At 41.6% G+C, this 259703-nt stretch overlaps 3 protein-coding genes across 3 annotated transcripts; 2 read left to right on the top strand and 1 right to left on the bottom strand.

The window, feature by feature from the left end:
- Positions 1-122101: 122101 nt before the first annotated feature.
- Positions 122102-173641, bottom strand: psmd12 (proteasome 26S subunit, non-ATPase 12). Its single transcript, XM_060918928.1, has 11 exons — positions 173420-173641; positions 159993-160052; positions 159743-159871; positions 155422-155529; positions 155157-155261; positions 142432-142581; positions 132052-132186; positions 131599-131711; positions 127443-127617; positions 125746-125823; positions 122102-122721 (listed from the first exon to the last, which is right to left on the bottom strand). The coding sequence occupies exons 1-11, from the start codon at positions 173525-173527 to the stop codon at positions 122512-122514; spliced, it is 1371 nt and encodes a 456-aa protein (XP_060774911.1). The 5' UTR covers positions 173528-173641; the 3' UTR covers positions 122102-122511.
- Positions 146462-147687, top strand: LOC132885020 (E3 SUMO-protein ligase ZBED1-like). The gene is made up of 2 exons (XM_060919239.1): positions 146462-147099; positions 147280-147687. The coding sequence occupies exons 1-2, from the start codon at positions 146476-146478 to the stop codon at positions 147685-147687; spliced, it is 1032 nt and encodes a 343-aa protein (XP_060775222.1). The 5' UTR covers positions 146462-146475.
- A 46-nt stretch (positions 173642-173687) lies between the features above and the next one.
- ppp1r12c (protein phosphatase 1, regulatory subunit 12C) lies at positions 173688-249709 on the top strand. The gene is made up of 20 exons (XM_060918927.1): positions 173688-174221; positions 186742-186916; positions 192602-192732; positions 195360-195478; positions 202313-202472; positions 206756-206900; positions 214488-214562; positions 225666-225742; positions 225850-225962; positions 227585-227652; positions 227801-227931; positions 230143-230230; positions 231156-231270; positions 233296-233411; positions 239675-239724; positions 239818-239869; positions 239980-240084; positions 241939-241989; positions 245718-245768; positions 245883-249709. The coding sequence occupies exons 1-20, from the start codon at positions 174043-174045 to the stop codon at positions 245967-245969; spliced, it is 2088 nt and encodes a 695-aa protein (XP_060774910.1). The 5' UTR covers positions 173688-174042; the 3' UTR covers positions 245970-249709.
- Positions 249710-259703: the final 9994 nt, after the last annotated feature.

Genomic DNA, 259703 nt, shown 5'->3' with positions numbered 1-259703 from the left:
ATGCAGTCAAGCGCATGCACAGGTTTACCACCTTCTTCTTTTGGGTTTTACGTCATCAAGCATCCATAGTGTTGCATGACTGCCATCTACAGGTTTACCTTTGACCGTGCACTGACAGTTACATCATTCTATCAATAAACGAACAGTTGATCACACAGAGGTGCTCGCTGACCGCCGATATTTATTAGTTTGGTCCTGCATTTCCTTTCCTTCACAACATAACATCTTTGCTTCTCGCTTTCCATTACTGTAGTCAGTCTTTCAAGTTTCATTCGCACACTCACATCCTCCATTTTTCTCTCCCGTTTCATATTTGTATTCCACAATGCCTTGCGTGAACGGGGAAAACCCACCACATGATGCATGATGTAGTATCTTGAATTGGGTCATGGTGAAGCAGGAAAAAATAGCGGAGAATTCAGGGCCACATGGTCCTAAATTAATTAATTGTTCTTTTTTTTTTAAACAAATAATAAAATTGGAAGTCTGTAATTCAAATTCAGTAGCTTTCAATCCACTAAACAAAAATAATTGGGTGTCGGGGAAAATTCTTTTTATGACCTACACTTGAAAAATCTGAAAGGCAGTCTACCTTTCGAAGTGTGTTTTAGTGTTGTATTGCTGTACGTATACAGACCATGTGTACCTTTGGGCTGCCAAGAACTCATAGAAGTATTTTACCTGCGTATATTTTTAAAAAGTGTGTGACAATGATGTGAATCTAAATGATGAACATAACATTTGCTGAATTGTTGTCTTCTATAAAGTGATTCTGTATTCAATTTCTATTTATTCCTGCTTGATATACCAAGCTGTGGATTTGTGGACATGTCCTCTATACTAGCCTTGTTTTGAGACACACTAGATCTGTGTCTCTGCTTTCAGCTCTGAACAGAATGTTAATATGCAGTTCACCATGGCCTCTGAATGTCTGGCCAGAAATTTTGGAGTGATTTCAGTTCTGGCAGGTGTGAACACAAATGCTGTCTTTTGCTCTTTGGGAGTTTCAAGTGTTTAAAAAAAAAAAAGCTAGTTCAATCATTGCAGTGCCAATCGAGCTTCACCTGCCCTGCAGTCTTACACACACATCAACTTCCACTACTTTTAAATGCTTACAGTTCATATGTTCACTATTTTCAGTCTTTTTATCACCTGCGACACTTTGAAGCTTTCTTAATTCCACTAGACCTGAAACTTGTGCCTTTAAAGAAATGTAAAGACACTTCAAATTAACTCCATATGTCATATATAGTCTATTTCATGGTGTAATAATATCATCTGTGCATGCGTTTTCCTAGCACCTATTGATTAGTCAGCTTTAACACATTGCATTATAGATAGGAATGATTCTTCCAGATCTTTTGAGTTTTTCATTATTTACTTTCATTACTTTATACACACTTGATTAAAAAAATGGAAAAACTTTGTTAGTTGATACTTTATTCTACGATCCATGTTAGCTTTGTGTTGTGGAAGTGAAACATGAATATTTCTCTTACACTCCTGTATGTATTGCACAGTTTGATGATTTTCCTGATGAAATATATCTGACTCATTAAACTCATTACTTCACCAGATTTGGTGCATTTAATTATCCGACAGTGTACATGAAACTGGTAGACGGAAGAAATATCATGGTATTATTAAGCAAGACCCATTTCCCACCATTAATAACTGCGTGATTGCTGTTGCTTCTCTTGATTAAAATCTCCTTCTCTTGGTCAACTGTAGAAGCAAATGGAAAATACATTGGACCTTAAGTTTGAGGTTCTGAGAGCTGTGCGATTCCCTTTGCAGATTTTCTCAATAGTTTAATTCAACTTATGTTTGAAGAATTATGCAGTTGTAAGTGTTATTATGAATTCCATTTATTATGTAGTTGTTTAAGACTTTTTTCAAAATGAAAATGCTTACACTGAGAGTTTTCAAATATACTGTAGATCTAGGTACTGTATTTAAACCTTCAATATCTACCATACTGGCAGTGTTGTAGTCGAGTCACTAAACCTCAAGTTCGAGTCCAGTCTCGAGTCCAAGTCATTAAAGAAAATTTTGAGTTGAGTCCAAGAACAAGACTCCAACCACACCATTTGACGGTTGCTGCCTTTATGCGAAACCGTCTCTGCTACTGTGTTGGACTAACGTTCCTGCTTGACGGCCCCATTTTAGTCAATAGGCTACATATAAAAAGTTTGTTCATTGCTCAGCAAGCCCCGCCCACTATCACCAGGGCAAATAACATGAGAGACGGTTAACACTAGCTAGTTCATTGGTCAGCAAATCCCACTATCAACAGAGCAATGAACATAGTGTGTCACTTCCTTCTCTGGGTGGAGTCTTGCCAAATGACGATTGAAGTTTGAGGTCGTCCCCGTCGTTTCCTCGATAGTTCTTTTACATATGGAACACATATTGTAGCAGTGCATTTTTTCCCACTGCACAAGAAGTCTGTATAAGCAAAGTGGACAATCCTAGGAGCGTTCTCTCCAGGCATTTTAGCGCCATTAACGTTAGTTTGTTCCTGAACATGACATATGAACAGGTGAATGTGCATTCTCTTGCACAAAATTAGTATAAAAATGAATGTAGATACAAATATCTTGTGCCAAATTATTATGGCATGTTACAAAAAATAAAGAAAAAATCCGAGTCCTCGTCTCCAGTTTACAAGTCCGAATGCAGTTAATGCACGAGTCCGAGTCATCAGTGCTCAAGTCCAAGTCAAGTCACGAGTCCTTAAAATTAGGGCATGAGTCCTAGACTCAAGTACTACATGCCTGATTCTTATTAAGTTCAGATGTGTGTATCCTATGTCATGTCATTTTATTGGAAATAATTAATGAGATTTGGACCATTTTTATTCAATGAGGCTTGACCATGGGGCTCTTTCTTATACCTCATATGATCTTCGCCAGTTGTAACTAGTATTCCATTGGTTACTCTTTGCCTGCATAATCCATTTCATTATCTGGTTATGCTGGTAAACAGTTTTTGGATAGTCCGTCCTTTCCTAGCTCATGCCCTTCTGTAGATTTTGACATATATTCTCTCTTTGTCAGTAAACATTTAAAAGTGTTTGGACAATATCCCTTATCAAAAAGAAGTATACTTCAAGTTCATTGTATTAAGTATACTTAAGTAAAGTTAAAGTATATTTCCTTAAGTATACTTTTGTGTACCAAGTATACTGATATCAATGTACTTACAGTATAATTGTAAGTAAACTAATCTAATACTTCTTGGGACTAAATTGGCCCACTTTTAGTTTATAAAAAGTATACTTTCAGTCTAAGAGAAGTAAACTATGAGTATACAACTAGTATTTTTTATTTTGTATTGCAGGTATACTACAAGTAAACTTATATACTAATAGTTTACTAGTTCTGTACTTGTAGTCCACTCTTTAGTTTACAAAAACATACTTCATAGTATACTGGAAATATACTATTGGTTTACTCGTTACACACTTCTAGTCCACTTTTTAGTTTATAAAAGTATACTTTATAACATATTGGAAATATACTATTAGTATTCCACCCCAGAGCTGACTACAAACTACAAACTTTTGGTACATGTAGGTTTAAAAGATGGGATTTAAAACATGCTGCCATATATCACAAAGAAGCCAGTATGTAAAAAAAAAGAAGGATTTTATAGGATAAGCACAACTACAGGGCAAGTACACTTAAACATCACATCACATTCACATCACATTATCTCTAGCCGCTTTATCCTTCTGCAGGGTCGCAGGCAAGCTGGAGCCTATCCCAGCTGACTACGGGCGAAAGGCGGGGTACACCCTGGACAAGTCGCCAGGTCATCACAGGGCTGACACATAGACACAGACAACCATTCACACTCACACCTACGGTCAATTTAGAGTCACCAGTTAACCTAACCTGCATGTCTTTGGACTGTGGGGGAAACCGGAGCACCCGGAGGAAACCCACGCGGACAACATGCAAACTCCACACAGAAAGGCCCTCGCCGGCCCCGGGGCTCGAACCCAGGACCTTCTTGCTGTGAGGCGACAGCGCTAACCACTACACCACCGTGCCGCCCACACTTAAACATAAGGCACAAATATTTTAATACCTTATTCCACTTTTGTTAAGTATATCTTGATCAAAAGTTTAAGTATAAGCTTAATATACTAAGCCTTTTCTATATACTTTCCAGTATAAGCCAAGTATACTTATGTATAACTTTATTAAGTATATCTCTGATAAGTAAATAAAAAGTAAACTGAAAGCATACTCTCTTAGTTTAAAAGAAGTATATTAGAAGCAGGATGGCATGGTGGTGTAGTGGTTAGCGCTGTCGCCTCACAGCAAGAAGGTCCGGGTTCAAGCCCCATGGCCGACGAGGGCCTTTCTGTGCGGAGTTTACATGTTGTCTGTGTGGGTTTGCTCTGGTTTCCCCCAAAGACATGCAGGTTAGGTTAATTGGTGACTCTAAATTGACCGTAGGTATGAATCAGGGTTTTACATTAACTTTTTTGCTCACCGGCCACTGTGGCTAGTGGTTTTCCCGAATCACTAGCCATTCAGCCTTTTCACTAGCCACAATTTTGTTGCCAGGAAATCGCAGTTTTTTTCTTCACCATGATACGTTAAAGTTCGGAAGATCTAGATTTAATTATGAATGGCAGCGTATAATGTATCTCTACAGTAGCACTCAAGTATTCAGTGCTGTTAAGGTAGCTCCCTATATGAAAACATGCAACCAATTCAGACAAAAATACAAACAGAGTATTCTGTTTATTGAACTCAAATTCAAGCCCCTTACAATATGAAATATCGTATACTGTAATATGAAAAATAACATTCAGTACAACTGAACTGATTCTAATATTAAAAGTTCAATTCAAAACATTTATCATTGAAAAACATTTGATGTTTTGATATGCAAGTATTATGCGTATTATCAAGTATTATTATGCATATTATGTATTATCTATTAATAGTGTGTGTGTGTGAACATGTGTAGAGAGAGACATTAAATGTCCTCATTACATTCATCATCAGGTGAGTCTGAATAGTCCATGAAAAATGGTCTTCGTGACCTGAGGCTTCCAGCAGACTGTAAGTTGATAGCTGGGGTGGATCAACTTCTTTACAATCACGTGAATGTTTCTAACCAGCAGCTCCATCCTCTCCAGCTCAGCCGACTTCATGACAGCCAGGGACTTGAAAGCAATGCTGTCCTGTAGTGAACCAGCCGTTTTCGCCTGTTTTGATGTTATAGTACCGATGTGTGCATTTGACTTTTCGTGGTCCTTTATAGTTTCGAGTTTAAAATTACTGGTGCCTGTCTTTGCCAGACTTTCTGATCCATTTCAAGAGTCGCAGTTCACACCTCTACTATTATCATGATTGACAAGCATGTGAAAGAAGTTGAGTGTATGCAAGTAATTCGAACTCTCCTTGGAAAAGTTGAATTGATTGATGTTTTAATTGAAACTGGCATGTGCAGCTCGAATAAATGAGACATCCAATGGTCTGTAAAGCAGATTACAAACTGGAGCCAAGCATGGATGACCTAATTCTGTCATAATTGTCAATGATTATCATTTATTGTTGAGGTGATAAATCTTAATGAACATTGTTGAGAGTGGGAGACATCATTTATATGCCGTTGTGCTTGGAATATCAGATGTAAAGTTCAAAAAAGGCATCTGCTGTAATCGTCTATTTTTTTTTTTTAATCAGGTAAAGTTTAGGATTCCACACACATCGGAAAAAAGGAAACAAAGATGTCAAACAGAAGACACGGAAAATGTTAACGGGCGAGTTCCATGAAGTTGAAATTATGACTTTTTGAGAAAACCAGTCATCTACAAACATTTAGAGGGGATCCCCTTCTAACTTCAACACTAATTATGTTGTTAAAAAGGCACTTCGTACATTACAATCTACAGAAAAAAGCAGCGATCAACCTTCTGCTGTCACGCGGTCCTTCTTCAGGCTTCGCTTTTGCCAATCATGCCCATTCACAGTGGGCCTGGTGACATGCAGAGAACGCAATCACGACAATAATGAGGGCCAATGAATCAAACATCAGAGCAATCGGCAGTGCCAGGCCCGACTGTGTGGAATTACAATGAGTGAGAATCAGGCGATTCATACTCCCCAAGGGAGAGACCGGCAAGTTTCAAAGCATGTGTGTCTCAGGAAGGAAATGCTATTATCTGCATGAACCTCTGGCCTCCAACTGCTTTGTTGCATGTAAAATGCACCCAGTAAACTTCATGCAATATCTTGAAGGGTGTTTTAATCTTCTGTTGGATACACGTGTAAATGAAAAGCATGCACATTTTTTTTTTAAATTTTGCAGATGAGCAACTGTGTAAATATCGAAAGAGAACTTTGATTGATTCATTGATCATTTAAAATCACAGCAATGCACGGGTGGAAAAAGCACTGAGCAATTATATATCAGTGAAAGTATAGATAATGCGTTAAAAATACAGTATTTCTCAATTATAAATATAGACTCAAGTGAGAAAATTAAAATAATATCATGTTTTCATCAAAATAAGTTACTTTTACTTTAGATTGTTAGAAGATGATTTTCATTCCAAAGCAGAATATGCGTTTTGGTTGAATGCGTCATTCGATCTCGAAGTTTGTTGGTCATATGCATAACTATCATTGCATAGTTTTCTACTGAAGTAATCAGAAGTAAAATATCATGTTAGTAAATAATATTTGCCATTAGCTAGAAGTTGAGTTTTAATTGGCATTAACTCACTACAGTTGTTGAACTCTGCTCTGAATAGGACCCCTAGTTAGTGAACAAGTCAAGGATGATTTATAAAGAAGAACTGTGTAAATTTCATTGCATGCAAATTAAATGGAGGAAACAATATTTCAAAATGGTTTTAAATATTTAAATATTTTTTTCTTAAAAGTTTATCTAAAAATTGTAAAAAAGGGCTTCCACAAATTTAATACCTGCCCTATTGCTAATTTAATTGCATCCATCCATCGTCTGTAGCCGCTTATCCTGTACAGGGTCACAGGTAAGCTGGAGCCTATCCCAGCTGACTATGGGTGAGAGGCGGGGTACACCTCGGACAAGTCACCAAATCATTGCAGGGCTGACACACATAGAGACAAACAACCATTCACACTCATATTCACAACTACGGTCAATTTAGAGCCACCAATTACCCTAACCTGCATGTCTTTGGACTGTGGGGGAAACCGGAGCACCCAGAGGAAACCCACGCAGACACAGGGAGAACATTCAAACTCCACACAGAAAGATGTCTGTGAAGATTCTCAATCATCCAGGTCATAGTAAACTGTGGGTGGTAGAAATGGGCAACTGGACTTGCTTGAAGATTCTTGAAAACGTTTCACCTCTCGTCCGAAAGGCTTCCTCAGTTCTGTCTGACTAATAGGGAGTATTAGATATGAACTGAGGAAGCCTTTCGGACGAGAGGTGAAACGTTTTCAAGAATCTTCAAGCAAGTCCAGTTGCCCATTTCTACCACCCACAGTCCACACAGAAAGGCCCCTGTCAGCCACTGGGCTCAAACCCAGAACCTTCTTGCTGTGAGGTGACAGTGCCAACCACTACACCACCGTGCTGCCCAAACTCCAGTTAATGGTAAATATTGTTTATTTACAGGGCAGCATGGTGGCGTAATGGTTAGCACTTTCGCCTCACAGCAAGAAGGTTCCAGGTTCAGACCTCACAGTTGATGGGGCCTTTCTGTGTGGAGTTTGTATGTTCTCCCCGTGTCTCTGTGGGTTTCCTCCGGGTCTCCGGTTTCCCCCACAGTTCAAAGACATGCAGGTTAGGTAAAATATCCAGCCACTGGGGGGGTTGCACAAGACAGTGCATACTTGGTGCCGTTCCCAAGCGTGGATAGACTGGGGAGGGTTTAGTCAGGAAGGGCATCTGATGTAAAACCTATGCCAAATTGAATATGTGGAACAGATCCGCTGTGATGATGCTGAATGTATGGGAGCAGCTAAAAGAAGACTGTTAACTAGAGTTTGACTTGCTGCCTAGCCAATTTGTTAGCTACTGAAATTGATGCTTGTCTTAGCAAAGAAAACATAGTTAAATAAATATACAGTAGTTCGATAGTGGTGGTACCATAGTGTAGTGGTTCGCACTGTTGTCTCACAGCACGAAGGTCCTGGGTTTGAGCCTAGTGGCCGATGGGGACCTTTCTGTTTGGAGTTTGCATGTCCTCCCTGTGTCTGCATGGGGTGCTCTGGTTTCTCCCACAGCCCAAAGACATGCAGGTTAGGCTAACTGATGGCTCTAAGTTGACCGTAGATGTGAATGTGAGTGTGAATGGTTGTTTGTCTCTGTGTCAGCCCTGTGATGACCTAGCGACTTGTCCAGGGTGTACCTCGCCTCTTGCCCATAGTCAGCTGGGATAGGCTCCAGCTTGCCTGTGACCCTGCACAGGATAAGTGGTTATGGACGATGGATGGATGGATGGATAGTTAGATAGAGTGAGCAAATTATTGAAACTTACCTCACCATGGTTTTTCCAATTAGATGGAGTTCATATTTTCTAGAGAGGCAAAGGAAATCACCTCATTGTATAGTCTTTGCTTACTTAATTTCATGCAGAAATATTTTACCAAGGAAGGGCGAGTGGCACTCATCTTCAAGTTGAACACTGCAGTTTGGTGGCATCCATCTTCAGGTGCACATATAGCTAAAGCAGAAACTAAAATGTGTACCGTGAGAAGGTTATGACAGAAAATGAACTGGCATGATCCACGATAATTCTTTTTCCTAAATTGATACACTTGATTGGATACGGAACTGAAATGCTAATCTGAGCCCATTCGATTGATGTATAGCATACAGTCACTGGCTAGACCTTGAAGATTTATAAGAAGCACTTTGAAGGTCAAGACTGCAAGTACTGAATTTTAGTAATACAGTACTATCATAAAGTATTAATATGACAAAATGATACTTAAATGCATAGTAGGTGATTTTGCAGAAAACAACAGAGTAAGCTAGTGTAACACTCTGGTAGTTCTTGGGAAAATGAGGAACAGGGAGCCAGGCTTGCGACAACTTGAGGTGAGTTGATTATTATGATATGAGCTTTTCAGTTATCTTGAATGCTTCACACACTCAGAACTGTGCTGGTTCTCTCTCTCTCTCTCTCTCTCTCTCTCTCTACTCATCAGCTTCTCTGCAAGCACACAGAAACTCACATTAGTCGATTGCCAGTGAACCACAGATCACATGTTTCCTGCCAGTTTTACGTGACTCCTCGCCACCCACAGCTGACGCTCGATCACGCCCCCGCTGCCACAGCTAGATTTTGAATGTATCCAACAGAATAATCCCACCCCCTCCCTTCAGTGTTCCCTCTAAAGTTACTCCTCCAAAACGCATGAACGCAGACTGGCTGATTACTGCTGAAGGATGAGTCAATGAGAGAGAGAGTGTGTGTTAGGGCAGAGGAGCAAAATGCATCACTGTCATATTCTACTAACAAAACTCCCCCCAAAAAACAAAACAAACCAGATAGCTCCCTCAGTTGTCACCATTGGTGAAAAGCCATACTGATGCACACCCTGATCTGACCTCTTGCATTTGCTGCCTTCTTGTTACATTACATTACATTACATTGATGACTTTAAACTGCAACCGGTGGTGAGTCTCAGGTCTGGCAGGACTTGAGTATTGGGGAAAGTGGAGTTACCCCTTAATCACCATTGCTCCCAGGTCTGCTCTGACCCGGAGTGGTAGCACCTGCCTGGGTTCCAGCTATGGGTTAAATAGTACATCACCAATAAGGCACTGGTAGCAGGGCATTTTCTGGTGCAATGTGGCAGATGAACCCAACTGGGTCAATGGCACACCACCAGATGGCATGCAGAAGAGCCACTCAAATGGCCAATGGATGGCATCACTCGGCAAGTCAGTTGTCACTGCGGGGCAACTTCCGTACCTGTCAGGTCTGTGGCACTTTTGTGCACCACTTGGCATCAGGTCTGGAGATCCAGAGAGATAACATGATGGGGACATGACATAGTTTGTCTTATCTTACTGTGCAAGGTGCTTTGTTAGGAGAGGAGAATAGTATGCAAGAGCTCACAAGACCAGACATTCCGTGGTGGCTTGGCTGGGCTGTTCTTGCCGCTGCTGCGGGCGACTCTGTCATTCTGGTATGGGCCTTGCAGCCCATCTGCATTTCTGCGCATCCTAATGAAGCAGTCATCATCGCTAGTGATGGACAGCTGATGACAATGATTACATTACATTACAGGCATTTAGCAGATGCTCTTATCCAGAGTGACATACAATAGTACCCTGACATACCCACAGTGGGCAGCCCAGGGAGCAGTTGAGAGTTAGGTGCCTTGCTCAAGGGCACTTCAGCCTTTCCTGCTGGTCCAGGGAATCAAACCAGTGACCTTTTGATCCCAAAACGGCTTCCCCAAATGCTATTTGGAAGGTCCTGCATTCTCAGAAAATAAAGTACATTACTGTACCTTTAGGGGTACAATGGCTTGTCACTGGGGCAGTACCCTATAAGGTACTTATTTGTACTCTTTATATACTACTTGGGAACATATATGGTATATTTTTGGTCCTAAAAAGGTACACTTAGTGCCTTTTATAAGCCCTGGGGGGTACATTAGTGTAGAATGTACCATGGGGGACAGAAATGGACTCCTACTGTACCCCATTTCTGACAGTGTACTTCCCACTTGTGAAGTTGGAATTATGAGGATGTCATGTTTGAGTGCTTTGTTGTCAGAGCGAAATGGAAAATAGCAGACACAAGATTCCTTCTCACTTGTTCCTTGGGGAAATTCTATTTTGATTCCATAACGTACATGCTAGGGCGACATGGTGGTGTAGTGGTTAGCACTGTTGCCTTATAGCAAGAAGGTCCTGGGTTCGAACCCAGTCCCCGGTGAGGGCCTTTCTGTGTGGAGTTTGCATGTCTGCGTGGGTTTCCCCCACAGTCCAAAGACATGCAGGTTAGGTTAATTGGTGGCTCCAAATTGACCGTGAGTGTGAATGGGTGGTTGTCTCTGTGTGTCAGCCCTGCGATAACCTGGTGACTTGTCCAGGGTGTACCCTGCCTCTCGCCCATAGTCAGCTGGGATAGGCTCCAGCTTGCCTGCAACCCTGTAGAACAGGATAAGCAGCTACAGATAATGGATGGATGGAACATACGGTACATGCTAAATAGCATTATATAGCAAGTAAAGTGTGCACAGCTTATGTACACAAGCACATTGCTAAAAATAAACAATTACTGACCAACCACTGAAACTGTCCTCTTCTCTGATAGGTTGAAGGTTATCCCAACTCAGGAAATCAGGTATCAAAATTATTTCCAAAGTTCCTACTTGAAATTATAAATTGAGACAGTGTTCATGAGCAACTTCCAAGTCGGCAACTTGTATTTACTATAATTCCAATAGCACATGAAGACAGAACTTTTTTGTCATAGCCTTTTCTACGTAAGTCTTTCTTTTCTTGCTTTGTTTAGCAGTGCACGCTGTTGTAGGTATAATGTTAGGTGTAACTGGAAATATTAGCTGCACTTTCTCTGCCATTCTTGGATGATTAGCTTGCTAGCTTTAGCAATATGTCAGCAATAGATCAGCCTGCTGAGCTTTGTGGAAGACCTCGGGCACGTACAATATGTGCACTGGCAGTATTCGCTTAGGTACGGCGGTAGATAGGTAGGCTATCCAATCATTCCATTTAGATGGAAAGAAATGATTGGACGTGCTTTTTATAGCCCCGTGACTGCCCAAAGATGATGGATTTTTTTCTTTTTATTGTCAGAGCATTTGATTTATTCCATGCTGTCAGGATATAATGAGAATTTCAAGAAATATAACAAAAATGTTTCTGAAGTAAACCATCCCTTAGCAAAAAGTAGTATACTTAAAGTTCATTTTATTAAGTATGCTTCAGTATAAGTATAGCAAGTATACTACAGACCATGTACTTTTAGTGTACTAGAAAGTATACAAATTTAATACTTTTTCGGACTAAATTGGAACATTTCAAGTTTATAAAAGTATACTTTAAAGTTCATTTTAAGTTTGCAAAAGTACACTTTAAAGTATACAACAAGTACACTCATCTATATACTATCAATGTACTTGGTACAGTATATCCCTCTCATATGCTTAAAGTATACCACAAGTACACTTACCGATATACTGCCATTGTACTAGTTATATACTTCGAGTCCCTATTTTTATTGTATACTTTAAGTATACTGTTATAAGCGTTGGTTATTTCACTAGTTTACTTGTTATACTTTAAGTTTGCTTGGCATATTACTTGTAGCTTCCTATTTATATACTGGAAATATACTCCTTAAAGTATTCTTAAAGTTTACTCATACTGTATGTACACAAGAGTGTGATGCATTTATAAAATCACAAGACAGAAAGTTGAAAACAAGTTTGATATATTTTCAAGCATTTCAAAAACAAAGACCTATGAAATCAAGTCCTTCCTTACTGGAGAAATTGATCAATAAAGTCAAGTCAAAAGTTTTTCTGTTTTTGTGTATGATTTTAAGGTACATAAAGATAATGCAGTTGAGCACACATACTATATACTGTGAAGTTTTAAACTTCAGCATTATATTATATTAATATATAAATTAAATGTTAAGCATGAGTCAATGACTTGACCTTATTATGCACTTGGAGCAAGATATACTAAGTATTAGTGCTTTGTGGCAGAAAAACGTAAAAAGTATACTAAAGTATAAGTTTTAGTATTAAAGTATAAGTGTAAGTCTTAGTATTAACGTACTTAGTCTTAGACTTTTGTTTATACTTTTCAGTATAAGCCAAGTATACTTCACTATACTATTCTTAAGTATATAAAATATAGTTTATAAAAAGTCAACTTCAAGTATACTTCCTCAGTTTTAGTAAAAAATAAGTCTAGTCATAGTACATTGAATAAACTTCTTTTTGCTAAGTGTTGCCAGATACTGCTGACGTTTTCCAGCCCAAAATATGTTCAAAACCCACCAAAATGCACTTTAAAACCGCCCAAAATGTAAAATGTACTTGATGCCTATCTTGTAAAGTAAAAATATGCAGCTCAAGACCAGTATACTATTTGTAAATCGAACAACAATGCAAACAACTTCTAAATGGCAACATGAGCCCGTCAGTGCTGGAGGTGAAAAATCTGCTGTCTGGTACTCGGCTCCGTATGGCTGAATCAGATTATAACTCCGTAATCATCTGCTGTGTTCTGAATCCTACATGCACCAGTAGGTGACGCACACACAGAATATTCTGTAGGCTATGTTAGGCTACGATGCATATCTAACATCTGCATTGCTGAGGTTTTTTATTTATTTATCTTTTTATTTATCCTGTTTGTTTTATTAATTTTATAGGCCTAGTTATTCTGCTTAATTTATTTTTGTCTACATCCATGTATTTTCTTCATCTGTTATCCTGATTTTTGTGGATTTGTTAGATTGTCCCTTATCAAAAAGAAGTATACTTCAAGTTAATTTTATAAAGTATACTTAAGTAAAGTTAAAGTATATTTCCTTAAGTATACTTTTGTGTACCAAGTATACTGATATCAATGTACTTACAGTATACTGGTAAGTAAACTAATCTAATACTTCTTGGGATTAAATTGGCCCACTTTTAGTTTATAAAAAGTATACTTTAAGTCCAAGAGAAGTAAACTCTGAGTATACAACTAGTATGTTTTATTTTGTACTGCAAGAATACCACAAGTAAACTTGTATACTAATAGTTCACTAGTTCTATACTTGTAGTCCACTCTTTAGTTTACAAAAGCATAGTGTACTGGAAATATACTATGAGTTTACTTGTTTTATACTTCTAGTCCCCTTTTTAGTTTATAAAAGTACACTTGATAGCATATTGGAAATATACTATTAGTTACTGGTTATATACATCTAGTCCACTTTTTAGTTTTGAAGTTTACGGCAATTACCCTTCTAGGTATACTATTAGTTTTTGAGCCCTAACCCTTACCTCATGCACACTACCAGTAGACGACTTAAATGTTTCGTACCTTAAGTTACAATGAAGTTATAAAGGTAAGAATTCACAAAATAACAACAGATACTCAGGATTAAGAACATATTCATTTTCTTTAAAAATCAAAATTTACTACAGGACAGGTACACTTAAACATAAGGCACAAATATTTTAATACTTTTGTTAACTATATCTTGATTAAAAGTTTAAGTGTAAGTTTAATATACTTAGACTTTTCTATATAATTTTCAGTATAAGCCAAGTATACTTATGTAGAACTTTTATTAAGTATATCTCTAAGTAAATAAAAAGTAAATTGAAAGCATACTCTCTTATTTTTAGTTTAAAAGAAGTACACTAGAAGCACACTTGAATAAACTTCTTTTTTGTAAAGGGATGGCTCATCATTGATCTGAGTCTCTATACAAACAACCTCTGATTTTAAATTAAACACTGGCCTACTTGAAGCCATTGTATTTAATTTGGGCCTGTAGTGTAGTGGTGTTCTTGGGGCATTGGTTGTTCAGTTAAAATTGAAAAGTAGTAATCTGTCATGGCTCCTCCCTTTCCTATACATACAGCAGACTGCAAAGTGTGTCCAAAAAGTCAAGCATTCCAGTGTTTCATTGTGTTCGTATTCATGTTAAAACTAGATGGCCTTTCGATTTCATAAAGCCGATGAAATTTAGTTTCCTCTGAAATTTGGTCATTGTGATATATGTTTATTTCTGTAATATCTAAAAAACAAAACAAAACAGGCCATTCTGTGGCTGGGAAGTCATTTAATTTGAGGGGATTCCTTAGCAAATAATATGCATGAACTCACTTGCTTCACACAGTCGAAGCAAACAGAGGAAGTCCATGTGCGCATGCGCATGCTTACCTTCTTTTTCTTCATCTTTTGGGTTTTACGGCAGCTGGCATCCAGTGTTGCATTACTACCATCTGTATTGCATTACTGTGGTTTACCTTTGACCGTGCACTGACAGTTCCATCATTTTCTGTTGCTAAACAAACAGCTGATCGCACTGAGATGCTCACTGACCACCGATATTTATTAGTTTGGTCCTGTGTTTCCTTTCCTTCGCAATATAACGTCTTTTCTTTTCACTTTCCGTTACTGTAGTCGGTCTTTCCAGTTTCCTCCATTGCATCCTCCATTGTTCTCTCCTGTTTCAAATTTGTATCCCATGATGCCTTGTATAAACAGGGAAAGCCCACCACGTGATGCATGACGTAGTATCTTGTATTGCATCATGGTGAAGCAAGAAAAAATAGTGGAGAATTTAGGGCCATGTGGCCCTAAATTCATTAATTGTTCTATTTAAAAAAAACTAATGAAATTGGAAGTCTGTGATTCAAATTCAGTAACTTTCGGTCCACTAAACAAAAATAACTGGGTATCGGGGGAAATTCTTTTTAAGACCTACACTTGAAAAATCTGAAAAGCAGTCTATCTTTAAATGTTTTTCCAGGTTGACTGCACTACTTGCAATTTGAGACACAGCTTAGAACTGCACTAGCCACCAGCTGCTGTTTTCATCTGAAAGTCAGTCATATCACTTCCTGGTGAGTCTGTTAAGCAGTTGGTACCAGAAACATGTCTGAATGCTGAACAAACACCTATGCAGAATTAGAGTTGGATTAGCTGCCTTATAGGAACCCCTACTGTGAATTCAAACAGTGTGATGCATTGCTAATCCTAACTGGCTTCTCATTGTGGCAGTATTATCTGACAGTTAGATCCAATCTTACTATCACATTGTGCTCGAACACAACGATATTCTGTCTTAATTATAATAATCACCATATTTTTTATCTTCATGTTCCATTTGTTGTAATGAGGGAAAAGCTGAAAATTAAAGGTGCTGACTGCAAAGTTGAATTCTGGGCAAAACGTTCTGTTTCTATAGCTGTTGGAGTTTCAAGATGTTTCTCTGCTGCACACACATACCGTGTATCCTGCATGTAAATGTTTTGCCAAGATAAAAAGCAGCCTGCATTTTACGATTCTGGAGATTGCGAAGCAATATTACGTGACCACCGTGGGGCGTGTTTGACCTACTTTTATCCAAAACAAGTCAGCATGGGCAAACATGGCGGACTCGACTCTCCCTCCAGCTAAAAGCCAGCAGAAGAGTAAAGGAAAGCCTACCTAGTGAGTGCAACTGCAAGGCAAAGCAAGGTTAGATGATGTGTCATTTTTCTGGACAGATAACTCAATCATTCTAGCTAGCGCTTAGCTATCTTAGCCTTAGAATGCATGAGCTCAACTTCACAGTAGCGAGTATGGAGTTATACAATGAATGTTTTGATCTTACAAAGAAACGATAACGCAAAAGCAGTAACGGAGAAAAGACGTATTCGTCTTTTGTTTCACATATCTATTTGCGAATGTCAACCACAAATTACATCCATGCGACTCAAAACTCTCTGAGGTCGATGCAGAGTCACGATGTTTTCCGCATGTCGCCATCTTGGTGTGACGCAGTTCCATAATTATGCTTATTAGTTAAAGCTCCTTGTGTTCGGCTATTTCCACAGGGCCATACTGTTTACCTCAAGAAGTAGGATATTCAGTCCCAAAATGGAAAAAAGCGACCCTCAGAATGATCACATCGCATCCGCATGATACTGTTTTAGCAAGACATAGGAAAATACTCATCTCATCTCATTATCTCTAGCCGCTTTATCCTTCTACAGGGTCGCAGGCAAGCTGGAGCCTATCCCAGCTGACTACGAGCGAAAGGCGGGGTACACCCTGGACAAGTCGCCAGGTCATCACAGGGCTGACACATAGACACAGACAACCATTCACACTCACATTCACTCCTACGGTCAATTTAGAGTCACCAGTTAACCTAACCTGCATGTCTTTGGACTGTGGGGGAAACCGGAGCACCCGGAGGAAACCCACGCAGACACGGGGAGAACATGCAAACTCCACACAGAAAGGCCCTCGCCAGCCCCGGGGCTCGAACCCAGGACCTTCTTGCTGTGAGGCGACAGCGCTAACCACTACACCACCGTGCCGCCCAGGAAAATACTGTGCACAATAAATTTTTTTTTTGAAAATTTCAGATGACTTTGCAGTCAGCACCTTTTAAGTTTAACTTCATGGGAAAGTATACACCTTTTAACAGATGTGGATAGCGATCTATATTCATTACATGGAATCTGTGAGTGTTTAATTGCTGAGGATTGAATATTAGAGCCAAAAGATATTAACAAGAGGCACCCAGGAAACTTTTCAATGTAGCAAATGGTGCATGACTGTTTATTAATTTATGATCAGCTACATAAAGCATGGAAATAACTCTATTTTTGCTTTTCTGCCATACGTTATTTTTGTTTGTTCACTAGCGTTGACAGAAGAGTTCTTTAAAAAATTCTGCTTGTGTATGTGAGCAGTTTGAGACAGTACGATGGACTGATTGATGTTTTTGGGCTGCAGTCTCCTGATCGAGCTGCTCGCCAGGGTGCAGAAGCATGCTGTTTGATCTTTCAGAGGCAAACGGTCTGTGACAATCGCTCACCAACACAAGGAAAAATAGCATTTAAAAGCCGACTTTACACATGAAAGTAACAAAGAATATGAAAATGCAAAGCAATGAAAGCGATCCTGAGCAGGATCTGACTTTTACAGGAACAATTAATTTTATTCAATATTTTTCAGGGTGCCAGGTCGGAAAGGTTGAACCCCCACTGCATATAATTATAACTTTAAATAAAATTTTAAAAAATAAATAATTTCTGATTAGTTATGTCTGACAAACTCCAGAACCTTCTTCTTTTCCTGAAACTCATGCTGTTTGAATAAACATCCAATTATTTGACATGTACAGACTCTATTCTCAAAACAAATAACGTCCCGGACTTAAGATTTCAGGTTCCTTAAAAAAGGAGACTGAAAAGCATGCTGGGCCCAACAAGTTCATGATTAGAAATAATTACTGTTCATTATGTTTTTAAGGTTAAATGCTTTCGTTATTTAAGTTTAATGGAAGTTTAATAAAAAGCTTCAAATTACTTCAGGATAACTGAACATGAGGGTTAAGAGGCAAAAAAAATGATATTAATGAATACAAAATGAATAAAACCTGTAAATTGTAATCTATGGGGTCCAAGCACCCATTATAAATATCACCCCTGGTAGTCACTAGATCTTGTTACATAGAACACTAAAGAGACAGACATCCCAAGTGACCCACATCTGGCAGGTCAGACCCGCGAAATGATATCCAAACCAGATGACCCGCCAAGACATGAAAAAACCTGCATCAGAAAAATCTAAAAAGAGTCATGTCAATGATCTGTCAGGATTTATTGAAGCTTAAAGGTAGACAGCCTTTTGATTTCATAAAATTGGTGAAATTTAGTTCCCTCTGAAATTTGGTCATTGTGATATATGTTTATTTTTGTAATATTAAAAAAAACAAACAAACAAAAAAACAAGCCATTCTGTGGCTGGGAAGTTATTTAATTTGAGGGGATTCCCTAGCAAATAATGTGCATGAAATCACTCACTTCACACAGTCAAGCAGACAGAGGAAATCCGTGTGTGTGCACATACGCAGGTTTACCTTTGACTGTGTACTGACAGTTCCGTCATTCTGTCGCTAAACGAACAGCTGATCAACTGAGGTGCTCACTAACCGCCGATATTTATTAGTTTGGTCCTGCATTTCCTTTCCTTCGCAACATAACGTCTTTTCTTCTCGCTTTCTGTTACTGTAGTCAATCTTTCACGTTTCATTTGGGTCCTCCATTTTTCTCTCCTGTTTCAAATTTGTATCCCACAATGCCTTGCGCGAACAGGGAAAGCCCACCACGTGATGCATGACATAGTATCTTGTATTGCCTCATGGTGAAACAAGAAAAAAATAGCAGAGAATTTAGGGCCACGTGGCCCTAAATTAATTAATAGTTCTATTTTTTTTAACTAATAAAATTGGAAGTCTGTGATTCAAATTCAGTAGCTTTTGATCCACTAAACAAAAGTAATTGGGTGTCAGGGAAAATTCTTTTTATGGCCTACACTTGAAAAATCTGAAAGGCAGTCTACCTTTATACTCGCCGATAAGTGTTTCTGGACCAATTAATAGCGTATTAAACAAGTACATATGTATATACAGGGTGTCCCAAAAAATGTACTCACATTGAATCCACTGGTCAGCGATATTGGCTGTGTTTGGAACACGGTGGTCATCAGTTTGAACATTTGTAAACATGCATTTATGCATTTAACCATTAATCTTGTTTCTAAGTCAATAAACAATGTATTTATTTTAATTTAAAGAGTGAGCACATTTTTTTGGGACACCCTGTATATACACACACATGTATAGGTCCTATGTGGGGTGAGTTGATTGGGCACCTCGCTGGTCATGTTGATGAGTGATGAATATCTGGTCGTTTCATTCAAATCAATCTGACTTCTCGACCACTTCTGAAATTGCTTTTTGGCATTTCACATGCCGTGATTTTCTGACTGCTTTGGAATGGCCTGTGAATTTACAAACCTACAGATATATGAAAGCTGCATGTACATAGTTAATCTTTATAATTATTTATTTATACCGTACGTAATTTAGATTAGATTAGATTAGATTAGATTAGATTAGATTAGATAGAACTTTATTGATCCCTTTGAGAGGGTTCCCTATCTCACACGCACGATTGGTCATTTGTGTAATCATGTCAGATTATGATGGACCAAGTACAAGTGCACCAAAGAAAAGAAAGCATGTGTATTCTAAAACAAAGGTCAGTAAAGAGTGGTCTTTTGCATTTCCATGTATACAGCCTGTGAAAGATCAGCCAGGGAAAGCTTTCTGCACAGTGAAGCTATATTATTTTTAATCACCTATTTACAAGTTCTAGGCCTCATGCTTAAATTTCCCTTGATATTACTGATTTGTAAAGAGATCCATATGTTAGAAATATCCCAGTGTTTTAATGTATCTAAAATCTAGATCTGCATCTGATAGACTCTAGTGTAGGCCTATAGCCAAACATCTGAAATGATCTAAGACTAATGTATGATTTATCAAATCTCAAGGTCGTTGCCCCATCAAAATGAACACTGCTTGTGCTGTCAGACACTAAATATGTGCTGCTATAGACCCCGTTTACATGTAGCCGGGTATCTATAAAAACAGATATTTATTTATGCGGTTGCACCCATCATTTACACGTAAACGGAGGTTTCAGTCACTGAAAATGGCTGCTTTCGAAAACTCCGGGCAAAGTGGAGATTTGTGAAAACTGCGTTTTCATGCCTGTGTGTAAATAGTGGAAAACAGAGTTTTAGCATTGTGATCTTACGGTCCCTCCTCCTTGGCTTTCAGATCTCTGGTTGGCTTTCTATTTGTTTGACATGTTTTTGACAGCCTTCCCTGGCTGTTTTTGAGCATTGTGTAAACGGAATTATTTTCTAGTACGGGGAGGAGAAGATACCCGTTTTCATAAATACCCGGTTACGTGTAAACAAAGTAATAAACTGTCAGCAGATACACCATCCACTGGCAAGTTTTGATACCAATATAAATGTCAAAATAAAAATAAGCTGAAATGCTTGGAAATTGCCTATTTCAATGGCATTTTTAAGAAACATTTTTGGGGGGAGACCCCCAGACCCCCCATCAGGAGGGAGATACCCTCTCCCACACCCTACTCCTTTGGTGGCTTTGCGGCCTCAGCCTCCAGGATCACTTCAGAAATGGACCAGTTCGAAATGGAAGTTTGAAACTTGGGACCTATGAAGAGATGAGAGGTATACTTACCGTTTAACTGTCATTATTGCATCTCAATGCTAACCCTGTGAAATGCCTGCTGAAAGCTGATTGGCTGTTGGAGATCATGATTTTTAAACGATCCAGTTATTAGAAATGCACATACAGATCAGTACAACTTACAGATCCTTGTGGCTTTTGCCCCTCGACGTCATGGGCCTTCTGATTGAAGGACCCCTTTAATCCAAGACTAAGTATGTTTGTTGAGTTCTTGTCTCTGTTTCTGTAGCGCTTTGTGTTTTACGGAGAAGGGTTGCTAGTCCTTCGTCCAATCCTCCTCCTTTCTCATCCGGGCTTGGGACCGGCCATGGCGGAAGAGGCAGACCAGAACAGCTGGCGTAGGGACCTTCACACAGACATGAGCAAGCTTGGACACACATGGGCCCAGCTGGAAAGGATAGCTGAAGACAGAGTTGCTTGGAGAGCAATTGTCAACGGCCTATACCCCAGGAGGGGTGACAGGGCATAGAGAGAGAGAGAGAGAGAGAGAGACAACTTACCAGTACAGATTTTGAGAAACAGTTAATTGAACACAACCAGGGGTTAAATTGGGCCGGGGCTGTCCGGGGCTGAGCCCCGGCACATAAGCTCGGAGCGGATGGCATATGATCACGCACACATCAAAAGCAACAAACCCTTTTCACGATTTTCAGTTCTGAATAATTAAATATCGTTTTATTAATCAATAAACCCATAACTTTTATGAGATAGATCATAGTTTTCCTGATAACAAGACGATCTGTCAAAGCTATTTAGAACAGAACTTGCGATCAGAGATTCTGGTTTCTGGAACACTGCGTGCGTTGCCAATTCCGCTTTTTATAAGCGACTTTGGGGTTTCTTTTTTTGTGAGCTCGCTTTAAAAAAAATCAGAAGTCGTGGTTTGTGGGTTTTTGGGCTTGTGTTTCAGCGTTGTGACTTGTTTATAATTTTCTCCGTACACCGTCTCCCCTTTTACCTGCATACGATCCTAATCCATCAGAGGTGCTTGAACGAACTGTCTGTGCATTTGGCGAGTTCAATTTCCATCACACGCGGACTGGCCATTGGGAGTAGCGGGAGTTTTCCCGGTGGGCTGGTGGTTCAGTGTGGGCCGGCGGAGAAAAAAAAAAAAACAGTTGCGCGCTGGCCTTTAATATGATAAGCAATGTTAACAGTTTCTTTAAGAAACTGTTAACATTGCTTATCATATTAAAGGCCAGCGCGCAACTGTAATAAGCAATGTTAACAGTTTCTTAAAGAAACTGTTAACATTGCTTATCATATTAAAGGCCAGCGCGCAACTGTTTTTTTTTTTTTCTCCGCCGGCCCACACTGAACCACCGGCCCACTGGGAAAACTCCCGCTACTCCCAATGGCCAGTCCGTGTGTGATTTCCATAGTCCCCAGTTATCGACAGAAATTAGCCAGGGGGAAGGGGGAGATGTCAGTTTAAGTTAGCTACTGAGATTGACCAAAAGTTGAGCCTAAACATACATAAGATGAGCATATTATAGCAGCAAAATAGAAGCACAATCATTTGAATGCAGCAAAACTTTTGCTGCATTCAAATGATTGTGCTTCTATTTTGCTGCTATAATATGCTCATCTTATGTATGTTCTAGACAATACAAAAAGCACCACATGCCAAATAAATAATTGAATACATAATAATAACAATAATAATAAATGCTTCCAATGTTATAGTGTTGTTTGTGTTTGGTTGCATTCACTGCATGAATATATTTGATTGACAATTTGACTGACAGTGTTTTGGCATATTTAACATTTATCCTCCAAAATAAATCAACTGTTTTGGTTTAAGATTGTGCAAGCCTTCAAATTTTCTCACTGAACATTTCTCCTTCACATTTTTCACCTGTAGGCATGTGACAAGATTTAACATGATATTGCTCAACCTACCTCTGTAAAGTCAGCTAACAACTTATTAAAATGCACCAGAATTCAGCAAATAACATGTATGATAATAAAAAACTTCTGGGGGAGGACCCCCAGACCCCCCACTAATCATTTCCTTCAAACCAATGTACAACAACCTGTACAATCTGTTACATTGGCCAATCAATCTACATTCAAACTGCCATAATGTGTAGGGGGGCACTACAAGACACACATAGGCCTATGACACACAGATAAGGTGTATATCTCTGTGCAATATGATATGGTTATCAAATTAGAGGGTTATTTTCCAAAAAGTATATTGGGGCAGGGCGGCGGGGGCAGGGGCGGGTACGAGGCAGAGCCCCCCCACATAACCAATCCCAATTTAACCCCTGAACACAACATTAGATCTTATAAATGATCCTAGGATTAGTTTGCAAACGTTTTACAAATTATACAAATGAGCTCAAAACCTAAGTGCTAAATTGTTCATAAGGCTTTTTGATTGGTTGAAACAAAGGAATCGGGGGGGAAAAGAAGACATTAATGGTATTACACCTCCAAAACCTAAAACGCAGCTATGAACAAGAAGTTATATAGATACAAAACAGCAAAGTAGACATCACACAATCCAGTTCTTGCTGTTAGTCCAAAATGAAGGAAAAGCAGTGGACATTGTGAAATGAAAGGTCAAGTAGGCTGTGTGGAAGCAATTAATGTATCAGAGAGCATTTCAAAAGTTTTACAGTTATTGATGTTGCATCAAAGTTGCTCAGGTAAAATGTCAGTAAAAGAGAACCAGAGTCCAACACCAGTTCATTACCAAGCTTAAGGTAATCACAAAACTGTTCTGGACTCTGACCATCCAGGACTGAAATGAATTGAATAACTAGCAGGGGTCTTGATGGTAGTGTCCATGTTTTGTGGCGTTCAATACTGAGCTCTGGTTGTCATCTATGCAAACTTTTTTATGTCTGTATCCTCATGGTCTCATTCTCTCACAGGGGAAGCCATGGCCTGGCACAGTGGTGTAGTGGTTAGCACTGTCGCCTCACAGCAAGAAGGTCCTGGGTTCGAGCCCAGCGGCCGATGAGGGCCTTTCTGTGTGGAGTTTGCATGTTCTCCTCGTGTCTGCATGGGTTTCCTCCGGGTGCTCCAGTTTCCCCCACAGTCCAAAGACATGCATGTTAGGCTAATTGGTTTGTCTCTATGTGTGTCAGCCCTGCAATGACCTGGTGACTTGTCCAGGGTGTACCCTACCCCTCACCCATAGTCAGCTGGGTTAGGTTCCAGCTTGCCTGCGACCCTACACAGGATAAGTGGCTACAGATAATGGATGGATGGGAAGCCATGGCCTAATGTTTAAAGAAGCAGTTTTGGGACCAAAGGGTCAGCAGTTTGATTCCCTGGACCAGCTGAAATGCACTTGAGGAAGGCACCTAACCCCCACCTGCTCCCCAGGCTGCTCTGAGTATGTTGTACGTTGCTCTGGATAAGAGTGCCTGCTAAATGCTTGTTAATGTAATGCCAGTAGGTAAACTAAATATCTCCTAGGTGTAAGAGTAAGTTTGTAAATGTTCAAGTAACATTTGTAGAGGTCCATCTAGATAAAACCTAACATGACTGAATGGCAACAAAAGTTACTATTCCATCAGCCCATATAGGGTAAATGAAATACTATAGTATATGAAATCTCTTCCCTTTCTTGATGAGCTACCTTTGCGAAATAATTTACGTAACAGTGTTCGAAACACTCATCTGCAGTCTGCATTTTGCAGAATGATTTTCAAGATTGCAGAAGAAAAATTAAACAACCTGCAATTTTGCAGAATGAAAAAATCAGGCTCGGGATTCAATGGTTCTCAATTTAGCAAACTAGCGGCGCTGTAAATAAACTGAAACCTGCGCCGCGCGAACCTGACAGCGTTTTCCAGGTCAAAGTTGAGCAATATTTACGTAATACCGACGAAAGGCGACGACAGCCAAATAAGGGCAGTTGCCATTTTCCGATGTAAGATTTCGTCACTTTTAATACCTGCCGGGAGGACCCGACAACTACCTCAGCAGTATTCGGCAGTTTCCGCCATGCATCTCCCAGAATTCAATGCAGCACAACAAACATGGCTCCCAAGAAGAGGATTGTTTTTTTGGTGCAAGAGTCCGACAAAAACGGCAAGAAAACAAGGACGATTTTGTCATATCTCGGCAAAACCGGCAGCCAGCTGGACTCCAACAACAACAGTGACAGATCGCGCGTCCGCGAGGGGGACAAAAATGAAGACGGTCGCTGCTGACTAGTTCTTATCTTGCATACATATATATTGGTAAATTTTATAGGTTTGTATATATATTGTATTGTTGAATCATGCAAAATTATACTGATATCCCTTTTGGAGACAGCAACAGTATTTTACCTTTATTCATAGATACTTTTGAATATTTTTTCTCATACCAAGCTACACTAATACATGTTTTGTGTACATGTTCTATTTTTTTTTTACTAGTGCTGTCTTGCCTGTGGTGCAGACTAGCACAAAGTAAAGCAATTGCCCTGTAAGACAAAGCTCATGGGTTCAGTTCTGTAGCTCTCAGTTCTGCCATGATTAGTTTGTACCCAGTTCTCTGTTGTTAGTTTAGAGCAGTGAAACCCCTGCAGTAGTTCTCAGTTCAGTTCATGACCTTGCACTTTAGAAGCCAGGTAAACACAATGAACCCAAACGTCTTTCCATTTGCCAGTTGGGTTTTATTCCATAATGGCATCAATTCTTTGCATCATCGTAAGATATAACAGAGTGTAGAATTGAAACCTTGCTTTCAATTTAAAACTACAGGTTGCAGATGGGGCGGCACGGTGGTGTAGTGGTTAGCGCTGTCACCTCACAGCAAGAAGGTCCGGGTTCGAGTCCTGTGGCCGGCAAGGGCCTTTCTGTGTGGAGTTTGCATGTTCTCCCCGTGTCCGTGTGGGTTTCCTCCGGGTGCTCCGGTTTCCCCCACAGTCCAAAGACATGCAGGTTAGGTTAACTGGTGACTCTAAATTGACCATAAATGTGAGTGTGAATGGTTGTGTGTCTATGTGTCAGCCCTGTGATGACCTGGCGACTTGTCCAGGGTGTACCCTGCCTTTTGCCCATAGTCAGCTGGGATAGGCTCCAGCTTGCCTGCGACCCTGTAGAAGGATAAAGCGGCTAGAGATGATGAGATGAGATGAGGTTGCAGATGCAAACACTGTGAATGAAGTACATTTTGGGTAACAATCTATTGTTCAAGCTAGAAACTTAATCTTGACAAAATGTAACATGACATGTAACATGAAAATGAATGTTTTGGTTCTTGAAGAACAGTTGTGTTCTATTTTTTTTATTATGGTGATACCTTTATTAGTATGTTGTGTGGAAGGATAATATGTGGGTGTGATAACTAGTACATTTATGAATTAGTTCGTATACTTCAAGTTGTAGTAGCCCGTAGTGTCAGGGCGAGGGGGATGAAAGACCTGTGGAGGTATCATGGAATGATAACTTTGCTGCAGAGAAGGATCTGTGAAGACTGAAATTAAAATTAGAGTGAGAGAATAAAGAATTACAGTAATGCTATGAGTTGTAAAGCTAGATATGATGTAAATATAGGAATTATTAGGTTGAGAAGGGTGTAGTATGGAGGCTTGTGTATTTGCAGAAAATATTTCTAAATTGCAGAACAAAATTTTGACATTCTGCAATATTGCAGAACACTGGAAAAAAGTATTTCGACCACTGCGTAAAATCATGCAACTGGCTGCAACAAGCCACAGCAAATTTGCTACAGGAGCCAAGCTGGTTCGTGTTTAAGAAACTTGAGTGGCAGAAGTACTGCCAGTGTTTTATATGTTGATTGTTTCTGCCCCAGTATTTTTCACATTCTTCGCATACATCCATCCATTATCCATAGCCACTTATCCTGTACAGGGTCGCAGGCAAGCTGGAGCCTATCCCAGCTGACTATGGGCGAGAGGTGGGGTACACCCTGGACAAGTCGCCAAATCATTGCAGGGCTGACACATAGAGCCAAACAACCATTTACACTCACATTCACACCTATGGTCAATTTAGAGCCACCAATTAGCCTAACCTGCATGCCTTTGGACTGTGGAGGAAACCAGAGCACCCAGAGGAAACCCACACAGACACGGAGAACATGCAAACTCCACACAGAAAGGCCCTCATTGGCCACTGGGCTCGAATCCAGGACCTTCTTGCTGTGAGACGATAGCGCTAACCACTACACCACCGTGCTACCCCATTCTTAGTGTGATCTGCTGAAATATTTCCATTAGTTGATGACCCCAGATCGATGGTATGGACTTGCCTTGCCTTGGGCCCAGTATTTCCTGGATAGACTCCTGATCCACCATGATGAAGCACATACTGAAGATAAGTGAAGGAATGATGCTCTGATGCTCTAACATGTACATTATCGCCCCATAAGTGATAGAGCAAGCGAGTAAATAAAAGGTGAATTCTCCAAAATAGCCTGAAAGGATTGAAATTTCCTCTAAATGAGTCAATCCAAGTGTGTTCATGCAAACTCGTGCTTATGAGTGCAAATCCACTGCAGCGTTAGTACAGAAAAATGTCTATAATATGGCCATGCTAGATCGATATGCCTTTTTGTAAAAATTTTAAGACTCTGTAATTTACACAGAGTTGTATTTAATCTTAGCTTGCAGCCAGGAAACATAATGTCATGTGGTGCATGTTCTCATATCTCTTTCCTGAGAGCAGTTTGTGAAACAGGTGGTTGCCTGGATGTGTGGGATCAGTAAAGATCTCATCAGCTCTCGTCCTTAATGCGTAAGGATGCCAGTGCACTATAACAGGAGTGTGAAGAGAACGTACAGTGTGAGCAGAAGTGTTAGCAGTGAAGTTCTGCAATGACCCAGAGACTTGGAGAGCCCCTCTTATGCAACACAAATATGCAAATATATCACAATCCCAATATGAATAAACAGGAAGAAACAAGACTTCTAAATTCTAAAGACTTCTAAAGTCTAAATTCACTGACTTCAATTCTTCGTTCATTTATCTTCAGTATCCTGGATATTCATTTTATCCTCGTCAGGGTCGCAAGTAGATCAGGAGCCTGACTTCATTTGTATAAAATCTAATGAAACTAAACATTTTTTTGAGCAGATGTTGTATAATTGTGTTCCTCAGACTGAATAGTCTGATTTAGTCTTGCCAAATGGTGTTAAGTAAATCTCATCTCATCTCATCTCATTATCTCTAGCTGCTTTATCCTGTTCTACAGGGTCGCAGGCAAGCTGGAGCCTATCCCAGCTGACTACAGGCGAAAGGCGGGGTACACCCTGGACAAGTCGCCAGGTCATCACAGGGCTGACACATAGACACAGACAACCATTCACACTCACATTCACACCTACGATCAATTTAGAGTCACCAGTTAACCTAACCTGCATGTCTTTGGACTGTGGGGGAAACCGGAGCACCCAGAGGAAACCCACGCGGACACGGGGAGAACATGCAAACTCTGCACAGAAAGGCCCTCGTCGGCCACGGGGCTTGAACCCGGACCTTCTTGCTGTGAGGCGACAGTGCTAACCACTACACCACCATGCCACCCGGTGTTGAGTAAATATAAAATTAAATTTAAATAATTATATCTCTTTAGCTCAGTGGGTCTTCCAAAGAAACCTGAAATAAAGTGAATTGTGATGTTTAAGTGTGATTTTGTGGGATGTTCTTAAAAAATTTTATATATATATATATATATATATATATATATATATATATATATATATATATATATATATATATAAACTTGGCAGCATGGTGGTGTAGTGGTTAGCGCTGTCGCCTCACAGCAAGAAGGTCCGGGTTCGAGCCCCGTGGCTGGCGAGGGCCTTTCTGTGCAGAGTTTGCATGTTCTCCCCGTGTCCACGTGGGTTTCCTCTGGGTGCTCCGGTTTCCCCCACAGTCCAAAGACATGCAGGTTAGGTTAACTGGTGACTCTAAATTGACCGTAGGTGTGAATGTGAGTGTCCAGGGTGTACCCCGCCTTTCGTCTGTAGTCAGCTGGGATAGGTTCCAGCTTGCCTGTGACCCTGTAGAAGGATAAAGCAGCTAAAGATAATGAGATGAGATATATAAACTTCAAACTAAGAGTTTACAATTAAACTACGAAAGAAAAGGAGAGAAAGTGAAAGCATACACACTCACCGGCCACTTTATTAGGAATACCCATACACCTGCTGTTTTATGCAGTTCTCTAATCAACCAATCCCTTGACAGCAGCACAATGCATCAAATCATGCAGATACAAATCAAGAGCTTCAGTTAATCTTCACTTCAAACATCAGAATGGGGAAAACTGTGATCTCAAAATTGTGAATTCACTGTGGCATGGGCGTTGGTTTGAGCCAGATGGACTGGTTTGAGTATTTCAGGAACTGCTGATCTCCTGAGGTTTTCACACACAACACTCTCTAGAGTTTACACAGAATGGTGCGAAAAACAAAAAACACTGAGTGAGGGACAGTTCTGTGGGTGGAAACGTCTTGTTGATAAGAGAGGTCAGAGGAAAATGGCTACCTTGGTTCGAGGTATATCCAGGAAGGATATAGTAACTCATAGCAACACTTTACAACTGTGGTGAGCAGAAAAGCATCTCAGCATGCAACAGCAGAAGCCCACATTGGGTTCCACTCCTGCAGCCAAGAACAGAAATCAAGAACAAGTTATTTTTAAAGTGGCCAGTGAGTGTACATGTGTTATTATGGTTGTAACACAATGCGTCTATTTGTGTCTATAACTGTATCTGTTTAGTACTCCAAATATCCATATCTGTATACGGATTTGGATTTAAACCCAAAATAGGTGTGTTTTAAAACAAAAAGAGATGTTTTTTTAATACACCTTACCATGGAAATGCTGGAAATCACTGGGGAAGAAAAACCTAGAGGTATATTGTCAACATGGTCGATGAATGCTGGCTCTCACAGTTTGTCAACCTCAGCTACATCACTCAAGCTTGTAATTGGTCTGAATTGCAGATGTCTGTGGGACTGTTTTCATTAAACCAGCTAGCACCGTTTATATTTTGTGTCCACATACAATATTTCTAATGAATTTAGTTGGGTCTGTTTCCCAAATCATGAACAAGTAGCCTAATTTAAACCACTGGCACCCTGACAAGGCAGTTACTAAGGATGAATATCTCATCTCATTATCTCTAGCCGCTTTATCCTGTTCTACAGGGTCGCAGGCAAGCTGGAGCCTATCCCAGCTGACTACGGGCGAAAGGCGGGGTACACCCTGGACAAGTCGCCAGGTCATCACAGGGCTGACACATAGACACAGACAACCATTCATACTCACATTCACACCTACAGTCAATTTAGAGTCACCAGTTAACCTAACCTGCATGTCTTTGGACTGTGGGGGAAACCGGAGCACCCGGAGGAAACCCACGTGGACACGGGGAGAACATGCAAACTCTGCACAGAAAGGCCCTCGAACCCGGACCTTCTTGTTGTGAGGCGACAGCACTAACCACTACACCACTGTGCTGCCCAAGGATGAATATATGAACGTAATATGTTGATGCTAATGAATGTGTCCTCTACAGCACAGTTGTGCTATAGAACAGAAGGCTCAGAGACACAAAGTAAGGATCCATGTGCAGAAGATCCATGTTTACCAGAATGATCAGTTGTACCAATAAACACATCCAAAGACAAAATCCAAAATCAAAAAGGTGATAAAAAAGACCAAGGTCAAAAAAAAAAAGCAAAATGTCAGAGATCAACAACTAAGCAATCAAGGGCTAGATAGAGGCAAAAACTAGACAAAACAGAAAGGTCAAACAAGCATAGGCAATCAATCCAGCAACTATAAGGCTCAGAATCAAATCAAATCAAGTTTATTTGTACAGCGCTTTTAACAATAAACATTGTCGCAAAGCAGCTTTACAGAATTTGAACGACTTAAAACATGAGTTAATTTTATCCCTAATCTATCCCCAATGAGCAAGCCTGTGGCGACGGTGGCAAGGAAAAACTCCCTCAGACGACATGAGGAAGAAACCTCGAGAGGAACCAGACTCAAAAGGGAACCCATCCTCATTTGGGCAACAACAGACAGCCTGACTATAATATTAACAGTTTTAACAGGTATAACCCTCAACTGTCCTCATGGGGCCGTCCTTCACAGGAGTGGGGCGATAAAACTCCGACCAGACACAGGGCACCAGGATGGATCAAGCAGGTCCGAGGGGCAGAAGAGGCCAGCATCTCAATCCCAGGATCAACATGTAACTCAGAGGGACAGATTGGGGGGGGGGAGAAAGAAAACACGTTGTTAGGTATGCCCTAAAAATGACAAGTATTAAATCTGTGTGGTAGGCTCGCAGAGACGAGAGTCTTTACATCAGGCATAACACACAATGGCATGTTAATATGGTAAAATATATCATGACCTGCTCTGGCTGGATGCTTGATTGGGTGATGGGAGCACACTCCTCAGCAATGATGAGATGCAGATGGGACCCTTTGGGCTGGCCAAGACAATTTAGTTACATTTCACCGGGTCTGGGACATGCGACAGAATGTCTGACGGCCGATTCCCTGCAGGCTACGATAGCCAGTCGAGGTCCCCACCGTCTCCACCAAAAGATTTCCTGTTGACTCCATGTAACTCAGAGGGACAGATTTGGGGTGGGGGGGGGGGGAGGGAAAGAAAACACAGGTGGTTAGGTATGCCCAATGTCACCTGAATAAGTAGGAACAGTATACATATTGCACCGAGTACAAGCAGGGACTCCGGCAACTAACTATGACAGCATAACTAAAAGGAGAGAGCCAGAAGGTAACACAGGCATGAGGGAGCCCCGGGACATAAAGCAGCCAGCCACTACACCATCAACAAACTCGAGTGAGCAAGCGAGTGGGGACTGACAGCATCCATACATCCCAGTTTACCAAAACACTCTATGTCTGAGGACCCTCCAGATCTACTCCTTTACCTCATAAACACCATTAACAAAAGGCTTGACTAAACAGATATGTTTTCAGCCTAGACTTAAATGCTGAGACTGTGTCTGATTCCCGAACATTACTTGGAAGGCTGTTCCATAACAGTGGGGCTTTGTAAGAAAAGGCTCTGCCCCCTGATGTAGCCTTCACTATACGAGGTACCAGCAGATAGCCTGCACCTTTTGATCTAAGTAGGCGTGGCGGGTCATAGAGGAGCAGAAGTTCACTCAGGTACTGTGGTGCGAGACCATTTAGTGCTTTAAAGGTCAATAGTAGTATTTTATAATCAATACGAAATTTGATTGGGAGCCAATGCAGTGTGGATAAGACAGGCGTGATGTGGTCATATTTTCTAGTTCTAGTAAGGACTCTTGCTGCTGCATTTTGAACTAACTGGAGCTTGTTTATGCACTTATTGGAACATCCAGACAGTAAGGCATTACAATAATCCAACCTGGAGGTAACGAAAGCATGGACTAGTTTTTCTGCATCATGCAATGACATTAAATTTCTTATCTTTGCAATATTTCTGAGATGAAAGAAAGCTATCCGGGTGATGTTATTAATGTGAGTTTCGAATGAAAGACTGGGGTCAATAATCACTCTGAGGTCTTTTACTGCTGCACGTGAAGAAACAGAAAGGCCATCCAGAGTCACTGTGTAATCAGAAAACTTACTTCTAGCTGTCTGTGGTCCTAGCACAAGTACTTCAGTCTTGTCAGAGTTAAGCAGAAGGAAATTAATAAGCATCCAGTGTCTAATGTCCTTAACACATTCCTCAATTCTATTAAGCTGGTGTCTCTCATCAGGTTTTGCAGAGACAGAACTTACATAGATGATGGGCAAACTGTTTAACTTTGTATTGTCTTTAAGTTCATGTGCTTTTTAAAATGTTCAAACAGAAAATAAAAGGAGTACAACACCAAATCAGAAAAAGTTGGGATGGAATGGAAAACACAAATAAGAAAAGAAAGCAGTGATTTCTAAATTTACTTTGAGCTGTATTTCATTGCAGGCAGAATGAACCCAAGATATTTCATGTTTTTTCTGATCAACTTAATTTAGTTTATTAATATACGAGGTGGGCGGCATGGTGGTGTAGTGGTTAGCACTGTCGCTTCACAGCAAGAAGGTCCTGGGTTTGAGCCCAGCAGCCGGTGAGGGTCTTTCTGTGTTTTGCAGTTTGCATGTTCTCCTCATGTCTGCGTGGGTTTCCTCCAGGTGCTCCGGTTTCCCCCACAGTCCAAAGACATGCAGGTTAGGTTAATTGGTGGCTCTAAATTGACTGTAGGTGTGAATGTGAGTGTGAATGATTGTTTGTCTCTGTGTCAGCCCTGCGATAACCTGGCAACTTGTCCAAGGTGTACCCCGCCTCTTGCCCATAGTCAGCTGGGATAGGCTCCAGCTTGCCTGCGACCCTGTAGAACAGGATAAGCAGCTACAGATAATGGATGGATGGAATATACGAGGTGCATTCCAGAAGTTTTGAGACTTATTCAGGAGAGACATTTATTTATGGGCGGCACGGTGGTGTAGTGGTTAGCACTGTCGCCTCACAGCAAGAAGGTCCGGGTTCGAGCCCCATGGCCGGCGAGGGCCTTTCTGTGCAGAGTTTGCATATTCTCCCCGTGTCCGCGTGGGTTCCCTCCGGGTGCTCCGGTTTCCACCACAGTCCAAAGACATGCAGGTTAGGTTAACTGGTGACTCTAAAATTGACTGTAGGTGTGAATATGAGTGTGAATGGTTGTCTGTGTCTATGTGTCAGCCCTGTGATGGCCTGGTGACTTGTCCAGGGTGTACCCCGCCTTTCGCCCGTAGTCAGCTGGGATAGGCTCCAGCTTGCCTGCGACCCTGTAGAACAGGATAAAGCGGCTACAGATAATGAGATGAGACATTTATTTATTTCAAAAAAGTATAAAACTCTAATCTCCTTCAAAGTAGGATCCTCTGACTTCAATGCACTTGTTGTAGTGCTCCAGCCACTTCTTGAAGGCCCCCTGGAAGTCCTCCAAAGTGAAGGTGTCCAGGACCTTGTCACAACCTCCTTCATTTTCTCAATGTCTTCAAAATGACTGCCCCTGAGGTTCTCCTTCAGCTTGGGGAACAACCAAAATTGACAGGTCTGGACTGTAGGGAGGGTGAGGGACAGTTTTGATGCCCATCTCTGTCAAGTAGTTGGTTACCAGGATGGAATTGTGAGCTGGTGCATTGTCCTGGTGCAGGTGCCACTGACCCGATTGGAAGAGCTCTGGCCTTTTGCAATGAAATCTCTTCCTGAACTCCCTCAAAACCTCCACATAGTACTCTTTGTTGACTGTCTGGCCAGAGGGAACCCAGTGGATGTAGATGATGCCCTTGCTGTCAAAAAAGGGGATCATCATGAGCTTCCTGGTGGACTTGCTCTGCCTGGCCTTCTTTGGTCTGGGGGGAGCTAGGATGCTTTCATTGGGCACTCTGTCTCTTGGTCTCTGGATCATAACAGTAGATCCAGCTTTTGTCATAGGTCACCAGAGACTCAAGTACTCTTGGATTGGAGGTAATGAGCTCAACCATCTCTCTGCTGTCACCAACATGTCTTTCCTTCTGTTTGTCACTGAGCACCCTGGGAACAAATTTTGCACAAATTTTGAGCATGTTCAGATCTTCATGAATAATTCTCTGTACAGTTGTCACACCAACTCCAAACTGTATACTTATTGTCTCTATAGACACACAGCAGTCCTCATCCAGAAAACTGCGAATTTTCTCAACCAACTCTGGCATTCTGATGTCCCTCTCCCTTCCACACCTCTCATCATCTCTCACCTCCTCCCTGCCATCCTTGAACCTCTTGTGCCAGTGAAAAACAGATGCTCAGCTCATACAAGTTAATCCATAAGCAAAACTTTATTGCATAGCGAGCTTCCAAATTGTCTTCATGTCCCGACTGCATTCTGCAAACTAGTCAGCTGTGACAAGCAGTGTTTAGTAGGGTGTGTTCAATGTGCTGTTACAGCCATCTCCTTCAACCTGGAATAACAAAAGTTGGCACGTCAGTTCATTAGATCTATAGTAATCTCATCTCATCTCATTATCTGTAGCTGCTTTATCCTGTTCTACAGGGTCACAGGCGAGCTGGAGCCTATCCCAGCTGACTACGGGCGAAAGGTGGGGTACACCCTGGACAAGTCGCCAGGTCATCACAGGGCTGACACATAGACACAGACAACCATTCACACTCACATTCACACCTACGGTCAATTTAGAGTCACCAGTTAACCTAACCTGCATGTCTTTGGACTGTGGGGGAAACCGGAGCACCTGGAAGAAACCCACGTGGACACGGGGAGAACATGCAAACTCCGCACAGAAAGGCCCTCGCCAGCCATGGGGCTCGAACCCGGACCTTCTTGCTGTGAGGCGACAGCTCTAACCACTACACCACCATGCCACCCATCTATAGTAATGATATACTAAAATTACTATAATCTAGGACAATTATAACTGCCTCTCCCAAAAAATTCTCAAAACTTCTGGAATGCCTCTTGTACATGCATTCTTGTGTTTAAGACCTGTAACACATTCTAAAAAAAGTTTAGACAGAGGCAATTTAGGGATAATAATGAGGTAAAACAATTAAATAATGATGTGATTTGAAACAGGTGATGTCAGCAGGTGATTGTAATCATGATTTGGTACAAAATCAGTATCCAGGAAAGGCCTAGTCTTCAAGGAGCAAAGTTGGGTCGAGGCTCTCCAGTTTGTCAACAAATGCATGAGAAAATTATTGAAATGGTTAAAAACGATGTTCCTCAAAGAAAGATATGAAGGGATTTGGATATTTCACCCTCTACGGTGCATGATATCATTAAATGATTCAAAGAGTCTGGAGGAAATTCAGTGCATAAAGGGCAAGGGCACAAGCCTAAGCTGGACACCTGTGCTCTCCAATCCCTCAAACGGCACTGCATCAAGAACCGTCATTCATCTATAGCTGATATAATCACATGGGCTCAGGATTACTTTGGCAAACCTTCGTCAAGGTCTACAATCCAGAGTTACAATCACAAATGCCAGTTAACTTTACTGTGCAAAAAGGAAGCCTTATGTTAACTGTGTCCAGAAGCACCATCAACTTCTCTGGGCTTGTGTATTGTGGTCAGACAAATCCGTTTGCAGGAAAAATGGGACAAAATAACACCTGAAATGCTTCATCATTTGGTGTCTTCAATCCCTAAACATCTTTTAAGTGTTGTGAGAAGGAATGGTAACATTATAAAGTGGTAAATGCTTTACCGTCCCAACTTTTTTAAAAATGTGTTGCAAGAATCAAAACTGAAATGTGTTTATTTGGAAAAAATATATAAAATTCATGAGGTAAAACATCAAATAAGGTGCTGCTGTAGTGTTTTGAGTGCAATACAAGTCAAATATTATTTACAAATCATTGTTTTCAGTTTTAATTTCAACTTCAACATACCGTCCCAACTTTTTCTGATTTGGGGTGGTAGAAGAAGGGGTTCTAAACTCCAGAGAGGGCGCCCTCTGGCGGTCTGGTGGAGTCCAGGCTAGATGTTACACACTGATGTGTGAAAGTAAACACTTCCAAATAACATAATTTTTTCGTTGCATCACACAGGATCCCAATCCCAAATAGTATGCCTTCTCTTTGTATTTCCACCTGTATCTGTTTAGAACATGTTATCTTTTCAGACCTAGTCATGTATTCCTATTATATGTCTATTTTTTTTTAAATTGTGTATTATAGAGGACTGTGTTTCCCTTTTGTGTTCTCAGCATTTGAGTGCAAATCAGCACACAAGGTTGCCTAAGTGTATTTTGTCCAGGCTTATTTGGCAACAGTAATATAACCATGTACATTTTGTAGGTAATAATACATTCCCTAAGTAATGATGCTTCTTTTGTGCAATTTGGAAGGCAGCATGTAATTTTTGGTAAGTGCATTTGCGACAGGCAAACATGCAATAGTGATATGAAGTTGTCAGGAACAGACAGGGAGAGAATGGCCGTTCTCAGTGAAAGAATAATGAGGGCATATCTCTGTGGCCGCAAGAAATGGGGACGGCTATAAATTGGCCTTCCCACAGAGAGGAAGGTGACTGGCATCAAAACATACGCACACAAAGTCCAGAGCACACCTTAGTGTATTTTGATATTGGGTCCTGTGGAGACGGATCAAAAGCAGCGGCTAAAAAATCAGATATACTTGACCGCTAATGACTTTTTGCATAGAACCACCTGAAGTTTATTCTAAAGTAAAGTTCAATGTTTATTAGCATCACTGTACAGCCTTTTGTTTAAGGAAAGACAATAAGGAATCACACTCAGACTTTGTCTTTTTTTTTAACTTGAAACATTTTTAAAAAAATTGATATGTACTTAAGCCACTGAGGCTTGGTCTAATTAAATTTGCATATGTAATAAAACCACCTTGTCATTTTGATGTAGCTGCAATTAAAATAAAAAAAAATCACTGTGAACAATTTTCACTTTCCATAGAAAGTGTTCCATGTTCAGAGAATTGTTTCTTGGAATTGCCATGAAATGTTCTGAAGAACAATTTTAAGCCAATGCAACATAGCGTACTATATATCCAGAAATAATCAACATTTTGGGGAAATTGTTCTGTAATGGATTTTTAATCAGGGATCATGTGAAATTTCATGAATGCATGTCATCTGGAAACAGATTTTTAGTTATGAATCTTCTTTTCCCTCGTCCAGCACTATTGCCAGGTCAGGGTCCACATGGACCATCTACATGTCATACTAATTGGAGCATAGTTTTACACCAGATACCCTTCCTGCTGCAACCCTCCCATTTCTGGGCTTGGGAAACAATCATTCACACATACGGGCAATTTAGAGAACCCAGTTAGCCTAACTGCATGTCTTTGGATTGTGGGAAGAAACTGGAACCCCTGGAGGAAACCCATGCAGACATGGGGCAAACATGCAAACTCCACACAGAAAGGCCCCCACTGGCCACTAGGCTCGAACCCAGAACCTTCTTGCTGTGAGGCGACAGTGCTAACTACTACACCACCATGCCACCTGATCATCTCTAAACTCCCATTCATTTCAAAAATTATGGAAAAGGTTGTGTTAACACAGTTGCTTCCCTTCCTTAATTCAGCAGAAATCCTAGAACCATTTCAATCTGGCTTTAAGAAGAAGAAACCTTTATTCGTCACATGCACACTTCAAGCACAGTGAAATTCATCCTCTACATTTAACCCATCTGAAGCAGTGAACACACACCGACCGTGAGGTGACTGTGCTAACCACTACACCACTGTGCCGCCCTAGCACTGAGACAGGCCTGTCATAGCACTGAGACAGCCCTGTTAAAGGTAACAAATGACCTTTAACACCCTCAACTCTGGCGACAATGCCATTCTTATCCTGTTAGACCTTAGTGCTGCATTTGACACTGTAGACCACACAACACTGCTGGCCCGGCTTGAACAGTGGGTTGGGATTAAGGGTTCTGCTCTAAAATGGTTCCACTCATACCTCCAGCAAAGAACCTTTTCAGTGTCCATAGGCCAATACTCCTCACCCCCTGCCCCTGTGTCTTGCGGTGTCCCCCAGGGGTCCATCCTGGGTCCTGTTCTTTTTTGCCTTTATATGCTCCCACTGGGTAACATCATTAGAAAATTTAATATTACAACCCCAATTCCAAAAAAGTTGGGACAAAGTACAAATTGTAAATAAAAATGGAATGCAATGATGTGGAAGTTTCAAAATTCCATATTTTATTCAGAATAGAACATAGATGACATATCAAATGTTTAAACTGAGAAAATGTATCATTTAAAGAGAAAAATTAGATGATTTTAAATTTCATGACAACAACACATCTCAAAAAAGTTGGGACAAGGCCATGTTTACCACTGTGAGACATCCCCTTTTCTCTTTACAACAGACTGCAGGCTGGCCAGTTAAGTACCTGGACCCTTCTTCTATGCAGCCATGATGCTGTAATTGATGCAGTATGTGGTTTGGCATTGTCATGTTGGAAAATGCAAGGTCTTCCCTGAAAGAGACATCGTCTAGATGGGAGCATATGTTGCTCTAGAACTTGGATATACCTTTCAGCATTGATGGTGTCTTTCCAGATGTGTAAGCTGCCCATGCTACACACACTAATGCAACCCCATACCATCAGAGATGCAGGCTTCTGAACTGAGCGCTGATAACAACTTGGGTCGTCCTTCTCTTTAGTCTGAATGACACGGCGTCCCTGATTTCCATAAAGAACTTCAAATTTTGATTTGTCTGACCACAGAACAGTTTTCCACTTTGCCACAGTCCATTTTAAATGAGACTTGGCCCAGAGAAGACGTCTGCGCTTCTGGATCGTGTTTAGATACGGCTTCTTCTTTGAACTATAGAGTTTTAGCTGGCAACGGCGGATGGCACAGTGAATTGTGTTCACAGATAATGTTCTCTGGAAATATTCCTGAGCCCATTTTGTGATTTCCAATACAGAAGCATGCCTGTATGTGATGCAGTGCCGTCTAAGGGCCCGAAGATCACAGGCACCCAGTATGGTTTTCCGGCCTTGACCCTTATGCACAGAGATTCTTCCAGATTCTCTGAATCTTTTGATGATATTATGCACTGTAGATGATGATATGTTCAAACTCTTTGCAATTTTACACTGTCGAACTCCTTTCTGATATTGCTCCACTATTTGTCGGCGCAGAATTAGGGGGATTGGTGATCCTCTTCCCATCTTTACTTCTGAGAGCCGCTGCCACTCCAAGATGCTCTTTTTATACCCAGTCATGTTAATGACCTATTGCCAATTGACCTAATGAGTTGCAATTTGGTCCTCCAGCTGTTCCTTTTTTTGTACCTTTAACTTTTCCAGCCTCTTATTACCCCTGTCCCAACTTTTTTGAGATCTGTTGCTGTCATGAAATTTCAAATGAGCCAGTATTTTGCATGAAATTTCAAAATGTCTCACTTTTGACATTTGATATGTTGTCTATGTTTTATTGTGAATACAATATCAGTTTATGAGATTTGTAAATTATGGCATTCCGTTTTTATTTACAATTTGTACTTTGTCCCAACTTTTTTTGGAATTGGGGTTGTACATTCCACTTTTATGCTGACAATTCCCAATTGTACCTCCCTCTAAAATCTGGAAATTCCTTGCAGCCTCTTCTGGACTGCCTTAAAGAAATTAAAAACTGGATGGCCAATAACTTCCTCCAGTTAAATGAAGACAAAACTGAGGTCATAATTTTCGGTCCCCCAAAATCCAGAAATTCCATCTCTGGCAACCTTGGCTCTCTTACTCCATTTGTCAAAACCCATGCAAGAAACCTGGGTATTATTCTAGACTCCCAACTCGGCCTTGACAAACAAATCTCTTCTGTTGTTAAGACTAGTTTCTACCAATTAAGGATCATTGCAAAACTTAAATCTGTTCTGTCATACAATGACCTGGAAAAAGTCATCCATGCCTTATATACCTTCATGCTTAGATTACTGTCACTCCCTTTATTTTGGTCTCCCTCAAACACTGGTGTCACGGCTTCAAATTGTCCAAAATGTGGCTGCTAGGTTGCTTACTAACACAAAAAAACATGAGCACATCACACCTGTCCTAGCCTCATTGCACTGGCTTCCTGTCCAGTCTAGGATTCAATTTAAGATCCTGTTAATGGCTTTTAAAGCTCTTCATGGCTTGGCTCCCAACTACTTAGCTGATGCTATTCATCCCCCTGAGGCTGCCATGTCTCTTACAGTAGATCTTCCAGCAGAGGTCTCCTTCATGTTCCCCAAACTCAACTTAAGCTAAAAGGTGACAGAGCTTTTGCGGTCGCTGGTCCTCGGCTGTGGAACCTTCTGCCTCCTGACATTAGAAATGCCCCCTCTATTACTGTTTTTAAATCCAAGCTCAAGACACATCTTTTCACATTAGCATTCCCTACATTTTAACTGTTTTTGTTTTGTCATGTCAGAAATTAAGTGTTTGTCTTTTGTTCCTGATGTTTAAATCAGTTGTTTTTGTTTCTTTATATATTTTATATCTATTTATTTTTACACTCTGTACAGCACTTTGGTCAATGTAAACTGTGTTTAAATGTGCTTTAGAAATAAATTTTACTTACTTACTTACTTTAGTCATGAATATGGGGGAAAATGATTTCGAGGAGGGTTATTTTTTCTGATAACATCAGTGTGGTTTAATGTGTTTCCATTCTAATTAGCATGTTTCTTAAGGTTCATAAAGAAAATGGCATTATGGCAGGTATATTATAATGACACATACATTGACATGTCTATAACTTGACTGTGCAAAATCTTAGGCACATATAAAGAAATGCTCTTGACCAAAAATGGCTTTAAAAAATAATGAAGTGAAATGTTTCAACATTAAAAAAAAATACTATAAACAGCAGTAAGCCATAATAAATGAAGACGACCCTTTGTTAAAAAAAAAAGTCGTCTCAGGTACAGAGAGTGCAGTTTTATAAGGAAACGAGCTATAGGTTTTACTGAGCATCTTGCAGAACCAGCCACAGTTCTTTTGGACACTTTGACTGTCACACACGCTTCTTCATTTTCCACCAAAATCCAGTGGCCTTCATTATGTTTTCTTTTTTAATCTGAAAAGTGGTCTCTTATGTAATATGCTAGTCAGATACAAACTTTTTTTTCTCATCTCATCTCATTATCTCTAGCCGCTTTATCCCGTTCTACAGGGTCGCAGGCAAGCTGGAGCCTATCCCAGCTGACTATGGGCGAAAGGCGGGGTACAACCTGGACAAGTCGCCAGGTCATCACAGGGCTGACACATAGACACAGACAACCATTCACACTCACATTCACACCTACGGTCAATTTAGAGTCACCAGTTAACCTAACTTGCATGTCTTTGGACTGTGGGGGAAACCGGAGCACCCGGAGGAAACCCACGTAGACACAGGGAGAACATGTAAACTCCGCACAGAAAGGCCCTCGTCGGCCATGGGGCTCGAACCCGGACCTTCTTGCTGTGAGGTGACAGCGCTAACCACTACACCACCGTGCCGCCCACTCGATAATGTACAAGTCATAAAATAGATATCTATAGCAAAGTTTATATGAAATTATAGGGTGCCTAAGACTTTTGCATAGTACTGTGTGTGTGTCAAGTGGGGTGAGTTATAACCTTCTTCCATGTTAAATTTCAGATAATGCAGTGAGCAAAATATTTTTCTGTTGAGTTTTGCTATTTCTATTGCTGAAGTTGCTCAACACAATTCCTTTCTTGGTAAGAGAGGACATCTTATAGTAGGCATATCAGATGCTCGCTGGCCGTGCTGTGAAAATTGTGCATGACGCTCGTCTAAGTTTCCAAATCTGTCATTGCTTAAATGTTGAATTTTATAGTCTCTGCTTTCCAAAGAAATTTATCTCATTAAGATGTGTTCAGTACTTTGGGAGTAATGGCAGGTTGAAGTTACAACAGAGTACACACTCTGCTCACGTGACGCTGCTCTCTCTCTTCTGATCGGTTTCCAACCGGATTACTCATGAATATTAGTCAGATAACTTTTATAGAGATATTCTCTCGCTCTCACTGTTTCTGATGAAGTATTCAGCAAAAATTTTCCATCTGCTAGTTTTGATGATATGATTCATGGGAGACTGAAGTGAGTTTTCATAGCTTTACCTACTTGTTGTTGTTGTTTTTTCAAATTAAACTGATTCATGTAAATAAATAACTATTTTAGAATATAACTGTAGTTGTTTTGATGATAAATATCTAGATCTTAGTGGTTAGAATGATATTTTTAAAAACCGGAAGTCAGAAACGCGAGTGTCAATTTCAATTCAGTTAATTGGAATTGTTTATTGGATGTGGATCACATAGTTTTTTCCAGGTTAGCCTTGAAAGCTGTGAATATTGTCATTTATATTCTTTAATATAAACACTAGTAGGCCCTACTTTTGAGAAATACAAAGGTCTACAGAGCACAAAGAGGGTATTAGAAATAATATTTTATTACTTATTTACTGAGTTTACCAATTAATTGGTTTTACCTAATTAGTATAATTAATATTAATGAAATACTAATTTGCATAAATAATTTTTACTGAATTTTCAAACATTGTATTTCGTATACAACCATCTATGTGCCTGCCAATTTCCATGTAAATATCTTGAAAAATAGAAAAGTTATTAAGAAAAACATTTGATCTCATTCATTAATGAGGCCCATTTTGGGCCATGTGATCCAAACACAGAATATTACAGCAGTTTTCTAAAAAATTAAGCAGTTTCTTCAATCTTTAATTTGTAATATCTGAAGAATGGATTAACATATTTGAATTCTGTAAAAAGTAAGTTGTTCAGCATTCAATTCTGAATTCAATGAAATCAGTTTCAAGCAATTTGTACTGAATTTGAATTTTCACCTGATATGCCTACTTTTAGACATAATTTATTTTTTAAAAATCTGAAAAATGATATTTAAAAATGAATTTATTTTTTAAAAATCTGAAAAATGATAGAAGTGGCCAAAACTGTCATTTCTGCCTTTCATTTCTCGCCTTATTGGAAGCTCTGCATAAGCAAACCTGAACAGAGGGTTCAGGTTATGAGTTCAAATTTCAGAATATTTCACAGAGCCTTCCCAGACTGTTTGCCTTCATGAGGGACACTTCCAGGTGCCTTAGCTCATCTCATCTGCATTTGATTAACTTGCAGGAAAAACAAACCCAAAAACTAAGAATAACTACCAGATCCAAAGGAAAACCATCTTGGAATAATTTTGATATTTATAGACAGGAAAGCATGTATATTCATGAGCCTGCCTTTGCTTCAAAGCATCAAAGCAAATACATTTTCTTTGTGAAACTCAATGAAAAGTACTTCCTCATGCTCGAAAAACATTTTACTGTCAATTATTTTCAAACCGAATCCTGTGCAACTGCATGTTTGTGTGAGGGGCACTCAATGACCTTTACTTATGAGAATATTTTTCAGATCCAGCACTGTTTCTCATTCAACTGTCCATTCGTGTGTGTGTGTGTGTGTGTGTGTGTGTTGGAAGAGATAGTACTCCACCTCATTAAATCCAGCCTGATCTGTGTGCATGCAGGGGGTTGGCAATGATACTGATTTAGTTAACCTTTTCCTCGAGAGGAGGAGGCATTTCCACTCCAACAAAGAAGAGAGGAAAACAACCTCTCACTTAATGAGAGGAATTGCACTTTCTTTCTTCATCACGTCCCACACATGCACGTGCCGCAGATTTAAAGATACTTGTAAGAGTCATGGAAACCATCCTCAGTAATATCCTCAGTTATCCTGATTGTAATCTTGTATCAGGATAAATTACAACATAAATTTGAAACAACAACAAAACATTATTAGGAATGTATTAGGATATGTTTTAAACAGATACAAATGCAGATATGAATAGAAGCAGGCTTGTAGTACTCAAGTCCAACTCGTGCCTTAATTTTAAGGACTCGTGACTCAACTTGGGCTTGAGCACTGATGACTCAGACTTGGACTCGGACTCGTGCATTAACTGCATTCGGACTCGTAAATTGGAGACAAGGACTCTGATTTTTTCTTTTTTTTTGTCACATGCCAGAATAATTTGCCATAAGATATTTATGTCTACATTAATTTTTGTACTAATTTCAGGCAAGAGTGTTACATCTGTGCGCCTTGGTGCATGCATCAGATAGACTCTCAGGCGCGCTCTGGACAGCGCGCGTGCCAAGCGGACTCTCGTGCGCACACCATAAACGACTCACACCTGAACAGGATTAAGGCACAATTGGCGCACCGAGATAAAAACTGTGAAAACGCACTTACTTTGTGAAGTATTGAGTTGCATTGCTGACACATTACCAAGCTTTATTTGCTTGTTTGTTTTCATGATCCCTGATTTCCTGTTTCTTGTCTTTGATTCTGCCGTATCTATGATAGCCTGCTTGTGCCTCGCTTGACCTATTGCCTGTTTCACCGTTTTACAATTTTGCCTGCTGTTCTTGATTGTTTACCTGTCTTCACTTGTATTAATAAACACCCCTTCTGCACTTACATCTGTCTCCCAACCATCTCTGACAGAATACTTCACACTCCCTGACAAAGAGAATGCACATTCACCTGTTCATACATCATGTTCAGGAACAAACTAATGTTAATGGCGGTAAAACAGCCACCGTCAAATGATGCGGTTGGAGTCTTGTTCTCGGACTCGACTCGGATCAATAGTGGACTCGACTCAGATCAGTAGCGGACTTGACTCGAAATAATTTTTTTTTTAATGACTTGGACTTGACTCAGATTTGAACACTGGAGACTCGAGACTGGACTTGGACTCGAGGTTTAGTGACTCGACTACAACACTGAATAGAAGTTTGCTTGATTCTTGTTTTGTTTTTTTAAGAATCCTTGATAGAAATCTCTAGAGATGAGAGAAAAGCATCACCAATCCCACAGGACATAACTAAAAAGTCACACAAATGGGAGATTTTACCTTCACGCAAAGCTGTAACATGTTTGTGGTATATCGGGGCCTTTCACATGACATCATCGTAACTGCAGATTTGTTTACGTGGCCATGTTGTCTGGCGAGCTTTGTGTTTGACAATGACCGGCACAAGTGTACGCAAGTGATTCTAAGCCCAATTCAGCGAACATCTACAGATAAACTTGTAGAAGTTACGCCTAAAAGAACAATGCCAGACACCTGTAGTGCTTTTGGATGTAATAACAGATGTGGAGATAAGCCTGGTTTAACTTTTCACCACATCCCAGCAAACCCAGAAAGAAAAGAAAAATGGCGAGCTGTAGCTAAACAGGAAGATTGGATTCTAAAGTGTTCACGTGTGTGTGGAGAACATTTTATATCAGGTTAGTGTGAAAGCTCTGTGCACCTGTTATTTGTCCTAAAACTTTTTCTCGTTCAAGACCATTCAGTTATAAAAAATCCCATCGATCTAGATCTAGCCTTGGCGTACTCAAGTTAACATTCAGCAAGTCTGTAAGTTGATGTAACATGGACAGAACTTTGGTCTAGTAAAGCTTTTAATGGGCTGCATGGTCTGGCACTACTCAGTACAGTCTACTGGTACACACACAAGCGTGTCATACCAGTAGCTCTACTGCTCTACAAAAAAACTGCCAAATGTATGAACATTAAAATGTAGATCTGGGTGTGGGCTTTGGACATTATATAATTTATTTGACATAATGCTTGGCAATACTAGCAGTATGTTTGTTATGTACTGATAATGTAGATGCGGCTAAACACCATAAAAATATGCTAGATCTAGGCCCTGGCTTGTTTATTACTATTAGAAGTCCACGTTTGAGCTTACCTTTGTCATAATAAGGTATTTTTATTTATCTGGACTTTCCTGTAACATTCTGGCATGCACGAAATCTGCCTGAAAATATTGGTAGGCCTTTGTACTTTCGTATGCCTTTAGCATCTCTGGTGTATTTAGAAATCCCAAATAGTAAATAGTTCAGGATGTTGCAATATCCCGAATCTAGCTGGTAGATGGTTTGCCAAACACTTTTCAAGTAAAATGAATACATTTAGGTAAATTATATGGATCTGTGATGCCTGCATGTTTCAGCTTTTGGATTTAACATGATCAGCTGGAATAATCTAAATTTTAATCAGTTCAGGGAGACTGTACTGACTGCAGTTGTCTTGATTTTCATTACTAACTGTTGCGGCCATGTTTCTTTGTTTACCCGGCAATATGGCGGATGCTGCATGATAAGCAAAAACCTGTGATGTCAATGAAAAACCCCTACAGACCAAAGAACCTGAGGTGCTGTATGATGCATTCACAACATTCATTCCTTTATCCTTAGTAACTGCCTGGTTTCCAGTTATTTAATCTTTAAAAAAAAAGTTCTGACACAGAACACACCCACATCGGGTTTAAATCCTAATACATAGCAGATAACAGCATTGTGTTACACTCCTAGACTGAATACAATGTTTATCATTATCATATTTCCACGTATTACAAAACATCCAGACATACTCACTTAAATTCTGTCCAGTTAAAGGTAGATGGCCTTTCAGATTTTTCAAGTGTAGGTCATAAGTTGAATTTTCTCGACACCCAGTTATTTTTGTTTAGTGGACCAAAAGCTACTGAATTCGAATCACAGACTTCCAATTTTATTAGTTTTTTTTAATAGAACAGTTAATGAATTTAGGGCCGCGTGGCCCTAAATTCTCTGCTATTTTTCCTGCTTCACCGTGACCCAATTCAAGATACTATGTCACACATCATGTGGTGGGCTTTCCCTGTTCGCGCAAGGCATTGTGGGATACAAATTTGAAACAGGAGAGAAAATGGAGGTCGGGAGTGTGCGAATGAAACGTGAAAGACTGACTACAGTAACGGAAAGCAAAATGAAAAGACGTTGTTATATACGAAGGAAAGGAAATACAGGACCAAACTAATAAATATTAGCAGTCAGCAAACACCTCAGGGTGATCAGCTGTTAGTTTAGCGACAGAATGATGGAACTGTCAGTGCACGGTCAAAGGTAAACCTGTAGATGGCAGTAATACAACACTGTCGATGCCAGCTGCCGTAAAACCCAAAAGAAGAAGAAGAAGGTAAACTTGTGCATGCGCACATGGATTTCCTCTGTTTGCTTGACTGTCAGGGCTGTGAAATAGAAATGACAAAATCAGAGGAAACAATTTTAACAGGGGGTCTGGGGGGAGCAGCCCCCCAGGAGCCGGGGGCCTGGGGCCCGCAGGGCCCCAGAAGCTGAACAGATTTTGTGTATATTGATAGATTTGAAGCATCTCCTGAAAGCAAATATTTTCTCAACCGTGCCATTTAATTTGAACTGTTTATTATCATTATTATTATTATTATTATTATAAATTGAATATATAAATGTGAACAAGATGGTCTACCTGGTAATCTATAGTTCAACAGCTTCAATTTCACAAATTCCGCATGTTTTTTTCCTTTAACATGGTCAACCAAATGCGTTCTTCCACCAGAACCATACTATATCCTGATGCAGTGGCAGCTGGTAGTCTTTCAAACAGGGGAGGCTGGTCGGTTACGATATTTCCAGATTTTAAAAGAAAAAAAACATCAATTTTGCCCATACTCTTGCCTCTGATCTGGCTGATTGTTGGCAGTGTCACAAACTGTGAAATAACAGGTTCTTTTGGCCCATTAGCCTACTGTCCAATATACATGATGGTGGTGTGTGGGGGGGGTATATTTTAACATTTTATATTTTAAAATTGTGGCATGTTGTTTAAAAATTGACCTCGGCTGTGTTTTTGTTTAAAAATGTTTTCCAAATTGTAGCAGTGTTTAATTCATATCCAGAAAAACATATATTCAATATAATATACTCAGCATAAACATTTTAAATAGATTCTATATTTTTGGTCCATCCATGACATATTACTAAAGTAGCCTATTTACTGTTGTTGATGTGGGTCACTTGCTGTTAGCCAATTCACTTTCTCGTACCAGGAGAGCTGAAAGGAACAAGTATTATTCCCTACCTTTTTCACCAAGTTAGTTTGAGGCGTTGGTCTACCCTGCTCTTTAATTTTAATTTTTTCCTCGAAAGGAAGACTGGCAAATGGCTTCGCCAAAATTAAATCAGCAATGCTTGGCATCCGTGTGCAGCTTTCTTGCTAGCTGACTAGCCCCCTCAAGTTCAAGTTCAGTCACTCAAATAAACAAAATTTCTGGAACTAAGATCGCAAACTTGACAACACTATATTTACACTTTATTTACAATGAAAATATATACAAACTAAAAAAGCTGGTAGAAACCGTATGTAATGAATGAAATCGAAATGTAAGCCGATCTCTTACAATACACCACAGCACTTGCGAATCTGCATGGGACTGAACTGATGTTGCCAGATACTGCTGACGTTATCCAGCCCAAAATATGTTCAAAACCTGCCAAAATGCACTTAAAACCGCCCAATTGGGCGGGAACTCGCCCAATCTGGCAACACTGTCCGCTGCCTGTCTATATTTGAAACGAGCTGTCAATCAAAGAAAATATCCGGCCGCTTTCACCAATCACCAGTCTCCTCGCGGAAACTGCCATGTCCCTCCCATGTGAGGCTCGGAGTCCGTGGGCGGGCATTTTCGCAGTATTTGTCCAATAACCGTCTTGCATTTTGAGATTGAAAAGCACAGAGCTCCCAAATGCCGTTGAAGTCCATTGAGGCTGGGAGTCCGTGAGACTCCGTGGGCGGGCATTTTCGCAGTATTTGTCCAATAATCGTCTTGCATTTTGAGATTGACAAGCACATAGCTCCCAATCCACTGAGGCTGGGCTGCATCGCGCTGTCACGAGGGGGAAAAACTCACGCACACATTAGGCGAACTGGGGAAAGTTATAACGGAATGATTTCGCACTGTAGTGGGTTGAGCACATATATTTCTTTGATTCTGGATCTGAAATAGCAATGTTATAAGGTCGGCTATAATATAAGCCTAGCGCAATTCATCCTACAAGATGTTCGTCATTTTTAGAGAAGGCTGAGCCTCCCTCGTTGTCTTAGAGCAATCGCCCGTGTCCTGATGGCACAAGATGCAGTAAGCTTTCCCCGGTTCTTTTATCTTCCATATGTGCTCATTCATTACCGACTTTAAACTCCAGCCATCGCCAATTCCATGGATTTTTGATGCTGTTTTCCTTGTCAAATGTTTTTGACATCGTCGGTCTCACCGTCCTCCGTCTGAACGATGTCCCTCCGTGACACGGACATACCGTGAAATTCTCCTTTTCAAAACCGTTGATATTGAAAGCGTGTTTAAAGAGCACAAGATTCGTGCCGTGGTTTGTAAGCATGGCGCAAATGCCGTAAACCGGTCTGTCATTGTCGCAAAAGAAACCTACCCCCCCCCCCTTTTTATTGCAAAATTAGATGATTTACTAAAATGATATTTTTGGCGGCCAAATTCGCGGAATACCGCGGATTTTTCACAGCCCTGGACTGTGAAGCGAGCAATTTCATGCACATTATTTGCTCGGGAATCCCCTCAAATTAAATAACCTCCCAGCCACAAAATGGCCTAATTTTTTTTTTTGAGATATTACAGAAATAAACATATCACAATGACCAAATTTCAGAGGGAACTAAATTTCACCGATTTTATGAAATCAAAAAACCATCTAGCTTTAAGGTGGTCGTACAGGACATAATGTATAAAATCCTATCATTCTGAAAATGTACAGCATCCCATATTTTGCCCTTTTATACATAAATTATTCATCGAAACACACATCAAGATTCTTTTGATGTTTTTATTACAGAAAATTACAAAGCCCTTAAAGGGACATCTGAATAAATAAACAAACAAACAAACAAACAAACAAACAAACAAACATTAGAAAGCTTCTGGTGTGCATGAGAAACTATCTGAGAGATCAATAAATATGTTATTTATGTAATTATAGTAATAATAATAATAATTATTATTATTATTCATACAACTGCATTATTTCTCCACACACAGCATATTACATGCTACATTTGCCAGATAATTCTAGCTGAGGGTATTGCTTGCTCATATATTCTCAGCTACTTACCAAGGAAAACACACACACACACACACACACACAAATAAATTGTGAGGTCAGTGTTAAAGTCCCTGAACCCAGGCTGAGAGATGGGGAGCTCAAATGCGACATTACTATGACTCAAGTGACATTTAGAGTCTTCATTTACAGCCTTGTTTGTGTGTTTTTGTGTGCATACAAGAGAGATAATTGATTTTCAGTGACATGGAAAAAGCTATTTATAAGTCCCCTTGCACCATTGTTTCATTACAATCACCCTTCAACGTGGCTGCATTCGAGAACACCTTGAGGACATCCTGCAATCCAAGTATCTTGGACTAATTAAATGGGTATTTGTGCGTGTCTCTGGCATTGATGCTCCTAAAATAATCGTCCTTACTTCCCAGCAACCTCCTCTTATGTCCTGGTGCAGAAGAAACACAGGCTACGCCAAAGAAATCTGTTTAATGTAATCATAATGGCTCCTGTTCCCTGTCATTAGTGAGTCAGACTTTAAGACTTTACTATAAAAAGCATCCCATGGTAGGGGATGAGGCGAGGGGGTGGAAGGAGTTTACACAGCAAGGCCTAGATGGAGTAAACTAACAGAGTTTCAGATCACAAATTTTTAAGAATACATAAAAGCCAACTTTTATGAAAGGTTATGAATGGTTAAGGATGGGTTTTAGTAGCTGATGAAGCTTTTGGACAGTTATGAATTCTACTTACGTTAAGGTCACACAAAGCCAGTTGATTCTTGAGAACCATGGCTGGGGTCTACCCTGGCCATTCCAGCAGATTTTGGAGGTGATCTGTCGCATAAATTTGGGCGAAATATACAGTGGTGCTTGAAAGTTTGTGAACTCTTTAGAATTTTTGATATTTCTGCCTAAATATGACCTAAAACATCATCAGATTTTCACACAAGTCCTAAAAGTAGATAAAGAGAACCCAGTTAAACAAATAAGACAAAAATATTATACTTGGTCATTTATTCATTGAGGAAAATGATCCAATATTACATATCTGTGAGTGGCAAAAGTATGTGAACCTTTGCTTTCAGTATCTGGTGTGACCCCCTTGTGCAGCAATAACTGCAACTAAACATTTCCGGTAACTGTTGATCAGTCCTGCACACCGGCTTGGAGGAATTTTAGCCCATTCCTCTGTGCAGAACAGCTTCAACTCTGGGATGTTGGTGGGTTTCCTCACATGAACTGCTCGCTTCAGGTCCTTTCACAACATTTCCTTTGGATTAAAGTCAGGACTTTGACTTGGCCATTCCAAAACATTGACTTTATTCTTCTTTAACCATTCTTTGGTAGAACGACTTGTGTGCTTAGGGTTGTTGTCTTGCTGCATGGCCCGCCTTCTCTTGAGATTCAGTTCATGGACAGATGTCCTGACATTTTCCTTTAGAATTCACTGGTATAATTCATAATTCATTGTTTCATCAATGACGACAAGCTGTCCTGGCCCAGATGCAGCAAAACAGGCCCAAACCATGATACTATCACCACCATGTCTCACAGATGGGATAAGGTTCTTATGCTGGAATGCAGTGTTTTCCTTTCTCCAAACATAACGCTTTTCATTTAAACCAAAAAGTTCTATTTTGGCGGCACGGTGGTGTGGTGGTTAGCGCTGTCGCCTCACAGCAAGAAGGTCCTGGGTTCGAGCCCCGGGGCCGGCGAGGGCCTTTCTGTGCGGAGTTTGCATGTTCTCCCCATGTCCGCGTGGGTTTCCTCCGGGTGCTCCGGTTTCCCCCACAGTCCAAAGACATGCAGGTTAGGTTAACTGGTGACTCTAAATTGACCGTAGGTGTGAATGGTTGTCTGTGTCTATGTGTCAGCCCTGTGATGACCTGGCGACTTGTCCAGGGTGTACCCCGCCTTTCGCCCGTAGTCAGCTGGGATAGGCTCCAGCTTGCCTGCGACCCTGTAGAAGGATAAAGTGGCTAGAGATAATGAGATGATGAGTTCTATTTTGGTCTCATCCGTCCACAAAACATTTTTCCAATAGCCTTCTGGCTTGTCCACGTGATCTTTAGCAAACTGCAGATGAGCAGCAATGCTCTTTTTGGAGAGCAGTGGCTTTCTCCTTGCAACCCTACCATGCACACCATTGTTGTTCAGTGTTCTCCTGATGGTGGACTCATGAACATGAACATTAGCCAATGTGAGAGAGGCCTTCAGTTGTTTAGAAGTTACCCTGGGGTCCTTTGTGACCTCGCCAACTATTACATGCCTTGCTCTTGGAGTGTTCTTTGCTGGTCGACCACTCTTAGGGAGGGTAACAATGGTCTTGAATTTCCTCCATTTGTACACAATCTGTCTGGCTGTGGATTGAGGTTTTTCACCCACGTGACCAAGTCATGTGAGGCTGCCATTTTGGACGTCACGGCTCGAATCAGTTTGAATGCGAGGAAGGCGACAAACGAAAAACATAAAAGAAAAAGGAGCGAGATGCAGAAAACACCTTCACTATCCAGCGACGTAGGGCATTTACAGGGCGAGCAGAGGGAGAGGTATTTGCAAAAATTGAGGTTAGCAGGCTTAGAGAACGACGTTTACCTGCTTCCACCAGGATTGTTCACTGACAGCTAAGGTTTGTTCACATTTTCATTTACTTTCGGTCCTCAGGATAAACAAAATGTTATTAAATGTCATTGAAATAACTTCTTAGTCTGTTGAGACATGGCCCGTTATAAGTTTTTCCTTTACTGTATTTACTAGTTTACTGAACTAGCGCGCTCCGGGGCAGGCTGGCACTAGCTAGCTAGCGCCAGCCTGCCCCGGAGCGTGCTAGCTCAGTAAACTAGTAAATACAGTAAAGGAAAAACTTGAGACTGAAAGGTTTTAACAGTCATCCAAATGACTGAACGTAAACATTGCTACAGTAACATACTAGGTACTATGTTGACATTAGCTAGCTTGACATTCAAAATGGCGGACACCGGGGCGTCACATGACCCTGTGACATCAGGTGAAAAACCTCAATAGGTGGAGTCCAAACTCTTTAGAGATGGTTTTGTAACCTTTTCCAGCCTGATGAGCATCAACAATGCTTTTTCTGAGGTCCTCAGAAATCTCCTTTGTTCGTGCCATGATACACTTCCACAAACATGTGTTGTGAAGATCAGACCTTGATAGATCCCTGTTCTTTAAATAAAACAGGGTGCCCACTCACACCTGATTGTCATCCCATTGATTGAAAACACCTGACTCTAATTTCACCTTCAAATGAACAGCTAATCCTAGAGGTTCACATACTTTTGCCACTCACAGATATGTAATATTGGCTCATTTATCTCAATAAATAAACAACCAAGTATAATATTTTTGTCTCATTTGTTTAACTGGGTTCTCTTTATCTACTTTTAGGACTTGTGTGAAAATCTGATGATGTTTTAGGTCATATTTGTGCAGAAATGTAGAAAATTCTAAAGGGTTCACAAACTTTCAAGCACCACTGTATGTAAATGAAGCCACGGTAGCTGCGACTGAAGATGCTAGTAAAACCAATGGCGGCAGTGATGTATGGCCTTATGCCATAGCAATGATGGCAATGTGTACGGTTTTCACGACTGCAGTACGGCATAGCCATGGCAAGACAAAGTAAGACAAAGTCTTGGCAAACTTTTCACTTTCTGCAGAATGCTGTTCTGTGAACATTTTGAGCTCATTGGGTTGCGATAGAATGCTACGGTAGCCCACATAAACCTCACGTATGCCTCAAGGATGCTCACAGATGCCTTCACAGTTGCAATGGATGAATTCATCTGGCGCTTGACCCACAGTAATTTTCAACATGTCAAAACTTTCCAGGGAGAGAAGCCACACCCTCTCAGTTGTCAAGGCTCTCAGAAGGTCCCAGAACATGTCCTGATTGATCCCCGGAAGGCTCAAAAATGTCTACCAGTGTCTACCATGAAGTCATTCCGGCTATATGAGACCTTAGCAGTATTGAAACGGAAACATTTCACCATTTCAGCACAGCAACGTAGAAACCAGATGGGAGGAAGTGGACCGAACCTTCCCTGAAACTTTTCACAGCATCTGAAAACTCTTGAGGAGAGATTCTTTGAAATGCTATATTGGATAGTCAAATGAACAAATTAATAGGGTTTAAGGCCCTGAGCTTGGGATTGGTATTATATTTGGGAGTCCAAATCCCACCACTGACAAATCTCTAGCTTAGAATATCTTTGTCAGTGTGTCATGTTAATTGCTTAATTTGAGTGCTTTTAAAAGAACTTACACTTTTAATATCATTGTAGGTAGCCATCATAAGTCTATTATAGTAGAATGGCATGGGTTTCCAAAACCAAGCTTAATTATCAAAGATACAAAGTCTTACACCTGAATATTTTTGTTCCAGGTTATGGGGCTTCAGTGTATGCAAATGTTACTTCCTCATCCTGGATCATATTATTCGGACTTGGCAGCCTGAGTTCAAAGTTATGTCAACTTTTCGTGTGTAAATACTATGTTTATTATAAAAGTTATGTTTATGAGGTGGCGGCACGGTGGTGTAGTGGTTAGCGCTGTCACCTCACAGCAAGAGGGTCCGGGTTCGAGCCCCGTGGCCGGCGAGGGCCTTTCTGTGCAGAGTTTGCATGTTCTCCCCGTGTCCGTGTGGGTTTCCTGCGGGTGCTCCGGTTTTCCCCACAGTCCAAAGACATGCAGGTTAGGCTAACTGGTGACTCTAAATTGACCGTAGGTGTGAATGTGAGTGTGAATGGTTGTCTTTGTCTATGTGTCAGCCCTGTGATGACCTGGCGACTTGTCCAGGGTGTACCCCGCCTTTCACCCGTAGTCAGCTGGGATAGGCTCCAGCTTGTTTGCGACCCTGTAGAACAGGATAAAGCGGCTAGAGATAATGAGATGAGATGTTTATGAGGTTATGATTTTGTCTGCTCTCAGTTCAAATTACCTGCGTGTTGTTCACACCTTCAATGTTGCCAGATATTTCTTAAAACTAGACTGCCTTTCAGATTTTTAAGTATAGGTCATAAAAAGAATTTTCCCTGACATCCAATTATTTTTGTTTAGTGGACCAAAAGCTACTGAATTCAAATCACAGACTTCTAATTTTATTAGTTTTTTTTTTAAATAGAACAATTAATGAATTTAGGGCCATGTGGCCCTAAATTCTCTGCTTATTTTTCCTGCTTCACCATGTCCCAATTCAAGATACTACATCATGCATCATATGGTGTGCTTTCCCCGTTCGACATTGGTCTGACACTGAAGACTCCTTCTTCAATGCTAATCAAACGTCTCACTACGGAAAACTTCACCATATCAAAAATGGCACGATTTGCCATTTTTGCCATATTGTTGCAAAAAACAACAACAAAGCATCTTAATTCAAAAGCTAATAGGAAAATATTCATCAATTTCCTTTTTTAATGACAAAATGAAAACTAGAATTAAATAAAACATTTAAATAATGAGACAAAACCTGGAACATTTCCATCCAGATGGAAGTGGTCTCTTTCAGGATGACTCCTCCTCCATTCACAGGGCACAAGGGATTGCTCATCGATTTCCTATGGCCTTCACAGTCACCAGAACTCACCCTAGTTGAACACCGATAGGAGATTTTGGAGTGATCTGTTATACTCTATCATAAAAATGCCAAGTAAAGGCATATCTTTAGGAATAATGGTGTTTTTCACTCCAGTACAGGTCCAGAGACTGTAATATCAATTCTAAGGCACACTGAAGATGCTCTGGAGGCTTGTGATGGCTTACCATCTTACTAAAACTTTAAATTCGAAAACACTAAGTTATTTTTTTTCCTTTAATATATCACCTGCACACTGGCATTCCTTTAAAGGTAGACTGCCTTTCAGATTTTTAAGTATAGGTCATAAAAAGAATTTCCCCCGACATCCAATTATTTTTGTTCAGTGGACCGAAAACTACTGAATTCAAATCACAGACTTCCAATTTTATTAGTTTTTTTTTTTTAAAAGAGAACAATTAATGAATTTAGGGTCATGTGGCCCTAAATTCTCCACTATTTCTTCCTGCTTCACCGTGACCCAATTCAAGATACTACATCATGCATCACGTGGAGGGCTTTCCCCGTTTGCGCAAGGCATTGTGGGATACAAATTTGAAACAGGACAGAAAAATGGAGGACGTGAGCATGCGAATGAAATATGAAAGACCAACTACAGTAAAGGAAAGCGAGAAGAAAAGACGTTATGTTATATACAAAGGAAAGGAAATGCAGGACCAAACTAATAAATATCGGCGGTCAGCGAGCACCTCGGTGTGATCAGCTGTTCGTTTAGCGACAGAATGATGGAACTGTCAGTGCACGGTCAAAGGTAAACCTGTAGATGGCAGTAATGCAACATTGTGGATACCAGCTGCTGTAAAACCCATAAGAAGAAGAAAAAGAAGCCGAAGGTAAACCTGCGCATGCGCACACGGACTTCCTCTGTCTGTTTGACTCCAAGAAGCGAGCGATTTCATGCACATTATTTGCTAGGGAATCCCCTCAAATTAAATAACTTCCCAGCCACAAAATGGCCTGATTTTTTTTTAGATATTACAGAAATAAACATATCACAATGACCAAATTTCAAAGGGAACTCAATTTTATGAAATTGAAAGGCCGTCTAGCTTTAAGTAGAAGATAAGGGTTTTTCAGTCACGTCTACTGTATACTTTTTCACAAATGCACTTGCATTTAAGCCCCAAAAAAATCAGGGATAGAAAATGTGGACTGAAGGTTTTTTGTTTGTTTCTGTCAACTGTAAATACTGTGTAACAGAAACTCAAGTGGGGGGCGGCACGGTGGTGTAGTGGTTAGCGCTGTCGCCTCACAGGAAGAAGGTCCGGGTTCGAGCCCCGTGGCCGGCGAGGGCCTTTCTGTGTGGAGTTTGCATGTTCTCCCTGTGTCCACGTGGGTTTCCTCCGGGTGCTCCGGTTTCCCCCACAGTCCAAAGACATGCAGGTTAGGTTAACTGGTGACTCTAAATTGACCGTAGGTGTGAATGTGAATGGTTGTCTGTGTCTATGTGTCAGCCCTGTGATGACCTGGCGACTTGTCCAGGGTGTACCCCGCCTTTCGCCCGTAGTCAGCTGGGATAGGCTCCAGCTTGCCTGCGACCCTGTAGAAGGATAAAACGGCTAGAGATAATGAGATGAGATGAGAAAATGTGGACTGAAGGTTTGTTTGTTTGTTTCTGTCAACTGTAAATACTGTGTAACAGAAACTCAAGGGGGGGCAGCACGGTGGTGTAGTGGTTAGCGCTGTCGCCTCACAGGAAGAAGGTCCGGGTTCGAGCCCCGTGGCCGGTGAGGGCCTTTCTGTGCGGAGTTTGCATGTTCTCCCCGTGTCCACGTGGGTTTCCTCCGGGTGCTCCGGTTTCCCCCACAGTCCAAAGACATGCAGGTTAGGTTAACTGGTGACTCTAAATTGACCGTAGGTGTGAATGGTTGTCTGTGTTTATGTGTCAGCCCTGTGATGACCTGGTGACTTGTCCAGGCTGTACCCCGCCTTTCGCCCGGAGTCAGCTGGGATAGGCTCCAGCTTGCCTGCGACCCTGTAGAACAGGATAAAGCGGCTAGAGATGATGAGATGAGATGAGAAACTCAAGGGATGATTTGAAAATGAAAACATACCAAAGATTAATTACAATCAAGAGAAAAGGGAAAACACTGAAGCATCTATTAGGAGTCTATACGGTATATTGCTATATGAATTGCCCTTGTCGGAATTATCACAATAATCACTGCAAATTTAATAATGTGGCTTTTACCCTCATCATTCTGGAGCTTATAAAATAGCACTTGATCCATCACATTGAATTCTTTTGAATTTTATTATTTCTTTTAGCTTGCCTTGACACATAATAACACACACAACCTAATGTAGCATTGTGATACTTAATCAAGTTAATACATTTTGTAATATTTATTATAAACAAAAGCCAAGGTTAGACTCTCATGTAACTATGACACACCTTTGTTTTCAGCAAACTCTTTCCCAAGAAGTCCATTGTTAAATATGAGGTCTGACAATTCATGCTCTGCTGTTGTGTGGAATTTCTTTACTTTTCCCCGATCACACATCTGATTAAGGTAAGTTCCAAAGGTGTTGACGCAAAATGTGTTTTATGAGAGAAAATCAAAGTTAAGACTTAAGGTTAGTGTAGGGATGAGGTTATTTGTGCTCTTAGAAAGTTCTTATAACATTCATATACACTCACTGGCCACTTTATTAGGAACACTCATCCACCTGCTGTTTGATGCAGTTCTTTAATGAGCCAATCCCTTGACAGCGGCACGATGCATAAAGTCATGCCGATCCAAATCAAGAGCTTCAGTTAATCTTCATTTCAAACATCAGAACAGGAAAAACTGTGATCTCAAACTGTGACTTTCTTTCACTGTCGCATGGGTGTTGGTTTGAGCCAGATGGGCTGGTTTGAGTATTTCAGAAACTGCTGATCTCCTGGGGTTTACACACACAACACACTCTAGAGTTTACACAGAATGGTGCGAAAAACAAAAAACACTGAATGAGCGAGCGACAGTTCTGTGGGTGGAGACAAACACCTTGTTGATGATTGACTTCAGAGGAAAATGGTCAGATTGGTTCGAGCTGCCAGGAAGGATATAGTAACTCATAGCAACTCTTTACAACCACGGTGAGCAGAAAAGCATCTCAGCATGCAACAGCAGAAGACCACATTGGGTTCCAGTCCTGCAGCCAAGAACAGGAATCTTAGAATCAAGAACAAGTTCCTATTAAAGTGGCCAGTGAGTGGGTGTGAAATCAAATGAAATTACTTTTGCATGTTACAGTTCCGGGGCGGCACGGTGGTGTAGTGGTTAGCGCTGTCGCCTCACAGCAAGAAGGTCCTGGGTTCGAGCCCCGGGTCCGGCGAGGGCCTTTCTGTGTGGAGTTTGCATGTTCTCCCCGTGTCCGCGTGGGTTTCCTCCGGGTGCTCCGGTTTCCCCCACAGTCCAAAGACATGCAGGTTAGGTTAACTGGTGACTCTAAATTGACCGTAGGTGTGAATGTGAGTGTGAATGGTTGTCTGTCTATGTGTCAGCCCTGTGATGACCTGGCGACTTGTCCAGGGTGTACCCCGCCTTTCGCCCGTAGTCAGCTGGGATAGGCTCCAGCTTGCCTGCGACCCTGTAGAACAGGATAAAGCGGCTAGAGATGATGAGATGTTACAGTTCCTCTGAATATTTAACAGTTATTCCACGAAATCGAGTCATACATGAACTGATAGCCGAAGAGGCATGGAGCACCGAGTTGGCTATAAACCATGTACGATGAGATTGAGTAGAGTAACTGTTTTATTCGATCCACATTTACTGGATTTTGAGAAACAGAGCATTTTTATTTTTTGCAAATTCAATAAATAAAAACTTTTATACAAAATGTCCGACAAAATAATTTCCGCTTAGAATGTAAACAAGCTGGCGAAACGACAGGAGCAATTTGTGAAAAATGCGATCATAATAATTCTTGAAAAATAAAAAAAGATACGTTCTTACTATCAAAGACTTTTATTCCATATTTTATTGCTTTTTTGTATTTTGGGGGGTTTTATTTTCGAGTAGAGTTTTTATTTCATCCTTGGTTGGTTCAGCAGCACGCTCCGCCATTTTGTTTTTTTCTACTCACAGTATATGAGCTGATATCCTAGTAATAGAGTAGCCAATCAGAGTGTGCAATTGCTCATATCCAGTGAATGTGGATAGAATAATCAGTGATATCCTGTTGGCAGTCCAGAACTTTTAGGATAAGGTCCTCTTAATCGAAAAAGTTTTGTGTCTACTGTCCAAATATGCATATACATGAAAACTGTGGATCAAATTATGCAGTGAAAGAGGCACAGATTCCAGTTTGTTCTAAGGGATTCACACATGTGATCTCTCTTTTGCCCTGAACTCCCATAAGTAGCCTGGTTGGAGTCTATTTGCGATGGTTGCACCAAACTGCGAGCTCCATAGTCTAATCCAAAGGCTGTAAAAAGGCTGAGGCAAGTCGTGGTCGCTATGGCTACCACCAAGTTGCAGCTGGGATCAGTGTGTGTGTGTGTGTGTGTGTGTGTGTGTGTGTGTGTCTCTTATGAAATCTCAGTGACTCTCAACTCTAGCTGAGCTGCACATATTATACTAAATAAGTCATAGAAATAACTAAATATTCAGCGATATTCCTCGTCATTTCCTCAACTTCCTCAATTTCCTTTGCTACTTTCTCTCTTTTCTCTCTTCATGCTCCTTTGTATCTGTAAATCCCAGTGAAAGGGCGTGGCCTTTGTGGTTCCCTCTCCTGATTAAAAACAAGCAGTATTTTTTTTAGATCATTGAAGGATAGTGGTATTTTTCACATAATCCACAGAAAAGTGAATGCAGTACATACAAACTGATTTTAAAAAAATCACAGTTTCAACAAAATGGAGTTTGAAAGTCCCAGTACTCAGGGACAGGGACATCTAAAGTCTCTGCATGACATTCTACAAGACACTTTCTACACTGGTAATAAGAGATCAGTAATCGCTGTATCCGTTGCTAATTACTATATGCTGTAAAGCAGTGTTTCTCAACAACTGGGCCCATTTGTGGGCCGTGAAGTGCCATCTAGTGGGCCGCGAATTTTTTTTCCAAGTTGTAGGTAACACAGTCCATCTATGAACTACAACAGTCTCTTTAAGAAACTACAGGTCCCATGGGCCAGCTTCCGCGTTGACCTGCGTCACAGCTGGGCGGGATCACCTACGTTACATCCTCCAGGAAGCCATAAGTAACCCGGAAACTCCCAGCTTGCTCTCTCTTTCTCGTCCTGGACTTCAAGCCGTCCAGACACAAAGAGATACCCTGCACCAGAAAACCCAAGAAAAGACGTCTTTCCTACAAGATCCACAATTTAGCACGATTTCTTTCATTTACCTTTGGCCACGGTAAAAATCCAGAATCGCGCGATTTTAAACTCAGATAGAGTTACAACCGGTTTTTGTTTGTCTATCAGTAACGTTACCAAACTGCCGCCCAAAGCGGTTTAATTAAAGTTAGAAGCGACCGGATTTCCTTCTAACTAAAAGTGCTGTGCACATTGTTGATCAGAGACTTCTTCCCCATGAACTATCAAGTGTTCGGACCAAGAAATCCTCTTCTTTCACAGAAAGCCCCACGTGCTCCAGTGGACTCAGAAGTTTTGGAACGTCTCTGTAATCTTGCGTCAAGGCAAGATGCTGAAGTAAGATTAGCATTTTGGGCATAAAACTAGTCTTAGGAATTTAGCTTTATGAAGCAGTGTGAATTTAAACTCAGGAACGGTTTAATTGTGTACACTGTAAACACTTAGGGTGTTGAATTGATGATTGTTCTATTTTGTTTTGATCTCTCAATTGTTTAATAGATAGGCTGTTGCATGCTTTCCTCTTTTCCTTTCTAACACTTTGATTTCATCATTACACATATTTTGACCTCATCAAGAGTTCAGTGGATTTAGGAATGTTATAAGCTAGTGAATTAGCAAATCTGAGCTAATCCTTTGTTCTCAAACCCCACATGGTGACACCCCCCCCCCCTTTGTTCTCCTCAAATCCCACGTGGTGACCCCCACACCTTAGCTAGCATTCCTTTGTCTTAGCTAGCATCTCAAGCTAGTCTTTGTTTAGGCCACAAGCCTCACAACACACACAAGCACATCTTAGCTAGCAACCAAAGCTAACTCTTTTGTTCTACTTAGAAACACGTGGTCACCTCTCCCACGTGGTGACCCCCACACCTCAGATAACACACACACATACATACCTCAGATAAGATTCCAATCACTCTCACACATCACTCTCTCTCACACACACACACACACACACACACACACACACACACACACACGCGCGCGCATATAACACACACCCGCTCATCAAGTATATGAACATACCATATCATATTTGTATATAATGATTCCAACTGCTATTATTCATTTTTATCTTTGTTATAATAAATTCAATTATTATTGAAACTGTGTGTTTATTTGTTGTTCCTAATATACTTGAAGTCGCCCAATCTCAAAAGAATTCCAAGGTGCATATGAGTTGTGTAATACGGTAAGTGATCATGATAATTTGGAATATACCATAATTTAGCTGTTTGGTAATTTATTATTAAGCACCAAAATTAATGGTATTAATTAATGAGACTGATTCAATGAGACTGATTTAATGATTTAATGAGATTGATCACTTAATTACCAACTGCACCTACAAAGTTGAAGCTCATTTTTACTCGTAATAGGGTATAATTGCTGAGTTGCATCCGATGTCACATCCATTAAGCTACGGTCATACTACAGCTCGCGATGCTTTGTAATGGGTTATCGATGAAAATGAGGCATTCTGGTAGCGATGCATGGCGATATACACATCACACAGCAGATGAACACTTGACTGTCACGCCTTCGCGCACTTGAGCCATGCTCGCTCACACTTTGTGCGTGCTCTTGAGACCCAGTCATTATGGGAAACACCTGATACTGTTTTAAGTGTAATCAACACATGCAGATATGGATGCTGTTTTCACAGAGGCTTTGCAAAGTATTATCACTGTCACTGTCATGTTTGTTTCTAGCCATGTTTATAACGCTGTTTAAATACTCTGTTTTATGATTCTGCTTTGCTTTCATTTTTATAAATATCACGCCCGCTAATAAACATTCTTCCTGCACTTAGATCCGTCTACCGCTGTTTATCTTCACTACAAGATAGACAGTGGTAGACGGATCTAAGTGCAGGAAGAGTGTTTATTAGCAGACAGCGGTAGATGGATCTAAGTGCAGGAAGAGTGTTTATTAGCAGGCTTGATCCCCAGATCTTTAACCCAACCACATATAAAAAGTTGTATGCCTCCATGCTCTTCCAGATTTTCATCTGTGTGTCCATGTAGAACGATGTCTGCAGCACCAAGTAGTTTGAGATGTCAGGGAACTCAACAGATGGATAATTTTCCAACTCATAGAAAAAAATCCTTCTTTGTTAGCATGTAAGGCTCTATCCCACTGAGTGGTTTCTTTATCCACTTCTTTTGAGTGTACTTTTTGGTTTTAATAACTTGCTTGTTTGCTAGACACAGACCACAGACATGGCAATAAGTTCTTGTGTTAATTGACCAGACTCCACTTTTGGATCATTAATCTCTTTTGGCTGAGAATGACTTGAGTGCATGGTTTTATGTTGGCTTCTGGCACATCCATACAGTTTTAAATACAATACCTACAATTAAAAACAGTTTGTTTTATTGTATTTATTTAATTCCTGGACTCCTATCTGTAACAGGGAGTGATGTTGCATCCCTTTAATACACTTTACAGTAGACTATTAGATTCTAATAGAATAGATGAGCCAGAATAATTGGGAATTTTTTTTTAATGGGCCCCGACTCGTTACAAGTATGAATAGGTGGGCCTTAAAGTAGAAAAAGCTGAGAACCCCTGCTGTAAAGGAAACGCAGAAAACAATGTGTTTTAGATATGGCCCTTATGGATTTCACCTTAATTCAAGATATTTTGCAATTTGCCCATGGGCGTCGCCACCATTGATGTCCCCTTCACATTTCATAATTCTTCGTTTGGACACCCCCCCCCCCCCCCCCCCCCCCCGCACACACACACACATTTAACATAAAATATTAGTTCACCCAGTGCCATTTCTATTGCTTCGTGAAAGAATCCATTCCACTTGATCGATAAGAGAATACACATACCACTGAAAATCCACTCCGGGTTTTCCAGGCGTTACCTACAACAACTCACTGCACGCAAGTGAAGTGAATCTCAGTGCAAGCAGAGAAATTTTGGTGCAAGGTGCTTGAAAGTGGAGGAAATGATGTCAGCCCCATTGCCACCTCACAATGTCTAGCTTTTGCTAAAACCTTATTCTTTTGTTATATGCCCTCAAAATTAACCCTAGGCCATGTTAAATTAATGTTCAACTAAACAATGAAATAAGCTTAGCCTAATGGGGTATTCTTGGTTGATGATGAATTGTTTGCAATATTTCCTCCTCCCCAGACACAATGGACATAAGGACATTCTTTACAAAGAAGTGGAAAGTACGTCAAAATTATTGATTCCCTGTTGTGATTTGAAGAACTTGTTTTGTCTGGTTTTTGCCAGTTTTCTGGAAAGTAACATGGGAAATCAGTGTATGGGGAAGGAATAGTAGAGAGGAAAGCGATGGAGAGAGATGGATGTTATTCCAGGTGGATTGTGAAGGAAAGGGGGATAAAAGTTATGAAGTGGTAGAAACTGTGGTGGCACCAATGTAAGAAGGTCTTACATCTATAAATCTATTTGTTATACTAATCTGTAAATGTTACTGTAGTACCACCATTGCATGTAGGTTGACAAAACTGCACTTGTTCGTTGTGTGAAGTTCTCTTTTATGTCTCATTGCTTGACACAGTGTAATTTTGTGTTATGAAGACTGCATGATGCCATGTCATTTTTGTTATGAGTATCACTAAATCAGAAAAAAGTCAAACGCACCCACTAAAGTCACTGTTGGTGGTGAGCAAAATTGCACCTGTTCATTGTGTGAAGTTATTTTTTATGTGTCACCGTTGCTTGACACAGTGTGATTTTGTGTTATGAAGTTTGCATGATGCCATGTCATGCCTGGTCATTGTGTGAAATTATGAATATTCTTATTTTTAAACATACAGTTGAGTGTCACTATTGCTTGGCACAGTGGCATGTTGTGTTACATCTAAAACTAAATAAAAAAGGAAACACAAAATAAAAAGTAGAATGCACCCATAAAGTCATTGTTGGTGATAAATTGTCTCACATTCATCTCATTATCTTAGGCAGAGCAGTGGGTTTAAAAACAGGCTGATGAGTATATGGACTAGTTGAATGAGGACGTATTGTTGAGTCTCTAAAATAGTCATTGAATTAAGTGACTTTTGTAGGTAAAATTAGGTGTTTAACAACCTGTTAAAAATACACCAGAATGCAGGAAATGGTATCTAATTAATTAAAAATGTTCTCATTCTATCACATTCAAAGAGCTCTAAAGCATATTTCAGTTGCTTTAAAAGTATTTTACATGCATTGGATCACTGGTCACATATTGCTTACTTACTATTAAATTACTATTATTACTTACTATTATCACTACTTGTATATTGAGCACTGCATTACTTTCGAAGATACACCTGCACTGTAAATGTGCCACACACAAAAAAGAAAAGAAAATGTACAAAAGCAAGTAGGGTTCAATTAGCCAACGTAATTTGCATCAGTTGCTTTCATTCAGTCGTGTACAACAATAACAATATGTCACTCACTGATGATAAGCGCTAATAGTATAATTCCAACCCTTCATTAAAATGTAGAAAAATAAATAAAGCACGACCAAAAAAAGATAATCTGTCATTAAAGGATAAATCATTTAAAATAAATGCATGAGAAGGTATTAAAAAGAGGAAGGAAGAAAAATGGGAGTGTATGAGAGGGAGATGATACCATGCAGTGCCTTCAGTAGAGAGAATGTGTATATTGGGGTTGAAGAGATAAGAGGTGTGTGTGTGTGTGTGTGTGTGTGTGTGTGTGTGTGTGTGTGTGTGTGTGTGTGTGTGTGTGTATTAGAAAAGCTCTGGCAGGGATTTTCACCCCCACTGGGCCACTTCCTCTGTAGAGCTGGCACCCTGACTGAGCATTCCCCATCTCTCTCTCTCACACACACACACACACACACACACACACACACACACACACACACACTTTTTAGTGTGATGTCAAATCAATTTGTCAGGTTTTCATCACACGCTTGTACGAGATTAGCAACTAATGAGCTTCAGAGTAATAATAATAATAATAATAATAATAATAATAATAATACAACCCCAAATCAGAAACAGTTAGGATGGTATGGAAAATACAAATAAAAAAAAAATATAATAAAGTTATTTCTTTGAGTTGTATTTCATCGCAGGCAGTATGAACCCAAGATATTTCATGCTTTGTCTGATCAATTTCATTTCATTTCATTTATTAATATGCATCCAGTTCTGAGTTTCAGGCCTGTAACGCATTAAAAAAAAGTTAGGTTGGGGCAATTTAGGGCTAGTAATGAGATAAAATAATTCAATTATGATATGATTTGAAATAGAGGATGCCAACAAGTGACTAATCATGATCTGGAACAAAATCAGTATCCAGGAAAGGCCTAGTCTTTGAAGAGCAAAGATGGGCTGAGGCGCTCCAGTTTGTCAACAAATGCTTGAGAAAATTATTGAAATGATGAGATTTTGGATATTTCATTCTCTACGGTGCATATTATCATTAAAAGATCCAAGGAATCTGGAGGAATTTTGGTACATAAAGGGCAAGGGCTCAAGCCTAAGCTGAAGACCCGTGCTCTCCGATCCTTCAGACGGCACTGCATCAAGAACCGACATTCATCTATAGCTGATGTCTGTGAAGATTCTCAATCATCCAGGTCATAGTAAACTGTGGGTGGTAGAAAAGGGCAACTGGACTTGCTTGAAGATTCTTGAAAACGTTTCACCTCTCGTCCAAAAGGCTTCCTCAGTTCTGTCTGACTAATAGGGAGTATCAGATATTTATCCTCTCCTGGCTCAGAATCAGAATTCTGATGACCAGCTCATCTAAGGTGTCATTGAAGCATCATGTTGGTGTGGGTCGCTGGAGGCTGGGTGTGAATGGCGAGTCATTAGGGTGATCAAAGGATTGCCCGTTAGGGTGATCAATGGCAATCTGACTCTCTCTGTCCTCCTGTGAGTCCCCGAAAACAGCTGGGTCCTGGCGTACACCCAGCCGTCTGGGAAGAATGTCCAAGACCACCTTGTAGATGGTTGACAAATGATGTCTTAGACCCCCACCTCTGTTCAGTGATGGCCGTTCCAGGTTGACAAAAATGGCTTCTTTGACTCCTCGCTCATACCAACGATCCTCTCTGGCTAAAATGTGTATGTCACAATCCCGAAATGAGTGTCCTTCATTGTTAAGATGAATGTAGACAGCTGAGTCCTGGCCTGAGGAGCTGGCTCTCCTGTGTTGGGCCAAGCGCCTGTATAGCGGTTGTTTCGTCTCCCCAATATACGAATTTGTGCAATTCTCACTGCACTGAATTGCATACACTACGTTGTCCTGTTTGTGTCTGGGTGTTCTGTCCTTAGGGTGGACCAGTTTCTGCTTCAGGGTGTTATTGGGTCTGAAATGTACCGGAATGTTGTGTTTGTAGAAGATCCTCCTGAGTTTCTCAGATAGACCAGAAATGTAGGGAATGACAATGTTCTTGCGTTTGTTCCTGTTATCATCCTTGTCAGTTATGTTCCTTTTTATGCTCTTTAGGAAAGCCCAGTTGGGATAACCGCAATTCTGAAGTGCTTTCTTGATATGATTCTGCTCCGGGCGGCACGGTGGTGTAGTGGTTAGCGCTGTCGCCTCACAGCAAGAAGGTCTGGGTTCGAGCCCCGTGGCCGGCGAGGGCCTTTCTGTGCGGAGTTTGCATGTTCTCCCCGTGTCCACGTGGGTTTCCTCCGGGTGCTCCGGTTTCCCCCACAGTCCAAAGACATGCAGGTTAGGTTAACTGGTGACTCTAAATTGAGCGTAGGTGTGAATGTGAGTGTGAATGGTTGTCTGTGTCTATGTGTCAGCCCTGTGATGACCTGGCGACTTGTCCAGGGTGTACCCCGCCTTTCGCCCGTAGTCAGCTGGGATAGGCTCCAGCTTGCCTGCGACCCTGTAGAAGGATAAAGCGGCTAGAGATAATGAGATGAGAATGAGATGAGATTCTGCTCCTTCTCTTTTCCCTCTAATGTTGTAGGAATGTTCTGAGCCCTGTGTTGCAAGGTCCTAATGACCCCCAATTTATGTTCCAGTGGGTGATGAGAGTCGAAAAGTAGGTACTGGTCTGTGTGTGGGGGTTTCCGGTAGACCTCGATACTAAGGCTTCTGTCTTGTCTAATGTGTACATCACAATCCAAGAAGGCTAGATTATTCCCACTGACAATCTATAGCTGATATAACCACATGGGCTCGGGATTACTTTGGCAAACCTTTGTCAAGCACTATCATATGGAGTTACATCTACAAATGCCAGATAAAACTTTACTGTGCAAAAAAAGGAAGCCTTATGTTAACTGTGTCCAGAAGCACCGTCGACTTCTCTGGGCTCTGAGGCATTTGGGATGGATCATTACATGGTGGGAACATGTATTGTGTTCAGATGAATCAGGTCTTTTTTTTTTTTTGGGAGAAATGGACACCATGTGCTTTGAACCAAACACAAAAAGACCGTTAAGACTGTTAGCAGCAACAAGTCCAAAAGGCAGGTCTGTCATGGTATGGGGTTGTGTCAGTACCTTTAGGAAAAGTAACTTACACTTCTGTAATGGAGCATTAATACAGAAAAGTACACTGAGATTTTGGAGCAACATATGCTGCCTTCAAGACGACATCTTTTCCAGGGAGATTTCAACAAGACAATGCAAAACCGCATTCTGCACATGTTACAAAGGCATGGCTGTGGAAGAAAAGGGTGTCTGTCCCCTCTGTCCCCAATAGAGAATGTGTGGTGAAAATATATAAAATGAAAAATATGACAGCGATGACCCCATAGTGTTGCACACCTTAAGATCTGTTTGCAGGAAGAATGGGGTTAAATAACACCTGAAACACTTGTCTTCAGTCCCTAAACATCTTTTAAGTGCTGTGAGAAGGAATGGCAACATTATAATGTGTTTAACATTTGTTTATTAGATAAGCCTTGCTAGTTAATTAGCTTTCCTGGGAGATAGAATGAAAAAGAATTCAAAATCCTAAACTAAACAGTACAACCCCGATTCCAAAAAAGTTGGGACAAAGTACAAATTGTAAATAAAAACAGAATGCAATGATGTGGAAGCTTCAAAATTCCATATTTTATTCAGAATAGAACATAGATTACATATCAAATGTTTAAACTGAGAAAATGTATTATTTAAAGAGAAAAATTAGGTGATTTTAAATTTCATGACAACAACACATCTCAAAAAAGTTGGGACAAGGCCATGTTTACCACTGTGAGACATCCCCTTTTCTCTTTACAACAGTCTGTAAACGTCTGGGGACTGAGGAGACAAGTTGCTCAAGTTTAGGGATAGGAATGTTCAACCATTCTTGTCTAATGTAGGATTCTAGTTGCTCAACTGTCTTAGGTCTTTTTTGTCGTATCTTCCGTTTTATGATGCGCCAAATGTTTTCTATGGGTGAAAGATCTGGACTGCAGGCTGGCCAGTTCAGTACCTGGACCCTTCTTCTACGCAGCCATGATGCTGTAATTGATGCAGTATGTGGTTTGGCATTGTCATGTTGGAAAAGGCAAGGTCTTCCCTGAAAGAGACGTCATCTGGATGGGAGCATATGTTGCTCTAGAACCTGGATATACCTTTCAGCATTGATGGTGTCTTTCCAGATGTGTAAGCTGCCCATGCCACATGCACTAATGCAACCCCATACCATCAGAGATCCAGGCTTCTGAACTGAGCGCTGATAACAACTTGGGTCGTCCTTCTCCTCTTTAGTCCGAATGACACGGTGTCCCTGATTTCAATAAAGAACTTCAAATTTTGATTCGTCTGACCACAGAACAGTTTTCCACTTTGCCACAGTCCAGGCTGTACCCCACCTTTCGCCCGTAGTCAGCTGGGATAGGCTCCAGCTTGCCTGCGACCCCTGTAGAACAGGATAAAGCAGCTAGAGATAATGAGATGAGATGAGATTATATTGGCTGTCTTTCTTTTCTGCTAATATGTAAGTGACTTTACTCAGTATTTTTTTTTAACCATGTCTGTGTTCAGACAAAATAACCTAAAATGACTGAGTTGTTCTTTAGGCTTTATTTGCTGGGAAATAAATGAGTCACATTCGGAAAGTAAGCTGTAACTAAATTTCCCTTGGGAAAGTCAGAAATGGTTGGGTTACTCTTAATGAGCAGATCAATCAATAACACAGAAAGCAATAAACAAGCGGCTAGAGAGCACTGTTTGCTTTTTAATGTCACTAATATTACTTTCAGCCACTCTCACTCAAAAAAAAAAAATCCTAACTCATTACTGGGGTAGATGTTATTTTAATCTGGCAACCCTGTTTCCAAAGCTTCACCAATTGTTCTGGTTTAGTGGGGGACAGTGTAGCAGATTTTAATAACTATAGTTAGCTTAATCATGCTGCACTTCTATGCTAATGTCCAATAACCATATCTTTATTTTAAAAAAAAAAAATAAAAAATAAATAAATGAATAAAAATAAAAGATTCCTCGGACTAGATTCATCAATGCTTGCTGAAATTTTGCGGACTGTTCTCTAAGCCAGGATTCATTCATCATTAGTTCGAGTCATGGAGGGCCAGATAGCAGCACATCTAATTTAAACACTAGTTAATTACCAGGGAATAACCATGTCAGAGCAGGAAATTACCAACGTGCTGGACTCCAGATCTCCAGGCCTAGAACTGATGGCCAAGTGTAATATCATCTGGAGCATCTGTTCTTAGACTTTTATTATTCCCAGTCTTTCAACTGGTGAGCAAAATGACAAAATATGTTCGATATGTGACGTATATATGAGTTAACAACCAGACTATTCTCAATGGCCTGTACTTCGAGATACAGAAACATTTGTGTTGCATGTGATTTTCCTGGTTAGTTTCATTTCATTATAAGGTCATCCATCCATCCGTCGTTATCTGTAGCCACTTATCCTGTTCTACAGGGTCGCAGGCCAGCTGGAGCCTATCCCAGCTGACTATGGGTGAGAGGAGGGGTACACCCTGGACAAGTCACAAGTTCATCGCAGGGCTGACACATAGAGACAAACAACCATTCACACTCACACCTATGGTCAATTTGGAGCCATCAATTAGCCTCACCTGCATGCCTTTGGACTGTGGGGGAAACCGGAGCACCCAGAGGAAACCCACGCAGACACGGGAAGAGCACGCAAACTCTGCACAGAAAGGCCCTCATCGGCCGCTGGGCTCGAGCCCAGGACCTTCTTGCTGCGAGGCGACAGTGCTAACCACTATACCACCATGCCGCCCCATTATAAGGTCATCTATCAGTCAATCACAGTATGCAGGACTAGCTATAATCAATGACTTAATTCCAGCAATGTTGACTAGTGCTAGCTCTTTGATATAAAGCCCTAATAATCAAGATAATAGCTGAATCAAGTAATTAGCTAGTCAAATATTACAGCGAGCTAACCTGGACTAATGTTGCTTTGCGATTCTTCTTGCAACTTGTCAAAGATGTTTACAGTCAAGCTATCCATTTGATAAAGTAGCTACACTACAAGCTACTCAGAAACATTAGCTAATTGCAGTGAAGTTTTGTCAAACTGAGGAAAAGCAGCTGAGGTCATTCAAAAGTCTTCATAAATATGTACAGCAATCAAAGCACACTGTGAACAACAGTGATGAGGATTTCAGATATGTCTGCCAGAATTGTTGCTAGAGCAGACATCACATCTCTAACATTTTACAAATATTTTCAAAATAGAAGTTTGCCAGTTTGGGGTGTTGTGGCCTGACTTTCCCCTGGTAAGAAACATTACATTTAATTAGTGTTGTAGTATTCGAGACCAGTCTCAAGACCACTTTTTGAAGGTCTTGGTCTCATATCTGAATCAACCACATTTTTACTAGGTCTTGTCTCGGTCTCAGACATAGAGGACTGTGGGATTTTATTTTATGACCAGTCAAGACCGCAACTGCAGGAATTTCACTAAATTGCCTGTGTATTGTCAGATTTATTTGTTAACATTGTTGCTGTGATTGGATGTAAAACTTCATGCTTCAAATATGACCAAAAATGTGACTCATTGCTAATTTGAAATTTTCGTAACTGTTAACAGCCATCAGACCTGAGCTGGCCTAGTGGTTAGCATGTCCGCCTCTCGACCGGGAGATCGTGAGTTTTACTTGCGGTCGGGTCATACCAAAGACCATCATAAAAATGGTACCTACTGCTATCTGTCAAGGCATGCTGCCATACAGATGCGAGTAGGGAAGTCAAACTCTCATGGTTACCAGAGGACTAGCCCCCCACTGTAACCCTAGCTGTATAGGCGAGAGGCCAAGGGCTATGGAAATGGAGATTGGCACTGCACCCATGGACCTCAAAGAGCTGGTTAGTCCTGGAACAGGAGACTGTCTGGGAAGACCAGATCCTGGCATGGAAGGGACTTTGACTTTAATGGCCATCAACCCTCCCTTCCCCCTTCTCACACTTTCCACCAAATCAGTTCCAGGGCTGGTTCGGGGCCAGTGCTGGTGCTGGTTCACAACTTGTTCAACTTGCGAGCCAGCTGAGAACCAGCTTGCTTTTCCATCGCTCGCGGTGCTAAGAGAAGACACGTCATTACGTCGCTGTATACGTCAGTTACGTCATTGTATACGTCATTACGTTGCTGTATACGTCAGTTACGTCGCTACGTTTGCATAAACCTTGGCGCGAATATCGAAGCAAAAACGCGGAAGAAGCAGCAGCAACAACAACAATAATAATAATAATGGATGACTTCGCGTTTGTACAGCTGCTGCTTCTCGTCGCTTAAAAATGGCGATCTTTCGCGGTCTTGTTATTGTTGTCGGTCTTAACAACTCCGCCCCCCGCTGATGTAAGCGGTTCTTTCCTCTGGCCCAGCAGAGAGTTGGTGCTAGCCTGGAACCGTTTTTTCTGGCCCCAGAGCCAGTTCTTTGTCAGTGGAAACAGAAAACCCGGTTCCAAACTAAGCACTGGCCCCGAACCAGCCCTGGAACTGCTTTGGTGGAAAAGGGGCAACACTGGGCTGGTCCTGGTCTTGACTTGGTTTACCCTATCTTGGTCTTGACTTGATTTCAACCCCTCAAAGTCTTGGTCTTGTCTCTGACTCGATACACTTTGGTCTTGGTCATGACTTGGTCTCGGTTTAGGCGGCCTTGACTACAACACTCTAGTTAATCCTCCAGATATACAATAGTTCTTTTGACTAAACCAAACATTAAATATTTACCTATTCATTAGAAGACTATGATTTGAATGCTGTTAATTTTTTTTTCCAGATTTCTTCAGTCTTTAGATGAATATTACACTAATTTTTACTTGAATTAGCCTTTGAACATTGAAAAGGTTGAAAATACATAGCCATGTTGACAATAGAACAGTTTGGGTGACTTCCATTAGATCCAATTAATTATTCTTTATAGTCTATACATAGTTAAGCATTAAGTATAACTACTATAAATCTCTCCCTTTCATCAATACCAATAGCTGATCCCATGATCCCCACTGATTGAGAAATGTTTGGTTGAGTTTAATTGAAAAATTATTTGAGGCTATACTATAAAATTATATCAGACATCCTGGATGTGTTTAATTCATTATAATAATTCATTATAATTTCATAATCAACACTTCTCCCAGCTGCTGGTTTGAAGCTGCTAAAATGCTCTGCTCGATAGTTGACTTACAAAGCTCAAACGCTGCACTGAACTTTGGGAAGGATGAAAGGGCATGAGCAATGTGCACACAAGCTGGAAGCCGAGGTGTTAAAAGAAAGAAAGAAAGAAAAAACTAGGAGGAAAAAAAGAAACCACAGTGTAAGATCTGCATCACTAAAAGATAAAAATGTTTAAAGAAAAGTCAAAGAGATTGAAGCTGATAAAACTGGATGCTTCTTCCATATTTGGGAAAAAGTTATCTGGGGGAAATACATGTATAGAGCACTAATTAGTGGTATATAAATACCGTAGCTTTATATAGTATTATAGTGTTGTGGTTGGTGAAAGCCTTATAGAAAATTATATTCCACCCTGTGATAGTTTGACAAACTGTATTAATTCATTTGTAGGCTTCAAGGGGAAAGCCATCACTTGATTCAGTCGCTCTGTGCATTGATCAATAATTAATTTTTCACCATGTTCCTAATTCTGTTTATCCGTGACATCTAAAATTCTGTATTTCCTCAGTTTCCTTCCATTTGCTCTTATGAATTTTTTATATCTATCTATCTATCTATCTATCTATCTATCTATCTATCTATCTATCTATCTATCTATGCATATATCTGAGGCACATGGAAAGAAATACTGTATTGCAAATATGTCTTCAAAAATAATGAAATTAAATGTTTCTGCATTAAAAAAATATACTACAATGGGCAGGAAACAGTAATAAATTGTTTGCATGTTCTCCCCGTGTCTGCGTCGGTTTCCTCCGGGTGCTCCAGTTTCCCCCACAGTCCAAAGACAGTTAGGTTAATGTGGGGCGGCCTTGGGCTGAAGTGCCCTTGAGCAAGGTACTGAACCCCTGACTGCTCCCCGGGCGCTCTAGTGTGGCTGCCCACTGCTCTGGGTGTGTGTGCGTGTGTTCACTGTGTCAGATGGGTTAAATGCAGAGGATGAATTTCACTGTGCTTGAAGTGTGCATGTGACAAATAAAGGTTTCTTCTTCTTCTCCTTCTTCTTCTTAAATGATTTGGTGAGATGACCCTTTGCTTTAAAAAATTTGTAATATCAGGTACATATTGTGTAGTTTTATAAGGAAATGGTCTTGAAGTCTTGAAGTCTTGAAGACGTTTCGCCTCTCGTCCGAAAGGCATCCTCAGAAGAGAGGCGAAACGTCTTCAAGACTTTTCAAGCAAGTCCAGTTGCTCTCTTCTACCAACCACAGATTACTATGTACCTGGATGACTGAATATCTTCACAGATATGTTTCTACGCACTTTGGGATGAGTTCCCTTCGACTGGTGCGGGAGTATGAGAGGACTTCCAGAAAACTGGCAGACATCTTAGCCAGAGAGGATCGTTCATTTTTGTCAACCTGGAACGACCATCACTGAACAGAGGTGGGTGTCTATGACATCTATCAGCCACCTACAATGCAGCCATCAGCATTCTGATTCGGATTCTATGATGATCCATGAGAGGATAAATACCTGATACTCCCTATTAGACAGACAGAACTGAGGATGCCTTTCGGACGAGAGGCGAAACGTCTTCAAGACTTTTCAAGCAAGTCCAGTTGCTCTCTTCTACCAACCACAGGTTGTCTTGAAAACCGGTAATCCAGCATCATTATAACTTTAATAGGGGCGAGCATATGCATAGGCGGCAAGCTTAAAACCAGGGTTATAGCATTGATAGATAATGCTAGTGACACCCTAAAATAAACCTCCAAATATTTTTAGACATTCTAGACATACTGTCTACAGTATCTAAGATATTTGGTATACTCTATAAGGTGCCATAATGTTTCATGAAAAGTGATCGAAATTTTGTCATAAAAGTCATAAAATAGCAGCTTTTTCCATAACTTTGAGCTCCTGGTGCCACCATTAAACTTTTGAATTTTGTCAAAATATTTCACCCAGTGTGTTTTCTTACCAAAAGGAACATAAAAACAAAAATGCATCATGATCGGAGGAACTTTTCATTTTTGGGGGCAACTGATGCACCCTATTGACCAAGCCCTTGCTGCCGCATGCACCTTGTTGTTCCATCCAGCAGAGACAATTCTCCACTGTGCCACCAGAGAGCTCCCTCCTGTGAATTATAGGACTTTTTTTTTTTGTCACATTCATTTCCTGTCTATGGACTACATAAAGCTCACAGACACAATACCATATTGGGAAGTCTTGCCAATTATCCTTATTTGTGTAAGTTCTGGGGTGGGTTTCCCAAAAGCATCGTAGCACAAAGATCATTGTTACATGGTAAAGCAAGCAGCACAATGAACACTCTCTCTCCTGATTAAGATGCTCTTAGCGTTAAAAGGCTTTTGGGAAACCCACCCCTGAGCAGTTGTTCTGTTTTTATGGACCCTGGCTGATTTTTTTTTATTTTATTTGGCTACTCATTGGAATTGCTCTTGGTTATTAAATATCAAATAAAATATTGAATCTTCCTAGTCTTGTATGTTATACAGACAGAAACAGCCTGAATGAAAGAGGTGTGCATCAGGGATCTATACTAGGATCATTTGATAATCTCATCTCATCTCATTATCCAATTGTATCTGTTGCATACCTGTTGCCAGTCATTTGTGTAATGGTTGGTAAATGCTTTGAGGAAACATAAATGAGGCTTGGAATCACAGAAGCAATTTACTACCAACGAAAAGCAAAACCATCACATACAAAAAAATTTTTAAAAAAAGCAGCAACACGAGACTGTGAGTCGCTCAGTGAGCCTTTTAAACAATATGGTTCACTTTTTTTACAAGGCCCTCCCCCGAAGCCTTGTTTAAATCTCATTTTCATCAACAGAGTGTGAAAAGATGAAAGAGGACTGAGCAATGTAAAGTGCATTAGAGAAACAGATGGCGTTCCTAAGCAACAAACAAACCTCTCTGTTGACACATTAAAACCATGTATTAACACATTCTAACAAATTGTTTTGTTTTTGCTGTCTTTTTATGTGGCTGAAATGAGCTGTTCCCTGATGGGGCATCCTGCTCTCCTGCTACAAGAGGCATGGGGCAAAGTTTCAGCTTGATCAAAGGATGGCTAGGTTCACAACTGTTTGCAAATAAACAGAAGGAAAAATATGGTATCAATTTCACACTGCTTGCTTTTAAGGTGTATTGCATTTAACACAATCTGAGTTGAGGAAAATATGGTTTTGAGAACTACCTTGTGATTGGACAGCTGATTCAGTTTTTCAAGATGCATGTAATGCATGTAACGATATCAGTTCATCTTCCATGCTCTGATCACCTACAACATTACTAGTAGAGATGTAATGCTTAGAAAAAAGGCAGGAACTTTAAACTTTATTGGACACTCAGCCTCATGACTGGCAAATGATAGATGATGATGAAAAATACATCTCATGGATGTGCTGGGACGCATCATCAGTGATGTAACCTGGAGTCATCGGGTTTTTCTGGTCTTTCAACATCATACACCCTCCCCCAGGCGACCCAGCTAGGGTTGCTCAGACCCCAGCTTGCGTCCCAACAGTATTCATCCACAGATCCGCCTTCTTAATCCAAAGCCACCTTGTGGCTTTCTCTGCAGCTTCTGCTGCATTCTTCATGGCTTTCTTCCAAGTTCCTTCTTCAGCACTAAAGACCTGGATTTTGTTGGCTTAAAGCTCATTCTTGCCCAGGAGATGAGCTTCTCTAGGCCTTGAAGGATCCACCTGCTGCCTGTGACTGATGTTGTGGTCATGGTCAGATCATCCATGAAGGCTCTTATAGGTGGTTGTTGGACTCCAGACTTAGTCAAGGGACCTCTGCATTCTGGCTCTACTGACTTGACTACCATGTTCATGGCAAGGGCAAAAAGAATAACTGAGATTGTACAGCCTGTTATAATGCCCTTCTCAAGCCAATGCCAGTCTGATGCGCCAGACCCAGCAGTGACTCTTAACCTGAAGTTGCTGTAATAATCCAGAATAAAGTCCTTAATTTTGCTCAAAATTCAAATGCAGAATAAACAGATACATAAACCAATCAGCCATAACATTATAACCACAGGTGAAGTGAATAATGTTGATTATCTCATTACAGTGGCACCTGTCAATGGGTGGGATATATTAGGCAGCAAGAGAACAGAACAGTCAGTTCTTGAAGTTGATGTGTTGGAAGCAGGAAAAATGGGCAAGTGTAAGGATCTGAGCAACTTTGACAAGCACCAAACTGTGATGGCTAGATGATTGGGTCTGAGCATCTTCAAAAGGTACATCTTGTGGGGTGTTCCCAGTATGCAGTAGTTAGTACCTACCAAAAGTGGTCCAAGGAAGGACAACCAATGAACTGGCGACAGGGTCATGGGTGTCGAAGGCTCATTGATTCTCATGGGGCATGAAGGCTAGCCCATATGGTCCAATCCCACAGAAGAGCTACTATAGCACATACTGTTGAAAAAGTTAATGCTGACACCCTTCTGTTTCCAAAGTCACTCAGATCCTTACACTTGCCCATTTTTCCTGCTTCCAACACATCAACTTCAAGATCTGACCCAGCCACGTTTCATCTTGCTGCCTAATACATGCCTAGTATATCCCACCCATTGACAGGTGCCACTGTAATTAGATAATCAATCCCTGTGTCCGAAATCGCTCCCTACTCACTATATAGGGCACTATATAGTGAGGACGCCATTTTGTAGTGCTGTCCGAAACCTTAGTGAAGATCATTTACACCATATATAGTGCACTCAAAGTATCCCACAATGCATCACGAAAAGTAGTGGACAACCGATGGTCACTAACCAAAGCAATACAGTGGGGCAAAAAAGTATTTAGTCAGCCACCAATTGTGCAAGTTCTCCCACTTAAAATGATGAGAGAGGCCTGTAATTTTCATCATAGGTACACTTCAACTATGAGAGACAGAATGGGGGGAAAGAATCCAGGAAATCACATTGTAGAATTTTTAATGAATTAATTGGTAAATTCCTCGGTAAAATAAGTATTTGGTCACCTACAAACAAGCAAGATTTCTGGCTCTCACAGACCTGTAACTTCTTCTTTAAGAGGCTCCTCTGTCCTCCACTCGTTACCTGTATTAATGGCACCTGTTTGAACTCATTATCAGTATAAAAGACACCTGTCCACAACCTCAAACAGTCACACTCCAAACTCCACTATGGCCAAGACCAAAGAGCTGTCAAAGGACACCAGAAACAAAATTGTAGACCTGCACCAGGCTGGGAAGACTGAATCTGCAATAGGTAAGCAGCTTGGTGTGAAGAAATCAACTGTGGGAGCAATTATTAGAAAATGGAAGACATACAAGACCACTGATAATCTCCCTCGATCTGGGGCTCCACGCAAGATCTCACCCCGTGGGGTCAAAATGATCACAAGAACAGTGAGCAAAAATCCCAGAACCACACGGGGGGACCTAGTGAATGACCTGAAGAGAGCTGGGACCAAAGTAACAAAGGCTACCATCAGTAACACACTATGTCGCCAGGGACTCAAACCCTGCAGTGCCAGACATGTCCCCCTGCTTAAGCCAGTACATGTCCAGGCCCGTCTGAAGTTTGCGAGAGAGTATCTGGATGATCTAGAAGAGGATTGGGAGAATGTCATATGGTCAGATGAAACCAAAATAGAACTTTTTGGTAAAAACTCAACTTGTCGTGTTTGGAGGAGAAAGAATGCCGAGTTGCATCCAAAGAACACCATACCTACTGTGAAGCATGGGGGTGGAAACATCATGCTTTGGGGCTGTTTTTCTGCAAAGGGACCAGGACGACTGATCCGTGTAAAGGAAAGAATGAATGGGGCCATATATCGTGAGATTTTGAGTGAAAACCTCCTTTCATCAGCAAGAGTATTGAAGATGAAACGTGGCTGGGTCTTTCAGCATGACAATGATCCCAAACACACCGCCCGGGCAACGAAGGAGTGGCTTCGTAAGAAGCATTTCAAGGTCCTGGAGTGGCCTAGCCAGTCTCCAGATCTCAATCCCATAGAAAATCTTTGGAGGGAGTTGAAAGTCTGTGTTGCCCAGCAACAGCCCCAAAACATCACTGCTCTAGAGGAGATCTGCATGGAGGAATGGGCCAAAATACCAGCGACAGTGTGTGAAAACCTTGTGAAGACTTACAGAAAACGTTTGACCTCTGTCATTGCCAACGAAAGGTATATAACAAAGTATTGAGATGAACTTTTGTTATTGACCAAATACTTATTTTCCACCATAATTTGCAAATAAATTCTTTAAAAATCAGACAATGTGATTTTCTGGATTTTTTTTTCTCATTTTGTCTCTCATAGTTGAGGTATACCTATGATGAAAATTACAGGCCTCTCTCATCTTTTTAAGTGGGAGAACTTGCACAATTGGTGACTGACTAAATACTTTTTTGCCCCACTGTATATCCCATCATGCATTGCAGTCGCGCTGAAAGAAATCAAATTAAATTTGATTTAATAAAAGGCAGCGGCAAAGAAGAAAGTATTCAGCCTTGATTTAAAAAAATCTGAAAGATGCAGGTACTTTGTATTGATTAATGTGGGAAATGTGCTCAGTATAATATGTATTTATCACAAAAATACATGCATGTATTTATTATTTTGAAAACCCACAAGCCGACATTTTAACTGTGCGACAGTAATGACGTAAATACCAAAGCGACGGACTAATGTCCTAAAGCATTTTTTCATTTTATCAACTAGCTCACTATATAGTCCTCTATACAGTAATTCACTCTATAGGGAGTAGGGAGTAGTGAACGAGTGAGCGATTTTGGACACAGGGAATGTTATTCACTTCACCTGTCAGAGGTTTTAATATTATGGCTGATCGGTGTATAACTGTATCAGTAACACCATCACCTCTTCGGGTCCTCTTAGGAAGTAAGTAAAACAGAGTTAAAACCAAAGTGCTGAAGATAGTATGTCTCTCATCTCATTATCTCTCGCCGCTTTATCCTGTTCTGCAGACAAGCTGGAGCCTATCCCAGCTGACTACGGGCAAAAGGCATGGTACACCCTGGACAAGTTGCCAGGTCATCACAGGGCCAATACATAGACACAGACAACCATTCACACTCAATTTAGAGTCACCAGTTAACCTAACCTGCAGGTCTTTGGACTGTGGGGGAAACCAGAGCACCCAGAGGAAACCTACGCGGACATGGGGAGAACATGCAAACTCCGCACAGAAAGGTCCTCGCCGGCCACGGGGCTTGAACCCAGACCTTCTTGCTGTGAGGCGACAGCGCTAACCACTACACCACCGTGCCGCCCTAAGATAGTATGTTTTTTTTATTATTAAAAAAATTACCTTATGTAAAAGACTCCTTTCTTCATTGTCCTTTGAACATTTTCACACAAAAAGACAGTCTGAAATGACTAACATGAGTAAGTCAAGATGACCAGAATTGTTTTATCATCTTGAAAACTTTTGGCATCTGTCAGTTTAAGCACTCTGCTAGGAAGTTTAAATGCTCGTGTATTTCTCCACCATTTGGTTAAACTGATGAAGCCCCATGGCTCAGTGGCGAAATGTCTCCCTGGGGATAACGAAACATTCTAGTCAATCTGGCATCTGCATGCTTTCTTGGCAGCATGGGGCATCTCGAAATTGGAAGAAAGCCTGTATGTGTCATTAGCTGTTGTGAACAGAATGAACATACCATGTTGAAGTAGAATCTACTCCTACTCCATGATGATCAGCTTCCATACAGAGTTTAGAGTTTAGGTTGCTATCATGATGCTTATTGAATAGAAAGCATGTGAATTTTCTATAACAGCAGCTTGAGCAGTAATTCAAATCACAGGTTTATATTAGTGCAAAGGCACATGTGAAGTATGGCGAAGTCTCCACAGACATGAATTTATAAAAAGTGTGTAATTGTTGATATGGTGAAGATTTTTGATTTTGTTTTTGGTTGGGTTTTTTTTGTAAGCAGATGTTTATTTAACATTTTTGGAAGACGTATAGTGTCAGTGTCTTGTTTGAGAAAAGTCTTCAGGATGGCCGGCTTTCCAGAACAAGCTACAAGAAAGAAACAAAGACTGGAGACTGGTGTAAGAACAACTGTTTTTATTCTATCCACATTCACTGGATATGAGCAATCACATGTTCTGATTGGCTACGCTACTACTAGGCTATCAGCTCATATACCACGAGTAGAGAAAAACAAAATGGCAGAGCGTGTTGCTGAACCAACCGAGGACGAAATAAAAACTCTTCTTGAAAAACAAAACCCCAAAAAATACAAAAAAGCAACAAAATATGGAATGAAAGTATTTGATGGTAAGAACAAAATTTTTTTATGATTATTTTTCAAGAATTATTATTATCGCATTTTTCACAAATATCATTTTGCTGGTTTGTTTACATTCTAAGCAGAAATAATTTTGTCAGACATTTTGTATAAAGTTTTTATTTCATCAGATTTGCAAAAAATAAAAACAAAAATGCTCTGTTTCTCAGAATCCAGTGAATGTGGCTGTAATAAAATTATTTCACTCAATCTTGTCGTACCTGGCTTATAGCCAACTCAGCGCTACGTTCCTTGTTAAGCCTCGGTCACAACCGGCCGTACGTGCTCCTATGGCCGGTCTACGTGCAAAAAACACAAAGAAACCCACAGAGGGCGCGCGTGTGACGTGCTGATTTTCGAGCCGTAGACTGGCCGCAGACCGGCCGCAGAGGTTCTTTGTCATGTCAAACAAACTCTACGGGCGCTTACGTTTTTTTCAGGTTGCAAGACAAACTTACGGCCTCGTGTGTCTTCCGTACGGCCGACGTGCGTCTTTCGTACGATTTGCTGGTGTCAGGTTTGGGCAAAATGTCAATATTTTTCGTACGTTACACTTGCGGACTCTGTATGTGTGTCGTGCACCCCACATACGTAATTAGTGCGGCCAACGCATGTTCAGATATTTCGTATGTTATCCATGCGTGTCAAGTAAGTCGGTCGTGCATTGGCCGTACGGCGAGAGGGCATCAATCGCACGAAAACTCGGGTATATATGTCAGCCTCTAGCTGTGTGGGGATCTTATTTTTATTTTTGCTGTGATTTATTTGGGTTGCTGTGATTTTGGTGTGTTCACATAATTGGTTGATTGCTGTGATTTCGCTGTGTGCTGCTAATTGACTGCTACCTACACTGATCTTGTATTTGCGGCTCTCTAATTGCTTAGCTGGATCAGCTGTTTGGACAATTATTACCTGACCTATTGAAGCACTTGAAAGACGAAGGGGTGGGGTATAAAAAGGGGACCTTTTCAGTATTAAGGAGGAGTTCAACAGGGCGTGAAATCGTTAAGAGGTGCCTGTGGATGGTGTGAGGCCGGTAACGGCCCCTGCCCCGCCGGGGACGCGGACTTCTCGGAGTCGGGTTGTTTGGGAATGCAGCCCAAAGAGGGGATCGCCGCAGCAGATGCGTAGTTACCAGTGGAAGATCAGCGGGCAGATTGAAGGAAGGAACGAACGGACAAAGGAAGGAAGGAAGGAATGAATGAACAAACGAACGAACATACAGTTTTTCTCTGCCTGCGCTGTGCTGTTTCCCTGATTTGCTGCCTTCTTTTGAGGTGCGTCGGCTGCGGACTTAGGAAATCGTGACCTAGCCAACGGGAATCTGGAGTCAACTGTACTTAATTCAACGCTCGCTAACGACAGGGTAAAGGGACGTAAGACTTCTCCTTCCCTGCTGTTTTTGCCTTGTTGTGTACGTCGGCATTGTTTGATGCTTTCTCTTTTATTGCCCGAGGTGTGCGCTGACTCCGGGCGAGCCATAGATGTTTTTGGGAATCCCCCGCTGCTACCTGGACACTGGAGTTGTGACGTCACGCGCAGGGCTTCCCCGCGCATTAGGCTTCCCCACGATTTCAGCGCTTCTGGGACTGGGATTCCTCTTTGCGCGGACTGCGTACTGCTGAGACGGGACAATTTTATTTTTCTTTTATTTTTTTCTTTCTTTGTAGCTTGGTGCTATTTTTAAAGGATAATTTAGTTATCTATTTACTAAATAAAGCATGCATATTTTTTTAAGCTTCTGTTTTTGTGATCCTTCTGTGTCCTGGGCATTTGCTGTTAATTAAAGGGTTAAAAAGTGCCTTACGGCCTACATATAAAGCTGCAGGGGTGCCTACGGACATTTGTACACGTAGGCTTTGATTGAGAGAAAACCTAATTTCGTTGCATTGCATCGCTTCAATTCAATATGAAAAAGGGAAGAGGAGGATAGAAAAGGTGACGGAGGAGAGAGAGACGGCGGCAGAGAGGGAGGAGAGAGAGAGGACAAGGAGCAGTGAGGAGGAGGATGAAGACCACGACAGTGGCCAGCAGGCCAGGAGTTTGAGACGAAGTCTTTGCGGAGGGATTGCTATTTTCACAGTGAGAAACCAAAGTATGCCGAAATATATATAACCCTCTCCAATCGCCGCAGTGCGACAAACGAACGCCGTTGGTATGCACAACGTACAGATCGTGCGCAGTTCCTGCAACCTTCATCCGAAGCCTGCATGGAACGCACGGTCAGTACGATTAGTGCACGTTTGAAGGTGCGTTGGCTGTACGAATGAAGCGACAGCCGTACGTCCGAGCAGCCTCAGATTTCGTGCGTACCACGCACGTTCGACTTCTGGGTTGTATGTTGGGTGTGCGGTGATCTTACTCCTTCATGGTCACCACAACTACGTTCTCCACGAAAAAAAAAAAGCGCAGCGATTTGGGAAACGCCAAAAATCGCACGGCCAAAAAATCGTACGTCCGGTTGTGACCGAGGCTTTAGCTATCAGCTCATGTACGACTCGATTTCATGGAGTAACTGTTCAACAGTTGCTGAAAGTAAGTGACAGTAACAGAAACTTACTTGTTTCACAGATATTAAACATAACTGATAACAGATAAAAAAATATGATGTGTCATTCCTTAATAAATTATCAAAGTTAGAGCTGACAAATTGATGAGGTATAAGATGAATAAATTTCTTCGGGATGTGCGGATATAGGACCGTAATCAACTTTGGGGTGGTAAAGCATCACGCAACACTGCTGTTGATAATTTTCTTTTAACATTAGAGTGTTGTGTTTTGTTTCTTATATAATAATTGGCAAGAACTATTTTCATAGTTTAACTTAGGTTTTTGAGTATATGTACAGTATTATACCTGATTACTGTGTCTACAGTACCAGTCAAAAGTCAAGCCTTCTAATTCACTGATTTTTCTTTATTTTTATTAATTAAAAGTCACTTCATGTCTTAAAGTAATGATGGATGTCATTTCTCTTTATTTAGTTGATCGGTTCTTGACATAATATGGATTGCTACAGCTGTGGAATCGGGATATTTACTGTATTTTTATTATTACTGTTTACTGTTTGATCTCAAACGCATTAAGAAGGCAAGAAATATCACTAATTAACTTTTGACGAGGGGCGGCACGGTGGTGTAGTGGTTAGCGCTGTCGCCTCACAGCAAGAAGGTCCTGGGTTCGAGCCCCGGGGCCGGCGAGGGCCTTTCTGTGCGGAGTTTGCATGTTCTCCCCGTGTCCGCGTGGGTTTCCTCCGGGTGCTCCGGTTTCCCCCACAGTCCAAAGACATGCAGGTTAGGTTAACTGGTGACTCTAAATTGACCGTAGGTGTGAATGGTTGTCTGTGTCTATGTGTCAGCCCTGTGATGACCTGGCGACTTGTCCAGGGTGTACCCTGCCTTTCGCCCATAGTCAGCTGGGATAGGCTCCAGCTTGCCTGCGACCCTGTAGAACAGGATAAAGCGGCTAGAGATAATGAGATGAGAACTTTTGACGAGGCAAAGCTGTTAATTGAAAAGCGTTCCAGGTGAAGCTGGTTAAGATAATGCCAATAATGTGCAAAGCGTCATCAAGGTAAACGCTGGATACTTTGAAAAATCTAAAACATGAAATATATTTTGTTTTTTAACACTTTTTTGTTTACCACATAATTCCATATATGTTCCATATGTTATTTCATAGTTTTGATGTCTTCAGTATTGTTCTGCAATGTAGGAAATTGTCAAAATACAGAAAAACCTTTGAATGAGTAGGTGTTCAAACTATTGACTGGTACTGTATCTCCTGGTACTTACTCATTACTATGAATATCTATATTCACCTAGGCCTTGCAATTTGCAGCCCCCAAGACCAACCGCAACAATGTCCCACACCTGGGATGGGACAAACTTTCAGGATTAAAATGTGATTATAGTTGCAGTATCATAACCAACATTGATAACTCGAGAAAAGATGCAATGTGACTTTGGTTAATTCAGAAAAGATTGTTCCTGTCAGCTCTTGAAAAAAATGGAGTCTGTTTATGGGGGGGGGGGGGGGGGGGACCGGTACTGTAAAGACTTTGAGTTTATGTCAACTTTAAATTCTGTGAGATTTTAACCACGAGAAATTTAGTGCACCATTTGTGTGTGTGTGTGTTTCTCTCACTGAGGTACCCATTGTGTGTGTGCTCATCATATATATACCTATAGCTGCCCACTGCTCTGGGTATGTGTGTGTGCTAATCATGGGTGTAACCACCATAGGCACTGGGGGGGGACATGTCCCCCCCAATATTGGGAAAGTACCAATCTGTCCCCCTCAATATTTGGCGTATTAAATCAATAAGAGACAAATAATATGTCATCCTGAACCATGGCTATATAATGAATCCTTCACTTGTTATGTCCGATTTACTTTCAATTTAGGAAGCACAGAGAAACAAACAAACAAAAAAACTTTGCGACCACCCCCTATGATTGTGCACTTGGGTCAGCCCATGTGGTTCGTTGGTTTGAAAATCCACTCAGGTGGGGTTTACATTAGACCGTATCAGCGGATCATCAGATTAACGTTTTTAAAAACGATTAGCGTGCACACAGCAACGCCAATACACGATTCGCGTGCATACAGCAACGCCAATACACGGATACGCTAATCACATGACTAATTAGACGGCACGTCAGTTGAAATGTGCAAATGTGTAATGTGTAAATTTCTCCTCAGCGGCTCAGCTCCGCAGGCATCCTGCGCTCCAAATCACTCTGCCCTGAACAGCGAGTACCCTCTGGAGGGTGCGCACTCCGGCCCTGCGCAGCTCATAGAGCGCGCGAGTGAAGCGCACGAGCAGTGATTCGGGACTGAGCCGCTGTGTGTGTGATCCCAGTGCATATCGGGCATGCGCAAGTCACTTACCACTTGCAAGTGGAAGGATGGCAAGCCTAAAAGACAATCATAACTACACAATGGGCAGTATTTGCATCAGTATTTGCAGTATTTTCATACTTTTGTACTCTTTAATGAAAGGTGATACAAGGCGGAAGTCTGCGCCGTTTTTCAGCAGTCGCGTCACATGACCAACGCCAGCAAATCAGGAAGGTGGATGTCACAGTGACGTTGTCCAATGACGACGTCAGCTAGAGCTCAGCACAGCGTATCCGCATATCCTCAATGTTTACACAGCACCGGACCAGACACGAACTGGGTTGAATACGTGGGCCCTGGCGGATTCCCGTTTCCCGGCGTTTTAATGTGAACGGACAGTGCATCCGCGAAGAAAACGAGACAGATACGGTCTAATGTAAACTTGGCCTCAGTCGGACTGTCAGGTAAGCTGCTGGTGGACACATTCAAATGGCGGTAGCCGCAAAGAAAAGGAAGGACCAACGGGCTGACATTCACCTTTTTTTCCAGACGAGTCACAGACATGATGAGTCTGTCACAGAGAGTCACATGCATGATGGAGGAAGGGAACAGACAGAGACCTGCTCTGAAGATGAACTGGTAAAGAGCATTGTATTACGAGTCCTTAAAACAACTTTATTTTTAACCTCATCATAGGCTGCATGTCATCGGTAGGCTAGTAATAAGAGCATACTATCCTTTAATTAAATGTAAATAAATTAAATAAAATTATCATTTTGGTCAGTCATTATAGAGGGATTTCACTGACGTCACCCGAAACCAGAAGTAAACAGACCCTGCGCCATATTGGAAGACCAACAAACTCGTGATTAGGGGGAAATAACGGCAGCGGTATGTGAACCCACGAGAATAAAGTGGAGTGGCAAACGACTTAAACAAACAAATCTGAGCTGTTTTATTTATGATTTATTGGCCCAACAGTAGACTTGAAAGAAACCTGTGTGAGACTTGGCAAAAAACTGTGGATATAATGGATAAGTCTGTGCACGATCTGCGGACACTTTGAGGTAAGCAAACGCAAGAAATTCAGATTTAAAACATGCTAAACTGGCCCCAAGTTGATAACTGTATGAGGAGCAAGCCTCCCAGACCTCTACAATTTTTAATAATAATAATAATAATTATTATTATTATTATTATTATTATTATTTAGGATGGTTTGGGGCTTTCTCTCCCTCCTATTATATAAATAAAGCATAGTTGTTGTGTAGGCATATATCATAAATACATATGTATAATTTGGATAAATTAACCTAAATTATGGATACCTTAATAGTAGCAAAAAGTATTAATTTTTCAACTGAAAAGATATATTATTAAAAGATAAATATCAACAAGATTACCTTGGCCATAACTATATGTAGGTTATTCTTAACAACAGCTGTAATATCACGAACCAAGCCACTAACAACATAATTGTAAGCCTGTAGCCCTTTGTAGGCCTTCAAGTCATCAGCAGTGTAGGCACTGGGTGTAAACAACAAATAGTTTACAATGTCTGGGTAGCAAACAGATGGCAGAATTGGTGTCCGGTCCTCCTTATGTTTCCATTCTCCCTTGCCCCGAGTCTTATCATATGGGTCAAACCCATCAATCACAGCCAGTTTCTCCACATACCGTGCCCTTTCTGCAGCTGGTAATGTACTCACATAACCAGACTTATCAGCCATCGTGTCACTTCACTCTCGCTCATAGTTTGTTTTGTATGTATATACTTGAGGTCTTCCAATATGGCGCCCTAACAAAATCTCGCGGTACGGTGACGTCATGCGGTAGCCCTCTATTCTTGAACGCCTCCATATTTTTGGGCCATTTATTTAGATAAAGTCAATATATTTTCTACAAAGTTCTATGTTGTTTTGACCTATTAACCAGGGTAATGCTCCTTTCAATTGCTTTGGTAGCCATTTTTTGTAGCAATTTGGCATTTCTGCATTTGTTTGAAATGTGTGTGTGCGTTTGTGTGTGTGTGTGACTAGCTCTGGTGTGACAGATTTTCATGCAATGTTTTACATGTTTTTTGTATGTTGTATTGCGTTACATGTTTTGCAGTTGCACATTCTGTTTTGTGTTTTGCCTGATACACAATAAAAAAAAAACAAGATATAAATGTTAACATGTTCATTGGTAATTGTATTCATCAAAACAATGTTCTAGATAAGCACATCTTTATCAATAGGCCCATATGAAAATTGCATGAAATGCACTTAAAAATATTTTGGGAAGGGCTCAAATTTGGACCCCCCCAATATTTATACCATGGTTACGCCCTTGGTGCTAATTGTTCACTTGTGTGTTTGCATGTGTGTGTTCACTGCTTCAGATGGGTTAAATGCAAAGGACGAATTGTACTGTGCTTGAGTGTGCATGTGACAAATAAAGTCTTCTTCATTAGAGGGATGATTGAGTAGATGGATGCAGGATTTCTTTCTTATGAAAGGTGACATATTATACCACTTTTCCTCAAGTTGACACAGTTGAGTGTAATAAATAAATAATTATTTAATAAATAAATGACCAAGTGTAATATTTTTTTCTCATTTGTTTAACTGGGTTCTCTTTATCTACTTTTAGGACTTGTGTGAAAATCTGATGATGTTTTAGGTCATATTTATGCAGAATTATAGAAAATTCCAAAGGGTTCACAAACTTTCAAATACCACTGTATATTATATATATAAAGGAGAAAAAATCTAAATAATCACAAGACAGGGGTGCACAGGAAATCAGTGGAACAACCAAAGAAGATATTCACACTGTGAGGCAGGTTGTCCTCTGGTGGTCTCGAGGGGAATTGTTCATGGTGGACATAATAATAATAAAAACTTTATTTGCCAGGTATGTGAACACACACGAGGAATTTGACTCCGGTTTCACTTAGCTCTTTTAGTACAAACAGATAAAAAGTGTAGACAAAAACAAAAAGCTATGTACATGTAGAAGGGTTAATATATGTATAGACAGCATAGTGCAAGGATGAATTAGTAAATATAAATATAAACATACAGTGTGCACAGAATGACGGTATGAGTGTGCAGATATTTCACAGTTGATGTTACTGATATTTGAGTCCGGTTTTAGCTGTTCATCACAGAGACAGCCTGAGGGAAAAAACTGTTCTTGTGTCTGGTTGTTTTTGCGTACAGTGTTCTGTAGCGTCTCCCAGAGGGGAGGAGTTTAAACAGTTTGTGACCAGGGTATGATGGGTCTACAGAGATGTTACCTGCCCGTTTCCTGACTCTGGACAGGTACAGGTCTTGGATGGAGGGCAGGCTGACACCAATAATTATCTCTACAGACCTTATTGTCCGTCGCAATCTGTTGTTGTCCTGTTTGGTGACCAATCCAAACCAAACAGTGACGGAAGAGCAGAGAACAGACTGACTGATGGCAGAGCAGAATTGTGTCAGCAGCTCCTTAGACAGGTTGAGCTTCCTGAGCTGGCGCAGAAAGTACAACCTCTGCTGGGCCTTTTTGATGATGGTGACTGTGTTGGTCTCCCACTTCAGGTCCCAGAAGATTGTGGAACCCAGAAACCTGAAGGTTTCAACAGCAGTCACAATGTTGTTGGTGATGGTGATGGGAGGCAGGGTGGGGGGAATCCTCTGAAAGTCCACTGTCATCTCCACAGTTTTGAGTGTGTTTAGCTCCAGATTGTTCTGACCGCACCAACAGACCAGCTGTTCAACCTCCTATCTGTATGCAGACTCGTCACCGTCTCGGATGAGGCCAATGACCGTTGTGTCATCTGCAAATTTCAGGAGTTTAACAGACGGGTCTCTTGAGGTGCAGTCGTTGGTGTAAAGGGAGAAGAGCAGTGGGGAGAGCACACACCCCTGGGGGGCGCCAGTGCTGATAGTCCGGGTGCTGGATGTGATGCTCCCCAGCCTCACCTGCTGCTTCCTGTCAGTCAGGAAGTTTATAATCCACTGACAGGTGGAGGAGGGCACAGTGAGCTGGGTGAGCTTGGTGTGGAGGATGTCTGGAACGATGGTGTTGAACGCCGAACTGAAGTCCACGAACAGGATCCTGGCGTACGTCTCTGCAGAGTCAAGGTGTTGCAGGATGTAGTGCAGTCCCATTGATTGCATCATCCGCTGACCTGTTTGCCCAGTAGGCAAACTGCAGGGGGTCCAGCAGGGAGTCTTACCCCTTTTCCACCAAATCAGTTCCAGGGCTGGTTCAGGGCCAGTGCTGGTGCTGGTTCACAACTCGTTCAACTTGCAAGCCAGCTGAGAACCAGTTTGCTTTTCCATAGCTCGCGGTGCTAAGCGGAGCCACGTCATTATGTCGCTGTATATGTCAGTTACGTCGCTGTATACGTCAGTTACGGCACTACGTTTGCATAAACCTTGGCGCGAATATCAAAGCACAAACAACACGGAAGAAGCAGCAGCAGCAACAACAACAACAACAATAATAATGGATGACTTCGCGTTTATACAGCTGCTGCTTCTCGTCGCTTAAAAATGGCGATCTTTCACGGTCTTGTTATTGTTGTTGGTCTTAACAACACCCCCCCGCTGACATAAGTGGTTCTTTCCTCTGGCCCAGCAGAGAGTTGGTGCTAGCCTGGAACCGGTTTTTCTGGCCCCAGAGCCAATTCTTTGTCAGTGGAAACAGAAAACCCGGTTCCAAACTAAGCACTGGCCCCGAACCAGCCCTGGAACTGCTTTGGTGGAAAAGGGGCATCTGTGATGTCCTTCAGGTGTGACAACACCAGTCTCTCAAAGGACTTCATGACTACAGATGTGAGGGCTACAGGCCTGTAGTCATTCAGTCCTGTGATGGTGGTTTTCTTGGGAACCGGGATTATTGTGGAGCGTTTGAAGCATGAGGGGACTTCACACAGCTCCAGGGATCTATTGAAGATCTGGGTGAAGATGGGGGCCAGGAGGGTGACACACCATCTGGGCCAGGTGCCTTCCTGATCTTTTGTCTGCGAAAAAGCTGACAAACATCCTCTTCACAGATCTTGAGTGCTGGTGTGGGGTCAGAGGCGAGAGGAGGCAGAATAGCAGGGGGTGTAAATGGGTCTTTAATGTCTGAGGGGGGGAGAGGTGTGAATGTGTCAAATCTGCAGTAAAACACATTCAACTCGTCAGCCAGTTGATGGTTCATTGCAGTGTTGGGGGATGGTCTCCTGTAGTTGGTGATGTTCTTCAGGCCTCTCCACACTGACGCTGGATCGTTGGCTGAAAGGCTGTTTTTGATCCTTTCAGCGTAGCTCCTCTTTTCTGCTTTCACCTCTTTTGTCAGTGTGTTTCTGGCCTGTTTGTACAGGACTCTGTCCCCACTTCTGTAGGCTTCCTCCTTGGCCTGGCGAAGCTGCCTGAGTTTTGCAATGAACCAGGGTTTGTTGTTGTTGTATGTGCGGAAGGTCTTGGTGGGCACACACATATCCTCACAAAAACTGATGTAAGATGTCACGGTATCAGTCATTTCATGCAGGTCTGAAGCTGCAGCCTCAAAAACACTCCAATCAGTGCAGTCAAAGCAGGCATGACAATTTGAAGATTGATGAAACTGAAACAACTGACCTAATGGGTGAACCAACTGAAGGAATCAAATTATTTGACTCATTTGAATCATTTAATGATTCATTTCATCTTAGAAGCATGACACATCAATCTAAAGTCAGAGAAGCAAGGCTGACTGGCGATTGTCACACATCCCATCACCTCATGTCTTCTGTGAATATTTGTACTCAACCACATGACAAAGAGGACAGTGGCAGACTGTCAAAATGTATGCACATTCTTCACCTGCTTAAAAGGAAATAGCTTTCTATACCAGGATGTTGTAGTTATTCATAACAAAAAAAAGATGTCCGAACAATGTAATATGTGATATGACAAGCTGCATTTTTTTTCTTATTAACTTCAAGAGAAAGAAAAAAGAGAATGGACATGCAATTTACTGTATTAAAAGTCTTAACATCATGTATGCTGATATTTGTGTATCAATTCCATCCATCCATTATCTGTAGCCGCTTATCCTGTTCTACAGGGTCGCAGGCAAGCTGGAGCCTATCCCAGCTAACTATGGGCAAGAGGCGGGGTACACCCTGGACAAGTCGCCAGGTCATCACAGGGCTGACATAGAGACAAACAACCATTCACACTCACATTCACACCTACGGTCAATTTAGAGTCACCAGTTAACCTAACCTGCATGTCTTTGGACTGTGGGGGAAACCGGAGCACCCAGAGGGGACCCACGCAGACACAAGGAGAACATGCAAACTCCACACAGAAAGGCCCTCGCCGGCCACTGGGCTCAAACCCAGAACCTTCTTGCTGTGAGGCGACAGTGCTAACCACTACACCACCATGCCGCCTGTATCAACTACAGTTCCTGTAAAATAAACTGTTTTAATTTTAACACTTCTGTAAGTCGTCAGCTACTTGTTTTTGCTTTTACAAATAAATTATTTATGTATTTTTTATTCAATATTTAACATGCATGTATTGGGAAAAAGTATTTCTTGTGCAATTAATATTGCATCCATATGCCATGCTACATTTTTTTCACCATACTCGAAAAGGCAACAGTTTTGCATACTCCATATTTTGAAAGCGTTTTCTTTTCTTTTTTTTTTTACAGTCATGTGTCATACACCAGTTCAGCACCAGCATAATTTATTTGTAATCATGTGAATATGTTGCAGCAGCACTCAGTAAATATACATGCTTGAAATTAAAGGTAGACTGCCTTTCAGATTTTTCAAGTTTAGGTCATAAAAAGAATTTTCCCTGACACTCAATTATTTTTGTTTAGTGGACCAAAAGCTACTGAATTCGAATCACAGACTTCCAATTTTATTAGGTTTATTTCTAACAGAACAATTAATGAATTTAAGGCCACGTGGCCTTAAATTCTCTGCTATTTTTGCCTGCTTCACCATGACCCAATTCAAGATACTACGTCATGCATCACGTGGAGGGCTTTCCCTGTTCGTGTAAGGCATTGTGGGATACAAACTTGAAACAGGAGAGAAAAATGGAGGACGTGAGTGTGTGAATGAAACGTCAAAGACCGACTACAGTAACGGAAAGTGACTGGAAAGAAAAGACGTTATGTTATATATGAAGGAAAGGAAACGTAGGACCAAACTAATAAATATCAGCGGTCAGCGAGCACCTCGGTGTGATCAGCTGTTCGTTTGGTGACCGAATGATGGAACTGTCAGTGCACAGTCAAAGGTAAACCTATAGATGGCAGTAATGCAACACTGTGGAAGCCAGTTGCTGTAAAACACAAAAGAAGAAGAAGAAAGTAAACCTGAGCATGCACCCACAGACTTTCTCTGTCTGTTTGACTGCCCGAAGCAAACGATTTCATGCACATTATTTTCTCAGGAATCCCCTCAAATTAAATAACTCCCCAGCCACAGAATGGCCTGATATTTTGTGAGGTATTGCAGAAATAAACGTATTTCACAATGACCAAATTTCAGAGGAAACTAAATTTCACCGATTTTATGAAATCAAAAGGCTGCCTCACTTTAAGTTCATCGGTATCGTGTCCTGAAATTAGTTAGTTAATTGTTCTTATCTTCCAAGTAGGGAACATTTTGTTGTAAAGTTTTACAAAGAACCTTTAAGGAGTTTTTTAGTGGGACAAATGAAGCTTACAGTATACAGTAAATCTGAAGCAGTCAGAAATGTATAATATCCAGATGAGATTATCCACTGAAGCAAGAAACTTACATGACAAAATTCCAACAGCTTAGCTTTTAATGCTTAATCATTGATTAGTGATTAATTTATAGCTGTAAATCAATGATAAATAAATATCAGACCATTTGATGTGGCAATATTTTGGTTCATTGTGCCACTTCATGTGAACACTTTGGACTCGCACCGTGGTTTCTGAACTGATAAGGCACATTCTTTTTTAATTTCATGCAGGAAGAATAAACTTACACATCTTTGTCTGTTCTTCTGTAAACATTATTTTTCGTTGTCTTTGTATAAGGCTAGGCTGACACTTGCACGATTCCGTGGCACGCATTGGCACGACTCGAGTCGTGCCAGTGCGCAAACTAGCCGTAAACTGGCGTGAAGTGTGCGTAAACCCGTCGTGACTGCGTGCCATGTCAGGACGAGAATTTTGAAATGTTCAAAATTTTGGTCACGACAAAATTTCGCGACCGGGTCGTGAACTATGCGCAAACTGTTCGTGATCTCGTCGTGAACTCGTCGGGACGATGCGGGAGGATGCGTGCCAGTGCGTGGAAGTGCGCGCCATGCCACGACTGTCACGAACTGCCACAAATAGTTCACGAACAGCTCACGTCGAGTTCACGAGTAGTTCACGACATGTTCACGAATTGGTGCGCGTCGCAGCGTGGCCGTGCCTTCCCACTGACACGGTCACGCATTGATGGCACAAGCAGTTCACGACTAGTTTACGCACTTCACGAAAAGTTTGCGCATGGCACGAGCAGTTCACGATGAGTTCACGAGCAGTTCACGAGCAGTTCACTACTACTGCGCGACAGTGGCGTTCGCGTCGGTGCGGGGGTATATATAGGGCTTCCCGGACACTTCTCGCCATTCGCAATTTTTTTTCTTGCTTTTTTCTTTAATGTCTTTTATTTTCTATTCCTTCATGACTTTTTTTGGGGGGGAGTTTCGTTTCTTTTATTTCAAAAATGGAACAACTGTGGATGCAGCTCATGAAGCTACTACCATTCTTTCTTGCCAAGGGACAGCACCAGCAGGGGACATGTAGTAATGTGACAGGTAGTCTCGCTGATCCTTTGCATCCTTCTGGGTATGATGGCCGGTTAGAGGCAGCAGCCCCTGCAGGTGTCGGTCAGTCCTCCATCCACCAGGGATCAGATCATGTGTGTCCGGATCTTCGCGGTCCACTTCTGAAATTGCGTGTGGGTATCTGATGAGGATGAGGTTGTGCATGACACAGGCGTGCCCAAGTCGGCACGACACCGTCCGAATTGCGCAAACTCGTCGTGCCAATGCGGGAAGTGCGTAAACTATGCGCAAACTATGCGTGAACTCGTCGTGCCAGTTCATGAATGTGGACGGGCACGCATTCGTGAACTCGTCGTGAACTATGCGTGAACTAGTCGTGAACAGTGCGGGAGCCTCCCAGTTCGTGCCCCAAAATGGCACGACTTGCCACGACAAAATCGTGGCCAAAAGTCGTGCAAGTGTCAGCCTAGGGTAAGGTATGTCATTAGTTCAGACCTGTGAAATGTCTATGAAATGTCCAATCAGGCCCAATAATCTGCTTTCCACTAAATAATTTACATCAGTGCATGGGATTGGACAAACCACAACATGAGGATCTGTTACAGAAGCTTCTCTGGGACAATATTTATTCAAGTACTAAGTTCAGGCTATTGAAATACTTAAAAGCTGGCTCTGTATCCAGATTATGGTCTGCCAGTGATGACCCCTACTCCTATAGAAGATTGAATTTGATTATAAGATTAGTTATAAGACAGACACCAACCTGAAACTGAGCATGAGGGCAGATTGGGAAATTCATTTTTATGGCGTCTCTAGTTCTTTTAAAGCCAAATAACTTTGGATCGACTTCAATTGCTAATCCTACTACTTCTTTCTTGTTAGTTCCTTTCAAGTCTCAAAATTTGGAAACATATAATAATTTCTTTTTTTTATTGTTGGCTACAAAAGATTATATTTTGGTTGATTTTATTGTTTGAGGCTATCTACTGCATTTAATATGGTACTTGGGTAGCCAACAAAACTAAGACGACCTAATAACATAAAAAAGGATACGTCCAGCTGAAATGTCAGAAGTGACGTTGGTTAAATGGATCCTAAGAAAGTTGAGATCAAGCTGTAAACGTGAAGATCAGAAGGCACTGTGATCTGATGGCATTTCAAACAAGAAAGCCTCCAAACCAAATAACAAATAGTAGCCAATGTGGTGATACACAAGCCTACAAATGAATTCCAACAAGGTAGTGATGAAATGTACATCCAGCTACTTGTCTCACAAAAGTTACTTTCGTCCCATATTAACCAAACCAGTCAGTCATTTGAATTATGATAAATGCTACCCTGTCCCGTCCTGTGTTCAGTTAGCAAGCTGTCATGCTTCAATATGATTATTTATGTTTGATTCCTTTCCCTGATTTGATTTGCTTTTTGAGCTATTACTGCGTAATCCAATATATGAAGTGACTCAAAACATCAGCCATTAATTATGGGAGGAATATTAGATTGGACTGTCTGTTTAGAATTAGCAGAACAATGATAGTTTTTCTCAGAGTGCACAGCTTTCTTTCACAATTAAAATGATTTCTACTGTGGATCATATCACAAGGTCTTCTGTAACTTTATTTACAAAAGAAAAAAGAAAAGTGAATGTAATGTACCAGACCCATGTAATACAGCATATATTCTTCATATTTTAGGGGGACCAAAAGTCTTTTTTTTTTTTTTCTGACATATACACATACCGTCCACTTTAATAGGAACTTGTTCTTGAATCTGAAATTCCTGTTCTTGGCTGGCAGGAGTGGAACCCAATATGGTCTTCTGCTGTTGCATGCCAAGATGCTTTTCTGCTCACCACGGTTGTAAAGAGTGATTATATGAGTTACTATATCCTTCCTGGCAGCTCAAACCAATCTGTCCATTTTCCTCTGACCTCTCTTATCAACAAGGCATTTGTTTCCACCCACTGAACTGTCGCTCACTCAATGTTTTTTTGTTTTTCGCACCATTCCATGTAAACTCTACAGACTATGTGTGAAAATCCCAGGAGATCAGCAGTTTCTGAAATACTCAAACCAGTCCATCTGACTCAAACCAACACCCATGCCACAGTGAAAGTCACATTTTGAGATCACAATTTTTCCCATTCTGAAGTTTGAAATGAACGTTAACTGAAGTTCTTGATTTGTAACTGCATGATTTTATGCATTGTGCTGCTGTCAAGGGATCGGCTGATTAAAGAACTGCATCAAACAGCAGGTGGATGGGTGTTCCTAATAAAGTGGCCAGTGAATGGAAATCCCACTACGGGCCCAAATCTCATCTCATCTCATTATCTCTAGCCGCTTTATCCTTCTACAGGGTCGCAGGCAAGCTGGAGCCTATCCCAGCTGACTATGGGCGAAAGGCGGGGTACACCCTGGACAAGTCGCCAGGTCATCACAGGGCTGACACATAGACACAGACAACCATTCACACTCACATTCACACCTACGGTCAATTTAGAGTCACCAGTTAACCTAACCTGCATGTCTTTGGACTGTGGGGGAAACCGGAGCACCCGGAGGAAACCCACGCGGACACGGGGAGAACATGCAAACTCCACACAGAAAGGCCCTCGCCGGCCCCGGGGCTCGAACCCAGGACCTTCTTGCTGTGAGGCGACAGCGCTAACCACTACACCACCGTGCCGCCCTGGGCCCAAATCATATAACATTTTTACAAATTGTTTATCTGGTGAAATATGGGGTTGGGGAATGCCCAAAAACAATTGTACATGAATAGATTTTTAAAATCTGAAAAATTAAGACCATATTTGAGCCTAAGAAAAAAAGCCTTTGTCACATGCACACTCAAGCACAGTGAAATTGGTTCTCTGCATTTAACCCATCTGAAGCAGTGAACACACGCATGCGCACACACACAAGTGAGCAATGAGAACACACACATACCCAGAACAGTGGGCAGCCATGCTACAGCGCCCGGGGATAAGTTAGGGGTTAGGTGCCTTGCTCAAGGGCACTTCAGCTCAAGGCCGTCCCATGGTAACCTAACCGCATGTTTTTGAACTGTGGGTGAAATCGGAGCACCCGGAGGAAACCCACGCAGACACGCGGAGAACATGCAAACTCCACACAGAAAGGCCCCCATCAGCCACTGCGCTCAAACCCAGAACCTTCTTGCTGTGAGGCGACAGCGTAAATAATACAGGTTTCTGTACATACAGAAACCGACTGTTCTGTATGTACAGGTCATTGCAATCAAACATGCTGGCAATTAAGAAGCTCATATTTCCTTTAAAATACATGAGTAACTGCAAAAGAACTGCATCTATGTGATTACCACTGACAAGAAATGAACCCATTTCCAATAAGCATCTAAAACATATCAAAATATAAGCTTTCTTTCAGGGTGGCATGGTGGTGTAGTGGTTAGCACTGTCGCCTCACAGCAAGAAGGTTCTGGGTTTGAGCCCAGTGGCTGACAGGGGCCTTTCTGTGTAGAGTTTGGATGTTCTCCCTCTGTCTGCATGGGTGTTTTCCAGTTTCCTCCACAGTCCAAAGACATGCAGGTTAGGCTAATTGTTGATTCCAAGTTGATTGTTGGTGTGAATGGTTGTTTGTGTCTCAACCCTGCAATGACCTGCTGACTTGTCCAGGGTGTACCCCACCTCTTGCCCATAGTCAGCTGGGATAGGCTCCAGCTTGCCTGCGACCCTGCACAGGATAAGCGGTTATGGATGTAGCTTTCTTTTGGGAAACTGCCCAATTTTGTGAGACCAGATAAAACCAAGGTTCTGTAACAACTCCTGAGAGGATTTTTTTCAAAGACAGTGACTTAAGTTCAAATGTTATGCCAATATTTATGCAGGTTAGGAAAGTTATGAGTATTCAGATCTGGGTTACGCCCCTGCTTAAATTGATTTTCCGGATGCGCCATTCAGATTATGCAAATCACCTGCATGTAGTTCACACTTCCAAAATTGCCTTTAAGTCAATCATTGGTAGAAACTCAGGACTAGAGGTCATGAGTGGTGTAGGGAATGGAGAACTGCATATAATAATTACACCAGTGGCGGCTCCTGAATTTTTTTTCAGGGGGGGCAATTTTCCCCCGTTATGTCTACACGGACCATAAATGTCCACAGGACTGAAGTAAATTGACCTAGGTAGCAAGTCAATAGTCAACCAAACCCAGAAAAACACCACGGTGACTGGAGCCCTCAGTTTCGTCTTTGCCTCGTAGAGCTAACTCAAACACTCCACAAAATTTCACGCAGTGGATGAGCCGGTTTAATATGTGCCTGTTCTTGCTCACCTCATCATTGTGGCAGTGAACTGCTAGCCTGTAGCCCTCATCCGGTTGTGTAGCGATGTTCACTCTCCCAAAATCCGAAAATTTCGGGCAGCTGCCCATGTGAATCTTTGATGACTCATGTTTTTTTATTTTCTCCAACAAATGATGCATGTCCGAAACTCCAGTGACCGTCCAAGCAGTGTTGTCCGTGGAGCCACCTCCAGGGTGGAAAAGTAAGCAGGGGGAGCAGAAAACCGCTGAGGCGTCCTTGCAGCCAGCTCGCCAGGATTTGCGCTGGGACCATGTTGAAGTAAAACCTCGAGTATATGATTCCCCCCATAGACATATAAACATAGACGCCGCATTGAGCTGGTGGCCCGTTGCTGGGATACGTCAGAGTGTCCGCCATATTTGATGTGGCAAATCTTCCCCGTAAACCAATGCAAGTAAATGGACTGAACTTCATAAAGCCCCTTTCTACAATAATATTTAACTCGATGCCTTTTATTCACCCATTAAGACACACACGTATATATTTGGGAAACAAACAGGCATCAAAACAACACATATAACTTTTAATGTGATGGTTATAAATAGTGTGCGAAATACCCTGTACACTGCAAACTAGCGATAGATAGCTCAGGTAAGCTAATCAGTCAGCATACCGTAGCAAGCTACCTAAACCTGAGGCCAAAATAACCAACCTACAAGACTGAATATGATAAATGATAGAAATAGTGGAAAAACTGGAAATAGTGAATGAAAATAAAAATTTACTGTTTTATTTATTGAGTCACCACACAGACCTACTCTCGTTGAATAAAGTGAGCTGAATGACCGCCAAACTGAGTTCGGCCAGGTTCTAACGTCATACCAAAACAAAATACATTACTGATTCCTTCACATTCAGAAAGGTTAAAAATATTCATCATACGTTCAAAAACGTTCATCATAGTGTGGCACTGTATTATCTAATGCTCACTGCTTATAACTCTACACCTACCCGGTGGAGATGAGCTGGGAAACTGAAGACTGAAGGAACAGCTCCCTCTCTGATCCTGACTGTCTGACCTGTTCTGTCAAAATCCTTCATATTAGCCACAAAGTCAGAAAAATCTGTTTGTAAAATTACGTTATAATGACCAAATACAATGAAAAGTATTTTTCCAGTCTCACCTGTGAAAGGTAATCCCATGTGATCTTGTTTGGACGGTAAACCTGTTGGTACAGTTAAACGCAGCACATGAATGAGGCATCTTTATTCTCGGCTACTGTCTAGACGCTACACCAGAGACGGTTGAAGAATCTCCACTTTGCCACATCCAATATGGCGGCGAGGATGACGTATGATTCTACGCAGAAGGCGGCGTCTATGTTTATATGTCTATGATTTCCCCCCCGTCGAAATTTGTTTTATGTTTAGATTTGGTCGAGGGGGGTCCAGCTTATTTTGTTGCCAATTTAGCTCGATTTGATCGCTGACTAAACGGAACTTCTTTTAAGGACCGCACTGAATTGCTTTCCGCATCCATCTCACCTCAGAAACTGAGCGGATCGAACGCAACTTTGCCGCGCTTCGCAGTGACGTAAGCACGTTAGGGCAAGCCCCCCCGGAACCCATAGAGATTGCATTGAAGTGTCAGTCAGGAGAAAAAAAATATATTAACATGGGACTCTATCAGTGAACTCTTGGGCGATTTTCAGCGTGACTGAAATCGCCCCAAAAGGGGCGGTACTCTAGAAGCAAGACCACCCTGATTGGACAATGATACCCAGAGACAGATTAAAATGGCCTCGAGCAGCGCTGGTGAAAGTTTGTTTTAAAAAAAGAAAAAAAAAACATTTTTTTTTTTTTTTTTTTTGGCAGTGCGTCGCCCAATCGCCCTTATGCACCAGCCGCCCTTGAATTACACCTATACAATATGAGGGTGATTCATCCATTATCCATGACCACTTATCCTGTGCTGGGTTGCGGGCAAGCTGGAGCCTATCCCAGCTGACTATGGGCGAGAGGCGGGGTACACCCTGGACAAGTCGCCAGGTCATCGCAGGCCTGACATAGAAACAAAAAACCATTCACACCTACGGTCAATCTGGAGCCACCAATTAACCTAACCTGTATGTCTTTGGACTGTGGGGGAAAGCAGAGCACCCAGAGGAAACCCCCACAGGCTCCCCCCCCCCCCCCCCCCCCCATCTGTCCCTCTGAGTTACATGTTGATCCTGGGATTGAGATGCTGGCCTCTTCTGCCCCTCGGACCTGCTTGATCCATCCTGGTGCCCTGTGTCTGGTCGGAGTTTTATCGCCCCACTCCTGTGAAGGACGGCCCCATGAGGACAGTTGAGGGTTATACCTGTTAAAACTGTTAATATTATAGTCAGGCTGTCTGTTGTTGCCCAAATGAGGATGGGTTCCCTTTTGAGTCTGGTTCCTCTCGAGGTTTCTTCCTCATGTCGTCTGAGGGAGTTTTTCCTTGCCACCGTCGCCACAGGCGTGCTCATTGGGGATAGATTAGGGATAAAATTAGCTCATGTTTTAAGTCACTCAAATTCTGTAAAGCTGCTTTGCGACAATGTTTATTGTTAAAAGCGCTGTACAAATAAACTTGATTTGATGGGGAGAACATGCAAACTCCACACAAAAAGGCCCCCATCGGCCACTGGGCTCAAACCCAGAACCTTCTTGCTGTGAGGCGACAGTGCTAACCACTACACCACTGTGCTGCCAGGGTTTTTCAATAAAATTTAATTGAATTTTGTTTTTCTAAAGCAATAATTTGTACTAATTTGAAGGTAGAGGTAGGTAGAAACCTTTATTTAAACTTAAATAAAAAACAACAGGGTAGTCCAACCAGTGGCTATATGCCTCTGCTGTCAAAAGGAGCCCTGTTACACATATACAATATACAATAAATAGAAACTAAAAAAGGAGCTAGTTATGATTAATATTCATTTACAATATGTATTGTTCAATATATTCCAGTTAGTTATAAATACAGAAAAAAATGATATAAATAAAATGCATTACTTAATGGACATTACTTTTGTGACAACTATTTGCAATGAACAAAGCAAAATCAAGGATTTCATTTCACTGTGTTGCTGCTTTGTGACAATATCCATTGTTAAAACCACTTTTGGGAGTGAGTTGCTGCCCTGAGTGAAGGAGTTCAAGTATCTCGGGGTCCTGTTCACGAGTGATGGCAAAATGGAGTGTGAGATGGACAGGCGGATTGGGGCAGCGTCGGCAGTAATGCCGGCGTTGTACTGGTCTGTCGTGGTGAAGAGGGAGCTGAGCCGGAAGGCAAAGCTTTCAATTTACCAGTCAATCTACGTTCCAACCCTCACCTATGGTCATGAGCTTTGGATAGTGACCGAAAGGATGAGATTGCAGATACAGGCGACTGAAATGAGCTTTATCCATAGGGTGGCTGGGCTCTCCCTCAGAAACAGGGTGAGGAGCTCAGACATCCAGAGGGATCTCAGAGTAGAGCCACTGCTCCTTCATGTTGAAGAGTCAGCTGAGGTGGTTCAGGCATCTGATTAGGATGCCTCCTGGGCACCTTCTTTTGGAGGTTTTCCGGGCATGGACAACTGGGAGGAGACCTTGGGGTAGACCCAGAAAACACTGGAGAGATTCTATATCTCATCTGGTCTGGGAGTGCCTTGGGATCCCCCAGGAGGAACTGGAAAGCATTGCTGGGGAGAGGGACACCTGGAATACCCTGCTTAGCCTGCTGCCACCACGACCCGACTTCAGGTAAGCGGAAAAAATGGATGGATGCATGGATGAATGGAAAACCACTTTATAAGCTAAATTTAATTGAATTGAGAGTATGATGCTATAAATGACAGTATAATGTGCTCATACCAAATGACTTTTGTCTCATCTCATCTCATTATCTCTATCCTGTTCTACAGGGTCGCAGGCAAGCTGGAGGCTATCCCAGCTGACTACAGGCGAAAGGCGGGGTACACCCTGGACAAGTCGCCAGGTCATCACAGGGCTGCCACATAGACACAGACAACCATTCACACTCACATTCACACCTACGGTCAATTTAGAGTCACCAGTTAACCTAACCTGCATGTCTTTGGACTGTGGGAGAAACCGGAGCACCCGGAGGAAACCCACGCGGACACGGGGAGAACGTGCAAACTCCGCACAGAAAGGCCCTCGCCGGCCACGGGGCTCGAACCTGGACCTTCTTGCTGTGAGGCGACAGCGCTAACCACTACACCACCGTGCCGCCCTCAAATGACTTTCTGTTTTAGTCAATTGAATGATGTTGTTATGTCACACCCCATTACATTGGGTTTCACTGAAATATTGTCCTTTCTTGGGAGTGTTACAGCATTTAAAATATAATTTTTCTTGGGGTGGGGTTGTCTTTAGGAAGGCAAGACAAGGCAGCTTGGTGTTGGAGGTAGTAAGGTTGCTGCCTGCCTGGTTCTAATCCCCAGCTCTATGTGGGTTCTCTGGTTTCCTTCCACCTCTGAAAACTTATTTAGCAAATGCTGTTACCCAGAGTGATGTACAACATACCCAAAGCAAAGCAACCTGGGGAGCAGTTGGGGATTAGGTGCTTTGCTCAAGGGCACTTCAGCCATTTTTGCTGCTGCAGAGAAGCAAACCAGCAACCTTTTGATTCCAAAGCTGCTTCTCAAGCCATTAGGCCATGGCTTCACCAAATTGGTTATGATAACTGGCTATGATAATTGCCCTTATGTGTTACTGAGTGTGTGAATGTTATGTGTTCATAGTGTCCTGTGATTTCTTTTCACCCAAACAAACGCACTGAACATTTATTGTGTGTTGACAATCTCCCTCATTCCTTCTTTTAGTCTTTAAAAGAAGACTCTGTACTCCTGAATAACTTCAATATTGTTTAACTCCACTTCATCCTTTGTCTCGAAAGTTTTTGGTTTTGGCCCCTTTTTCTCCCGGCAGTGTGTTATGATCAGTTTGTAATTCACCCCATAGGGAGCAATGACTTCATAAAGCATCAGTAAAATACACCATTCATTTTTGATCTGTCAGCACTGAGTCTCTTTTGGGCCAACAGTCTGCACTGAATAACTGTTTGTGTGAGATTCAAATCTCAGCAGAGGGGAGAACAATACAAATCAGGCTGCATACAATTCTGATGAAAGCCGCAATAGTTAGAAGAGTGTTGCCCAAATGCCTGATTTTATGATTTATCATGTAATAACAAACAATATCTGCAAAGTCCTTAAAACAATATCCAAGGCCACAGGTGGCTGCAGTGCTCTGCTGCAGCCTTCAAAACTGCTGCTTCATCATGATGTCAGATTCCAGAACGGATACAAATTTCAAGGTTGGGTCCTCAATTTCTTCAAAATGATTAAGACGGCCAACCAGAAAGAGCAGGATTAACCTTTGGTGCTTGGCTATAAAGATTAGGGCCTTATTGTGGCCTTCCAAGGTGACAACCATCCAGATGAGGTCATGAGTGATAAATCACATTCAAAATTGGTTTGAAAGCAGGAAGAAAGAATAGGCAATATGCTTTCAAAAGCATGCCCCTGAATACTATTGCTTTCATACTGCTGCTACATTGAAAATGCTTTCACATGAATGTTGATATTATTAAATGAACGCCAACATGCTGTTATGTCAGTAATCTCACATGAGCAATAGTGTCTGTCTGTCTGTTGCCATCCTCTTAGTGGAGGGTTGATGATCCAGGAAGCTATCAACTAGCTTCCTTGAATTCTCTTGGGTTCAACAGCACACCAGAGGGACCCAAACCCTCATCTGGTGGTGGGTACACATACACACATCTATGGGCAAAAACTGTGGGAGGAAACCAGAACACCCAGAGAGAACATGCAAACTCCACACAAAAAGGCCCCCGTCGGCCACTGGGCTCGAACCCAGAACCTTTGAGCAAGAATGCGGTTATACTGAATATCAGCACAGCTGTGTTTTGGTGTAGGCACGGGCCCACAAGGCAAGTGCCATAGGTAAGCACAGTTAGTTAGTTAGTTACGGCCGGGTTCTTGCCCGAGCTGATAATCACATCATTAGTTTTTCTCTGGCTAATCAGACACAAGGTACACCACCACTCTTGCCAGAGCAGTTGCAGGTTAGGCGCCTTGCTCAAGGGCACTTGAGCCAGTCCTGCTAGTTCAGGGAATCAAACCAGCAACTTTTTGGTCCCAAAGCTGTTTCTCTAACCATTTAGCCATGGCTTCCCCTAAGGTAAGCACAGCCATACTGATATTCACTATATTGCATGACTGCAACTAAGCAGCATGGTGGTGTAGTGGTTAGCACTGTCGCCTCACAGCGAGAAGGTTCTGGGTTTGAGTCCAGTGGCCAATGGGGGGGGGGCTTTTTTGTGTGGAGTTTGCATGTTCTCCCTGTGTCTGTGTAGGTTTTTTCTGGGTGCTCTGGTTTCCCCCACAGTCCAAAGACATGCAGTAGGTTAACTGGCTACTCTAAATTATCCATAGGTGTGAATGGTTAAAAGAGATAAAATACCCAGCCACTGTGGTTGTACAAGACAGTGCATACTTAGTGCCAGTCCCAAGCCTGGATAGACTGGGGAGGGTTGCATCAGGAAAGGCATCCTGTGTAAAACCTATGTGGAACAGATCTGCTGTGGTGACCCCAAATGTACGGGAGTCTTCAAAAGAAAAAGAAGTATGAGTGTGATATTGCTTTCATACAACTGACATTTTGCAGACAATATTGCCATATGTTCTCTTTACTTTTGTTCCGCTACTGGAAATAGATCCCATAAAATACTATTGTCCAATGAGCTTATCCTAAGACTGGCTCAGTGCAAAACATTATCTCAGGACAGTGATGATTTGTTATACAATGTGAACACTGTTGGTATAAATGACATCCTGTACTGCTTCCTTCTTTCTGAGTGATTTTTCTACTCAAGGAGCCCCGGTGTTTAACCAGAAGGTCATGAAGGGGATGCTGTTTATTGTCTAAGAAGGCTATGTCCTCTTTTTCATCACCACCTCAAAACTGTCCAGAGAGCAGCCTAAGCCCATACCAGTCTTCTTTATCAGTTTGTTGAGTTTTTTTTTCTTTTGCATCTCCAGCTCTGATGCCACCTCCCCAGCATCCTGCTACAAAGAAGATTTCACTGGCTACCACAGACTGGTAAAAGATGTCTAACATCTTACTGCAAACATTAAAGGACCTGAGCTTCCTTAGAAAGTACAGTCTGCTCATCCCTTTCCTGTATACAACCTCTGAGTTGACCTTCCAGTCCAGCTTGTTGAGATAGACACCAAAGTATTTGTACTGCTCAGCAGTGTAACCCATGATGGTAATGGAGCTGGTTATGGTCCTCTTCCTCCTGTCATCCTCCACCATCTCCTTGGTGTTGGCCACATTGAGGAGAACCTCATTGGTTCTTCCTGTACCACTCCATGAAGTTGTTGACCAGATCCCTGGACCCCCCTTCCTGTCCACCCCTGATGCACCAGACCACCACAGAGTCATCACAATTTTTCTGAAGGTGGCAGAGATCTGAGCTGTACTGAAAGTCCATGGTGTACAGGGTGAAGAGTCAGTGACCCAGGACATCATGGATGTGTTCACCTGCATTCTTCTCATCATCTCTCCCAGCAGGAGAGGCTGGATGGTGGTAAATGCATTCAAGAAATCAAAGAAAGTGATTCTCACTGTGGTGATATTGTAGTCCAGATGGGAGTGGACCTTTTGCAGGAGATATAGTATGACTGCACCGTCCATGCCTACCTGTGGCTGGTAAGCAAACTGCAGGGGATCAAAAAAAAAAAGTTGACCTGATGTCTGAGATGGAACAGCATTTGTCTCTCCAGGACCTTCATCACGTGTGATGAGAGGGCTACTGGTCTATAATCATTCATGGAGGATGGACCTGTCTTCTTTGGGAACAGGAACGAGGCAGGATGTTTTCCAAAGCTTTGGTGCTTTCACCTGTTCAAAGCTAAGGTTGAAGAGGTGCTGGAGTATCCCATCCCACACAGCTGGTTGGCACAAACCTTCAGTACCCTGGGACTGATTCTGTCAAAGACATTTTTCAGTGAAGTCTTTTTGTCAATAATTTATTATTAAAAATGAATTGTGACAAAAATAAAGCACAACTGTTTGCTGGTCAGGGTGGCACAGTGGTGTAGTGGTTAGCACTGTCGCCTCACAGCAAGAAGATTCTGGGTTTGAGCCCAGTGGCCAACGGGGGCCTTTCTGTGTGGAGTTTGTATGTTCTCTCCATGTCTGCATGGGTTTCCCCTACAGTGCAAAGACATGCAGGTTAGGCTAATTGGTAGCTCTAAAGTGAGTGAGAATGGTTGTTTGTCTCCATGTGTCAGACCTGCGATGATCTGGTGACTTGTCCAGGGTGTACCCCACTTCTCGCCCATAGTCAGCTGGGATAGGCTCCAGCTTGCCTGTGACCCTGCACAGGATAAATAGTTACAGATAATGGATGGATGGATTTTTGCTAGTCAGATTTCTTTTATATGTAGGATAGAGAAGGATCTGTTCCAGCAATGTAATGCTGCAAGGCCAAATGCAGTGTATCATGTATTATTTTCAATAACACAATTGGTATGATAAGGACATAAGGTCCTGAAGTGCTCGGCATACAATATGTCAAATGCATTAATATGCAGCATAGAAACTGCACAAACGAGAATTTTTCTATGCAGATAGAAAACCTAACCTCCTTGTAAACCATCAGTAGTGTTTTGTTGTAAGGAATGAACCATATAATCCAGATTTTATTTTTAAAAAAAGAATGTCTTCACTTCCTTGTACACTATGTAAGACAGAAAAAATATGAAAGAAAATGATTCAAAGCAGGGGCGGCACGGTGGTGTAGTGGTTATCGCTGTCGCCTCACAGCAAGAAGGTCCTGGGTTCGAGCCCTGGGGCCGGCGAGGGCCTTTCTGTGTGGAGTTTGCATGTTCTCCCCGTGTCCGCGTGGGTTTCCTCCGGGTGCTCCGGTTTCCCCCACAGTCCAAAGACATGCAGGTTAGGTTAACTGGTGACTCTAAATTGACCGTAGGTGTGAATGTGAGTGTGAATGGTTGTTTATGTGTCAGCCCTGTGATGACCTGGCGACTTGTCCAGGGTGTACCCCGCCTTTCGCCCATAGTCAGCTGGGATAGGCTCCAGCTTGCCTGCGACCCTGTAGAAGGATAAAGCGGCTAGAGATAATGAGATGAGATGAATGATTCAAAGCAAACAAAGGAAAGAATCATATAATTACTGCTGGATTAATGCTGCATTTCAATCCCCTAGCTCTCTCAGTGATTTGAAGAAGAGAGGTCATGTGATACATCGAACTATAGAGACAGATAAAGAGTGGCATGTTTGTGAAGCAGCAGGTGTTTCAGCTCTCCTATAGATCACAAACAAATTTCAATTTTCAAACACATTTCCATTGCAGGCGTTTCCCCCGAGGTCAGCTCCATGCTATGCATTATTAAGCAGTGATAAGCTTATCCTCACTTCAGCTTCTCTTTCTGCCTTTATCTCAGCCTGGCACTCACACAAAGCAAGAGAGAAAGGAAAAGGGAATTGATAAGAAATAATAATGTAATAATTACATATTATTATACATACAGGACACTTTTTCGATGGAATACAAACATGTATTCTATTCCCTTCTAGCAGGTTTCGTTCATTTGGTTTAATAGCATGCAATATTGTTAGCATATCGCAAAACCTACATGTATTACGTGTATGTCACTCTACCCAATGGAGAATGAGTGTTGAATATGGCTTACGATATTGCATGGTTGTCAAGACAGCGTGACGTCATACGTTGGAGACATAAAACTTCCGTGCTAGCGAGCGACTGTGATAATTTGTAAACAAACATGGCCACCAGATTTGCTTCGTTATTTAACGGAAGATTTTGAGAGAATTTTGAAAGAGAAAGATGCATTGAACACACGAAAGGAATGTGTATCTATAATAATAATAATAATAATAATGGCTGAATGGGTGGCACGGTGGTGTAGTGGTTAGCGCTGTCGCCTCACAGCAAGAAGGTCTGGGTTCGAGCCCCGTGGCCAGCGAGGGCCTTTCTGTGTAGAGTTTGCATGTTCTCCCCGTGTCTGCGTGGGTTTCCTCCGGATGCTCCGGTTTCCCCCACAGTCCAAAGACATGCAGTCCAAAGAAGGTCCGGGTTCGAGCCCCATGGCCAGCGAGGGCCTTTCTGTGTGGAGTTTGCATGTTCTCCCCGTGTCCGTGTGGGTTTCCTCCGGGTGCTCCGGTTTTCCCCACAGTCCAAAGACATGCAGGTTCAACTCATTCAATATCATGCTAGCTGAATGGAATATATCTGATATACCACTCAAAGCCAGCCAATATTATGTAATTATACCACTGATGAATACTCGATTCTGATTGGTCAGAAGGTGTTGATTAATATTCTATGACCGCATCTCTGACAATAGTTAAGTGCTGACTCTAAATTGACCGTAGGTGTGAATGTGAGTGTGAATGGTTGTCTGTGTCTATGTGGCAGCCCTGTGATGACCTGGCGACTTGTCCAGGGTGTACCCCGCCTTTCGCCTGTAGTCAGCTGGGATAGGCTCCAGCTTGCCTGCGACCCTGTAGAACAGGATAAAGCGGCTAGAGATAATGAGATGAGATGAGATAATGGCTGACTTTTTTGTGGTATATCAGATATATTCCATTCAGCTACTTCAACTCGTTCAATATCATGCTAGCTGAATGGAATATATCTGATATACCACTCAAAGCCAGCCAATATTATGTAATTATACCACTGATGAATACTCGATTCTGATTGGTCAGAAGGTGTTGATTAATATTCTATGACCACATCTCTGACAACAGTTCCAACTGCAAGGTTTATGTACTTGTTCTAATATATTATAGTTTCTATTGTAACAGCTTACATGGGGACCTGTATAGCAGATACTGCACATTAAACATTATTAAAATAATGTTGTTGTTTTTTTAAGTGTAATTGTTGATATAAATATTTCTGGAGATGGAGATGCTTATGTCGTGCTCTTGTAACTTTTCTGATATGGGAAAGTCTTTATGATGGATGACATTGTGTTTTGAGGTTTCTCAATAGCGTGATAAGTTGCATTTTGCTTTGTCTTAACTTCAAGAAAGAGAAATAAATAAAGGCTGGTAAGGAAACAATATACAGTACTTTGCAAAAGTCTTAACTACATGTAAAGAAATGCTGTAGACCAAAAATGGCTTAAAAAAAATAATGAAATGAAATGTTTCAACGTAAAAAAAAAATACTATAAACAGTAAGCAGTAAGCTATAATAAATGAAACAAAGTCAACATTTGGTGTGAGACGACCCTTTGGTTTAAAAAATAGTAGTCTCAGGTAAGGAAATGAGCTGTAGGTATTACTGAGCATTTTGCAGAACCAGCCACAGTTCTTCTGGACACTTTGACTGTCACACTCGCTTCTTAATTTTGCACAAAAACCCAGTAGCCTTCATTATGTTTTCTTTTTTAATCTGAAACATGCTCTCATGTAATATGCTGCTCAGATACAAGATTTTTTTTTCTTTTCTGTAACATTTAATTTTGTGCTGGAAAACAAACATTTGGAACTCTAAAATGTTTTTGTACTGACTCAATAATATAGAAGTCATAAAATATTAATATATAACAAAGTTTGTATGAAAAAATAGGGTGTTTAGGACTTTTGCACAGTACTGTATATTTTGTAAAACTTTTTTGTTTACCACATAATTCCATATACACCGATCAGCCATAAAATTGACCACTGAGCCCATGTTTACATTAGACCGTATCAGCGGATCATCAGATTAACGTTTTTAAAACGATTAGTGTGCACACAGCAACACCAATACACGATTCGCGTGCACACAACAATACCAATACGCGGATACGCTCGGCTCCGCAGGCATCCTGCGCTCCAAATCACTCCGCCCTGAACAGCGAGTGCCCTCTGGAGGGTGCGCACTCCGGCCCTGCGCAGCTCACAGAACGCGCGAGTGAAGCACACTAGCAGTGTTTTCGGGACTGAGCCGCTGTGTGTGTGATCCCAGCGCACATCACTTACCACTTGCAAGTGGAAGGATGGCAAGCCTAAAGACAATCATAACTACACAATGGGCAGTATTTGCATCAGTATTTGCAGTATTTTCATACTTTTATACTCTTTAATGAAAGGTGATACAAGGCGGAAGTCCGCGCCGTTTTTCAGCAGTCGCGTCACATGACTAACGCCAGCGAATCAGGAAGGTGGATGTCACAGTGACGTTGTCCAATGAGGACGCCAGCTAGAGCTCAGCACAGCGTATTCGCATATCTCAATGTTTACACAGCACCGGACCAGATACGATCTGGATTGAATACGTGGACGCTGGCGGATTCCCGTTTCCTGGCGTTTCCAGGTGGTTTAATGTAAACGGACAGTGCATCCGCGAAGAAAACGAGACAGATACGGTCTAATGTAAACGAGAGGTGAAGTGAATAACATTGATTATCTCATTACAATGGCACCAGTCAAGGGGTGGGATATATTAGGCAGCAAGAGAACAGTCAATTCTCGAAGTTGATGTGTTGAAAGCAGGAAAAATGGGCAAGCGTAAGGATCTGAACGACTTTGACGAGGGCCAAATTGTAATGGCTACATGACTGGGTCTGAGCATGTCCTGCTGGAAAGGTTAATGCTGACACCTTTCTGTTTCAGCCAGCATTAACTTTTTCAGCAGTTTGTGCTACAGTAGCTCTTCTGTGGGACTGGACCATATTGGCTAGCCTTCGTGCCCCATGCAAATCAATGAACCTTTGACACCCATGACCCTGTCACCGGTTCACCGGTGCATACCGGGAACACCCCACAAGCTGTACCTTTTTGGAGATGCTCAGGCCCAGTCATCTAGCCATCACAATTTGGCCCTTATCAAAGTCACTCAGATCCTTACACTTGCCCATTTTTCCTGCTTCCAACACACCAACTTCAATGCATATGTATGTATGTATCAGACAACACCAAAAATAATTTTTATTCTTTTCTCATGAGCTGAGCAGAAGAAGTTCAAGTTGCATTTTCAGTCAAAAAAGCTAAACCAAGGAATTTGGAGATTGTCCTATTGTTTATGATTAATAAAATGTTCTTTTTAGGCTATTAGAAAATTTTTGTTACATATTTTACATTAAGACAGTTGTTCTCGAAAACAGGGAGTATCCACATACTTCCCTGGAAAATTTTGTAAAAAGGGAGCCCATTTGTTGGCATCTGGTGACTTTTAGGAGCATTTTATGGTGGTACTGACACTGTCACTTTTTACTGTTAACATGGTTGAAAAGGGTGCTACAACAAGTGGAGGTCTGTGATGCTGTGGTTTGCAGTATGGGGTTCACATGAGCAATAAATAAAGTCATCATTTGACAACAATTTAGTATATAATAATAATGTTTTATTACATGAACCACTGCCAGAACACCACTAACCAAAAGTTTAAATGAGTTCTGTTGCAGTTAAAAAAAAATAATAAATAATAATAATACCGGCGGCACGGTGGTGTAGTAGTTAGCGCGGTCACCTCATAGCATGAAGGTCCGGGTTCGAGCCCCGTGGCCGACGAGGGCCTTTCTGTGTGGAGTTTGCATGTTCTCCCCGTGTCCGCGTGGGTTTCCTCCGGGTGCTTCGGTTTCCCCCACAGTCCAAAGACATGCAGGTTAGGTTAACTGGTGACTCTAAATTGACCATAGGTGTGAATGTGAGTGTGAATGGTTGTCTGTGTCTATGTGTCAGCCCTGTGATGACCTGGCGACTTGTCCAGGGTGTACCCCGCCTTTCGCCCGTAGTCAGCTGGGATAGGCTCCAGCTTGCCTGCGACCCTGTAGAACAGGATAAAGCGGCTAGAGATAATGAGATGAGATGAGATAATAATACCCCCTGCAGACTGCATTTACTGCACAAATGCCACAATCTTGAGTAGCACCTTTATGCTTAGGCCTATACTTCAAACACCTTTAAGCACCTTAACAATCTACTGTGTCGACAACGTCTTTGGTTTCACTTTTTTCCTCTTCTCTTTCTGGCTCTTCTGTCCTACTCTCATTTAGCTGTCGAAAATATGAATCTATGAGGTGCTGAGCGCCATTCACGCCTCTTTTCGGCATGATTGAAATGTGATGTATACCCACCGCATAAAAACCATAAACCACAATCTTGCCGCACACTGAAGTGTCATGGTACCAGTGCAGCAGCAAAGTGATTGAGGGCATTTGCTGTGATTGGGGATTTCCCAGGGGTATTTCCGGTCTGCCTGAGTGCATCATGGCAGCAAACTGGCCCAAAACACTGATTTTGCTTCAAAATATACCCCAAACATTGCAAGGTAGGAATCTGATGTGATTTTTCAGCGAGTGTCAGAGCAAAAAAATAGCATGTCGGCATAAAATTAAAGCGTGTCGGCCTTGACACGCAAAAGCACTCTGGGGAGAACAATGACTATTCCTTGTAAATTGTATGGAAAAACCCTTCTCACAGACCACCCCAAGAGACCCTTCACCTCCTCATTTCACTTGCGCCCAGTGTCCTGAGTCACCCCCAGTCCCATCACAGCTAGTACCCCCAATAAGGAGACTATGCAGTTGTTCCAGGCCCATCTCTCGCCCACTGAATCTTTCCAGAGACTCAGAGCTGGACTGTGCCAGTACTATGGACAAGCTGGTCACATCCTTCATGCCTGTTCAGTTCAGCCAAAAGAAGAGGCTCTCTCATTATTATCTGTGGAGGCCCTGGTGAGCTCTAACCCTGGCCCTATTGTCCCCCAGCCTTGCCTGCATCTCCCAGCCACACTCAGTCTCAACCAGATGGCATTGTCCCTACTACCCCCAGCGGATTCTGGTGCCAAGGGTAACTTCTTGGATTAGGAACTGGTTCAGCAAGCCAGCATTTCCTGGAAGCTTCTTGCCTCTTCCTTGCAAACCAACAACCTCGATGGTCTACTGAGTTTGCCTGAGTTTCCCACCTTATTGAGCCCATAGTGCATCAAGTCAACCACCCAGTCCACCCATTGTCTGGTCCACCCATTGCCCATGACCTTTCCTCTGTTCCCACTGAGTACCACAACATGGGGAAGGTGTTCAGTAAGGTTCAGGTAATTTCCTTACCCCGAACCACCTTTATGACTGCTCTATTGATCCCCTCCCAATGGGTTCAACTCCCCACTGGTTACCTTTACAACCTGTCTCAGCCAGAAAGAGAGGCCATGAAGATGTATATAAATGACTCTCTCGCGTTTGGCATCATTTGCCCCTTTCTCTCCTACAGGGGCTTTCTTCTTCTTTATCTTCAAGAAAGATGGTTTGCACCATCCATGTATCGATTGCCACAGCCTCAACAATATCACCACTAAAAATAAGTACTGTACCCTCTGCCACTCCTCAACTCAGCCTTTGGACCCCTCTATGGAGCAATCATCTTCACTAAGCTGGCTGGACCTGTGATTTCTTGTTTTGCTTTGACTATTTGTACTTTATTTTAACAGTTTTTTACATTGCTTTTACATTTGAGAATATTTTTAACCAGTTCAGCTAATCAGCCAATCTCTTGACAGCAGCACAATGCATAAAATCATGCGGATACAAATCAAGAGCTTCACGTCAAACATCAGAATGGGAAAAACTGTGATCTCAAATGTGACTTTCACTGTGGCATGGGTGTTGGTTTGAGCCAGATAGACTGGTTTGAGTATTTCAGAAACTGCTGATCTCCTGGGGTTTTCACACACTAAAGTCTCTTGAGTTTACACAGAATGATGCGAAAAACAAAAAACATTGAGTGAGTAGGTGACAGTTCTGTGGGTGGAAACAAACGCCTTGTTGATGAGAGGTCAGAGGAAAATGGCCAGATTGGTTCGAACTGCCAGGAAGGATATAGTAACTCGTATAATTACTCTTTACAACCGTGGTGAGCAGAAAAGCATCTCAGCATGCAACAGCAGAAGATCACATAGGGTTCCACTCCTGCCAGGCAAGAACAGGAATCTTAGAATCAAGAACAAATTCCTATTAAAGTGGCTGGTAAGTGTATATTTGTTCTGGTTTTTTTTTTTTTTTTACACATTTTTCTATTCTACATTATTATTTGCCTATTTTATAAGTTTTTTGTTCCTGGATATTTGTTTTTACAAACAGTACCTTCCTTTGCGAATGCTGGAATTCATCCAAACACACTGAAACACTCATCTGGAGAAGCATGTGAGATTAAAAAAGCTGATCACAGCACACAACAAAACATTTACAGATTGCTTGGAGGTCTTTATTTGTATGCTTCACCCTCCTGTAATATCAGTCAAATATTATTTCAACATTCACCAGACCAGCATATTACTTGCAAATCTGTGGCAAACCTTTCATATTGTGCATATGATTACTGTTTTCTTATAGAACACAGATTGGAGGTTTTACATTTTTTTTTAAACCAAAGCGCTTAAATAAGTGTGACGAGAATTCTGCAATAAAAGCTGCTTAGAGCTCCAAAGTATTTTAGTGGCACCTAAGGGCTCAGACATGGTGTTATTCTTAACAGAGAGATTGAGTGAATTAAGCATGTTTTTTTTTTCACTTACTGTGGAAGATTTTGTCTTAACACAGAATTGTACGAAGCAGCAGAATCCGAATCACTTGAGACAGTTTGAGCAACAGTGAAAAGTTGATATAAAGGAGAAAAAGAGTGGCAGAGAAAGTTAATAAAGTTACACCAAGGAAAAAAAAGATTTTGAGAAATACATTTGTTTCATGTTTCCACTTTAGTAAGTGTGATATATGCATAAGGGATCTACAGTCTGACTGTACTGTATGTGACTGTGGGTGGAGGTTCTTCAAAGTTTCAGATAATGCATTATTCATTTTTTCCCCATTTTTCTATTTTGATACATTATGTGGCCAAAAGTGGGGTGGCACGGTGGTTTAGTGGTTAGCACTGTCGCCTCACAGCAAGAAGGTCCTGGGTTCAAGCCCAGCGGCCAGCGAGGGCTTTTCTGTGTAGAGTTTGCATGTTCTCCCCGTGTCCACGTGGGTTTCCTCCAGGTGCTCCGGTTTCCCCCACAGTCCAAAGACATGCAGGTTAGGTTAATTGGTGACTCTAAATTGACCGTAGGTGTGAATGTGAGTGTGAATAGTTGTTTGTCTCTGTGTCAGCCCTGCGATAACCTGGCGACTTGTCCAGGGTGTACCCCGCCTCTCGCCCATAGTCAGCTGGGATAGGCTGTAGCTTGCCTGCGACCCTGTAGAACAGGATAAGCAGCTACAGATAATGGATGGATGGATGGATATGTAGCCAAAAGTGTATGGACACCTGCCTATCACCATGGACACCATGTCCTTCTTCGGCGAACACTGCTGCCACAAAGTTGGAAGCACACAACTGTACAGGATGTCTTTGTCTTCTGTAGTATTATAATTTCCCTTCACGGGAACTAAGAGGCTCAAACATGTTCCAGCATGATAATGCCATTTTGTACAAAGGGAACTCCATGAAGACATGGTTTGCAAAGTTTGGAGTAGAAGAACTCAAGTGTCCTGCAGAAAGCCCTGACCTTAACCCTACTGAACACCTTTGGGATGAACTGAAATGTTGATTGTGCACCAGGCTTCTTTACCCAACATCAGTACCTGACTTCACTAATGCTCTTATAGTGGAATGAGCACAAATCCCCATGGCCATGTTCCAGAATTTAGTAGAACACCTTCCCAGAAGAGTGGAGGTTATTATAACAGCATATCATGCACATATCGGTGTGATAGTCCACCTGTCCTGGTGTCCACAAACTTATGGCAATATAATGCATGATATACACATGATGTAAATGATGCCTACCAAAAATCTGACTTGACAAAAATGATTTTTAAATTTTTTTTTTTACCTGTAGTGTTTTGCCTTAAATGGTGCACTAGTTTTTTAGTCAGAAGAGAAAATTGATATTTTGGCGCCCTCTAGTGAGCATTTCTGCAAAAGCATTCACCTAAGTGCCATCTACCAAATTTTCTGGAATATAATCTCCCCTTGATTCTGCCTGTTTACAGAAATAATAATAACTCCCTAATATATATACACACATACATACAGTACCAATCAAAAGTTTTTACACCCCTACTCATTCATAGCTTTTCTAGATTTTGACTATTTTCTACATTGTAGAACAGTACTGAAGACATCAAAACTATGAAATAACATATTTGGAATTGTACATTTGTGGCCAAACGTTTTGAGACTGACACAGAGTTTGCTGCTTCAGTGTTTTTTAGATCTTTTTGTCAGATGTTTCTATGGTATACTGAAGTACAATTATAAGCATTTCATAAGTTTCAAAGGCTTTTATTGACAAATACATCAAGTTTATGCAAAGAGTCAATATTTACAGGATTGACCCTTCTTTTCAAGACTCTTGCAATTCACCCTGGCATGCTGGATATCAGCTTCTGGGCCAAATCCTAACTGATGGCAACCCATTCTTGCCTAATCAGTGCTTAGAGTTTGACAATTTTTGGGTTTTTGTTTGCCCACCCGCTTTTTGAGGGTTGACCACAGGTTCTCGATGGGATTAAGATCTGGGGAGTTTCCTGGCCATGGACCCAAAGTTTCAATGTTTTGTTCTCTGAGCCACTAATCACTTTTCCCTTGTGACATGGTGTTCCATCATGCTGGAAAAAAAGCACTGCTCATGACCAAATTGCTCCTGGCTTGTTTACAGAAGTTGCTCTTGGAGGATGGTTTCATACCATTCTTTATTCATGGTAGTGTTCTTCGGCAAAATTGAGAGTGAGCCCACACCCTTGGATGAGAAGCAACCCCAGACATGAATAGTCTCAGGATGCTTTATTGTCTGAAGCGGGCTTCGTCAGAGAAAATAACTTTACCCCAGTCTTCTACAGTCTGCAAAAAGTCCTGCAAAAGTTATTTCCTCTGATGAAGCCCCATTCAGACTGTTCGAGACATCTGGAAAAATGATTGTCCAGAGAAGAAAAAGTGAGCGCTAACATGAGTTCTGTGTCATGCCAACAGTAAAGCATCCTGAGACTATTCATGTGTGGGGTCGCTTCTCATCCAAGGGAGTGGGCTTATAATCGTATTCAGTATACCATAGAAACAAGATCTAAAAACACTGAAGCAGCAAACTTGGTGCAAACCAAAATTTGTGTCAGCCTCAAAACTTTTGGCCATGACTGTAAGACAAAAGCGTTCAGAAATTTATTTCGGCATTTAGTGCTATGCCAAAACCAATTCACTATTTAATGTGAAGAACCTTTTAGTCCTTTCGTCATAATCCAGAAATATGGCAGGTGAGCAGTATATCAGAAAAGAAAGACTCTACCCTGAAGCACATTAAATATGCTGATATTGAAATATTTGTTGTGTTAGTGATTCGGGTACGAATTCATCAGTGTTGTAATTACTCCTGCCAGATGTTAATACTTGTCACAGACCAACATTATCATCACAGTTACACTTGTGTTTAATCATTTTTAATGATCTCTAATTTAAAGGTCCCATGGCATGAAATTTTCACTTTCTGAAGTTTTTTAACGTTAAAATGAGTTCCTCTGACCTTCTTAAAGGTCCCATGGCATGAAATTTTCACTTTCTGAGGTTTTTTAACGTTAAAATGAGTTCCTCTGACCTTCTTAAGTCACCCCAGTGGCTAGAAATTTCATAATGTGTAAACCAAACTATGCCCAACATTTGAGAATGGCGCGTTGATAAGCTCTTCCCTTTACTACGTCAGCAAGGGAGATGATCCCCACGCCCCCCCCCTCTGGATTCCCACCCACTGTATGGATTGCCCCACCCAGTTGTAGTGAGGAGACCATAGAGGACACAACAACATGGCGTCACCTAAGCGAGCGAAACATGGAAATTGCGCTGTACATGGATGTGACAACACAGAAAGGAGTCTGTTTTTACTGCCGACGGGAGAGCCCCTGAAGACGCAGTGGCTTAATTTTATTTACTCCAATAATACGCCGTCGAGTCTACCTAAGACGGTGTATGTTTGTCGGAAGCATTTTCCTGAGGAATGTTTCCACAACTTGGGACAGTACAGGGCAGGTTTTGCACATCAACTGTCACTGAAGCCTGGGTCCGTACCAAGCATCCCTGCCGCATCAGCAACAAACACCGAACAAGTAAGTGTATAACTGGTCATTTTGCCGTGTTTTAAAATCGGTGCGTTAGCCTAGCAATGGCTACATTAGCTGTGCAGCTAACCGCTTCCTGCAGTTAGCCAGGTAATCTGCGCTACAAAACTAAAGAGCATGCAGCATGCTCTGTTAAACTGAGTTTAGTCTGGAAATTGACTAACTTATGAGCTTATGTTTGACTATTGCTCCGCAATGCATGTCTTCTGTTGGATAAGCGCTATGTTGCTGTAGTTGCTGCTTCTATCCTCTTTGGTTATGGAGTGCGTGTTCAAGCCTAGGGTATTATACGTTCGTAAACTACCACTCCGAACACTCTCACTCTCTGTTCTCTGTGTCACGTTGAGTTTACGAAAGGAGTCCGAGGGAGAACAGGGTTTTGTCTTAGCAACGTGGCTACAGGCGCTGATAGCAGCGAGTATGTGTGCGCGCAGCTTGGTCAAGCCCCTCCCCCCATGGCCCGCCCCCACCCTCTACCCTTCCCCGCCTCCTGCTTCTCATTAGCAAAACGACGCACTGGGAAAAGCGCTGAAATGGGGCTTTCTCCCAGGAGGCTATATTTACGTGCCGAGGGTTCATTTCGAGAAAGGCTGCGGATATAACATCCGGAAGCCTCCACGAGCCCGTTTAAAGCATCAACAAACCACCATGCCATGGGACCTTTAAGGGATGAGAAGAAAAAAAAAAAAAAGCTGCTTTTTTGTTGCTTACCATTTTCCACCAACGTTCAATATGATGTTAATGAGAAACAGATTTAGTGGAGAGAGTAAACACTGGACTCCAGAATGTAATTCAGCTCTATGATAAAGTTATGAGAGTTGTGTTGAGTTACGACAGAGCATTGGCTCAGGTAGTTAGTGATCGACAAGATGACAAGCGCGATGGTGCCGATGGTGGTATTGGCATCAAAGTTGCGGCTGTTGGAGCAGAGTGTACACAGGAGGAGGAGGTGAGAGAGTGGGACAGACTGAAGGAATAAAGCCCCGCTGCATTGCTCTCTTTCGATAGAGATGAAACAAAATTCCGCGAACACCACCATCAGTGAGTAGACCAATGGCATTTTAGGTCACGGTTAACCAAAGTTAAAGGAACAGTCCACCGTACTTCCATAATGAAATATGCTCTTACCTGAATTGAGACGAGCTGCTCCGTACCTCTCCCGAGCTTTGCGCGACCTCCCAGTCAGTCAGACGCAGTCAGACGCGCTGTCACTCCTGTTAGCAATGTAGCTAGGCTCAGTATGGCCAATGGTATTTTTTGGGGCTGTAGTTAGATGCGACCAAACTCTTCCGCGTTTTTCCTGTTTACATAGGTTTATATGACCAGTGATATGAAACAAGTTCAGTTACACAAATTGAAACGTAGCGATTTTCTATGCTATGGAAAGTCCGCACTATAATGACAGGCGTACTAACACCTTCTGCGCGCTTCGGCAGCGCATTGATACGGAGCTCAGATATCAATGCGCTGCCGAAGCGCGCAGAAGGTGTTAGTACGCCTGTCATTATAGTGCGGACTTTCCATAGCATAGAAAATCGCTACGTTTCAATTTGTGTAACTGAACTTGTTTCATATCACTGGTCATATAAACCTATGTAAACAGGAAAAACGCGGAAGAGTTTGGTCACATCTAACTACAGCTCCAAAAAATACCATTGGCCATACTGAGCCTAGCTACATTGCTAACAGGAGTGACAGCGCGTCTGACTGACTGGGAGGTCGCGCAAAGCTCGGATAGGTACGGAGCAGCTCGTCTCAATTCAGGTAAGAGCATATTTCATTATGGAAATACGGTGGACTGTTCCTTTAAACTAGATCAACATACTCAGAATGTCCTTTAAAAAAAAAAAGCATTGTATGCCACTGACCATCACATTTTAACATGCAAGTTATTTATATAAATAAGAAACCTTTTTTTTTTTTTTTGTTAAGTCACAAAACATTTTTTTTTAAAAAAAGACGCAGTCTTCAAAAGAAAGATTTAATGTGTTGCAAAACACTCAAAAAAAATTATCATGCATGGAGCAAGTCGTATATGGCAAATGCAGATGTTTCCCATTTTCCAAATAGAATATTATTCCTGTACTATTCCAAAGCCATGAACTTTGGAATAGTACAGGATTGGCTTGGAAAACCAACGTCCGAGATCAGATTTGTCTACTACCTCCTCGTCAGCATGTTTACAGTGAACACGGGTCTGAACCATCTGAACAATAAAACAACAGCCAGAAGACACATGAATGAAGCCTTGACGTTATCATTTTTACTGACGAGGGTTCCTAACTAAACACATTTTGGGTTTTTTTTTTAAACTGAAAAAGAAAATCTGTCCAATTGAGTCAGATGTGTAATTCCAATCCTGGGCTGAAGACCATGGCTACTGCAGGTTGTGGATCATCTCCTCCTTGGCGATAAGGTGTGTGGTTTTGTTGACAAGCGACATGAGGGAGTTGAGTTTGTGGGACCAGTCGTTCAGCAGGTCATTGGGGTCTTTGGGCCTCTGGAAGTTGATGATGCCTGCCAGCCGGTCCACTTTGGCATAGATGGTCTTGTTCACCACCAGGTTGGACAGGAACTCCTCTGATTCCTAAAGAGACCGTATGAACAGGAAGGCACCACTTGAGTTTGAATCTGATCATTATGGGGCTTTTAGGAGAAGAGCGCGTGCAGCGTGGGAATATAGATTTTCCCTCTTCGTTTAATTTGTAAGGCGACTCATTTTAGATTTTTCGGATCATGGATCCGCCGATGGCAGTTAAATACTCCCGTTAGAAAGATAAAAAGTCTGTGCGTATTTTTATTTTAACCGCCGAAACGTACAAAAAGAAATGTAAAAAAAAAAAAAAAAGTCACATTTTTCTTGTAACAGCATTGTATCCCTGGTACTAGGTCATATTTCTTTAAGTAAAAAGTATTAGAATCGCAAATACAAATGACAAATGTGTGTTGTATATATCCACTTCAGCCGAGTCCGAAAACGAAACTATTTACGACACTGAGTATTCACTTGAATGTTTTTATGGTATTTACGACCGCTTTACGACAGTGTCAACCTCGTGCTGACCATGGCTGACGCTGACAGCATGGATTCCGAGCTATCGCCTCACCTGTACGTAAGCATAAAGTGTGGTCAAGAAAAGTCTTTTCACTGTCTCACTAACCAAAACGTGGGCGATTTCGTCTCTCAACCGTTGAAAGTAAACAATGAAAAGATCAAAACGATCTTTGGTTCTCAGAAAGAAGGTGGTGATGTAACGAGCGCGATGCCGAATATGCCTGCCATAACGTTAGTTCGCGATTTTGGCTGCAAGTATCTGACTGTGGAATTAGAAGAGGATGGCGCCGCAGAAAGTCCTATTGAATCAAGTAGCACAAACGTATCAGCCTTCGATGTGCTCATGAGAGCTCAACGGTCATATGCCCACATACCTTCAGAGAAGTACTGGAATACTAGTCTGTGTTATAAACTTATACACAAGAGCACACACATTTTATATATATATATGTGTATGTATGTATGTATGTATGTATGTATGTATGTATGTGTAAAGTGTGTCTCTTGAATTTAAATTATTTTATCATCTTAATCCGATATTGAAATTTTGCCATGCAAAAAAAAAAAAAAATTGGCCAAGGACACTTATTTTTATTTCAACGACATCATCAAAAATACAGTGGGGCAAAAAAGTATTTAGTCAGCCACCAATTGTGCAAGTTCTCCCACTTAAAAAGATGAGAGAGGTCTGTAATTTTCATCATAGGTACACTTCAACTATGAGAGACAGAATGGCGGAAAGAATCCAGGAAATCACATTGTAGGATTTTTAATGAATTAATTGGTAAATTCCTCGGTAAAATAAGTATTTGGTCACCTACAAACAAGCAAGATTTCTGGCTCTCACAGACCTGTAACAACTTCTTTAAGAGGCTCCTCTGTCCTCCACTCGTTACCTGGATTAATGGCACCTGTTTGAACTCGTTATCAGTATAAAAGACACCTGTCCACAACCTCAAACAGTCACACTCCAAACTCCACTATGGCCAAGACCAAAGAGCTGTCAAAGGACACCAGAAACAAAATTGTAGACCTGCACCAGGCTGGGAAGACTGAATCTGCAATAGGTAAGCAGCTTGGTGTGAAGAAATCAACTGTGGGAGCAATTATTAGAAAATGGAAGACATACAAGACCACTGATAATCTCCCTCGATCTGGGGCTCCACGCAAGATCTCACCCCGTGAGGTCAAAATGATCACAGGAACAATGAGCAAAAATCCCAGAACCACACGGGGGGACCTAGTGAATGACCTGCAGAGAGCTGGGACCAAAGTAACAAAGGCTACCATCAGTAACACACTACGCCGCCAGGGACTCAAATCCTGCAGTGCCAGACGTGTCCCCCTGCTTAAGCCAGTACATGTCCAGGCCCGTCTGAAGTTTGCTAGAGAGCATTTGGATGATCCAGAAGAGGATTGGGAGAATGTCATATGGTCAGATGAAACCAAAATAGAACTTTTTGGTAAAAACTCAACTTGTCGTGTTTGGAGGAGAAAGAATGCTGAGTTGCATCCAAAGAACACCATACCTACTGTGAAGCATGGGGGTGGAAACATCATGCTTTGGGGCTGTTTTTCTGCAAAGGGACCAGGACGACTGATCCGTGTAAAGGAAAGAATGAATGGGGCCATGTATCGTGAGATTTTGAGTGAAAACCTCCTTCCATCAGCAAGGGCATTGAAGATGAAACGTGGCTGGGTCTTTCAGCATGACAATGATCCCAAACACATCGCCCGGGCAACGAAGGAGTGGCTTCGTAAGAAGCATTTCAAGGTCCTGGAGTGGCCTAGCCAGTCTCCAGATCTCAACCCCATAGAAAATCTTTGGAGGGAGTTGAAAGTCCGTGTTGCCCAGCGACAGCCCCAAAACATCACTGCTCTAGAGGAGATCTGCATGGAGGAATGGGCCAAAATACCAGCAACAGTGTGTGAAAACCTTGTGAAGACTTACAGAAAACGTTTGACCTCTGTCATTGCCAACAAAGGGTATATAACAAAGTATTGAGATGAACTTTTGTTATTGACCAAATACTTATTTTCCACCATAATTTGCAAATAAATTCTTTAAAAATCAGACAGACAATGTGATTTTCTGGATTCTTTCCCCCATTCTGTCTCTCATAGTTGAAGTGTACCTATGATGAAAATTACAGGCCTCTCTCATCTTTTTAAGTGGGAGAACTTGCACAATTGGTGACTGACTAAATACTTTTTTGCCCCACTGTATGTTGAAAAAATCCGTGAACCTAAAGATAAAAAAAAAAAAAATGGGTGGCCTAAGGTACAAAACAGATATGAACGGATAAAAAGTACGATGCATCATTTCTTATTTAATAGAGAAAATATCTTACTATTGGCAAAATACCGGGGGAATACAAGGAAAAGCACACTGTGCTGTTTTAGATAAATAATCAAAATAATAGGTTGTGTAATGCTCACTCTAAGAATTTTTCGTTAATTACAGAACAACGTTTTACTTTTCATCCATTTATAGTTACATCTGATGTTAAGCAGCTATAAATAGTCAGTAAAAAATAAACATAAAGCAGAACTTACATCAATGGAAAGGTCGAGAAGTCCAGCCATCCTCTTCATTGTGATTCGCGTGTAATACTTGGCCATAATTCTTATGTTCTAAAAGAGGCCGAAAACAGCAGATATTTGTTATTGGAATGAGGAAAAGTTGTAATATTTTCCAGACTAGAAGACTTTTTTTTTTTAGGTCTTCGAGGTCTTTGAAAAATAAAGTTGTACATCAAGAAATCCAGAAAATTGTTATTTCAAAATAAACAACTTTGGTGTGGCAATCCTTGACTTGCAAATGACGTTAAAGCAAAATAGAAACCCGGATGTCGGCCATGTTGGTGGATATACAAATGCGGAGTCAAGCGACATTCCATACTAAACTCTTCGTTTTTCCACTTTCGGACTTGATTCTGCAGCAGCCAAACCAGATAGAACATGATATCTGGGTACATCTGATGGTCGGTAGAAGCATTTTATCTTCAGAAAAGTCTAACTTTTTTTTTTTTTTAAATAGCATGGGTCAAAACTACACACATCTATCTTCTCTTTGTATCGAATCTTTGCTTGATCATTCAAATCGTGGTAACACTGAGAAAATTCAGCATTGCTTTCAGCGACTGCCATTCCAGTTGCTTTGTATATCCACAATCATGGCAGACGCTCATGACGTAGCACATTTTGATCACGTGGTTGCAAGTCATCTATAGCATCATACCATTGTGTTGTAGTACGTCCAAAACTGTTTTATTCTTTATTAATCAAATCTATTATTATTATTATTAGTAGTAGTAGTAGTAGTAAATCTTTAATGCATATATAACAAGAGTCATCAGAAGATGACATATGAAACCCCACTCCAAATTTTCCCAAGTTGAATTGGTTGCCATGGGAATACTTGGGGGGGGGAAAATCACAGAAATCCCAAAGTATTGGGTTCACAAATCAATTTTCCCACGATGTTTTAGAGAAGAAAAAAAATTAAAGAATTTTATTTACAAGAAGAAAAAAAATTGCAACATTCATTTTCCTATTCTATATCAAATTAAATATTCCTTTTGTTAGATTATACAAAATAAACAACTTGGTTTCCTTTTCTTAACAACCAACAATAATTATTTACCCACATTTATAAAGGCTCGAGTAAAAATATAAAAGCATATTAAACTAAAATATTCCTTTTATTAAAAATGAAAAATTAACGACATTCCTTTTCTTAATAAAAACATTTGAACATTTTTACTACCTCCATTTACTTCTCTTTTCTTTATCTTTCAGCAGTCTGTTAAAAAAAAGCACCGATTTCTTGTTAAATCTATTTGTACGTTCAATCGCGCAACAGCTCGTTCCCATTTTAGATCCATTTCTTTGTGTTTTCACGCCATTACAACAGCTGTGTTACTTCCGCCTCGAGTGAAGTCATGTGCGTTCTAGCTATTGTAGGATATTGTGCCCTCTGCTGTCTCAACAATGCAATTACAACTAGGAAAAACACATTCAGCCTGATAATTTATCATCATTATTTTAATATTTTTCATCAATACGAATCATCATAAATTTGTATCACAATTAATCGTGACATCATATATCGTTACATGCCTAATAAACAGAAAACGGCTTCTGTATTACAAAGTGACGTCTATATCGATTTTAGGTTCATACACTCATCGTCCAGAAAATAGAGAACAGGCTTTTTTTTTTTTTAATCTTGGACAACGTGTACAACTTACATGCTCTACCACTCTGTTTTTCAGGTCCTGCCATCTCTTCTCTCCCTCCTCCGAGTAGGTGAAGACCTCAGTGGCAGGGCTGTCAGGGGAGCCCTCACGCAGCTCCTTCCCGTAATCCTCCACCAGGGAGGACCAGCGCATCAGCTCCATGGTGGTGAACTGTTTCAGGAGATCCCTGGGGGAGGGGAAAGATAAATAATGAGAGATTAGACTGCTTTCTTCTAGTCAGCTGCTTGAGACTATATTTGAATAAGGATGCAAGTTTTAATTTCTAACATGACTAGGAGAAGAAAAAAAAAACAACACAAGATCAACTGTAAGCTATTGCTCACTTACGTATCCCCTCACTCATATCAGAATGCAAGCAATTGAAGGAATAGGACACTTATTATAAAATGCTGACGTCAACAAATAATTAATCCTGAAACAAACAAGTAAAGAGCAGTGTCTCTCCCCAGGGATTTCAAACAGCATCCTAGTAAACTGTCATTTTGCTTCTTGAAATAGCGTCAAAATCCACCCTATACATTCAGTCGGTAAACAGGAAGTTGATGTGCGACAGACCCGAAAAAAGGTATACACGGTATAGAATCCCAAGCTGAAGTTTGGTACCAAGTAGCTATGATTTGTGGTTGCTGAGAAAAAGGGTGTTTCGGACGTACGGAGATGCGGACAGACAGAGGTAAATAAGTATATCTCCCCCTCCCCCCTTTGGAGCAGGGGTATAAAAACAGAAAACTCAGGAATACTACTCATAAACATAGGGATGATTTCCTCGACTCCAAGTTCAGCAAGTGATATCGAATCAACATGGCTGCTCAGAGCAGGGGTTCCCAAACTTTTCCATGCCAAGGCCCCCCAAACAGCATTAGCTTCTGGCCGGGGACCCCCTTTGCAAACCCACAGACAATGCTACAAAATATGTAAAGAAACATCAACTTTTAGAATGTTTTCTCTTACTTTTATTCAATAGTCAATAATTGTTACATTTGTTTAACATAAGAATATTAGGCCAAAAAAAAAAAGCGTGTGTTTCCGGTTACGTAGATTTCAAAACTAGGGTCGGTAGGCAGGCATTTTTTTTTTTTGAATTTTTTTTTTTCCAAGATGGCTGCCATAACCTATATTTAGACAGGAATAATTTCACAAAATATAATGAATTTCTTTGCAGGTCACCTGAGTTACCACTTTCTGATGAATCTGATGCAGCATGAGACACCTTTTAACATGAATTTTTCTGTAAATATAACAGCTCAATACACCATGAGAGAGAGAGAGCAGCCCCGCCCCTCTCTGCTCCCTGAGTGCAGCTCGTCGCCTTGGTAACGGTGCAGGGAAAAGACACAATATAACAAGCAAAGAGCGCTTTTTCTCAGAGTTCCCTCTCCTCGAACAACGCTGATTTACACGGAAACGGAAGGAGCTATTCACAACATTCTTTCACATTGAGTGCTACAAGGCTCCCATGAACACATTAATGTAATTTTTTTTGTCCCTAGTGTAAAAAATGTGGACACTAGAGCGAGTTAAAAACAAGTGACTTTTCTGATTTTGCAGTAAAAGCGCTGCCACGTTTATAATGTGAGTCTATGGGGCAGCGCGGCTGTCCTCTCCTTACTTTCAGGCTTCTCATTCAAAAACTGTAAATCCTATCGCTCAGGGAGACACTTGTCTTGATTCACACAATGTGTGACTACAACTTTTGAGAAAATTGTGTGTGTAGAGTGAAAATTGTGGCTGAGAAAACAGTTTAAATGAGAAAGTTAGGGCTTTTTTTTTTCAGGCTGCCTCCACTCTAAACTCCTGAGCGCCGCTGGTGTGTAACGCCATAGACACCCATTATAAAGTCTGAATTTGTCCAGGTGTGATCATGGCGTTTGATCTGTGACTGATCAAAAAGTATAGAGCCTAGCAAAAAAGTTGAATGCCGGATCCACACAGGAGAATTTTGTCTCCGTTTTAAAGTTTGAATCATGTCTCTAGGTGAAAGACAAAATAAGCGTTATCTCTGCTTCTGTTCCCTCCGACGGCCCCGACACACTACTGCCTCCGCCGAGCGCGCGCGTACACCGCATGTCGGGGCCGCGGATGAGTTACTCTCCCTTGATCAACGAAGTCGGCGGGGAATTTGTGGTTATTATCGGTACAAACAGTGCGAATCACAACTTAAATGAGTGCGGTTCAGTTTGACATTATTGTCAGTCCGTTAGATAAACATTTAATTTTATTAAAATCGAAAATTAATATTTAGAGCCTGTGGGCTACAAAAATAAGTCATTAAAGTAGCCGGCTGGACTTAATTGTGTAGTCGGCTGTATGGCCGGCAGCCGGCGCTTGTGGAAAGCCCTGATGTTCCCAATGAGTGACAAAAACTTCCGGTTCACGCGGTTGGGTTATATGTAAAAGTCGCGACTGGGAAAAAAAAATGAAAAAAAAGTTTAGGGTCGGGCGGTACGGATTAGGGTCGGTCGGGTAACCGGAAACGCACTTTTTTTTTTTTTGCCTTAACTAACATGTTTTCAACACAAATATTTTCGCACTGAACAATAAACTGTATAACCTCCTGTAGTACCTGATTCAACTCGTTATCCATCCTTTTTGCGACCAGTGCCTCGCGATGGCGCATGCAGTGTGTGGCCACTACATGCGGGGCCTTCTGCTTAATGAGCACGGTCACTCCACTGATCTTCCCGGTCATTGCCGCGGCTCCGTCCGAACACACCCCCACACAACGCGTCCAGTCCAATCCGTTAGACTCGATATAATCGTCCAAAACTTGAAAAATGTCTTTCCCAGTAGTTCTTCTTTCAAGTGCTTTACAAAATAGTATTTCCTCCACAAATCTTTCCTGTGAAATAAATCTGATGTACACAAGCAGTTGGGCCTCATTGGATAAATCTGTGCTCTCATCCAGCTGAAGTGCGAAGTATTCGCTGGCTCTCACCTGCTCCAACAGCTGAGCAGATACGTCTTGAGCCATGTCACCAATCCGTCGGCTCACGGTGTTATCAGAGTGGGACAGCATCGATTTTTTTTGGCAGCATCCTCACCAAGCAATTCTTGGACAATGTCTTTGGTGGCTGGTAAAATCAAATCTTCTCCAATTGAGTGAGGTTTTTTAGCACGAGCAATGTGGTACGAGGCTAAAAATGATGCCTTCAGGGCCCGCTCGGGGACAGTAGCTTGCTGGGTGAATGCAGCAGATTGCCTGACCAAATGCTCTTCTTTGCGTCTGAAGAAATCTACTGTTTTATCGGCATCTGTTGGATGTTTTTGTACCAAGTGACGCTGAAGTTTCGATGGTTTTAAGCACTCGTTTGACAGGGTCTCCAGACAGAGGACGCATTTCGGGCAATCATGGCCATTTTTCTGTATGGCTGTAAAGCCATACTTAACGTATGCCGCCTCACATTTTCGGATTTTAGTTGGCCAGGACTTCTTAGTTTTTTTCGCAGCAGTGTCCTCCACAGCAGGGCTGTTGGTTTGTTCCTTCAGTCTCTTCTTCAAAAACCTGTCCATTTTGCCCTAGCAATACGCTAGCTTGAGGAGCAAAGCAGCTTGATAAATGGCGCAAACCGCAACGTCACAGGCAATCAGAGAGAGGAGCATGGCAAACAACGTTTCGATATGATGTATTATCAATAATTATATTTTATAATAATGATTAAAAAACTATTACAATATATTTAATAATAATTATTTTTAAAAAGTATATATTTTTTCCGCAATTTTTTTATCATCATCCCTCCAACTTTCTGAGGCCCCCCTAGCGGCCCCCACTTTGAAAACCGCTGGCTCAGAGCATCAACAATAAACGAAGTCACACTCCTTACATGTGCTTTAGATTTTCAACATTGACATATTTGCTTGTTAAAACTATACAAAAAATCACTCATCATCGATAGCTGACTAGCTTGTTGCTAACAAAAAACGAGCATGGAGGCGTCCATGGTTTTCCCCAGTTTGTAGCTCGAAAGTGATGTAAATCCGAGCGCAAACTTCCTATTTCCTAGGCAAGTCGATTGCAGCATGAAAAGACGGAACTTTTTTTTTTTCCCCTAGAAATGCTCGTCTGATCATTCTCAAGGAATAAACTGAGGACAGAATTGTTTGCAATCCCCATGCCTGAGAAAGAAAGAAAAAAAAACTCAAGTACTTGTATTTAGGGATTTCTTCCAGTTTCTTGTCTGCACTGATCCGATGGACCAGATCAGATTGTTCGTTGTCGTACGGAGACAGAACCACGTACAGGACCACACTTTTCAGGGCCTGGAGCACAACACACAAATTAGAACAGGAAATTAGGCTTTGAACCCGTAGCAAAGAAAAAGACAAATATGTGCACAGCCGAAACATTAGACAAAGCTTTGTTGAGTGCATGAGCATGAGCTTCAATCTCCAGAGACATCATCATGAAGCCTAAAGTTACATAAAGTCATCCCTTGCTTATTTTCCACAGTTTTTAGTCATCCACATAATTACTTTGCCACACTTTTCAATTAAATTATGCTAATCGCCGCTTTCTGGTCTACGAAATCGGACCTCCAGCCAAGCATCGTATGGTCCAACTCGGGTGAATAAAGCTTCTGATTGCAGCTTAATGCATTACCTGCTGCCACTTGGAGCTGTCCTCCAGGATGCACGGAGTGTCGTAAATGGCCCGGTAGTGTTTGCATATGGAGAGGTAAGAGCCTTCATGCTGGTCCACTTGAATCATCAGATTGTAGTACTTCAGCTTCGACTCCTAAGAATAGCACAAGATTGCAGGTCAGAAAAGAGGGGGGGAAAAAAAGTAATTAGGTCACAAAGAAATGTATTACATTATGATTATCAAAGGTAGACTGCCTTTCAGATTTTTCAAGTGCAGGTCATAAAAAGAAAATAATTTTCCCTGACACCCAATTACAGTGTTCCCGAAAAACTTTCCTTAACATCAGTCATATTCAGGGTTCGTACACATTTTTTACAATCAAATTCAAGCACTTTTTAAGGACTTTCAAGGTCAATTTTCCAGTACCATTAAAGGAGAAATCTCGTGTGATTCAATCCATAGCCCTTTGTTTGTTTGAGGTCACTGAGTTCTGCCTGTGGGAAAAAGAACTAGAAAATCTGATGCAACCTAGGCCGAATATCGAACCGGCAGCTAACATTAACTGAATGGGGCATAGAAAATGAGCTACTGTGCCCCATTTCATTAGTTGGCTGCTGATTCTGTATTTGGGCTATGTTGTAGAAAATTTTACTCATTCTTTCTCTTACTGACAGCTCTTTGTGACCTCGAACAACAGAGCTATGGACTGATTTAGACCATATTTCTCCTTTAAGAAGTTGTAAATTGCATAATGCGATACACAGGGATGAGAATGAGAAATTGTATTTTCAGCTGAAAATTTAATCGGGGGTCTGGGGGCCATCAGCCCCCAGCCAGGTCCAGGGCGGAGCCTGGTCGGGGGTCCAGGGGGCCGAAGGCCCCCGGAAGCTAATGAGTTTTATACATTTTAGACCACTAGAAATGGTCTCAGATTGCTCAGTTGAATAATATTTTCAGTCCAAAGAAACTTGAGTTTTGGACACTAATAAACAAAAATAGTCTCAATAATGCTCAGCTAAAAAGAATGTTTAACTTCATGCTAGAATGAAAGGAATGATGAATATAAATTAAACACAAAGACAGAATATTTGACATAATCCTGTAAATGTTTCAGTTACTTTATTAAAGAATGCAGTTACCTCTTTTGCAGTGAACTTGTCTCAACAGAAACACAAATTTCCCTGTTGAACAGTTCTCTCAGCTCCCAAAGTCACAATCACATAACTAGCAACACTACTCTAAGTTTTCAACATATTTACAAAGTACTTGTTCTTTTTCTAGGAATGCTTCATTGCAGAGATGTTTTTTTCCTTTTAGCAGCTAATCTGAATAAGCGATTCGTTTTCTTTTGTGATAATTTTCACCATTTTGAAGCTCTTATTCGCTGTTACATCCTCAATCTCCGGCCTCGTGGAGCGCCATGTTGAATGAGTAAGAAAGCGAAATGCGAAGAACCAATCAGAACGAAGCTTACATGTGACATTTTGGCCTTTCCTATCTATGCTCGTTTACCATTGGTCAAATCGCGATATTTCTCTCTCAACGGCCAATCAAATACAGTGTACGTTCTGAACTGCCGATGTAAACAGAGCCTTGTTCCCGATGGTTGACCGGGTCAACACATACCTAACCCCCCCTAAATATTTTCTCCTCGGATTTAGACGATTCACAAAAATGACCCCTGGGTTGATAAAATCCGCGGATCCGCAGAAAATTCCCATCCCTGGATACAAATTCATGCACCCTCAAAATGGCCATTTCATGTGTTTATTTATTAACAAAACTTTCCCAAATTAACAGGATAAATTAAAGGGGAAGATTGTCACATTGACAATGTCAGTCACTTTTAAGTAAGCAGAACTTGCTTGACAACTAAGGTTATAACTGTGGCTATGATAATGACTATGGAGCTTTTTTTAAAACACAATTAGCAGATCTTGATGCTTTTTTCCTAACATCAAAAAACAAGGAAAATTATATTTCAAACTGTTTACTCTCAAGTATCAGTAAGATGCTAAAAAGATCTTATATCAACTAGCGCCCACACTGTTCAAAGTAAAATCACCCTTAACTATGACTTCTAAAACATTTTATCTCTTTACAGCAATAAGACAATAAGAGATGCATGACAATTACCACAGGGTGTGCCAAACACTGCTGCAGGCATGCATATCATTTTAAAATATGGGTACATCCATCTAATGTTCTTCTGGGGAAAATGCATTTCATGTCTTTGTAACCTCTCCTCCATTAAAATTGGTATTGTTGTTAATATTTACAGTAAGAAGATGCAGCTCCCTCATATATGCAGTCAATGATCACATCATGCCAAATCAAACAGCCTAAACATTGCCTTCTATAGAGTGGAGAGCAGTTGGCTATAGAGATCTTGCAGTCACGTGACCGGAAAGTACACAACCCCCATCTTGTCGGTCAAAAACACCGCTGAATACTGCTGCACTCGTGTACAGAATGGATCAATTTCAACCGACGGACTACACGGCTCATTTTTCTAATGAACAGATAACTAGATACATGTCTAAAATAAACGATCTACAGATTTGTGACCCTTATGGTTTTCCGGACGGAGTTTTCACGACCGGATTTTGAACTGCCAGCGGAATACCCGGACGTGTATGATTACCTCATTAACTTTCCCTCGCTGTTCAGTGGTGAAGCACTGCGTGCTTATAAATCTCTGCACAGTTATCTTTACAGAAATTCAGGATTTGTCAGCGACTCAGATGTGGCATCTTGTAACAAGAATCCTCACTGGATGGGTAAGTCACTTAAGTATTGAGTATAGCACTGACCAGCCGATTATAGAATAGAATAAGGTAATTCCAAATCGTCCGTCTTGTTTACATGGATCTGGCGTTGGAGAGGTAGAGGCTTAGCAGTGGAGATTTGACTGGCTGTTTTCTGAGCTTAGTCAACAGGCCGGCTCTGCCTGCAGCCTCGCTTTTGCTTCCGCTCCCAACGCCGCCTCCTTCGCTTTGCTTCCAATAACAATCCACGGAGACCCCGCTGGTCTCGCTGTCTCGTCCGGAATGTTATAATTTTTTTTTTTCTCGTCTGGAACGTTGTGCATGCGATGGAAATCGCTACAAACCGTCATTTTCTGCTGGAAACCAATGTCCAGTAAGTCCATACGGTTGTAGTGGATATTGAAGTCCGGTACAGACGAACAACACGCAAAAATACACACAAAAAACATAAACGTGCACAGGTAGGGAGAGCTTGTAGCTGCAGCCGTTGTAGTAGAATTGTATATAGTAGGGTTTTCCAGAAGAAAAGGTAGAATTAAAAGCAGAAGTAGAACCAGAAGAAGAAGGCGGAATATGGCGTTTGACCAACACGATGGCGTCTGTCACAATCTGGATCGGCTGTGACGTCACATGCAAGTGCTCCATAGGCAGTAAATTGTCTAAAAACATACATTATGAAGGGTAATACTTTTAATCAAACACATCCACCTATTACCAGCTAAAACAAAATCCAACTACAAAACACATGAAAATATAAACGTCAATTTTTTTTTAGTCAGTCACAACCTTGCAACTGGGCTATAACACACTGTATAAATGCGTTAGCTATGTTATGTGCTAATGTCAGCTGTGCTTAAATTTTCAGTTGCGGGAAGTTCTTAATTACATTAATTTACCGTTGAGAAACGCTGGCATTGTTCTTTACATTGCCGATAACAACTGTCCAAAACTGACATGTAATCCTAGCACTAATATCACATTTAGTGTTTCTATGTTTAGGTGTAACATGTAGCTAACGCTTAGCAAACAAATCATGGTGTTGGGCTAATCATCTCTGTGACTTACCTTTCATGTGACTCGAGAGCGCTGACTCTCCCATTGCGAAAATCTGGATGTCTTTTTTGCATACTTTGCAGCAGGCTATGCGTGGATTTGGTCCACGTTTTATCCAGAGTTTATACTTTTCATTTACCAGCCAACGTTCGTTGAAACGACAACCTCCCGGCATGTTAGTCAACTGTCCCAGGCTTTCGTCTAAACCGGGGAACAGGGGCGCTGCGCCCTCTTACTCCTGGCGTGCGCCCTCTTACCGAAATGCCGATTGAACCCCAAGTCACACTTAGGCCATGCACTTGTATGCTACTGCACAACTTGCAATCTCTCAAAATGATCGTTTCTCCGTGAAAACATCCCAGCAACACCACGTGACAATGTGTCTGATCATCAAATACGTTATAATTACTCCAAAAATATTCCAATCATAGTAGATACACCGCCAGACGGTGCAAAAACAATCCGAATTGGCGTTTTCCAGACTGAGGCGCCATGTTTGTTTACTTGTCGCGGCTGCTCTCGCGAGATTTGACATGGGTTACATACAAGGTCAGCTGACTTGTAGAGCGAGACTGAATGACCTTTCACCCACCGGCATGGGAGCTGTTGACAGAAGTAGTTCGTGAGTTGTTTTTGTTGACACTTGGGCATTTAAAGATGTCATCCCGCGGCACGAAGCGGAAGAAAGCCAAAGACTGTCCGGGGCAGAAGATTACTTCTTTCTTTTTCAATGTTGACAGACAATTTGTTACAATTTCCCTCTCAGATAGCCTCAGAATGTCCCACTGTAGCCTCAGTTTTTCAAAGGCTTTGCACAGCGGAGAGGGGGGGACAACCGGCACCATCCCCCCCCGCTTCGCTCCCTCGCCATGGTGAGCGCCCTCATACTAAATTTTTCTAGAAAAAACCCTGTGTCCTCTTGGGGGCGACGTGACACAGTCTATGCATAACATGACAACTATCGATACGGTGACAGATCACAAACAAAAGTTCACGTGAAGCCCAGAGTGAGCTGTGTAGGCGTGATATTAATCCGACTTATTTTATTTCTTTTATTTTATTTCTTTCCATTTAATGGTGGTCTATTGAGTCAGACTTCCGAGAAATATGCTAACAGTTTCAAGCATTTACAAGCACTTGACCCAAAATTCAAGCATTTTTCAAACCTTGAAATCAGGACATTGAAATCCAAGCATTTTCAAGGATTTCAAGCACCCGTACGAACCCTGCATATTGTCTGACGTTGGGCAGATCTATGTCAGACATTTTCAGACAATTTTAGCTTTGTGTAAAATGAATGAAAACAAGCACGAAAATCAAGGACTATTATTTATTCCAATGTCCTATTCAACAATGTCCTTTCCAGCCAGGGCTTTGAACCAGAATTTTGTTCCTATTGGTTCGTTCCGAACAGAAACGGAATTTTAACGTTTCCGGTTTTGGGTTCCACCATTAAATAGACGTTCCCGAACCGGTTAGAACAAAAAAATTTCGTTCCTGGAACGGTTAATTACGTTCCCTGTCAGCTGTTTAACAAATGGCTATAAAATTATGTCTCTGTCTCATCCAGCTTAAGCCAAATGTAGGCTAATTCTATTACAACCTTCATTAAATAAGACAAGAAATAATTCAAAACAATTATTATTTCAAATGTTGGCGATTTGGATTCTCAGTATGTCTTCCCATCTACACAAACAGAAAAAGTGCCAAAAATGAAAGAGAATTCGTTTAGTGTGTTACCAAAGGCTAGTCAGGCCCTATAGAGGGCTACCGCATGACGTCACCGCGCCGCGAGATTTTGTTAGGCGCCATATTGGAAGACCAAGTACACATCTATGCAAGTACATACATACATACATAAAACAAACTACACCTGAAATGTAGCCAGGGCCGGTTCTGCCCTAATCTGGACCCGGGTGCAACATCGCGCAACCCCCCCCCCCCAGAAAAAAAAAACACCAGTCTAAATCAGGACAACCATCACATAACTATAACTATAAACATTTTATATCAACTATTTTAACTAAATGGGCTATAATAAATAAGCCTGCAGGCAGCCACGGCGGGCTGCCTCAGAAAAGTAACCATTCAATGACAACTGAAAGCCTGCAGCCACGGCGGGCTGCCTTAAAAAGTAACCATTTGGCCTACCTTAAAACTCGTTTTGCATTTTCTGCCTCCTTTTTTGTATTTTCAACCCTCCGTTTATTTTCTTTCCTTTTCTGAAAACCCGATTTGTGTCCAGACATTTTGTTCTGCTACCAACGAACTAACTCGTCAGGTCTCGTCTCTCGAGCCCGCGATGATTCCCGTGGGAAGGGCAACAACTGATACATTTTTACAAACAGCCAATAGGGAGGTTGCATCGTTCAGGCTCTTCTTTGCTCAGACACTCATGGCTTTTTTATTTGTAGGCTACGGAAACTTTGAGGAACGAAATAAAAACCGGTATTAACCGGTTACCATTATTTTTAATAAGCGTTTCTGTTCCGGAACATAAAAAATAATAAAGTTTCTGGTTTCGTTTCTGTTCCATGTGAAATAGAAAAAGTTCCCGGTTTTCGTTTTCGTTCCTTGAACCGGTTCAAAGCCCTGTTTCCAGCACATCGAAACGGTCTGTTACTGATGATATTTTTTGTATCAGTTTATCATTGAACACATCAAAGCTCATTTCTGAATTTCTCAAGCAGACGGTTGTTAGTTTCCTCATCCTGCTCATCAAAGCTCTCACAGCCTGCATCAAGATCAGAATCAGAATCCTGCTCATAACACTCATCCATCTGAGGAACAGGTTCTTCAACATCTCAATCAGAACCGGCCACAGCTTCACTTTCAACATCAACAATATCACACATCTGAACATCTTGCTGCTGGTTCCTGCTCGTCTTGACAGCACGATCAGTAGTCACAAAACATGAGTTTTTTACAGTAATCGTAACGAAGCCAAGGCCTCCCAACTCGCCATGCCTCTTGAAAACGGCGACATGGCTGCTTCCCCCCTTCAGAATTGACGGATGTTTTCCTTTTGAAAGCAACTTGCGGTTTGACGGTGTTCGATTTTGCATTTTTTCCAAAAAAAAAAAAAACAATGCACGCTTTTACCGGCCGCATTCAGCATGGACATTGACAGCGAGCAACCAAAAGAGGTAGTAAGGCGACTTTTGATTGGATAAAGAGAGAGGCCTCAATAGACAGACCAATCAGAGCCATCCATACAGTGACAAGGTAAACAAATATTGCGCGAATGCATTCGGACAGCATATCGACCGATAACGTATCTTCTCAATGAACTAAGTAGGTCGCTGCGAGAAAACTCTGTGCACCATTGACGTGTATTTAAGGTATGCGAAACCACGTAGAGACAGACATCGATGCATGGAGTATTAGAACTTTGTTTATTAAGTTACGATAAATACGATATTTGAGAGTGTTTTTTCCTCACGTTAAATTCAGGCATGTTTTAGATTTGGATGTTTATATTAGTAATTACAATGGCTATCGGTCAGGTTGACTGATGTTTATGTTAATTACGTAGGACAACTGAATTTTTCGTCTGTCATGACCGGTGTCCGACGATATTTCGGGAACACTGCAATTATTTTTCTTTAGTGGACTGAAATCTACTGAATTCAAATCATATGCCGCTTTTCCACTACCAACGCAGCTGAGTCAGGCTGAGCCGTGCCGTGCTGAGTTGGGCTGAGTCGAGCTGAGTGGGGCTGTTGGAGTTGCATTTCAACTACAACCGCGCTGAACCGTGCTGGCTGGAAGTGGGTGGACACATTGGGTGGAGTTAGCGAAAGTGGGTGGACGTCACCTGATGTCGTTAAGCGGCGCAAACAGTGACATCAGTGATCTTTTAAGCGGTAGTCTCACGACCCGGATAGTAAACAATAAACCTGGAGTCGTTAGTGTTGCTGGTCTTGGTGCTGTGGCTTGTTGTCACCGACAACGCCAACAGATACTGGCAAGAGCGTATAGATGAGGCGAGGCGCATAAGGCTTCAGAAATTCTCGTAATTCTTCTTCTTCCGGGTTTACGGATCCCAGCGTGCTCGCGGGGCGTGTGAGGATACTCCTCCTCACCAATCAGTGCACAGGGGAGTGTCTCCTCACACCCCTAGCCCCACTCGGCTCGGTTTGGCTCGCTTCAGCCCCACTCCAAAACCGTGCGAGTTTTGGGTGCTAAGCAGGGCTGAAGCGAGCTGAGTCGTGCTGCTCTAAAGTAGTCGAAACGCGAGCCGTGTCGGGCTGAAGTGAGCTGAAGCGAGCTGAAAAAGGGTAGTGGAAAAGGGCCAAGAGACTTCCAATTTTATTATTTTTTTAAAAAATGGAACAGTTAATGAACTTAGGGTCACGTGGCCCTAAATTCTCTGCTATTTTTTTCCTGCTTCACCATGACCCAAGTCAAGATACTACGTCATGCATCATCACGTGGTGGGTTTCCCTGTTCACGCAAGGAATTGTGGGATACAAATTTGAATCAGAAGTGCACAACAGAGGATGCGAATGAAACGTGAAAGACCGACTACAGTAATGGAAAGCGAGAAGAAAAGACATTATGTTGTATACGAAGGAAAGGAAACGCAGGACCAAACTAATAAACATCGGCGGTCAGCGAGCACCTCGGTGTGATCAGCTGTTCGTTTAGCGACAGAATGATGGAACTGTCAGTGCACGCTCAAAGTAAACCTGTAGATGGCAGTAATGCGACACTGGATGCCGGCTGCCATAAAACCCAATAGATGAAGAAAAAGAAGCTGAAGGTAAAAGTGCGCATGGGCTTCCTCTGTCTGCTTGACCGGACGAAGCGAACGAGTTCGTGCACATTATTTGCTAGAGAATCGTCTCAAATTAAATCACTTCCCAACCACAGAATGGCCTTGTTTAAGATATTACAGAAATATCACAATAACCAAATTTCAGAGGGAAGTAAATTTCACAGATTTTATGAAATCGAAAGGCTGTCTAGTTTTAAGGTTAAGGGATGAAATGACATTCAAATATTCACAATATGATGCCCTTAAAAGGACATTAAATGTGATCTAATGCTACAGCAGGGTGCCAATACTTATGCTTCCCCCTTTTTTTCTTCTTTCAAAAATACGTCCCCATTTCCCAAAATATCTGATGAATCCTGCACCTTCCTATTCATGCCTGTATTTGAATCCATTAATACCCCTTTTCCACCAAATCAGTTCCAGGGCTGGTTCAGGGCCAGTGCTGGTGCTGGTTCACAACTCGTTCAACTTGCGAGCCAGCTGAGAACCAGTTTGCTTTTCCATAGCTCGCGGTGCTAAGGGAAGCCACGTCATTACGTTGCTGTATACGTCAGTTACGTCGCTACGTTTGCATAAACTTTGGCGCGAATATCGAAGCAAAAACAACACGGAAGAAGCAGCAGCAGCAACAACAATAATAATAATAATGGATGACTTTGCGTTTGTACAGCTGCTGCTTCTCGTCGCTTAAAAATGGCGATCTTTCGCGGTCTTGTTATTGTTGTCGGTCTTAACAACTCCGCCCCCCGCTGACGTAAGCGGTTCTTTCCTCTGGCCCAGCAGAGAGTTGGTGCTAGCCTGGAACCGTTTTTTCTGGCCCCAGAGCCAGTTCCTTGTCAGTGGAAACAGAAAACCCGGTTCCAAACTAAGCACTGGCCCCGAACCAGCCCTGGAACTGCTTTGGTGGAAAAGGGGCATAAGAGCGCGCTATCAGTTCCTTAGAAATTATATCTTCGGATCCAGCCCTAATGTGTGCAATAAGAACATTTATGATGTGTGTTAAGTCATCAAGTTGCTATCCCCACCCACCCACCGTGTAATTGCTGGGGGATCGATTCCCTGATTCCAAGGCATGAAAAACAGAGTCAAGCACACAGGTTTGGAGTCGACTCGACACGCTGGAAACGATTCGCTTTGCATGCGAACAAAACTGAGCGTTTGAGGATTTCAGTGAGTAAGACAGCCAGCGGATATTGGCCTTTATTCCATTCGCTGGATATGAAAGATCACGCACTCTGATTGATTGGCTACTCTACTACCCTGCTATCGGCTCATATTTCCTGGAATAACTTTGTTTATTTTGAATTTGACTGGACAGAACTGAACGAATCAGGACTTCACATGCAAGACCCTCTATGAAAGAGTGAGACCACTGACGCATACAGAAAAATGGGCAAAACATTATTTTAGTTGTATAATTTCAGACAAAAAAAAAAAAAAAGTGGTTGACATGAGCACTTGTTAATATTCTCATGCCGTAACAAACTCTCATAAATGTATTGTATTGAAATCAATGACCTAATATTTAATTATCCTAAATAAGAGTGTTGTATAATACTGACTGATGAAACTCTGGAAATAAATGCTGTTTTCTGTTTTTTCTCCTAGAAAAGAATCCAACTAATTGATCACTTGAACTATTCTGAAGCAAAAGTCATTAAATCCCCAGCATGCTACCATCACACTTTCAACGTACTCTTCATTTTCACGTCTTGCTGTAATCTCGCAGGTGTTCTAACAAAAGATCAACAGCAGCGTCAACCTTCAGGCTGGTGCCAGTTTAACCTCAGCTCTCACCTCGGTGCCTTCCTCCTGAAAGAACTTGGTGTTGATCTTCTTGCTGATGATCTGAGTCCGGATGTAGTCTTTAACGGCTATGCACAGCCTCATCTGCTCCAAGATGAACTCCACCTTCTCCTTCTTCTCCATGGAGCCATACGTTTCCACCTGCAGGATAAGCGGAAAAGTGTTCAATGTAACTGAGATTTCATTAAAGAGGAACTCCACTCCTTGTTCGTTACTTTATTTGGCCACTCCGGATCCTCGCTAAAACAAAGAAAATATCTCGCAAATAAACAAATGGAGCTAAAAGTCGGTCCGGCCTTTATATAAAGAAAAAAGCTGCATGTTGAATTTGTTCTTAACAATATAACCACTAAAGTGATGAAAAGAGACCGGACTTTTTTTTTTTTGTCATGAAGGCCACAGCGGAGGCATGCTATACTAGTGCCAACGGGACAAAGTATTCTGGAGGCAGATGCAAGTGCAGAAGATATTTATTATAAAGAAAAGTGCAAACAGGTAGACAGTCCAAATCAGCAGGCGTATATCGTGAATGGTAAAACAGGCAAAAAGTCGAGTGAGGCACAAACAGAACATCGTAGACAGAAACAGGATACAGAAACCAAGAAATCAAATCAGGAAACAAGGCTCGGTAACATGTCACAGCACACAATACTTTGCAAAGTCAGTCTGCATTCTGAGTCCTTATTTCGGTGCGCTGATTGCGCCTTAATCCCATACAGGTGTGCGTCATTCGCGGTGCGCGCTGTCCAGAGCGCACCTGAGAGTCCTTCTGTTGTGACAACTAGGCTATATGATAAATATTATGGTCCAGCGGGACTTCTTGGTCAATTAGTTTGCATTTCCCCGCAAAAATTATGGCAGTGCAGTATTAGACAAGATCAGCTGTGAGCTACTGCTCACTTATGTATCCCCCCCGCTCTCGCTTACAACAGAATGCAAGCAATCGAAGGAACAGGACACTTATTACAAATGTTAACTTCAATAAATAATGAACCCTGAAACGAGTAAGTAAAGAGCCGTGTCTCTCCCCAGGGATTTCAAATCGCATCCTAGTAAACTGTCATTTTGAAATAGCATTTCGTTTCTTGAAATGGCGTCAAAATCCGCGCTATATGTTTTGTAAATACATTCAGTGAGTAAACAGGAAGTCGATGTGGGACAGACCTGAAAATGGTATACACGGTATAGAACCCCAAGCTGAAGCTCGGTACCAAATATCAAGCAGGTGTGATTTGTAATTGCTGAGAAAAGTGTTAGGAAAATTTTGTAAATTCACTATACGTTTTGTAAATCCATTCAGTCGGTAAACAGGAAGTCGATGTGTGACAGACCTGAAAACGGTATAGAACCTCAAGCTGAAGTTTGGTACCAAGTAGCTATGATTTGTGGTTGCTGAGAAAAAGGGTGTTTCGGACGGACAGACAGAGGTAAACCAGTATGGACCCTTTTCACGTGACGTCACGACAAACGCGGCCGCCATTTTGGACATGTACTACCAGTAGTTTACCACAGCCAACATTGAGGAACGGCAGCAAAGAAAGTGTTTATTTTCAGCAAGACTTCCATCATGCCACTATATTGTTGTGCACCTGGATGTAGTAACCATCAACAAACAAGGCAAGGGTTATCATTTTATCAGATCCCGGTAGATGCTGACCGACGGAGAAGATGGATAGCGGCCATAAACAGGAAAGATTGGCAGCCCTCGGCATACCAGCGCTTGTGTAGTGACCACTTTGTTGGAGGTAAGACGAATAAAATTAGCCAGAAAAGGCATTACATTGCTGTTAACATTCTGTGGCGGCGAGTGTGTAACCAAATAGGCTAAAATAACCCATTGTAACCTCTTTGTTCTGTAGTAGCTATTAGCTAACGACATTAGCTAGCGTTGTGTTCCTTTGCTGTTGGTAGACTGTAGGACAGATCAGAGGTAATGTCCTACAAACAGCGCTTAATTTGAGGGGGAGCAAGCCGGAGCGTGCTCTGGAACCTCGGGCGTTGGCTCCGGCAGCTATTTACACTGGATCCGGTGATCCGACACCTCTTTTGACTATGTAACCAAAAAAATAAATAAATAAAAAAAAATGCAAGTTTATTTAGTGTTAATGTCTGATTTTGATATCTGTCTTGTTGGTGATTTCTCTCATGAAACGACATCCACAAAATATCTGCAGATGAACTTAATTTGCAGTGTTATTACAAAACATGCCCAGAAGCGCAGCGCCGCGCCCCCCTCCCCCCCTCTTTTTTTCCGCACCGGAGCCGCTCATCCTCTGTGCTCCGGGACCTCCCACTTTACAAATTAAGCACTGCCTACAAATAAGCGTTCAAAACAAGAGTTTTCAGATCAATACCTGTGTATTAGAGCTGTGCAATATATCGTACTTAAATCGCGATAACGATATTGGTGTCAAACGATATGAAAATTAATAATACCGATTATAAACGATTTTTGTCATTTATCTGTACTGCCACGGCACCGGCGTGGCCGCGAATGGGTTAATCAAAACGCGGCGTGTGGTACGTCATTGACTTCAAAACTGCTCTGCAGTCTCGCGCGCTCTCTTCGGTCTCTGTGTTGAGTGAAGACATTAGCAAGCTAGAAATGGAAGATGCAGGAGAAGTATCAGTGCAGGCTCAGTTGGTCGCCAAAATAGGGAGAAGAAGTTCGGTAGTATGGGACCATTTCGGGTTTGAGGAGAAGGATGAAGACCAGAAAACAATTATATGCAGGATTTGCCGGCGAGTGGTGTCTGCGCCTTTTGCCAACACATCAAACTTATTCACACACCTCAAGGTAAACCACAGGGCAATTCACGATGACCTAGTAAAGAAAAAACAAAAAATGGACCAGGCCAACGTCGCTTCAACCAGCAAGACCACCCAGTCATCAATTCAAGGCACGCTGTACAACGCAACTCAGTACGCCACAAATTCAGAGAGGCACAAAGCATTGACCGAATCCATCGGCTATTTTCTAGCCAAAGATATGCAGGCTATCAATACAGTCGAGGGCGAGGGCTTTAAGAAAATGATCAGAGAGCTTGACAAACGCTATGCTCTGCCCTCTCGACATTATTTCACCAGAAATGTCCTGCCAGGGATGTACGAGAATTGCCGAGAGAAAGTTTCAAAAGAAGTGTTGGAAGCGGATCACTTCGCAGCAACAACGGATCTATGGTCTAGCCGTACAAGCGAACCATATATTAGCCTCACTGTGCACTTCATCGACAACGAGCTCAACTTAAAAGTAAAGTGTCTGCAGACGGCTTTCATGCCAGAAGACCATACGGGGCAAAACATCGCGGACATATTGAGGGAATCTCTGGCGCAATGGGGATTAGACGAAAGCAAGTTGGTCTGCATCACCACTGATAACGCAGCGAACGTTAACCTGGCTACACAAATCAATGGATGGACGAGGCTCCAATGTTTCGGGCATCGACTGCACTTGGCCATAGGTGAGTACTGAGTAGCTATTATTCCTTTGTTAAATGGCATAAGTGATGGTACCTAACCTCTGTCAACTGGACAACCGCTTTCTCGTGGTTGCGTTTTCGACCGCATCATTGCTAATAACTATAACTAGTTGACAACTTGAAGGTAGCTAGCTAGGCTGAACTTGTCGTTCTCTTCAAAACAAGCAAACAAACAAAAAACACGGACATTATGATAAAACATTCAGTCGACGAATTGGCTAAAATGTTCATAATGAAGTAAAGGAAGGCTTGTTTTGAAGACGAAACACTCTTTTGAATGAGCTACAGACAGCTGATTACCAAGTTGTTAACTGGTTATCAATTATGCTTTTGAGAAACGATGCACAGACTAACATTAAATGCATTATGCTTTAATCTTATCTTTGCTTATCCTAATCTGAATGAGCTTTAAATCAGTTAGCTCGCTGTGGTATAATTCATTATTAGTCTTAGGTTTCCTCCAGTTCAGTCGTGGGTGGCCTTACAAGGCAAATAATGTGAAATACAAACTATTTTACACCTTTGTGTTTTTTTTTCTTTAATCTTAGAAAATGCAATGAAGAATTCCGATGACAAGATCAGCCGTGCCATGGGAGTCTGTAAGAGGTTGGTCAGTAGCTTCAGCTACAGCTGGAAAAAGAAGAGGGAACTTGAAGAAGCCCAGAAGCAACTGAATCTGCCTCAGCACGCCCTCAAGACCGAATGCCCGACCAGATGGGGATCTAGACAGGCCATGGTCGCCAGAATCCTTGAGCAACAGAAGGCGATTGCCCAGGTCCTTTCCAATGACCGGAAACAACGACATCTATACCTCTCCTGGCAAGACATCGATGTACTGGAAGCTGTCAATAAGTCACTGGCCCCTCTGGTTGATTTCACAGACGCGCTGTCAGGAGAAAAATATGTGAGCATCTCTCTTGTGAAGCCAACACTGCATCTCTTCAATAACTCAGTCTTGAAAGATCAAGATGATGACACACTGCTTGCCAAAACCATCAAGCATGACATACTGGGCTACCTCAATGAGAAATACAGTGGCAGTGAAACACAAGAGCTACTTGACATGGCGTCTGCCCTAGACCCAAGATTCAAGTTGAAGTATGTGGATGAAGACCAGAAGGAATCCATTGTGAGTCGAGTGAAACTGGAGCTGAGGGATGCCAGAGCTCCCAGTGCTATGGTAATAATAATTTAATTTATAACAATGCACTAATACAACATTATTGTTTAACTGTGTGGTATTATTATATGGTATATTATTATTACTATTATCATTACTGTTGTTGTTATTGCGTTGTATGTATTAATATATTAACACACATCTGTTGAATGTGTTTTTCTATGTGTTTTTGACTCTAAGGTGGAAGCCCCTTCAGTGACAACTGTGGCCCCTGCTGATACTGAGGATGCTGCTGGTACAGATGTTCCTAGCAAGAAGAGGAAGCTCCTGGCCAGCTTCTTCAAGGCCACTCCAGACCAGGGTGCAGGGCCTCACCTACAAGAAGACCAAGTAATTTCTCTCGAGGTCCAGTCTTACTTCCAGTCCGAAACAATAGATGCTGAGAAGTACCCGATGATATGGTGGAGAGATGCGAAGGCCATCTACCCACGTCTTTCAAAGCTTGCCAGAAAATACTTGTGTATACCTGCCACAAGTTCCTCTTCAGAGAGAGTTTTCAGCACTAGTGGGAACATTGTCACTTGCTTGCGAGCATCTTTGAAACCTGACCATGTCAACAGGCTGGTGTTTCTAGCAAAAAATCTTTAGCAGCATTTGCTAGTTCAGGACAGGTGCTCATTTCAAGTTCATTCCAAGTTCAATGGTGGGTGTTAACGAAAAAAATGTAACAAATACAAAAGTGGAACATTTTATTTTTGGATGCAGCATTTTTGGAAAAAAGTAGAACAAAGTCTATTTTTTATTTTCTTCATATAAATGTTTTTATATAAATATAGACATGTTTTGTATACATTGGAAACCTTACATTTTTTCTTAATATATTTATTTGTTTTGTTATAGTGAGAAATGCTTAATAAACCCCTTTAAGTGAGATAAACATGAGTTTTTTTATTTCAAATTTGATTGTTTCAAAATGTGAGCTTATAGACCCTTTTTGTATGGCTATATCTAGGTGTTTTAGCAGGTATCATTTAGAAAATAATAAAATTTAGTCATAATACAAATATACTGTCTTCACAAAAAGGTCCCATAATATACACTAGGCTATGTGCTTAGCACTCAACAAGGTATAGAGGTAGACACAAGCCAGCAGAGGACGGTAGAATCAAAGCAAGTGCATGCCTAAATACTTTAATTTTGCAAACTAAATGGAAAAGCAAGAGATAAATTGGAGGAATTTGAGTCCATCCTCTGAGTTGGCGCAAGCTTTACACGAATCGGCAAAAAAAAAAAATATCGTTTAAAATATCGTGATATCAATATTGACTGAAAATATCGCAATATTGATATTTCCCAATATCGAGCAGCCCTACTGTGTATAGCGATGGGTTTTTAACAACATAGGTATAAAGATCATGTGGGCCGAAGTCAGGTAAAGACGAGGGCTTCGTGTACTTCCATACATCTGTAAACAATCCAGGCGGAAGCAGATAAACGTCGCTCTCTAAGCCTGCTAACCTCAATTTTTGAAAATACCTCTCCCTCTGCTCGCCCTGTAAATGCCCTACGTCACTGGATAGCGAAGGTGTTTTCTGCATCTCGCTCCTTTTTCTTGTATGTTCTCCGTTTGTCGCCTTCCTCGCATTCAAACCAATTCGAGCCGAAGTCCGCTACATGTCCAAAATGGTGGTCGCGTTTATGAAGGTCACGTGACTGAAAAGGGTCTATAGCCCGCCCTCCTTCGGAGCGGGGGTATAAAAAGGAATCAAAATAAAGTAGTGGCTAGTTTATTGCCTGTTTATTTTATAAATAAATAATTACCTGCTTATCTTCCATCAGTTTGATATGTGACACGGTATGCTGTCGTGTGGAATCCTATGTCATGCAGCGCCACCCTCGTTTTTGCCTCCCAATACATCCATGTACCTGGCTAATCCAGTATGGCCGCGCCCGGGGAAATGGCCCAACGGACTGATGTTACAACTTTAACATGTTTTTCAAGCTAAAGTCCGCTTTATTTTTTTTTTTCGCCTAGAATATCGTGTTAACGTATAACGATGACATTTCAGGACCCCGTAATTTCAAAATTTCCTGGTTAAATCGCTTTAAGGTGGTGTCTAAATTAGGGATGTTAACCGATGACCGTTTGACCGATGGTTGACCGAATTAACGTCAACCGGTTAATATTTTTTTGGTTGTCGGTTAAAAAAAAAAAATCAATCGTTTTGAAGCTGCCGATTTTGGAGCGGAGAACCTGGAATTCTATGTTGTAAACGCTTGGGGCATGCCATGCGGTGTAAGAAGGACAGTTGACAAATCAGAAACACCCATTCAGTCATGTCCCGCCCTCCCGCCCCAGTTGAAGACATTCGCCACTCCCTCGAAAGTAATCCACTTGATTGGTGGAGAGCAAACCAGTCGCGCTTTCCCAGACTTGCAAGCTTGGCGGAGCGACACCTTTGCATCCCCGGGACTTCTGTTCCATCAGAGAGGGTTTTCTTCGCTGCGGGCCTTGTAGTCAATCGCCTACGTACGCGTTTGACCCCAGAGCATGTAGACATGCTTGTGTTTATGAATAAAAATTAGTGATTTTCGGAGTGGGGTATTTTGTAGACCACAGTGTTTTCTATTTCAACTTGTTTAAACCTGTTAACTTGTTAGTCTATGTATTTCCAAGAACAACTGTTTTTTGAGTGACCCTTGACAGAAGTTGACTGTATTTGTGAAAAATAAAAAAGTATCAGGCTAGACTTTTTAGCTTACAAATTACTATTCTGTTTTTTTTTTTAATTATCATTAGAAGGCACATCGAGTTTAGTCCTGCCTTGGCCAGTGCATTCTGAAAGTATGTTTCGGTCTGTAGCCAACAATGCACGTTATTGCAGATCAGATCTCTCCACACAAACTAAAGGCGCAGATGCCGACTTTTGGAGGGAAGGGGAGAGAATGAAATGACAGCGGTGTCTGGAGGGGGAGTGACAAACGCAGCTTTTATGTCTGTGAGCCAAGTCGGTGACGGCTTCAGAGCAACTTCAATACCATGCAGTAATGGCGGGTTGATATTGGTAACGGCGTTATAACGATTGTAGCTAATTAATTAGATTACCCGGCGTTATAACAGCCTTTATTTTAACGCCGTTATTCCCATCACTGAATGTTATGTACTTCTTCTAGCACTTGACTTTATTTTCAACGTCATCATGGCCAACTGAAACCGTCTCTAAGCTGGAGCCATTTGTCCTCCGCTCCAATACAAACCCCTCAACATCAGTGCCACGTTTGACTAAATGTTTCGCGCTGTAGAAAAGGTAACGTGAGTGGAGGGCAGCGACTGGGACTGAATGTGCAGATGCTCGCGGTTAGATTTAGAATAGATTCTAATAATTCCAATTCTAGAATTTTAAACTCATAGGTTAACCGACTTTAACCGGCTAATGAGGCTCGGGGGTCGGTCAAGATTTTTTTTAAGTTGTCGCCATCCCTCGTCTAAATCAATCAGAAACACTGAAAACTGAGAATGTTAATGGTTAATTAATTAATGATTATATAGCATCAACACAAATTAGCAAAACATTACTTTCCAGTCAACAGGAACAACTTTTATAATACAAGTGTGCATCATCTACTACTAATAGAACTCAATATAAAAGATACCAATAATCAGCCCTGTCCAAGACGAGGTTTAATATCTGGCCATCTCCATGTTATCAAGTAAACGATACAGATGTTCCATTAGGCTGCAGGATGCGTTATTGCGACATTTATCATGCTAAATGATATCATCCTTCTACTGTAGTGTACCAGATTGCTTAAAAAAATTATATATAAAAGAAACTGAGTCAAGGGTTCCTGCTGGCGCTCGTCATTGATGAACATAATCCATCAGTGACGAAGAGAAAATTGACGAATGACGAATGCATGGGTCCTCATTATCATAAGTCGTCTTTTATAGAAATCCCTCCGTTTACTGAAATCCAACCCCAGTAAAGAGACGGCGGGAAGCCAGAGTGTAAACAATGAGCGCGTGCTTGTGACCAATAAAAATCGACTACACAATGACCAAATGAGCGCCTAGCTTTTGACCAATTGCAGTGAGAATTAAATCAGCCTGGTGTGGGGGTGTACCGTATTTTTCGGACTATAAGTCGCACTTTTTTTCATGGTTCGGCTGGCCATGCGACTTATACTCCGGTGCGACGTATATATGTTTTGTTTTGTTTTTTCACCACGGAATAACTGGAGCTGATGCTGAGTCTGACGACAGCCACGCAGAAGAAGAGGAAACGGCGCTTCATCTGCCGCTGGAGGCAGAGTTGTTCAGAAGCGACACCGAGGATGAGGAATTCAATGGATATGCTGATTTGGAGTGAAATCATCAGCTTGATAAACTTGATTGACCTGTGTTTTATTATTAATGATAGGCCTATAGTTATTTAAATAAGTTATGTAGTGATTTTAGGCAGTGCTTAATTTGTGAAGTGGGAGGTCCCAGAACGCAGGAGGTGGGTGGGTCCGGCGACTCCAAAAAAAAAAAAGGCGGGGGATGGTTTACTATAACTTTACGCACATGCGCTTATTGTGTGTGTAAAATAATAATAATAATAATAATAATAATAATAATATCAGACATTATGATCTTAGAAAATGCTTTAGTGACAAACAGTTACAGACAGTAATATGTCGTGATATTATATTATAAAATATTAATTTTTATTAGTCTATATATTAAATTATATATTACATTTATCTTCTAAAATAACAGACTGTACTCATCACAACCGGTTTATTTCACGATTGGAGATCAGATCACACAAGACATGAGTTAAATGACTCATTTTAAGGATTTAAGTAGGGGATTTAAAAGCGGTTGTTGTTGTTGTTTTTTTTTTCACTAGACGGTTGTTTTTACTACCGTACCTGTCTTTGGAGATGATATACCTATAGCCTACTTGACCTCTGATTTGATGAAATAAAATTCGACAAAAATGAAGAATGACACTCCTCGATGATGACTACAGCTTTAATAACACAGATGAAAGAGCCATGGGGCGATAATAAGTCCTACCGGTAAAAATATTCTAAAAGCAAACTGATTAATGCATCAGTAATAGGCTACTAATATTAGTTATAATAATAATATAGGCTATTAGTAAAAATGATAGTGATAGTATTAAAGATAGTAGTAGATATTTAAAATAATCAGACTAGGCTACTTACAGGGCAAAGAGCGCGTTATCACTGCTCAGCTGTTCGTTTATTAAATAAACAATGCAGTCGCACAGTAACCACGCGCCGCTTATCAGATACAATCACAGATTCTATGGATAGAATAACCCTTCAAAAAAGTGCGACTTATAGTCCGGTGCGACGTATATATGTTTTTTTCGTCTTCATAATGCATTTTTTGGCTGATGCGACTTAAACTCCGGAGCGATGTATAGTCCGGAAAATACGGTAATTATCTCTGCATGAACTGAACAGTGGTGCAGAACTTCTTCAAGCACTGAAGACGATTTAAGGGCTGAAACAGCCACGGGGGAGGCACACTCCGAGCCCCGACCGTCCCTGAACACATCGGGCAGCGTCAGTAATACAGGGATCAGTTATTTATTTAAAAAAAAACGCCAAAGTGAAAGTGCTGTCAGCCAGCAAGCAACCGAAGGGAGCCATGTTTTGGGGCTATAACACCTGGGTATTTCCACCCTCAAAAAATAAAAAAAAGTAAGAGATTAATAGGAAACAATGGACTTGGATGTCATCTGGGATTTTGAATGCTGTAGGTTAGAATTTGTCTTTGTGGTCCTAAAGGAGAGAGATGTGAGTGAGAACTGATACATTTTCATTAAACTGATGATTAATTTCACTAGTGACATTAAGTCAATCGACACGTGCCTGAGACATTATGGGTGTTGATGATAATAATAATAATAATAATGACAGAAACTGACGTGAATGACAAATTTACAAAAAAAAAAAAAAAGGCAGTGCCAAAATCAGTAATACAGATGGCATAATCTTTGAATGTCTATGGGTGATGATATTTCTTGTAAAGTTAGATATAACCTCGCCAACCAAGGGATGCTAATCTTCCTTAAAAAAAAATACAAGCCTCTGTATTCGGTTCGTAAATCGACGGGAAAATCGGATTCCTTCAGTGTTGTTTGTTCCAAGACTCTTCTCGACTCTGAAATCAAGTTTTGTGTTGAAGTAAAGGCTAAAGAGAGAGTCCTAATACCTCTTTTGAATAATTCCAGGCTAAAATAACCTTGAGTAAGCTCAAACAATAGAGGTTGATTTGAGCTTGATGGTGCACAGGGCGCCCAAAATCGACTCTCTTATTAGAGGCTGGAGTGGAGCCTAAATTTTATATGTAATGGAGAGGCCTCGCTGTATCTGTACAAATATTTGAATTGTGCCAGTTCGGTTGGTATAAACCTGTATTAAGTCCACTTTGATAAGTCGGTAACTAAGAAAAAAAATGCAGACTAAAGCCCTATTTGCACAGGATTAGTATTACCTGTGAACCTCTGGCGATTTGTAATAATTGCAGAGAATGTCTGAGATGTTAGTCCCGTGCGAATGCGCCATGTCTGTAATTTGTAAAGTAATAATTCCGCCGCAAATTACCTACTATATTTTGTCAAACACAGACGTCCAGTGACAATACTAGTCCCGTGCGAATACGCATGTCCGTGTTTGTTATTGTAATTGCGCGCGTTTTATATCTTTTCCGGTTACTGTGAGGAGGCTACGGTTGAAATTTTCATGAGTACTGTTTTAGGGGCAAGTGGTAGTCGTGCCCATACCACACTACATGGAATCCGCTTCCCAAAAACAGCAAGAAAGCCAAGAGGAGAGCTCACAGATTTTTGACCTGGATGACTTGTGTGGCTGCTTTCGGTAAGGAACATTTTTAATATTTCATAGCTATAGCCAGGCCATATCCTCCATGGACTAGGGATGGCGAAAACTAAAAAAAAATCTTGACCGACCACCGAGCCTCATTAGCCGGTTAAAGTCGGTTAACCTATGAGTTTAAACAGGGATGCAAACGGCGCGCCTTTTTCACGGCTCGTACAGATCCGATTTTTTTGGGGGGGGGCGTTGGAGTGTCTGAATAATTTCATCAGAGTAAATTCTGTATTAAAATTACTACATAAGCAAATGCCGTTACAGTCCATGAAAAAGCCGTGAAAAAGTCGGCATCTGCGCCTTTAGTTTGTGTGGAGAGATATGATCTGCAATAACATGCATTGTTGGCTACAGACCGAAACATACTTTCAGAATGCACTGGCCAAGGCAGGACTAAACTCCATGTGCCTTCTAATAATAATTAAAAAAACAAAACAAAAAAAAACAGAATAGTAATTTGTAAGCTAAAAAGACTGTTTCTACATTTTCTTTCGGCGAGTGGCAGCGGAGGGCGGGACATGACTGAATGGGTGTTTCTGATTTGTCAGCTGTCTTTAACTGACATGACTGAATGGGTGTTTCTGATTTGTCAGCTGTCTTTAACTGGGGTGGGACATGACTGAATGGGTGTTTCTGATTTGTCAGCTGTCTTTAAATTGAGTAAATTACGGACTTTGCTTATCCCGTGCGAATGCAAAGGATTTAACACCCAGGTTGGGTGGGAATTTACAAATTACTATAGGTTCACAGGTAATACTAATCCCGTGCGAATAGGGCTTTAGTGAAGAAAGTGACTTCTTTGACTTTATTTTTCAAGGAAAAATGTGGAGAATATTTTTCAGAACCCAGCAGGAACCCTGATAAGTGATTGTTTTGTCCACAAACAGTTTCATCTCAAGATTTCTTCCTCATGTCATCTCAGGGATTTTTTTCCCCCGGTTTATTCATTAGGGATTCCAGAAACTTTATCTTGTTAGTACAAGTGCTTCTCAACTTGCTGTATCAGGCATAATAAAACTCGGGGGTGCCAATATTTTTAAGCACACACAATAACATTATTAATGGAACTGTTCTAATAGGAGGTTTTTGGAGTGATCTGGATTGTCGGTTGGCTGGTTGAGGTTAACTCTTGACGAATAAAGTTTGATTCCAAGAATTGCTGAGATGACAAAGAGGGGAAAAAAATGTAAATATAAAAACCTCACCTGCAGCTCCTGGAGAATGGACGCAGCCTCTTTAATCTCACCGCTCTGCTCTTTAATACCAGCCAGTGTCTTAGTGAGTCTCGCACGCTCGATCTCTACGTAAATCTGCACAGGACAACACATGGAAGTGATATTCCAGTGAACGAGACCAACAGCGTAATCAGATCAACAGTGATTTTGATCATGGGAGCATGAGGGTGTCGAAAGATCACTACAGATCAACATTTTAAATCGGAGAAGTCTGGGACCTTGCTGAAGAACCGACCTTTCCGGCAGTAACGGTTCGGAGAGTGTCGATGAGCCTCAGTTTGACAGTCAGGTCACTGACAGCATCCACGTATTTGTAACACTCCTGCACCATCTTAGCCACAGCCTGCAAACAGACCATGATGACGCAATCATTTCAGAACACATATCAAACAGCATTTTATTATTTTTTTTAAATGTATGTAATGTCTTCTTGTAACGCTTGAAAATGAATACGCCTCATTAGTAACAACCAAAATTAATTAATAAAGCAGGAGCAGGGATGAGAATGGGACATTTAAAAAAACTCTGAAATGTCTGCCAACTTTCCCACATATATATATATATATATATATATATATATATATATATATATATATAAATAATGAATGTTTTCAAATTCAATGATGGTTTAAAATGTTTATAAACTTTAAGATAACAAATCCCTACAGATATAATTTTTATATATATATATATATATATATATATATATATATATATATATGGGCGGCACGGTGGTGTAGTGGTTAGCGCTGTCGCCTCACAGCAAGAAGGTCCTGGGTTCGAGCCCCAGGGCCGGTGAGGGCCTTTCTGTGTGGAGTTTGCATGTTCTCCCCGTGTCCGCGTGGGTTTCCTCCGGGTGCTCCGGTTTCCCCCACAGTCCAAAGACATGCAAGTTAGGTTAACTGGTGACTCTAAATTGAGCGTAGGTGTGAATGTGAGTGTGAATGGTTGTCTGTGTCTATGTGTCAGCCCTGTGATGACCTGGCGACTTGTCCAGGGTGTACCCCGCCTTTCGCCCGTAGTCAGCTGGGATAGGCTCCAGCTTGCCTGCGACCCTGTAGAAGGATAAAGCGGCTAGAGATAATGAGATGAGATGAGATATATATATATATATATATATATATATATATATATACACACACACACACACACACACACACACGGGCGGCACGGTGGTGTAGTGGTTAGCGCTGTCGCCTCACAGCAAGAAGGTCCGGGTTCGAGCCCCGTGGCCGGCGAGGGCCTTTCTGTGCGGAGTTTGCATGTTCTCCCCGTGTCCGCGTGGGTTTCCTCCGGGTGCTCCGGTTTCCCCCACAGTCCAAAGACATGCAGGTTAGGTTAACTGGTGACTCTAAATTGACCGTAGGTGTGAATGTGAATGGTTGTCTGTGTCTATGTGTCAGCCCTGTGATGACCTGGCGACTTGTCCAGGGTGTACCCCGCCTTTCGCCCGTAGTCAGCTGGGATAGGCTCCAGCTTGCCTGCGACCCTGCACAGGATAAAGCGGCTAGAGATAATTAATTAATTATATAAATAAATAAATAAATAAAGTGTGTGTGTAGACACAATTTTATTTATATATATATATATATATATATATATATATATATATATATATATATTTATATATATAAGTGCTGTCAAGCGATTAAAATATTTAATCGCAATTAATGTCGCAACTGTCATAGTTAACTCGCGATTAATCGCAATTTAATCGCACATTTTTGTCACATGAAAAACCATTGTAATTCTCTTATCAGCATAAAAACGTTAATGGGCTTGCTTTGTATTGCAAAGCATAACACGTCTTGACACAGCCACTGCAAAGTGAAACCTAAGCCGAGCACCGGGGCTAGCAAAAGAACCATGAGTGAAGTGATCTACTGCTTGAGTTAGTCTACAACTCAGAGAGACAGGTTACACAGTGACGGTAGGCTTGACATGCTCGATTATAATATAAAGTACACTATTATATTAACTAAGTTGTTCGTTGATAAACATTGCATTGAATCTGATCTTTACTGTTTCAGCTCACTTAACACATTTTGTACTTTTACACTTTCTGCCTGTTGATGCGTCGCGCTGTCCAATCAGAGGCAGCCAAATTTGCATATTACAGGAAGGATTTCTGGGATAGCATTGAGTTTACAGTTCAGAGGGATCTGGCTTCTTTAGACGCTGTCTTCTTAAAACTGAATAAATATTTAAAAAGAGCCAAATGAGCCAGTCTTTTGAACGGCTCTTTTCAAAGAACGGATCACAAAGATGTGGATCCCATCAAAGAGCCATAAATCCCATCTCTACTAGCGCGCCCTGCCCGCGCTGATTCTTGGGGGGGGGGGGGGGGGGCAGAGGACTCTGGCTGTGCGCGGCATTACAGTCGAGCTGCTATCGGTTTTCTAAGCAAAGTCTCTGTTCCAAGTTCCTGGCAGTCTCAAAACCTTATGAAAAACCTACATCATGTCACAGAGCGTTAATCTTGCGATAAAAAAATTATCGCCGTTAAAATTGAGTCAAGTTAACGCGTTAATAACGCGACATTTTTGACAGCACTAATATATATATCGTGAGCGATAATGGAGGTAACCGTAACGATATATTAGATTCCTCCTGACTCTATCTTTGACAATTTAAGTAAAACGTACCTTTGTGCTTTTTTGTTTTGATGTGCTCCTGGACGTTTCTAGCTCCTCTGTTTCCATAATTGATCATATCTGAGCACAGAATACACAGAACCTTTCCCGGCACGGCCACTTTGCGGATATGTTCCGTCAGGCACGTCGTCACAGTTTGTGTCCCTATCTGCACGGTAACACTACTATCGAGCCATGCCCATCGGAAACAGTTCTTTATCCCGTTCGATTTATCGATTTCCCTGGCACAATCCTCATTTTTGCGGTCCAAAACTTTCGCCATATTGGCGAAGTAACTTTGAAAACTAACCAAAATAACTAGAACTTAAGAAGTGATCAAAACCGCGTACGTATAGCTTGTTTCTCCGCGAATTGTAAAAGTGAGATGAAACTAGCGCCAAAACGTTGCCGGAAATCGTCGTGAGTTGTCGTTAGCATAAATATTGAAGAAAGCAATGACGATTTCCGTTATCACAGCTGCAACTAATTTTGCGATAAGCGCTGCCGAAAGATGCTGGCGGGCGGTCGGTCGGTCCTGCCTGCTTGTGCCACCACAAGCCTCGCCTCGACCCCTACCCTGAAATTTTCTCAACGGATTTACACGTTTCACAAAAATGACATTTTCAGCGGGAAAAACTCGGAATTCCGCAGATCCGCGGAAAATGCTCATCCCTGCAGGAGGAAAAAAAACCCTAATTATTTGTTGTTTTATTATCAAGCACAAAACTATCGATAAATCACAGCGTTCGGATCCTGGAAGAAGGCGGCCTTGCATCAGGGCTAATCTCGCATGACGTCACACGTGGAACCCCGGCTATCTGGGTCATTTCGGTTCATCTGACTCCGTGCTTGTTTGCTCGCTGAAATTGGATATTGTTGTTGGAATCTTACTAAAAATAAGCATGTGAAAGCGCAGAGTTTCGTTTGGATGTTCAAATCCATATACAACAGGACATTCGGTTCACGAATTTCCGAGAAATGGCACTAATCCAAAGCGACAGCGGGTGAGGTTTGTACAAACAAAGTGTCGTCTACTACTAATAAATCTGATTCATTACCACCACCGGAACGACCGCATGGGAATTACTGGAGCAAAAAACAAACCCATTGATGTAATAAATGGCATTTGATCTGACATTTGGACAGTTCGTCGATTGCCCTGTTATCGCCCACCACTTCATATTTTCTTTTAAATAATTACACTGAATAAGTGTACGTTTTAAAGATTATATATTTCTGCATTTACTGAGGTAAATACTTTCCCTGTATTTTGCAGCGGCCAGCTTAGAATAAAAATCCACAAACCAGTCTGCGTTTCCAAGTCTCTCTGGCTGGTGGTGCGCTATCGGCAGTGAGCGGGGACTGTCGTGAACTGAGTAAACTGGTATCTGTTTCTGGTCTTCGGGGGCTTGAAAAGATAACCATTTACTCCGGAATATCCTTGATAACCATCTGCCGCTTCATCCGACATACAAGAATCCCAATCACTACCAGAATTCTCTCCAAAACGTGATTCCATATCGAGACTGGTCTAACCACTGCTGCGCATGGGGATGAAATTGAGACCTGGATTGTTAGACGTGTGACGTCACACACCCCTTCAGGATCTTCTGGTTCAGTCTCAGCAGATTCCATGAAAAATCGGGTGATATTGATTTTCCATTAATTTATGGCCTTTTGGATCAGCTATGGTTCGAAAACATGTGGCCAATCAACATAAAGACTGTTGCTTTGTACAAGGAAAACAGTGGGGTTTAGAGGCATTAAATTCACTTTAAATAGTGTTTAGCGATGATCTGCTTTCTACTTTTATAATACAAGACCATTTGTGACTATGAAGTCATTTTAAATTGATCGAAAGAAATCATTCCTCGTTAATTCTCCTGGGTGAGGCGACTTGTGAATCGAGCACTGCAATCTCACCTGCTTCAACTGACTCCTCCTCTTCGATAACAGCATGATGTTCTCGTTGAGCGCGTCCCAGTCTTTTGCCTCGTAGCACATCTGCACGATGGCCACCAAGATCCTGGATGTGGACACCATGTCCGAAGCCTGGAAAGAAATCCACAAACAAATAAAAGGCTTGTTCTGCACCCCTGCTTTAAATCAGACGAGTCAATCAAAAACTACTTGAGCTGCTGTGTATACGAAATTACAGAAGAGTCAGACTGACCGTCCTGGTTTGCTTCTCCAGAGACAGAAGGCTCTCAACAGCTTCCTGAAGCCGCCCTTCCTGCACACGGAAACAATTCACACGGAGGGTTAAAATAAGGTGGATCAGTAATCGGAACTCTTCAGGACAGAACAGCTTACGCTTTCCAGTTTCTCTGGAAAATGACAGGCTGCTTCTTTTTTTTTTGAGAGAGAGAAATAGAGGCATCTGGTGCACTTTATCGCGGGTATAATATACATGAGAACGGGAAATAACTTGTCTCTTGGACATTCCACAACGTCAAATCTATTAACTGTTAAAAAGTGCATTAACAAATCAATTAACATTCTAATCATTGACCAATCACTGTGGTACAAAGTGGATAAAAGAATCGAAAACATGGTGGTACTTGAACACACATTGATATGGAGAACAGGTGGCATGGTGATGTAGTGGTTAGCACTGTCGCTTCACAGCAAGAAGGTTCTGGGTTTGAGCCCAGTGGCCGACGGGGGCCTTTCTGTGTGGAGTTTGTATGTTCTCCATATCCGGTGATAGCACTTTGGTGTTTTTTTTTTTTTTTGGGGGGGTGGGGGGGTGGGGGAGTCTTTTTGTTTATTTTGGTCTTATGTACCGTACTTCGAGAGAGGAGAGGAAGGGGGAAAAAAAAGGCTGATGAAGGAATGAGCATTTACAGCTGCTATAACGTAAGTGATAAGTCTAAGTTTTCCCACAATTTTTTTAAATAAATGTTAATAAAGAATTTAAAAGTACAAAGTGTTGTTAATTAACAGATAAGGAATTTATCACACCACTGATTATTTTCCTCTAACAGCACGCCAAATCGTGTTTTGTTCATTTCTTAGGGCGTATTCACACCTACGTTGTTTGGTTCGGACCAAACGAACCAAATTTCCCTTGGTCCGGACCTTTTGGGTTGGTCTCAATACAAACCACCGAACTCTGGTCCGGACCAAAGGAACCCTGGTGCGGATCTTTTGGAGGTGTGAAAGCAGACCGGACCTAATCTGACAGTTTTGCTTTTTTGTACCTCGGGAGCTTCCGTCGTTTGTCGAGCATTATGGGAAACAGAGTCTTGACACTCCACCGCAAAGTGCAAACACTGTTTCGGTTGTCAAGGGAACCTTACAACAGTCGTTCAGTCATTCAGACCAGTGGTAGGCTAGACTACAGAGTACAAAAAATGAGTAGGGGGCAAACGTGGGCCGAGGAAGAAACGCGTACCCTTGTGGATATATGGGCCGATGTCCACATATCTGAGCTTTTGAAGAGAACACACAAAAATGCCGACGTGTTTGCTGTATTCAGTGAGAAAATGAAGGAGGAGGGGTTCACGCGCTCCCCAGAACAATGTCGGCTAAAAGTGAAGAAACTCCGTCAGACCTACATTAAAATCAGGGACATTCTTTCAAAAAGTGGCGGTACTAGCGACGCAAAAAAGAAATTAATCTATTGCGTGAAGAGCCAGAACTGTCACAACATGATGTGCGCTCATCAGCGCTGTCCTCCGTAGCCGCCTTGCCCTTTGTCGTCGTCGTTGATAAATTACTTGTACAACAGCATAGTAATCGCATAATTGTGAAAACAGTAAAAACTGGAAAAAACATATAGCTTTGATGACATTAAAAAGAATAACAGCACGGAAAGCCTCCATGACTACTTTTGAACTTAACGCTTTGTGCGCGTGTCGTCTCTGACCAATAGCTGAACGACCTCAGGGCGCGTGGCTTTGTTGACAGATTTTGGTCCGCTTACTAAAATGTACAGTGTGAAAGCGAACCGCACCAAAATGAAAAAATAAAAAAAGCATTTGGTTGGGACCAAAGCAAGTGAACTATCGAACTATCCTGGTCTGAATACACCCTTAATCAATCAATCAATCAATCAATCAGTGGCAGCTTTATGAAGAGTTAGGTATGGATTTAAAGGAGACTGTGTGAGACAGAGTGCTATGTCATTTAATATACTGTACAGCACAAAATTCAAGCAAACAAACAAACAAAGGACACATTTTGTATTTGTCGGCTAATGTTATCATTTTAAAGACGTTAGATATACAGTACTGTGAAAAAGTCTTAAGCCTCGGTCACAACCGGCCGTACGTGCATCTACGGCCGGTCTACGTGCAAAAAACGCAAGAAACGCACGGAGGGCGTGCGTGTGACGTGCTGATTTTCGAGCCGTAGACTGGTCGCAGAGGTTCTTTGTCATGTCAAACAAACTCTACGGGCGCTTACGTTCTTTTCAGGTTGCAAGACAAACTTATGGCCAACGTGCGTCTTTCTCCATGAACAAAAAAAACAAAAAACGCAGCGATTTGGGGAACGCCAAAAATCGCACGGCCAAAAAATCGTACGTCCGGTTGTGACCTAGGCTTAAGGCACATGGAAAGAAATGCTGCCGACCAAAAATGGCTTAAAAATAATGAAAATGTTTCAAAGTTTTTTAAAAAAATAAATAAAATTAAAAAAATACACTATAAACAGTAAGCCGTAATAAATGAAACAGAGTCAGTATTTGGTGTGAGACGACCCTTTGCTTTTAAAAAAAGCAGTCTCTGGTACAATGAGTGCAGTTTGATAAGGAAATGAGCTCTAAGTTTTACTGAGCATCTTACAGAACCAGCCACGGTTCTTCTGGACACTTTGACTGTCACACTCGCTTCTTAATTTTGCACCAAAACCCAGTAGCCTTCATTATGTTTTCTTTTTTAATCTGAAAAGTGCTCTCTTATGGAATATGCTGCTCAGATACAAACTATTTTTCTGCGACATTTAATTTTGTGCTGGAAAACAAACATTTGGAACTCTAAAATGTTTTTGTACCCAGGGCTCGACATTAAGCACTGCCCGATTGCCCGGGGCAAGTGAAACATGCATTCGGGTAAGTGGAACACATCCCCGACATTCCCAACCGGGCAAGTTAGAACGAGCATATATTACGAACTAGCACCACAAAAATTAGATTTTGATCTTTTATTTCAGTTCCTAAAAAAAAAAAAAAATGTCCCTCACTACATATCCACCATTATGTCTTGGCTGTTTTCTTAGTCTCTGTTTCATTTACTGCTTTGCAAGTTATTTTATATACCCTCGCTGCTGTAGTACGGTATGCGTACTGTTTACAGACCCCTTGTGCATGACGTCACGCATCACGTGATAATTACCGCTGGGGTCAGACAGACACCGTCTTTCATGCAAGTAAGGCTTAATCTGTCTTTAATATGGTTATGGGCAATTCCATGTAAATGTCAACCTCACCATGCAAAAATAAAGCAACATGTAATACATCAAAACCACTCCCAGAGATATCACCTAGGCCTGTATTTTACAGATGTGAATAAGTTGAACCAATTTGTCACAAGAATTGTTCCCTTCGCCTTCACTACTTTAGCTAATGACACGAATAACTTTGATCATGTACAATTCTATATTATTGCCACAAGCCACAGAAATGTACGCTAAAATCCACAAAACAGCAAAACAATAGCCATCCTAAATATCATTTAAGAACTTTGATAGTTTTAGCTGATATTTAGAGAGTTTTTCAAAGGGTTATGGTGGTTAAATTGCTGATTTTCTAAACATATGCCATGTCTATTTCAGACGCGTCACATCCATAACAGAATTTCGTCACATCCATAACGCTGACTTTTCCTTCCGAAACTCTGCATGAAATATAAAATATTTTAAACAAAGATTTTTTTTAATATTCACCTTGGACCCCTCTATCAAATGGATATCTCCATTTCGACATTAGGTTTACAATTTCACAGAGTTTGATAAAAATGTACAGTCACCCAAGAAAAGTGATACTTTTTCTGTCACATCCATAACGCATCTTTTATTGGCATTTTCTGGCATGTCCGAGATGTACTATGGGAATTGTTCTTGTTCTATCACTTCTCCAGTATGGTACAGCCTTAAAATATGCAACACCTGTTTAAATACTGGGAGACAATAAAACATGCACTGGGTCATTTGTTGCCATTTTGAGTTCAAGTGTCACGTCCATAACGCTGGAATTGCTCTTAACTTTTGCACCGTTTTTGCTTGTTCAAACAGAGAAATCGATAAAAAGGCATTACCGTCTCCCCGCTATCAAGAAAAACTTTAACAAATAGAAGCAAATGCTTCAACAACGATGAGGAAATGAGTGGTTAAAGAATACGAGGAGAGGAGCTCAGCCTGAAAACTCCAGAGAAATTCACGATTGTATTTAAAATGTATTTTACAAAAACAGAAAATTCGGAAGCGAGGATGGAAGAGTTTGCTTAAGAATCTCGTTTTATTTTTTTCTGCTCGCATTTGAGTTAGCGCCTTCATGAAAGTGTTTGATTTTCTTAAAGGTGAAGCCGCTTCCTTATTCGACACAGAAAACCCAGATTGGTTTCAAACAACTCGGGCATTTAAAAAAAAAAAACGACAAGGAGCGACATGCGATAAATCCTGAAAGAACAGTACAGATTAAGGCCATGTACACACGTAGCCGGATATTTTTAAAACCGAACATTTCCCCCCCTCCGTTTATAAAAATGTTTTATCCACACCACCTCGTCTTCGAAAAAAATCCCTTCCACACATAACCGAACATCTGCGTTTTCAATCACATTCATAAGCATTCCAAACCTGTAGATGGCTATTTCCCCAATTCCTACCCCCTAATCACATCAGAATAGCCCCCTGTTGGCGTCACTTCCGCCTAAACATAAAACATGGCGCCAAGCTCGTTCGTCTGGACAGACTCGGAGACAGAATTGCTTCTAAACACAATTTTGGAGTATAAACTTCAAAAGACGCAAGAAAACGTTGATTGGGAATCTTGTCAAAGCAAATATGTGGACATATTGACCCTGTTTTTGGAGCAGTAGTTGGGCTTCTAAAATTAAACATGTAAATAGCACCTGCACAATAATTAACGCTTTCAAGGCACTACTTCAATCCATTACTCTTTGTCCATGCTTAATCTGGCTTCTGCAGTAAACAAAGGTCGCACGTTTGACGTCAGGGCAGATTTGTTGTCATTTTTTTGGCGCAGATTGTGACGTTCTAAAATGCAAAACTCCGGTTATCTCTGTCTACACGAAAAGGCATACACGGAGTTTTCAAAAATCTTCACTTTGCCCGGAGTTTTTTTAAATATTCGTTTTTGATGCGTTTTCATGTGGATGACAGGCCAAAACGTAGAAAAATATCTTCAATTTAGCAGATACCCGGCTACGTGTGGACGGGGTCTAAGAGCAGAGAGAGCTGGAGCTCTGTTTCTGTTATCAGAGGAACACAGTCCTGGGCAAAATATCTACATATTGTGTTTTTTTTCCTGGTTGGTTGGTTGTTTTTGTTTTAAAAATCATCCACCTCTAGGTTTAACCCTTGTATGGTGCTCAGGTCTGTGGGACCCGTTTTCATTTTTTAATCAAAGGAACAATGATACGATTAATTATTTTTTCAAACTCCGACTCATTAACCTTGGCTCATTTTCTGTGAAGAACATAGATCAGAACACATTTTTGATGACCACACACAGTACATCCCCCTACACATTTATATTACATACAGGATGTTCGGGTCCACTGGACCCGGGGCTAATAAAAGTGTGTACCTTCACTCAGTCCTCCTCCTGTCTGGGCCTGCTGTTAGTGTGTGTGTGAGTTTTGTGTTTCTGCCCCTGCCATTCAAGCACCGACACCTGTCTGCGCTCACATTCCTACACATTTTACCCTCTGTCTTGCGGGAACCAAGACAGAAGTTCCCATAAATTGGGGGCGGGACACAATAAATACAGTTTTTCCAATGTGGTTCCTTATCACAACTGATCAAGATGGCCAAAAGATTCTCTGCTCAGATGGACTTGCAAATGATTTTGGAAGAGAGAGAAGCTTTTGATGATGATGTAGAGGAAGACGTTTCAGAACGTGAGGATCACATTTCTGAAAATTCAGAGTCTGACAGTGACTTTGAAGAAGAGGATGAGCTGGAGCATCAACCAGTCCCAAAACGAAGACGAGCATGGGGATGATGTGTTGCAGAGACTGACAATGGTTACTGTATGTGTTCAGCTTGTGTCGTGTAAACTGAACTGAATGGGTTAAATTTCGAATGAAATTCAAAGAAATAAAAATCAGTTGTTATGGAAAACCTTGTTTCGTTTGTAAATTTGAAGATAAACATCTTTTTTCCACTCATATCTTGACTGCAATTGATTTTCTTGTTGTAAAATTACATTTTATTAAAAAACAAACAAAAAACGAGTAGCACTTTTTTTTTTTAAATAAATGTAATCTACGGGCGAAAGGCGGGGTACACCCTGGACAAGTCGCCAGGTCATCACAGGGCTGACACACAAACAACCATTCACACTCACATTCACACTCACGGTCAATTAGAGTCACCAGTTAACCTAACCTGCATGTCTTTGGACTGTGGGGGAAACCGGAGCACCCGGAGGAAACCCACGCGGACACGGGGAGAACATGCAAACTCCACACAGAAAGGCCCTCGTCGGCCACGGGGCTCGAACCCGGACCTTCTTGCTGTGAGGCGACAGCGCTAACCACTACACCACCGTGCCGCCCTAAAGGGCAAATATTAACCATATATGCTGTTGATGTTTACTTCACCCCAATTACAAGCAACATCTGTTAAGTATTTAAAGTAAAATTGTTTGATTGTGTTGAATTTAAAGCGCCAAAATGCAGCGGGTCCACCAGACCCACGAACACTGGCTCATCTCATCATCTCTAGCCGCTTTATCCTTCTACAGGGTCGCAGGCAAGCTGGAGCCTATCCCAGCTGACTATGGGCAAAAGGCGGGGTACACCCTGGACAAGTCGCCAGGTCATCACAGGGCTGACACATAGACACAGACAACCATTCACACCTACGGTCAATTTAGAGTCACCAGTTAACCTAACCTGCATGTCTTTGGACTGTGGGGGAAACCGGAGCACCTGGAGGAAACCCACGCGGACACGGGGAGAACATGCAAACTCCACACAGAAAGGCCCTCGCCGGCCCCGGGGCTCGAACCCAGGACCTTCTTGCTGTGAGGCGACAGCACTAACCACTACACCACCGTGCCGCCCCGAACACTGGCTGAGTAACAAAAATATGAACACCACACAAGGGTTTAAAAAAAAAAAAAAAACCCGCTGCATCCTGACAGACCGGCTGCACTGATTCAGTTACAGGTTGCCAGATCTGTATAAAACACACACTAAACAATTTTAAACTCAAACATTATCCTGTCTGTCATGACACAGCGTGTTGTTGTTTGTTTTGTTTTTTAACCTAGAGGTAGACGCTATAACAAAAAAAAAGGTTCAAAAGTCTTGGCACCCTATTTTCTTCATACAAACTTTGTTATAGATTTCTACATTATCAAGTAATGAACCTACAGTCAGAGAGAGAGAGAGAGAGAGAGATCTACACAAACACAGTGAACTTTACAACAGCTGCATGCATGTGAAATGGGAATAAATTGACTAAGGCAGGAATAACTATTTTGGATCAAATTCTTATTGTCCGTTACAAGTAAAAAGTAACCAATAACCAAACTTCAGCTCCATGTGTGATCTTCATTTTATGTTGCAATTCACAACTATTCTATGGTTTTGCTAAAAAAAAAAAAAAAAAAAATAGTACTCACAAAATAGGGGGAAAGTGATAATACTGGGGGGGGGCAAGTGGAAATTAACCCGGTGTCACGGTCTGATCGTGCCCTGGTATAAATTTACCATGCGCATGCACAGACCGATTTTTTTTCCCGGTCAACTTCTGGGAAGTCTAAATTTACCATTTCTTGCTGCGATTTTGTACTGAGCATTTCAACACATTTGTGGACTACTAGAACGTGAATTGTGACTACAATTGTGAGATTTGATTATCAGTAGACAAGAATGGTTTGGATTGAATTTATTAGTATGTGTGTAAATGAAGTTAATAAAGCTGTTCAAAACACTTTACGTTCTGACTTCGTTCTTTCATATATACTTAAACAAATCAATATTCATGAAGATAAAGTTCATCATTCCTGGCTGCTGCCTGGTCCTGATCAGCCTACTTAGTGCATAAACTGGAACTAAAACACAGGTCATTCATTCATTCATCAAGATAAAGTGAAAATTTATTTGTGGATCAAGTATGAACGTAAATCCCAGATCATATTGGGCTGGTAAATTCTGACTAGGTCCAATGCCAGCAGTTTAATTATACCAGGTTGGTAAATTTGACAGAATAACTATATTATAATCATGATGAGTCTTACTTAAACAAATCAATACTCATCAAGATAAACTGTGGGTGGTAAAAGAGAGCAACTGGACTTGCTTGAAGATTCTTGAAGACGTTTCACCTCTTATCCGAAAGGCTTCTTCAGTTCTGTCTGACTGGTAGGGAGCATCAGGTATTTATCCTCTCATGGATGAAAAGCTCATCTAAGGTGGGGTTTACATTAGATCGTATCAGCAGATCATCAGATTAACGTTTTTAAAACGATTAGTGTGCACACAGCAACGCCAATACACGATTCGCGTGCACACAGCAACGCCAATACACGGATACGCTCGGCTCCGCAAGCATCCTGCGCTCCAAATCACTCCGCCCTGAACAGCGAGTGCCCTCTGGAGGGTATGCACTCCGGCCCTGCGCAGCTCACAGAGCACGCGAGTGGAGCGCACAAGCAGTGATTCGGGGCTGAGCCGCTGTGTGTGTGATCTCAGTGCATGTCGGGCATGCGCGTCACTTACCACTTGCAAGTGGAAGGATGGCAAGCCTAAAGACAATCATAACTACACAATGGGCAGTATTTGCATCAGTATTTGCAGTATTTTCATATTTTTATACTCTTTAATGAAAGGTGATACAAGGCGGAAGTCCGCGCCGTTTTTCAGCAGTCGCGTCACATGACCAACGCCAGTGAATCAGGAAGGTGGATGTCAAAGTGACGTTGTCCAATGAGACGCCAGCTAGAGCTCAGCACAGCGTATCCGTGTATCCTCAATGTTTACACAGCACCGGACCAGACACGATCTGGATTGAATACGTGGACCCTGGCGGATTCCCGTTTCCCGGCGTTTTAATGTAAACGGACAGTGCATCCACGAAGAAAACGAGACAGATACGGTCTAATGTAAACTTGGCCTAAGGAGTCATCCTGTTGGTGTGGGTCACTGGGGGCTGGTTGTGAACGGCCTCGAGAGTCGTTAGGATGATCAATGGAATGCTGATTCTCTCTGTCCTCCTGTGAACAAGCGAGGAGTTAAAGAAGCCATTTTTGTCAACCTGGAACGGCCATCACTGAACAGAGGTGGGGGTCTAATGGCCCTTTTCCACTACCCTTTTTCAGCTCACTTCAGCTCGCTTCAGCCCGACACGGCTCACGTTTTGACTATCTCAGAGCAGCACGACTCAGCTCGCTTCAGCCCTGCTTAGCACCCAAAACTCGCACGGTTTTGGAGTAGGGCTGAAGCGAGCCAAACCGAGCCGAGTGGGGCTAGGGGCGTGAGCAGACACTCCCCTGTGCACTGATTGGTGAGGAGGAGTGTCCTCACATGCCCACACACGCCCCGCGAGCACGCTGGGATCTGTAAACACCGTAAGCCCGGAAGAAGAAGAATTACGAGAATTTCTGAAGCCTTATGCGCCTCGCCTCATCTATACACTCTTGCCAGTATCTGTTGGCGTTGTCGGTGACAACAAGCCACAGCACCAAGACCAGCAACACTAACGACTCCATGTCCTCCATGTTTATTGTTTACTATCCGGGTCGTGAGACTACCGCTTAAAAGATCACTGATGTCACTGTTTGCGCCGCCTAACGACATCACGTGACGTCCACCCACTTTCGCTAACTCCACCCAATGTGTCCACCCACTTCCAGCCAGCACGGTTCAGCGCGGTTGTAGTCGAAATGCAACTCCAACAGCCCCACTCAGCTCGACTCAGCCCAACTCAGCACGGCACGGCTCAGCCTGACTCAGCCGCGTTTGTAGTGGAAAAGCGGCATAAGACTTTAATGCTGTGTTCACATATATACCGGTACGATAGTGGTATAACTGTATCGATACAAAGTATACCGGTACAGTTTAGTGCATCTGTCCACACTAGCGAGAAATGTTTGCGGTTTTCTTTCACAGTAGTTGAAATGCGCGTGTTCGAAATGTTTCCGTGGTTACCGAGTAACTTCCTTCCGAGAATATGGCGGATGAAACAACGTGTGTGCTTTTTGTTGTCAATGTACAGTCTGTATTTCTGGTGGTCATTTATTCAGTCGAATCGTATAAAACGCACGAGGCAGTTGAGAAAGAAACAAAGAAAACGAATCTCCCGTTCTTCACTATTTTATTCAGCGAAGACATCGATTGAGGTGTGGGACTTTGCGCATTATATTTGTATCGATACAGAACCGCTTCATCTGTCCACACTACAGCGAAGCGCTACAGTACCGATACTGCACCAGTATGAAACCCATACATTTGTGGGTTTCGTACCGATACAGTTATACCGCTACAGTACCGGTATAGTTGCTAGTGTGGACAGGTGTTGCGGTACGAAAGTAGTATCGTATCGGTACAAAATCCCTAGTGTGGACAGGGTATTAAAATAACGACACTCGAGGCCATTCACAACCAGCCCCCAGTGACCCACACCAACAGGATGACTCAATGACACCTTAGATGAGCTTTTCATCCATGAGAGGATAAATACCTGATACTCCCTATTAGTCAGACAGAACTGAAGAAGCCTTTCGGATGAGAGGTGAAACCTCTTCAAGAATCTTCAAGCAAGTCCAGTTGCTCTCTTTTACCACCCACAGTTTGCCATGGCCTGGATGACTGAGAATCTTCACAGACATCAAGATAAATTGTAAATAATTCAAGTATGAACATGAACATAAATCTCATATTAGGCTGGTAAATTCAGACTAGGCCCAATTATACCAAGTTGGTAAATTTATACTGTGGTAAATTCAGACCGTGGCTGCTACAGTATAAATTTACCTGGTAAATTCAGACTGGGGCGGCACGGTGGTGTAGTGGTTAGCATTGTTGCCTCACAGCAAGAAGGTCCGGGTTCGAGCCCCGTGGCCGGCGAGGGCCTTTCTGTGCGGAGTTTGCATGTTCTCCCCGTGTCCGCGTGGGTTTCCTCCGGGTGCTCCGGTTTCCCCACAGTCCAAAGACATGCAGGTTAGGTTAACTGGTGACTCTAAGGCTACGTTTACATTAGACCGTATCTGTCTCGTTTTCTTCGCGGATGCACTGTCCGTTTACATTAAACCACCTGGAAAAGCCAGGAAACGGGAATCCGCCAGCGTCCACGTATTCAATCCAGATCGTGTCAGCTCCGGTACTGTGTAAACATTGAGAATACGCGAATACGCTGTGCTGAGCTCTAGCTGGCGTCTCATTGGACAACGTCACTGTGACATCCACCTTTCTGATTCGCTGGCGTTGGTCATGTGAGGCGACTGCTGAAAAACGGCGCGGACTTCCGCCTTGTATCACCTTTCATTAAAGAGTATAAAAGTATGAAAATACTGCAAATCACACACGGACTGGCCATCGGGAGTAGCGGGAGTTTTCCCGGTGGTTCAGTGTGGGCCGGCGGAGAAAAAAAAAAAAAAAAAACAGTTGCGCGCTAGCCTTTAATATGATAAGCAATGTTAACAGTTTCTTTAAGAAACTGTTAACATTGCTTATCATATTAAAGGCCAGCGCGCAACTGTTTTTTTTTTTTTTCTCCCCGCCAGCCCACACTCAACCACCGGCCCACCGGGAAAACTCCCGCTGGCCAGTCCGTGTGTGCTGCAAATACTGATGCAAATACTGCCCATTGTGTAGTTATGATTGTCTTTAGGCTTGCCATCCTTCCACTTGCGAGTAATAAGTGATATGCGCTGGGATCACACACACAGCGGCTCAGTCCCGAATCGTGGCTTGTTCACTTCACTCGCGCGCTGTGTGAGCTGCGCAGGGCCGGAGTGCGCACCCTCCAGAGGGCACTCGCTGTTCAGGGCGGAGTGATTTGGAGCGCAGGATGCCTGCGGAGCCGAGCGTATCCGTGTATTAGGCTTGCCATCCTTCTACTTGCAAGTGGTGAGCCTTGCGCATGCCCTAAATGCACTGGGATCATGTTACGCGCCGTCTGAAATGCACTGGGATCATGTTACGCGCCGTCTAAAGTCATGTGATTAGCGTATCCGCGTATTGGCGTTGCTGTGTGCACGGCTAACGGTTTTAGTGTAAACGCGAATCGTTTTAAGAACGTTAATCTGATGATCCGCTGATTCGACGTAATGTAAACGTAGCCTCAATTGACTGTAGGTGTGAATGTGAGTGTGAATGGTTGTCTGTGTCTATGTGTCAGCCCTGTGATGACCTGGCGACTTGTCCAGGGTGTACCCCGCCTTTCACCCGTAGTCAGCTGGGATAGGCTCCAGCTTGCCTGCGACCCTGTAGAACAGGATAAAGCGCCTAGAGATAATGAGATGAGATGAGATTCAGACTGGTGGTAAATTCAGACCGTGACACCGGTTTAAAAGTTAACGTCGAGCCCTGTACAGTACCGACTCGATAATGAACAAGTCAGAAAATAGAAATCTATAACAACATTTGTATGAAGGGGGAAAAAAAAAAAAACCACAGTGTGCCTAAAAAGACTTCTGCACAGTACTGTATACACTACCGTTCAAAAGTTTGGGGTCACCCAGACAATTTTGTGTTTTCCATGAAAAGTCACACTTTTATTTCCCACCATAAGTCGTAAAACGAATAGAAAATATAGTCAAGACATTGTTCTGGCCATTTTGAGCATTTAATCGACCCCACAAATGTGATGCTCCAGAAACTCAATCTGCTCAAAGGAAGGTCAGTTTTATAGCTTCTCTAAAGAGCTCAACTGTTTTCAGCTGTGCTAACATGATTGTACAAGGGTTTTCTAATCATCCATTAGCCTTCTGAGGCAATGAGCAAACACATTGTACCATTAGAACACTGGAGTGAGTTGCTGGAAATACACCTATGTAGATATTGCACTAACAGCTAGAACAGTCATTTAGCACATTAGCAATGTATAGAGTGGATTTCTAATTAGTTTAAAGTGATCTTCATTGAAAAGAACAGTGCTTTTCTTTCAAAAATAAGGACATTTCAAAGTGACCCTAAACTTTTGAACGGTAGTGTATTCGGGTTTGCTAACAAGCAAAGCTAAGCTTAGCTAGCTCAAGCCTTCATTAACATCTCAGCTGTCTAATAATGTTAGAATAAACTACGGTACAACCATAAAAGTGTGATTATTTCGGACAGTTTAACTGTAGTAAGTATTTGTGGTATTATTTATATTCAACTGGACAAGAAAGATCTTTAAAGTGAGCCGCTGAGGTAAAAAGCGGCGCTGCTGCATCATGACTCAGCCGTCCATTCAACTCACTTTAGCCATTTTCTCGCACTCGGGCAGCCGCTGGTCTACTGTAGCGCTGTAATCAATTTCCATCTTGACTATTTTCCCATCTGACCTCTCAGCTCTGTCGTCTGACATTTTGTTTGTTTGTTTTTTCACGACAACAAACTAAAAAATCCACTCGCTTTCACTCTACTAGCTACTAGGTTGTCAAAGAAACCGGAAGTACTTCACCGGAAGTCCGTAGCTCGAGCGCCGCCTAGCCGTGCGGAAAAGAACGCCATCTTTTTTTTTTTTTTTTTTTGACAGTGTTTGACAGGCGCGATGTCAAGTCGTTGTGCTTAAACCTTTTCCCCGGTCGATTTCTTTCTTTCGTCGGGGAGTCCAGACGATGTTAATTCAGCGTCCGGAGCTTTTTTGAGGCTGATATTATGTCAGAATTCAGTTGAAAACGCTTCCGTGGTCTGTAAAGAAAGCTCGCGCGCTAGCCGTGAACTTCCTCCAAGCGTCTTTGAATAAGGAAGTAGCTCAGTTAGCCAGCTAGCTAGCTCACGACATGTAAACATCGTAAATGGAGGGTGTGTCCGAGTGAATAGTTTTTTTCCTGATTTTTTTTTTTTCTTCTTCCTAGTGATTGTTTTTGGGGGGAGAGAATGGGCGACGCGGCGAAAGTTCAGCGTCGGGAGCAGTTAAAGCGATGGAACGGCTCCTCTACGGACAGACAGCCGGCCGCGCCGCGGAGACGCTGGCGGGATGAAGAGGAGGATAACCGGGAAGATGGAGCGCAGTTCGGAGACGGACACCCGGCTGACCGGCAACACGTCAAACGAAGGTGACGTAACTACTACTGATAATAATTTTGATTATAATAATAAGTGAAGTGGACAGTATTATTGTTATTTCAACCAACCACACCTTTTCAGTGTTGCTCAATAGCTGCGTTTCTTTCTCATCCCAGTCGGAAATCATGCAGCAGGTAGATCAGGAACAAGTTTCATTTGATCTTTTGCTTCTGTTTTATACCTTTAGTCCTCGATAACACACTATCTGACTCCTCATAAACTCTGATTTCTAGATTTATTCGATGCAGCATGTGTTAGGGCAAAGGTGGACCATATCATGAGCACCATAGAAGGTGTAACTAGGTGACTGGTCCTGGAGAACCCTGGTCCTGATGCACAGTTTTAGTCTTTTTCCTTTTCTCTTCTCTTCTCTTCACACACACACACACACACACACACACACACACACTTCTACTGTTCAACTGCAGTGGACCTGAGATCTCAAAGCCTTCACCTGTCCCTTACGCATCTCAGACACCAAACAAAAAACTGAGGGTTATTTTACACTTTACCCTACTGCTGGAACTAGGCTTAAATTCAGGAGCAAGATCAACGCAATTCTCCTGTTTTATATTAAACTTTGGTCAAATATCTGTTGCATTTTGCGCAAACTCTGATTTCTAGATTTATTCAATGCAGCATGTGTTAGGGCAAAGGTGGACCATATCATGAGCACCATAGAAGGTGTAACTAGGCGACAGGTCCTGGAGAACCCAGGTCCTGGAGAACCCTGGTCCTGGAGAACCCTGGTCCTGGAGAACCCTGGTCCTGGAGAACCCTGGTCCTGGAGAACCCTGGTCCTGGAGAACCCTGGTCCTGATGCACAGTTTTAGTCTTTTTCCTTTTCTCTTCTCTTCACACACACACACACACACACACACACACACACTTCTACTGTTCAACTGCAATGGACCTGAGATCTCAAAGCCTTCACCTGTCCCTTACGCATCTCAGACACCAAACAAAAAAATGAGGGTTATTTTACACTTTACCCTACTGCTGGAACTAGGCTTAAATTCAGGAGCAAGATCAATGCAATTCTCCTGTTTTATATTAAACTTTGGTCAAATATCTGTCGCATTTTGCGCAAACTCTGATTTCTAGATTTATTCAATGCAGCATGTGTTAGGGCAAAGGTGAACCATATCATGAGCACCATAGAAGGTGTAACTAGGCGACAGGTCCTGGAGAACCCTGGTCCTGGAGAACCCTGGTCCTGGAGAACCCAGGTCCTGGAGAACCCTGGTCCTGGAGAACCCTGGTCCTGGAGAACCCTGGTCCTGGAGAACCCTGGTCCTGGAGAGTGGCGTGCACAGACATTTTGGGGGGCAAGTGCTCTGGGGGGAAAAAAGGGCACTTTTTTGCGCATGTGGAACACCTTATTATAAAAGTCTGAGATTTAACCCTCCTCTTGTGTTCATAATCATATCAAAGTTTTAGGTATTTTTCTGTAGTTCCATCTTTAAAAAGTCTGATAAAGTCTGAAAGTCTGATCTTCCCGTCACTGACTTGAGTCTCAAGACTGTTTATTCACAGATTTCCGTGAGATCATCTTAAAATTTGTAACGAAATATACACACTCAATGGGCTCAACGGAGCTCTCCTTTATTTGCATAACGGCGTCCATACTAGCATAACGTGATATTCTTAATCATGTTATAAAAACAGGTCGGAATTGATGGAGAGTGGGGTTGCCTCAATGGTTTAGGCTACATTTAAAATATTGTTCAGTTTGTTTCTCCATATGGAAAGGGAGCAAATAAGCTGGCAAAGGCTGCCATGTGCAGTTGTTTCTGTATGCGATGGGCTACTTCACGACAAAATAATTACAGCTTGGGCTTAGAGGGCAAACAATACATTTTCACTCGATTCATGTGTTACCTGGCTGGTGGGGCAGGGGAAGAGCTGACTGACTGCCCGATGTGTTGTCTGCGCTACGACAAGGCCGTGGCTTCTAGGACGCTATGCTGCTGCAACCTCACATTGAATGCACTGCAAGCTTGTTCACGTGACAGAGCAAGAGAGACAGAGGTCCGGTGTGTGTGCGGAGGGGGCACACATCGGGACATTATTTTCACACACGCTTTTAATGCCGCGGCTTTTCTAAAAGATCATGTCGACATTGGCCTCAGTAAACTGTAAAAAAAAAAAAAAAATTCAAAAGGGCACTTTTTTGGGCAGAGGGGCAGGTGCTTGAGCACCACCTCGTGTCTATCTGTGCACGCCACTGGTCCTGGAGAACCCTGGTCTTGATGCACAGTTTTAGTCTTTTTCCTCTTCTCTTCTCTTCACACACACACTTCTGCTGTTCAACTGCAATGGACCCGAGATCTCAAAGCTTTCACCTGTCCCTTACGCATCTCAGACACCAAACAAAAAAATGAGGGTTATTTTACACTTTACCCTACTGCTGGAACTAGGCTTAAATTCAGGAGCAAGATCAACGCAATTCTCCTGTTTTATATTAAACTTTGGTCAAATATCTGTCGCATTTTGCACAATACCAGAAAAATTCAGTTGAAATCGAGCCATTTGATGCAAATTGGTCTGCCTCTGAAAAAACTTGGCATTTGGATTTCCCGGGAAACATTGATTTTCGTGACGTCGCGTGCGGGACGCCTCGTTCTGAATCCTACGTCAGCGCTGGTTCGTTTATGAGAAAACGACCTGGTGGTTTTCTGCAAATTTCTTCAACGTTATCACGTAATTATTAAAATGGTTAACAGATGTATCGTACGAGGGTGTAGCAACACCAATCATGATGGGATTAGTACTCATCGTTTCCCAAAAGACCGGACAATGAGAGAGAAATGGGAGCGCTTGGTCTACACAGGCTGTGCACTGAAACCGTGCAAAGCTCTCGCAGCCTGCTGGCGCTTCCGCAGGTAACGTCACGAATCTGGCTCCAGACTCCCTTGGGATTTTTCCAGACGCGTTTTATTTTATTTTTTTCTGCTGTAGACAGATGGCCTTGTGCAAAATTACCCTTCTGGAGGAGTGTGTAAAGGGACATACTTTCATATAAAAAAAATAAAAATTGGTCCAGAATATGCACTTTTACCCCGAACCCTAGATTTCTGAATATGCAGTACGGTAAACTGTAAAGTATCCAAAAATGAGTTTTAGACAGATTCTTGTTTGTCGCTTTGTGGTAAACAACTAATTTCTTTTGATGACTGTTCTAGTTTTCTATTCATCCAGTTAAATGCTCCCTATGTCCCACTCTGAAATGTGGGTCTCGCTGTACATTTGCACCAAACATCTCATCTCATTATCTCTAGCCGCTTTATCCTGTTCTACAGGGTCGCAGGCAAGCTGGAGCCTATCCCAGCTGACTACGGGCGAAAGGCGGGGTACACCCTGGACAAGTCGCCAGGTCATCACAGGGCTGACACATAGACACAGACAACCATTCACACTCACATTCACACCTACGCTCAATTTAGAGTCACCAGTTAACCTAACCTGCATGTCTTTGGACTGTGGGGGAAACCGGAGCACCCGGAGGAAACCCACACGGACACGGGGAGAACATGCAAACTCCACACAGAAAGGCCCTCGCCGGCCACGGGGCTCGAACCCGGACCTTCTTGCTGTGAGGCGACAGCGCTAACCACTACACCACCGTGCCGCCTTGCACCAAACATGATTTTTTTTTTGGTTGTCACTTTACACACCTTGTTCCTTTTTCCAAGCCTCCTTTGGTTGAGGAAAAAAATGGTTGGAGTTTGTTTTGAAGCCGGAGGAGTTTGTGCAAGATGGTTATTATATAACGGACATGTTTCAGAGAATTTTTTTCATCGCCCAAGTGTTGCTTTCTCAGTCTGATCGAGAACATGATTCCGTCTTTATGTCCTCAACATCAGGAAGAGTAAGTAATATTGTTTTAGAGTAGCGTAATATTTAAAAAAAAAAAAATTAGCCAAGCCTACCACTTGGATGCGTCACATCACCCGGTGATGGCTTTGCAGCTCTTCGTCAGCATCAACACCGCTGACTGTAGACCTCGGGTCAGACGTGTATGACCTTACTCCAAAAACGCACAACACATTTTCATCTCCCATATTGTCCTCGTGAGCATAGAGAGTTGTAAAATCCTCCTCTTTAAACTCTGTTCTTCATGTTTAATTAGCTCACTAAGCTTCCGTGAAGTTGCTGAAGTTGACATTTATCGACAGCGACTGGCTGTTGTGTAAATCTGTCAAGTGCCTCAACACATCCTCACTTCAGGTTTCAAAAGGAAACACATAATCAGGTGGAATCAAAAGGAACATGAATCGACATTTTAAAACCCTGACTATTGTATCATGTGATGAACTACAGCAGACAGTATTCAAGCAGAACTTTACAAAGCACACCATATTGTATGTAAAGAATAAAACACTTGGAGTATGTGTGTTAGTCATACCCTGTGAAAGAGTACATCACGAGCGAAACAATAGCATCTTATCTCATCTCATTATCTCTAGCCACTTTATCCTGTTCTACAGGGTCGCAGGCAAGCTGGAGCCTATCCCAGCTGACTACGGGCGAAAGGCGGGGTACACCCTGGACAAGTCGCCAGGTCATCACAGGGCTGACACATAGACACAGACAACCATTCACACTCACATTCACACCTACAGTCAATTTAGAGTCACCAGTTAACCTAACCTGCATGTCTTTGGACTGTGGGGGAAACCAGAGCACCCGGAGGAAACCCACGTGGACACGGGGAGAACATGCAAACTCCACACAGAAAGGCCCTCGCCGGCCACGGGGCTCGAACCCGGACCTTCTTGCTGTGAGGCGACAGCGCTAACCACTACACCACCATGCCGCCCCGAAACAATAGCATAAATCTGCAATATTGAATTACATGACCTTAATACGATAAATTTGTGGTTTGCATTTGACACTAATGTCGGCGCTGCTGCTAAAGAAAATCGAGCAACAGCTTCTGACCAATCAGAATTGAGAATTCAGCCCTGCTGTGGGATAAAAATGAGATAATAAATATTTAAAAAAATGAGTGATCTAGCAAGTAAACTCAACAAAAATAAAAACTTTACACTCGTTTCAAAGTCAATAATTTGAACATTTTGGAAAATAGGTTTGAAATAACGATTGTATTTAATTATCTTGTCATTAAAGATGCTATAGCATACAGATCATGTTTGTCATGGAATCGGTTCCACCGGAAATGCGACGACAATGTCCATGATCAAAAACTGTGCGTCACAACTTAATGAAATCATGTCAATATCGGGTGTGTCCTCCATGGGCGTTCACAACTGCGATACAACGTCTCCTCATGGATTGGATGATGCGTCTGAACACAGCTTGGGGAATGCGCCGCCATATTTGTACCAACATGGCACCAAGCTCCTGCAAGTTCTGTGGAGGGTTCCTGTGGTGCCAGTTTGATGGAGACGTGTCTGGAGATTATGGATGGTCTGTCGACTGCATCCCATAACCCTCGCAACGTCAGTGACGGATGTTCCCGTATTCAGCATGCCAATGGCACGTTCACGCTGAATGTTTGACAGTCGTGGCATTGCAAATTAACGAATAATTAACCATAAAACCTTGTTTTTCTGAGATGACGCTCTACTCTGCTACCGTGAGATCAATTGCACGTGTATCAATAGGTCACGTGGAAACGTGATTTTAGCGTGCAGTGCTCTCGCACGTGCTACGTAGGCCCGACCAGTAGAATGAATGTGTGACGTAATGCCCTTGACAATGCATTGAACCATAATCACAACAAGAACTCTTTCAAGAAAAGTTTCTAAACACTATTTGAAAAATAATAAGTGTCAAGTTTTTATTTTTGCTGAGTATGTTTTTGATCTACGTTCCGACTCTCACCTATGGTCATGAGCTTTGGGTAATGACAGAAAGAACAAGATCGCGGATACAAGCGGCTGAAATGAGTTTCCTTCGCAGGGTGGCTGGGCGCTCCCTTAGAGATAGGGTGAGAAGCACAGTCACTCGGGAGGAGCTCGGAGTAGAGCCGCTGCTCCTCCACATCGAGAGGAACCAGCTGAGGTGGCTCGGGCATCTTTTTCGGATGCCTCCTGGACGCCTCCCTGGGGAGGTGTTCCAGGCATGTCCCCCCGGGAGGAGGCCCCGGGGAAGACCCAGGACACGCTGGAGGGACTATGTCTCTCGGCTGGCCTGGGAACGCCTCGGTGTTCTTCCCGAGGAGCTGGCCGAGGTGTCTGGGGAAAGGGAAGTTTGGGCTTCCATGCTTAGACTGCTGCCTCCGCGACCCGGTCCTGGATAAGCGGAAGAAGACGAGACGAGACGAGATGTTTTTGAAGCCTCACAGCTCCAGGGTCACCGGTTCGATCCGGAGCTTGGAAAACTGTCTGTTTGGCTTTTCATATGGTCTCCCCTTGTCCGCATAGGTCTTCTGGTTTCTTCACTCCTCATCATACAGTCTCTCCAGAGTTCTAGGTGAGCTGTCGTCTTCAGCTCACCCTAATGGGGTTTAGGTTTAGGGTGGCCATGTCAAAATCTTGATTCTATGGTCAGTGAATCATTTTATTTTCCGGATGATCCAACCATGAGTCAGGTGTAACTTCTTGGCAGAGGCAGCCAGCTTTTTTTTTTAATTGGAAAATGTCCCGGTGCTTTATGGAGTCCATGATGTCATGTTTGGAGGAAAAACACCCCCACACTTGCTTCACATTACTTTTGTCTCAGCTGACCATAGGATCTGGTTCCAGTCAAATTCCATGCATTTACTTTTCTGGTGAGATGAAACAAAGTTTTTCTTCTGGAACACCTTCCAGATAGTTTGTTGGTGACTAATTGTAGATTTGGAGACTCTGTGATGCCAAAATCTATCGCCAACTGTCATCCTTGGAGACACTGTTGCCTGTCTAAGTATCCTCGTTGGTGTGCCTGGGGGAAGAATACACACGTATAATCTTTCAGGCTGCTTTCTTTATCGCTCCGGTTGGTTCAAGCTTCATAATTACTGCCCCAGCAATGGATATGGGGACTTTCAGGCATGTAACTACTTTTATAGCCTGTCCCTGATTTCTGATTGTCCACTATTTGGCAAATGATTAAGGGAATTTGGGCTGCGTGTTTACTCAAGTGAAACAGGAAGGCATGGATGGTATTGGTTGAAAGATGTTTGTACTCACCTGACCATCACAGCCACGTGTGCTTGTAGAACATCCCAGTCCAGATTTAGCCTCCCTCCCTTTGCTGTTCTAAGCACCTCTGCTGTTCTGGGAAGGCTTTGGAATTTTGGCTGTGGGGTTTTCAGCCACATGTGCATTAGTGAAATCGGGCACTGATGTTGGGTGAGAAGGCCTGGTTGGCGTTCCAGTTCATCCCAAAGGTGTTCAATATGGGTTGAGGTCAAGGCAGTCAAGTTCTTCTACTCCAACCTTGGCAAACCATGTCTTCATGGAGCTCACTTTGTCCATTGTCATGTTGGAACATGTTTGGGTCTCTTAGTTTCATCTCATTATCTCTAGCCGCTTTATCCTTCTACACGGTCGCAGGCAAGCTGGAGCCTATCCCAGCTGACTACGGGCGAAAGGCGGGGTACACCCTGGACAAGTCGCCAGGTCATCACAGGGCTGACACGTAGCCACAGACAACCATTCACACCTACGGTCAATTTAGAGTCACCAGTTAACCTAACCTGCATGTCTTTGGACTGTGGGGGAAACCGGAGCACCCGGAGGAAACCCACGGGGAGAACATGCAAACTCCACACAGAAAGGCCCTCGCTGGCCACGGGGCTCGAACCCGGACCTTCTTGCTGTGAGGCGACAGCGCTAACCACTACACCACCGTGCCGCCCCTCTTAGTTCCAGCGAAAGGAAATTGTAATGGTACATGATGTAAAGACATCCCAGATAGTTGTGTGCTTCCAACTTTGTCGCAACAGTTTGGGGAAAAACCACTTTTGGCCAAATGGCGAATAGGAACATTTTGTGAAAAGAATAGCCAATGTTTTGGTTGATTAATGACATTTGGGGTAATTTATGATGTAAATTTGATTAGACTAGCACTGTTACTATGACAACTAATCTACTTTTTCATGTGGAATAACAGCCATGATGCATTGAAATGCTGAAGGAAGGGGCTGGGGGGGGTGTCTACTCCTCAGAAATGTTCAGAGCAAGCCTTAACAAGCTCTTAATGCAAGATTAGGCAGGGGAAAAGATATAGGACGACAAAAAAAAAGGTTTCAGGGATAGTAAAGTCAAAAATCATGCATTAGTCATGACTTGGTATATGGAATGTTAAATGTGTAGTTTCTGGGGTTATACATTTCATTAGCCTTGCACTACCTTGGATTTAAAGGTAAAAATGTTACGTTTAGTTTAGGAAATTAGTTTTGGACAGGAAGGCGATATTTTGGCACCAATGAGTCACAGCATAGTGCATCACAATTTAATCGATTCGGATGTCTGTCTTGAAAAAAATCAGATTCCTGTCACACAGGACTTTTTTTTTTTTTTTTAACCTTATCAAATGAACATTCCTTTGGCATTGTGTGTGTGTTTTTTTTTTTCTCTTGCTCTTTCTCTTTTTACCCCCGTACCTCCCTGTCCCTCAGTTTCAGAGAATCTTTTTTACACGTATACAAAATGTAGTGACTCACCTAAGCTATATTTAGTTTGACATTTGCTTCTTTACTTTTGCACTGGAGCTAAAAGGCGAATATGGTAATGAAAGCGCATCTCATCCAAAATCTTATACTGTACATGCCAAGCATGTTTTTAATTTTCCATCTTATTTAAAAAAATTATAATAAATTAAGTCTTTTGCTTTGAAAATAGTTAGACGAATCAGCACCGAGGATGATTCTAGGGTTTAACCCTTCCAGTGCTTCAGCCCCCAGTGAGAATATATGATGATATGAAAAGAGACGGTTTATGGTATATAGTCTGCGGCGCACCGTATATGCAATGTTGGCTGGTATTAGCTGGCTCGGTAGGTTTAAAAAAATGTGAGGCTTGAATTGCTTAACTTCAGTTTATCAGTTACTGTTGCCCAAAGCTAAGACTCCTCAAGAACAGCTTCTTTCAACCTGGCAAACAACAAAAAAAAAAACAGTACAAACATAGCAGTACATTTTGATCCAAATGTACTTTAGCAAAATCGGTTTTCTCTCCACACGGCTGATATTTCACTGATATTCTGCTGCTGTGCAAAAAGTGACTGAAGCCATGGTGGGGGGAAAAAAAGCTGCCACAGTCGTGGGATTTTTTTTTTAAAATATGAGCAATTCCAGCGTTATGGACGTGACACTTGAACTCAAAATGGCAACAAATGACCCAGTGCATGTTTTATTGTCTCCCAGTATTCAAACAGGTGTTGCATATTTTAAGGCTGTACCATACTGGAGAAGTGATAGAACAAGAACAATTCCCATAGTACATCTAGGGCATGCCAGAAAACGCCAATAAAAGATGCGTTATGGATGTGACAGAAAAAGTATCACTTTTCTTGGGTGACTGTACATTTTTATCAAACTCTGTGAAATTGTAAACCTAATGTCGAAATGGAGATATCCATCTGATAGAGGGGTCCAAGGTGAATATTAAAAAATCTTTGTTTAAAATATTTTGTATTTCATGCAGAGTTTCGGAAGGAAAAGTCAGCGTTATGGATGTGACGAAATTCCGTTATGGATGTGACGCGTCTGAAATAGACATGGCATATGTTTAGAAAATCAGCAATTTAACCACCATAACCCTTTGAAAAACTCTCTAAATATCAGCTAAAACTATCAAAGTTCTTCAATAATATTTAGGATGGCTATTGTTTTGCTGTTTTGTGGATTTTAGCATACATTTCTGTGGCTTGTGGCAATAATATAGAATTGTACATGATCAAAGTTGATTTTAGCTTGGGTTTTACATTATAAGAAAGAAAGACTGACAGTGACATATTAGGTTGGTTACAAATTGGTTCAACTTATTCACATCTGTAAAATACAGGCCTAGGTGATATCTCTGGGAGTGGTTTTGATGTATTACATGTTGCTTTATTTTTGCATGGTGAGGTTGACATTTACATGGAATTGCCCATTACCTGTATGTTTGTTTTGGTTTAATTATTTTCTAATGATCACTGTTACCATTATTTGTAAAATCCTACGGTAGATCTGAAACTTCATCGTGTCCTATTTAATCTTTTTGGGTCATCATTTTCATCCCCCCTTCTCTTATTATCGATGCCACCAAAATGCTTCATCCGAAAACGTTGAGAAATGGCACCTTTGTGTTTCCAGCTGAAGTTTTACAGTGTCATCCGTAACAAATATAGGCTTGGAAGCCCTTGAATGTTAAATCTTGTGCTGAATCTTTTTAAAATTGTAAAACATTAAAGTAACTAGGGCGGCACGGTGGTGTAGTGGTTAGCGCTGTCGCCTCACAGCAAGAAGGTCCGGGTTCGAGCCCCGTGGCCGGCGAGGGCCTTTCTGTGCGGAGTTTGCATGTTCTCCCCGTGTCCGCGTGGGTTTCCTCCGGGTGCTCCGGTTTCCCCCACAGTCCAAAGACATGCAGGTTAGGTTAACTGGTGACTCTAAATTGACCGTAGGTGTGAATGTGAGTGTGAATGGTTGTCTGTGTCTGTGTCAGCCCTGTGATGACCTGGCGACTTGTCCAGGGTGTACCCCGCCTTTCGCCCGTAGTCAGCTGGGATAGGCTCCAGCTTGCCTGCGACCCTGTAGAACAGGATAAAGTGGCTACAGATAATGAGATGAGATGAGATAAAGTAACTAGATTGTAATTTTTTTTCCTTCTTCAATATTAATTTATGTCTATAGGCAATAAATAAACGTCTTCTTTATATAGTTTCTTTCCTTCTGTTTTACTGGTAGTTTGTTAGCAACCCAAAATATCGTGACAAATATCTTGTCTTTAAAGATCTCATCTCATCTCATTCACTACGTTCAGACTGCAACCTGAAACGACCCATATCCGATTTGTTGTGAAATCTGATTTTTTTGTTAGGCCGTTCACATTACCAATTATATGAGACTTGTATGCGATCTCCAATATGAACAGAAAACGACCCAAAAGTGTCCCGCATGCGCAAATTGACACGTAATAAGCACATCTACGGAATACGTAAACAAAAAAAGCGCACTCTTCATGTTTAATGATTTCTTTTTTTGTTTGTTTGTTTAATTATCTGGTTAGTGTTAAAGTGTGAGGTCTCGTGTGTGTTTTTGTTTCTGAACTGAAATGGAAACGTGTAGCCTGGTAACGAGGGTTGACTCCTAAATGTCTCTCTAATTTCTATATAAGTGCACTACATGTTACTAGGAAGTAATGGATTTTTAAACTCTATATAGTGCACTCAAGCTTCAGTAGGCAGTCATTTGGGATACGGCCGCTGTATTACCAAACTCTTAATTCAGGCTTAATAATTTGCACATATTTATTTCGTCATATTAATAAACTTTTTCTACATTTTTATAAATATTTATTTAGATTGTTTATAGCCAGCTGAATTCTGCAACTTCTCTCAGCGCTGGCTCAAGGTGCAGAAACACCAGTGCAGTTTGCGATGGAGATGAGGCGAGACCTGGCGATGTGGTACAGGATGGTTTTAAGTTATAAATCAGTTATAGAAACTGTTTTATTTAATCAGGCTAACGGATAAACATCCAGGTCCCTACCAAATCCACCATTAGCTTGATCAATTCTATAAAAGTCTATTTAAATTCTGAAAACTGTACAAATGTTGTTTTCCACCAAAGAGGCGGGATTAGCCAACGCAGAATAGTGATGTTTGTCTCTTGTTGATGACGTGTAGGTCGCATGAATGCGACCTGTCCGGTCAGACTGCAGTCGCATGTGAAAATAACGGATATGCATCGGATTTAGGACCACATATCCAAGCGGCCTGGGTCGCATGTGGAAAAATCGGATCTGTTTCGTTCAGATTGTCAATAACAAATCGGATACAGGTCGCATATGGGCAAAAAAATCGGATATGGGTCATTTCAGGGTGCAGTCTGAACGTAGTCATTATCTCTAGCCGCTTTATCCTTCTACAGGGTCGCAGGCGAGCTGGAGCCTATCCCAGCTGACTACGGGCGAAAGGCGGGGTACACCCTGGACAAGTCGCCAGGTCATCACAGGGCTGACACATAGACACAGACAACCATTCACACTCACATTCACACCTACGGTCAATTTAGAGTCACCAGTTAACCTAACCTGCATGTCTTTGGACTGTGGGGGAAACCGGAGCACCCGGAGGAAACCCACGCGGACACGGGGAGAACATGCAAACTCCACACAGAAAGGCCCTCGCCGGACCTTCTTGCTGTGAGGCGACAGCGCTAACCACTACGCCACCGTGCCGCCCGTCTTTAAAGATCATGATGTGATATTTCTGGATATCAGTCACAACTAATTGTTCTGGCTGATTCACTACATTTGGGTTAATGCTGATTGTTGCCTGTCACGACGCTATAACGCACCAAAATTAAATTGGCTCTTGAGAAACTAATAGAGCTGTCATTGTGTGTGTCAGGAGGCATGTTCGATTTGAGAGGACGGCGGAGTTCCTGGCTGTCTGTGCCAGCGGCGACACCGAGGAGGCGAAGGAGATGCTGAACGAGGTGCGAGTTATAAGTGATGGGGACAAAACTTCTGGAGAAGACGTGGTCAACTGTTCCAATGCCGACGGAATCACAGCACTGCACCAGGTGCATGAATTTTCAGTGTGACGTTTTGTTTCTGACCTTCAAGCACTTAAGCATTGTGTGCCACTACTAATTTGCACTGAATGGCTTTACCTCTGTTCTAAAACTGTTTCTCATAATTTTTTTTTCTTGTGTGTGTGTGTTTTATCACATTTGACCCAAAAATCATCTCGGGGCAGAAATAATTGTAATTGCTTGTATGCTACAACTAGAGAACACTAATGCTGCATTCACGTTATATAAGGAATTAATAATAATTGCCTTCTGGGGAAAACATTTGGGGTTTTAAACCACCTCAGAGTGGAAAATCCAAGTTGGAATTTTGGGGACTTTCTGACGGCCCTGATTTCGCCAGTTAAATCCAGAAGTTATGTATGTACGTACCGTATATGTAGTCCAGAGAAAGCCATAAAATGATAATTTTAGCATTTGTATAGGTAATCGTATGGGGCCGAGTAAAATTAAGGATTAATTTCACGAGTGATTTCGAAGTTTTGATAATAGCCCGAGTTGCTTTTTCAAAACTTTGACATCACGAGTGAAATTGAGCCTTAATTTTATGAGGAACCATACGATTACTTGTTTATAATATACAGGGCCAAATTCATACTTCGGAAGCCATTCAAGTTCACGTTATTTGTCATTCACGTTTTCCGAACCAATCAGGGCGCGAGACTATCTTGCACGTTTGAATCAGTTTCTAAAGCGTCTTTCATCATGACACGACAACACGACACAAGGATTTTGGACAGGATTTTAACATCTTTCAGGATTGATCCCGGATATTTCTCTTGTCTCAGATGCCGATCCGATGCTGCCTGCATTACTTTAAGAGAGTCTGGTTCGTAGTTTTCCCCATTTTCTTTCCTCACTTCTGCATAAAACTGCGATAGCACCTTGTCTAACTCACAGCATTCATACGCCACTAGAGAGTCGTTTATTTGTCTTTCTGCGGCCCGTTTCTTAAACACAGAAAGCCAAAAATTCCTACTTCTTTTGCAGGGATGAGAGTTTTCCGCTTTTCGGCGGATTTCCGCTTTTTCTGAGCGAAAATCGATATTATGCCAAATCCGTTGAGATTTTTTTTTCATTGAGGGGGTTGGGGTATGTTCCTTCGTGATATTCAAGCGTACGACGATGTTACATGTTTACATTTTTGCCATCTTTAGTCTCGCTAAGTCTCGCGGTAGAATACGTGTTATCTACAATGTAATTGGCCAAAACATCGCTGGCGAGAGCATGATAGCCAATCATAACAGTTCTTACAAGAGTGTGGGAGAGAACAAAAGCCAATCATAACAGTTCTTACAAAAGTACCTGCATCTGTTCTATTTTATCGAAACTTGCACATGTTCATCGTCGCTGCGCTTCAAAAATACGTTTCTCTTTCGTATCGGCTTTTTTACTCAAAATGCCGAATACGATTGACAAGCGAGACGAAGCGAAGGTACGTGAAATCGATGCTGGTATAAAAAACAGAGAGGACTGACAAGCTCTTGTCTTTGGCCAAAAGGCTGAAGAAGTTGTTGAAATTATTAAATGAAAATGAGAAGTGACTTGATTTAATACATTGAACATGTATATGATGGTCAGTAAATCTGAATTAATGCTGACAGTTTTGAAAACTTAAATATTTCAAAAGACTTTGAAATCATATGCAACTAATGAGGACATAGGGCGACTGACCTTTTCTCCCTAAGAAATTTTATTTAATAGATGAACATTTTGATAATTAATAAAACTTACGTTTAATGTGAATTTAGTTTGTCATTTTTGTTGATCATAAATTATAACCATACCCTTGAATGTAGAATGTGATTTTATTTTGAATTCAAACAATACTCCTATTGATTTGAAACATATTTTCATGTAAATATTAGTGCTGTCAAGCGATTAAAATATTTAATCGCGATTTATGTCGCGACTGTCATAGTTAACTCGCGATTAATCGCAATTTAATCGCACATTTTGGTCACACGAAAAACCATTGTAATTCTCTTACCAGCATAAAAAAGTGAATGGGCTTGTTTTGTACCAATGTTTTTCTTATTGCAAAGCATAACACGTCTTGACACAGCCACTGCAAACTGAAACCTAAGCTGAGCACCGGGGCTCTTCGTCCCGAGACTAACAAGAGAACCATGAGTGAAGTAATCTACTGTTTGAATTAGTCTCTAATCAGAGAGACAGGTTACACAGTGACGGTAGGCTTGACATGCTCGATTATAATATAAAGTACACTATTATATTAACTTTAAGTTGTTCGTTGATAAATATTGCACTGAATCTGATCTTTACTGTTTCAGCTCACTTAAGACATTTTGTACTTTTACACTTTCTGCCTGTTGATGCGTCGCGCTGTCCAATCAGAGGCAGCCAAATTTGCATATTACAGGAAGGATTTCTGGGATAGCATTGAGTTTACAGTTCAGAGGGATCTGGCTTCTTTAGACGCTGTCTTCTTAAAACTGAATAAATATTTAAAAAGAGCCAAATGAGCCAGTCTTTTGAACGGCTCTTTTCAAAGAACGGATCACAAAGATGCGGATCCCATCAAAGAGCCATAAATCCCATCTCTACTAGCGCGCCCTGCCCGCGCTGATTCTTTGAGGGAGGAGGGCAGAGGACTCTGGCTGTGCGGGGCGTGGCTAGCTGCTATCGTTTTTCTAAGCAAAGTCTCTGTTCCAAGTTCCTGGCAGTTTCAAAAGCTTATGAAAAACCTACATCATGTCACAGAGCGTTAATCTCGCGATAAAAAAATTATCGCCGTTAAAATTGAGTCAAGTTAATGCGTTAATAACGCGACATTTTTGACAGCACTAGTAAATGTATAAAAAAGACAACAGATTTTTTATCTGCTACAGCTCAGATTGCAGGAAAAGTGGTTTGTAAGGCCTTATTTTTCAAAATTTTCCTGGGGGGGGTATCCCTCCTAGACCCCCGGCTTCGGGCGCCATCTTGTTTTCTGCTTTTTTGGTGACCACCCACTCTCATCCCTGCTTTTGGTATTTTTTCATTTTCGCTTGCAGCTTTCAATTGGTTTATCATTTCTTCGTCAAATATAGCGAAATGCAGCATTGCTGAGTCAGCAGAGTCGGCCATTTTGTTGACAAAATTTGCTAATTTTTGTAACCGTAACCAAGCAACGAACTAGCCAATAGCATTTCAGAAATATGGCCCTGTGTTAAAGGAAAAAAGCCCTCCTTGATTGACCAATCAGAATTGAGTAAACTGGCCCTCTGTATTATAAATATCAGTTACAGCTCGCCTCCTGCATTAGCTCCATTATAGATGAGGAAGAGATGTGCTCATATTTATTAGCAGGAACATGGTGATGTACTAATGCTAGCAAAGGTTAGATATAAACCACAAACTCCATTTTGATGTGGTGAAAGAAATGCCGGTGTCTGAACGCATTCGGGTCAGAATATTGGGAAAGTTCTCATCGTCGTGAAAGGATGTTTTTAGCACTGAAATCTACTGAGGGTTGTTTTTGGTTTTTGTTTTTTAGGGCGTATTCACACCTACGTTGTTTGGTCCGGACCAAACGAACCAAATTTCCCTTGGTCCGGACCTTTTGGGTTGGTCTGAATACAAACCTCCGAACTCTGGTCCGGACCAAACAAGCGGACCAAGACCGAGCTGCAAGGTCGGACTCGGTCCGGACCAAAGGAACCCTGGTGCGGATCTTTTGGAGGTGTGAAAGCAGACCGGACCTAATCCGACAGTTTTGCTTTTTTGTACCTCGGGAGCTTCCGTCGTTTGTCGAGCATTATGGGAAACAGAGTCTTGACACTCCACCGCAAAGTGCAAACACTGTTTCGGTTGTCAAGGGAACCTTACAACAGTCGTTCAGTCATTCAGACCAGTGGTAGGCTAGACTACAGAGTACAAAAAATGAGTAGGGGGCGAACGTGGGCCGAGGAAGAAACGCGTACCCTTGTGGATATATGGGCAGATGTCCACATATCTGAGCTTTTGGAGAGAACGCACAAAAATGCCGACGTGTTTGCTGTATTCAGTGAGAAAATGAAGGAGAAGGGGTTCACGCGCTCCCCAGAACAATGTCGGCTAAAAGTGAAGAAACTCCGTCAGACCTACATTAAAATCAGGGACATTCTTTCAAAAAGTGGCGGCACTAGCGACGCAAAAAAGAAATTCATCTATTGCGTGAAGAGCCAGAACTGTCACAACATGATGTGCGCTCATCAGCGCTATCCTCCGTAGCCGCCTTGCCCTTTGTCGTCGTCGTTGATAAATTACTTGTACAACAGCATAGTAATCGCACAATTGTGAAAACAGTAAAAACTGGAAAAAACATATAGCTTTGATGACATTAAAAAGAATAACAGCACGGAAAGCCTCCATGACTACTTTTGAACTTAACGCTTTGTGCGCGTGTCGTCTCTGACCAATAGCTGAACGACCTCAGGGCGCGTGGCTTTGTTGACAGATTTTGGTCCGCTTACTAAAATGTACAGTGTGAAAGCGAACCGCACCAAAATGAAAAAATAAAAAAAACATTTGGTTCGGACCAAAGCAAGTGAACTATCGAACTATCCTGGTCTGAATACACCCTTAAACTCTGAAACAGAGTACATTTTCAGTGTCTAATGTTTAGTTCGTCGTACATCATTTAACTTGTTACCTGGTGTCGTTTAACTTAAGTAAAAAGTACCCAATGTTGTATAAATTTCAATTCAAAAGTTTACCTATGTACCTTTTCTTTTTTTCTTCTAGCTAGCTAACTAAAATAAGCAGCCTGCTAAACATCTGATACTGTGGCTGAGGAGAGAAACACCTACTAGCTAGCTACAAAGCCAGCTAATAAACTGTGTGCTAGCTTTTTATTAACATTTATCTGTCTCGGTAAACAATAGTAGAAATTAATATTGATTTTTTTTTTTTTTTTAAACATTGTGAAGAGAAGTCTTTTAACATAATTGATTTTCTGTGGTAACTTTTGCTCCCTAGCTAAGTTAGCAGCGTTAGCGCATGAAAAAAGAAGTTGCTAGCGCTGAAGTGAGACACACAGTACTGCACAAAAATGGCTTCCTACATAATGTTACACATAGTGTCGCTGAAACTGTGAATATTTTTTTTTCTAAATAACAATAAGTTGCACTTTATCATAAACCAGATTAGTAAGTCTGTTACTGAAGTGGTTTCAAGTGTGTAGCTATGGAAATGTTTTTAGACACGCTCGACCTTCATTATGTGTTAAGCCTAGGTCACAACCGGACGTACGATTTTTTTTGGCCGTGCGATTTTTGGCGTTTCCCAAATCGCTGCGTTTTTTTTTTTGTTCGTGGAGAAAGACGCACGTTGGCCGTAAATTTGTCTTGCAACCTGAAAAAAACGTAAGTGCCCGTAGAGTTTGTTTGACATGACAAAGAACCTCTGCGGCCGGTCTACGGCTCGAAAATCAGCACGTCACATGCGCGCCCTCCGTGCGTTTCTTGCGTTTTTTGCACGTAGACCGGCCATAGGAGCACGTACGGCCGGTTGTGACCGAGGCTTTAGCGACATTTCTTAGCTACAAACATGACTTGGTTTGATTGACTACATTTGGGGTATGGGGAAAGGTGTGTGTGTGTGTGGTTTTGTTTTTTGTGTAAAAACTGTTTCTTTAATCAGAGGTGTTTATTTTAACGCAGCTACTCATAGAGTTTGTGTGATGTCCCTCAGGCCTGCATCGATGGTAGTATCGAGGTGGTGGCTTTCCTCTTGTCTCGAGGTGCTAACGTAAACCAGGTGGACAACGAGGGCTGGACCCCACTTCATGTCGCAGCTTCCTGTGGGAACACGGAAATTGCTGAGTATGTATTTTATTTAGTGGGGCATAGCAGTAATTGCGTGCTGGCCTTTAATGATGCTATTTTTTGGCTCCCTCAGCAAACCGAATTGCTGATATCTTAGGCTAATGTTGGATGTCAATTTCTATTAACTGATAAGCTCCGTTGTTTTGTTTTATATGGTGGTGCATTTTCATGAGTCTAATTCTGTTTATACTACAGAAGGTTGGTTAATTTTTCTCAGAACAGCTAGGATAGTCGTGCCAGCTGTAATTCAAACCATAGGTGTACCGTATATAAACGTGGTATTTCCAAACACACATAAGAAAACACATGATCAGTGATAAAGTGAACATTTCTGTGAGGAGACGTTTTATCGGAAAGTTTTCCACCATGGGAAAGACTTCAGGATGACCGAGGACTTACAAGTAACAAGAAGACTTTGGTACAAAGCTGAAGGAATGCAAGCTTATAATACTAGAAAAGCACTCGGAGAGCGCAGACCTCCGCCAAGAATCCTTTAAAAAAATCCAGGATCCAGAAGGTGATCCGGATCACCGCCAAAATGTAATGGATTGTTACGTGTGCCCAGTCACACCTCTGGAAAAAATTTCAGAGCAATCCGTTCATAACTTTTTCCGTAATGTTGCTAACAGACAAGCCAACAAACCAACGCTACCGAAAACATAACCTCCTTGGCGGAGGTAATAAACAGACGTAAAAGAAAAGTCTGATTTCGAAATGCCTATCATTCAGAGATCACAACTTCGAGTCCCAGCAATGCCAGTGTGAGAAAAGCTGGCCAGGTAGCTTTGGTGGGAGGGGTAGCATACTCTCTCTCTCCTGTCAGTCATGGGGATCATGTATGTGGAAGAGGGTTGATGGCACTTTTCTCCAAGCGGGTTACACTGCCTTGATGCTGCATGAGCAAAACGATTTCTTTGGTAAATTAGATTGTAAAATGGTCTGGTGCAATGAAAGCATTTTGTTCTTAAGTCGAATAAGTGAATAAATGTGATTTAAATATTAATGATTTCATTAAATAATAATAAGTTATCATCTAAGCTTATGATAAGCCATTATAGTAGGGCTATAGTAGGCACATAAATAATGTGGGATTATTTACAAACACATTTTATGGAAAATATTCATATAAAACTCGTTAAAACAGTTTTAGTAGTCCACTATCTTGTTGCACAGTTGACAGTTTCTGTCATGTCAGGGCGATAGACGGCTGTAAGTGCAGGACAAGTTTTATTGAAAACACGCTAGCAGACACATCCAAAACAGACAAAGGCGGAGTCGAAAAACAGTAGTGGTCGAGCGAGGCACAGACAGGATGTCCGAAGTGATATATAATACTCACAGTCTAAAAACACACACAAGGTCAAAACCAGAAGAGCGATACAAAATACAAGGTTTTCGTAAAGTCCGTGTATGACTGAGAGTCCTTATATATTATTATGTGCTGTGATTGTGCTCTAATTAGGAACAGGTGCATGGTAATTTAGTCCTAATTGAATGCACACGCTTTGCAGTTTGCGCTGTGCGCGCCGAGCTTCAACGCGAGCGGAAATGAAAAGATGTAACCAGAAAACTGTTTGATATTCGATCGTAGCTATATAGTAATGATGTAAAGTGAAAACGCTGGTTCACTGCTGTCCACCAGGCACCCAGCAGAGTCACATCATAATAAATGTCGTGGTGGTGTTTCTGGCGCAGGGCACGCGGTGTCAAAGAAAGGAATAAATGTGTATTTGTAACTGCGATGCGTATCTCATTATTGATATCACGGTCATAAGACAATGCAGTAATTTAGTGATGCGAAATACATGACCCTACACAATTTGATGGTTCAATTGCTATAATATTATTCTATTCAGGTTGATTTTGTGCCCTTGCAAATATTTTGTTCATACACTCATCAGGAGCTCTGCTTTTAGGCACTGTCTATATATATATATATATATATATATATATATATATATATATATATATATATAATGAGTGAACTTATTCACCTAAAACCATTTCTTTTTTTACCATCAGGTCACAAAACATGTAATCTTTAATGAATGATATGTTAAAAGATAACTTTAATTTTCTGAGATGTAATAAAAACATATTTATATGCCAAAGTCAAGCCTATGAGTTCCAAAATGATGTCTGTTACATTACTTCTGTTACGATTGTCCATCTCGCGTCTGTTACAAATTAATTACAATCTAGCTATATACCATGTTAATCTTATTGAAAGAATGTGTATGTTTATTCTACTACACATGTTTATTAATTATATTTGCTAAAACATCACCTTCCTATGTTTCAAAAAGTAATTCTACATTGTTAAAATTGAGAATATATATGTCCACAACACTTCTGTTACGTTCTGACTTTGGCATATAAATATGTTTTTATTACATCTCAGAAAATTAAAGTTATCTTTTAACATATCATTCATTAAAGATTACATGTTTTGTGACCTGATGGTAAAAAAAGAAATGGTTTTAAGTGAATTTTTAAAAATACATTCATGTCCCCATTTCAGTACCCATAAGCGTGGAATCACTCATAAAATATTTATTTATTTTAAATTGACTTGCACTTTGTGTGTGTGTGTGTGTGTGTGTGTGTGTGTGTGTGTGTGTTAGATACTTGCTGCAGGAGGGTGCATGTCTGAGCTTGGTGAACTGTGATGGCGATGTACCGTTAGACATCGCTGAAGATGAAGCTATGGAGGCACTACTTCAGGAGTACACTCTGAAACAGGGTGAGTCCATGCGGTACACAGACGGGCAAAGAAAAAGACAGAAAGCTCTTTTTACCATGAGTAGCTCCTCACCCACTCAGCAAGTCATGCAGTGAATAATAGGGTGATGTGACACTGACGTCAATGTCCAGCAGTCACAAATACTTATGCGTTTGTTAGTCACTGTGATTGCATGACCGCGACTGGTGTTTTACAGGAACTGCTCGTAGTTGTGCTTTCAGTCCTCAATTAAAAAAAAAAAAAAGTCATGCAGTCAAAAATAACATTTACGCAAATTTTCCCTTATAGCAAGCTGCCTAGACACGTTTGGTGTGTGTGAGGTACCAGTATGCTTCTCTACTTTTTCACTTGAAGGCATGCATATAGGGCCTGGGTTAGCATCATGCAAACTGCATGTCTAACTCATCAAACAGTCACCTCGGATGATTCCTGGCTCTGTTACACTTTACTATAAAAAATGGACAAAAGGATAAGCTAAAAACAGAAGTAAATGCATTCTTATAGCCACTTGAAAATGACTTTCCTGCTCAGCCCCCAGACTTCATACCTGGGTAGGATGTTGGAAGATGATATTTAAATATATTTCTTTTTAGGATATGTAATTTGCTTTTGCGTGTCCAGATGGTGTTACCATCTCTCCTTAGGCAAATGAAAAATATAACGATAACCTTCCTTCATTTGTTCTCAAACATGTCTTGGCTCTGATTCATGACGTTTTTGGTAAGTAGGAATCTGTGTGTATATATAAACAGTGTTCTCCAGTGTTATTGTCACCTTTCATGAAAATGAACAAAAATTAATAGATTAAAAAAATCAATCATAGCAACACCAAGCCAGTCATCAGAGGTGGACAGTAACAAAGTACATTTACTTGAGTACTGTACTTAAAGTGCATATCACGGGTAAATTCAGGAGCAAGATCAATGTAATTCTCCTATTTCATATTAAACTTTGGTCAAATATCTGTCACATTTTTCTCATTCTCATCTCATTATCTCTAGCCACTTTATCCTGTTCTACAGGGTCGCAGGCAAGCTGGAGCCTATCCCAGCTGACTACAGGCGAAAGGCGGGGTACACCCTGGACAAGTCGCCAGGTCATCACAGGGCTGACACATAGACACAGACAACCATTCACACTCACATTCACACCTACGGTCAATTTAGAGTCACCAGTTAACCTAACCTGCATGTCTTTGGACTGTGGGGGAAACCGGAGCACCCGGAGGAAACCCACGCGGACACGGGGAGAACATGCAAACTCCACACAGAAAGGCTCTCGCCGGCCACGGGGCTCGAACCCGGACCTTCTTGCTGTGAGGCGACAGCGCTAACCACTACACCACCGTGCCGCCCATCTGTCACATTTTGTGTAATTTTTTTACCTTGCGCAATACCAGAAAAATTCAGTTGAAATCGAACGATTTGAGGCGAATTGGTCCGCCTCTGAAAAAACTTGGCATTTGGATTTCCCGGGAAACATTGATTTTCGTGACGCCGCGTGCGGGACGCCTCCCTCTGAATCCTACGTCAGCGCTGGTTTGTTTATGAGAAAACGACCTGGTGGTTTTCTGCAAATTTCTTCAACGTTATCACGTAATTATTAAAATGGTTAACAGATGTATGGGTTGTTTTACAATCAGGGTACAAATGCCGCTTTTCCACTACAAACGCGGCTGAGCCGTGCCGTGCTGAGTTGGGCTGAGTCGAGCTGAGCGGGGCTATTGAAGTTGCATTTCGACTACAACCGCGCTGAACCGTGCTGGCTGGAAGTGGGTGGACACATTGGGTAGAGTTAGCGAAAGTGGGTGGACGTCACGTGATGTCGTTAAGCGGCGCAAACAGTGACATCAGTGACCTTTTAAGCGGTAGTCTCACGACCCGGATAGTAAACAATAAACATGGAGGACATGGAGTCGTTAGTGTTGCTGGTCTTGGTGCTGTGGCTTGTTGTCACCGACAACGCCAACAGATACTGGCAAGAGCATATAGATGAGGCGAGGCGCATAAGGCTTCAGAAATTCTCGTAATTCGTAATTATTCTTCTTCTTCCGGGTTTACGGTGTTTACAGATCCCAGCGTGCTCGCGGGGCGTGTGTGGGCATGTGAGGACACTCCTCCTCACCAGTCAGTGCACAGGGAAGTGTCTGCTCACGCCCCCAGCCTCACTCAGCTCGGTTTGGCTCGCTTCGGCTCGCTTCAGCCCCACTCCAAAACCGTGCGAGTTTTGGGGGCTAAGCAGGGCTGAAGCGAGCTGAGTCGTGCTGTTCTGAGGTAGTCGAAACGCGAGCCGTGTCGGGCTGAAGTGAGCTGAAAAAGGGTAGTGAAAAAGGGCCAAAAGTTTGTCACAGGGGTCCAAAATTCAAATTGATTCAAACTGGTTTTAAAAAAAACTATCAAATCTGCACTTTTGGAAATTAATACACATATGAACATAGGCATGTGTAATAGTTTGTATTATAAGATTAAGTGTAGCTTTAAGCAGGGCTGGGAGAAACAAATGAAGTGATTCTCGGAGAGGACATTTTTTTTTTTTGACAATTCAGAATCCACTACTTCCATAGTGCTTTTAAATATAAGGCTGTAAGCTTTGTGTTAGTTGTCTCTAATATTTGTCCCAATATCTTGACCACATTTTAGGATGAAAATCATTTTAGATATGTTATTTTATATTGAAAAATTAGCTGTCTCGGAGAGGACATTTTTTGACACAATTACATACTAACTTGATAAATAGTCTGAAAACTTACTGGCATTCAACATTAAAATTTAACTAATGTTTCCAATGATACGGAACCAAATATTTGTTTTATGGTATAAAGAATGATTTAAGTGCATCCCTTTTGGAGCTGCGTGTGGTCAAAAAAGCTCTTTTTCTAAATAACACGAGTAATTTTGCTAAATATGACATATATATTGCCATACATTCACCAAAAATAACGTTATCACCAAATTTTTTTTTGCATGGTAAATAGAGCTATCACAGGGCTACAATAAACAACCAAGTTTATTTAGTCAAGCCTTTTGATATTGAAGATAATAAGCGTTAAATGTGATTTTTAGCTTGCGTACCCTGATTGTAAAACAACCCATATCGTAGGAGGGTGTAGCAACACCAATCTTGATGATGGGATTAGTACTCATCGTTTCCCAAAAGACCGGACAATGAGAGAGAAATGGGAGCGCTTGGTCTACACAGGCTGTGCACTGAAACCGTGCAAAGCTCTCGCAGCCTGCTGGCGCTTCCGCAGGTGACGTCACGAATCTGGCTCCAGACTCCCTTGGGATTTTTCCAGACGCGTTTTGTTATTTTATTTTTTTCTGCTGTAGACAGATGGCCTTGTGCAAAATTACCCTTCTGGAGGAGTGTGTAAAGGGACATACTTTCATATAAAAAAAAAAAAAACGAAATTGGTCCAGAATATGCACTTTAAGTACACTTTTTGAGTATCTGTACTTTACTTGAGTGTTTTTTTTTTTTTGGAAACTTCACTACATTTGAAAGACAAATATCGTACTTCTACTCCACTACATTTCTGTCAAGGTCCTCGTTACTATGAAGCAGCTTTGAAAGTGGATGCGTTTTCCTTTTCTTTTCTAAAACTTTTTGGCAGGTGACACTGAGACAGCCGATCAGTAATCACTAGGGTCACGTCACATCCATGGACTGTATAAAATCAAGATCAGTGTTTTCTCAGCAGCGTTATTTAACACGATCAGTTGATGGCAGAACGGAAGGAGGCGGTTCTTCTGGGGAATTCACACACTCATGGCTATATCTAGAACCCATGTTTCAGTTTTCTGAAAGAATTAAAGATTCGTTTCGTTTTAAATGTTTGCTTTGTTTGCCGAAAATGAACCGCATCACGGCCTATAAAAACTCGACGTCCGACCTGCGGAAGCATATTGAGGTCTGTAAACATTTTATTCCAAAAGAAACCTTGCAATGAAGTTGTCTGTGCCTTTAGAGCTAGTGATAATGTTGCAATAGCTATGCAGTCTGGTTAGTCAAACGACTTTCTATGGATTTTCCCGCCAAGTTGTCGTAGTCTTGTCCACGGCTAACGTTTACACATAGCTAGTTAGGGCCCGAGCCCGAAAGGGCGAAGGCCCTATTGATCTTGTTCCGTTTCATTATTATTTTTCTTCGCTGTTTGGCCATTTTTGAGGCACTTCCCGTGCGTGAAAACGCGCGAAATTTGGCACACGCGTCACATATCGCGACCGCTACTCAGAACCTAAAACCCACATCCGGGCGGGGCTCGGGGCCTCTACAGCGCCCCCTAACGCGCCCCCTAACAGCGCCTCTCGCATTGAGGTTCCTGGTTGCCATATAGTTTCTTGTAGCGGAATGAAATTTGGTACGCATATGTATCTCACTAAGCCGAACAAAAAAGCAATGCCAATGCATTAGCCACGCCCAACAGGAAGTGAGGTAATTTCACTTTTGTGCGAAATGCATGACCACGAAGAGGGCGCAACTCCTCCTAGGCCGTTCATGGGAACGTCACCAAATTTGGTACACATCATCTAGACACATGGCTGACAAAAGATTGTAAATACATTTCTCGTATGATAAACCGTTCCGAAGTTATATGTCAATCAATTTTCAATATGTATCTATACATGCTTAAAAAATTCATAAAAATTCTTCTATTTGATCAAACTTGATAGGCAAACTACTCATAGGGGTTCTGACATGTCTCCCAATTTTTGTGATATTTCGCCACTGGGGGCGCTATTTTTGGGCCAAAATTCATATCTTGGCTTCCAATTGGTCAAATTTGATCAAACTTGACGGGCACCCTCTTCATACCTCGCCTGTCATGTGTACCAAATTGAGATTTTTCGTCAATGGGGGGCGCTTGGGGTCGGGTGGGGGCTTGGGGGGGCATACGCCGCAGGCGCGAGGGCCCGACAAGGCCGCTTGCGGCTTTTTATTATTATTATTATTATTATTATTATTATTTTTCTGTCACATTTGACCTTATTTGAGGCATTTCCCCATGCACGAAAACTCATGAAATTTGATACACACATCAGTCATTAGCGCTGTCGCCTCACAGCAAGAAGGTCCTGGGTTCGAGCCCCGGGGCCGGCGAGGGCCTTTCTGTGTGGAGTTTGCATGTTCTCCCCGTGTCCGCGTGGGTTTCCTCCGGGTGCTCCGGTTTCCCCCACAGTCCAAAGACATGCAGGTTAGGTTAACTGGTGACTCTAAATTGACCGTAGGTGTGAATGTGAGTGTGAATGGTTGTCTGTGTCTATGTGTCAGCCACTGTGATGACCTGGCGACTTGTCCAGGGTGTACCCCGCCTTTCGCCCGTAGTCAGCTGGGATAGGCTCCAGCTTGCCTGCGACCCTGTAGAAGGATAAAGCGGCTAGAGATAATGAGATGAGATGAGACATCAGTCATTGTAACCACTTCTCAGCCACAGACGTTTGGCCCCGGGCGTGGCCCAGGGACTTCATAGCGCCCCCTAATTGAAACAAAACTCTTCAGAACTTATGGCCAGAACCTTACTCAGAACCCTTAGATCAGTACAAAAATGACATGAATCATGATAGTTGTCCTAGCAACACACACACACACACACACTGCAGACACAGGGAAGCTAAGATGACTTAAGATTACAGCGTGAGATGGAGATAAGGAGGAGAGACATGTATAGTTTTGTACATATATATAAATGTACATTTTCACACCACAGAAACACACGCACACACACACTTTAGTCTTTGTCTGTCTGTCTCTCATCCGTCAAGCAGTCATGGCATTTGCAACATGCACATCACCTTTGAACATTTGATGAATATATGACATGTGACTGTTTTGTTGGGTGGCGGAATGTCCTGGGTTGCGGAACCACATGGGCGAGGGCCCGTCAAGGCCGCTAGCGGCTTTAATTAACTTTGAAACTGTTAGTTAGCATGTAAACTCGGAGTTACGCTAACATGAATAACGTTAACTTATCTGAAGTCCTTTCAGAAATATGTTTTCGCATAATCTTGCCAAATAAACACAATGTAGAAATCTTTCTTTCCTAGTAGCGTTAGCTACCCAATATGATTTTGAGTTTGAAAAGAGTTTGCTAGCATGTCAGGTGGCGCTTCACTGACTAGCTAGCTTAACGTTAAACCACCATGATGGCACAGCATGCGTTCATTTTGTGAATTCACAGTTCTGTCTTTGGTAACGGTGTTAGGTTTTGTAAGCGCTGTGGCAGTAATACAACAATGCGTTGACAGAAAATGTACTTTTAATACGCAAGTATTTTTAAAAGCAAGTACTTCAGTACTTAAGTAAAAATTTGACTGGACAACTTTCACTTGTATCGGAGTAACATTTGACCAGTGGGATCTGTACTTTGACTTAAGTAATGAGGTTGGGTACTTTGTCCACCTCTGCCAATCATGGACATCTGTGAGCTCTTGTATGCAGAAGAGGGTAGATAGCACTTTCCTACCTTTTTGTGTTACGTTGCCATGTGACACAGCATGAGCAGCAGGTCGGCTGGCTTCGCGTGTCCCAGAGGAAACGTGTTAACCTTCACCCTCCATAACTGGTAGCTGTCGTATGATGGGGAGGGAGGATGTGGTGAAAAAACCAGTAAGGAGTAAAACGTGACGGAGCACGCTGTTATTGGAAAATAACCCTGACGAGGTCCTGTGGAAGTTGTCGTCGCCCCCAATAACGGCACATCCTGAAGTGTTTTATTCTTTTTATACCACAGCAATTCACCAGTGATCGTTTGTATTTCGCAAATTTTATCTGCTTATCTCTACATGTTGCCTCATAGCCAGATCAATCATGTAGTTCTCTGTGTAAAATGTCCAGGTGTGGATGTGGAGGCAGCTAAGCGATTGGAGGAAGAGTTGATCATGCGCGATGCCCGTGGTTGGCTTACAGATGGCGTGCCTGCTGACCTGCACCACCCCTGGACCGGAGCCACACCCCTCCATGTTGCGGCTGCTAAGGGCTACCTTGAGGCCATCAAGTAAGTGATGCTAATGTGTGAATAAACACTCATGGGGATGTTCTTTTATTTTTAACAACATTGTTAGTTCTGTGTGGCTTATTCAGCTGCTTGGGTGGGGTGCCTCTGAAATGGTATAGTGGGCACGTGATCGGACAGCTCTCTGATCTCTCTAAGAATAGCTGATGTTTATTTCCTGTCTCATGCAAGAGACTTCCTGTGGAACAGGCCACATTCGTCCTGCTGCTCTTGCTAAGGCCGGGATGACTTGCTGTCTGCACTGCGCTTCATAGACCACGGAGTATATAATACAGTAGAGTTGTGATGTGTGAATATATAGAGGATATTACATGGCCGTGTGAAGATATGAAGTCTATCTTCGCGTGGTGAACATATTCACGAGTGAGTGAAGTGAGCAAGTGAAAATATTTGACACAAGACGATAAACTTCATCTTTTCACGCCACTATGTAATCTTTATATTCTATGGACACATCTCCAAAAAATGTAAAGTATAAAGTTTGTCAATATGTTTATCATGCTTGTACAACCCCGATTCCAAAAAAGTTGGGACAAAGTATAAATTGTAAATAAAAACGGAATGCAATGATGTGGAAGTTTCAAAATTCCATATTTTATTCAGAATAGAACATAGATGACATATCAAATGTTTAAACTGAGAAAATGTATCATTTAAAGAGAAAAATTAGGTGATTTTTTTTTTAATTTCATGACAACACATCTCAAAGTTGGGACAAGGCCATGTTTCCCACTGTGAGACATCCCCTTTTCTCTTTACAACAGTCTGTAAACGTCTGGGGACTGAGGAGACAAGTTGCTCAAGTTTAGGGATAGGAATGTTAACCCATTCTTGTCTAATGTAGGATTCTAGTTGCTCAACTGTCTTAGGTCTTTTTTGTTGTATCTTCCGTTTTATGATGCGCCAAATGTTTTCTATGGGTGAAAGATCTGGACTGCAGGCTGGCCAGTTCAGTACCCGGACCCTTCTTCTACGCAGCCATGATGCTGTAATTGATGCAGTATGTGGTTTGGCATTATCATGTTGGAAAATGCAAGGTCTTCCCTGAAAGAGACGTCGTCTGGATGGGAGCATATGTTGCTCTAGAACCTGGATATACCTTTCAGCATTGATGGGGTCTTTCCAGATGTGTAAGCTGCCCATGCCACACGCACTAATGCAACCCCATACCATCAGAGATGCAGGCTTCTGAACTGAGCGCTGATAACAACTTGAGTCGTCCTTCTCCTCTTTAGTCCAAATGATACGGTGTCCCTGATTTCCATAAAGAACTTCAAATTTTGATTCGTCTGACCACAGAACAGTTTTCCACTTTGCCACAGTCCATTTTAAATGAACCTTGGCCCAGAGAAGACGTCTGCGCTTCTGGATCATGTTTAGATACGGCTTCTTCTTTGAACTATAGAGTTTTAGCTGGCAACGGCGGATGGCACGGTGAATTGTGTTCACAGATAATGTTCTCTGGAAATATTCCTGAGCCCATTTTGTGATTTCCAATACAGAAGCATGCCTGTGTGTGATGCAGTGCCGTCTAAGGGCCCGAAGATCATGGGCACCCAGTATGGTTTTCTGGCCTTGACCCTTACGCACAGAGATTCTTCCAGATTCTCTGAATCTTTTGATGATGATATGCACTGTAGATGATGATATGTTCAAACTCTTTGCAATTTTACACTGTCGAACTCCTTTCTGATATTGCTCCACTATTTGTCGGCGCAGAATTAGGGGGATTGGTGATCCTCTTCCCATCTTTACTTCTGAGAGCCGCTGCCACTCCAAGATGCTCTTTTTATACCCAGTCATGTTAATGACCTATTGCCAATTGACCTAATGAGTTGCAATTTGGTTCTCCAGCTGTTCCTTTTTTGTACCTTTAACTTTTCCAGCCTCTTATTGCCCCTGTCCCAACTTTTTTGAGATGTGTTGCTGTCATGAAATTTCAAATGAGCCAATATTTGGCATGAAATTTCAAAATGTCTCACTTTCAACATTTGATATGTTGTCTATGTTCTATTGTGAATAAAATATCAGTTTTTGAGATTTGTAAATTATTGCATTCCTTTTTTATTTACAATTTGTACTTTGTCCCAATTTTTTTGGAATTGGGGTTGTATGATAAAAGCTCGCGAAGATATTTATCTCAGTTTAAATCTGCTGAGCTTCACTGGCAAAGCTCTCGACCCCAGAGGGTTAAAATATAATGGAAAAAAACACTTTGTCAGGGTCCAAAACCTGTAGTAGTCCATTTTCTTTTAACGTTAGTGGTATAACTACCCGGCTAATAACAGCGTCACATGGTGTCATGCCAGAGTGCACTCCTACTCGCTGAGGAGAGGCGACTTGTCATTCATCGAGAGCATCTGCGATCGGCCAAACACGGGCCGTGTTACGACATAATGTATTCGTCCAGTGTAACATTTGGTAGAAAATTAGAAGTAGATTAGACCCATATCTTTACAATTTTTCATGAGCCATCCGGTTTGATGCTTTTGAAATACAGAAGGACAAATGCGAAAATTACCATCAGTGTCATATATCATCTCAGTGTCTTGCAGAAGTATTTATCCCCCTTGGTATTTGTCCTGTTTTGTTGCATTACAAGATGGAATTAAAATGGATTTTTGGAGGGTTGGCACCATTTTGATTTACACAACATGCCTACAACTTTAAAGGTGCAAATTGTTGTTTTATTGTGACACAAACAATAACGAAGATGAAAAACAGAAATCTGGAGTGTGCATAAGTATTCACCTCCTTTTGTATGAAACTCGTAAATAAGAGCTGGTCCAACCAATTCACTTCATAAGTCACATAATTAGTTGATCAAGATCAACCTGTGTGCAATCAAAGTGTCACATGATGTCTGTATAAATTGACCTGTTCTGGAAGGACCCTGACTCTGCAACACTACTAAGCAAGCAACATGAGAACCAAGGAGCCTCCAAACAGGTCAAAGACAAAGTTGTGGAGAAGTATAGATCAGGGTTGGGTTATAAAAATATCCCAAACTTTGAATATCCCATGGAGAACCATTAAATCCATTATAGCAAAATGGAAAGAATGTGTCACCACTACAAACCTGACAAGAGAAGGCCGTCCACCAAAAACTCACAGACCGGGCAAGGAGGGCATTAATCGGAGATGCAATAAAGACACCAAAGAGAACACTGAAGCAGCAGCAAAGATCCACAGTGGAGATGGGAGTATCTGTCCATAGGACCACTTAAAGCCGTACACTCCATAGAGCAAGGCTTTATGGCAGAGTGGTCAGAAAAAAGCCATTGCTTAAGAAAACACGTTTGGAGTTTGCCCAACAGCATGTGGCAGACTCCCCAAACACATGGAAGAAGATTCTCTGGTCAAATGAGACAAAAATTGATCTTTTTGGCCATCATGGGAAATGCCATGTGTGGCACAAACCCAGCACCCTGAGAACACCATTCCTGCAGTGAAGCATGGTGGTGGCAGCATCATGCTGTGGGGATGTTTTTCATCTGCAGGGACAGGAAAGCTGGTCAGGATTGAAGGAAAGATGGATGGCACTAAATGCAGGGCAATTCTGGAGGAAAACCTGTTTGAGTCAGCTAGAGGTTTGAGACTGGGACAAAGGTTCACATTCCAGCAGGACAATGGCTCTAAACATACTGCTAAAGCTACACTGGAGTGGTTTAAAGGGAAACATTTAAATGTCTTGGAACGGCCTAGTCAAAGCCCAAACCTCAATACAATTGAGACTCTGTGGCATAACTTGAAGATTGCTGTACACCAACGCAACCCATCTAACTTGAAGGAGTTGGAGCAGTTTTGCCTTGAGGAATGGGCAACGATCCCAGTGGCTAGATGCGCTAAGCTAATAGAGACATACCCCAAGAGACTTGCAGCTGTAATTGTAGCAAAAGGTGGCTCTACAAAGTATTAAGTTTGGGCGGTGAATACCTATGCAAATCAAATGGTGCTAACCCTCCAAATATCCCTTTTAATTCCAGCTTATAATGTGACAAGACTCGTGTGTGTGTGTGTGTGTGTGTGTGTGTGTGTGTGTGTGTGTGTGTGTGTGTGTGTGTGTGGTTTTTTTATATAATATAATGTGTGTGTGTGTGTGTATGTGTGTATATATATATATATATATATATATATATATATATATATATACACACACACACACACACACACACACGCGCGCACTCTCTGCTTAGCCTTATATTTGCAGTACTTTCTGAAACCCTTGAAAATGTGCAAGTCTGTGTTCTCTCTGTCTGTCTCAGGTTGCTGTGTCAGTGTGGCCTGGATGTGTCTGCTAAAGATGGGGACGGTTGGACTCCGCTGCACGCTGCAGCCCACTGGGGTCAGAGCGAGGCCTGTCGGCTCCTTGCAGAGCAACTGTGTGATATGGAGGCTCGCAGCAATGGGGTGAGTGAGTGAGAGAGAGAGAGAAACACACACACATAAATAAATAAAGACCAATAGAAGGAAGGGTGAGAGAGACTCTATCTTTTTCCTATTGAAGCAATCAACACAAAACAAAGAGAAACAATGTAAATGGAGAGAATGAAGAATAGCTGCCCAGACAGACAGACAGAGAGAGAGATTGTGCTACATAGAGAAGGGGAATCGTAAGAGAAAGCATGTGGTATTCAGGCAATAGATAGGAAGTGACAAGAGAAAGCTTGTGCTTCATAATGACAGACTAAGGGTGTATTCAGAACAGGATAGTTCGATAGTTCACTTGCTTTGGTCCGAACCAAATGTTTTGTTTTTTTTTTTTTTCGTTTTGGTGCGGTTCGCTTTCACACTGTACATTTTAGTAAGCGGACCAAAATCTGTCAACAAAGCCACGCGCCCTGAGGTCGTTCAGCTATTGGTCAGAGACGACACGCGCACAAAGCGTTAAGTTCAAAAGCAGTCATGGCGGCTTTCCGTGCTGTTATTCTTTTTAATGTCATCAAAGCTATATGTTTTTTCCAGTTTTTACTGTTTTCACAATTGTGCGATTACTATGCTGTTGTACAAGTAATTTATCAACGACGACGACAAAGGGCAAGGCGGCTACGGAGGACAGCGCTGATGAGCGCACATCATGTTGTGACAGTTCTGGCTCTTCACGCAGTAGATGAATTTCTTTTTTGCGTCGCTAGTACCGCCACTTTTTGAAAGAATGTCCCTGATTTTAATGTAGGTCTGACGGAGTTTCTTCACTTTTAGCCGACATTGTTCTGGGGAGCGCGTGAACCCCTTCTCCTTCATTTTCTCACTGAATACAGCAAACACGTCGGCATTTTTGTGCGTTCTCTCCAAAAGCTCAGATATGTGGACATCTGCCCATATATCCACAAGGGTGCGCGTTTCTTCCTCGGCCCACGTTTGCCCCCTACTCATTTTTTGTACTCTGTAGTCTAGCCTACCACTGGTCTGAATGACTGTTGTAAGGTTCCCTTGACAACCGAAACAGTGTTTGCACTTTGCGGTGGAGTGTCAAGACTCTGTTTCCCATAATGCTCGACAAACGACGGAAGCTCCCGAGGTACAAAAAAGCAAAACTGTCAGATTAGGTCCGGTCTGCTTTCACACCTCCAAAAGATCCGCACCAGGGTTCCTTTGGTCCGGACCAGAGTTCGGAGGTTTGTATTCAGACCAACCCAAAAGGTCCGGACCAAGGGAAATTTGGTTCGTTTGGTCCGGACCAAACAACGTAGGTGTGAATACGCCCTAAATGTGGCAGCTGGGGCGTGGTCAAGCGTCGGTCTGTGACCGGAGGGCGGAGTCAGGGAAGGTAAGTGGCAGAATCACTGCACTTGATGTTAATGTGTTTGTGTGTCTTCCCCAGTGACCGCGCCCTATTTAAGGAGAGAGAGCGAGAGCAGAGGGAGCTCTCTCCCCAACCAGACGGCTTGTGTGCGCGTGTGTGGCTGGGAGAGTCAAAAGTTTGCACTGAAAAGTGAAAATAAGAGTTTTGTGAACTCAGTTCTGGCCTGCCGTCCTTCTGTGCTCCACCACCCATACGAACTGTCACAGTGGTGCCAGAACCCGGGACCGAGCACAGAAGGACGGCAGGCCAGAACTGAGTTCACAAAACTTTTATTTTCACTTTTCAGTGCAACTTTGGCTCTCCCAGCCACACACGCACGCACGCGCGCGCACACATGTCGTCTGGTTGGGGAGAGAGAGCTCCCTCTGTTCTCGCTCTTTCTCCTTAAATAGGGCGCGGTCACTGGGAAAGACACACAAACACATTAATTAACATCAGGTGCAGTGATTCTGCCACTTACCTTCCCTGACTGCGCCCTCCGGTCACAGACCGACGCTTGACCACGCCCCCGCTGCCACACTAAACAAAGAGGAACAGAAAGAGATGGTGAGTGAGAGGGAGATTGATTGAGAGAAAGAAAGGGATTGAAAGAGAGGCATTAGGAATGATCGTGAAAGAAATCCAAGACATCCAGTATAGCAGCAGTTCCAAAATTTTCACGAGTGACCTCTGTCTAAAGGCTCAGAATTCTCGAGACTGGGACTGGGTGTTCACCCTACTACCAGGAGATCACAAGTTCGAATCCCAACCATTCCACAGCTGGTAACCAAGAGAGAAAAATTGGCAATGTTTGCTGAGTGGGCGGGATAGCGTTTATCTCTCCCTGGTCGATCAGTGCAATACTAGCCAATCACAGTTATCTGTGAGCTCGTGTATGAAGAAGAGGGCAGATAGCACTTTTTTCTAAATGTGTTTCGCTGCCCTATAACACCGCAATTGATTGGCTTCCTGTGTCTCGGAGAAGACACTTCGCTGGTTGGTAGCTGCTGTGTGATTGAGGGGTGGGAACTGGCAAATAAACAAATTAGGGATAATATCATAATATGAGGGAGGCGGTGGCGGCGAGCTGTTTTTTTAAATTCACATACAGTGTCACCTCAGCTTAAAGGGATAGTTCGGGATTTTTGACATGAATCTGTATGGCATCCCCATCAATAGTGTCGTGCAAACACACTGACTTACCCCTGACAGCATCCTGTGAGTCCAGTTCTTGTCCAGTTTTGGTCCAGACGAAAGTAGTCCGGCAAGTTTGTTGGGGTCACGAAAGTAAAACGTTTTTCGTCTCAAAACGGTACGTGTTCAAAAGAGTGATATATTTGCATCACAAAACCATTGCCAAATAAAAAGTCAGACCTCGAAATCGCTTGGCACTATTTTCTCTCCCTTCTTATCACTGCGCGCTGCCGCCAGGTGACAGCCACGGCTGTTTCATTCATTGTTTACTGCTAGCAAAGTTAGCGACAACATGTCTGACTACGACAGCGACGTTGAAAACATTGACTTCATCTCACAGCCAAAGGGATATCTTTATGAACCCGAATATACAGATGAAGAAATTCGCCAGATGGAGTTAGAACGGGCAGAGAGAGAAAGGGTGGACAGAGAAGTGGAAGAAGGTGAAGCTGGAGCCGCAGCTGGAGCTCTCAAATTAGCTTGTTAGCGCCGCTGATCTGAACTCCTAATCACTGCCAAACAATGGGAAAGGTGTTGATTCCTGCGCAGATGTCAACATGACAGCGCGCAGTGATACCGAGGGAGACAAAATATCTCATCTCATCATCTCTAGCCGCTTTATCCTTCTACAGGGTCGCAGGCGAGCTGGAGCCTATCCCAGCTGACTACGGGCAAAAGGCGGGGTACACCCTGGACAAGTCGCCAGGTCATCACAGGGCTGACACATAGACACAGACAACCATTCACACTTGCGGTCAATTTAGAGTCACCAGTTAACCTAACCTGCATGTCTTTGGACTGTGGGGGAAACCGGAGCACCCGGAGGAAACCCACGCGGACACGGGGAGAACATGCAAACTCCACACAGAAAGGCCCTCGCCGGCCCCGGGGCTCGAACCCAGGACCTTCTTGCTGTGAGGCGACAGCGCTAACCACTACACCACCGTGCCGCCCGGAGACAAAATATAGCGCCAAATAATTGCGAGGTCTGACTTTTTATTTGGCAACGGTTTTGTGATGCAAATATATCACTCTTTTGAACACGTACTGTTTTGAGAAGCAAAACGTTTTACTTTCGTGACCCCAACAAACTTGCCGGACTACTTTCGTCTGGACCAAAACTAGACAAGAACTGGACTCACAGGATGCTGTCGGGGGTAAGTCAGTGTATTTGCACGACACTGTTGACGGGGATGCCATACAGATTCATGTCAAAAATCCCGAACTATTGCTTTAAGGTGAACAAATGACTATTACAGGCTTGTTAAGATTTGCAGCAGCTCAGGACTGCCGTTTTGTTTTTGTTTTTTTAAGATTTTTTTTCTTTATCTACATATTTAAACTTGTCAGTTATGTCAGTAACTAAAGAATTTTACATAGTGTAGCTTTAAAAGCCTGAACTGGGGTTGTTGGAGGACAAAAGCTAAACTATGATTGACAAACTCTGTAAATGACAGAGAGAATGAAAGGTGGGTAGAGCGATGGAGTGCTATAGATAGAATGTGAGACTAGGAGGCACTGATATACAAGCCAAAGGAATGAAGGGTGGTGAAAGCTGTACAGAGGGAACAACATAACAGCTGAAGCAAAAGGGTGAGCGACATTGACAGCTTACCAGAAAGTGAGAAAGAATGAGGCATTCAGATAGCATTGTATAGACCAAAACGAGACTGACACAAATGTAGACCAGAAAAATAAAAAGGGGCTGAGAGAGATGGACAGCTGAACAGAACAAGAGAATGACAGCTATACAGTAGTAGAATAAGGGGCAGGGACTGAGCTGTACACTGAACGAGAGAATGACGGCTGTGGTCCGAGTTAGCAGAGAGAGACTGCCAATTCGCGAGCTGTATAAAGTAGTCTCGGCCAGCAGGAAGGAGGAGGATGAGAGACATGGTTAAATACAGCGAGAGAGAGAGAGAAGTGGGTAAGAAAGGGAATGAGGCATCCAGGCCAAAGATAGATAAGGAGGTAGAGAAGACTGAAAAAGGAAACTAAAATGTTTCTCAAAGCAAGTATAAAATATGCAAGAACATGCAGTTCCACTTCGGAGCAAAGCCGATATTAGTCAGCTCTGCGCATCTGAGCACTTTAACACACACTGTAGCTTGTGCAAGTGTGCAGCAGAAAGGATGTGTGTAGGATGTGTGTTGGTGCCCTTCTGTGCCAAAGAGCTCACCACACTAATGCTAATGCAGGCTGCACCCACACACGTGTGTGTGTGTGTGTGTGTGTGTGCGCGCGTGCACACATGCACACAAACGCACAACTTCACCTTGTAAACTGTATCTATATGAGTGGGAACTGGAAGAGAGGTTTGCGTGGTGGATACTGTCTAGTAGACCGTGTGTATTAAAAAATGTACAAATGCGTAATGCCCCCAAACGTACACCCCTTTTTACTAATATGTTGATGTTACATAGTCTTTATTTGAATACTGGTGTGTTTTTATATTTTCTGACGCAATAACGCTTTACAAGCATAAATCAGGACTAGAGCAATGATTTATTCCTCCATAAAGATTAAATCACAAAATACTGTTTTCTAAAGATTCAGGTCTGAGCTAAGAGCAGGTCTTGATTTTGCTTTTAACAAAAATTTCTAATCTCGTGTTTCTACCAACGCAGAAAAGCCTGTCTTGGTGCCCTGTTTTTGCTGATTTGAGAGCCAAACCTGTTACATAATCAGAAGTGGGAGCTACTCATAAATGGAATAAAAAAAAAAAAATGAACAACTAAGGATCTTGTAACACATCTTCCTTTACATTCAGCTTAAAACCGATTTTACTAGGAACGCACAAATTCACAGCCGGGCCTTTAAGATGCAGTAAGGGAAGTTGAGATCAGATTAGTGTCGTGTCGACACTTTCTCAGATATTAGTGTTCTATCTACAACCCCGATTCCAAAAAAGTTGGGACAAAGTACAAATTGTAAATAAAAATGGAATGCAATAATCTACAGATCTCAAAAACTGATATTGTATTCACAATAGAACATAGACAAAATATCAAATGTCGAAAGTGAGACATTTTGAAATTTCATGCCAAATATTGGCTCATTTGAAATTTCATGACAGCAACACATCTCAAAAAAGTTGGGACAGGGGCAATAAGAGGCTGGAAAAGTTAAAGGTACAAAAAAGGAACAGCTGGAGGACCAAATTGCAACTCATTAGGTCAATTGGCAATAGGTCATTAACATGACTGGGTATAAAAAGAGCATCTTGGAGTGGCAGCGGCTCTCAGAAGTAAAGATGGGAAGAGGATCACCAATCCCCCTAATTCTGTGCCGACAAATAGTGGAGCAATATCAGAAAGGAGTTCGACAGTGTAAAATTGCAAAGAGTTTGAACATATCATCATCTACAGTGCATAATATCATCAAAAGATTCAGAGAATCTGGAAGAATCTCTGTGCGTAAGGGTCAAGGCCGGAAAACCATACTGGGTGCCCGTGATCTTCGGGCCCTTAGACGGCACTGCATCACATACAGGCATGCTTCTGTATTGGAAATCACAAAATGGGCTCAGGAATATTTCCAGAGAACATTATCCGTGAACACAATTCACCGTGCCATCCGCCATTGCCAGCTAAAACTCTATAGTTTAAAGAAGAAGCCGTATCTAAACACGATCCAGAAGCGCAGACGTCTTCTCTGGGCCAAGGCTCATTTAAAATGGACTGTGGCAAAGTGGAAAACTGTTCTTTGGTCAGACGAATCAAAATTTGAAGTTCTTTATGGAAATCAGGGACGCCGTGTCATTTGGACTAAAGAGGAGAAGGACGACTCAAGTTGTTATCAGCGCTCAGTTCAGAAGCCTGCATCTCTGATGGTATGGGGTTGCATTAGTGCGTGTGGCATGGGCAGCTTACACATCTGGAAAGACACCATCAATGCTGAAAGGTATATCCAGGTTCTAGAGCAACATATGCTCCCATCCAGACGACGTCTCTTTCAGGGAAGACCTTGCATTTTCCAACATGACAATGCCAAACCACATACTGCATCAATTACAGCATCATGGCTGTGTAGAAGAAGGGTCCGGGTACTGAACTGGCCAGCCTGCAGTCCAGATCTTTCACCCATAGAAAACATTTGGCGCATCATAAAACGGAAGATACGCCAAAAAAGACCTAAGACAGTTGAGCAACTAGAATCCTCCATTAGACAAGAATGGGTTAACATTCCTCTCCCTAAACTTGAGCAACTTGTCTCCTCAGTCCCCAGACGTTTACAGACTGTTGTAAAGAGAAAAGGGGATGTCTCACAGTGGGAAACATGGCCTTGTCCCAACTTTTTTGAGATGTGTTGTTGTCATGAAATTTAAAATCACCTAATTTTTCTCTTTAAATGATACATTTTCTCAGTTTAAACATTTGATATGTCTTCTTTGTTCTATTCTGAATAAAATATGGAATTTTGAAACTTCCACATCATTGCATTCCGTTTTTATTTACAATTTGTACTTTGTCCCAACTTTTTTGGAATCGGGGTTGTACTATGGTGACCTATGGCAGCATTAAAGGAGCTGTGGAAATATCTGGCAAGTATGTACCATGCATATGATGACAATCTCTCGTATTCATGTTTGGCTAGATCGAAAGCCCTTTCCCACAAAATAATAACTGCTGAAATCATCCCAAACCATGCAACCTGTCTTTCAGTCTGAGACCTTTTGGGCATAATTCTAAAAGATATATGTTTGGTTAAAAAAAAAAAAAAAAGGAAGCTTATCACCCAAAGAACACAGTACCCATGGTGGTGGCAGCATCATGCTGTGGGGCTGTTTCTCTTCAGTTGAGACTGGAGCTCTTGTGAAGTTAGAGGGAATCATGGAAAGCAATTATGAAAATTTTTAACGGGGTGGGGTTTTAAACAAAATTTTTATATAATTTCTTCAACCCTTCAACAAAACACCCTGATGTTAAGACACTTGTGTTCTGGGTCGCTTGTGTATGTGTATATGCATGTCTTTGTAAGTAATTGTGTGTGTTAGTGACTGTAAATGTGCATTTTAGGGTCAGACTCCATTTGATGTGGCTGATGAAAGTGTGGAGGCCTTGCTGGAGGAACTACTGCAGAGACAAGCTAGTGTAAGACAACCCACATATGCATGCGCACATACACACACACAGATAGTGGCAAGATAAATGTTTATACACACACATTTTTCAACAAATAGAAGGGACATGCGGTAGAATTTCGTTTTTATTTTTAACAAAAAAAATTAGATTAGAGAGATTAAATCAACTACTATCGTGATTACATCATATTATAATTATTATCCTAATTGACGGGTCATTTGAATGAACATAAATGTGTTCCAGTCTCATTGTGCTGCTTGCATAAATGGTGTCAATTTGCTTTAAAGGTCTGACACGAACATGACTCTATGCAATTTCTTAAATAAACTATACAACATGGCAAACATGTTAGATTTCTGTTATAATTACGTGAAAAGAAGCTGTTGTTACGCGAATATCCAACTTTTAATTGCACAGCGCAAGAAAACTGGGTCCGTGGCTCGCGGCCATGTTGTGACGTCAGCGGGAGAACACGCTGCGGTTCACTGGCTGTTCTACTCTGGTTCTACTCAATGGAAATGGCGCATGAAAACGCCGGTGAACTCTCTAGTGCTAGCTCTTCCTCTTCTGGGAGTCTAGAATTGTGTTGATCTCTTCCGAATAGAATCTATGATAGCCTATCCTCTTTACCCTTTGCCTCTCATTGCTAGGCGGCAGTTACATGAAAGCCGCAAGCTTTCACAAGCAAATACATGACTGATATCACGCCGACTTTATGATTACATTTATGATTGTCATGTAGAATCTATAGCTCTACGTACCTTTATCTTATGTCGTTTCACAACACATGTTCTGACAGGAGGACTGTCTTTGGATCCGGCATAGCTACTAGTAGACCCCCTCCGGAATACTGTAGGCACTGCTGATGGTAGCAGCACACGTTTGTGATGAACTGAACACCCAAGAGATTCTTTTAAGCTGGGAAGGGTGTCAAAACAATCCAAATCGAAGTGTTCAGAGCACAGGACGGATGTTGGTGAGGGCTCCCACTTGTCACGAGTGCGCCTGACTTGCCTCACCCACTTCGCATGCAGCTCGGGATCTCTGGGAAACTTGAATAAACTTACCCCATCCTTGTGGGTTTTGGAGCAAAAGCCGGCAACACAACGCGAAGGCATAATAACTAATATATATCATCTCATTATCTCTAGCCGCTTTATCCTTCTACAGGGTCGCAGGCAAGCTGGAGCCTATCCCAGCTGACTACGGGCGAAAGGCGGGGTACACCCTGGACAAGTCGCCAGGTCATCACAGGGCTGACACAGAGACACAGACAACCATTCACACTCACATTCACACCTACGGTCAATTTAGAGTCACCAGTTAACCTAACCTGCATGTCTTTGGACTGTGGGGGAAACCGGAGCACCCGGAGGAAACCCACGCGGACACGGGGAGAACATGCAAACTCCACACAGAAAGGCCCTCGCCGGCCCCGGGGCTCAAACCCAGGACCTTCTTGCTGTGAGGCGACAGCGCTAACCACTACACCACCGTGCTGCCATATATGTGTGTGTGTATAATAATGTATAATGCTAATAATGACAAACTGAACACCTGTCGCATCAACAACAAACTGGTAAGTTAGGAGGAAGGTTCTTTCGCTGACGTCATATAGCTCCTCCTCCTCCTCTTTCGTCTCCTGGGTGCTGCAGCCCCGTCAAATTTGCCCAAATAGCCGCGTTTTTTATCATAACTTGTAAAATAGGCGCCTTCGTGAATTAATATATGGATCATCGGGAATTATTTTTTATGTTATAAAACATCACCAAAGATGTCAAAAACGTGTCATCAGCACTTTAAGCTTCAATTGTAATGATGGTAGACAAAGTGATCAGGGTTAATAAGATCCAGAATGTTTCAAATCTGCATTTTAACACAGTTTATACTGCAGCGCTGTTGAATTCTCAATTTTGATTGGTCAGAAGGTGTTGATTTAACTTTTATAACGGCAGCTCTGACCATAGTTCATTTTAAATCACAGGTTTTATACTAGCATATTTATTAGCTCATGTAATAATAAGGCCGATGAGCTATTGCCATGGCGTGGCGTCCGTCGTCCACAAGTCAGTTAAATGGTATCTCCTCCATCAGTTCTGCACAGATTTCCGTTCTGATTGTTTTGTTTGAAAGAACTCATCACTCCGCACAATTTGGTCGTTATTTTGACACTTTTTTTTTTTTTGCTAACAAGTTAGTAATTAGGCGACATGAACAAATGTTCCAGGCTGCTCACTAGAATTGTATCTCCTCTCTCTCATTTCTCATCCAATTCCAGTTCTGATCAATGTTTTGGGTAGATCTTCCCTTGAGGAACAAAACTTGGTCATTCGTTTGTTGATTTTCCTGTTGTTTTACAACTTTGTTTATTTTCAGCTAAATCGTATCTCCTACCTCAATTCTCAATGGATTTCAGTTCTGATTGTTTCATTTGAAAGAACTAGACCTTCTGCACAAAACTTGCCCTGTGTCTGAAATCGATCCTATCATGAGGACGCCATTTTGTAGCGCTGTCTGAAACTTTAGTGAGGATTATTTACACCCTATATAGTGCACTCGCAGTATCCCACAATACATCACGAAAAGTAGTGTACAATGATGGTCACTAACCAAAGCAATATATCCCATCATGCATTGTGGTCGTGCTGGAAGAAATCAAATTAAAAGTCTCAAATTTGATTTAATAAAAGGCAGCGGCAAAGAAAAAAGTATTCAGCCTTGATTTAAAAAAAAGAACTGAAAGATGCAGCTACTTTGTATTGATTAATGTGGGAAATGCGCTCAGTAGAATATGGATTTATCGCAAAAATACATGCATGTGTTTATTATTTTGAAAACCCACCAGCCGACTGATCTGGCACGTTTTAATTGCGCGACAGTAATGACATACAGTGGTGCTTGAAAGTTTGTGAACCCTTTAGAATTTTCGATATTTCTGCATAAATATGACCTAAAACATCATCAGATTTTCACACAAGTCCTAAAAGTAGATAAAGAGAACCCAGTTAAACAAATGAGACAAAAATATTATACTTGGTCATTTATTTATTGAGGAAAATAATCCAATATTACATATCTGTGAGTGGCAAAAGTATGTGAACCTCTAGGATTAGCAGTTAATTTGAAGGTGAAATTAGAGTCAGGTGTTTTCAATCAATGGGATGACAATCAGGTGTGAGTGGGCGCCCTGTTTTATTTAAAGAACAGGGATCTATCAAAGTCTGATCTTCACAACACGTTTGTGGAAGTGTATCATGGCACGAACAAAGGAGATGTCTGAGGACCTCAGAAAAAGCGTTGTTGATGCTCATCAGGCTGGAAAAGGTTACAAAACCATCTCTAAAGAATTTGGACTCCACCAATCCACAGTCAGACAGATTGTGTACAAATGGAGGAAATTCAAAACCATTGTTACCCTCTCCAGGAGTGGTCGACCAACAAAGATCACTCCAAGAGCAAGGCGTGTAATAGTCGGCGAGGTCACAAAGGACCCCAGGGTAACCTCTAAGCAACTGAAGGCCTCTCTCACATTGGTTAATGTTAATGTTCATGAGTCCACCATCAGGAGAACACTGAACAACAATGGTGTGCATGGCAGGGTTGCAAGGAGAAAGCCACTGCTCTCCAAAAAGAACATTGATGCTCGTCTACAGTTTGCTAAAGATCACATGGACAAGCCAGAAGGCTATTGGAAAAATGTTTTGTGGATGGATGAGACCAAAATAGAACTTTATGGTTTAAATGAGAAGCATTATGTTGGGAGAAAGGAAAACACTGCATTCCAGCAAAAGAACCTTATCCCATCTGTGAAACATGGTGGCGGTAGTGTCATGGTTTGGGCCTGTTTTGCTGCATCTGGGCCAGGACAACTTGCCATCATTGATGGAACAATGAATTCTGAATTATACCAGCAAATTCTAAAGGAAAATGTCAGGACATCTGTCCATGAACTGAATCTCAAGAGAAGGCGGGTCATGCAGCAAGACAACGACCCTAAGCACACAAGTCGTTCTACCAAAGAATGGTTAAAGAAGAATAAAGCTAATGTTTTGGAATGGCCAAGTCAAAGTCCTGACCTTAATCCAATTGAAATGTTGTGGAAGGACCTGAAGCAAGCAGTTCATGTGAGGAAACCCACCAACATCCCAGAGTTGAAGCTGTTCTGTACGGAGGAATGGGCTCAAATTCCTCCAAGCCGGTGTGCAGGACTGATCAACAGTTACCAGAAACATTTAGTTGCAGTTATTGCTGCACAAGGGGGTCACACCAGATACTGAAAGCAAAGGTTCACATACTTTTGCCCCTCACAGATATGTAATATTGGATCATTTTCCTCAATAAATAAATGGTCAAGTATAATATTTTTGTCTCATTTGTTTAACTGGGTTCTCTTTATCTACTTTTAGGATTTGTGTGAAAATCTGATGATGTTTTAGGTCATATTTATGCAGAAATACAGAAAATTCTAAAGGGTTCACAAACTTTCAAGCACCACTGTAAATACCAGCGCGACGGAGTAGTGTTCGAAAGCGTTTTCATTTTACCAATGAGCTCACTGTACAGTCCTCTATAGAGTAATTCCCTATATAGAGAGTAGTGAATGAGTGAGCGATTTCGGACACGGGGTTGGTCATTATATTGTCAATGTTTTGCTCACGAACTGCTAATTAAGTCACCTTCATGAATTTTGGGACTTCTCATTCGAATTGTATCTCCTCTCTCAGTTCTGATCGATGTTTTGGGTAGATCTTCTCTCAGGGAACAAAACTTGGTCATTTGTTTATTTTCAGTTAAATCGTGTCTCCTCCCTTAGTTCGCAATGGAGTTCAGTTCTGATTTGTTTTATTTGAAAGAACTAGACCTTCTGCACAAAACCTGGTCATTGTATTGTCAATTTTTTGCGAACAAATTAGTCACCTTAACAAATTTTCTTCTGACTAGAATTGTAGCTTCTCTCTCATTTATCATGGAATTCAGTCCTGATCAATGTTTTGGGTCGATCTTCCTTTGGGGAACAAAATTTAGTCCTTTTTTGGTTTTCCTGTTGTAAACAATTTGTCATGGAGGTTGGTTCTTTCTCACATTTCAGTTCTGTTTGATGTTTTGATAGTCATGGTTGTTTTGATGGCAGGCCAGATGAGCTACTACGTCCTTGACGTTCTGGTTTCTACAGTAGTAACTTGCACTGGGACTTGTACGGTGGATGCTCCACGTCAACAAGTAGTACTGTGCAAAAGTCTTAGGCACGTTTAAAGAAATGCTGGAGCCCAAAAATGGCTTTAAAAATAATGAAATGAAATGTTTCAACATATCTCATCTCATTATCTGTAGCCGCTTTATCCTTCTACAGGGTCGCAGGCAAGCTGGAGCCTATCCCAGCTGACTACGGGCGAAAGGCAGGGTACACAATGGACAAGTCGCCAGGTCATCACAGGGCTGACACATAGACACAGACAACCATTCACACTCACATTCACACCTACGGTCAATTTAGAGTCACCAGTTAACCTAACCTGCATGTCTTTGGACTGTGGGGGAAACCGGAGCACCCGGAGGAAACCCACGCGGACACGGGGAGAACATGCAAACTCCACACAGAAAGGCCCTCGCCGGCCACGGGGATCGAACCCGGACCTTCTTGCTGTGAGGCGACAGCGCTAACCACTACACCACCGTGCCGCCTGTTTCAACATATATTTAAAAAAAAAATTATATATACGATAAACAGCAGTAAGCCATTATTAAATGAAAGAGTCAGTATTTGGTGTGAGACGAGTCTTTTGCTTTTTAAAAAAAAATAGTAGTCTGAGGTACAGTGAGTGCAGTTTGATAAGGAAATGAGCTGTAGGTTTTACTGAGCATCTTACAGAACCAGCCACGGTTCTTCTGGACACTTTGACTGTCACACTCGCTTCTTCATTTTGCACCAAAACCCAGTAGCCTTCATTATGTTCTCTTTTTTTAATCTGAAAAGTGCTCTCTTATGGAATATGAGCTTAGTGTCGTATCGACACTTTCTCAGATATTAGTGCTATATCTATATCTACTATGGTGACCTACAGCAGCATTAAAGGAGCTGTGAAAATATCTGGCAAGATATGTCATGCTTATAATGACAATCTCTCATATTCTTCACATTTGAGCTATTAGGCGATGAGTGGCTAGATCAAAAGCCCTTTCTCACAAAATAATAACTGCTGAAATCATCCCAAACCATGCAACCTGTCTTTCAGTCTGAGACCTTTTGGGCATAATTCTAAAAGATATGTTTTTTTTTTTGTTTTTTTTAAAGAATAGTAATTTTTAAAGAATAGTAGTCTGAGGTACAGTGAGTGCAGTTTGATAAGGAAATGAGCTGTAGGTTTTACTGAGCATCTTACAGAACCAGCCACAGTTCTTCTGGACACTTTGACTGTCACACTTGCTTTTTCATTTTGCACCAAAACCCAGTAGCCTTCATTATGTTTTCTTTTTTTAATCTGAAAAGTGGAATATGCTGCTCAGATATAATTTTTTTTCTGTAACATTTAATTTTGTCGAGCGGCACGGTGGTGTAGTGGTTAGCGCTGTCGCCTCACAGCAAGAAGGTCCGGGTTCGAGCCCCGTGGCCGGCGAGGGCCTTTCTGTGTGGAGTTTGCATGTTCTCCCCGTGTCCGCGTGGGTTTCCTCCGGGTGCTCCGGTTTCCCCCACAGTCCAAAGACATGCAGGTTAGGTTAACTGGTGACTCTAAATTGACCGTAGGTGTGAATGTGAGTGTGAATGGTTGTCTGTGTCTATGTGTCAGCCCTGTGATGACCTGGCGACTTGTCCAGGGTGTACCCCGCCTTTCGCCCGTAGTCAGCTGGGATAGGCTCCAGTTTGCCTGCGACCCTGTAGAACAGGATAAAGCGGCTAGAGATAATGAGATGAGATTTAATTTTGTGCTGGAAAACAAACGTTTGGAACGCTAAAATGTTTTTGTACTGACTCGATAATACTGAAGTTATAAAATAGGAATCTGTAACAAAGTTTGCGTGGAAAAAAATGGGGTGCCTAAAACTTTTGCACAGTACTGCATGCAGTGGTGCTTGAAAGTTTGCAAACCCTTTAGAATTTTCTATATTTCTGCATAAATATGAACTAAAACAACTTCAGATTTTCACACAAGTCCTAACAGTAGATCAAGAGAATCCAGTTAAACAAATGAGACAAAAATATTATACTTGGTCATTTATTTATTCAGGAAAATGATCCAATATTACATATTTGTGAGTGGCAAAAGTATGTGAACCTCTAGGATTAGCAGTTAATTTGAAGGTGAAATTAGTCAGGTGTTTTCAATCAATGGGATGACAATCAGGTGTGAGTGGGCACCCTGTTTTATTTAAAGAACAGGGATCTATCAAAGTCTGATCTTCACAACACATGTTTGTGGAAGTGTATCATGGCACGAACAAAGGAGATTTCTGAGGACCTCAGAAAAAGCGTTGTTGATGCTCATCAGGCTGGAAAAGGTTACAAAACCATCTCTAAAGAGTTTGGACTCCACCAATCCACAGTCAGATTGTGTACAAATGAAGGAAATTCAAGACCATTGTTACCCTCCCCAGAAGTGGTCGACCAACAAAGATCACTCCAAGAGCAAGGCATGTAATAGTTGGTGAGGTCACGGAGAACCCCAGGGTAACTTCTAAGCAACTGAAGGCCTCTCTCACATTGGCTAATGTTCATGAGTCCACCATCAGGAGAACACTGAACAACAATGGTGTGCATGGCAGGGTTGCAAGGAGAAAGCCACTGCTCTCCAAAAAGAACATTGCTGCTCGTCTGCAGTTTGCTAAAGATCATGTGGACAAGCCAGAAGGCTATTGGAAAAATGTTTTGTGGACAGAGGAGTCCAAAATAGAACTTTTTGGTTTAAATGAGAAGCGTTCTGTTTGGAGAAAGGAAAACACTGCATTCCAGCATAAGAACCTTATCCCATCTGTGAAACACGGTGGTGGTAGTATCATGGTTTGGGCCTGTTTTGCTGCATCTGGGCTAGGACGGCTTGCCATCATTGATGGAACAATGAATTCTGAATTATACCAGTGAAATCTAAAGGAAAATGTCAGGACATCGGTCCATGAACTGAACTTCAAGAGAAGGTGGGTCATGCAGCAAGACGACGACCCTAAGCACACAAGTCGTTCTACCAAAGAATGGTTAAAGAAGAATAAAGCTAATGTTTTGGAATGGCCAAGTCAAAGTCCTGACCTTAATCCAATGGAAATGTTGTGGAAGGACCTGAAGTGAGCAGTTCATGTGAGGAAACCCACCAACAACCCAGAGTTGAAGCTGTTCTGTACGGAGGAATGGGCTCAAATTCCTCCAAGCCGGTGTGCAGGACTGATCAACAGTTACCGGAAATGTTTAGTTGCAGTTATTGCTGCACAAGGGGGTCACACCAGATACTGAAAGCAAAGGTTCACATACTTTTGCCACTCACAGATATGTAATATTGGATCGTTTCCTCAATAAATAAATGACCAAGTATAATATTTTTGTCTCATTTGTTTAACTGGGTTCTTTTTAGGACTTGTGTGAAAATCTGATGATGTTTTAGGTCACATTTATGCAGAAATATAGAACATTCTAAAGGGTTCACAAACTTTCAAGCACCACTGTATAGGGGAGAGTGGGGTAAGATGAGCCACTTTTTACATTTTTCATCATAACTACATGTTAAAGCCATTTTTGCTTCCAGTCTACACACCATACCAAATTTCAAAGTGTACTGTTACTATCTGAGCAAAACATAATTGATAAGCTCTTATGGTTAGAGTGATATTACCTCTTGAAAAAAAAATGTCAAGTGGCTCAACTTACCCCATGCACGGGGTAAGATGAGCCACTGTGTGGGGTAAATTGAGCCAACACAAAACATGTTAGGTTAACAAAGTAAACAACTTTTATTATTAGAAATGCAATCAATGAATCAAGTCAAGTCAATCAAGTGGGGGATAGGGCCGTTGTATAGAGAAGGGGAGATGAAGAGAGAGGTGATAGAACGAGGGATAGATAGGGATAGATAGGGAGGGATAGATAGATGGATAGAGAGAGAGATATGCGTAGATAGATAGAAAGAGGGATGGTTAGAGAGGGAATGAGAGATATACTATATTATAGAAATTACTAAAACAGTAGAACAGTGCCAAAAAAATCTTATTTCTTTCAGTAGGTTAAAACATTGCTAAAACATGCAGCAATCATTCCATCAATCATTCAATCATTTCATCATTATTCAATGTTCCAAGCGTTCAAATGGCAAGGGAACACCATTTGCCTCTCCCTCCGTGCTGTCCCCCCAACAGTAAAGGGGCGGGGCAATTTTTTCACAATATCCTGTCTTGACAGGACAGCCTCATCTTTCTCTTTGAAGACAAAGGTTGGCTTTCTTGCAGAGCCATGGCATGACCGGCTTCTTTTGAGAAATCTTGCCTCTATTTCGAAGACATCCAATTTGATTATCTGGCCAATGAAGAAATGCACTTTCTTCTTCCCCGTGTATTTTGCCACAACATAATCCCCCACATCTAACAACTGGTCTTCCTCATCTGATGTCATATATATATATATATATATATATATATATATATATATATATATATATATAAATATAAATATAAAATGTTGTTGTCATATATGACCAGTAAATGTGAAAACTTAAGTGTCATCCATATTGGGTAAGCTCAGCCACCAATGGGGTAAGTTGAGCCAGTGGCTCAACTTGCCCCACATCTAATGGCTCATCTTACCCCATGGCCACCATTTTGTAGAAAAATGCTAATAAAGGGGATTAGGCTAATCAAAATTATTTTTATTAGCATTCATATCATAGCTTAGAAAGCCACTAACTTAACCCTAATGTGTCTAAATATTATTCTACTTTTGTCTTCTCTAAATCATCTTCACTGTGGACAAACATGGAATTGACTTAGAAAGCACAAAAACACATTTTTATAAATATGTCCCTCACTTAGTTTGACATGTGGTGCTCCTCTCCACAAGTGTAAGTAAATGGTCCCGGCCCCCTTTGAACGTGGTCACATGGTCACATTTGTTTACTGTTGCTTAGAAACAGGGGGTGGCTCATCTTACCCCCTGGCTCATCTTACCCCGCTCTCCCCTATAGAAATTGTGTAATTGTTGATCTGGTTTTCTGTGAGGCGATCGTTCACTCAGTGCTTTTTAACAAAGAAAAGCAGTAACTTTAAGATTCCTGACATGAGATGGTCTTCAGGATGGAGGTATTTGTGTCTGATAAACTTCCAGAAAGAGAAAGGAAGAGAGGCTGGTGAGAGAACTACTATTTAGTTGTTGTTATGTAATCAATAACAGGAACTCGTTTCACAGACTTTTCACAAGATTAAAAATAGCCACAATAGATGGCCTAAAGTATGCGGACGCCCATGCGTTCTTGTTGAACATCCCATTCCAGATTTACTCCCACTTTGCTGTTATAATAACCTCCACCTTCCTGGGAAGGCTTTCCACTAAATTTTGGAACGTGGCTGTGCGAATTTGCTCAGCATTCGTGAGGTCAGGCACTGATGTTGGGTGGGGAGGGCTGGTGTACACTCAGCATTCCAGTTCATCCCACAGATGTTCAGTGGGGTTGAGGTCAGGGCTCTGTGCAGGCCATTCAAGTTCTTCCACTCCAACTTTGGCATACCAGGTCAACGTGGAACTCACTTTGTGCACAGGGACATTGTAATTAGTTCCAGTGGAAGAAAATGCTAATGCTACAGCATGCAAAGACATTATAGATAATTGTGTACGTCCACATTTGTAGCAACAGTTTGGATTTGATGGTCAGGTATCGATATAGTGTACAACTTTCTCCCACTACCTTTGGGCGGGGGGACTCTTTGACTTTTAGTGTATAAATGTCTATGGTACAAGAGGAATAAAACACTCCATGACCTGCTGTTAAAGCAAATAAATGTGAATTAAAAATGTCATTTTTCCTGGGTCTCATGTTTGAGTTTTTGGATTATATTCACATTCAAATAAATCTGTGCCGGAAGTGACTCCTTTTGGCTCCTTATCGCTATTTTACTTACATATGGTTTGTGCATTTTACTTTGCAGTGGCGAACCGAACAGGCCATTAAGGATAAACAGAACGCACAAGCGTCCGCAAACGGCAACGCTGCCAAAAAACGCAGGTTGGAAAAGCAGCCTCACACTATATTAGCGGTTTGTGTCTCTTCGCATCGCAGTATATTCTTTTTATTCATGAGTATTTCTCTCCCTCTGTCGCCGTCTCTGTCAGGAGCTCGGTGTGTAGGATGAGCAGCCGAGAAAAGATGAGCGTGCAGGATCAGTCAAAGGAGCGAGGAATCTCTGGAGGCCTGGAGCTAAACGAGGAGAGAGAGAGCAGTCCCGGTAAAGCTCACTTCAACATGATTGTTCCAAGCATCAGCCTCAATTAAACTGTCTCATGAACGTCATGCTCCATTCATTATTTAGCAAAAGTGTCGAAGTATTAGTTTCTTTTGTTAAAGTTACTTCTGTATGCCTTGTTCAAGTGTAGTAACTAAATTAGTAAGGAATAAGACACAATAAGGTGTGACGAGTCGTCAAAAGAAAGTGTCAAAACTTAACATTCCAGCTTTACCTCTAACTGAAGCGAAGTGTAGACACTGGGGACTCCTTCTTAAAAAAAAAACTAAATAAAATATCCTCATAGAAATCTCAGTCATACCAATTACACACCTTAGGGTGTATTCAGACCAGGATAGTTCGATAGTTCACTTGCTTTGGTCCAAACCAAATGGTTTTTTTTATTTTTTCATTTTGGTGCGGTTCACTTTCACACTGTACATTTTAGTAAGCGGACCAAAATGTGCCAACAAAGCCACGCGCCCTGAGGTCGTTCAGCTATTGGTCAGAGACGACACGCGCACAAAGCGTTAAGTTCAAAAGCAGTCATGGAGGCTTTCCGTGCTGTTATTCTTTTTAATGTCATCAAAGCTATATGTTTTTACTGTTTTCACAATTGTGCGATTACTATGCCGTTGTACAAGTAATTTATCAACGACGACGACAAAGGGCAAGGCGGCTACGGAGGATAGCGCTGATGAGTGCACATCATGTTGTGACAGTTCTGGCTCTTCACGCAATAGATGAATTTCTTTTTTGCGTCGCTAGTACCGCCACTTTTTGAAAGAATGTCCCTGATTTTAATGTAGGTCTGACGGAGTTTCTTCACTTTTAGCCGACATTGTTCTGGGGAGCGCGTGAACCCCTTCTTCTTTTTCTCACTGAATACAGCAAACACGTCGGCATTTTTGTGCGTTCTCTCCAAAAGCTCAGATATGTAGACATCTGCCCATATATCCACAAGGGTACGCGTTTCTTCCTCGGCCCACGTTTGCCCCCTACTCATTTTTTGTACTCTGTAGTCTAGCCTGCCACTGGTCTGAATGACTGAACGACTGTTGTAAGGTTCCCTTGACAACCGAAACAGTGTTTGCACTTTGCGGTGGAGTGTCAAGACTCTGTTTCCCATAATGCTCGACAAACGACGGAAGCTCCCGAGGTACAAAAAAGCAAAACTGTCGGATTAGGTCCGGTCTGCTTTCACACCTCCAAAAGATCCGCACCAGGGCTCCTTTGGTCCGGACTGAGTCCGACTTTGCAGCTCGGTCTCGGTCCGCTTGTTTGGTCCGGACCAGAGTTCGGAGGTTTGTATTCAGACCAACCCAAAAGGTCCGGACCAAGGGAAATTTGGTTCGTTTGGTCATTTGGTCCGGACCAAACAACGTAGGTGTGAATACGCCCTTAATGTACCCAAATGTAAAATGATACCACTATCGCTGAACCACAAACCAATCTAATGAGCAGGTAAGTGTAATCTGTATGTCATATTATGAGAGCCTGAGACTAGTGCAGTGCAATTTGTCGTCTAACAGTGTGAAGGCAAGGTAAGAATGTAGAGCGTTCAGTGTGGCTTTAGTTCTCTGAAATGGAGCATTTTTTTCCTTTTTTTTCTATTTCTGGTGTAGAGACTTCCACAGTGTCAAGTCCGGATACAGAAAGCATCACTACCTCCACGGTCAGCCCTGCTGACAAGGTCAGGTGTTTCATTCACTACCATACGTGCTCTATGTTGTGTGGTTTTTGTCATACAGAAGTTTCCTGGTAATTTATGGTGTATGTGCAATAACTGACACACTGATATTTGTGTACGATTTTTTTAATTTATTTTTTTTTCCACCCAGACCCCTGAAGAGAAGGAAGCGGAGGAGAGAGAGCAGGAGCGAGAGAGCCGTACTGCTCGTGTTCCTCCCACTCTGCAGAGAGGCGACTCTGCCCCAGAGAGCCCCAGCGGTCCCTCTACCGACGGCAAGAAGTAAGAGCACCTCCTACACACCAGCTGCTTGGCAATAATGGGCTTTTATGTACACTGACCATGCTATGAACTACCACATTATTATTTCTGTATATTATTTTACAACTAATTTAATTGCTATCCTTAATCATGAAATGCGTCCAGACCGCTGTGATTTTACATTATTTGTTCATTAGCACAATGACGTACAGTGATGCTTGAAAGTTTGTGAACCCTTTGGAGTTTTCTATATTTCTGCATAAATATGACCTAAAAGTAGATAAAGAGAACCCGGTTAAACAAATGAGACAAAAATATTATACTAGGTCATTTATTTATTGAGGAAACCAATTCAATATTAGGGCGGCACGGTGGTGTAGTGGTTAGCGCTGTCGCCTCATAGCAAGAAGGTCCGGGTTCGAGCCCCGTGGCCGGCGAGGGCCTTTCTGTGCGGAGTTTGCATGTTCTCCCCGTGTCCGCGTGGGTTTCCCCCACAGTCCAAAGACATGCAGGTTAGGTTAACTGGTGACTCTAAATTGACCGTAGGTGTGAATGTGAGTGTGAATGGTTGTCTGTGTCAGCCCTGTGATGACCTGGCGACTTGTCCAGGGTGTACCCCGCCTTTCGCCCGTAGTCAGCTGGGATAGGCTCCAGCTTGCCTGCGACCCTGTAGAACAGGATAAAGCGGCCAGAGATAATGAGATGAGATTCAATATTACATATCTGTGAGTGGCAAAAGTACCTGAACCTTTGCTTTCAGTATCTGGTGTGACCCCCTTGTGCAGCAATAACTGCAACTAAACGTTTCCGGTAACTGTTGATCAGTCCTGCACACCGGCTTGGAGGAATTTTAGCCCATTCCTCCGTACAGAACAGCTTCAACTCTGGGATGTTGGTGGGTTTCCTCACATGAACTGCTCGCTTCAGGTCCTTCCACAACATCTCGATTGGATTAAGGTCAGGACTTTGACTTGGCCATTCCAAAACATTGACTTTATTCTTCTTTAACCATTCTTTGGTAGAACAACTTGTGTGCTTAAGGTCGTCGTCTTGCTGCATGACCCACCTTCTCTTGAGATTCAGTTCATGGACAGATGTCCTGACATTTTCCTTTAGAATTCACTGGTATAATTCAGAATTCATTGTTCCGTCAATGATGGTAAGCCGTCCTGGCCCAGATGCAGCAAAACAGGCCCAAACCATGATACTATCACCACCATGTTTCACAGATGGGATAAGGTTCTTATGCTGGAATGCAGTAATTTTCCTTTCTCCAGACATAATGCTTCTCGTTTAAACCAAAAAATTCTATTTTGGTCTCATCCGTCCACAAAATATTTTTCGAATATCCTTTTGGCTTGTCCACATGATCTTTAGCAAACTGCAGATGAGCAGCAGTGTTCTTTTTGGAGAGCAGTGGCTTTCTCCTCGCAACCCTGCCATGCACACTGTTCAGTGTGCTCCTGATGGTGGACTCATGAACATTAGCCAGTGTGAGAGAGGCCTTCAGTTGCTTAGAAGTTACCCTGGGGTCCTTTGTGACCTCACGGACTATTACACGCCTTGCTCTTGGAGTGATCTTTGTTGGTCGATCACTCTTGGGGACGGTAACGATGGTCTTGAATTTCCTTCATTTGTACACAATCTGTCTGACTGTGGATTGGTGGAGTCCAAACTCTTTAGAGATGGTTTTGTAACCTTTTCCAGCCTGATGAGCATCAACAACGCTTTTTCTGAGGTCCTCAGAAATCTTCTTTGTTCGTGCCATGATACACTTCCACAAACATGTGTTGTGAAGATCAGACTTTGATAGATCCCTGTTCTTTAAATAAAACAGGGTGCCCACTCACACCTGATTGTCATCCCATTGATTGAAAACACCTGACTCTAATTTCACCTTCAAATTAACTGCTAATCCTAGAGGTCCACATACTTTTGCCACTCACAGATATGTAATACTGGATAATTTTCATCAATAAATAAATGACCAAGTGTAATATTTTTGTCTCATTTGTTTAACTGGATTCTCTTTATCTACTTTTCGGACTTGTGTGAAAATCTGTTGTTTTAGTTCATATTTATGCAGAAATATATAGAAAATTCTAAAGGGTTCGCAAACTTTCAAGCACCACTGTAGCACTAGTATGATGTGTGCCCATAAGATACCTGATACCACTATCTATCTGTGTTGATGCATCTGCTGAATGTCTTTCTACTCTCATCAACCACCAGATACCAGGCTCCAGTCCGAGATGAGGAGTCAGAGTCTCAAAGAAAAGCTCGTTCACGTCTCATGCGCCAGTCACGACGCTCCACTCAGGTATTATCCTAGTAAAGTAGGTAAAGGGCATCTATTATCAGTGTTTTCTGTTTGCAATGGCTTGCTGCTGTTTTTTTCTTTTCCTTCGCTCATGAGTGTAACCATGACATATTTGAAAACTGAACACTGCAAGTTATATAGTATGTGCATGTAAATATTCTGATGTTATTCATCGTTTTAAATTTACTCAAACTATTATGGCTGTGAGTGATGATGCATCAGATTGAATATTTTGAAAGAAAGTGTCCATATCTTGTGCACTTTAGTCCACTGTGTTAAATCATAAAATCGCACACTTTGAAAATGGCCTTGGTTCCAGAAGTTTCTTTTCCATTCATTACCTCAACAGACATTTCAGAGAATTCTCAAAAATAGTTTAAAACGTTTTAATGAAATGTTTCATATAAAACCGCAAACATGCACTGTATTGCCTTGGTCACAACCGGCTGTACGTGCTCCTACAGCCGGTCTACGTGCAAGAAACGCACGGAGGGCGCGCGTGTGACGTGCTGATTTTCGAGCCGTAGACTGGCCGCAGAGGTTCTTTGTCATGTCAAACAAACTCTACGGGCGCTTACGTTTTTTTCAGGTTGCAAGACAAACTTGCGGCCAACATGCGTCTTTCTCCATGAACCAAAAAAACGCAGCGATTTGGGAAACGCCAAAAATCACACGGCCAAAAAATCGTACGTCCGGTTGTGACCTAGGCTTATATTGAATTTTTGTCTTAGAAAATGAACTATTGATTCTATAGTCTGTTGTGAAGTTACTCATCAAATTTAGTTTGCCTTTGTATTCAAACTTTTTCCACAAACTTTGCAATCGTGATCCCCCCCCCCCAAGCACTGTTGCTTTTTTTTTTTTAAATAATTATTCTATAGTGTATATATTGCCATTTGTGTAAATATTGTATTTTTATTGGCAGGGAGTGACCCTGACAGACCTTAAAGAGGCAGAGCGAACTGTTAATAGGACATCTGAACCTCAGCCCAGTCTTCAGACTGTCAGTCCTGTTGTCACGGTAACGCCAGCAGAGAGAGGTAAGTGATTCTGTTCACAAGTGCTCCAGTCCTGGAGACTCTCAGCATGTATCTGCACTTAATGTTGTTTTTAAATGGCCTATGACTCTTATTCAGACTTAATGAGCTCTACAGACCAAAAAAAAAAAAATAAGTCCACGAAATGCAGCGTCTTTATTGTATAGTATCGAGAGCTTGTGCATCTGGGCAGTTTTCAACTTGCATAACAATGTTGCATGTGTTTGCAGGAACTGGGATGTACTCCTGCAAACACATGAATAGTAATGGTGCAGCAAGAGAATGTGTCGGTATGCTCATGCCTTTTTTTTTTTTTTTTTTTTTTTTTTGTGCATAGCACAGAAGCAGAGTCACTCGATTCCAGCTGTATATTCTCACGCCTGTGCAGACGCCTACAGCCATGCACACTGTGGCTTCATGTTTCAATAGAATAGCTGCTCTTTGGTGCAACCCGAAACTGGCAGCTTGCTAGAGTCCCCCCCCCCAATCTTCAGGCAGTGCTTATCTTCAATTTAATATTATCTCAACCCCGCTAGCCTGGCATAATTTCACAGGTCGATTTCTCAGAGAGACTTGCGTCCTTATTTAAATTCTCTTCATGTCTGAAGTGGCCAATAAACTGCTTTGCATTTAATTTCTGAATGCAGCTTCAATTTTTGAGCCTGACCTTTTTAATTCCTGCATGAAGGGTTTGGGAATTATGGGTATTCTCTGGCAGCTAGGGAATATCACCTCTCTCGGAGTACTGGGATTGAAAGAGCGCACTAGATAGTTTCCATGTTTTTGGACACTGGTACAAAATGGCAGACCCTCATAAAATAAATGCATATAGGCATCGTTTCAGCCATAGAAAGAAAGCGATTTCAGCTTCAACCTAAAGTCAAGTTTATTTGTATAGCGCTTTTAACAATAAACATTGTAAAGCTGCTTTGCGACAGAATTTGAACGACTTAAAACATGAGCTAATTTTATCCCTAATCTATCCCCAATGAGCAAGCCTGTGGCGACGGTGGCAAGGAAAAACTCCCTCAGACGACATGAGGAAGAAACCTCGAGAGGAACCAGACTCAAAAGGGAACCCATCCTCATTTGGGCAACAATAGACAGCCTGACTATAATATTAACAGTTTTAACATGAGGACAGTTTCGTTGATGTTATAACTCTTCATTGATGGAAACTTGAGTGCAAAACTGTTCATGACACCTGCAGTCCTAAAGTTAGCAAGACAACTGTAGTCCTCAGCCATAAAAGCATTACTGCAAGAGTCCAGAGCGTCCTCCAGGTATAACCCTCAACTGTCCTCATGGGGCCGTCCTCCACAGGAGCGGTGCGATAAAACTCCGACCAGACACAGGGCACCAGGATGGATCAAGCAGGTACGAGGGGCAGAAGAGGCCAGCATCTCAATCCCAGGACCAACATGTAACTCAGAGGGACAGATTGGGGGGGGGAAGAGAGAGAGAAAGAAAACACATGTTGTTAGGTATGCCCTAAAAATGACAAGTATTAAATCTGTGTGGAAGACTCGCAGAGACGAGAGTCTTTACATCAGGCATAACACACAACAATGGCATGTTAATATGGTAAAAAATATATCATGACCTGCTCTGGCTGGATGCTTGATTGGGTGATGGGAGCACACTCCTCAGCAATGATGAGATGCAGATGGGACCCTTAGGGCTGGCCAAGACAATTCAGTTACATTTCACCGGGTCTGGGACATGCGACAGAAAGTCTGACAGCCGATTCCCTGCAGGCTACGATAGCCAGTCGAGGTCTCCACCCTCTCCACCAAAAGATTTCCTGTTGACTCCATGTAACTCAGAGGGACAGATTTGGGGTGGGGGGGGAGGGAAAGAAAACACAGGTTGTTAGGTATGCCCAATGTCACCTGAATAAGTAGGAGCAGTAAAGCAGTAAACGTTGGACGTGGGGGAAAAAAAAAGTTCAAGTCTGACTGGATTAAGCCTTAAATGAAATGCAATGGTAATTACAAACCTAATTAATTTGTGAGTACTCCTCTGCAGACACCGAGCCTGTGAAGGCCTCCAGCTCAGAGGGAGACTCCAAAATGGGTGCGAGAGATCGCCGTAGAGCAAGGAGAGAGAGACGATCCACTGGCATCGCCGCACTTACAGGAGAGGTGAGTAAAAAGTACACACGTCACTGATATGCTCACTGATATTCTGCAGAGATTTGACTGCACATAGTTTAATGGAAATGATGTTTATGGTCAGGAAAGACTCATGTGACCGCCATTCACACTGCATGATCTACATGGGGAGTTGACACCTGTGATACAGCAAAGCTAGAAAAATAGCTTGAACAGCTATGTCCGAAGAGGTGGCGCCAAAAATAAATAAATAAATAAATAGAAGTTTTCCTCCTGTTACTTCTAGAAAAGTCTGGACTGGTCACCATATTTAAAATCATGTACATGAATAAATTGATCATCATCAAAATGGCAATTACCAGATTTGTTTTTGTTAACTGCCTATTATGCTATTTTATGTTGTGTGTGTGTGTGTGGGGAGCACAAATCATATTTATCAAAGAGTGGCCCATTTATAGCTACATTTAATGTTGCACAGCATCCAATCACCTGGATTTCTTGTGTCCGAAAAAACATAAAGGAACAGCTTTAGCGCTTACTGTTACAAAGCACTAATACTGGAGACTCCTTCCAAACGTATATCTTTTGAAAGAAAGCGTCACCATGTCAATGATTATACGTTTTATTACATAATAACATGAGTTTTAAGCCATTTATTACACTTGAATTGCATGGAGCATCTGCCATACAGTATGTTCTGTGCTACGAAAATAAAATATTGCAGCTCATCAGCACTAGACCGCTACTTGGATGATATGATATCTTCAGTTACTATCGTTGTTGTTTACATATTACTATTATCTCTGTGTCTCACTAGTCATTTGCACCTTTTATATAATTGGGATCGGTTATTCAAGTACATATAAGCTACTAATAGAAGTTTTAATTCTTGATTGTACACTTTTTCCACGTTTTCCCATTTAGTTTACCTCTGCATTAATTAAATGATCAAAATCTGGTTTTAGCAGGTTACCAAGTGACAACCCCAATTCCAGCCAAGTTGGGATGCTGTGAAAAACATATAAATAAAAATAGAATGTGATTTATAAAATCATGGGAACCCGATATTTCATTGAAAATAGCACAGACATCATATCAAATGTTGAAACTGAGAATTCGTTTGTTTGTTTTTTTGAAAAATATATGCTCATTTTAAATTTGATGCTTACAAAAGGTTGGGACAGGGAAATGTTTACCACTGTGTTGTATCATCTCTACTTTTATCAACACTTTTTTTTTTTTTTTTTTTTTTTTTTAATAAATATTTGGGAGCTGAAGAGACCAATTGCTGTAATTTTGAAAGTGAAACGTTCTCTCATTGTTGCCTGATGTACACAGTTTCAGTTGCTCAACAATTCGGGGTCTCCTTTGTCATAGTTTGCGCTTCATAATGTTTTAAATGGGAGACAGGTCTGCACTGCAGGCAGGCCAGTTTAGCACCCGGACTCTTACTATGGAGCCATGCAGTGGTAATACCTTATGTGCAGAATGCAGTTTCGTATTGTCTTTTTGAAATAAGGAAGGCCTTCCCGGGCGGCACGGTGGTGTAGTGGTTAGCGCTGTCGCCTCACAGCAAGAAGGTCCGGGTTCGAGCCCCATGGCCGGCGAGGGCCTTTCTGTGCGGAGTTTGTATGTTCTCCCCGTGTCCGCGTGGGTTTCCTCCGGGTGTGCCGGTTTCCCCCACAGTCCAAAGACATGCAGGTTAGGTTAACTGGTGACTCTCTAAATTGACCGTAGGTGTGAATGTGAATGGTTGTCTGTGTCAGCCCTGTGATGACCTGGCGACTTGTCCAGGGTGTACCCCGCCTTTCGCCCATAGTCAGCTGGGATAGGCTCCAGCTTGCCTGCGACCCTGTAGAACAGGATAAAGCGGCTACAGATAATGAGAGAGAGATGAGGGGAAGGCCTTCCCTGAAAGACGTCATCTGGATGGCAGCATGTTGCTCCAAAATTTGTATACGTCATTCAACATTAATGATGCCTTCCCAGATATACAAGCTACCCATGCCGTGTGCACTAATGCACCCTCATACCATCACAGGTGCTGGCTTTTGAACTGTGCACTGATGATAAGCCAGATGGTCCCTCTCCTCTTTAGCCTGGCGGATGTGGTGTCCATGATTTCTAAAAATAATTTCAAATGATTTGATTTATTAGCTTTGCCATAGCAAGATCTACAGTATATATGTACGTACATTATGGCTGGGAAACCACTACAGCTTGCACCAATTACAATGGCCCCATTGTACCGAATCTGCACGTCTTTGAACTGTGGGGGGGGAAACCCATGCAGACACGGGGAGAACATGCAAACTCCACACAGAAAGGCCCATGTCGGCCGCGAGGTTCAAACCCGGGACCTTCTTGCTGTGAATTCGACAGTGATGACCACTACACCACCGTGCCGCCCACAAATCTTGATTCGTTGGACCACAGGACAGTTTCCCACTTCGCTTCAGTCCATCGTAAAAGAGCTCGGGCGCAGAGAAAGCGACGGTGTTTCTGGATATTGTTTATATCTGATTTTAACTTGCATTTGCAGATGCAGTAATGAACTGTTTTCACAGACGATGGTTTTCTGAAGTGTTCCTGAGCCCGTACAGTGATTTCCACGACAGAATCATGTCTGTTTTTAATGCAGTGTCACCTGAGGGCCTGAAGATCATGGGCATCCCATGGCTTTCTGCCTCATCTCTTTTGTAGAGCAATTTCTCTGAAGTCTCAGAGTTATTTTTTAACGATATTATGTACCATAGATGACGTGATGCCCAAACTCCTTTGCAATTTTACATTGAGGAACGTTATTAAATTGTCCTATTTGCTCATGCAGTCCTTCACAGAGCAGTGAACCCCTCCCCTTCTTTACTTCTGAGAGACTCCGCCTCTCTGGGATGCTCTTTTTATACCCAATCATGTTACTGACCTGTTGCCAGTTAAACAAGTTCATTTGTTTTTGTTTGTTTTTTTACCTCCGCCAAGGAGGTTATGTTTTCAGTAGCGTTGGTTTGTTTGTTTGTTAGCAACATTACGGAAAAAGTAATGAACGGATTGCTCTGAAATTTTTTCCAGAGGTGTGACTGGGCACAAGTAACAATCCATTAAATTTTGGCGGTGATCCGGATCACCTTCTGGATCCCGGATTTTTTTAAAGGATTAATTTTTTCCCCATTGAAATGAATGGGCGCGCGACGCAAAAAACAGATTTTTCCTTCTGTAGGCCAAACCGTAAGGTGTAAAGTCATGAAACGTGGTACACTGATAGAGGAGTGGACCCTGATTGATTTCATCAAGTTTCATGTTGGTACGTCTCTCACTCTAGCACCACCAACTGATCACAGTCTTTTATACGTTCATGCACGTAACTTTTTTGATCCGTATGTCCAATTTTTATAAGTCTGGTGCCGTTGGAATCCTTAGAGCTAGACGATTCCAACGCGCCCTATGACGTCATTCTCCGCCTAATTAGATTTTCTGCCATTTTGAATTTTGTCCAAAGTGAAGGTAGAGTGACCCTGGCCACATGTTTTGTCCGATCATCACGAAACTTGGCACACATGATCTGCAGTCCATGCCTAATGAATGATATTAGTTTTGCTGTCATACGTCGAAGCGTTCGCCCGTGGCAGCCAATCAAAATCGATGGCGAAGCCACCAAACAGGAAGTGAGCTCACATCACGGAAACACTTTGACATATCAAGACCATATTTAGTGGCATGACTTTGGACACCATCCAAACTACCCTCATCAAATATGGTGTCATTTGGCCACTAGGGGGCGTCACAATTAGCAAAAATGTATTTTGGCTCATATCTCAGAAACACTTTGACGTATCAAGACCATATTTGTCGAGATGACTTTCGGCACCAGTTCATGTACCCTCATCAAATTTGGTGTCATTTGGCCACTACGGGGCGCCACAATGAGCAAAAACATGTTTTGGGTCACATCTCTTTACGGATTTAGAATTACATTTACATTTTCATGTTAGTGATGCTCTGGGATGTCCCTGTAAAGAACCTTGCCAGCCTGTCATCTCCGTATGAGAATCCGCCTTGTGTCTTGGCCAAACTTTCGCATGTTGACACACAACTTGTCATGTGGGCGTGTGGTCGCCTCTCTTGCTGGGTCGCCACGGCAGCGCACCTGAGCAAGTACACTTTCGCATTTTCTCTGGAAATGCATTCTCTCATCTCATTATCTCTAGCCGCTTTATCCTGTTCTACAGGGTCGCAGGCAAGCTGGAGCCTATCCCAGCTGACTACGGGCGAAAGGCGGGGTACACCCTGGACAAGTCGCCAGGTCATCACAGGGCTGACACATAGACACAGACAACCATTCACACTCACATTCACACCTACGGTCAATTTAGAGTCACCAGTTAACCTAACCTGCATGTCTTTGGACTGTGGGGGAAACCGGAGCACCCGGAGGAAACCCACGCAGACACGGGGAGAACATGCAAACTCCACACAGAAAGGCCCTCGCCGGCCACGGGGCTCGAACCCGGACCTTCTTGCTGTGAGGCGACAGCGCTAACCACTACACCACCGTGCCGCCCGGAAATGCATTCTAGTTATTATTATTAACTCCGCCAAAGAGGTTATGTTTTCGGTAACATTGTTTTGTTTGTTGGTTGGTCTGTTAGCAACATTACAGGAAAAGTAATGAACGGATTGCTCTGAAATTTTTTCCAGAGGCGTGACTGGGCACAAGTAACAATCCATTAAATGTTGGCGGTGATCCGGATCACCTTCTGGATCCCGGATTTTTTTTAAAGGATTCTTGGTGGAGGCCTGCGCTCTCCGAGTGCTTTTCTAGTTTTAAATGTTACACACTTTTTCCAGTCTTTTGTTGCCCCGTCCCAACTTTTTTGAAACTTGTTGCTGGCACTAAATTCAAATTGAATATTTATTTATTTATTTATTTATTTAGGCATGCCGTTCAGGAAATTAATCTTTGAATATATGGAATGAATCCCCGAATATACTGAATGAAACTCTGAATATATGGAATGAAACTCTGAATATATTGAATGAATCCCTGAATATATTGAATGAAACTTTGAATATATGGGATGAAACCTTGAATATATGGAATGAAACTTTGTATTCTGCCCCCGCTCCCACAGCTCGGCAGACAGACAACAGGTCCCAAGAAAAACTCTGACTCAGAGCAGAGTATTAGAGTATATTGAGAAACGCTGTAAAACTCGACAAACAAAATTTACAAATTAGTTTTATATACAGAAAATACCGTTATACAAATATGATCCACGAGGGAAATGACCTTGTCACCGTAGCTTCGTTGCACATAAAAGAAGTAAACACTAATAAAACCACAAGCATTCGCCAGAGTGTTAACAATGTCTTTATTGTTTAAAATAGCCGCAACCAAATCCCGAGCCGACTGACTCATTTTTGCTGCAGGACGGCGGCAGTGCCTTCATGACGTCAGCCAAGTTTCATTCCATATATTCAGAGTTTCATTCCATATATTCGGGGATTCATTCCATATATTCGGGGATTCATTCCATATATTCGGGGATTCATTCCATATATTCGGGGATTCATTCCATATATTCAGAGTTTCATTCCATATATTCGGGGATTCATTCCATATATTCAGGGATTCATTCAATATATTCGGGGATTCATTCCATATATTCGGGGATTCATTCAATATATTCGGGGATTCATTCCATATATTCGGGGATTCATTCCATATATTCGGGGATTCATTCCATATATTCGGGGATTCATTCCATATATTCGGGGATTCATTCCATATATTCAAAGATTAATTTCCTGAACGGCATGCCATAATTTTTATTTATATATATATATATATATATATATATATATATATATATATATATATATATATATATATATATATATAAAAAATATTATTTATTATTAAAAAAAAATTTTAAATAAAATTTCTCAGTTTCAACATTTGATTGTTGTACCATTTTCAATGAAATATATAGGTTTTACATGATTTGCAAATCTTCACGGCCTGTTTTTATTTACATTTTACACAGCGTCCCCATTTTTTTTTTGGGAAACGGTTGTATGTTGTATACACAATAGAGGTAAGCAGGTGAAGAACTCATGATCTTCACTTGCTTACCTGTATGCAATGGAATTAATATGCCCATGGAGTAAATGTGAATGTTATTGTAGCATCTCTCGCTCAAGTGTGATTACAAGTCTGATATATGACGTTAAAAAAAGCGTTTTGAGTAGTATGCTGTGTAAATGACTGCTGATTTTGTTTGTTTTGTTTTCAGACAGAGGACTTGGATGCCAACGAATCGATGTGTGCAGACAGCACCTCAAGGTTTCTGTCTCTTCCTATTCCTCAGTCTCATAGTCATGTTAGTTTATGTGCCTTTTTTTTTTTTTAACTAACTGTTGTGTTGGTTTGCTGTAGTGACACCCAGCAAGGAGATGCAAAATCGTTGTCATCACTGGATTTCAGAAAGGTACGATTTAATTTTCCTTTATTTAAAGTCTATTTTAAATGTTTTCTAAGATATTGAAATAAATGAAATATCGTACGTCTTGCTTTTTTTCCTCATCTCTGTCTGTGCAGCTGTATGTGGAGGTGCTGAAGGAGAATGGCATTCTGAGGGAGAAGCTCCAGGAGACACAGCTACAACTCAGTGAATGTAAAGTGGAGCTCGAGCGACTCAGACAGGTGTGTGTGTGTGTGTGTGTGTGTGTGTGTGTGTGCAGCCATGCAAGATGATAGTACACTGTCGGCAAAGTAAGCATTCAAACACAAGTTATTCACAGAGGTGGCCTTTGTTTGTTCTTTTTTTAAGATTCTAGTCTTATCTTCCAAACTGTTTTTGAAATTATAAAACCTTTTACCGTGCACTCATTGCATTAGCTGCTTTATATTTCCTCTAACATCTTAAAGTGCCATTCCACCATTGGATGTATTCTTTGGCATAAAATACAATATATTTTATGACAACATGACTAGACAGAGAAATCTTTTAGCTTCAAAATGATATATCAAACATAATTTTTTGACAACGACAAGTATATTAATTTTGCGACCAAAGTCACCTACCCTTTTAATTTCCGCGCGGTAGTGAAACGTGATGTCATCGGCAGGTTCCCCTTCTTGTGTACCACGTGTCGGTCTATTTTTAGACCAGGAAACCCCCAAAGTGAGAGAGTCATTTCTCCTCGTATACGGGGGCCAAAAAAATTGCGAAAAATTGAGTTAATCTTTCAGTTAGCTAGATTTATTGGTATTAGCTAGATTTATTGGTATTATTTTTATCGCGTTCTATCCGCCATTGCTGATAATATGTGCCACGTCACACGTCACGTGGTACACAAGAAGGGGAACCTGCCGATGACATCACGCGCGGAAATTAAAAGGGTAGGTGACTTTGGTCGCAAAATTAATATACTTGTTGTCAAAAAATTGTTTGATATATCATTTTGAAGCTAAAAGATTTCTCTATCTAGTGATACCGTTTATATATGTTGTCAAAATATATTGTATTTTATGCCAAAGAATACATCCAATGGTGGAATGGCACTTTAAGGGGAATAAATCAATAGCTGATATTAGTATAAATATGCAGGTGATTTATAGAAAATCACGTGTGCTGATTGGTTGAGAAATTCAATTAGTCACCTGGAGCAACTCGGTAAAATGGCAGCAAAATCTTTTTGTCACCCTAAATGAGGAAGAATTAGAAATTAGGAAAGGAAATGCCGTTCATAAAAGCACTAAAGATGCTACGAAGTTTGGCCTAAAACTATTCAAAAGTAAGGTGGAATTGTGATTTTTATTTTATTTATTTCAAAACAAAGTACGTGACTCGCCGTAGATAAGTGATGTACAAGTCTGCGCTCATTACATTTGCATGCCATTTTTGAAGTTTGAAATAAATTATTTTTAAAAATATTTTTATTTATTTATTTATTTATTTATTTTTTTAGAAATACCGACGCGATTATCTGCCTCAGGCTCAGTGAATATCTGTGAAAAATAACCTGGACTTCGTCTCAGTCATTATTCACCTCGCCTTCAGTGAATAATTGTTAAATATTGACTAATGTAGTTTTATACAGTCAACCATTAAACAGTCCAATGTTTTCAGTTCCAGTTTCTAGTCTTTCCCTTTCTATATCAAACACGGAGTAGAACTTTTTAATGCACCTTTTAAATTTAAGTCAGTTCAAACTATCTTGAGGTTTCACCGCACCATGAAAATTTTGCATTCCAGTAATGTTTCAGCCTTTCACCTGAGCCTAGTTGAATCATTTGTACTAATAAACTGTTTTTGCCAATTAAATAACATGTTTGAGCGATTACAGAACACTGGGTGTTGTAGTAGTGTGTATATACGTGTTCAAACTGGCATGATTTCCTATAAAACAATTAAAGAACCATTTTTATCACCCAGTTATTCACCGAACAGAGCTACTTATATAAATAACTATGTTCATCTAAACGTGCAATAAGGCACAACAATATACTCTTTGACCGTCGCTGTAACATGTGTTTGTGTGTTTCTGCACTCAGAGCCAGGAAAATGGTTGTGACCGCCCTGCTCTACTGGAACTAGAGAAATTCGTAAGTCTGTTTTTGGCTTCAGTACAATTTCAATACGATTCTGTTTCTTTTCCCTTTTATCACACTCACTGACTTCCTTTTTCTCTGATAAAAGTACCTCTAAGCTCCGCGCTGCTTATTTGTGATGTGTTGAGCAATGCGTTCTATACTTTGCATGAGACTAATTGTAATATACCTATTTGTTAGTGTAGTTAAGATGGTAACATTACCATTATCTTGCCTCTAACTTTGAAGGGGTGAATAAATAAATCCCATCGATGTGAAAAGTACAAAACGCTCATCACTGCAGTGGCAGTACATGGGCTAACGATCAAAGAGACACAACTTGGGGCACATAGTGACTTCTCAAAGGAAGTAAGATCAAGACCTCTCAAAGGGTTCTGCATCAACACAGGAAATATAGCACTGACTTCACCGTCGAGATCTCGGAGGTCATTTTAGAGGCAGTACAATCATTCTAAAAATGTAACGTTACTAATGTGTATGATGAAGCAGTTTATATAGATTTTTTTTTCACAACGCAGCCAGAACGTCCTTGATTTGCACAAACTTTTTTTTTTTTAAAACAACCCTGTTATGTGTGCGACATGTTTGAAAATATAGCTGTCTACGTATGTGAACAGAGTTACACTCTGAACTGATTTTACTCTGAGTCTGGAAAATATGGTAAATACAGGCATTCAAAAATCGAATCAGAATCCTCGAAGAACAAGTAGAACTTCTGATGTCCTTTTCGTTCTTAATTTCTATACCTCATATCCTTAAAATACACTTTAAACAGGGGAAAAAAGACTATTTCAGACACCTTGCTGTGTCCTTGGCCTTGTTTGGATAAACTTCAAAATTCAAGTTAATTTCCTGGTTATAATGTAATTGTACATAAATCCTGGAAATATCGACCATTCATTCTTGAAATATCACACTAACAAGAATGACAGGCATACAAATGGAGAGCCCGCCACCTAGTGGTGGAGGCATAGACGTGACTGAGGCTTAGGAAGGAATAAAACACTATTAGTGCATCTCAAAAAATTAGAATACCATGAAAAAGTTCCTTTTTTTCATAATTTAATTCAAAAAGGTAAACTTTCATATATTCTATATTCATTACATGTAAAGTGAAATATTTAAAGCCTTTTTTGTTTTAATTTTGATGATTATGGCTTATAGCTCATGAAAATCAGAAATCCAGTATCTCAAATTATTAGAATATTCCCTAAGATCAATCAAAAAAAGGATTTACAATACAGAAATGTCCAACTTCTGAAAAGTATATTCATTTATACACTCAATACTTGGTTGGGGCTCCTTTACCATGAATTACTGTATCAATGCGGTGTGGCATGGAGGTGATCAGTCTGTGGCACTGCTGAGGTGTTATTGAAGCCCAGGTTGCTTTGATAGCGGCCTTCAGCGTATCTGTATTTTTGGGTCGGGTGTTTCTCATCTTCCTCTTGACAATACCCCATAGATTCTCTATGGGGTTCAGGTCAGGCAAGTTGGCTGGCCAATCAAACACAGTAATATCATGGTCAGCAAACCATTTGGTAGTAGTTTTGGCACTGTGGGTAGGTGCTAAGTCCTGCTGGAAAAGGAAATCAGCGTCTCCAAAAAGCTCGTCAGCAGACGGAAGCATGAAGTGCTGTAAAATCTCCTGGTAGATGGCTGTGTTGACTTTGGACTTGATAAAATACAGTGGACCAACACCAGCAGATGACATGGCACCCCAAATCATCACAGACTGTGGAAACTTCACACTGGGCTTCAAACACCTTGGATTCTGTGCCTCTCCACTCTTCCTCCAGACTCTAGGACCGTGATTTCCAAATTAAATGCAAAATGTACTTTCATCTGAAAAGAGGACTTTGGACCACTGAGCAACAGTCCATTTCTTTCTCTCCTTAGCCCAGATAAGACACTTCTGACATTGTCTCTGGCTCAGGAGTAGCTTGATATAAGGAATGCAAAAGTTGTATCCCCTTTCTTGAAGATGTCTGTTCATGATGGGTCTTGATACACTGACACCAGCCTCAGTCCACTCCTTGTGAAGCTCTCCCAAGTTCTTGAATCAACTTTCCTTGACAATCTTCTCAAGACTGCGGCCATCCCTGTTGCTTGTGCACCTTTTCCAGCCACCCTTTTCAGCAATGACCTTTTGTGGCTTACCCTCCTTGTGGAGGGCATCAGTGATCATCTTCTGGACAACAGTCAAGTCAGCAGTCTTCCACATGATTGTGGTTGTGTGTACTGAACTAGACCGAGAGATACACTGTGTTCATACTGTTTTACTCAAACTCGAAATGAAATATTCTAATATTTTGAGATGGGGTTTTTTTTATGTTTTTGTACTGTATGCCATACTGATTAAAATAGAAAAATGCTTGAAACATTTTAGTTTATGTGTAATGAGTCTATAATATATAACATTTTCACTTTCTTAAATAACTGATGGAAAATATTGAACTTTTTCACAATATTCTAATTTTTTGAGATGCACTAGTATGTACTGTTATAGGAAACTAATGATGACAGGGTGGCAAAATGTGGCCCGTCACCACCTCAACACTGATAACATTCCAGTAACATTTATGTTGAGTTTTTCTCAGATTGAAGGGGGGGAGGAAACACACCTTTGTCCAGAAGACTTTTTAGCCTCAGAAAATTAGGAACACCTTCATCTTTGTTCTAAAGCACAAAGTCCTTCCAAAAACTTATACCCCATATCAACGATTTTATAAACGTAAGTTAAGTTATTCCACGAAATCGAGTCGTACATGAGCTGATAGCCGACAAGGCACGTAGCGCAGAGTTGGCTGCAAGCCATGTATGTCGAGATTGAGTGGAAGAACTGTTTTATTCTATCCACAGTCACTGGATTCTGAGAAACGGAGCATTTTTATTGTTGTTTTTTGCAAATTCGATATTTCGTATAAATAAAAACTTTTATACAAAACATCCGACCAAATCGTTTCTGCTTAGAATGTAAACAAACTGGCGAATTGACAGGAGCAATTTGTGAAAACATGCTATAATTCTTGAAAAATTAAAAAAAAAAGATGCGTCTTACCATCAAATACTTTTATTCCATTTTTTGTTGTTGTTGTTTTTTACAGGGGTCTTCTTTTTCTTCTTTAGGGTTTTTTTGGTGGTTGGCAAACCAACTTAAAGGTGCATTACTGCCACCGATTGGGAGGAGGGACTATATTCTTTTCAGCTATTTCTGTTTCTTTTAAATACTTGACAATTTTTGGGGTTTTGTTTTCAAGGAGAGGTTTTGATTTCGTCCTCAGTTGGTTCAGCAACACGCGCCGCCGTTTTGTTTTTCTCTACTCACGGCTCATGGTATATGAGCTGCTAGCCTCGTGGTAGAGTAGCCAATCAGAGCACGGGAATGTGGATAGAAATGTATATAATTTTTAAAAAATCTGTATATGTGAAGCATCCACCATACAGGTGCCTATGTAAGTAGTTACTATAGAAACCCGAGCATATTAGAATTAATATAAACCTGTAATTTGCTTGAACTACTGTCAGGGCTGTAACACCTCCTAATCAGTCCGAATCGAGCACTCAATGGTGCTTTGGTATAAATCCGATTATATGGCCATTACGGAAATGCTAGACTGAATCCAAGTAAAGCCAGTGAAAGAGAGGGGGTTTTTTAAGGCTAATCTGTAGTTAATGGTAATTGTGTATTGGGGTTATATGTGTGTTTCTCTGTATCATAGGAGAAGAAAGCACTCGAGAGGAAAGCAGCAGAGCTTGAAGATGAGCTTAAGGTGATGATGCGTGCTAATTTGATTGTTGATCTTATCCGAAAGGCTTTTTATTAAAATCAATGAATTCCCCCCCCCCCCCCCCCCATGCCTACTCCCACCTCCTTTTCTCCACAGGTTCTTGTTGATCTTCGTGTCGATAACCAGAGGCTGAAAGACGAGAACGCTGCTCTCATTCGTGTCATCAGCAAGCTGTCCAGATGAGCCTGCCATTCCCACCACTATTCCCTGAAACCACCAGGTGGCAGCACTGCCCATCTCTTTCCCCAGAACAAACTGGAAGAACGCTCTTCTCTTTCTGCGCGGCCATAATGCACTGCACATGTGCGTGTTTTGTGTGTGGTCTTTCTCACCCCTCCTCTCCCCCCGGGTGGCTAAACTACTGTTCTCCAAATTAACCTGCGCACAAAGATGAACAGGCCTAGCTGCAGTCCAACCCTCAGTTAAACAGCACACCAACTTGAGGAAATTCTAGACCTCTGATTACACCAGGTCTGATTTCACTTGTTCCAGGACTCAAGAACGGTAACACATTACTTGAACTCAGCGTCACGAGACCGATCAGGTCATAAACACAGTCAGAATTATATCCAAATTATGTAACAGTGTCATGTGACCGTTATCAGTAATCATGATTATAACTGCCAGTTTGTTTGATGGCATGATCGCACGGCACATGCTCTCGAGTTAGCGCATATTTTGAGTATTTGGGGCAAATCAGAAGTTTATATTTCATGTGCTCAATCGAATACTTTATCGTTTCTATAGTCACGAGTCAATCACACAGAGCTGTATGGTGGATGGCCACATAATCTTAGTTTAAGATTTCCTTTACAGAAAAAATTTCACATTTTTGGTGTCAGAACTTTTAAGAATTATAGGAGAGTGCTCAGGACAAAAGACTGTGGTTTCGCGGTAACACGGCAAGCTGCTTTTTTTTTTTTTGTATAAATTTTTTTTTTGGGGGGAGAGGCTGGACAGGAAACAAGTGTTTTATAGCTGCGGTGATAACAGGAGCTATCTTGTGTTTCATGGACATTCCATAAGATATGTATCTATAAATAAATAAATATGGCCATTTTTAAAAAAGTGGAAATTTTGGCAAATTATTGTGGTGTAAGTGGGAGGAAAAACCAGTTCAGGATGTGCTGTTATTGGAAAATAATCAACTTCAGGGTGGTAACTGTAACTTTATTTTGTGTTGGGCTGCATCACACCAAACTATTATTGACTATTTTCTTGTATGCGTATGATTTTTATCTTACATGGCACTATTACATCACTGTAGTATTAGCTTAAGACAGCATATGTACTGCTGTGTTTATGACCTGTTCATGCCCGTATGATGACGTGGGGTTCAAGTAACATGTTTTCTGAAAGACATACTTGAAGTACAGCAGGATGGAGATGAAATGCAGGGTGCTTTTGTTCCATATATTTAATTAGATCTCGTTCTTTCTTGTGCACTGTTCTCGTATTTTTTTTTTTTACTTTGTAGCTTAACACAAACTAAGCCAGTACAAGTTTGCCAGTTTATCTTATTCCTCGCTTTAGCCATGTGTATCCACTGTAGCTTGTAGTTTATACTTTGACAGTGTTGGACACCGGAGGGCACGGCCAATCATCACCAAAAAAAAAAAAAAAAGGCATGTCCTGATTCTGCCAAGCAAAAGGGAATCTTGGATTAACATTTCCATTTTTATCACCTAGTTGCTAACTTGATCATCTGACAGAATTTCTTTTCATGTTTTCATCTTGACTTGGCATGGAATATTTAATGGTCATTTAATAGTTTCACTAGTCAGTTGCTTGTTGACTTAATATTAAAGGTGCCGTTTGCTGCTAGATGCATAAAAATATAGTTTTTAAAATAACTTGGACAAACTGTGATGTGTGTTATTGCAGTAGTTAGCTTCTTTAATGTTTTAAGTTTTGTTTTTTGGGTTTTTTTTTTTTCTGGTCCAGAAATCGGCGCTGCCCCAGCATCAACACCACTGCTCAAATATTTCCATAAAAAAAAAAAGCATAGGGGTTTTAGTTCAAATTGAGTAAATTAGAAAAGCTCATCATCTAATGTTATCTCTCATTGCAGTTTTCTTCACAGACAGCAGAGGGCTCTAAATCACAAACTGCTCCTTTAACATCATTTGCTATCAGAGGGCATAAAATGTTGCATAATTAAAGCCAGTAATCAGGTTTGCAAGCATGTTAGGTATTAGCAAAGTTAATTTTTCTAAGTTAAAAATTGTGTATTCTTTATACTTTAAGTGAAAGCAGCGTGTTTACACTGGAAAATTAAGCAAAAATGTTGTGTACTATTAATACCTGGAGGAGATCAGGGGTCGTCAAGTGAAAAGGCAAACTATTTCAGCAGAAAAAAATAGTCCAGCGAGCACATGAACTGGATCTTTTGCGGTTTATCCAATCACAAGCATTTATGTGTGAATCATTTAGCTGAAGGCAGCTCATCAAACCAGAGATGAGCTAGAGGGTGAGGGATATAATCTCAAAACGGGAGACTATCCGAGAGCTTTCTTTTTGTTTACCCTCTCTGACTGATTAGTGATGGCGATGACATGGTTTACGAAACAAAATGTTTAAAGATGACTGGACAGAGAAGTACGTGTTTATTCTCCCTGCGATAAAAATTCAAAGCGGACATGTATTATCTGTTCATAGACCGTTGCACTATTTTAACAAAACCACTTAGGTGCTTTGTAAGAAAGGAATATTATATAATTGGACCTTAGCAAATTTTAGTTGAAGACCACCTGTGCTGGAATGTGGAGTGGAAGCAGTTTTCGCAGTTGCTGTCTGCTGTAATTTACAGAAGGGGCCAGAACCATTACAGGAAGCTGCACAGTCCACAATTTGTGTTGTACATATTGTGTATTTAAGACTGGTAAGCTAGGTTATGTCAAGCTGAAGAAAAGAAGTAGTGATGTCACATGATCAAGTATGCTAATCCGTTGTAAATTACACTCCACCTTCTTTAACCAGTGATACCTGCCACTCGGCAAAATCAGGACAGTGCTTGCATTGTTAGACACAACAGAGCTGCAAATGTGCCAAAACACCTGAAGCTCCTTTCCTGCATGGCTGCTGGTGCTATGCTGTTGAGGACTGGGGCGCTCTCTTTCTCTCTGTCTGTCTGTCTCTCTCTCCTTTCATTCTTTCTCTCAGGATAAGCTTAGATCAACACTGTACTCAAGCACACTGCTACTGTATGTCGGACCAAACAGTCATTGACATTATTGCTGATTCTCAGCGAGCGAGTATTTATGAGTGTAAGTGATGTATTACAGAGCCTGTGTCCTGTGCCAATGGTGGTGTAGGGATTTTTTTTTTTTGTCATTTATTTTCCAAGAGGAGGAGGAGGAGGAATGTTTATACTGTGAGTCCTGCTCTCAGAGGAACAGGCGCTTTATAAGGTCAAAGCTTTTGACAGTTTACCACCATGTTGTTGTATTTTATTATTAATTGCTCCTGTTTTATTAATATTATTTTTAAGCCAATGCATGCCAAGATTGTATTTCGACAAAACATGTGCCTTTCTACATATCTATTTTAATATTTCAATGTTACTCAGTTGAGAAGCTCTGGGCTCGTTGGCCTGACAATGCTCCAATAGACTCCTAAAGATTCTGCTGTCATTAAAAAAAAGAAAAAAATACACACATACAGCCTTTGGCATTTGGTGAAAGAGCCAATAAAATTCAATGGAACCAGATAAGTACTATTGCATATGCTTCTGCTTCTTGTATTTTAGCTTGTCTTTAATATTTTCATGGGAACATGACCCCAAAATATCGCCCCCTGAGCTTAAAATCAGTTCTACGGACCCTTTAGTACAGATTTACCAGTCAAAAGTTTCGACACGCCTTCTAATTCAATGTTTTTTCTTTATTTTTATTCATTAAAAGTCACTTCATGTCTTAAAGTAATGATGGATGTCGTTTCTCTTTACTTAGCTGAGTGGTTCTTGACGTCATATGGATTACTACAGTTGTAGAATTGGGATATTTACTGTGTGTTTTTTTTTTTTTATTATTATTATTTACTATTTGATCTCAAACACAATTAGGCAAGAAATTGTACTAATTAACTTTTGACGAGGCACCTGTTAATTGAAAAGCATTCCAGGTGACTACCTCATGAAGCTGGTTAAGATAATGCCAATATTGTGTAAAGTATCATCAAGGTAAACACTGGCTACTTTGAAGAATCGAAAATATGAAACGTATTTTGTTTAACACTTTTTTTTTTTTTTTTTTTTTTTGCCACATAATTCCATATATGTGTCGTGCCACAGGATTTTTGGAGCAAATGCTGTTTACAGAATGCATAGAAATGGTGTTGAAAAGCACGTAATGTTTTGCGTGTATCCTGTAGGGGCGCTATTGAGGATTATTCGTTGATGGTTACTGGATCAGCCAGCGAAAACGGTGCAAAATATCGTGTGCTTTTCAACACCGTTTGTACGCATTCCGTAAACAGAGCATCTGGTAGAAAAATCCCGTGGCGCGACACATGTTTCACATGTTATTTCATATTTTCGATGTCTTCAGTGTTGTTTGACAATGTACAAACTAGTCAAAATACAGAAAAACCTATGAATGAGTAGGGGTGTCCAAAATTTTGACTGGTATTGTATATGTATATCGTAATATTCTGGTTATTTATTGGAGCCAAAGTGCTTCTTTTATTCCTGAACTTTCCAACTTTGATATTATTTATAGAGTGACTTGTTTTTGAGTACTAAAGTTTGGATTAAACTAATTCAAGTGATCAGTAAAACATGGCAAATCTGTGTAGGAACACAATTTAAAAAAATATAACCACAAATGGTAATCTGTGGGGTCCAAGCACCAGTTCTTGCCAAGTTAAACAGAACAATAGACAAACATGCATTAAGTTTTATCATGGTAGCTCAGTGGTAACCCTGTGAAATACATTTTCAGATCTGATTGGCTGATGGTGACCATGTTTGATCATTAACAAATTAATTATTAGAAATACAAATACAGGTCAGCACATGAATGCATTCCACCAGATTTCACCTTGATTGGTTTTAGGGATCATGAAAAACTTTTATTTAGATTTAACTTTGCCCTAGTGAATGGTATTGTACAGAAAATTTCAATGTGATCATAGCATCCCCTCCCAATATCACGTAACTGCTTGTGTCAATTCAGTCATGTTTGTATAGCACTTTTTAACAGTAGATATGTCCCTGCTTTCTAAAAGTAGATTTAAATCAGTAATGAACAAATCAGAAGCAACAGTGATGAGACAAACCTCTCTGAGACTATATGAGGAAGAAACTTCGAGAGGAACCTGACTCACAATGGAACCAATCTTCTTCTGAGTGACACTGTAGCGTGAGATTCCATTATTACTCTTCAAAAACTGTATGCTTCTCTAACATCAAGGCCATGGCATTGTGGTCAGATGTACCGTTGATGGTACCAGCCAAGAATCTCGCATGAGGCATCATGTCTTCAAACTGTACTCCTCCAAATAAAATTGTCTGAAAAACAAAAACATGCATTTTTTTTCTTCTTTTCATTTTATATATCAATGATCGAGGGGGGCGGCACGGCAGTGTAGTGGTTAGCGCTGTCGCCTCACAGCAAGAAGATCCGGGTTTGAGCCCCGTGGCCAGTGAGGGCCTTTCTGTGCGGAGTTTGCATGTTCTCCCCGTGTCCGCGTGGGTTTCCTCCGGGTGCTCCGGTTTCCCCCACAGTCCAAAGACATGCAGGTTAGGTTAACTGGTGACTCTAAAATTGACCGTAGGTGTGAATGGTTGTCTGTGTCTATGTGTCACCCCTGTGATGACCTGGCGACTTGTCCAGGGTGTACCCTGCCTTTCGCCCATAGTCAGCTGGGATAGGCTCCAGCTTGCCTGCGACCCTGTAGAACAGGATAAAGCGGCTAGAGATAATATGAGATATCAATGATCGACTAAACTGTATCCAGGCATGCAAGGTGGCAATGTATGCAGATGATACCATTATTTACTTTTCAGATCGCAACATTCAGACAAACGGACCATTCAGCGAGACTCCATTAGACTTGTGCAGTGGTTCACTGCAAACAAGCTTTCATTGAATCCGTCTAAGTGTAAAGCCATGCTAGTAGGGTCACCCAGGGCTAAGGCCGTAAAAAGCCACTTACACCTTACACTAGCAGACACTGAACTTGAGCAAGTGGACACTTAAGTATTTGGGAGTTGTTCTGGACAGTGGTCTGCGGTGGACCTATCACTATCTCCATGTTACCAAGAAACTGTCACAGGCCATCGGTATCATGAAATGTATAAAGCCATACCTGAACAGACAGGCATTGCTCGCAATCTACACAGCACTGTTCCTCCCTCACATTCAGTGCTGCAGTACAGTATGGGACCAGGGAGGTAAGGGGTACCTTGAGAAACTACAGACTCTGCTCCTCCTACTCAAGCGAGTAGGACGCTTCTTTGCTTTGCTCCTGCTTTCTTGATCTTTATTTCTATACTTTACTTTCTCATTGAATTTCCACTATTTTTTTTCTCATTTTATTTTTCATCTTTATAAGCTTTTAATTTAATTTTAATTTAATTTCCACTTTTTTTTTTCATCTTTATAAGATAAGTTAGTTTTTAATACAAAATGCCAGGAAGCAAAAAATCCTGCAGAAAATGCATGGAACTAGAACAGAGGATTTCTATTCTGAAATCAAAGATTAATGCTCTGCCAAAGACGGACGAATTAAAAGCGATATCTCAGGAAAGGAGTACAGAAACAGTGGCTGAGAATGCAGAGATTGCACTCCGACAGACCGAGGACATTGCAGATCAAGTGGAAGAATTCATCAATCAAGCTGGGCAAAATGTGAGTACAGAAAACTGGCAAATGATGGGTGGTAAGCCCAAAAATAAAAACAGAAGAGTAATTACTTCAACACTAGCTCGTTCTACACGTTACAATAGGATCTACAATCCTATGGAAAATCCACAGCCCATAAGGCTTCAGAACAAATTTGAATGCCTCAGGAATGTGGAAGAGGATTTTTCAAGCGGACAAACACATAGTAAAAAGAGATCGCACCAAGATCGAAGAGCTGTGAGAAGAGGCAAAAAGCAGCTCGTAACACCACCTGATCCCACAACCCTTGTTCTTGGTGATTCCACTGTAAGACAATTAAAAGGTTATGGGATGATTATTTGTTGTCTTCCAAATGCATCCATCTCTGACACCAAAGACAGCATTTTGAAGCTCATGTCCGAGCATAAAACTATTAAACGTATTGTTGTGCATGTGGGAACAAATGATGTTTTCAGAGAACAGCTGTTTGTCCAAGATGATTTCAGAAAACTTTTTTCTGAGCTCCATAAGACTGGAATTCAATCTTTTATCAGTGGCCCACTCCCAGCGAGAGGAAGTTTTGCTTTTTCTCAACTCTTCAGTCTTAACACCTGGCTTGGAAAAACTTGTTTTTCATTTGGTATGAACTTCATAGACAATTTTAACCTTTTCTGGAATCGCAGAGAATTTTACAAGCCAAATAGCACTGAACTCAGCTGGATTGGAGCCAAAGTCTTAGCAGACCATTACAGACTTGCAATCTTTTCTCAGCCAGCACTGAGGAAAACAGTTGATAAGATGTCGCAGACTGACATAGTTACAAAGCCTAAACAATCATCTTTGCAAGTCGTCATCAAGGACACACAGACATCTGACTTGCAAGACTCCCAACATTCAAAGACAGATGACTCCACTTCCCCTCAGATGGATTTCCCAAATAGCATGAAAAAAATTGCTCCCAATGGCTACACTCTCTTTTTCCAGCCCAAATCTGTCGCGACAAGCAGTGTACCCAGTTCGCCCAGGACTTTCAGCTGGCTACAAATCTTTTTCACCATCCAAAAGATACGTCATCTCCAATCCTTTCACCCTCAAACCAAATGGAACATTTAGAAAGTCTTGTTTGATGTACTCTGGGTCCCTGCAAATGGGTGTAGTGTTGAAAACCAGCTGGGACCCAATGTGCCTATGCCACTCTCTATTCCTGTGTTGATAAGAAACAGAAAACATAGAGCACATTTAACCCTGGGGGTGAACCAATCTAATCTCCTTCCTGTTCTAAAACAGCATCAGAGTGCACAAGCAGATATTACTTCTAGACTTTCTGTAAAGCTAGCTCTTCTGAATGTTAGATCACTTTTAAACAAGTCATTTTTAATTAAGGGCGGCACGGTGGTGTAGTGGTTAGCGCTGTAGCCTCACAGCAAGAAGGTCCGGGTTCGAGCCCCGTGGCCGGCGAGGGCCTTTCTGTGTGGAGTTTGCATGTTATCCCCGTGTCCGCGTGGGTTTCCTCCGGGTGCTCCGGTTTCCCCCACAGTCCAAAGACATGCAGGTTAGGTTAACTGGTGACTCTAAATTGACCGTAGGTGTGAATGGTTGTCTGTGTCTATGTGTCAGCCCTGTGATGACCTGGCGACTTGTCCAGGGTGTACCCCGCCTTTCGCCCGTAGTCAGCTGGGATAGGCTCCAGCTTGCCTGCGACCCTGTAGAAGGATAAAGCGGCTAGAGATAATGAGATGAGATTTTTAATTAATGATCTTATTTGCAAACACAATCTTGATTTTTTGCTTCTAACTGAAACCTGGCTGGATCAAGCAAATAGTGCTTCCACCCTTATTGAAGTAGCTCCCCCAAATTTTAATTTTTTGAATGTTATCCGACAAGGGAAAGATGGAGGGATCGCAAATATATTCAAAGTCTCTTTTCAATGTAAGCAATCCTCACTTGGTGATTTTATGTCCTTTGAACACTTATGTGCACTTGTTACATGCTCTCCTAACATATTATTATTAACTATTTATAGGCCTCCGAGACATTCAGCCAAAGTCTTTCTTGAAGAGTTTGGTGAACTGTTATCAGTCATTTGCTTAGAGTTTGATTGTCTTATTATATCTGGGGATTTTAACTTGCATGTAGATAATACTGATAACATTTATGCCAAAGAACTACTTGCAATTATTGACAACTTCAACCTAGTACAACATGTACAGGGGCCGACCCACTCTCGTGGTCATACTCTTGACCTCGTCATCACAAAGGGCCTTACTGTTTCTAATACTGTTGTTGACCTGGCCTTATCCGATCATTTCTGTGTTTTCTTTGATGTTTCTATGTCTCCTCACATTCAGAACAGCTCAACGACTATAGGTAGGAGAGTCATAAAAGACAACACATGTGCTCTCTTTGAGCAAGCTCTCTCTCAGAACTCAACCAAAATGTCAGACTCTGTAGATGATTTACTGGAATTTTTTAATTTAAATATGACCCAAATTATGGATGATATTGCTCCATTCAAAATCAAAAGAGTCAATGATAAGCAGAAAGCACCATGGAAGCAGTACCCGGCTGTTAAACTGCTAAAGAGAGAATGTAGAAAGACTGAAACAAAATGGCGCAAATCTAAACTTCACATTCCTTATCAAATCCATAAAGAGATGCTTTGTAATTATAATTATGAAATTCGTAAAGCAAGACAGTCTGTCTTCTCCAACATCATCAGCAGGAATATGAACAATGCCCGTGTGCTATTTTCAACAGTAGAGAAGCTAACTAATCCCCCACCACAATTAGCATCTGAACTTCTCTCAGTTAATAAATGCAATGAGTTTGCATCCTTTTTCAAAGGTAAAATTGATAAAATATGGCAGAATATTCCTCATAATATATCTCAGTTGCAAAAAATTGAAAAACTGCAATCACCAATGACACAGATAGATAACTTCAACACAATGTCAGAATTTTGTTTAATTGATTATGAGACTCTTGAAAAAAACTGTACAAAATCTCAGTTCCTCAACATCTGAATTGGACATTCTGCCCACCAACTTTTTTAAGTCTGTTCTTCATCTTATAATTACAGATGTGCTTCAAATTATAAATACATCCCTGGAGACTGGCGTTGTTCCTGTGTCCCTAAAAAAAGCCGTTGTAAAGCCCCTTCTTAAAAAAAATAATCTGGATCCTTCAGTATTAAATAACTACAGGCCAATATCAAATTTACCATTCATTGGGAAAATCCTTGAAAAAATTGTCTTCAATCAATTAACTGCCTTCTTGATAGCAAACAGCCGTTTTGATAATTTTCAGTCAGGATTTCGTGCCAATCATAGCACTGAAACAGCGCTGGTTAAAGTTATAAATGACATATGTCTTAATACTGATGCAGGCAAAACATCGGTCCTGGTATTACTGGACCTCAGTGCAGCTTTTGATACTGTTGATCACAACATACTGCTATATCGACTTGAACACTGGGTTGGATTGACTGGTAAAGTTATCAATTGGTTAAATTCATACTTAAAAGATAGAAGCTTCTATGTTACCCTGGGAAATTGTTCCTCAACGTCAATGTCCTTGACCTGTGGTGTCCCCCAGGGGTCGATTCTTGGACCATTACTTTTCAACTTTTATATGCTCCCACTTGGGCAAATTATCAATAAAAATTAAATTTTGTATCACTGCTATGCAGATGACACCCAAATTTATTTTGCTCTATCACCTAATGATTATGCCCCCCTTGAGTGTCTCTACCAGTGTATCGATCAAATCAATAGCTGGATGTCACAAAATTTTCTTCAGCTGAACACAGATAAAACAGAAGTAATTCTATTTGGAAAAAAAGATGAAAGACTCAGGATTACCACTATTCTTGACACAAAAGGGATTAAAACTAAAGAAATGGTTAAAAATCTTGGTGTTTTCATTGACAGCGAGCTAAACTTTGACAGTCACATGAAAGCAATCACTAAAACGGCATTTTATCACCTAAAAAACATTTCCAAACTAAGAGGACTTATGTCAAAAAATGATCTGGAAAAACTAATACATGCCTTCATCTCTAGTAGGGTTGATTACTGCAATGGCCTTTTCACAGGCCTGCCAAAAAAGACCATCAAACGACTTCAGCTGGTTCAAAATGCAGCGGCTAGGGTTCTCACACGAACAAAAAGAACAGAGCACATTACTCCAATTCTAAGGTCCCTTCACTGGCTTCCAGTAAGCTACAGAATTGACTTTAAAGTATTGCTGCTGGTATACAAATCTCTAAATGGTACAGGGCCCAATTACCTCTCTGATATGTTGCAGCGGCCTAACCTAATCAGATCTACCAGATCAAAACAGAAAAATTTACTATTAAAACCAGTTGTTAAAACAAAGTATGGTGAAGCAGCTTTTAGCTACTATGCAGTACAGCTATGGAACCAACTGCCAGAGGACATTAAAAATGCTCCTGCTGTTGGCAGTTTTAAATCTAGGTTAAAGACCAAACTGTTTTCAGATGCTTTCTGTTAAATAATTAATATTTCTTCTTTACATTTTTTATAATCTTTACTTTCTCTGCATGTTTTAAATTTACTTTAATTTTAACTTTATTCTATTTTATTCTTTATTCTATTCTGCTGGTTTCTTTTTTTTTTCTCCTATTTGAACTTCTACTTCATTTTATTATTTTATTTCTACTATTGTTTAATTCTTATATTTTCTTTTAATTCTTTTAGTTCTTTTAATTAATTGTTTTAGAATAAAAATAAAATTATTTTATGTAATTTTATTTCTCTATTGTTTACTGTTTTTGTTTTTACTTCTGTAAAGCACATTGACCTGCCATTGTGTATGAAATGTGCTATATAAATAAACTTGCCTTGCCTTGCCTTACAGAAACTTCAAAACAGAGCTGGCAGAGTAATACTAGGATGTGATTACTACACCCCCTCTGCCACTGTCCTCGGCATTTTAGGCTGGGCATCAGTAGCTGATATACAAAAAAAGGAATAAGGTAACACTAGTATACAAGGCCCTTAACAGTTTGTCCCCTCCACATATTTCAGATCTGTTCACCCAGCTAGCTAACACCAAGGGAGTAACTTTGATTTTGACATTGGTGGGGACACAAAAGTAATCCAAGGCAGAGCTTCTGAAAGATGTTTTTTTTTCCATTAGCAATCATAATTTCATGTCATGCAGATCTTATAGGTTAATGAGGGCAGCCGTGGCCTAATGGTTAGGGAGTTGGTCTTTGGATCCCAGGGTTGCAGATTCAAATCCTACCCTTACCTCTCCCTACATCTCCATCCATGGCTGAAGTGCCCTAACCCAACATTGCTCCAGGGACTGTAACCAATGCCCTGTACCAAAATAGTAACAGTAAGTCAAGTAGTGAAAGTCAAGGAGGCAACTTCAGAGTTCTCAGCTTTACTCATGCAGGATGTTAAGGGCTGCAACATACTGTCAATTAACATACATCAGGAACATTGAAACACATAACTACAACATGTAAGTACACATAAATGAAATGTAAATGTGTTGGTTACTGATACTCAAACATAAAAACAAGCAAATTAGTTTACACTAGTTGCTCCTATTTGAAAGAACCAAACACATGCCTACGCCTGTCTGTAACAGAGACAAACTGCTGGCAGATTTCTGTCAGGTCAGTATTCCTTTTCTCTGCAGCTATGCAGTAGCCTATCTCTGATGCGTCCTAAGGAGCTGCAGCAATACTTTTATGAAGGGTTTCCATACATCAAAAGGATTTTGTTGAGTTTTTAAAGCTCGACGGAAACCCTGCACTTACATTCTTGACTTTGAAGAAGAATGAACGAATGTCTCGTTTCTTGGGAGGGGGGCCGTCATCCATGATACTCAAGTCAGCATGCGAGTCGTAGGGCGAGCATGCATGGACATCGAAGTCCAGCTCAATTTGTAGGCTGACGGAGAGTGGGGGGTGCGTGGGGTAGGTCAGGTGTGTACGTGTGAGATACGGGGGGTTGATGGGCGGGTAGTCACGGCTGCTGTGGGAAGTGTGCTGCTTTTACAGCAGATGGAGTGACAGCTGGGATAGCCAACCATGTAAGTTAGCGAGAAACAGGTAGCTAATCAGAGAATGATATCTACATTAGAGGGGGGATTATTAGCAGTGTCATACATTTAACCCTTTGTGTGCCATATAATCATTGCTCAGGTTAGGGCATCGGTTTTATTGATCGTGATTACACAGTAGCGGCTGAATATTGGTAGGGACACGTCGCTAGCGTCCCTACCCAAAATTACGCCCTAGGTCACACACACAAAACACTCGCCTCAGAACACAAGGAGGTCTTCAATTGCCCAAAGCTCACCTGCAGCAGACACAGAGAGCTTTCTGTCCCAGTTAACATCTGCCAGCTCTCTTTCAGCCTTTAGACGCATATATAAACAAGAGTGCTGATGTAAATAACAATATGCAAACTCCAAGCTTTGTTTGTTGAGCTCGAAGAAAAAAGGGTGAGGTTTGAAAGTGAACAAGAAGAGAAAAGAAGAGAGGAGGAGATGGTCAAAGGCCTCAGCAGCACCCATCATATTATGATCCAGCCTTTACCCAGGTACAAATTTGCAATTACAGTACGTTGTCGTCCTGTTTTGTTGCGTTACAAGTTGGAATTAAAATGGATTTTTGGAGGGTTAGCACCACTTGATTTACGCAACATGCCTACAACTTTAAAGGTGCACAAACAATAATTAAGATGAAAAAACAGAAATCTGCAGTGTGCATAAGTATTCACCCCCTTTCACATGAAACCCCTTGAAACCAATTCACTTCATAAGTCACGTAATTAGTTGATTAAGATCCACCTGTGTGCAATCAAAGTGTCACATGATCTGTCACATGATGTCTGTAGAAATTGACCTGTTCTGGAAGGACCCTGACTCTGCAACACTACTAAGCAAGCAACATGAAAACCGAGGAGCCTCCAAACAGGCCAGAGTTATAAAAAGAAATAAAAAATCCCAAGCTTTGAATATCCCACAGAACACCATTAAATCCATTACGGCAAAATGGAAAGACTATGTCACCACTATTCCACAGCTTGCAAAAGTATTCATCCCTCCTTCC

Source organism: Neoarius graeffei, chromosome 4 (assembly GCF_027579695.1).
Source record: "Neoarius graeffei isolate fNeoGra1 chromosome 4, fNeoGra1.pri, whole genome shotgun sequence".
Taxonomy (NCBI): Eukaryota; Metazoa; Chordata; class Actinopteri; order Siluriformes; family Ariidae; genus Neoarius; species Neoarius graeffei.
The sequence above is the reverse complement of the archived record's forward strand: the minus strand, read 5'-3'. Positions and strand labels throughout refer to the sequence as shown.

Coding starts and splice junctions, on each gene's coding strand:
- LOC132885020 (XM_060919239.1), top strand. CDS start 146,476: ATGAAGAATTCCGATGACAAGATCAGCCGTGCCATGGGAGTCTGTAAG. Junction 147,100..147,279: donor CCAGAGCTCCCAGTGCTATG/GTAATAATAATT, acceptor TTTGACTCTAAG/GTGGAAGCCCCTTCAGTGAC.
- psmd12 (XM_060918928.1), bottom strand. CDS start 173,527: ATGTCAGACGACAGAGCTGAGAGGTCAGATGGGAAAATAGTCAAGATG. Junction 142,582..155,156: donor CCATTCTCCAGGAGCTGCAG/GTGAGGTTTTTA, acceptor CTTATCCTGCAG/GTGGAAACGTATGGCTCCAT. Junction 122,722..125,745: donor TTCTCGACCTTTCCATTGAT/GTAAGTTCTGCT, acceptor CGGTCTCTTTAG/GAATCAGAGGAGTTCCTGTC.
- ppp1r12c (XM_060918927.1), top strand. CDS start 174,043: ATGGGCGACGCGGCGAAAGTTCAGCGTCGGGAGCAGTTAAAGCGATGG. Junction 225,743..225,849: donor AACGCTGCCAAAAAACGCAG/GTTGGAAAAGCA, acceptor CGTCTCTGTCAG/GAGCTCGGTGTGTAGGATGA. Junction 231,271..233,295: donor GGTAACGCCAGCAGAGAGAG/GTAAGTGATTCT, acceptor ACTCCTCTGCAG/ACACCGAGCCTGTGAAGGCC.